Source organism: Canis aureus, chromosome 21, assembly GCF_053574225.1.
Source record: "Canis aureus isolate CA01 chromosome 21, VMU_Caureus_v.1.0, whole genome shotgun sequence".
NCBI lineage: Eukaryota > Metazoa > Chordata > Mammalia > Carnivora > Canidae > Canis > Canis aureus.
Genome location: NC_135631.1, coordinates 54747557 through 54991914, shown reverse-complemented (window position 1 = coordinate 54991914; position 244358 = coordinate 54747557). Strand labels below are relative to the sequence as shown.

At 43.6% G+C, this 244358-nt stretch overlaps 2 protein-coding genes, 2 long non-coding RNA genes and 1 pseudogene across 45 annotated transcripts; 2 read left to right on the top strand and 3 right to left on the bottom strand.

Annotated features, from left to right (window-relative positions):
- Positions 1-23088: 23088 nt before the first annotated feature.
- ZPBP (zona pellucida binding protein) lies at positions 23089-110594 on the bottom strand. Of its 7 annotated transcripts, XR_013360604.1 has the most exons (11): positions 110412-110594; positions 108550-108630; positions 102311-102436; positions 95717-95866; positions 86800-87018; positions 79854-79930; positions 60263-60295; positions 59561-59738; positions 43813-43880; positions 38326-38440; positions 23269-23296 (listed from the first exon to the last, which is right to left on the bottom strand). XR_013360604.1 is itself a non-coding variant. In XM_077864241.1 (10 exons), exons 1-10 carry the CDS (start codon positions 110539-110541, stop codon positions 23294-23296), a joined length of 1065 nt encoding a protein of 354 aa, XP_077720367.1. In that variant the 5' UTR covers positions 110542-110594; the 3' UTR covers positions 23089-23293. The 7 variants fall into 7 exon arrangements, 5 of the variants coding, with proteins under 5 accessions (XP_077720367.1, XP_077720366.1, XP_077720370.1 ...); XR_013360605.1 differs by lacking the exon at positions 43813-43880 and having other exon boundaries at positions 23089-23296; positions 110412-110593; XM_077864241.1 differs by lacking the exon at positions 38326-38440 and having other exon boundaries at positions 23089-23296.
- On the bottom strand, positions 82053-84484 carry LOC144293104 (uncharacterized). Its single transcript, XR_013360607.1, has 3 exons — positions 84295-84484; positions 82892-82965; positions 82053-82144 (listed from the first exon to the last, which is right to left on the bottom strand). It is a non-coding gene; the product is annotated as an uncharacterized LOC144293104 (long non-coding RNA).
- Positions 110595-110752: 158 nt separating the features above from the next.
- On the top strand, positions 110753-174776 carry SPMIP7 (sperm microtubule inner protein 7). Of its 36 annotated transcripts, none has more exons than XM_077864228.1 (13): positions 110753-111580; positions 112324-112390; positions 117682-117767; positions 119557-121753; positions 122135-122232; positions 123082-123165; positions 142953-143029; positions 146032-146307; positions 147148-147286; positions 148835-148902; positions 153002-153043; positions 157303-157410; positions 165622-167091. In XM_077864228.1, the coding sequence occupies exons 4-13, from the start codon at positions 121654-121656 to the stop codon at positions 165857-165859; spliced, it is 1230 nt and encodes a 409-aa protein (XP_077720354.1). In that variant the 5' UTR covers positions 110753-111580; positions 112324-112390; positions 117682-117767; positions 119557-121653; the 3' UTR covers positions 165860-167091. The 36 variants fall into 36 exon arrangements, with proteins under 36 accessions (XP_077720354.1, XP_077720356.1, XP_077720352.1 ...); XM_077864230.1 differs by having other exon boundaries at positions 110753-111677; XM_077864226.1 differs by lacking the exon at positions 117682-117767.
- LOC144293137 (2-hydroxyacyl-CoA lyase 1 pseudogene) lies at positions 138495-142941 on the top strand (annotated as a pseudogene).
- Positions 152023-155194, bottom strand: LOC144293105 (uncharacterized). Its single transcript, XR_013360608.1, has 2 exons — positions 154812-155194; positions 152023-153231 (listed from the first exon to the last, which is right to left on the bottom strand). It is a non-coding gene; the product is annotated as an uncharacterized LOC144293105 (long non-coding RNA).
- Positions 174777-244358: the final 69582 nt, after the last annotated feature.

The following is a 244358-nucleotide window of genomic DNA, read 5'->3' as shown; positions in this document are numbered from 1 at the left end:
CCGTCCCCGCTCCCAGGTGCTGGGAGATGCGGGGACAGAGATATGTGGTGTTCAGGGCCCCAGAGCGACCCAGACGTGTACCCCCCGCCCATGCACACTTCTTTCTCTCCTAAGCCCCCCGTGGGCCTCGCAGCAGGGGATGATGACGTAGGCACCGTGGCTCCAGAAGCTGCAGCGGGTGGGCCCGGCTGGGTGCAGGGCCCCCGCCATCCACGCAGCGGACTCAGGCTTCTTGCTGGAAGGACCAGCCACCCTCCGGAAGAGACCGGGTAACATCCGAAGGGCCTCCCCGCGTGAGCCACACTCGGGGAGCAGAGAGGGGACAGAGGGAGCCCCTGTGCGCTGCTCCTTCGGTTGCTTACCTGTGATCCCACATGGATTTTCTTTCTCTTCGCTTGGACAGGGAATAAAAAAAGCCACTGCAAATATCCTGATCTCTGGTCCCCGTGTCCTAGAGAATATTTCTGCCTTTAGCAACCTCGTTGACACCTGGCACACTGATGAGGAAGGGCGCTGGTCTTGACAGGTGTGCGGGGAGACATGATTATAATCGCTATTTGACTCCTTATAGGTTTTTCTGCCATATTTTTATTTACTTCAAAATTTTGAATTGAGCACCTATTAAGTAGCAACCATTGGATGACCAAAAAAAGGGGGGGGATAGAGCATGGTTTTCTCGCCTTCATGGGCCTTTGGCCTAACATGAGTAAGAACTGAGAGTGCCTTGGGGCAGCAGGTCAGTCCGTCAGCAAAGAGGCTGGAAAGCTGTCCTGAGAAGAGCAAGGAATACGGAAACACTGAAATCGTTCACTCATTAAAGGTCAACTAATCAAGAAAAATGGATATAGTTGTCGTTATTGAAAACGTGAACCGCTGTGTACCTTAATACATGGACAGCCGGCATTAGCGGAAACTTCCAGAACTTTCCACATGCTCATCAAGAACACGTTGGGCCAAACGGACTCCATGCGCCTAGAGTTTTGAGAAAATCCTCAGGGGAAGGATTAGCGAGTAGCTTTGGAAAACTGAACATTTGGCAGTAAAGGCTCCTCGATGTCGGCCATCGTCACTCTATTATCCCAAGGTAGATTTTATTTTATTTTTTTTTTTTGAGACCAGGTTATGCAAGTGATGGTTTTGCCAACAGTGGGCTCTCCTTCCCCCGGGGCGGGAGGTGGGTCATTAGCTGTCCTAACAGGACACCTGGTGTCATGCGCCTTTCAACTAGTGGATGCACTAAACACATCTCACTGCTTAAAATCAAACATCAAGATAGAAAACACCTGAATTGTCTGAAATTGGATTTTTTAGACATTGCATGCACATAACGATTGTGTTGGGGGGACGGAGAAGCGTTTCTTAAACATACGATGCTATAGGTCTCACAGCGTGTGAGCAGGTATCTCTGAGACGCCGTTGGACGGCGCACGGGAGATGGTCCACACCAGCTTAGCCAAAACTTGAGAGCTCACCTCTATTATTTTTGAACTTACGGAAAACAGAATTATAGACACAAGCTGAACCTAACAAATATTAACAGTTTATTATATTTGCCTTAACAGGCAAGAGATCAAGCCTACTGTTACTATTAAGTCTTTAAAAATCAGATGCTTTTCTGCAATGCAATAGGGAGCGGTGAGGGCACCTGGCTGGCTGTCGGTGGAGCACACGACTCTTGATCTCGGGGTCACGAGCTCGAGCCCCACACTGAGGGTGGAGGTTACGTAAGCAATTCAGGAAGGGTGACCAGGTGCCCCCCATCCGTGCGAGGAGGCCGGCCACATCGTTGGCCCGTGTAACCTGACCTGATGTTGCAGGCCGCCCGCCCGCCGGCTGTTTGGTGCTGCAGGCTGTGCGGGGCAGGTGCGTGCTCTCCTGCAGAGACCGCTGCTCACCCGTGGGGTGAAGGCCTCCGAGCCATGCCACGTCCCACCTCCGGGGCCCGCTGGCTCACCCCCCTGCCCCGCAGCTTCCAGTCCGCCAGGCTTACCTCCCGGACACAGGGCGTCTGTGCCCCCGAGCTGGGCCGAGCTCCCCGCGGGCGGCCTGGCATCTTCAGGGTTCCCCGCAGCCTCCCACTGCCATCGGGCCTGGGCCTCACCACGCCCTGAACCAGCCCCTGCCTCTCAGCCCTGGGGGCCCAAGGACTGTCCCGCGGCGCCTCCGCCGTGCCACCCATTTGGTATTTGACGCTCGCACGGTTTAACGATTTAGAGACCACATCATACTTCTCATCACCCGCTTTGTCTGTTTGCTCTCTTATTTATCCTAAAATCTCCTTATTTCAGGCCGTGGAACATTTGGTCCCTGGAAGGTCATCCAACGCCCTTATGTTAAAGGCGTGTTGAGTCGTAGTCAGTATATTAACCCAGAGTCCTCTGCTGTCCGCGTGTGAGGCCAGCAGCTGTTCTGAAGAGCAGCCCAAGCTCCGGGGGCTGTTGGCCTTCCGCTGTCACTGCTGTCGCTGTCGCATGCTTTCTCGGGTGACTTGCAAATCTCCATGTCAGGGGACGGCAACCTGACCGGGACCAAACCCCACCAGCCCTTTTTGATGCAAGTCAGGAAACAAATCGCTTTTGGTGCGAAATTTCTGATGGTGGAAATAATTTCTTACATCGAGGTCCTTAGTGACGGTTAAACAAGTGGAGTTTACAGCTTTGGTCTTTGCCGTATTTACTTACCTAGTTTCAACTTTCAGAATATAAACTTCCTTAGACCTTCACAGTCCAGTGTGTATGCAGACTTTCATCTGCACACATAACATAGTCACTCGATGGGTGTCGAATAAGGTAATTGGGTCATTTCTGCAGAAACACACATTTCCAGAGGCCGTTGGAAAAGTGTTGGGAGGTGGTGCTTGTCTATGTTCCACCAGATGCCGACGTTCACTCAAGAGGTTTGCAGAGCACGTGGTGTTTTTTTTGTACACCTAATTTTTATTTTTATTATTTTTTTTACATTTTTATTTTACTTCCAATTAGTTAACTACGGTATTATTTTGTTTCAGGTGTACAATACAGTGATTTAACAATTCTATGCATCACCTGGTGCTCATGACAACAGGTGCACTCCTCCATCCCCACCCCTGCCCACCTCCCCTCTGGTGACCAGCAGTGTGTTCTCTAGAGCAAAGAGTCTGTCCCTTGCTTTGCCTCTCTCTTTTTCCCTTTTGCTCATTTGTTTTCTTAAACTCCACACATGACTAAAATCCTATGGTATTTGTTTTTCTCTGAGTTGTTTTGCTTAACATTTTACTCTCTAGATCCACTTATGTTGTTGTAAATGGCAGGAAAGTCAGGATTTCACTTTTTTAAGGGTGAGGAATATATATTTTCCAACCATATATATATATGTTCCATATATATACACGTATATATATATATGTGTGTGTGTGTGTATATATATATATATATATACACACACACACATACCGCATCCTCTTTATCCACCCATCAGGTGATGGGCTGCCTCCATAATTTGGCTATTGTAGATAATGCTACTATTTGGATGTAGTAGTCCCAGTAGTTCATTTTTTATTGTTTCCCTTGCCTCAAGAGTCATCTCTAGAAAGAAAAATTGCTATGGCTGATGTTGAAAAAGTTCCTCTGTTCTTTTCTAAGAATTTTATGTTTTCAAGGTCTCTCATTTAGGTCTTTAATCCATTTTGAATTTATTTTTGTATATGGCATAAGAAAGTGGTCCAGTTTCATTCTTTCTTTTGCATGTTGCTGTCCAGTTTTCCCAACACATGTGTTGAAGAGATGGTGTTTTTTCTATTGGATATTCTTTCCTGTTTTGACAAAGACTAATTGGCATTTAGTTGTGGGCTTATTTCTGGATTTTATATTCTATTGTATTGATCTACATATCCATGTCTGTACTAGTACCACAGAGGTTTTTTCTTAATTTGTTTCTTTGTTTTTATTAGTTTTAGGGGTAGGATTTAGTGATTCATCAGTTACATATAACACTCAGTGCTCATTACTGTACCACAGTGTTCTGATCACCACAGCTTTGTAATATAACTTGAAGCCTGGAATTGTGATGCCTCCAAATTTGCTTTCTGTTTTCAAGATTGCTTTGGCTATTTGGGGTCTTTTGTGGATCTATACAAATTTTAGGATTGTTTGTTCTGTGAAAAATGTTGTTGGTATTTTGATAGGAATTGCATTAAATGTGGAGATTGCTTTGGGAAATATAGACATTGTAACAATATTTGTTCTTCCAATCCATGAGCATGGGATGTCTCTCCATTTCTTTGTGTCATCTTCAATTTCTTACATTACTGTTTTACAGTTTTCAGAGTCTAGGTCTTTCACCTGTTTGGCTGGGTTTATTCCTAGGTATCTTATTATTTTGGGTGCCAAACAACTAATTTTTAAGTGAATAAATCCTGTTGAAGACTTAAGTCACACCGACATTCATGCAAGGCATGCTCGCTCAACATGTCAATAATATTAGGAAGATTTAAGTGAAAATGCACTCTAAATGCTTGGCACACGGGCATTTGATGGTCCAAGAGATCGGTACTGTTCAACTTCTTCCTGTGAGTTCAGAGTAGTATGTGAACCCTATGACTTACATGTTACATGGGTACAGAATTACCAACAATAATCAAAAGAATACCTGAAGTCACTTTAGTACATCATTGACACATTCTGATGAGTTAAAGCAATTGAAAATATTGCCTCCTTAGTTTCAAATCAATTTTCAGGAAACAAACATTTCTCACTCTTACTTAAAAGTAATATTTAATGATTTTCCTTCTTTTAAAGATTATTTATTTATTTATTTTTTTAAAAAATATTTTATTCATTTATTCATAGAGACAGAGAGAGAGAGAGAGAGAGGCAGAGACACAGGCAGAGGGAGAAGCAGCCATCATACAGAGAGCCTGATGTGGGACTCAATCCAGGGTCTCCGGGATCACGCCCTGGGCTGCAGGTGGCACTAAACCGCTGCGCCACCTGGGCTGCCCTAAAGATTTTTTATTTATTCATCTGAGAGAGAGAGCACTCGAGTGTGAGCACGAGCAGTGGGGCGGGGAGGGGGAAGGTCAGAGGGAGAGGGAGAAACAGACTCCCCGCTGAGCAGGGAGCCTGATGCGGGGCTCAACTCCAGGACCCTGGGATCATGATCTGAGCCAAAGGCAGATGCTTAGCCGACTGAGCCACCCAGGGGCCCCTGATTGATTTTCTATTTTAAAAATTCCTGGAACTTAAGTTTTAGGCAGAACTGTTTTCAAATACACTATGGGAATATCCCTTTTCCCATTTTCCTTTATTTATTATGTTTACATTATGAAATGAATACAATTCTCTTTTTATTTGATTTCATCAGGAATCCCTTCCTAAGCATGTGTTTCTTATAATTAGAATTTTAAAAGTGAAAAGTATCCAAGAAGTAAAGTCTTTCTATGAAACTACTAAGGTTTTATAAATGTATATAAGAGATTTAATAATCTTAAAAAATCCACCACCAGGCAATTAATAAACATAAATTCTACGCCAAGAATTATGCTAGGCGCTTTCATTATTTATTTATTTTACTTATTGAATGTATTTATTTATTTAAGATTTACTTATTTATTTGAGAGAGAGACAGAGAGTGAGCAGGGTGGGGCGGGTAAAGGGAGAAGGAGAGAAGCAGAGCAGACTCTCCACTGAGCGCAGAGCCCGACAACAGGGCTCAATTCAGGGCTCAATTTCAAGACTCTGAAAACATGACCTGAGCTGAAATCAAGAGTCAGAGACTTAACCAGCTGAGCCACCCAGGTGCCCTAGAGGTGCTTTCATTTATTATCTCATTTAGCCTCAATATCCCCAGGGAGCCCTTGTTTGCAGAAAAGTCAATGTGGGCTTGGGGAAGTTCAGAAATAGTCATAAATTTCAGGCTAGTGAACGATGGGTTTAAGACCCAAACTCTGGCTTACGGTCCAGCCTGGGATTTGAAGTCTTATCATTCACTGTTAAAGGAAGGGCCTCTAGATGATAGAAGACCAGGTTTTCAAAATGCTCTTGTGTTCTGCTCCTCACAAGTGCCGGGAATAGACAGCCTCCCAATCCCCTAATTCAACTATGGAAATCTTGACATTTGTCAAAGTAAAAAGTAGCTCCTCACACAATATCGTGACCATCCTCATCCAAATGTTCGTCATATATTTTGATTCCTATCTGAACGATAATCAGATTTCTTGTTAAAATAGTAGTCAAGCATCAGTGGAGTTTTATATGTCTTCTTTTAGGTAGGGTCCTCCCACTGAGGGCCAGGTATCTGGCCAAATGTCATGACCCCGTCTTCCTGAAGCCAAGTGAAGCTAACTGCCAATGTTTATTGCGTGCCAGTTATATGACAAGCACTACGATAGGCATTTCAAATGCTTTTATTTGATTTCTTCCTTTTGTCCACTCTGCTGTATCAGTGAGGAAATTAACACATGGTGGGTAACTTGTTCAGTGTCAGGGAGAGAAGTGAGGTCATCTCCCTCTGGTTCCATTTTCCTGCACGGGGCATGGTCAGGGCTGAGATGGATCGCGCTGCTTGCGTCAAATATCCTTCCACCAGAGTGGAAGTGATATCACTCTACAGATATTTATTGGGTGTATGGTACGTGTCAAGTAGGGTTTAGGCCTCAGTAACTATGAAATCTATGGCCTTGGGGCCCGTGGAGCTCTTAGCCAAGTGCACCTACGGAGGGGCAAAAATCAGTAAACACGGAGATGGCATCACAGGCCATTTTGAACTTTCACATCAAAGTCATTAACTTGCATCGGTAACACCATTAATAATTTAAAACAGAATTTTGCTACCTCCCACTATATACATCACTAGTGACTGAACGATGAAGCTCATATTGTGGAGAACCAATGACTTTAAAAGAATTAAGTGCCTTCTTGGGTTAGTTAAGCTCTCTCTACAATACACTCTGCACACATTTTCCACTTCAGCCTCACAAGCTCCAGTTTAATTGACTGACTATAATTAATTATGAAGTACTCTGCTCATGTTACATAATGTTAAGTTTGTGATTTCAAAGCACATGCTATTTCTCCAAACAATCGGAGGACGGTGGAGGAGAAGGTACCCCAGCTGCCAGCTGCCGACCACTGGCCAGGTTGATTTCCTCTAGAAGAAAACATTCCTGTTTAAAAATAGGCATCACTGCAATAAAGGGGCTCGATATAAAAATACTTCCCATCTGTCTTTTTGTATGTTGTGGATTAATTATGGCGTTGGTACCAAAAAAAAAAAAAAAAGAGATCTTACAAATAGCAATGCTGAAATGAGAATCAAAATGTGCCCTTTACAAAAAACTAAATGTCTTTAAAAGAAACATGATGGGCTTTTTTAGTACAATAAAGAGCGTACGTACATTTGAAAGGACAAATAATGTTATAGAAGAATTGGGAGGAATGTATAGAGTGATTATTTTGGATATGCAACTTAAAATGGAAAAGTTGAAATTTGGGGTAATACAAATTTTAAAAGACATTTTAGAAACCTTTCAAATATTGAGAGGTATTTCTTAAAAACTCAAAAATATCTAATGAGCCCCTTTCTTATGGAAACAAGGAAAATAAATGAGACAAAAGTGGTCTATGGGTGAGATAATTTTCCCTCAGTTTATTCCTCAAAAGTATGTTGATTTTCCAGCTGTAAGCTTTCTTTCTGCATACATGCATGCATCTATACAAATGGATAATGTTACCTTATGAATTTGCCAAGACCTAAAATGTAAATATAAGCAGGATATGATCAAAACAAAATGAACAAAAGACAAAAGAAGCAATGCATTATTGGCTAGACATTCCTTTTAAGTCCAATATCAAAGGAAACTGGATATAAGCAGTAACAGGTGCAATGGAGTAGACGGAGACTCTCTTCAGCCGATTTTGCCATTTGTCTGTGTAAATACAGCTACATAAAGCCTGTAACTACTTGTGCGTAGCTACAAATCTAAGCATGTGTATATACACATATGTATTTAATAGTGTTGTTTACTATTTATAATTTGAATCCATCTTTTGGAAGAATTTTAAATTCTAATTCCATGGACCCAGTATTTGAAAGTGAAAAGAGAAAAGATTTTAAATGGCATCATTTACAAATATATGTGATGCTTTACCACGTGCTGGATAATTAGGAGACCATGTCTTTGTGTTTTAACTTTTAAAAGACTGCTGTAGGAAAAAAAATATAGTAAGATGTTGCATTTATTACATTTATGAATTGCAGGCAGTTTTCTATAGATTGAGAACAATGATATATTTTTATAAGTTCTTTAGTGAAAGTGAGTCTGCCAGTAAGCGTTCCTGTTCTGAGCACAACATCAATTTTATCTACCAAGTGTAACAACAGAGGAATCCCCAACCATCATTTTTCCTGCTTATCTGACATATGGAGACCATTACGCTCAGTGCTGAAGACACCAAGGGGAATTCCAGTCAGGGAAAAGGAGGGGAGGAAACTGATCCAAAGGGAATGCCATGCCCACGATGCTTTTAGAGAACAAGGGCTAGGGCAGGCTGGTTGGAGGGATGACTCTGGTGCCAGCACAGAAGGCACAGGCAAGTGGTTTCCATCCCTGGCATGGGCCTTATTGCACATTTATAGACTTGTGGTGGCTAAAATCCAAGGCCAAAGCATCCTTTTAATATTTATAAGTATCCTCAAAAAAGAAAAAAAAAAAAACTGTGTTATCTTTCTTTATGTAACTTAGCAGTAAAGACTGTCGCCACTAGAGGTCTGGTTCTAACACAGTCCTTCCACTTACTGAATGCTGATCAGTACAGGATACCTCCCTCTGCACTTCAGATTGTGCTTTAGTATGAGGATGGCGTACCAACCCCTAAGATAAATGAGTTAGTATCTGTAAAACACACAGGCAACAAGAGGTAATACTGATAAAGCACAAGGTCCATATAAAGGTGTTTATTACTTAATATATTGGAAATATGAGAATATTGAAATCAAAACATTTTGAAGATTCTAATCCAGTAAAAGTTAATGTCTAATTTGGGACTCATTTTATTCCTGTGTTTAAATTTAAAACATATAAATTATATAATATCATAGCTTTTATCCCATTTATATATAAGATCTGCCAGAAAAATGTTTTGTAATACCTTAATATTATGTGGAGCTGAATCTATATGGTTAGGCCCAATCTGTGTGTGTTGTTGCATGGGTATGTGCATTGAACTGATTTATAAAATAAACTATTTATTAAACTGGGTTTTGCACTTCTAGACAGAGTCACATTTAAGAGAATACTTCTAAAATATTTCAGCCTTTTAAACTAGATTAAACAAGAATAAAGTGTGTATCATTAAAAATACTCAAAATTCTACAATTATTTCGAGTTATTTAAACATAGTCCTTGGGGCTTATTCAACTATATATTATGACTTTCACGTGTGTTATTTAAATGAAGGATGGACACTGCTTTACATGGAAGTAATATCTACAATATAATCGTGCCCCACAGGAGAGGTGTGGTGATGCGATGGTATGTGTTTACTTTGTCATTTCTAAAAGTGAATGATGTTCCTTAAACCAAGTAACTAGAAATATGGACTAATGGTAGGTAAATATCTTGAATTAAAGTTCTTTTGATGGACCCTCACTAGAGTTTCCTTTGCTGTGGCAGGAAGAAAGCCTTCTTTAAAAATTAATAAAAAAAATTTAAAGCTAAGAACTTTCATATTCACGAGTTGGCATATTAGGTGATTTGGAAAAATCTGCCTGCCAAAGTCAACAAAATAAACTGGATGGAATATATAATCCCTTCTGAAGCAACTGAAGGCCCAAAACCCTAGGAAAAGCCCAAATACAAAGTGTAGCCTGCCATTCTGAGCATTCCTGCCTGAGTATGACTGCTAGATGGAACAGTTTTTCTACTGAGACACTGAACAGCACTTCTGACATCTCATGGGGTGAGTGTGTGTAGGGTGAAATGTGGAGTCTGGGTGCATCAAAGACAGGGGCCTTGGTCACCTCCCCACACTTCCGTGTGTGACCCCAGTGGGCTGCATACGAGGTGCACAGGTGATCTGACGGTGAACCAGGTGCCATCTTAACTACAGCTCATCTCTGAGTCATTGGATTACTCCAGAAAATCCCAGCTGCTGAAACTGGCTTAAAGTGATCCTTTAGGTTACTGCAGTCTCTGGCTCCTCTGTAGGAATAAGTGATACTATCTTTGGCCCTAAATTACGATTACAAACATTTCCAAACACAAAGCATATGGTCAAAGCTAAAGAGGCACACAGGGCTGAGAGACAACTTAAACACAAAGGAGAAGTCCAGAACAACAGGTGCAGAATCACGGGTTGTCTAATGATGCAATAATCAGATACAGAATATAAAGCTGATTTCCTGCACTCAAGCAGGCACAGGACAAAATTATTACAATTTTTAGCAGAGGATTAGAAAAGAAATTAGAAAAAGAATGTCGGGAATGGGAAAGGCAAACTCACCACAGATTCTGAAGATACGAAGATAATGAAATTAAATTACAGGAGATTGCCAGTTCTGCCAAAATAAAGTATCCCCATTCCTCCATGATTCTCCCTCTTGCTACTAAAAATCCTTGACACAGCAAGCAAGCCTAAGAAACTTTGGGAAGTTGGAAAAGAAAAGGCTGCCTGAGCACCTCAGGAGTTGAGGGACACCCTTGGAAGGTCCCTGGTTTCCCTGTGCCTCCCATATATTCCAGGTCCATCATCAAACACAGACAAAAAATTGGATGTGAAATGATGAGCTAGCAACAGAAGACCTTTCTGGCCATAAACCCACCCTACCAAGGGAAAGCACCAAGGGAAAACTGTACCTCCACCCTGGTCCTAGTGGTCCCATTGGGAGCTGTCCTCCCACCCACCCACCCACCACCCCACAGAAGCGGAGGGCACTCCCATGGCCCTGCTGGGTGGTTTGGGGGCCTTCCCTGTACCTCTTATACTGTGAAGTGGCCCAGACCTTGGCTGGATGCTTCCCTGTGCAGGATTTCATGGCTCAGGGGCCAGGCCTTTGTTAGCCCGGGCAGCCGTGTTGAACATATAGCGTGTAGGTATACACCCCTGAATGGATGAAACACTGGAAAGAGCTGGATGTCATCGGTTCGCTACCACATGGATGGCTGGGGTTCCTGTGGAATGGTGCCCTATCAGGGACTCACTAGTGGCCTCTGTTTGGGATAGATCTGACATTCAGAGATGGTGTTAGCTAGAAGAGCCTGGGGAAGTGGGAGTCCATGCTATTGGACCCATATGCAGCCCCATCACCCTGTCCTGGCCATTGTCTTTACATGTCCCTGTGGAGTGCTAGTGCAGCTGATGGGGAAAGCTGGCTGAGACCCTGGGGCTACTCAGTCATTCAGTACCTCTTTTCAGGAAACTTGCCTTTTTCTGGATGGTAATACAGGATTAAAAGTCTTCACACTTTTGGGGCACCAAGTGGCTCAGTTGGTTGAGCATCAGACTCTTCATTTCAGCTCAGGTCAGGATCTCTGTCAGAGTCATGGGATCAAGCCCCATGTTGGGCTCCATATTCAATGTGGCGTCTGCTTGTCCCTCTCCCTCTGTTCCTCACCCCCACCCCTCACTCCCTCTCTCTCAAATAAATAAAGAGAAAAATTTTCATACTTTGTACCTGTGCCATACCTCTATCCATAGGCCCCTACCCCAGAGCTCCCTGTTTCCAGTCTCCCAATCTTCTTCCTTCTAGGCTCCAAACTAGAGCCAGGCTATTGACCACTGACTAGGAACAGTCTCTAGTTTACTCTCTCTCCAGTCTTTCAGGGCCACCTCTGCAATGGGATAACCATTCTCAAATTCTGGCTTGCAACCACTGACAGCCAATCCACCAAGAATCAAGCTTGGGATTTCTCCTTATCCTTCAGCTGTATGAACTGATGTGAGCTTGGAGCAGATGTGGAGGTCTGGATCACCAGTTCATGCGGCTTACTTCCGTGGGCCCTCTGGTCCTGCCTGGACTCAGTTCTCGATGTACCATTTCCATCTTACAATGGATTGCCATTGGGTCAATTCGGACCCAACCTACCCATCGTAATAGACAGTTCTGGGTTCATGGTCACTTGGTGCCCCACAGTCAGGCATTCCCTCAGGCTTTATTACTTGTATGACTCTGGCTACTTCCCCTATTATAGGAAACCCACTAATACTCAGACCAGCACATCCCTGATGGCTCCATAAATGGAATGTTCTTGAACTCTCCTGTGGAACACAATGCTGTGTTGGGTTTGTTTTTGTTGGGGTTGTTTTTTTAGCCTCATCTAATTTATCAATTCCAGCATTCCTTCCTCTACCATCTTCTGGGGCAGCTCTAGCATTTCTGTGTTGCTCAGTGTGGTCCACTACTTCTTCCAGGCATTGAAAACCCCCAAGCAGTATGTTTCCCCATAACCTAGGGCATGTGCCAGGGGCTTAAATATCCTATCTCTTGAAAAGTGTACTAGTCAATAAATTCTTGCGTAGTCAGTTTTATATTCCAGTTCCTTTGATCAAACATCATCAAACTCCAATCCCGGATTCCTGCCAGTACAATAGGGTCTTTCTGGATGCCACTAAAGAGGCCCTTTGGCTCTCATACATGGTCTTCAACTCCTTGTTAAAAGTCCCTGCACTTCACATTCTTCCTTTTCAAAGCATCTGTCTGACCTGACAGTGGTAAGCCAACTCTGCTGACCTGTTGGCATCACTGTCCCCTTATCTTTCAAAGACCTAAATCATCACAACCTGCAAAGCTGCCATTCAGAAGAGCACGTCCTCTGCCCACTGGGTGATCAGTGAACAAGTCCTGAAGCCCCATCTTCCTGCCTAGATTCTCAGTCCAGCTCTGGGCATTACTCGGGTTAGTTTGGAACTTCTGGGAAAGTCACAAGAAATAGGATTAGATGCGTAAGAGATGAATCTGGGAGTGTATCTGTGAGAGGAAAAGGAGAGGAAGCGAGGAGATGAAAAGACAGCTTCGTGTAACTATGCAGATTGGACCCCATGAGGAGAGGAGGAGGGAAGATCGTAGGCAGAGTTGTAGACCGTAGTAAGGTTCTAAGAAGGAATTGGCTGAGCTGATGAGTGGTCCTCCAACCCCAGCTGCCCATCAGGAAACTTCCACAGACCTGATAATGCTTCTGCACCATGACCGCGGCCATGCTCAGCCACTGGTGGCAGCAGTCTGTGGGAAGCGTAGCATCAGTGCGAGTAGAGGTGGATTCAACGGGCAGCAGTGGGGGCAATCCTTCCAGTAACGACTGTCGTGGCCACCATGCCTGTACCATCAGTCCCACTTATGCTGGGTGCTGTAGTCTCCAATTTACTTGTATCACAGGACAAGGAAGTACTCAGACCTGCCATGGACGATCGCTAGCATTCCTCCCTGCGCCTCTGTGTTATGGCAAGGCAATCCTCCCTTGATGACTCCGGTCAATCAGTCCAAAACAGTATAGTCACCAACTTTTTATTCATTGACTCAAGAGCATGAGGTGGAAGTTCCAGCCTACAATTTAATACAAGCATTTTTCCTTAGGTCAGTAATACTTCTAAACTAGCAGAATCTAAAATTGCAGAGACAGGAAGCACGTGTTTTTCTAGTGGATGGACAGGGCAATAGTGAGAAGTCCTTCCCATCACCTACACACACACACACACACACACACACACTTCAATTCTGAGACCCATGAGTCTTAACTATAAAAGTGACAACACCCTATATTAGTGTCATGTGGGCAGTTAGAGTTCTAGAGTTTCCCTCTGTGCCCACCTTCAGCAATCACTGTCACTCCACAGGCACAAAGTCAATGGGGGGCAATGTGGCTAGTTGCTAATAGTTGGTGACTCGGAGCATGAATCATCACGCCCAGGAAGACATCACTCTAGCCCCAGTAAGTGACATCACTCAGCTGGCACCGTAAAACGTCTTCAACTTTAGTCCAGATGGCTTCAAGGTAATGGGGAACATGCTAAGGCCAGTGAATTACATGAGCATGAGCCCATGGCCACGCTTCATTTCCTACAAAATGAGTTCCCTGGTCAGTAGCAATGCTGTAAGGAATATAATGAAGCAATAAAAAGCATTTGCTAAATCCACAGATGGTGGTTTGGGCAGAAGCACTGTATGCGGGGAAGGCAAATCTCTATTCAGTTCCAGGGAGAACAGAGTGCTGAGCCTTTCATGATGACCTTGGTCCAGTGCAGCCGACTGGTATTCAGAGGGCTGGCTGTCTCTCTGGTACATATTGCCACGTTGGGGGCCCGTAGTGGGACTGTGCTGTTGGGACGCCGGGCGCTCAGAAGTGGCTGTAGCCAGCTCGTTCCTTAGTAGCATTCTCCTCGGAGTTTCACTTTGTGCTCGTTTGGAAAGATCATACACATTTTCTAACACTCTGCCACAAATCTCCAATCTTGTTCCTTCCAAATCTCTGATCAGTGAGCTAAACCGCTGACTTCTCCTTAAAAATCTACACAGACCTGGGGATCCCTGGGTGGCTCAGCAGTTTAGAGCCTGCCTTTGGCCCAGGGCGCGATCCTGGAGTCCCGGGATCGAGTCCCACGTTGGGTTCCCTGCATGGAGCCTGCTTCTCCCTCTGCCTGTGTCTCTGCCTCTCTCTCTCTCTCTCTGTGTCTATCATAATAAATAAATCTTAAAAAAAAATTTACACAGACCTACCTATACTTCTAGTCATCTCTCATTCCTGACAAAGTGGAAAAATAGGCACACTGCTCAAAGTTCTAACTTTGGAGAAGGTTCCCCTTTACCCCTTCGGGATCACCCCTATGTGACTGTAGCTATTTTTGGATGCTCCCAAAATACGGTGCACAATAAATTAGGACCAGACCCTTCCTCCCTCAGTAAATTTGCCATAGAGCATACCACGTGAGGTCACAGGTGCAGGGGGCAGCCCGGCAGGACTAGGAACCATGAGAGCCTGAGCCACTCTATGTGCAACTGAGCCCAGCCCACGGACACGTGGCTGGCATTCCCACCGGCTGACAGTGCTGTTGTGCGCGCCCACCATCACGGCTCTGTGGGTTAGGGCACAACCATCTTGCTGGCAGCTCAGATCACACAGCAGCTTGGCAACCGGCTCCAGAACACAGAACGAGCCCGGAAGCTGCTTCTGAAAAGGAGAACAGTTGTCTGAAGAGGACAGCGTGGCTTTCTCTCACAACCCAAAGGTTGGCACTGTGAGTCACCTCCAGAATCCTGCCCGAGGCTGTCCACGGTGCCTTATCTGCTGCAGCATTCCCGGTGTGCTTGGCCTAGCCAGGTCACGTTTCCCGCGCGGGGAGCAGCTCGTGCAGTGGCTGCAATGGTTGCAGGGCCGCCTCTTGCTCTGAGCCTCGCTCAATACCGGTGGCCTTTCATGCTACTTAGTAAACGAGCAGAAACAACGCTCAAATGAAATAAATGCTGACTTCAAAGCCAAGAAAACCCGCCTCTTAGGCAGTGCATTTCTTTATTTGTGGAAGGAGCCAGGTAAAGAAATTTTCCCATGATCATGGAAGGATATCAACATACCCCGGATCACAGGACCTCGAGAATTTTTACCAAATTCAGGAAGGCTCCTGAATTTTTATTGGGCGCTTATATCCAACCCTCTGACATGCATGTCTCACAAAGTCGTGTGAAGAATTCGATACTTCCCATGTACTTCCCAGATGCACTCATGATGGTGCCTTTCATGCAGTAGATGAGCATAGTGCCCCACAAAACGGAAAAATTATGAAATTACCCGAAGACAAGATTGTGACAGAGGCTGGAATACAACACAGCCCTGCAGTAGGACAGCGAGTGTGCTTCTGGGCAGCCAGCTGAAAATAAACTGCTTCTGGTGGTCTCTACCCAAATGTATAGAGAAGAAAGTATTCTCTAAAGCTCCAGCTGCATTCCACACACTGGGGACTATTTATTTAAATCTATTCTAGCAAATAAACGGTATCTGTAAAAGCAGCTGCAACTGGAATCCCACCTGATCGAGTGGGACGGCCATTCTCCAAGACCTGAATCTATCTTCTGCACAGGGCGGAGAGACAAGATACACAGTGACGTGGTAGGAATCACCATCCCTTCATCCTTCTAGCCTTTGAAACGGTGTTAGTCTCTGCAATCCCTCCAGAAATGCAATATTCCTTTGGTTTATTGCTCTGGTAGGGAGGGATAGTTCTAGGGCCTCTCACTGAGCCTTTCATCAAAGTCACCATAACTCCACAGTGCATGGAATCAAAGAGAGGAACACGTCCAGCTGGCATTCCAGCTATGCGTTCTGGAACTCACAGTGAGCCAAGAGACCCATCCAACCCACTGTGGAATGGGCCTAGCCCTAAACTCCTTCATTAGTCTCTACCCTAAGTATAGAGGCATTTCGGTTCCCAGAAGGAGCATGAGGTGGGAGCCAGAATCTAGTAATCTCCAAAATAGTTGCTGGGTTTCATAATCGTTTTTGCAGTACCCCTAGCCAATGGCTGTGAGTTTCACCAGGGAAGGCCAGAAAGACCTGCAGCATAAATAGGTGGCAGGCTGCTGGGTTCCTCAAGGGTCACCATGAGCAGCCCTGCCCCACCCTGTTCAAGGTGTAAAAATCTCTGAGTCTGTGACTCAATTCTCATACAATTAGCTAAGAAGTCATGACTCGGCTGTTGTGACTTAAACCAGGCTTCTTTGAAACGGGCCTGGAACTCTAAGCCTGGGTTCTAATACAACAGTGGTCTGGACTGCCATCCCCCTCTCAGTGCTAGGGACACCACCGCCAACAGGCCCTGGCCAAAGGTCCCTGTGGATCAAATCGTTCTGATTACTGCTTCAGCCCTGATGCCCACCTGTCTTTGACCTCCTGTGGGCACAACTGCTAGACGCCATCATGCCTAGGAGATCCGCGCAGTCCATTTCAGTGATAGCATCCCAGCTCCCATTCCTGGACCACAGAGAAGTTCCATTATGGGATTTCAAGAAAGCCAGCACTCCATTCACCAAGAGCTCTTCCAAGCTCTAATGAAAGGAGTGCCAGGGGCCAGAAATAGGGGAGCGGGCAGGCCGAGATTACACAGAAAACCCACTTCAGCATTCCAAAGGTCTTCTCAGCCTTTAGGTACCTTACTCAGCATGCAAGTAATGACACCCTCGTCATCTCCGTTCAGCATCGCCCACTGCCGGATCCAGGCTAATTCACGGATTCCAAAGTCAATCAGATGAAAAACTCAGTGCTGCTCTGAGCTGCTCAAGCTAGTGCACTGAATCTAGAACCTTGGATAATTAGATCCATTTCAGCAAATTCAGTCCAGTCCAACAGTACTTCCCTTCATTCTGAGAAGGGATCTTCTTGGAATCCTTAGGATCTACTCCCATATGTATCAGTTATAAGTCTTCTATTGCTGCGTAACAAATTACCGTGACTTTTGTGACCCGAAACCACACTCATTTAGTCTCTCAGTTTTCTGGAGATGAGGAGTCTGAGTGTGGCTTAGCTGGGTCCTCGGTGCAGGACACAGCTTCTGTCAAGGGGTTAGCTGGGCCGGGTTCCTCTCCGAGTATGGAGACCTCTTCTAAGCTCTTGTGGCTGCTGGCAGAGCTCAGCCCTCTGCACTTGGAGAGCTCAACCCCTGGTGTGTTAGCCGACAGCAGGGGCTGCTCTCAGCATCCAGAGCTCCCTGCAGGTACGTGCCTCCCGGTCCTCTTCCAGGCCCTGTCACAACATGGCAGCTCATTTCTCCGGGGCCAGCTGGACAATCTGCTGCTCCAGTCTGCTGATACAAAGTCTTATATGGTGTAAAGGAATCATACAAGTGACTATCCCACCTTTGACATCTTCTGTTGTCTAAAACCAAGTCACTGGCATGTCCCCACACTCCAGACAGGACTACACAAGACAGAACTCATCGGGGACAGGGTCCCCATAGGGTGTGTCTGACACAGCTTGTATATCCCAGGTATCTTCTGATAAAAACTGGCTAGCTAGTCACCGGGCACTGCCAGGATTCCAGTTTAGGTACAGGTTGAGAAGCAGCGAAAGATTATTATGATGATGGTTGTGGAAGGGAGGCGAGACAACTATTTCAGGAGAGACAACAGGATCTTCAGACAAGCGGAAGACTAACTTCCTCGGGGTGGAAGGGCTGCTTGTATTGGCAAAAGCAACCCAGTCTAACGTCGGGTTTAATGTCCCCGGCTTCACTGGGATCGTCCCTAGGCCATCATCTCAATTCTGAGGGTCCTTCTTTCTCTTTCCCAATCAATGTCTTATCCCCAGTGTGACAAACGTTACTAGGTTGTGAATTCAAGTTGCTTGGTAATTCACCATCTGCTCAGAACGTATCAGAAACCCGTGTGGCCACAGGAAACGAGAGCTACTTTCATGGCAGTCATAGAGGCTTCCTGGTTCTTCAAAGCCCAGACTCACCATTTTCCTTCACCCAGTCTTTATACTTCATGGTATGCATTAAAATATAGCATCTCACCTGCTGCTTGGATGCCAAAGCCTTGTCTTCTACAGGAACTTGACCCGGGTATAACGGGAGTTAACTTAAACGATACTCTGCCACTGAAGTCTGTGAATTACAACCAGCGACAGAGTCCATCTTGTCTCTCCGTCTGTAAGAAGGCAGAGCTGTGGAGGATGAGATGTCTGGGGAAGCTCCTCCTGTGCACACCCAGTGGTGGGTGGCCCGCCTCAGGTCACTGGCGGCCTACGGAGCCAGCAATCCCAGGACAAGGCGCAGGCACAGCACAGTGGGGACCAGCTGAGCCCTTGAGGCATCTCTCCATCTTGTCACCCCACTTGACCATGATGACACAGCCCCGCGGATCTCAACCCAATGGCCCCTTGGATACTGAAGTCTGACCGGTGCCAGCCTGTGCCCTGAGGCCCCGATCTCTAGCAGAGAGTGAAGTGAAATCACAAAGTGGAATATAATGGGTAAGAGAGATAAGCACAGGTTAGAACCAGAATTGAATCAAAGAATTTAAACCAGTTTGGTGGTGAGAAGATCTCACTGTATCTTGTCTACCTACGTGGGTTAACTGGGATGTCTTTTGCTCCTCTCTTTTCTGAATGGGTATTTTTAAACTAATTGCTCACTTCCTTCTGCCCCATTTTACATTGGGGAAGTTGGAGGCAAATGAACCGTCTAGACCACAGGGGCCGTGGGCCTCATGTAAGCTTCTCTCCATCACCCCTGAGGCTGAACTTCTACCTGGAGGCAGTAACTAGAGGAGAATTTCAGGCTGTACTGCCTGGGGGAGGGAATGAGCATCATATGCGTAGACCCGGTCATGGGAAGGGGGTGAACTGATGCGGACCAGGTAAGGGGATGATCTGTATGCGAAAAAGATACTGACCCGCTAACACTCAAGTACGTATCTTTTATTCCTTCTATTGATGAGAATACAACTCCTTTGTAGTGTTGGGGGCCTGGTGACATTAGTGCGCTCAGTATAATTTAGAGGTCTTGCATAGGGTTTTCGTTTTCATTTTTTGTTTCTGAGCGGACGGTGAGCTCAATGCCCAGAAGCCCGGAGCCAGGGCGGCCGGGAGGACTGGAGCTGCAGTGAGCGGGGCCCGCGGGCCCCACGGGGCCGGGAGCCGCGGAGCCAGCGCCGAGCGCCCCTCGCGGGACCGGGCAGCGGGGAGGAAGGCGGCACCAGACCACGAGCGGCCCACGTCCTCTCGCTTCCCAGTGCCGGAAACTGGGAAAGTCATAATTACTATGACCATTTTTCTCATACATAAAATGAGAATAAGAAGCCACAGAGCCAGGAATGCTAATTGTGAAGGTCTACACGACGGGCTTCACGCAAAGCCTTTCACGCAGAGTGCGGAGCCCGTGAGAAGGATCCCGGGCCAGGGCCGCAGCGCCCTCACAAGGAAAGCACTCACCCAGAGGCAAAACAATTAAAATAGGGCAACTCTTCCATCTGTCAAAATAACACTGTAAAAGATGATGTCACCGAGGGTGCAGCGCCGTGAGCTCGAGGGCTCGCTGCTGGGCTGTAGACTGGCCCCTCCGCTTAGGGGGAGCCTGGCAGGTGGCCGATGGCCCAGGACAGACGCCCGAACCCGGGGCCGCCTCGGCCTGCTCAGCACGAGGCCCTCAAACACCAGGGCCGGCTGGGACGCTACACGTGGCCGCGGGACTCTGGAAAGCAACGAACGGCCACCGCTGAGACACTTAACCGTATTAGGTTTGCCAACGTCTATCAAATAGTATAGCAGTTAAAATGACGTTGCTGGGGTGAGCGAGAGAACAGCAGCAGCCGCAGGAGCGCGGGGCTCCTGGACCTGGGGCACCCACCGTGGGCTTGCACAGCCGCCGAGGCCGGGCAGCCTGGGGCTCAGCCGCCACTGGGCGGCCCGGCCCCACTCGGGCGCCTGCACCGCGGCCTCCGCGGGCTCCCCCCTCGGCCTGGGCCGCGGTCAACACAGCAGCTGCCAGCAGCAGCCACGCGGGACGGGAAAGCCCGTGCCTGCGGCCGTGAGGACCACCCCGGGGGCAACAGTGTCTTCTTCAGGGTGCTACTGCTTCCCTTTGCCCAAGGCCATTCCGGCTTCCAAGAGTTTGAAAGTAGTTTCTTTCTTTGTAGGAAACTTGAGAAACAGAGGATGCCAAAAATACCTCCCACATGATCCTATCACCTGAAACGAGTGTTGCTAACCTTCTGGTTTATTTGATTGAAAACCCGAGACTACTACGGAACTCGGTATCCCAAGGAAGCAGCGTAAGCGACTCAACCACTTCACTCCCGGAGGCCACCGATATGAATTCCATGTTCATTACTATATAGAATGTGGGTACTTATACCACCAGCTAGAACATCCCACCTGATTTTTACTTTTTTTTTTTTTTTAAGATTTTATTTTATTCATGAGACACAGAGAGAGGCAGAGACACAGGCAGAGGGAGAAGCAGGCTCCAGCGGGGAGCCCGACGCGGCACTCGATCCCGGGAACCCGGGGTCACACCCCGAGCTGAAGGCAGACGCTCAACCGCTGAGCCACCCAGGGGCACCTCCAGCTGATTTCTGATTTATTTTCTTAAGATAGTTTCCTGTATGTGACGACATTCCTGGGCCAAACTCCCTAAGGCTCTTTTTACAGATTGTCAAATGAATGCACATTTACACATTTATAATAAGAAAAAAGACCTGCTTAATAAAGTATAAAATGGGAATCATACTTGTCCTAGCTTTGTAAGTTGTTTGAATATTAAAAAGTGCTTTGTTAAAATGAAGGCATTATGTAAATATATTATTCTGATGCAAACAAAATAAAACCACCTATGACAATAATCTCTCAGGGATTAGTTTATAATTTTTACCCCATGCACTGTCATCACTTAAAACAATTTCCAGGAATCTACATTATATCTTAATAAATGAAGTTATCTTAGTTACTGAAGTATTTATACTCACAGGACAATCCCATGCCTCACTCTCCCGACTCCCTTACTGTTTGCCTACTCTGATCCCAGAGCACCTTCTCCTCTTGACTGGATTGTGACCTTCGGTAACTAGCACCACCACTTAACGCGGCTCTGCTTCCCAAGGCTGATTAGCTACTGGGCTGATATTGTTCACCCCTAGGAAAATATTTTGTAAGTTAAATTCCTCAGCATTTTTAAATACCAGGAAAAAAATTAATCCAAACTGAGGGAGTACAAAAGAAGGTGTATTTCGGTTTATCTTATTACACAATTAAGAAACTGGAAAGCATTAGAGGCTGCCCTGCTTTAGAGATGGGGACTTAGGAGGTCTTTTTCTAGTTACAAAAAACATGTACTGTAAGAACCACAGCCCCCCAAATAGTATAATGGAAAATATGTGACTACAGCAAGAAAGGCTTTTAAAAAAATCTAAAAATCATATGAAAACAATTACAACATTACTTTATAAAAGTTACAAGATATTAAAATAAAAAACAAAAAGGTCACCAAGGCTAACAAAATAACAAAGAAATGTCATTTCACTTCCCTTTGTACTTATGTGAGAATTCCAGGGTAATATTTGTCCACGGGATGACCACGCCAGAGACTAACTTATTAACTGGTCACTTTTAAACATCAAATAGATCTGATTTACTGATAAATAACTAAATATTGATATACAAGTAGACTTTTTCCCTGTCAATGCACAGTTGTGCCTAGAGCCAACCTGTGTATATTTGCCATTTACAGATGTTTATGTCTTAAGAAAGGAAATATGAAGGGAAAAAAAAAACGGAATGTCCAAGAGAATATAAAATGTTACAAATCAAACAATTAAAAAAATGAGGAACTGCTAATTTTGTAAGTTGCTCATGTATTTTTTTGGTACTTTAATCCTTAGATTTTGGGTAATTTTTCATATTCAAATACAGCACCCCAGTGTGAGAGAGGGTGCGGTGATGGTGGCACAAGTATCTGTGATAGAACACTTAAATAATAAAGGGAATGAGACAAAAGATGCAATGACTGCTTGATACTTTTCCCTAGAGGCGTTATCAGGGCAAGAAACTGCCTAATTTCTCTTTCCCTACATGTCTTGAAAGTCCAAAGGTTGATTTGGGCACCTATAATGGTTATTCCCTTCTGAAATGTCAGAAAGGTAATCTGAACATTTCTAAGCTGAAAAGGTGAAGATCGCCACACTGAACTACACTGAAAACCCATCCAGTAGTTGGGGCCTGGCCTCACACTGAAGTGGCTAAAAGTTGCAATAATAAGCTGCACAGGCTTTTTAAAAAAGTGACCTTGAACAATGAAAGGTCAAACTAGAAATAAAATGTCATAGAATAAAATCAAAGGAAGGAAATAAGGTGGAATTAAAATGATTATCAAAGAATATGGTGGCCTGAGATTAGTCAACATACTATAAAGAAGGAATGGTTATTTAAAACAATCCTGAAAAATCTTTTGGGCTAACGCCAGTAGAATACATCTCAAATTCTTTTTTTTTTTTTTTCAAATTCTTTTTAAAAAGCAGGGATCCAAGAAATATTCTGAAGTCATCTGTAGTTCTGGTATTAATGGATGAAGATTAGTGAGTGCTCCAGTCATAAAGCATTTGGACATACAATGTTTCAATTAAAATGATGACACCATATTTTGTAAAATCTAATGTATTTAATTTTGGCATAATAGTGATTTATTATGTATTAATATTTCAAAAATATACTTTTGTGTTTAACAAACCACCAAAGATCTCAAAATAATGGCCTATAAGCATGCTTTTGCTCCAAACGCCAGGCTGCTGTTGCACTGAAGGCAGTGAGTTCCATCACGGGGGTTATAAGATCCAGGGCTGCAGATCACTGTGAATAAAGAGCAAGTTAATAGGTAACAGCTTCCTCAAGTGCCACATAAATTAATTTTACATGAGGATACATTTTCAAAAAAAGATGATTTTTCCTTTTTATAATTTATTTCTAAATGTGGTAAAATATACATAACCCAAAATAGACCATCTTAACCATTCTTAAGTATACAGCTAAACAGTGTGAAGTATATTCACGTTGTTGTACAATTAACTTCCAGGACTTTCTCATCTGGGAAAAACTGCAAGTCTATACTCATTAAACATCTTTTCCTGTCCCCCTCCTCTAATACCTAGCAGCAACCCTTCTACTGTCGGTTGCTAGGAGTTAGACTACTATTAGGAGTTACAAATTTTCACTCCGATCCCGGCTTAGACCAAGTCTGTGGCCCCACACGGTTTTACTGACCACATAATGTCGAGTTTAGAGAACTAGCTGGGCCACCTGGTCAGCTGCATCAGAAGCCATAGAGGTGAGGACGGCCCACACCAGTAACCACACCTTCCATGCATAGACAGCCCTGAACAGAGGAAGGACTAATCATCTCCTGACCTCACACAACCTATTTGTCACTTGCTGAATGTTTAACTTCAGGAAAATCACTAATTTAATTCAGTTTGATCATCCCCAACATATGGATGACTGAATATAGTGAAAGTGCTACCACAGAGATCTCTGACAGAAAGTAAGGATGGGCAGAAAGAATCCAACGGCAAATACATCCCCTGTCATTGACGCTGGGATCCTGGTAAGTGGTCAATTCTTAGCTCTACCTTCCTCATTTGTAAAACAGGTACAGTAAAAAACCCAAGTCTATATTATTATGTGAGGAATAAAATCAGTAAAATCAGATGACTTAGATGAAAACACATCCAGAATACCATAAGCCTTCAATAAATACTCTGTCCTCTGTGGGACCACCACCTCTCCCAGTGCATGAAGGTCATGTGATGCCAAGCCCTCTAACTGGGCTGAGGTCTCTGATCATACCGTCCCTCCTTTTCCTATTGCAAATGTAGTCAGCCAACGATTCACAAAGATGTTCACTGACCACTGGCCCATGGCCATTATGGGCCGTCAGAGAAGAGTCTTTTGTTCTGGCACCATGATTCAGTAAATACACACCACTGTTTGGATCTGGGTGATAGTACATTATTTAATTTCATATCATTCTTTCAAAAAATATTCTTTCAAACTGTGAAATATTTTAACTGTTTCTCAGAGAAAGTATTTTTCATTCTAGGTTAAACAGATTTCCTCAAGTTTTAATAGATATTTTATTGGGGGAATGTTTCAGATGAAAAAAAAATATTGGTTAAACGAAGTTAAATAGATTTTTTGCTGCAGCAACAAGAGTATTTAAAGTGGTGATGTATATGGTAAGATTGTAATGATATGACATTTTTCAAAGATGTGTGACCATGGTACTCTTTCTTTCAAAACATGTATTAATATTTCTGAAAGCACAAATATGGAAATACTGAGAAAATGTATCAGTGTTAAGTCAATATACAGGGAGAAGAGAAACATAAATCTGCATGCAATCTTTAAACACATACTTTATCCTGAGTGTCACCAGCAGAGCAGATGCTGGCATGAAATCATCTAAACTCAAGTTTAAATAAATATGATCTTCTAGTAAATGTCCTTAGAATTAATAAACCTTTATAACACAGTATGTGCAATATCTCAAAGTACTTATCTATAGTATTCTCCCCTAAGAAATATCCTAAAATGTCATGTTCTCTTTTATGTGGAATTGAGGAAAAATTCTCAAATGTTAATTTAAAGTAGATTAGCAAAATTATCTTCTAGGTTTCAGTCTCACTGAGCAGAATATTTCCCAGCTGCAGTTACAAGAGCAACCTGATTAAATCTTGATAAGAGGCAACGGAAGCACTGATGACTGATCAGTATTAACATAACGATGAGAAGCAGACAAAGGACAAGATCTTCATGAATTTTGGATAGGGAATGCTTCCTTAAAAAGGGAAAAAACTAACCATAACATAAACATGTGATATCAAAATTAAGAACTTAATTAAAAAATCATAAAAGTAACAACAGTCAAGCAACAAAATGGGGACATGGTTGCAGCTAAATAACCAACAGAATACTATCCAGAATATACAAATAATTCATATGAATCAATGAGAAAAGGACAGAAAACCAATTTAAAAATAGGAACAAAAGAGAAATAATATGTCATTTTTATTGAGCCACACCCACAAAAAAATTCAAAGAAATGAAGAATTTGGGATGCAAAATAACAGCAAACTGTAATACACCAAGAGTGACTTCAGCAAGAAGACAGCTCCAAGCCCCCCAGGCTCCCATGGAAATACCAAGTAAACAACTAAAGACTGGCTAAAATAATCTTGCAAGAGCTCTGGAAATTAGAGATTAACAGCAACCCAATGAATGTCCAATCAAGATGTAGTCAGACTCCAAAGGGTACAAAATCTGTGGCATCTTTTGCTCTCCCTTGTCCCAGCTTCTCTCCAGGGCAGACCCATGTGTTTCAGGGGAGCAGCAACCCAGCACTGGCTCCTTCCTACACACCAGGGAGCAGGGCAGACTGGATTGGCCACCTGTCTAAGGCCGCCTGACGGACTGATCTCAGTGTTGCTCATTTCAGAGCTAGTTTAAATCTCAGGCTAGAGGATGTCCTGGGCACATTCCTGAACCATAAGGTGACAACAGACCCATAGATACCTGGGACAAGAGACTGATGATTGAGAAATACAACATAACACCTAAGGAACACAGGAGAAGCAGCATGTGGACTCTCAAGGAAATGAAGATATTCAAAAATAGCCAAGTATACACAGGAATCAGAAGAAAGCACATAGGACCAAACACATGGAAAGATCCTCAATGTTAGTAATTATTAGGGAAGTACATATCAAAGTAGAGTATGATATCACTTTACACCCATTAGAATGACAACTGCCCCCCCCCCCCCAAAAAAAATAGGAAGAAGAACAAGTGCTGAGAAGATGTGAAGAAACTGGAGCCCTTGTGAACTGTTGGTGGGAATGTACAATGATGCAACTGCTATAGAAAAAATATGGAAGTTCCTCAAAAGATTAAAAATGCATGTACCTTATGACCCAGTGGTCCTATTTCTGGATATAGAGCCAAGAGAACTGAAACCAAGATCCTGAACAGACATCTCTAGACCTTTGTTCTCTGCAACAATATTTATCACAGCCAAGAGGTGAAAAGATCCCAAGGGCCCCTCAATGGATAAATGGATAGGAAATGTGGTATATATACACAACAGAATATTGTTCAGCCTTAAAAGTAAAATCCTGCAACATGATGCAATAGGGGCGAACTTGAGAATACCATGCTATGTGAACTGACACCAGTTACAACAAGACAAATAATACATGATTCTGCTGACAAGAAGTATCTAAACAAATCAAAGTCACAGAAACAGAAAGAGCTTTGGTTTCCAGGAGTTGGAAGTTGTCATTACAAGGTATGCACCTTCAGCATATGGAAAGTTCTAGGTATCTGCTGCACAGCAACGTAGAGTTAGGGCTACTGAACTGCATACTTCAAAATGGTCAAGGCAGTTGATTTTATTTTATGTGCTTTTTAACTACAATTAAAAATTAAAAAAATAATACAAGAGAATAAAAACCATCCAACAAATAAGAGGCCAAGTCTACATGTCTTCAAAGATGAATTTTACCAAATAGTTAAAAAAAATATCTTAACCCCAATCCTTCTCAATCTCCTCCAAAAATTGAAGAGGAAGGAAAACTTCTAGATTCATTCTTCAAGGCCAGAAAAGATAGTACATGAAAAACAAAGTATGGACCAATATCCCTTCTTAATACTGATGGAAAAATCCTAAACAAAATACTAAACCAACTTAATAGCATAATGAAGGGATGATATACCACAGTGACTTCGGATTTATTCCTAAAATACAAGGACAGTTTAATATATAAAAATCAAGGACCATTCCATATATCTCATGAACAAAATGATAGAGGGAAAAACACATTATGATCATCTCAACTGATGCACAAAAAAAGCATTTAACAAAATTCATCATCATATCATGGTAAAAACTCTAAGCAAATGTCAATTATATAATGGGGTGCTATCAACCATAGTTATTACTATGTTAGACTATACTACGGTTAGATCCTTAGACTTATCCATCTTACAGCTGAGAAAGCTTGTGCCCTAAGGAAGCAGAACTTAAATGTTCTCACCAAAAATAAATAAAATAAGAGATAAATCTGTGAGGTGATGGTGGTGTTAATTAACTAAATGGGAGAAATCTCACCATGCATACATCTATCAAGTCATCACAACGTACTCAAAGATCTCTGAGTATCTTAAAATTTTGTCCATTATACCTCAACAGGTATGAAAGATACTGAAGTAACATCAGTAAAGGAGCACAAGGCAAAGCAGCCAAATAAAAGGAAGAGGAGTTTTGTAGTGAGTCCATTTTGGTTTCAAATTCTAATTTTTCATTTACTATCTTTATGAACACATGCAAGTACCCTGAAACTGTTGAGATTAAAGTTCCTTGATTACAAAATTGGGATACTTCCTATATCAAAAGGATATTTGATGTTTAAGAAAACACTAGCCAAACTATTAGCAAAGCTTCAGTTATTATCATAAATAAACCACTGAAGTGTCTATTTCTGTGAGGTGAGCAGAGCTTAATGCAGTGACTGAAACACAGTTCACATTCAAGATACTAGGACAGAACTCAATCTTGTGCTCTCCTCCTTCTTGAGCTCCTGTAGCAAATCTGTATAGCCCATCTGGCCCTTTCCACATTTGGTCATTAATTGCTACTTATATTTTCATATGTTCAGATTTATATCCAGTTAGATTACACATTCCCTAAAATTCCCACAAGCTAAAATTGTGTGTTTTCGATAATTCCCTCTCATTATCACTTAAAACCATGTTTGGTAATGGGTAATATAATAGATATTTATTTAATGTTTAAAAAAAACACTTAAAAGAGGAATAAAATGGATTTTCCTCAACCTGATAAGGGGCCTTCATGAAAACTCATAATTATCATAACCAGAAAAGACTGTGAACTTTTCCCCTAAATCAGGAAAAAGAGAAGGATGAATACTATCTCTGCTTCTTTTAATATTGGAAGTCTTACCCAGAGCAATTAGGGGGAAAAAAAAAGGAATTCAAATTGGAAAGAAGTAACATTAGCCTGTCCACAGATACTATGATCTTATATGCAAAAAACCCTGAGGAATCCACCAAAAAAAAAGAAGAAAAAAGAAAAAGAAAAACCCTAATTGACCTAAAAAAAAAAATTAGCCAAGTTACCAGCTACAAAATTGACATGCAAAAATCCATTGTGTTTCTATACGCTAACAATAAACAATCCGAAAAACAAAATTCAGGAAACAGTTGCATCAAAAATATAGTATTTAGGAATAAACAAGGCAAAGCAGCATAATACTTGTCTACTAAAAATCACTGCAAGAAATCAAAGAAGACACAAATAAATGGAAAGACATCTTATGTTCATAGGTTGGAACATTTAGTATTATTAAGATGTCAATGCTACTGCAAACCATACATAGATTCTATGCAAATTCTATCAAAATCCCAGTGACAATGTTTTCAGAAAAAAGAAAAATCCACCCTAAAATTCACTGAAACCTCAAGGGACCAAGAATAGCCAAAACAGTTTTGAAAAACAAAGCTTGGGATGCCTGGATCACACAGGGTTAAGCATGTGCCTTCGACTCAGGGTGTGATCCTGGAGTCCGGGGATCGAGTTCCATATCAGGCTCCTTGCATGAAGCCTGCTTCTCCCCCTGTCTCTCTGCCTCTCTCTTTTCTGTGTGTCTCTCATGAATAAAATATTTTTAAAAAAAGAAAAAAAAAGAAAAGCTGGAAATTTCATACTTGCTGATTTTAACACTACGAAGCTACAATAATAAAAATAGTTTGGTGCTGGCATAATGACAGAGCCGGAGACAAACAAAATAAAGTAGACAAGAAATAAACTCTCAAATGATTTGGAACAAGGGTACCAAGATCATTCAAATGAAGAAAGGACAGTCTTGTCAACAAATAGTAGTAGGTTAGGGAGATATCCACATGCAAGTGTACAAGGCTGGACTCTTACCTAATGCCATATGTAAAAGCTCAAAAAGATCAAAGATCCAAACAGAAGAACTAAAACTGTAAAACTCTTGGAATAAAGTATAGGAAAAAAAGATCCATGACATTACATTTTTCAATGGTTTGTTTATATATCATCAAAAGTATATGGATAAAAGAAAAATTATTTGCAAAGGAGGTTAATATTCAAAATAATAATAGTAATAAAGAACTCTTCTAATTCAACAACAAAAATTAAACCACCAATTAAAAAATGGGCAAAAACTTTACCCATTTAAAACTTTAGCCATTTCTCTAAACAAGACATACGAATAACCATAAATACATGAAAAGATGAGCAACATCACTAGCCATCAAGGAAATGCAAATCAAAACCACAATGAGACACTTCACACACATTAGGATGGCAAGTTACTTAAAAAAAAGTCTGAAACTATGGTGTACTATTTCTTGGCTAATTGAATTTAAATTTATAAAAAGGAAAATAACAAGTGTTGGCCAAGATGCAGACCAACTGTAAGCCTTGTGCTTTGGTGGTGGGGATGTACCATGGTGCAGTCTCTATATAAAACAGTATGGTGGTTTCTCTAAAAATTAAAAACTGAATTACTATATGGTTCAGTGATTCTACTTCTGGGTATAAGCATATGGACTGAAGATGGGTGCCTCTCTAAAATGTATATGTCGAAGAACTAACTCCCCGTATGGCTCCATTTAGAGATGCGGCCTCTTAGAAAGTAGTTAGGTTTAAATGAGTTCATAAAAGTGGGACTCTCTGATCCAGTGTTAGTGTCCTTATAAGAGACAGCAGAGTGCTTGCTCTCTTTCTCTTTCTGCACACATTAACCAAGATCATCTGAGGAAATAATGAGAAGGTGGGCATGCTATGTCATCTGCAAGCCAAGAAGAAAGCACTCATGGAAAATAGAATCAGCCAAAAACTTGAACTTAGACTTCTAGACCAGAATTGTGGGGAAAAAAATTGTACTATTTAAGCCATCCAGTCTGGGATCTGGTTATGGAAGCCCAAACTGACACAGTATTTATCCAAAAGAACTCAAAGCAGGATTGTCAAAGAGATATTTGCAAATCATCTTCACTGTAGCATTATTCACAATAACCTAGAGGTAGAAACAACCCAAGTTTCTTTCCACTGACAGATGAATGCATAAAGAAAATGTGATACATACATGTGGACAGAGAAGATGTGGTAGAAGTCACAGAAATAAAAGACATGGTCCAAGGAATATAGTCAATGATAGTGTAATAGCATTATATGGGGACAGATGATAGCTATTCTTGTGGTAAACATAGCATAATGCATAAATTTATCAAATCACTATGCACTACACCCGAAACTAATGTTGTGTGTCACATATACTCAAATAAAAAATTATAAAATTAAAAAAAAGAAGACGTGGTATAGAAAGCGGTGAAACAATGTGGGAATGTGACACTATGGAAAGTAATATAGAATGGGTTGAAAAATGTGTGATGGTAACCTACCACACATTTTAGAGAATGGGAATGTGGTCCATCCATACAATGGGATATTATTCAGTCTTTAAAAGAAAGGAATTCTGACATATGATACAACACAGTTGAGATGCTAAGTAAAACAGGCCAATCACAAAAGGAAAATACCATATAATTCCATTTATATGAAGCACCTGTAGTTGTCAAATTTATAGAGAGAGAAATAAGAATGGGACTAAAGGAAGAGGGGACTGGGGACTTACTGTTTAATAGGTATAGAATTGCAAATGAGGAAGATGAAAAAAGTTCTAGAGATATATGGTGTTGATGATTATACAACAATGTAAATGTACTTAATGCCATGAAATTATACTTTTAAATATGCTTAAAACATTATCTTATGTATATTCTACCATAATTTAAAAAATGTGATGCATTACACAGGGTTATCAGATTGTAAATATGTAAAGTGTGATTATGCCAAGAATTGCATACAGGATTTCTCCTACATTGTTATTGCAAAAGTGTTAATTAATACACCAAATTTGGAAAACAGACTTATATTTTAATGTATTGCATGTCTTATGACTCAGTATTAGTAAAGACCTTGAAGAATCTTGGATACTAGGATATATAAACAAAGATATTCATAACAGCGTTGTTCATCATAGCAAAAAAACAAGTACAAAGCGATTTTGGACAATGAAACAGACATATAAACCTTTATATATTCATATAATAATCATGTAGAAATAGAAAATTTTAAAGATTGTGTTATAACCACAAAAATATGAATGAATTTCACAAATATAGTTTACAGTAATCAGTTATTGATTATTGATCATATTACAATAATCAGTCAGTGAATCAGTTAAAATGGCCTACCATTCCACAGATTCTCAAGCTAGATTTTTAAAAATCCAACTGCTAGAGCAAAAATGTAAATACTGACCAGTTAATTTATACCAGCAATACAGTCAAATAAAATCGCAACTATAATTTTCTTTTATGTAACTTGATGAGCAATTTAAAACTGGTAGCATTTAAGAATAAAGAAAGTGATTTGTGCTCTCTAAAAATTACCACAGATCAGTAAAACAAAAGAGAGGGCCCACTGAAAGACACATATATGGCATGTACCCTTATTTTTAGATCTGAGGGTAAGGAAACAAAATTTCAACATTAATGAAATAAATTACCAGGAAAATGATTTTTTTTTTTTTTTGTCTGTGAGGAAGGCAAGACTTTTCTAAAAAGAAACAAAGAAAAGCAGTAAGGCTTATACAACAACAAACAAAAAATATGTACTGAAAACGTCCACAATGTTAAAAACAAGTGGTAAGAACTTCTATTCAGGCTTCTACTGAATTAATCGATCTTCAATAAGAGTAATAAAATCTGGGGGAAAAAAGTACACACTATTTGACAGCACTGAAGAGGTAGCAAAGGCAGGCAGATACTGAAGGCATGCTAACTCTTGAAAGAAGAGAACTGTACTGGGTAAAATCATTGGCATATACTTCTGCAATGGGCACTCACCAGTCTAAGTGTCCCATAGGTAGGTAAATTCAGTCTTACTGCTTATGAAAAGTAAAAGGACAGACTATTAGGTCTCCAGAAGATATGGAAAGTAATGGGAGAAATTCAGTGAAACAGACTCAGGAGCTCTAAAATCTGCAAATAAACTCCACCCAGATAATTGGCTAATGTATAACCTTCACATTTGTCAATAATATTGCAAGAAGCTCAGCAAAAAGCAAGAGTTGGAAGGCTGAACAAACTGAGAAGATGATACCTACACTAAGGGAGTTTAGATTTTGAATTTGGCATATTATTAAAAGACAAATCAATAATCTTCACAAGAAAAACAAACCAGAAGATTCTAACAGTACTATAAGTTTCGTATACCATAAACATTATTAGATTCTCATAGACGCAGAAAACTGTGACTCCCAGTCAAGAGGATAAAGATCAATAGGAACAGATCCAAAATAACAAGATGTGGTAATTGGCTATAGAGACTTTAAAGAGTTAGCATAAATGTATTTGAGGACATAAAGGAATACATTATCATAATAAGAAAGCAGAATAGAAAACTGCACTAGGGAACAGAAGCTCTAAAGCACGTAAAAGAAAATTCTAGGGCAGCCCGGGTGGCTCAGCAGTTTAGCACCGCCTTCAGCCCAGGGCCTGATCCTGGAGTCCTGGGATAGAGTCCCACATCTGGCTCCCTGCATGAAGCCTGCTTCTCCCCCTGCCTGTGTCTCTGCCTCTCTCTCTCTCTCTCTCTCTCTCTCTCTCTCTCTCCCTGTGTCTCTCATGAATAAATAAATAAATAAAATCTTAAAAAAAAAAAAAAGAGAAAATTCTAGACCCCAAAACTAAAATATTAAAATAAAATCCTGGATGTGTTTAATAGCAAAATAGTAACAAAAGTAGAGTATGTCAGGAAATATGAAGATATATGCATGTTAACAGGAACTGCCCATTCTTCAGAATAAAGAGAAACAAAAGTTTCAAAAATTGAATAGACAGTGATATCAGCAAAAGTACTGGCAGCTCCAAAAGGTTGTCCCAAACCAAAGAACATGAATAAAATCAAACAAAAATTCTGAGTTAACTTTGAAAGAACTATGGAAAAAAAAATCAACATACTGGAAATAGTAATATGGCAGAAATAAGTCTTCACCTAACAACAATTACTTTTAATGTAAATGGATTAAATTCCACTATCAGAAGACTGAGATTGACAGAATGAATAACTAAAACATGATAAAACTATTGAAAGTGAAAGAATGGAAAAAGACATTCCATGAAGATGCTAACAAAGAGAGCTATGTGGCTATACTAATATCACACTAAATACTCAAAAACTATTATAAGAGAAAAAGAAGGAAACTACATATGTACAAAAGGGTCCATTCACCAAGACATAAAAATTATAAAGATATATACAACAAACAACAGGTTTGCAAAATATATAAAGCAAACCAACAGAATTAAGGGAGAAATTGACAGTTTTAAGGTAATAACTGGAGATTTCATTACGTCACTTCAAATAATGGATAGAATTTTTAGACAGATAAGCAGAGGACTGACAACACAGTAAATCAACTGAACCTAACACACATACATAAAACACTTCACCCACAATGACAGAATGCCCATTTTTCTCAAGTGCACATGGAATATTTTCTAGGATAGAGAGTATTTTGGGCCAGAATACAGACCTTAAAAGATTGGCATACAAATCATTTATAATCACAACAATTCAAATGAGGCTGGGAATCCATAACATAAGGAAAAGTGGAAAGTTCACCAATATGTGAAAATTAACACCCTCTTAAATGACCAACTGAATAAAGAAGATATCAAAAAGTGAAATTGGAAATGCAAGGTTGTTGTTTCAACATTAGAAAATCAATGCAAACTTCTATGCTAACATAATAAAGTACAAAAGCCATATGATTATTTCAAAAGATGCAAATAAAGTACCAGACAAAATTCACTAACTATTCATGATCAAGACTTCAGCAAACTAAGAATGGTACGGGTCTCCTTCAAACTGACAACAAGCATCTAAGAAAATCCTACTGCCTATATCATACTTTAAAAATTATTTATCTTGGGCGGCCCAGGTGGCTCAGCGGTTTAGTGCCTGGATGTGATCCTGGCATCCCGGAATCGAGTCCCACGTCAGGCTCCCTGCATGGAGCCTGCTTCTCCCTCTGCCTGTGTCTCTGCCTCTCTCTCTCTCTCTCTGTCTCTCATGAATAAATAAAATCTTTAAAAAAATAATAATTAATAAATAAATAAATAAAAATAAAATTTATCTCTATGACTGGGAACAGGGCAAGAATAGGTTTTTATTTCTATTCAACACTGTAGTGGAATACCTAGTAATTGCAATAAAACAAGTAAAAGAAATAAAAAATATAAGACAAAGAAGTAAAACTGGTGTTATTTATAGATAATATATTTATTCCTATAGGAAAAACAGAGTATACAAATAATTTCCTTTTTTTTTTTTTTTTTTTTACAAATAATTTCAAGATCTAATCAGTTAATTAAATAGAGTCACATGATCCAGGTCAGTATCTACAAATCAACTGCACTTGATTTCTGCCTGTGGTTGTCACTGAGTAAGCATCATTAAGGTCTCCTCTCCCACTGCTGTGATGTCTAAGTCAGAGTCTCCTGAAGGCATCAAGCAGCTGTGGAAGCTGTTCATCAGAGCTGGATCTTTGAAACAGACAATGAGTCTCAGAGGCCATTGTGAGAACTGGGGAATGTTCCCAGACTGTGTAATGATAAGAGATCCACAGACCAAACACTCCAGAGGTTTTGTCTGTCACATAAGCCACTGCAGAGGTGGATGCAGCCATGAATGCAGGGCCACAGAAAGCAGATGGAAGAGTTGTGGGACCAAAGAGGGTTGTCTCAAGAAAACACTCTCAAAGATATGGTGCCTACTTAACTGTGAAAATCAGTTTTGTTGGTGACATTAAAGAAGACACAAAATAACATCACCTAAGAGATTATTTTGAGAAGTATGGGAAAACTGAAGTGATTGCAATCACGATTGACTGAGATGGTGGCCAGAATAGAGGCTTTGCTTTTGTAATATTTGATGACCAGGATTCCACAGATAAGATCATTCAGAAATATCATACTGTGACTGGCCACAGTCACTTACTGTGAAGTAAGAAATGGCTAGTGTTACATCCAGCCAAAGAGGTCAACATGGTTCTGGAAACTTTGGTGATGATCATGGAGGAACTTCAGGAAGCAAAGCGGCTTTGTTGGCAGTGGAGGTGGTGGTTGGTGGATACGGAAGCAATGGGGATGGCTATCATGGACATGGTAATGATGGAAGCTATTCTGCAGGCGAGGAAAGCTACAAATGATTTTGTCAATTACAACAATCAATCTTCTAATTTTGATCCAAGAAACGAGGGAAATTTTGGAGACAGAAGCTCCAAGCCCGTAAGGTGGTAGAGGCCAATGTTTTGCCAAACCATAAAGCCAAGGTGGCTGTGGTGGTTTTATCAGAAACAGTTAGCTATGACAGCGGCAGAAGATTTTAACTAATGTCAGGAAACAAAGCTGAGCAGGATAGGAGAGCCAGAGAAACGATAGGGAAGCTACAGGTTACAAAAGATTTGTGAACTCAGCCAAGCACAGTGGTGGCAGGGCCTAGCTGCTACAAGACATGTTTTAGACAATACTCACATGCATGGACAAAAACTTGAGGGCTTTATTTTCAGATAATTGTATAACAGGTTATTTTACTTTCTCTTCTATGGAAAGTGTAAAGCATTCCAACAAAGGTTTTTATTGTAGATTTTTCTTTTTTTGCACTGGTGGTATCGATTGCTAAATGTAATAGTTTGATCATGATGCTGAATGAATGTGTCTTTTTAAAAATGTAGCATAAAATTAGTCTACTCTGAAGCCACTCTGGTAAACTACCCCAACAATATGAAGTTAGAATGACTTCAAGGTGATTTCAGGTTCCATTCAAGATGTATTTATGGGACAGCCTGGGTGGCTCAGCGGTTTAGCGCCACCTTCAGCCCAGGGCATGATCATGGAGACCTGGGATTGAGTCCCTCGTTGGGCTCCCCACATGGAGCCGGCTTTTCCCTCTGCCTGTGTCTCTCATGAATAAATAAAATCTTTAAAAAAAAAAAAAAAAGAAAAAGAAAAAGAAACCAAAATGTATTTATAACCTTCTTGAGCCATTGTCTCCAGAAACTTTAACATAGTTGAACTGACAGTTACTGTTGTGACCTGGAGTTCACCATTAAAAAGATCACCCAAACAAAGTCACAGAGCTTATTTGTTATTAATATGATTGTTGGCATATCTTACATGATTGATCTAAACTGAATTATGGTATCAAAATAATAAATGGGAATAAAGCCTGTGTATCATACAATATCATGGATAATCAATAAATGATTTAATATACTCTTGAAAAAAATCAACTGCACTCTTATATGCTAACTAGAAATTTAAATCACTAAAAACAATTCCATTTACATTCCAAACAAATCATTGAGAACAAGAGCAAAAAAGAGAGCACAACATCTTTACGAATAAATCCAAGAAAAAAATCTGCAAACAACAAAACATCCTTGAGACAAATTTAAAATAATTGACATGGAGGTTAACCATGTTTCCTGTTCAGAAGACTAAACGTGTTTGGGATGATAATTATTTTCAATTTTGTCTCTAGAACCAATACAATCTATTCAAATTGCAGCAAGCTTGTTTGCAGAAATTGGCATGCTAATTCTAAACTATATATAATAATTTAAAAAGTAGAATGACCAAAGCAATCTTTAAAATGTAGTGTAACAGTTACTATGAAGTTCCAACAATTGACACTTTGGTATTGGTGAAATAATAGACATGTGGATGGATGGAGCAAAATTAAGCCTACACAAAGATACCAGTTGAATTTTGACAGAGGTACCAAGAAATTTTAATGGAGAAAGAAAAATTTTCAACAAATAGTGCTTGATCACCAGAACAGGATATCTGCATGGTATAAATTAAAAAATAAATAAATAAATAAATAATAAATATTTTAAAAAATCACCAAACATTACTTATACCAAATGGACATTAACTCAAAATGGACCACAGACCTAAATGTATAACCTGAAAGTACTAAATGGAAAGCACAAGAGAAAATCTTTGTGAGCTTAGAACACAAAAACACGTAAACCACTGAACAAAAATATTAGTAAGTCGGACTTCAAGATTTTTCTCTGAGAACAGAAAAAGCAGGCTACAGTCTAGGAGAATACATTCATGGCAAATACAGGTCCCCCTCACTATCTGAAAGCAGAGTGTGCCACTGAAACATTTGGAGGATGAAATGGTATAAAGCAAAGAAGCACCTACCACTTCACAGAAGTGGAAATCCTCTTGGATGTTCTTCAGTTACCGAAAACCAGTTCTAAGGCAGGTCTTTCATCAAAGCAAAGTGGCATAAAGTGAAACTTAAGATAGTGGGGAAAGCCCGTATATTAGAAAGTGACTTTTGTCTATACTATATTAAGAACTCTTACAACTCAGTAAGACAAAGAATCCACTTAAAAAATGGGAAAGATCTTTGAATAGATACTGTGCAAATCAAATACCAATATCCAATAGGAGCTTGAAAATATCTTTTTAAAAGGAAACTGATAATTAAAACCACAATGAGATACCACTACACACACACAAACACACACAAATGGAATTGCTAAAATGAAAAAGAGTGACCATACTGTGCTTTGGAAAGGATTTAGAATAACTCGAACTTCCCAACTTTGCTGGCAGAACATGAAATTGTAGAGCCTTAAGAAAATAATTTGGCTTTTTTTTTTTTATAAAGTTAAACATACACTTACCGTATGACCCAGCAATCGCAGTCATAGGTATTTTCCCAGGAGAACTGAAAACATATGTCCACACAAAGACTTGTACAGGAATGTTCATAGCAGCTTTATTTGTAATGGCCTAAAACTGGAAACAACCCAAATGTCCATCATCAGGTGAATGGATAAACAAAATGCGGTATATCCATACAACGGTATATCCATACTCAGCAATAAAGAACAAACTATGAATACGTACAATAATACTGGTGAATCTCAAAATCATTATGCTGAGTGAAAGTAGTCAAACATTATATACTGCATGACTCCACTTACGGAGAGTTATAAAGACGCATGCTAATACATAGTGACACAAAGCCCATCAGTATCTGTTCGGGAATGAATGTGAAAGTAGTATCAATTACAAAAGGGCATAAGCAAAATTCACCATGCAAAGATCCTTTTCTTGATTGTAGTGATAGTTTCATGGATATATGCATGTCCAAGTCAATAAACTGTATAATTTCAAAATGAGAAGTTAATTGTAAATCAAAGTTGAGCCCCAAACAAAGCAAGTTATAGAAGTTAAGGTAAGACAATGTGTATTTAGTCATTACCATGCAAAACAATACTGTCATTATTGATTACTGAAATAAAAAAAAGTTAAAAGTAAAATATCCTGAATTGGGATAAAAAATACCAAATTCTGACAACAGATCTATCTGCGCAGAAAGAAAAGACAATGGACTGTAGAGGCCTGGTTAATAGGAGGCTTCAGCTATTTTGTATTTAAATTGCCTTAAATCTTAGAATATGAAGTGACAATATAAATTTTTTTTTGAACAGATGACATACTTGTTTGCTTGCTGGAATGATATGTGTGCATACTTGTTTACAATATCATTTTCTATATTTCTATATGTTTGAAATATACCATTATAAAAAAAGGATTTATTTCCAAACAGCCATAATAATTCTCTGCCACACACACACCTTCACACCAAAAGCAAAACCAAACAAAAATAAACCTCCAGGTACAGATAGCTTCAATGAAGACTTAAGCACTTGAGGAGACAATTATATAAATTTTACACAAACTATTTAGAAAAAGCAAGAAGAAGGAATGATTGCAATTCATTTTTTAAACAGCAGTGCCCTAATACTAAAATTTTATAAATATTTACAAAACTATAGACCAAAGTCCCTCAAGAATATAGATACAAAAATCCGTAACTGTTAGCATATAAAACCTAGTGATATATAGAAATTATAAATGATGATCACTTGTAGTTTACATTATGTCAGCTTATACAATGTCAGTTCAACATCTGTGCATCCATCAATGCATCATAAATGTGATAACAGATAAAAAATATATGATTATTTCAATAGTGTATAAAAAACATGACAATATTCAACTTCATTCATAATCACAAATAAAAATAAATAGGGTCTGGAAGAAAATTTCCTTCATCAATCAATGGAACCTCTGAAAAGCCTCCAACTAGTATCACATCTAACTGGGAAAGCCTGTGGATCATGACAAGGGGAAGAGGAAAAAGATGCCAACTCTCACCACTTCTCAGCCCTTTTCAGAATGTGACAGTCAAGATTAATGTGGCAATAAAAACAAAGGGGATAGAAACTTTAAACAAAAATGTCATACTGCCTTTATTCTTATGTGACATTATTAGGTAAGAAAAAAATCCTAAAAATAAAAAATAAATTCTCAGTGCAATAACTGTGTCTAGTAAGACCACATTAGACAAGGTCGATATTTTTAGAAGAAAACAGGAAAAATTTTTCATAAATTTGGGATAAGCAGAAATTTATTGGATGAACACAGTATCTGTGAGCCATTCAGAAAAAAATTGAGAAATTTAGTTTTGTCAAAATTAAAATTTCTGTTATTTGAAAGATACCATACAGAAAGTCAAAAGAATACACGCTTTATTTCCAGCATATATGAACCTTTATAAGTGAACGTTGAGAAGAAAAATGACCTGATAAAGGAGTAGAAGAAAATGTTTGAACAATTCACAAAAGAATATGTGTAAGTGCTCAAAGAGAACATTAGAAGATACTTGGTACCATCAATTGTATGGTAACTGTAAATTATACTATAAATGAGATAGTACTACACTCTGAGATGGCTAAAATTTAAAAAGTGGACAATACTAAGACTGCAAGAACGTGAAACAAGTAGAAATCTCATATTTTGCTGGTGGGTATGAAAATCTTTCAATCAATACTCAATAAACTTTGGGAGTTTCTTAACAGGTTAAACATACCTTACCATATTACCCTACACCTTAACTCTCATGTATTATCCAAGAGAAACAAAAATATAGCTCCACACAAAAACTCATACAGAAATGTTCATACAAGCTTTGTTCACAATAGCCAAAACTGGAAACAACCCAAATGCCTTTGAAGAGTTGAATGGATAGTTACATTTAATAAGTAGTTGTAAGTGATAGGAAATGGCATAAGGGAATAATTTGGGGAACAGAAATTTCTGTATGTTCATAGTCATATCAGTTAAATCAATGAATATATACATCAGAACTCACTAAACTGTGAAATTAAAATGTTTACCTTAAAATTAAAATGTGTGCACTTATCAGACATCTTAATGAAGTTGATTAAAAAATATTTTCCCCCCAAAAAAAAAAAATATTTTCCCAAAGCGCCCAGCTGGCTCAGTTGGTTAAGCATCTTAACTCTTGATTTGGACTCAGATCATGATCTCAGAGTCCTGAGATTGGGCCCCAAATCTCTCTCCACGCTGGGCGTGAAGCCTGCTTAAGAGTCTCTCGTTGCCTCTCCCTGTGCCCCTCCCCATCACTTGCACATGCTCTCTGAAAAACCGCCATATGTATTTGTTCACAAATAAAGTTCCTAATGCAAATGGTTTCATTGGGTGAATTCTATAAAATACTTAAGGAAAAAAATTATTATTACATATATATATGAACATATATATCGCATATACACAAACACATGTAATATATATATGTACTATACATACATACATATATAAAACTTTTCAGAATACAGAGAAAGAACACTGCCAACTTGTTTTTAATGGCCAGAATATCCTTGATTACTAAAACCGAGAAATAAATTATAATAAAATGCGTAATATAAATACAATTCCTTAAAATATTAGTATGTTATATCTAACAATATGTAATGATGAAGTGGAGTTTGTCCAAGGAATGTAAAGTTCAATAAATATTTTTAAAGATTAAATATAGTTCATGCTTTTATTTTAATAAATGCAGAAAAGCAGCTGACAAAATCCAATTCTCATCTATAATAACTCATAAACTAAGAATAAATAGGAATTTCTTAATCTGATAAAGGACAAACCCTACAGCTAGTATCATACTTCAAGGTGAAATACTGCATGTCTTCTTCCTAAGATTAGAAACAAGAAAAGCATATTCTTTCTCATAATTTAAATTAAATATTTATTCAAGGCCCCTGCAAGAGGAAAAGAAGAAATAGGGGGCACAAAGATTGACAGGAATAAGTAATGCTTTATTTGCTAAACTGTATGATTGTTTACATAGCAAATCATAGAGGTCTACAAATTATCTGCTATAACTAAGTTTAGTAGGTCATAGGAAATAAATCCTATATACAAAATAAATTTCCATTTTTTAACAATCAGCAATTGAAAATTAAATTAAAAAGTCCAACTTAACATAGAGTAAAAAATGTGTAAGGCATTCTCACTGAAAATGACAAAATATTGATGAGAAATTTAAGAAGCCCTAAAGGAACCAAGATACCTCTACACTGGTTTCCATAATAGCTATAGCAATTTACATTCCTGCCGATGGTGCACAAGAGTTTCTTTTTTCCACATCTTCACCAATATTTGTGACTATTTTTTGTCTTACTGGTAATAACATATCTCATTGTGGTTTTGATTTTCATTTCCCTGGTGATTTTGAATACCTTTCCATATACCTGTTGGCCATTTGCATGTCTATTCAGGTCATGTGCCTGGTTTTTAATTGGGTTACTTGTTTTTATGCTATTGAATTGTAGGAGTTCCTTATATATTTTGGGTATTAACCCCTTAGCAAATACATGGTTTGCAAATATTTTGTCAAAATATGGAAACAACCTAAATGCCCATCCATGAATAAAAGAATAAAGAAAATGTGATTTATATATACAATGGAATATTGCCCAGCCTTTAAAAAAAAGAAGGAAATTCTGCTCTTCATGTCAATGTGGATGAACGTAGAAGACATTAAGCTAACTGAAATAAAGCAGATATAGCAAGACAAATACTGCATGATTTCACTTGCATGCAGAATCTAAAATAGTCCAACTCAAAGGAGCAGAGAGGAGAATGGTGGTTGTGAGGGGCTGGTAGGCGAAATGAGGAGATATTAATAGCATCAGTTATGTAGGATGAACTAATTTCTAGAGATCAAAATATAGCAACGTAACTATAATTAATAATATTGAATTGCATACTTGAAATTTACTGAAGGGATAGATAGTAAGTGATTCCACCACACACACACACACACACACACACACACACACACACAAAGTGGTACCTATGAGAGATAATGGGAGGCTGATGGATATGTTAATTAGCTTGATTGTGGTGATGATTTCACAATGTACACATTATTAAAACATCAGGTTGTACATCTTATACAATTTGTCAATAATACCATAATAATGATGAAAAAAATAAAATAGCTCATGAATACAAAGCCACATTCTCTCCAAATCGTAATTCTATCACACTTACTGAAAATGGAAATTGACCAGCTGATTCTAAAATGTAAATGGATATATATAGGACTTTTCCAAAGATGGCAAACACAATATATCCCATCCTATACATTCTTAAATTGTGACCTTGTTGAGCACCAGAGACTGTGTCACCTCCCTCTGAACCTGATTAGACCTCTGTATGGCAAAAGTGACACAAGGTGACTTCTGAGGCTAGTCCTAAAACACACAGCTTTCCACTGTTTTCTTAGGACATGAGCTTTTAGATTCCATCACCACACTCTAATAGTACCCAGTGCTCATGCAGCGCTGGTTTCAGTGCACAGTATTACCATGAGTCAGTATGGAAACCCTCATGAATGATAGGCACATGGCCTTAGTCAACAGAAACTGTTGCAATACAGGGAATAACTAGCCTAGACTGAACTCTGGTTCAGCCTAATAAACCTTAAAAGCAAGATCAGAAATGGTCAAAACAACTTCTCTATGGCAGAACAAAACTAACATAAAAATACAGAAATACAAAAATAATCAACAACAAAAAATATGCATAATGTCTGGCATTCAGTGAAAAATTAACTGTATGACAGGCAAGAAAATATGACTCATAATAAAAAGAAAAATAAATTGCCATGACCTATGAACAAACATGTGAGAACTAGGAGAAAAGAACATTAAAACAATTATATAGCAATATTCCAGTAAGTTCAAGACTTAATACATGGAAGATATAAAAAGTGTTTAGATTACCTGCAGGTCAAAACTGAGATGTGTGAGATGAAAATGTACACAGGACAGGCTTAGTAGCCAATATGACGCTGCCAAAGAAAAGACAAGGAAGTGTGAAGAGGCAACAATTGGAACTCCAGTATAAAACACACAGAAAACTTTATGAAGAAATCAATAAAAGCCATGAGAAAATGTCAGTCAAGCTCTAAAGGACAAGGGTCTCTAAAGGAGTCTCTAAAGGAGAAGGGGTACTTAAAAACTATTTCAATAAATAAAGCAAAATAATTTTCCATGCCAAAAATGTCAATTTGAAGAGCACTGGGTATCCACAGATCGAACACACTCAGAGCCAGACTCCCAGCACAAGAATCATGAAGAAACTGAACCAAGGCCCAACATATGCACATTCATACAAGCAGGGACAAAGAGAAACTCTTCAAAGGATGCTCAGAAAGACATCATTGACAACACTGAGATGACAGCACACTTCCCACTGGAAACAATTCAAATTACAAGACACGGCAACACTAGGAAAATGTATAAAGAACAGAAAAACGGTCAACCTAGATTTCTATATCCAGTAAACAAAATAGCTCAAATGAAGAAAATGAAATATTTAAGAAGATGAAGTGTTTTCAACAGCAGAGTCACCCCAGGATAAATAAATAAAGTCCTTCAGGCCACTGGAAATCAACTGCAGATGGACGTGGGTCTATGTGAAGAAGGAACAGCACTGGAAATGGTAATTATATGGGTAAATACAAATACATGAGATTTTCTTATTGTTTACATCCTCATAAAAGATAATCAGCTAATAAAAATAGTTAACAATGTGGTGTGAGATTTGTGATACATGTAAAACTAAAATGGATGTTGGGCCACCTGGGTGGCTCAGTGCTTAAGCGTCCAATTCTTGATTTCTCCCTCTCTCTCTCTCTCTCTCTCTATATATATATATATATATATATATATATATATATGTGTGTGTGTGTGTGTGTGTGTGTATACATATATACATGTATATGTGTGTGTGTGTGTGTGTGTGTATATATATATACACACACACACACACACACACACACACACACACACACAGATTCTATTTCTCTGGTGAAACCCTAAACTGATAAACCATGTCAACACTAATAAAAAGAAATCTTTAATACTTATTTGGCAATGTTAACATTAGACAAACTACTACAGGGGAAAGAGCATTATAAGGAATTACTTTATGGTGATAAGAATATTAATACAAACAGAAGGCTATAATACCTTACCCATTTATGTACCAAAGAGCAGAACTTTCAAAAGAAATGAAAAAAACATTGATAGAACTATAAAGAGAAATAGACAATCCATTTACTAAGACAGGTAAATACCTCTCTCTAAATAACTAATAGACAGAAAATGAATAAGGATATAGGAAATTCGGGCAGCCTGAGTGGCTCAGCGGTTTAGCACCACCTTCAGCCCAGGGCATGATCCTGAGACCCGGGATCAAGTCCCACATCGGGCTCCCTGCATGGACCCTGCTCCTCCCTCTGCCTGTGTCTCTGCCTCTCTCTTTCTCACTCTACTCTGTCTCTCTCATAAATAAATAAAATAAATAAATGAAATCTTTAAAAAAAAAAGGATATAGGAAATTCAAATAACATCAACAACCAAACTGACCTATTTGATATTTAGAGAACATTCTACCCAATGAAAGAAAAATACATATTCTTCTGAAGTATAAATGGTTCATTTACCAAAATATACCATTTGCTGGGCCATGAAACATGTCAATAAACCTAAAAAGTATTCAAATCATGTAAAGTATGCTCTCTAACAACAACTGAATTAAATTAGGATTCAATAGAAGAAAGACTTCTGGAAATTCCCATAACATTTAGAAATTAAATACACTTCTAAGTAACTGATTGCTGGAAGGAGAATCAAAAGAGAAATGAACATTTTGACATAAATAAAGATGAAAACACAACATGTGAAAATCCGTGAGGTGCCACTAAAGGAATACTAGGGTATTAAAGGATACAAATTATCAAAATGCTGCCCCCCAAAAGATAACCTGAATAGCCTTCTGTATTCAAAAAATTGAATTTTTAGCAAAAAACAGAAGACAAAAAAAAATATTGCCTAACAAAACAAAATAAAAGGTGTACTATGGTTTTGCCTTGTTATTTATAGTAAAATGCAGGAGAAAAGAGATCAATTGAAGATTGTACTGAGAAGCAAAATAGAGTCAGCACCTGAAGATTTGAAAGGTTCTTGGCCTATCCACCTTGCAAAAGATGCTAAAACTAGGGAATTCACTTGCTGAAAAGCAAGCTCTGGAGAGAATGATGGTATGGCTAGATAAACTTTTGCCACTGAAATTAGGTCTGTGACTCATAGATCCACTCAACTATCCTAGAAGAAATCTGGAATCGATACATAGCTATTCTGGAAAGATCTGGGTCTCCACAAAACCTGTCTGTCTTGATGAATGGTGTGAATACCCAGGACATACACAGAAGATCTGCCAGTTTTTGAGAATGTTTCACAGCAGAAACATGGCTAACTTGGACTAAAGGGGATACAGACAAGATAAAATTAAAGAGGTCTGTTAGATTTCCAAATGTTTACAACAAGCAGGAAATGGCTGGCATTATTATCTTCAAACACATGCTACCCTTCAATAAAAAAGAATGACTGACATGAATGTGTCCCCTGCCCAGAGGCTGACCCAGCAAAGCCACAGGCCTGGAATCTGGGACAATGGAGACTCCACGGAGTTAGTACCTCTGTGAGTCCCATGGGAAGAGGACGGAGCTACACAGGTCTATTCCAAAGCCCTGAAATTTAATAGAATTTTCCCTCCTGAGTTTCAAACTTGTTGACCCCTTTCTGCCAGTTTCTCCCTTTTCAAAATAGTAATGTCTACCTTATGCCTATCCCACCATTTTATTTTGGAAGTATATAATTTTTTTCTAAGTTCAAATGTCCACAGAAGAGAGAAATGTTACCCCAAGATGAATTAATTATGCCTGGAGTTACAACCATACATAATTTGGGTGACTTATATAATGATAATTTGGAATTTTTGAACTAATATTTAGATGAGATTTTAGACATACAGTTGATGTAATCGTATGAAATTTTAGAGGATGTTGGGACAGGGGGAATGTATCTCAAAGTGGTATAGTCAAAAATATTTGAGGGCTAAAAGGCAGATTGTAGTGTGTTCAATTATGTCCCTCAAAAGGATACTGTCTACATCTCACCTCTTAATACCTTTGAAACTGATAAAAACACTATACTTAAGTGAATAATACAGCATATTACAGTATACTTAAATCCAACCATAGATTAAATGGATTAAAAGACACTGTCGAAAAAGGATTAAAACTTGAAGACTTAGTTATAATTCCTTATAGAAGAGACACACATTAATTACTTCAATGAAAAGGTTAGGGCCCCTGGGTGGCTCAGTCAGGTAAGCGTCTGACTCTTGGTTTTGGCTCAGGTTATCGTCTCAGGGTCATGAGATCAAGCTCTGAGCTGGGCTCCATCTCCATATCTGCTTGAGATTCTCTCACCCTCTGCCTGTCCCCCTGCTCATTCTCTCTTTCTCTCTCTAAAAAACAAACAAAAAAACAAAAACAAACAAAAAACTCAAAATGAAGTGAAAAGTCTAGAAAAAAATCACACAAATAAAAATCTGGAGTAGTTTTATTAATGTCAGAAATTATTTTTAAAAATCAGTATTTGAGAATTTTAACTATTTTATCTTGGTAAATGACAACAAAGATTCACAGAAAACAAAAAATCCATGTGAATATAAGATATATTAACAAACATACAGTATCAAATACATGGACATAACTGGTATTTATAAATCAATACACTCAATAACTGCAGGATATACATGTTTCCAATAAAATAACTATAAATATATGGATTAAATTAACACAGAGTATGTTAATTCACTACCGTAGATTAAATCAGTACCAAATTAAATTTTGAAAATCTCCAAATATTCAAGAAGCATATTTTTTTTTTGAGGAGGGAAAAAAGAATAAAAGGGAAAAGTATTCTTTGGCAGTTGAGTAGAGATGTGGAAAAGGAGCAAAGGGGGAAAAAATTAAGATCCTTAAAAATATTTAAGAAAGAACCAGAGCAACAGCTGTCCTTCTTGTCAGGGTGACCCCATGCCCCAAGCCCACCATCCATGCACCACCTCAACTCCACCTGTCCCTGCGCAAAGCACATCAGAACTCCTGGTCTACACTCCACCTTAACTCCAGCCACCCAATCAGGGCACCTCTGGCATAGAACAACACAGGACGCCCACTTCAGCATCATCTATCCTGCAAGGGTGCCCTTCGTATACAGAGCCCCAGGACCCACTGGCTTCCATACACTTCAGGTGTCCTGACAGGGTATTCTCTGCATGGAGAGCCCTAAGACCACCTGACCCACACCAACTTCAGCTCTAGTCACCACACCATAGCACCCCCAGCCATGCCAGCCACAGTCAGCAGGTACACACACAACCCAAAGAGGGAATGACCATACACAAGACCATTCTTTCAAGTTTAGGAGAAGTACCTGTTCCACCTAATTCCCAGAAACACAAAAAGTCAAGCAAAATGAGAGGATGAGAATTTACTCTAAAAAGAAAGAAAAAGACAAATCTTCAGGGAAAAAAACAATGAAACAGAGATAAGAAGTATGCCTGGTAAAAAATTTACAGTAATGATCATAAAGATGGGTTGGAGAGAAGAGTATAAGAACTCAGTGAAAACGTCAACAAAAAGAAAATATAACAAAGAATCTAACAGAGTTGAGAAATACAATAACTGAAATGTGGGGCACCTGGGTAGTTCAGTCAGAGAATACACTTTAAAAAAGAATACAATAACTGAAATGAAAAATATACTGGAGGGAATCAGCAGAGTAGCAGATGCAGACAAATCAGCAATTTGGAAGATAGGGTAACTGGAAAGCACCCAAGCTGAACAGGAAAAAAAAAAAAAAAAAGGTTTTTAAAAAATGAGGATAGGTTAGAAGATCTCTTGAAACAATATCCAGTGAACAAACTTGCATTACAAGGGGCCCAGGAGGCGAAGATAAAGAGATAGAGGAGAAAACACATTTGAAGAAATAATGGATGAAAACTTCCCTAACCTGGGGAAGGAAAGAGACACCTGGGTTCAGGAACTACTGAGCTCTCCCTACAAGATGAATCCAAGGAAATCCACACTATGACACATAATAATTAACATGGCAAAGATTAAAGACAAAGAGAATTTTAAAAGCAGCAAGAGAGAAGCAGATAATTAGGTACAAGGGAAACCCCATAAAACCTCCAGTTGATTTTTCAGCAGAAACTTTGCAGGCCAGAAGAGAGTGGCATGATATATTCAAAGTGGTGAAAGGGAAAAATCTGACTCTGTAATGAAACCTCTATAAAAACCTATGAGAACAACTTTTTGATCTTTTTCTTTTACGAGCTTCCACACTTGTGTACTCAGAATGCTTTCTTGTGTTACTAAGGTAGGCTGCAAGGTCAACATGGACAGAAGCTTCTTTTTCTTCAGGTCCTCATCCTATATATCTTTTCATCTGGCTGCTGATTCAGATCTTTTGTCACATTCTTTAATAAATTAATAAACATAAAATAATAGTTGTCCCTGAGTTCTGTGAGCTACTCTAGTATATTAATCAAACCTAAGGAAGTTGTTGGAACCTCCAATCTACAGCCGGTTGATGAGAAGCCCAGGTTAACAGCATGGGGCTTACGACTGATGCCCAAAGTTGCAGAGGGGAGGCTGGGAACAGACTTGTAGACTATACATTATAATATTCCAATGCCCAATTAAAAAAGAAAAAAAAACATGCAAGAAACAAACACACAAAAAAACCATGTGCCCTCAAAGGAACATCATAAACTGATAGAAGTCATTCTTGAGGGAAGCCTAGAATTCAGACTTACTAGAAAAAAGACTTTAAAAAACTATCTTATGTTTAAAAAGCTTAAAAGATTACAAAGAACAAAAGACGGAGGAAGATGGTATATGAGAAAAAACATGAATAACAATAAAAAATATAAATCATAAAAAGGAAACAAATTTTGTAGCTGAAACACAGTAAGTGAAATAAAAACTGATTAGAGGAGTTGAACAGCAGATATAAGTACATATAAGAAAGAATCAGTGAATCTGAAGATAGGACAATTGAAATTATCAAGTCCAAGTTATAGAAAGAAAAATAAAGAAAAATGAATAGAATCAGAAGGACTTGCAGGAGACCTGGAAGTTGAAATTATGGGAATCCCAGAAGGAGAAGGGAAAGACAATAAAATAATGGTAAAAAACTTAAAGAAATGCATCAATTTACAAATGAAAGAACTTAACAAATCCAAGTAGAACAAACTCAAGAGACCCATGCTGACACACATTAAAACCAAACTGTTGAAAGGTAACAGTATAGAAAATTATTGAAAGAACCAATACATAAGCTACTCATCATGTACATGAGATCCTACATAAGACTATCAGCTAACTTATCAGGAGAAATCTTGTAGGGCAGAAGAAAGTCACATGATATACTTAAAGAGCTAAAAGGAAAAAAAATTACCTGAAAATTCTGTATCTGGTAATTATGCCCCTCAAAAATGAGGGAGAAATTAAGCTATTTCCAGAGAAAGAAAAGCTGAGGGAGTTCATTATCACTATACTTGCCCTATAAGAAATGCTAACGGGAGTCCTGGTAGAAATGAAAGAATGCTAGAAAAATAACTCAAAGCCAGGTGACAATATAAAGATCTTTGGTAAAGGTAAATACATGAGGAGTATAAATGTAGGTATTATTATAATTATTTTTATTTATAATCACTTTTTTTTTTTATTTTCCAAAGGATTTAGGAGGCGAATGCATAAAAATAATTATATATCTCTGTTTGGGGTATACAGTATTAAAGATACAATTTAGGACACAAATAATTTAAAGGGGGTGTACAGCTTTTATATTTGAATAAATTTAAGTTGGTATCAGTTAAAATTAGACTGTCATAAAATTAGGTTGTCATATGTCATCCCTGTTGTAATCAGAGAGTATGCTATACATACAAAGGAAATAAGGGAATCAAAAAGTGTCACCATAATAAATCAACTTAACAGAAAAGAAGGCATGAATGGAAGAGATAAGGTACAAAAAAAGTTTTAAGAAATACAAGAAACATGTATCAAAAAAAAAAAAAACCTCTGAAGCCCCTCCTTATAAGTAATAACTTTAAATGTAAGTAAATTAACCTCTTTAATAAAAAGATAGATACTGGCAGAGCAGATAAAAAATTATGTGACATGTTATCCACAAGAGACTCAAATAGATCTAAGATGCAGATAGGCTGAAAGTGGAAAAAAAAAAAAAACAGAAAAAGTTACTATATGCAAATAACCAAGTGAAAGTTGGGGTGGATATCCTAATATCAGACAAAATGGACAAACAAAAATTGTTACAAAATAAAAAGATGAGACATTACATATTGATGAAGGAAAATGTCAGTTCATCATAAAGACACAATTATAAACATACGTGCACTGCACCTAATAAAATAGTCCCAAAATATTAAAGCAAAATGACAGAATTGAATGGAAAAAGAGTTATACAAAATAACGACTTGAAAACCCCACATTTAATAGTAACAACCAAACAAAAAATCAATACAGGGCTTGAACAAAACTATAAACCAATAGGACTCAAGAGCCATACATAGAAGCCTGCATCAAAGTAGCTAAATACATATTTTTATCAAATGCACACAGGACATTCTCCACTACAGACTACATTGCTGGGTGACAAAAAAAGAAGTTAATAAATTTTAAAAGATTGAAATCAATGAAGTATCTTTTCTGATCCCAACAGAATGAAGCTAAAAATAAGTAAATTAAGAACACTAGAAAATTCACAAATACCTGGAAATCAAACAGTATATTATTAATCAATGTATCAACTAATAAACACAAAGAAAATAAATACTATGAGATAAATAATAATGAAAACACAATATACCAAAAAGCTTATAGGGTGCAGCAAAATGAGTGCTAAGTGTGTTTATAATTCTAAACACATACATAAAAAAAGCAGCAGGATCTCAAATTAATAAACTCATTTAGCTTAAGGAACTAGGAAAAGTGGAACAAACTGAGCACAAAGCCAGCAGAATGAAGGAAATAATAAAGATGAAAGGTGAGGTAAATACATATATTATATATGTATACATATAATATATACAATAGAGAAATATCAACAAAAAAATGTTGGTTCTTTTGAAAAGATGTGCAAAGTTGACCACTTCAGGTAGACTAAGATTAAATGAGAGAAGACTCAAGACACTAAAATCACAGTATTAGGGAATGCAGGAACATTACCACTGATTTTACACATTATATAAACTATATTATGAGTAACTGTATACCAATAAACCGAATAACCTAGATGAAACAGGCAAATTTCTAGAAGCACACATCCACTAAAAATGACACATAAAGAAATAAAAAATCCGAATATACATGTGACTATTAATATAGTGGATCAGGGGGATCCCTGGGTGGCTCAGTGGTTTGGCGCCTGCCTTCAGCCCAGGGCATGATCCTGGAGACCCAGGATGAAGTCCCACGTCAGGCTCCCTGCATGGAGCCTGCTTCTCCCTCTGCTTGTGTCTCTGCCAATCTCTCTCTGTGTGTCTCTCATGAATAAATAAATAAAATCTTAAAAAAAAAAAAAAAGATAGTGGATCAGTAATCAAAAACTTGCCCAGAAGGAATAGCCTAGCCTAGGATCATATGGCTTCACTGGTGAATTCTACCAAATTCAAAAAGTAACACAAAATTTTTTTTTCAAACTCATCCACAGTTTGTAGATGAGGGAAAACCTCCTAAATCTAATAAGGCTAGAATTACCCAGACGAAGACACTCTAAGAAAAATATAGTTCAATATCCCTTATGAGTATAGATGCAAAAATCCTCAACAAAATAAAAGCAACCAAATTCAGCAACTTATTAAAGGATCATACACATGGCCAAGTTGGTTTTATTCCCAGAATGCAAGAATGACTCAACATATGAAAACTTGACCAATGTAATAATACACATTAGCAGAATAAAGGGAGAAAATAACCCAACACATGCTCATCTCAACAGATACAGAAAAACCATTTTCCCAATGTTGACACACATTCATGGCAAAGATAATCAACTATGGATAGAAGAAGAGTTCCTAACCATGTTGAAGGCCATATGTGAAAAACTCTTGGGTAACACCATGTTCAACAATGAAAGACTGAAGCTTCCCCAAGATCAAAATCAACAGAGACATCCACATTTGCCATTTATATTCAACATATAAATATGTATAATCTGATATGAAAAAGAAAAGCAAAGGAATCCAACTGAAACTGAAGAAGAAAATTATTTCTGTTCACAGGTGACATAATCTTATGACTCTAAAAAAAATTCCTAAGAATCTAATAAATTTAGCAAAGTTGCACATTAATACAAACAGTTGCATTTCTATAAATTAGCAAAGAACAATTCAAGAGGAAATTTAAAAATAATTTACAATAGCATCATAAAATATTCAGAAATAAATTTAAGTAAGGAGGTAGAAGACCTGTACACTGACAATTACACAACACTGCTGAAAGAAATCAAGTTAGATGTAAATAATAGGAAAGATATCTGTATTATTGGATTAGATGACTTAATACCATTAAGATAAAAATAGTAATACTACCCAAAGCAACCTATAGATTCAATGCAATCCCTATCAGATAAAATCCCAATTGCGTTTTCTCTCTGCCAAGAAAACTCAGTTCACAGATCTCTGCCATGACCTGCTTCTTATCACACAGGGCTCGACTCAAGAGTCACTTTTTGGGTGAAGTCTTCCTTGCAATCCAATTAAGGGAGGATTTTAGTGACATGAGGGACACAGGCCTTACTTTCTATGGCTTTGGGAAACAAACAAAGGTTGCAGAAGGGCAGGAGGGTGAGGGGATGGAGTGAACTGGGTGATGAGCACTAAGGAGGGCACCTGATGGGATAAGCACTGGGTGTTACACTCTATGTTGGCAAACTGAATTTAAATAAAAAGTTAAAAAATAAATAAATAAATAAATAAATAAATAAATAAATAAATAAATAGTTAAAAATAATAAAAAAATTAAAGTCCACTTTTTATTGTTCAGGAAGTGATGCTCAGAGTCCAATAAAAGTAGTTCCAACAAGTCTAATTACACCTCTATTGTGAGAAAGGTTAAGATAGGATGAACATCTTAATCTGAAATAAAATCTACCAAAAATATCCGAGTCAAAATGCTCACTTTTTAAAAATCAGTTATCACATCCCTGTAAATTCATACAAGGAAATAACTCAAAAAATAAACGCTAAATGTAATTGTAAATCACCTTTATTACAGTAGTAAAACTAGGAAATAATCTAAAGGTCAACATAAACAAAATGCTGAAAAATAATTTTTAGTTAGCCATTTTAAATAAATAAAACTAGTATGAAGGCAGCAGAGTAAAACAGAACTATGTTTATAACTGAATGGTTAACAGATAATAAGTCATAATAATCTCATTACCATTGAACAAAACACTTCTAATAGCTCCATTAAAATTATAAATTTATGAAGACAAAGATCAAGTGACACTAAACAGAAACGATAAGTTGGAACTATTAGAGGAAACACACAATTTTTTTTCCTTCACCTCTAACAATGGTGTTCAAGCTTCGGGGGAAAACTTAATATTTTTTCACATTTTATTATGAAATAGAGAAAAAAAGACATAACTGCACAACATGATGAAACCTGTCCAGAAACAGTGTAAGCCATCACATAGAAATCTGGCTTCCCCCCCAAATTCCTCCTCTGCCCCCTTCAGTCACGCTCCCTCCGTTCCTGCAGACGCCAGCACTCTTCTGGTTGGGTGTACTAATTTCCTTGGATTGCATGAGAGTTTGGGCACTCACAAATGAATCTCTAAAACAGAGGTTAGCCCTGCCTGTTACGTGGATTCTGCGGCGGTCAGCTTCTTTCCCAGACCATGTTTATAAAATGGATCCACAGGATTGTGATCCCCGCTCATTCACCATCACTCCTGTAAAGCATTCCATTGTAGGAACAGATCACTGTTTATTCATACGTTTTACCATTAGTGGACATTTGGGCTGTCTCTGGTTTGGGGCTATTAGGAAACAGGCTGGGATGAAACCTCCTTCCATAAGAGCTGAATGCGAGTCACAGTGTGTGCACCGCAGTCACCGCCCCGCCACGCTGTGTTCCAAAGTGGCAGGACGTCCCCTGAGGCAGGCAGGCTGTGGGGCTCCGCACCCTCTCCAGCACCTAGTCAGTCAGGGCTGCTCACATCTGCCCATCTCAGAGTTGTGCAGTAGGATCTCATTCTGCCTTTACATTTCCCTGATGACAGAAAGTTTGAATATATTTTCAGGTATCCATTGATCATGTGGAATTACTCTTTTGTGAAGTACACTCGTTCAAATCTTTTCCCATTTTTAAAAATTGTTTTGACTTTTTTAATTTACATGTTCTGAGTACTAATCTTTTGTTGGTTATATCCACTACAATTTTCTCATTTTGTGGATTATCTTTTCTCTCTCTGCACTGTCTTGATAAACAGAAATACTTAATTTAGTAGAAAAAATTATCACTCATTTTTTATTTAACTTAGGATTTTTGTGTTTTGGAAAATCTTTTTTTTTATCATAAAGATATGATGATAATTTCCTACATGATATTCTAAAATATTTATAGTTTTTCTTCATGTATTTACATCTATAATACATCTGGAGGTGATTTTTTGACTGGGTCCAATTTCATTGTTCTTCTATATGGCTTGGCATTACCTCTCTGACAATTTTTGTTTTATGTATTTAAAACATATGTTATTTACTAAGTAATCACAAATTTAGCAGTATTTTATTATTATATCTACTTTGGTAGATTTATCCTTTTATCATCATGTAATGAATGCTGTGTATGTGGTGAGACTTCTTGCCTTTGATTGTGTTTTGTCAATATCAGCTTATTTTTTGGTTTTGGATTTAAAATTAAAACAAAGGTTGAGGGTTGCATGTCTTAGCAGAATAAATTTCAGAATCCAAAACATCTTATTAAAAACAACTGTACCTATTAAACAATTCACTTTCACTACATGAAGAACAAAGGTATACAGGACTTTATTAATAAAATCACTTTATTAATAAAATCATCTCAAGATGTTTGAATACTCTAACCTGTAATCTAATTACTTCTGACTGCTCACACAGACACTATATCACTATCAAAGAGCTCCTTGCTTGAGTCTTCCTAGAATTCCCAAAAGTGAATGTATAACAGCAAATCTTATGTATAAAGAAGGCAACAGAAATTAATGATATTGCATAAACTACTATTGAACTATACATTGGATTTGCAACAGTCAGTGAAAAGTAATGTTTCCCAGTAGAAGGAAAGTTCTCTTACCTAGATACTGCCTTTCCAAGGCTACTACCCAAGCACTTCCCCCAAGGTATTACCACACCAAAGCTAAGGGTACGGTAAGCATTTTACCAGGTATTGCCATGCCAATGCTGATACCCAGGAATCTCAAACTTCTACTTGTTTCAGCATCACCTAAAATGCCTATGACAGATGCAGATGTCTGCTTCACATACCTTGACTTATTTTTGAGAAAATCTTTAGGTAATTTTGATACACATCAGATTTTTAAAACCACTACCATAGTTTAAAGTGGAAAAAAAAGAAGGTGAAGTGGGATATTATGTCAAAAAATGTTATTTAACATACACGTGTTTTTCTGAGGTGATAAGAATAAAATGGAGAAAGATAAAAACAAGACATACGGAGTTTTACAGAAATAACAAAAACTATAGAAATTACCAAGAAAATCCTATTTCAGAATCTTTGTTTTAAAAAAATTTTATCAGAATACTCTAGCTGGTCTTTGGTTGTATTATCTTTGCAATATAATTTATGAAATTATGAGACATCTATAATTCCCAATTTAATTAGAATCCTTTTCAGTGCCAAAATGATTGACAAATCATGCATATAATAAATGCTAAATGTAAAACTAGAGAAGTAATTTAGAGTGAAAATTAATTTTAAATGCTAAGCAAATGAGAAATGAGGATGAGAACACAGGTGAAAATGTTAAGTCTCCACTAGTTAATATACAGTGTTCACCTGTCATCTATAAGTAAAACTCGCAGAAGACATCCAAAAGAGAAGAAAACACCACTGCTCACTTCACCAACTGCTAAAAAAGTATGTAATTTTGTCTCATGTAACAAACATTCATGCCCCAATCAATCTTCTTTGTTAAACATAAACTTGAAACATACAAGGTTTTATTTGCTGCTATCTAGTATTACATTTTATACTCAAAAGGATTTTAAGCTCATTTAAAATGTTAATTTTGTCTTACAACTAGTGTTATATTTTATACTGCCTTCCAAATCAAAGAATGATTTAAATGTCCTTTTGGGTAGTATATGCTCTTCAAAAATTTTGATGGCTTCATGTAAAATAGACAAAAACCACCATATATGACAGACACGTTAGACTGTGCTCCATTCAGAAAGCAAGCTCAGTCCTGCTTCATTTGTCTGACAGATGATAACAGTATAAAGGTAATTCTAAATTAAAATATTTACTGTATGATGGCATGAGATGAAATTTAGCAAATCACTAGTTAATAAGTATACTGGGCAATGATAATGATCCCATAAAATTTTTTTTTCTTTTTTAAAAATATTTTTATTTTTAAAAAAATACATATATTTTTCTATATGGACATTTAGTTACCCAATAACACTTATTTATTTATTTATTTATTTATTTATTTATTTATTTATTTATTTTATTTTTTTTTTTTATTGGTGTTCAATTTACTAACATACAGAATAACACCCAGTGCCTGTCACCCATTCACTGATCCCATAAAATTTTTAAAAAACATTGTATTTCTCGCCTCTATTCAAAGATGTGACTCATGCTGGCACGCTAAAGTTGAACTCTTCCACTGTGCTCTGTAAGCCCCGCCAAGGCCACAGCTCCTGTGCCACCAGTCCTCTCACCCGGTTACACAGAACTCCCCCAGAAATCTGCTGCTTCTTCCAGCTCTAGCTTGGAGAGTAAATGCTACCGCTGCATCTTCAAAGCCCCTCCAGTCTCACATCCTCCTGAAGGCAGGTGGTATCTCCATCACACCCCCTGTGGCCCACCCACCTTTATCTCAGTCTCCTCCGTATCTCCTCACTCTCTTCCCTCCTGCTTTTGTTCCCTAACTATTCCACAGATGTATCTCCCGTGTCTCTAAACTCTGTGGACAGAGGCCATATTTCTGGGAAAGCAAAATAGTAGGGAGAAAAATTTTTGAGATTTTTAAGTTTCACTACATACCCCCCATGGGGTCTGTTGTCAGGAATAAAATAACTGCTTAATGAACTGGATCAAACAGTACAACGTTTAACAAACCGAATGTTATAATTATGTGGTAAAATGAGGGAATCTGACAGCTACATTATTATCCAAATTTTATAAATGCAAAAAATTTTAGTAGTAAAAATTTTTTGCTTCTCACGGGTTCAGTTCTATTATTTCACTTGAAAGAGCTATGTTTAATTATTCCAAAATCCTTGGAATTCATGAGACGCAAACATTTAAACTTTTTCATTTATCTTAGGTCTTTATTAAGGGAAAATATAAATGCATTTACTAGACAGCTAAACTATCAGGTTCTGGTTTCACTGTTTGGTTTTCCAGGCTTTCTTCATCATTTCTGTGATAAAGTGATATACATAATCACAGATCATCAAAACAGCTACAAAGCTGGCATATGTTATAGTGTTTTGTTTGTGAAATCCGTGTCCTATTTCCTAAGATAACTTTCCAAGTACATTTTGTCAACTTCATATCCTTTAAGGAAAACTAAGCCAGAAAAAAAAAAAAAAACTAAAAGTAAAATCTAGCAGATTAAATACACAAAGCAAAAGGAACATTTAGTGCTCTATTATAGGAAAAAGATTTTGATCTGACTCGAGCTCGCAGAAAAGAGAAAAAAAGAGAGAAGACCAAATGATAATGGTACTAATTTATTGATGTTGATATATGCAAGCCTTTTAAAACTGAAGATTAACTGCCTCACTCAACTTTTGAATATAAAAATTTGAAAATGTGGAATCCATGAATTAACTCATCCTAAATAGCCTCTGTAGAACTTTCTTCAATAATAAGAAAAAGACAGATGAAAGCCAGAGAGTGGCTCATTAGAGCTAGGATCAAGTCAGAAAAAAACAACTAGTAATAAAACACTCCACATACTTAAATTTTAAAAAAGGTAAAAATATACCTAGTCTAGACTACACAAATGTAAACGCAACCATAACTGATTCCAAACAATATGTCACTCAGCTCCTGTTAGGGTAAGTAGCTCTGACTCTATTCTTTGCTTTTCCTTCCAGGCCACTGCCTAACACTTCCAACCAACCCCTTTAGCATAAATATTAATACAAAGGCTGAAATTAAGCCAGCTTTTCTTCTTTCAGATCTTCAGATTCACATAGTCTTTTCAAATACTGCTTCAAATGAGCTAAAGAAATATCTATATGACAGTAAGAATAAATAATAGGCATTCGTTTAGGCATTATAAAGTGAGTTCATAAGTATAAACCATGAAATTATAGTTCATTACATACCACAGCATTCAGGACATCTTGGATGTTTCAGGGTATTCATTCCATACCCTGGAAAGCAGCGATTAATCCAAACCATTTGGAGAGTACCTTCAATATAGTATATTTCAGGCAATGGCTCTGAACGTCTGCCTAGAACTTCTACTTGTTGATTAAAAAATCTCTCTATAAGATTTTTAGCCTAAAATTGAAATACAATATGAGAAAATTATTATCAGAAATAAATGTAATTTTAGAACAAATAAGGGTGCTTATGTACTTAGAAGCACTGAAAACAAATTCTTGAGGTCCTTTATCCTATATTCATAGGACATAAATAACACATGTGAAAATTAAAAGATGTCACCTATAAACATCAAATTTCCAAATGTACTTCAAATACAACACAAAGAAATCATTCAGATATATAACCAACATTTTGGTCTCTTTAGATTTTGAATAATATATGGATGGGCATATGAGAAAAATCAAAACAGCTTTTTGAAATGAAACCTCTCCAAGAAATGTACTCCAACAATTAATGTGATTTTTAAAAAACATGTACTTTAAGTATCTTTAAAAAGCATACATACCCTTTCAAAAGAAATACCCTCTGTTCTTTCCACAAAGAGAAATTAGGTTTAAAAACAGGAAATACAGCAAATGTTAAAATTTCCAAAATTAAATTTATAAAATAATTATGGCATCACTCTGATCTATAATTACCTTTATGCTTGTAATAATTATTCTGGGCTGAACCTGAAAATTAACAAGAGGCTTATGATTTTTAGTGTTAAAGCATGAGATAGGTCCACGAGTTGAAACCTTCTACAAGCCAGTTAATTCTCCTCCATTTTACCCTTCTAACTTCTAATGCAGTCAGAAGCAAATGGACTCATGCCAATCTATAACGAATGAAGGTGGCTACAACATACTGATTTCTTCAAACGTCTTACAAATTACATTCCTTGCATGACGATTGTAACTGTACAAATGTTATGCAATATATTGCATTTAAAGTAAATATACAACATTTATTCTATTAGTCAACTACTCACCAACTTTTTATAGTTTAAATGGTTTGCTTTTGATAAATTTTGGTAAATTTGTTGCTATTTATTTGATCAAAAACAAAAAAAATTTGGTTAAGAAAGTACTTAAAAACTAATTTGATATAAATATGCTATCCAATTAACTATATTTAAATGCCAGGCCATAATTAAAAGTTTCAAGAGACACAATCATAATCACTCAGCTTCCTAATACTACTTCCCCTACCCCCACCCCCCCCAAAAAAAATCAATGATGCTAGATATGGGAAAAACTGATAGGAACAAAAATGATCACATAAACAGTTTGCTATTTCTTATGCTCCCTCTAAAAAGAATAAAGATAGATATCTTCTTTGACAAAAATAAAAAGAAAGCAAAAGACTGCTAAATCATTAATTAAATGTTTTCTATTAAGTATGTTTATGGTTGACATGGAATTATTTATACCAATGGGTGAAATTGACAAATTCTCTGAGTTGGGTAAGAATTATGGATTTTTTTTTAGAATTATGGATTCTTTTAAAAATTTTTATTTATGATAGTCACACAGAGAGAGAGAGAGGCAGAGACATAGGCAGAGGGAGAAGCAGGCTCCATGCACTGAGAGCCCAATGTAGGATTCGATCCCAGGTCTCCAGGATCGTGCCCTGGGCCAAAGGCAGGCGCTAAACTGCTGCGCCACCCAGGGATCCCTAGAATTATGGATTTTAATGTAAAACATTTTCAACCAAATTGGATAGTATAAGAACAAATCATACTTCTAGAAACTCTCCACCAATTATCTGGTCTCAGATATGAAGAATTAATCTGACTGAATAAATATCAGAGTTCCTAGTCCATGCTACTCCTCCCCTCACAATCCCCCAGAAAACTAAAATATGATTAAGCATCTATGGAAGGAATATATTCTACAATGACTGGATAAATTAATTAGAGGACTAGAACAAGAAACCATTACTATTTCAATAATGAGCAGTCTATAAAATATCTGAATTCCATAAAAGAGATATTGAATAGCTTATTTTAAATACCACAATCTGCTCCACTGACCATGCCAAATTAGGTAGTGAGTAAAGGTGCCTGGAAAGGCTTTAATATCCACTCCACATTAGTCCAGCAAGCCTAGAAAGCAGTAACTACCTAACGTCATGGGAGTTCCACAACAGGCAACACAGCACACATTACATAAGACCCAAGTCCAACTAGAGCTCTACTATCCACTAGGAAGAGCTACTATCTACCAGGCGTTACAGATAGTACACTCATAAGTTAGAATCCTCTAGAAATTTTAAGTTACACCTATATTTGGAAATCTCTGTGGAAAATAACTATGGTCTTCAAATGGGGATGGAATTAAGAAACAAAGGAGATAGAAGCTTAAAGGTATCTTGGATGAAATGGAAAGAACTGTGAGTTTGCATAGGAAAGACCAGTGATACTGGTGGTCAGCGAGCAAGTGACAGAAAGGATGTCATGTCTCCTAAGACAAGGTCCCAAAGGAGAACTATAAAAAATTATTGAACAGAAACACAAAGCTGTCCATTTTGTGGTGGGAACACTGTAACATGGATGCTGTACACATATGCTAGTGAACTGGGCACAGAACTATGAGATAAAGTTCAGTTTCTTGCTTCTTTCTTTCTTTCTTTCTTTCTTTCTTTCTTTCTCGCTCTTTCTTTCTTTCTTTCTTTCTCTTTCTCTTTCTTTCTTCTTTTTTTTTGATAAAGTTCAATTTCAAAGCAGAACCAAAGGCAAAAGAAAGAAAATAAAAACTTATGTAACAGTTAAATTTTATGAAAGTTGGAATCCTTTCCAGAGATACATACTGAATTCCAGCGCATAGAACAGAATAATTTAACTTTGCAGTGTGGAGATGACTTAATCCTGAAGCAAAAGACAAAAGAGAGTCTACTCTTCACTCAGCAATGTCACTGCAGTGGTCGTGGTTCGAGAACAACTGAAACTTGCACAAGAAAAACTAGGCTCTTAAGAACTGAAGGCAAACTGTAATTTGTTTTGAAATTATTAGGGATTTAAACAGTTATATTTAAAAATTTTAAAGTAGCATATTTCTAATTGCCCACAGGCAATGGGAGTATGAAAATGACATTTAAAAATACAGGAAGGTTTCCATTTCCAAACATACAGATTAGTAGATATCCTGAAAAATCCTCCTGCTACAAATCATCTCACTGAACATAAGAGGACAAAGACCTTGTTTCTACATTTCAACAGTGAGAGAGAATGAAAAGAGAAAGGAAGGAAGAGACAGAGAGAGAGAGACAGGGAGGCTAAAAATGAGGAGACAATTGCAAATGTAATTGTAGCCAAATTCCTGATTGATTTCACATCAATCCAAGCATTCCAGAATGTTCTAACTTAGCAGCCTACAGAGATAAGGGGAATAAGAAAAAAACTCTAAGTAAAAAAAATGAACCAAGAAAATAATTTAGTCACAAAGGGAAAATAACAAGAAAGCTTCTCTATCAAAAGCTGGGGAATAAAAGGAGCTGGAAGGGGAAGAGGGAGTGGAAGGATGGGGATAGCAAAACCTCCTCTGTAAATTCCTACACGATGGTTGACCTTTAAGAGGGAGGACAATGGTACCTGTACCCACTGGCCCTAAATCTAAGTGCACTGCTTTAGGGAAAAGAGAAAAGTAACCATTAGCATAGCTGGTGTGACCCTATAGACTATAATAGAAGGAGCAAAATCATAAAATACCTCCTCCTTTAGAAGGGAGGGAAAAAAGTGGAGCTGGCACACAAAGCCCGGACATTTCAGAGCACTGTTACAGAGAAAATTAACACTTGCTGTGATTCTCAGCACCCAGCATGGATCTATGGAATTGAAAGAAGGAATACAATTCTAAGACATTCCCCCAGGACAGAATTAGAGGAATTAAGCAGGCGCATCCACAGAAAAGGTTTGAGAGACTCCCCGTCTGATCCCACAAAATCTCTAGTCTGGTCATTCCCTTCTAGAGCAAGACCATAAAGATTGGAAGAAGTGACAATTTCTTTAAATGTGCAGGCACCAACCATGGCTACTATCATCAAAGAAATCAGGGAAATATGACACCAAAAAAACTCCAATAGCAGACTATAAAGATATAAATATCTATGAATTGCCTAACAAATAATTTAAAATAATCTTAAGGAAGCTCAGTAAGCTACAAGAAAACACAGAGGTAATAAATGAAATCAGAAAAATAATACATGAACAAAATGAAAAGTTCAACAAAGCAACAAAAAACAATAAAAAAGGACCAAACAGAAATTCTGGTATGAAGAATATAATGATTGAACTAAAAAATTCAATGGAGAGCTTGAAAGGCAGACTCAATCAAGCAGAAAGGGAATCCATGAACTCAAAGACAGATCATTTGAAATTATCCAATCAGACAAAAGGGGGTAAAAAGAAAGAGTGAAGAACCTCTACAGGACTTATCTGACATCAACTAAGTCAACAATATGCATTATAGAGGTCCCATAAGTATAAGAGAAAGACAAACAAATAGAAAGCTAATTTAAGTGAATAATACCAAAGAACTTCCTAAACCTGGGAAAAGAGACAGACATCCAGACTGATGAAACTTTAAGAATCCCAAATGAGTGCACAAAGGGGACTACCAAGGACACCAAGAAACGTTATAACTAAATTGTCAAAATTCACAAATACTGAATTATGAAAGCAGCTGGAGAAAAAGAACCAATCAAACAAAAGGTACCCCTCCCCCCCCCCCCGCCCTATGGTACTATCAGTAGATTTCTCAGTAGAAACCTTGCAGGCCAGAAAAGTGTGTAATAATTCACTCAAAGTGCAGAATGAAAAAGAAACTACCAGTCAAGAATACTATACCCATCAAAACTTCCCTTTAAAAATAAAGGAGCCCCCGGGTGGCTCAGTAGGTTAAACATCTGCCTTCAGCTCAGGTCATGATCTGTAGGCCCTGGGATCCAGTACTGCATCAGGCTTCCTGCTCAGTGGGGAGCCTGCTTCTCCCTCTCTCTCTGACCCTCCTCACTGCTTGCTCTCTCTCTCTCAAATAAATAAATAAAATCTTTAAAAAAATGAAGGAGATTGAAAAAAAAAATGAAGGAGAGATGAGAATTTTCCCAGGCAAACAAAAACTGAAGAAGTTCAATACCATCAGAAGTCCCAAAATCTGAGTAGAACACTGCCTCACAAGAAGTGTTAACCAGAGTTCACCAAAATGAAATAAAAGGATGCTAAATAGCAACATTTAAAAAAAAATGAAATATAGAGATGCCTGGGTGGCCCAATTGGTTAAGCATCCAACTCTTGATTTTGGCTCAGGTTATAATCTCACAGTCATGGGATCAAGCTCCACACTGGGGTCCATGCTCAGCATATAGTGTGCTTAAAAATTCTCTCTCTCCCTCTGCCCGTCTCCCCTACATTCTCATGTCCTCTCTCTCTAAAATAAAAAAATCTTTTAAAAGATGAAAGTATAAGCCTCACTGGTAAATGTAAATATATGTGAAAATAAAAAATAATGTAGTACTATAAGGGTGACACAAAAATTAAAGCTAGTATAAAAGTTAAAGACATAAGTATCAAGAATAAATGTAACTACAAAAATCTGTTAATAGAAGCACAATAGAAAAGACAGGAATTGTGACATCAATAACAAAGTGTGTGTGTGGGGGGATAAAATATAGATTTCTCATATGGAGTTAAGTTATCTGCTTAAAATAGACTGTTACAGGCTCAATCGGTTAAGCATCTGCCTTTGGCTCAGACATCCCTGCTCTGCAGGGAGCCTATTTCTCCCTCTCCCTCAGCCTGCTGCTCTCCCTGCTTGTGCTCTCTCTCTGTCAAATAGATAAAATCTTTTTAAAAATTGACTGTTATAAATATTAGATTTAAATATATGCTTCATGATAGCCACAAAGAAAATATCTACAGAAAGGAATCAAAGAATTATCAATACAAAAAAAATCATCAAACAAAGGAAGACAGCACCAGAGGAAAAGAGTAATGAACTATACAGTAGACAAAAAACCATTAACAAACTGGAAAGAGTAAGCTCTTACATAACAATAATCACTTTAAGTGCAAAAAGATTAACACCTCCTAGTCAAAAAACACAGAGTGGCTTAATGGATAAAACAAGAGCCAACTCTATGCTGTGTACAAGAAAGTGACTTTAGATTTAAGGAAACTCATAGGCTAGAAGTATAGGATGAAAAAAGATCTGCAGATGAAAACCAGATAGACCATGTTCTGGACCATCTAACAAAGCTCAACAAATTTAAAGGAATCGAAATCAATGACATCCTCTGGGTAAATACCTAGTAGTGCAATTGCTGGATCATGGGTAGTTCTATTTTTAACTTTTTGAGGAAACTACGTAGTGTTTTCCACAATGGCTATACCAGTTCACATTCCCACCAAGAGTGCAAGAGTGTTCCTCTTTCTCCACAACTTTGCCAACACCTGCTGTTTCCCATGTTAATTGTGTTGACTCTGACAGGTGTGAGATATCTCATTGCAGTTTGATTTGCACTTCCTTGATGAGTGACGTTGAGCATCTTCTCAAGTGTTTTGTTCACCATCTGTAGTCTTCTTATTTACAAAAATGTCTATCCTTGTCTTCTGCCCATTTTTTAAACCAGATTGTTTTTTGGGTGTTGAATTTTATAAGCTTTTTATATATTTTATAAGTTTTTTTATGTACTTTTGGATACTAACCCTTTATCAAATCTGTAATTTGTGAATATATCTTCTCCCATTCTGTGGGTTGCCTTTTAGTTTTGCTGGTGTTTCCTCCACTGTGAAAAAGCTTTTTTGTTTTTGTTTGATGAAGTCCCAACAGATCACTTTTGCTTTGGTTTCCCTTACCTTGGAGACATACCTAGTAAGAGGCTGCTACGGCCAATGTCAAAGAGACTACAGCCTGTTTTCTCCTCTGGGATTTTAAAATGGTCTCTCCTGTCTCACATTTAGGTCTTTCATTCATTTTGAATTTATTTTTGTGTGTGATGTAATAAAATGGTCCAGTTTCATTCTTTTGCAGGTTGCTGTTCAGTTTTCCCAACACTGTTGAAGAGACTGTCTTTTTTTTTTTCCATTGGATAGTCTTTCCTGCTTTGTTGAATGTTAATTGACCACATAGCTGTAAGTCCCTTTCTGATCTTTCTATTCTGTTCCATTGATCTATGTGTCTGTTTTTATGTCAGAACCACAGATCTTGATCATTATAGCTTTCTAATATAAGTCCAGAATTGTGATGCCTGCAACCTAGCTTAGCTTTGGCTATCTGGGGAGTTTTGCAGTTCCATACAAATGTCAGGATTGTTTTTTCTAGCTTTGTGAAAAACTCTGGTGGCATTTTGATAGGGATTACACTAAATGTGTAGATTACTTTTGGTAATATAGGTATCTTAACAATATTTGTTCCTCCAATCCATGAGCATGGAATGTTTTTTCATTTATGTAGTCTCCAATTTCTTTGATCAGGGTTTTTTTATCTTATTTTTCTTAAATTCAATTAACATATAGTGTGTATCATTAGTGTCAGATGTGGAGTTTAGTGATTCATCTGCTGCATGTAACACCCAGTGCTCATCCCATCACATGCCCTCCTTAATGCCCATGACTCAGTTACCCCATCTTTCCACTCTCTTCTACTCTAACAACTCTCAGTTTGTTTCCAGAGTATCCCCTCTCTGATTTTATCTTATTTTATTTTTCCCTTCCTTTCCACTACAATCCTGTTTTGTTTCTTAACTTCCACATATGATAATTGTCTTTCTCTGACTGACTTATTCCACTTAGAATAATATCCTATAGTTCCATCCACATCATTGCAAATGGTAAGATCTCATCCTTTTGATGACTGAGTAATATTCCATTGTGTATATACCAAGTCTCCTTTACGTATTTATCAGTCAATGGACATCTGGGCTCTTTCCATAGTTTGGCTATTGTGGACACTGCTGCTATAAACATTGGGGTACAGGTACCATTTCTGATCAATAAATTAGTATCTTTGGAGTTAATACCTAGTAGTACAATTGCAGGATCATAGCACAGCTCTGTTTTCAACTTTTTAAGGAATTTCCATACTGTTTTCAAGAGTGGCTGTATCAGCTTGCATTCTCACCAATAGTGTTTTATAATTTTCAGAGTACAGATCTTTTACCTCTTTGGTTAGGTTTATTCCTAGGTTACGGGAGCAATTAGAAATGGGATTGATTCCTTGATTTCTATTTCTGCTGCTTCATTATTGGTGTATTGAAATGCAAGAGATTTCTGTATGTTGATTTTGTACCCTGTGACTTTACTGAATTTGTGTATCAGTTTTAGCAACTTTTTGGTGGAGTCTTCTGGGTTTTCTCTAAAACAAAGGAGTGGAAGGGATAGATACAAGCCAAGATACAGGCTCTTAATTACAGAGAACACACTGATGGTCACTAGAGGGGAGGCGGGTGGGGGGGGTGGGGGAACCAGGTGAGGGGAATCAGGAGTGTACTCATTATGATGAGCACCAGGTGATGTACAGAAGTGTTGCATCACTAAATTCTACACCTGAAACTAATATTACACTCTATGTAAACTGAAATTTAAATAAAAACTTAGAAAAATAAAATCAATGACATATGAAAATATGAGATGGATCTAAAGCAAAGCTGAGTGGAAATTTACAGAACAAATTTTTATATTAGGAAAGAAAAAAATATAAAACCAAAGTTCCAATAACCAAAGTTCCTACCTCAGGAAACTAAAAAGAACCAGAAGACAAAAAAGGAAGCAAATGGGGGAAAAAAGGAAATAATAAGATGGAAGTAAAATTTAATGGAATTGAAAATAAGAAAATAATAAAGTCAATGTCACACAAAGTTAGTTCTTCATAAAGATCAATAAAGTTAATAAATTCTAGCAAGAGTGGAAAAAATAACACAGAAGACCAAACAGAAGGATTAGCAATAAAATGGGAATATTACTCACAGGCACTGAAAGTAACAGAAAACTCCACATGACTTTATGCTCAGGCATATGACAACTCAGAAATGGACCAATTCTTCAAACACCACCAAATATAAAAATTCAACAATAAAAACAAGTATCTAAATAGTTCTATAACTATTAAAGTAATTAAATATGTAAGAAAAAAGCTCCCTAAATAGAAATCCCCAGGTTTCTTAAGAAAATTCTACCAAATGTTCAAAAATCAATCCTGAATAAAATCTCTTTAGGAAACAAACTTCCCACTTCATTTTGTGAAGCTAGTATTACCTAAGTACTAAAACCAGACAGAGTCTGTATCAAAGAAAAGCTATGGACTAATATCTCTCATGAACTCAATATAATATGAACGAATTAAATCCAACCATGTCTAAAATGTTATGCAGCATGACCATGTAGGATTTATTCTGGGTAGGCAAGCAAGGGTTGCTTCAATATTCTAAAACCAATTAACATAACCCACATATCCACAAGTAAAAAAAGAAAAATCCTATGATCTCAACAATTAACTCAGAAAAGCCCTGGACAACACACAATACTTATTGTTAATAAAATCTCACCAAAATAAGATTGTAAGGGAGTTTCATCAGATTTATTTACCAAAAGCATCTACAAAAAACCTACAGCAAACATAATACTTCATGTTAAAAGGATAAATGCTTTCTCCATAAGCTCAAAAAAAGGGAGGGGGGAAGAAAGTCTATTCTTACTACTCATATTGAACACAGCACTGGATGCTTTAGGCACTTGAATAAGTAAAAAAATCAGTAATGAGCCAGAAAAAAAAAAAAAAGAACATTGGAAAGGAAAAAATAAAACTGCCTCAATTTGGAAATGACAAGACTGTCAGCCAAGAAAATCCCAAGGAATATAAAATACTCCACAAATATTAAAAAAAAAACCTTCTAGAGCTAATATTTAAGTTCAGCAAGTACCTCAGAAACAAGATGAACACATGCTGATAAAATGCATTACCACACACTGACAATGAGCATACAGAAACCAAAATTAAAACACAGTATTTCTTAAGGTTGTTTCATAGAAAAGGAAACAGTATAAACTTACTAAAACGTATAGGTTATGTATGCTACAAATTACAAAAAAAAAGATGATAAAAAAATCACAGAAGATCTAAAAACATGTAGAGGCATATATATGTTCATAGATTGGAAGAACGAACATAGTAAAAGTGTAAAAGTTATTCCCAAATTTATACAGAGGCATACCTCAGATATATTGTGTGTTTGGTTCCAAAGACCACTACAGTAAAGCCAATATCAAAATAAAGCGACTCACGTGAATTTTTGGGTTTCCCCAGACATACAAAAAAAATTATATCTACACTATATTGTAGTCTATTAAGTGTGCAACGGCAGTATGTCTAAACAAAACACTGTATATATCTTTTTTTTTTATAAGGTTCTTTTTTTTTTTTTTTTAAGACTCCATTTACTCATGAGAGACAGAGTGAGAGAGAGGCAGAGACACAGGCAGAGGGAGAAGCAGGCTCCATGCAGGGAGCCCGACGTGGGACTCGATCCCAGGTCTCCAGGATCCGGCCCCGGGGTGGAGGCCACGCAAAACTGCTGAGCCACCGGGGCTGCCCAACACTGTATATATCTTAACTAAAAAATACTTTTGCTAAAAATTGCCAGCAATCATCTGAGCTAAGAGGAAGTCATCTCTTTTTGTTGGTCGAGGGTCTACCTTGATGTTGACAGCTGCTGACTGACCAGGGTGGTGGTGGCTGAATGATGGCAACCATGGCCATTTTCTTAAATGATGCATTTAAGAATTTTGCTACATCAATTGACACTTGTTTTCAAGAATGATCTTTCTGTAGCCTGTAATGCTGTATGATAGCATTTTATCCACAGAACTTCTTTCAAAGTTCCAATCAATCCTCTCAAATTCCGTCACTACCACTTTATCAGCTAGGCTTCCTCAATATTCTAAATCCATGGTTGTCACTTCAACCACCTTGACAGCAATTTCACCAGGATCAGGTTCCATCTCAAGAAACCACTTTCTTTGCTCATCCATAAGAAGCAAGTCCTCATCTGTTCAAGTTTTATGCTGAGATTCCAGCTCAGTCCCATCTCCAGTTCCAATTCTCTGGCTGTTTCCACCACACCTGCAGTAACTTCCTCCACTGAAGTCTGGAACCTTCAATTTGTAAAAAAAATGCAATAACTGTGAAGCTCAATAAAGCAAGGCACAGTAAAACAAGGTATGCCTGTGCAGGATTGATTAACATAATTCCTACCAACATCCCAAAGGTTTTCTTAGACATACACAAAACTCTGTTAAAATTTATTTAATGATACACAGATTCTAAAATAGATAAAACAATTTTGCTAATACAGGAATACAATGGGATGAATAACTGCCCATCATTAAGGCCACAGTAGTTAGACAGTGAGGTATTGAGAAAAACATAAACACAAAGAAGGGAAAAGAATAAAGAACCCAGAAATAAAAAAAAAAAAAGAACCCAGAAATAGAGCCACACAAATATTCTTAACTATAGTTTAACAAAGGAACAAAAGCTATTTAGTGGAGAAAGGACAGCATTTTTAACAAAGGATGCTGGAGAAATGTGACATCCACAGGCAAAACAATAACAAAAATAGCCTTGCACCAAATCTCATACATAAAGCAAAAACTAACTCAAAATGATTTGTAATGTAAAAAAATGTAAAAAAAATTTTTTGAGAGGAAAATCTTCAAAATGTAGATATACAAAGAGTTCTCAGATGTGACCCAAAAAAGCACAACCCATAAAGGAAAAATGGATACAATTGACTTCATAGATATTAAGAATCTCTTTCTTGAAAAACCCATATGAAGAGGAAGAAAAGACAAGCTAAAATGTGGGACAGATATTTACAAACAACATATGGAAAAAAACCCCACTAGATCTAGAATACATTGAACCCTCTTGACTCAACAGTAAAAAAGCCAACAATCCCAAGAGAAAATGAGCAGCATAGTTTACCAAAAGGATGTGTACGTGGCAAATAAGCATAACATAAAATGACCAACATCATTAGTAATAAGGGAAATGCAAATTAAAGCCATAATGGGATATTATTAAATAACTCCCTTGGGGAATAAAATAATCAACAATACCACATCCTGTTAGAAGCTGGAGAAACTGGACCACTCACACACTGTTGATGGAAATGTAAAATTAAGTGTAATATGACTCAGAATTAGTGAGCCAAAATGGTAAATTATTTTCTCATGAAAACTTGTACACCAAAGTTTACAAAAGCTTTAATTTTAACAATCAATAACTCTGATCAGTCCAGATGTCTTACAACAGATAAAAAGCTAAACGAGCTGCAGCATATGCACCATGGAACATTACTTAGTAATATAAAGGAATAAACTATTGGTACATGTACCACCTTGGATGCATCTATAGGAAATTGTGCCAAGGGGAACAAAGCCAACCCTGAAAAGTTACATTCTTTATGATCACTGAAACTTCAGAAACAGGACAGAATAGTGAATGCCAAGCTTAAAGGGAAAGGAGTGGTGGGAGTCAGGAAAGAGGTGGGTGGGCATGGTTATAAAAAAGCAACACAGGGATCCTTGCAGGACTGGAACTGTCTGTACCTGGACTAAGGTGGTGGATTCATAACTGCACAAGAACTTAACACACAGAAATGAATACAAGTAAACTGGCCAAAGCTAAATGAGAGCAGTGGATGGTAGCAATGTCACTACCACTATTTGTGATACTGTTCTCTATCAGCAGGTTTGCAAGACGTTACCATTGGGAGAAATTGGGCAAAGTATACAAGGGGTTTCTCTATAATTTTCTTACAACTGCTAGGTCTAATTAAAATTCTCAACATTTTAATGTAAAATAAAAAGATATTAAAAACAACTGAGGTAGGAGTGTCTCTTTATAACTGTTATAATTTTAAAACAAGGTCACTCTATGGCATTCATCTCATAGAGTAATGGTGTTTGAACCCCTCTCTTTAAATCAGACAGACCTGTGAATGCTTTGACCAAGATACTACAATACATAAGATGCCAAATGACTCCCAAAGGTGGGTCAGAAAAAGCCTTACAGTTTATGGCTTTCACTTCTCGGAACACTCACCCTCCTATGGCTTTCTTACAGAAGGTGATACCCTGGGGACACTGGTGGCTCAGTGGTTGAGCATCTGCCTTGGGCTCAGGTCATGGTCCCAGGGTCCTATGATCAACTCTCACATCGGGGTCCCTGCTTCTCCCTCTGCCTACATCTCTGCCTCTCTCCCTGTGGCTCTCTCATGAATAAAGAAATAAAATATTAAAAAAAAAAAAAAAAAAAGGTGATACCCTGTCTCAGAAACAATCTGCTGTGAGAAGTTTAAGCCACATAGATGTTTGAAAATATGGAGATGGTATAGAATAAAGTGTAGGAGAGAAAAAAATAGAAGAGATCATAACTATAATTTTCCCAAAAAAAGATAAAAAACATGAAATCACAGGTTCAGTAACCACACACCAATCTCATATAGAACACATACAAGTAAGATGGAACCAAAGCACACCATAATCAAATTGCTTATAAAGATACCAAAAATAAATTGAAAGCTAAAAAAACCAACACATTAAATATGGAAAACAACAACCTGTAGAGACACACCTGGGTGGCTCAGAGTTAAGATCTGACTCTTAGTCTCTGCTCAGGTCATGATCCTAGGGTTGAGAGATCCAGTCCTGGGTCAGGCTCCATGCTGGGTGTGGAACCTGCTTAAGATTATCTCTCTCTCCCTCTTTGCTCTCCCCCCGACCCCCACTCTCTCTCTCTCTCTAAAATAAATAAATAAGTCTTAAAAAAAAAACTTGTAAATAATGGACCTCTTATCAGAAGGAATAGAGGAGAGTGAAAAAATTACTTAAAATGCTGAAAAAAAATGGACTACCAGACCAAAATTCTCTAACCAATGAAATATTCTTTATAAATAAAGAAAGGAAATAGAATTTGTAGGTAAAAAAAAAAACTGAAAGAATCCTTTGTCAGCAGATGATAACCACAACAAATGCAACAGAAGACTTTTCAGACGAAAGGGAAATAAAAGCAGATAAAAACCCTAACCCTCATATGAAATAGAAACATAGAAAATGGTACTATACATGTAAAAGACTATTTGTTCTTGAAATATCTTTAAAACATGTATAACTGTTTACAGCAAATCACCTTCGACAGTATTTTTATAGATTAAAATATAGGTAGATAGACAGTGCATAAAGGATGAGGGTAGTTTAAATGAAGCCATAAAATGGCAACATTTCTATATTTAGCAGGAAGAGGCAAAATATAAATTTTAAGTGAACTGTGAAATAATAAACAATGTATATCACAATTTTTAGAGCAACCACTCAAACAAATAAGGCAAAGAGTATATAGCTATGAGAATAGCTAACTAAAAACAAAATCCTGAGAAGCCCATCTGCTTACTTTAATAGCTGTGGCCTATGGGGAAGGCTTCCAATCTAACACACATTAAGGGGCCAACTGCATACTTTCCAGGGATCAGAAAGGCTGAGGTGCAACCTGTGTCCTCTCCCTCTGTCTCTGTCCAGGTCAGCTATCTCCTGAGAAGGAGCTCCTGTAAGTGTCTTTGTGCCCTGGTTTTTGCAGCTGCCACTAAATGGAAGGCCCCTTAATCACTGGGCTCTGGTGGCCAGCAGGGCTCATGTTCAGGGACTCAATGGGCACTAGCAAAGAAACCCACAGTCTCCTTACAGAAGAAACAGACAGAAACTTCCATCTCTCCCTCTTGCCCTGAAAAGAGGCATATGTGCATAATTTAAATGCTGTTTCCTGAGGACCTGGCTTCTAATCAGCCAGAATATAGGTACTGACAAGATCTTCCCTTTGGGACATGGAGAGTTCTTGGCACACCTTCAACTACTGGGAACCACAAAAAACAAAAAAAGTTGCTTCGAAAATCACAAAAATCATGAAGACAATCAAGAGTCAAAGCAGGGTTGAATGATAAGGTTCATCTCCCCTAAAAAACCATACCTTCAAGACTGGGAGAAGTGATTGTTTTATCTAATATAGAAATCAACACAAAGTATTTAAGGACCATAAGGAAACAGCAGAAAGTGCTTAAAAAAAAAAAAAAAAAAAAAACACACAGAACAAGATAAAACTCCAGAAAAAGACCTAACTGGAACGGAGATAACTGATTTACCTAGTAAAGATTTTAAAATAATGGTCATAAAGATATCTACTGAGGTCAAGAGAAGAACGCATGAGCACAGTGAGAATTTCAATAAATATAAAAAGAATTATTACCAAACAGAAATCACAGAACTGAGCAGAAAATTCAAGAGATGGGTTCACTGTAGACAAGATAAAGTAGAAGAAAGGATTAGCAACCCTAACAATAGGGCAATGAAGTTCATCCAATCAGAATAGTAAAAAGAAAAAAGATTAGAAAAGAATGAAGACACAGAAGGGACTTAAAGGACAGCATCAAATGGCCCAATATTCATATCATGGGGGTCTTGAGAGAGAGAGAGAGAGACAGAGAGACAGAGAAAGAGAGAGAAGGGGCAGAAAGCTTATCTGAAGAAATACTGGCTGAAAACTTCCCTAACCTTAAGAAGGAAACAAATTCCAGGTCCTGCAAACCCAAATAGTCCTGAAGAAGAATCCAAAGAAACCCACACCAAGACATATTTACTAAATTATCAAAACTTAAATGCAAAAGAATCTTATAAGCAGCAAAAGAAAAACATCTTGCTACATACAAGGAATGTATTTGGGTTATTAATAGGCTTTCAACAGTAACTCTGTACGCCAAAGGGAATGGCACAATATCTTCAAGGTGCTGAAAGATAAAAACTGCCAACCACAGATTCTCCTACTGATAAAGCTTTACAGCAGAAATAAAAGGAGATAAAGAGTTCTGCACACATTCAGTAGTTGAAGGAACTCCTCACCACCAATCTGGCCTTATGAGAAATGTTAAAGGCAGTTCCTTACACTGAAAGGAAAGCATGTTAAGTAGTAAAAAGAACACATGTGAAAGTATAAATTTCTAGGGAAAAGGTACATCTACAGGTGGAATTCTGAATAATGTAGTGCTAACAGGTTAATTATAAATATAGTATTTGTGATTTTTCGTCAAAAGACAAAAGGTAGTAGAAATAACTACAACAATAATAAGTACTATAATTTGTTAATGAATACACAAGATAATAAGATTTAAATAGGGACATAAAAACATAAATACTTAAGGGGAATAAAACTTAAGTAATCAGCTTAAAATAAAATGTTCTAATTCCAAGATGTTTTATGTAATTCTCATGGTAACCACAAAGGAAAAACCTATGGTAAGTACAAACAAGACAAAGAAAGGAATCTAAACATAACATTGCAGATGTTCAAATCACAAGGAAAGTGAGCAACAGAAAAAGGAATAGCATTTTTTTAAAAAGCCACAAAATAAGTGACAAAATGCCAGTGAATCCACATTACTTGAAGTGTAAAGGGACTAAAATTTCCAATCAAAACGCACAGAGTGGTTGACTGGATACAAAACAAGACCTAACTGTATGCTGTCTACATGAAATTCACTTTAGATTTAAGGAAACGCAAGAAGTGAAAGTAAAGGAACAGGAAAAGTTATTTTATGTAAATGGAAACTAAAAGAAAGGTGGAGAAGCTATATTTATATAAGACAAAATAGTCATTAAGGCAAAAAACATAGTAAGAGAAAAAAGAAGTCATTGTCCACTGACTGATGAACAGATAAAAAGATGTGATACACATACACACACACACACACACACACACACTCACTGGAATATTACTCAGCCATCAAAAAGAATGAAATCTTGCCATTTGCAATGATGTGGATGGAACTAAAGGTGCTATAGTAGCCAAAATGCTAAACAAAATAAGTTAGAGAAAGACAAATATCATATGATTTCACCCAGATGTGTAATTTATGAAACCAAATAGATGAAATAGGGGAAATGAAGGAAAGAGAAAAATAAAATAAGACAAAAATCAGAGACAGAAACAAGCCATAAGAAACTCCTTTTAACTACAGGAAACAAACTGAGGGTTGCTGGACAGGAAGGGGGTAAAAGGATAGGGTAACTGAGTGATGGGCATTAAGGAGGCATGATGTAATAAGCACTGGGAATTATAAGGAAATGATGAATCACTGAACTCTACCTCTGAAACTAATAATATGTTAATTAATTGATTTTAAATAAACATTCAAAGTACATGTTAGCAATGAAAAAGAAACAAATAATCAAAAGGTACAAAATTCCAGTTAACAGTACTCCCCACATCCATGGAGGATATGTCCCAAGTGGATACCTGAGACTGTAAATACTACTCAACACCAGACATACCATGTTTTGTTCTACCCACATATACTTATGGTCTAGTTTAAATTATAAAGTATACCACAGTAAGGGATTAACCATACTAACAAAATAGAATAATTATAATAATGTATGATAATAAAAGTTATGTGAATGAAGTCTCTTTATCTCTCTTTTTAAAAATATCTTATTTATTTATGAGAGACAGAGAGAGAGAGAGAAGGGGGTGGGGGGGCAGAGACACAGGCAGAGGGAGAAGCAGGCTCCAAGCAGGGAGCCTGATGTGGGACTCAATCCCAGGTCTCCAGCAACAGGCCCTGGACTGAAGGCGGCACTAAACCGCTGAACCACCTGGGCTGCCCCTATCTCTAACTCTTAAAATCATACTTTACTCACATGTGATATGAGTGATGAAGTGACATGATAAAAATGCCTACATGACGACATCAAGTGTGGTGAATAATGCAGGCATTGTAACACAGCATTAGGCTACTAATGACCTACTGACAAACAAAAGAAGGAAGATCATCTGCCTCTGGACTGTAGCTGACCATGGGTAACTAATACCACGGAAAGTGGAGCTGCAGATATGGTGGGACAACTGTATAAGACAAGTAAGTCTCGGGATGTTAAGAACACTGTATTGTATATTTGGAAGTTGCTAGAAGAATAGGTCTTAAAGTTCTCATCACACACACAAAATGTGCAACTCTACGTGTCTGTACACATAAATTTAGTGTGGTAATAATATGGCTTTACATATATCAAATCATTATGCTTTATACCTAAAACTAATACATTAAATTTCTAAAACCAATATCATGTTATATGTCAATTTTATCTCAATATAAATAAATCGGTAGATAAAATGAAATGTATTCTAAAAATACAAAGAATGAAAAAGGGAAAAAGGGATCCCTGGGTGGCGCAGAGGTTTGGCGCCTGCCTTTGGCCCAGGGCGCCATCCTGGAGACGCAGGATCGAATCCCACATCAGGCTCCCGGTGCATGGAGCCTGCTTCTCCCTCTGCCTATGTCTCTGCCTCTCTCTCTTTCTCTCTCTGTGACTATCATAAATAAATAAAAATTTTAAGAAAATTTTTTAAAAAGAAAAAGGGGAAAAATTAGGAAACAATAGTAAAAAATAGGCATAAATACAATTGTATCAATAATTACATTAAATTTTACTAGAATTCCAATTAAAGATTTTTTTATTGAGAACAAAGGGGTCAATTATATATTGTCTTCAAGAAATATGCATTTCAAATATAAAGACACAAAAATTCAGATTAGTTAGAAACCTACATCCCTTGAAAACAGTAAGCCTAAGAAGTCTGAATTAATAACATTGATTTTATTTTTTTTATTTTTTTAAAGATTTTATTTATTTATTCAGAGAGAGAGAGAGATGCAGAGACACAGGCAGAGGGAGAAGCAGGCTCCATGCAGGGAGCCTGACATGGGACTCGATCCTGGGTCTCCAGGATCACGCCCTGGCCTTGAAGGCAGAGCTAAACCGCTGAGCCACCCGGGCTGCCCAATAACATTGATTTTTAACATGATAAAATTTCAAAGAAAAAATTAAAGGGGATGTTTCATAGGGATAAAAGAACAAACTGCAGTTTTTAGTTTTAAAGGTATTGCATGCTTTCTGCTAAATTTATAATGAAGATATATGTGGGGTTTTTTCTCAATAAAGGCAGAGTTAATATTCAACACAAATGAAGGAACATACATAACATAATCTCTCAGTAAACTAGGAATAGAAGGGAACTTAACTGATCTGGTAAAAGGTATTGAAATTTTGGAGCTAACAGCCTATTTAATAGTGAAAGATTAAATGCTTTCCCCCTATAATCAGGAACAAGTAAAGGATATCTATTCTCTCTCATCTATTCAACATCATACTGTAGCTACAAACAGGGTAAGTAAAGAAATAAAAAGCATAGACATTAGAAAAAGAGAAATACTCTTATTTGCATATGACATGATGATTTACATAGAAAATCCTAAGCAATCTTTAAAGCAACTACTGTAACAAATGAATTTAATAAGTGGCTAAGTACAACATGCAAATATGCAACATGCAAACCATCTATTGAAAACTGAAACTGACCAATTTATTTTTTAAATATCCCGTTTAAGACAGCACTTAAAAAAAAAATACTTAGGAATGAATTTAGCAGAAAATGTGCAAGACTTTTAAACTAAAAACTGCAAAAAGATAAAATGAAATAAAATAAAATAAAAATGAGTAAAAATAAAATATTTTTAAATAAAATAATAAAATAAAATAAAATAAAATAAAATAAAATAAAATAAAATAAAAAGGTAAATTTTGCAAACCTTAATAAGTCGGGAGAACTAACATATACGTATTGGAAAATTTATTAGTATTCTCAAAACACCACTTCTCACCAATTAACCTATTGATGCCTATCAGAATCCAGGGCATTTTTTGTTTTTAGAAATCTGACATAGTGATTTTAAAAATTTCTGGAAATAAAAAGGACCTAGAGTATCTAGAGAAGCCTTGAAAAGAAACCAAGATAAAATCCTTATACTACTTATTAGATTTGCTATAAAGGTACTACTTGATTAATAATTATAAATTAACATGGAACAAATAAGGCCAAAGAAATGGAAAACTTATCTTCCTTAACACAGTAACAAGATGCTAAACTTTAAAGCATTTCATAAAAATAACTGTATTAGTTAATTCAAGTTCTTATCATTTATTATTTGATGACATTTTATTTTTATTGTTGAATTTCCTAAATGTAATGGGTGGATCTGATGTGTTCAATAAATAGCTAAATGCTTACTTACACACTGAGCATGTTCATTTTTTTTTTTAATTTTCTCCAGCCCCACATAACATACCTTAGACAGTCTTTTGTAACATACCTTAGACAGTCTTTTGGAAGATTCACAATTATGGTCCACACATGGCTTAGGTCCTTTTTCAGTGTCTAGAGATGAAACTGAGAAAATACAGTATATTTTATAAAGGGCCCCAAATCTATATCACAGTATTAAAATTGGCTTTTGAAATATAAAATAGATCATTTATCTAATATTTCTCTTCCAGTAATAATTAAGCGTTTTTCTAATGTTACACTAAATCATTTAGATATAAATCTAAGCCAAAGGTTTGTTCTATATAAATCAGGAAACCCTCATGATTGCGATGAACCTAAGACTTAATGATAATGATTGTAACAATAATAACAATGATGATTTTAATGATGAGAAGAAAGATTAGAGCAGAAACACATGAAATAGATAATAGAAACATCACAGAAAAGCTTCACCAAACTAAGAATTGTTTCTTCAAAATGTAAACAAAATTTTCAACCCCCTCATGAAACTAACCAAGGAATAAAAATAGGGCCCAAAGCAACAAAATTATAAATAAAAAAGGAGACACTATAACTGATAACACAGAAATTCAAAGGATCATTAAGAGACTACTGAGAATAACTACGTACCACTTAACTGTACAACCTAGAAGACATAAAAACTTGTAAAGTCATAAAATTCAAAGAGAGAATAGATGACAAAGATTTCCACTAAATAGCTTTCTAAATTATGTCAACTTAATTACCACAATTCTAAAAGTTTTAGTTACTTCTCACTATTGGTCAAAATACATTTAGAAAAACTGATTTCTAGCCCTAGGTCTAGCACTAATAAACACAGGCTATTATTTAATACCTCCATGAGACCCACTCTCTGCTCTGTAAAACAAGAGACTGAATATTATGATTGTCATTCTTTCTACCTATAAAAATATTATTTAAAATATATCAATCTTAACTATCTAAGCTCTGTATAATATAACCACAAGCAATGACTAGTTGACTGTCCCCAAATTCTCTATATGTCTTACCGATTAAATTTTCTAGAATGTTCCCCAAATATACCCCATGTTGTCTGTATACATGACTTTAAATTGCTATTTTGCATGGAATTCTTTTAAAACACCAATAATGTTTCATGGACCTCCTCAAATGTTCATCTCCTAATGACATCTTTATGTACATAGAACCCACAGAGTACCTAGAATCTCTGCCATAATATTTACATAACCTGTACTACTGTTATATATTTTCTTTTAACTAGAATATGACTTTCTTGAAGACAGATCCTTGCTCATATTATTGACATTTGCCTAATATGTTATGTAAAATATATTAGATGGATAAGCATTGATATGATGAAGATAATAAAACTGACCACAAAAGTATTAATAATGCAGAATACACTTGCAGAAAACTGGGAAATCCTCATTTTTTCAATATCCTTTTTAAATATCTCCCCAAACCAGTACACACATGAAATTTCTGTGTTGCCATTTGAACTGATATCACAAAGTATTATAAAATATCACAAAAAAGACAACATATAAAATATAAAATCAAAGTGATTTTATAAAATCAAACAGAACAGATGTGAAGCTAAAGCAGACCTCCCAAAAGGGCTGTAGATTTGGGGGGAAAAAAAAGGTTTTTGTCAATGGACTATTTTTTAAATCCTTTTAAAATGAAATCATCATAAAACCAGACCCAGGAAATGTAGAATCTCTAAGATTCATAGATCAAAAATATACAGTGGAGTTACGGAAAGCATTTTCAAAATGTAGCCAAATATTTAAAATATTATTTACCTAAGATAAAGCTTTTGAAATTACCAAATATTTAAAATATTTAAAATATTATTTAAAATATTACCATTTGAAATTACCGTTCATTAAGTAATTCAGAAGATGGTAGACCAGAGTCTATATGTATTATAATATGATTGAGATCAAATCATATGAAGGTACACAATTACATTTTTAATTTGAATCCTTATAAAAGTTTAAAGCAAATTTAAAAATCCATCAAAATCTACTATCTATTAAACTAAAGCAAAATTGTTAGAAACAACACAGAATCCCCAGAAATTATCCAGTCTTCAGAGTCAGTACAGATAGTGATTAACCATGTCATTAACACCTAGAATGTTTAAGTTATAATCCAGTACTAAAGGTAGTAAAGCCAAAAGGCAGTATACTACTCCCCCACCCCTTGCCCCATGTTAGGCAAACCACATAATACTTACACTGTCTAGATCAGTTTACTCAATTAGCTCTCTGGATCTGAGAGAGCACAACTTCTTCCTGAACTCCTACCTTCTTTGATATACCTGCTTTACTTAGGTTAGATGGTTAACCTCAACCTGTATGAAACTATGTACCCTCTTTGTCTTTTTATATGAAACTTTTTACAAAATTTAAAAATGAAAAAGAAATGACACCTGTAAAATGGCGAGGTAGGATACCTCAAGCCACATCCTACCACAGGAACGCTGACAAACAAGACTCAAAACAGAATCAAGTATGTTGAAACTCTGGAAAATAGCTAAATTTTTGTAACTGAGAAAATGCTGAGTCACCAGAAATTGACCTCCGCACAAAACAAAGAATCTTTTTATCAGAACACTAGCTAACATCAAGCTAAAGGACATCAGACATCACATACAACAAGGAATATAGTCTTTACAAAGGTAACTTAGATGGATCACTAAACAACTACAACACACACAAAAGAGGTAAAAGAATCTTATTTCATGATTACTACCTGTTAGAATATTAAAAATGTACCATTTAAAAAAATATATAAGGAATGTGAGGAAAGAAGGGTATGAACCAACATTCAAAAATAATAATACTTAACAATTCATCCCTGAGGAAGCACAGAAATTGGAATTACTAGACAGACTCTATGTCAACTGTTTTAAATATACTCAAAAAGCTAAAGGAAATAATAAGCACAGAACAACAACAACAAAAAGGAAAATGGTTTCACAACAGAATATATTAATAAAATGAAAGATGATATAAAAAGAAACTAAACAAATTCCGGAACTGACAGTTACAACAACTAAAATGAAGAACTCACCATAGGCTTTCAATTAGAGTTGATCTTATGAAAGAATCAGTGAACTTGAGGATAGGTAAACTGAAATTATCCAGCTAGAGGAGCAGAAAGAAAAAGCAGAAAAAGAAATGAAAGCCTAATAACCCCACCACGTACGCATAACAGAGAAAAAAAGGAACCAAAAGGACATCTGAAAAAATAATGCCAGAAATGTCCCAATGTGATAAAAGACATGTATCTATGTATTCAAAAAGATCAATGGAACTCAAGTAGCATAAAGGCAAGGATTTGGGGTGCCTGAGTAGCTCAGCTGGTTAAGCATCTGCCTTCAGCTCAGGTCATGATCTCAGGGTCCTGGGATCAAGCCCCACATCAGGCTACTTGCCTCTCCCTCTGTCCCTTCCCCTGCTCATGCTTTCTCTCTTTCTAATAAATAATTTTTTTAAAAATCTTTAAAATAAAGTCAAGGAATTCAACAGTGAAACACATTATAACCAATCTGTCAAAAATCAAACAGAGAGATTATCTTGAAAGCAGAAAGAGAGAAGAAAAAGAGGAACTTGTCACTTACTACAAGTCCATAGTAAGATTAACAAATGTCTTGTAAAAAAAGAAAAGAAAAGAAAACAACAACAACAAAAACCACGGAGGTCAGAAGGCAGTGAGATAACATATTTAAAGTATTAAAAGAAAAAAGCTTTCGACCAAGAATCCCGTATCTGGAAAAATATCCTTCAGAAATGAAGAAGAAAGTAAAATATTCCAAACACAATGTTTAACATTATTAGCCAGTAACAGGATGACAGATAGTAATTCAATGCTGTGCAAAGAAATAAAGAATAGTGATAAAGTCAACTCTGCAGATACAAGGCAATATTGTTGTATTTTTACTCTTTTAACTCCCACTTTTTTCATGCATATGATTAGAAATAAATACATCAGATAATAATTCTAAATCTGTTAGTGGTAAACAATAATGTAAACAATAATAATGCAATGACAAAGACCATCATAGAGAGGAAGGAGTAAACCAGGCTAGTATTAATTCAAACAATATAGTTATATATTTAAGTTATTAACTGTAAAACTCAGGATAGCTGCCAAGATAATAACTGGAATATATTCAGAAAAGAAAATGAAAATAAAATCAAAATGCTATTTTACAGTCTATTAAACCCAAGAAAAATCAGTAACAGAGCATTAAGAAAAGAAAAAGGATAAAAGAAAACTTCTGGTTCGGAGTCCCACATGAAAGGCACTCGGATGCTATCACTCCTGTCCTCACAAGAAAAGCTGTAAACAGACTCACAAACTTTTCTTTGATTTAACAGATAACTGAGGTCTCAGGGAAAACTGCTGCCCACAAAACGGTAGAGAGAAAAAGGTGTTTATAGAGAATTATTGCTTATGAGGAACAGACGCACCAGAGAAAGACCCTGATAGGGAAGCAGGAAAAAACCAGCAACTGAGAATCTGTTGAAGGCTCACAGTGAGAAAGCCCAAGTGTTAAAAATTCCAGCTCACAGGGTCCCCCACGCTTTCATGAGTCCCAAGACTTCTCTGGGAGGGAAGAGAAAACAAATCCCCTTGTACTTCTAGCATGAGGAGGAACAAAATAAACATTCTGAAATGTACCAAGAGTACTCACTTGTCTTCAACAAAAGCCTGCCCTTAAGGAGAAGTATTTTTCCACAGCTTAAGCACCTGGAGGTTTGCCAAAGTCTAAAGGACCTTGCAAATTGGAAATGTCCAATTCCAGCTACCTGTAGGCTTCCAGTGCAAACCAAGAAAAAGGAGGAAAAACATTGCTGAAGGTTTCAGACCAAAGATCTAAGCTCTCTGAAATCCTGAGATCTGATTGTTGGGCCACACAATGCTTCTGCTGCCTCTACTAACTACCAGCACATCAACAGGACATCATACAAACCAGGAGATTACAAGAGAAGGATTTTAAGTCTCATACTTTACTTAGGAAGATGACTTTGGGGAAACTCAAAGACAACAAAGCAGACAAAGATAAGCATATCAGATATTTTTAGCCCCTGAAGCCTATAGTTTTTGTAAATAGCCCAAATCCTAAACAAATAAACAGAAAATGTTACAATAAGACATACCTAACTCAGTTCTTACTATGACGTACATCATATCCAGTTTTCAATAAAAACTTGCAAGAAATACTAAAAGACAAAAAAACGTTTAAAAACACAGCAAGCAGGTTGCCTGGCTGGCACAGTAGGCTAGGCATCCAACTCGTGATGTTGGTCATGACTTCAGAGTCATGAGATTGAGCCCTGCATCAGGCTCTGTGCCTAGTGCAGAGTCTGCTTGAAACTGTCTCTTTCTCCCTCTACCTCTCCCCCGCAGCTCACACCCTCTCTTTCTCAAATAACTAAAATCTTAAAAGAAAAAAGAAACAACAGCATTATAATCATACTCAGATAAGGCAGAGATGTTGACATTATTAGACTGGAAATTTAAAATACCTATGACAAGATGCAAAGGGCTGTAATGGAAAAGGTAGCCAACATGCAAGAATGGATGGGTAATATAAGGAGAGAAATTAAAACTCCAAGAAAGGGGGCAGCACAGGTGGCTCAGAGGTTTAGCGCCGCCTTCAGCCCAGGGCCTGATCCCGGAGTGTCTGAAAATTGCAAAGAGACATTTTAAAAGTTCTCACCACAAAAAAATAAGATAAATTGTAACTATTTTACATGCACACACACACATCAAATACTTATGTTGTACCTCTTAAACTTACATATTGTTATATGTCAATTTATTTCAATAAAGCTGGAAAGAAAATAAAATCTGGATAAAGAACTTGAATATACTTTTCTCCAAAAAAAAAAGATATACAAATGGCCAAAATGCACATGAAAAAATGTTCAACATCATTAGTCATTAAAGAAATGTATATCAAGCCCACAAGGCCTCATTTCTATTGTGTATTATCTCTTTTATAGGTTCAACTTTACTTTCAAGGTCTTCTAAGGATTCTTAAATGCCTATTAATTGCACCTGTGAAGCACTCTAGGTACAAAAGTCTCATAACTCATGAATGCAAATACTATTCCTTGAAGAGCTAAAGCAAGAGTCTAACTGTGATAACTTTGTCTCCTTGGCTACAAAATAACTTTCAAAATTTTTCTGGAGGGGAAGAAAAGTGGTAAAGAAGATAAAGATAGTAAAAATGAGGTTGAACTTCTCGTTCTTTTCCTGTAAAGCTTTACAACTCTTAGTTGTGTCTAAAAATTCAATCAGAGATGGCCAAAAACAAAACAAAACAGAAAAGTGGAGAAATGAGTGGGTACAATACAACACCAGCAGTGAACAAATCAAGGACAGAGTAAGGAAGAAAGGAAAACAGTAAGCAATATCATTTGAGATGGATAGAAGATGGAGTCCTACTGCCATGGGGACTCAATAAAAACATAGGGATAGTTATTCTGCAGTGTTTATTCATAAACAGGCCCTTTTATAAGTATTGGTACAAAATCAATTCTTCGCTTTCCAGAAAACACTGGGCCTCCATTCTGTATCATTAGGAAAAGCACTGTAAGCCCTTAGAATGGTCCTACTGATCTATAATATTAACTCATGTTATCAGAATTAGGTTCTTTTACAAATTAAATCTTCGTAACAGTTAAATATACAGACAGGCATTTCCTTATTTTAAATTTCATTCTCTAGTAAATTATCACAGCAAAGGTTAGTTATTTGAGAGCTGTTACCATTACAAGCTAGTTATTTCACTAAGTACATGAATCCGAATTTTATTTTGAGGCCTATCAGACCTAAGCCAAAGTAGAGAACATTATAATACTCAGATCTATAACATTTACATTTTAAAAATGCTGCAGATAATTCATGTCTTCAAAATTTGCTTTTTGCTTTTAATTTGTTTTCTTTAAAAAATTATATATACTTACCTGAAAACGTAAAGAACAATTCATTTTGCAAACCAGCTCTTTGCATTTTAACACGATGGCACTCCGACTTCAGTAAAGAAACTTCACATGAAAGGTCAAGAACCAATTTGCTTAAAATCTGAAGAAGTTTCTTCTCAAAAGAAATATTATAGATACTGTTGCAGGGAGCTGCATGATATCGAGCTGTGAACTGGTAATAATAATGAGGCTCACGATATGCTGTAAAAAATTAAAGAATAACACAAAAGTGGTTATTTAAACAGTTAAAATATATTGCAACTGTCGAAAAGAAATGATTACTTGTAATAATTTCATAGTATTTTTATATCCATCCTAAGAAAACTGAAGGATACAAGAATTATGCCAAATATCCAATCCCTATGGTATCAAAATTAAGATTCTGAGCACCTGTGTGGTTCAGTCAGTTAAGCATTTGATTCTTGATTTCAGCTCAGGTCAGGAGTTGTGAGGCTGAGCCCTGTATTGGGCACCATGCTTGGCAGGAAGTCTGCTTGAGATTCTCTCCCTCTCCCTTCTCTTGAAAAAATAAATGAATCTTTTATGTTTCTCATAAATCTACCAGTTTTATTGAGTTCCATTACAATATCTGAAACTGAGAACATTTTTTTCTTAAGCACTTCAAAATCTCACTGAAATAAGAAAATATATAAATATGACAGGAAATCCATAATAATTATATACATATCATGTAACCACATTTTCTAACACAATGACATCAAAATAAAAATCAATAATTAAAAATCCATCAAAAATTTTAAAATAAAATACTACAATACTACTAAATAACAAATGGCATATCCAATAAAGTAATGATGATGAAAAATGTTCTTAAAACAATTATAGTAGCAGGACATGACAGTTGGAAAAATGGTACAAGACCACTTCCCAATGACAGTGATGTAAATTATTTTCAGAAATCAACTATTTATAGCCTCTGAAATGGTCCTAATGGTCCTAACAGAGGTTCCCAGAAAAAAGAAAGACATAGTTTCCCGAACATAAGTCATGTTAGGTCCCAGCCATCTTATGAAAGGGTATAGGAAATAACAGCCTGTAACAGGCCAGGAGACAGCCTAATCATATCAGAGACAATAAATTAGTGATAAAATTCCCAGTGCTGGTTAGTTATGACAACTATCTCAATTAATTATGAGCAGACAGCAGTTCACTGCATTTTTTTTTTCTATCACCACCTTTTAGAAGAATCTCTGCTAAAACTTCGAAGCTCCAAAAGAACTGAGAGATCTAGTCCAAGCCACTCATTTTGCAGTCTTGTACACTATTGCTCAGGGAACTCAAAGTAATTTAAACACATTCTTTTGGGTGAGAGTAGGCGAAAGGATGTTATTTTACCCAGGAGGTAAAATAACACTGGCCTGCAACACAATCCTTGACCAATCCACAGGGTGGTGGCTAAGGTCCTGGTTGGGGAGGAAGCAGTGTCTGTACACACTAGGGAAGGCTAAATATTTTCTTGTAGTAAACAGCCAGTAAATGTTCATCAACTATTATCTACTACTTTTCTTGATAACAGAAATAATTATTGTGGAAAGACAAACAAAAAATTTGTAAGCAGACAACCAATCACAAAAACTCCCAGTGCTGACTTCACCGTGAGGTCTGTTATGCTCACTCTTGAGTTACTTTCAGTCAGGGGCTTTTAGGATCTAAAACCCTCTGAGCGCTCAGACACTGGACCCACCTGAGCCCGAGAACCGATGACACCCACCCCTGCTGGCCCTAGGACTCAGTCACCTTGAAATGACCTTGCCCCAATTCCATGCTGTATTCCCCCTGGAGCAAGCCCCTTCATGAACATGGACACACCCTCAGATTATAGATTCCCCAATTTTCTTGTTCCAGGACACACTGCTGTGGGTAAGATCCTCAGTGTTCTCCTTACTTGTTGCAAGCAAAATCCTTCCTTCCATTCTTTGGCTTGGTTGTGTCCTTTGGCTTAACACCCACCAAGAGGGGAACTGGGTTTTGAATAACACTTGGAGCAAAGAAAAAAAGTGGAAAAAAAAAAGACATTTATTCAAAAAAATCTACTAGAAGTTGGTAAGAACAGGGAGTCTGGGGATTTGAACCCAGACCTCCCTCCCTCCCCTCAGCTACTCCAGACTGGTGCAGAAAGGAACGTGGGGTGCTCTCTTCCCCCAGCTCCCAGGCAGTAGCCTCCCGGGAGGGGCAGGATGGCAGTACTTCTGACCACAGCTCCCTGTTGCTGAAGTGAAGCTGCAGTTGACACACTGGAGGGGGAGGACTCCTCTCGTCCTCCCATCGGCATTCTGTGACACAGAGGCTCAAACCCAGCTGCAGCAATGCTGGGAATCCCTGGACGCTCACAGCCCTTGCAGTTTATGGTGTGAAGGCTGCACAGCAGGAACAGCCAACAGAGGAGTCCACAGAAGCTGCTACTATTCCCCGCTCCCCACTAAGCTCCTAGAGTAAGATGGCTCTCAACAGGAGCACAGCACTGTGCCCACTCAGCTCCAGGGCTGCAGGTCAGAGAATCTGCCAAGGGGCAGGAGCAGGCTGCAGAACAGAGTTCAGAACCTTTTCTCAAAGGAACAGACATCACTTGAGATAAAGTGCAGGGAAGTCTCAAAAACAGCAGAGGTTTAGTGAAAGACAAAGGGGTGGGGGAATTTATAGATTCATCTGCTAAGTAGGTGAGTAAGAGTGGGGCTAGTCTGTCAGAGAGCAACACTGGAAGAGTCAGCTGGGAGGCGCTATCCCGGGTCAGAAAAAATATCACACACTCACCTGGGGAATATCCCTTCAAAGGAACCCAAATTTAACCAGATCAGTCTTCGGAGGAATTTATGCCCAAGGCATTGTTGAAAACAAAAGATCCATCAAACTACTGTGGGTACACCTCAGCTGCACCTTCCTAAAACAGACTCGGGGAAGGGGCGTGGTCTTCACGTTATGGTAGGTGAGGAGTGAACTCCACAGAAATGATGTAGGCACTTGCTAAGCAAAAAACATGAAATAATTATAGCAAGCCTGGGGAGGGCAGGGGTGTGGGTCCCTACCCAGAGTTCCTACACTATCTAAAAAGTCCAGTTTGTGGAAAAAATTTGAGTCAAGCAAGTAAACAGGAAAGTATGACTCATGTACTGAAAAAAATAGGAACAGTAACTATTTGAGTAAATGACAGATGTGGGACTTAAAAGATAAAAATATCAAAGCATTCAATATTTATAAATATTATAAAACAGGGGCGCCTGGGTGGCTCAGTCGGTTGAGCATCCAACTCTTCGTTTCGGCTCAGGTCATAATCTCAGGGTCACTAGACTGAGCCTTGCTGAGCTCCCCACTGAGCATGGAGCCTACTTGAGATTCTTTCTCTCTCTCCTCATCTACCCCTACCCCTGGCTCATGCACATGCTCACTCTACTTCTCTAAAATAGAAGGAAAATGTTAAAAAAAAATTAAAGGATATTATGATTAAAGATGGAAAGCATATGACAATCTCATATCATATAGAATATCTATAAAGTTAGAAACTATAAAAAACAAACCAACTGGACATTCTGCAGTTGAAAACTGAAAGCACTGAAAGGAGAAATGAACCAAGGAGCTCAGCAGGAGATGTGATCTAGCCAAAAAATGAATCAGCTAAAAGCAATTCTTCATAATGAGAGAACATGACCCCAGTCAATAATGTGAATCTACATCAAAAAAACAAAGTGCCCCAGTAAAGGTAATTATATAATTATAAGGTAGTATAAGGGCATATTTCTTCTACTTTTTTCCTCTTTAAGGATTTAAAAAGCAATTGTATACAAGAAATCTACATACGATGTTAACACCAATCCCCTTTTTGGGGCTACAGAAAGGACTACAGATGGCAGCTTGATACATGGGAGCAAATGATGAAAATCAAAATGATCAACAAAATGACTAAATGTTTAAACCTATAAACATACACTTTCCCTCCTTTCTATTTCTGGCTTCTCAAAAACACACAAAACTATATAAAGTAGGGGCACAAAACAATCTTCATTAAAAAAGAATAGTAGGAGGAATCACTACTTGGTATTGAATGTTTCTATGTAGTTATATTAACTAACTATTAGCAAGGAAGAAATTAGAGAACCCAGAAACAGGGGATCGCGTTGGTGGTACAGTGGTGAGCACAACTGCCTTCCATATGTTCATAAGACATGTTCGACGTCCATAGACACGAGGTAAACACTAATGAAAACCACAATGAAGTATCACTTCAGACTCATCAAAATGGTTAAAATAAATTACAACAACCAATACTGACCGGTGAGGACAGAGAAGCTGCTGCTGGTCAGAACGTAAAATGGCAAAGCCACGGTGGCAAAGAAATTGGCAATCTCTTGTAAAACTAATATGTAACTATCACATGATCCATCCAGTGCACTTCGGGCATTTATCCCACAGGTAAAAAACCTCTATCTACACAAAAAAACTATACATAAGGTTCATAGAAACTTTATATGTTACAGGCCAAAGCCTGAAACAATCCAGATATTCTTCAGCAGGTGAGGGATGAAAAAGAGTCTAGCACATCTGTGCTATGGAATACAGCTCAGAATAAAGGGAATGGATAATAAATGTACACAACTTAGATGAATTTCTAGAAAATTAAGCCAAATGGAAAAAAACAATCCCATAAAACATTATACTATATTCCTGCACTCATATAATAGTTTGGAAGTGATAAAGTCATAGAATTGGAGGAAATTGTGGTTGTCAGTCATAACGAGATGGTAAGAGGGAAATGGTTGAGTGTAAAGGACAACCCGGAGTATACTTCTGCTGCTGGTGTTGCTCTGTATCTCAACTGTAGCGTGGATACGTGAGCCTACACCTGTGATAAAGCCTAAGAGAATTAAATACACACACACGAAGGAGTACTATAAAACTGAAGGAATCTGATTAAGGTTGGTGCTCTACATAAACTAAGTATCTTGGCCTGATAATGTGCTAGATGTTCACAAGAAAGCACTAAAAGGGGAATCCAGGTAACACATACATGGGATCTCTCTATTACTTTTTACAACTACACATGAATCTATAATCATCTTGAAATAAAAATTTTAATTAAAAAAACATAGGCCATGGGTGGTTCAGTTGGTTAAGCTTTCGACTCCTGATTTTGGCTCAGGTCATCATCTCAGGGTTGTGAAATGAAGCCCCATGTCAGGCTCCATGCTCACACTGGAGTCGGCTTGAGATAATCTCTCTCCCTCTGCCTCTCCCTCCCTTTGCTTGCCCTTTCATTCTCTCTAAATAAACAAAATCTTAATAAAAAAATAATTTTAAAAAACAAAAGCCAGCAAAATAAATACAGGAAACTTTTTACTTTTTAGGTATAAAGAACAACTTCTTAGAAAAAAAAAATCAAACCAAAAAAATCACAACTCAAAAAAGTAACGGTAAAGCTCACTACAAAAATATTTTAATCTTCTGGGACATAAACATAGTGAGAGGCAGGCAGAAGGTCCTGCAACATGATAGAGAAAGTACTGGTATCCAGAACGATAAACTCTATCAATTACTGAGAAAAAGACAAACCATCCAAAATAAAAATGGCATCAACACCGAAAAAGTAGTATAATCTAAGTGACAAAAATATTCTTAAATGCTCGAATGTACTAATTAAGGACGGCATCTTAAAAGAATGAGTCACTATATACCCATGGTCTTGCCATATTTGAATCTGAGAGTAATTTTCAGTGTTGTGTTATTTTTGTTACTTTCTAAAATTTTACACATCTTATATATAAAAATGTAATGTAATTATAAGTGAGTTTGGTTCTTCTGATTCAGGGAAGCTTGCTCAGCACAAGCCAAAGGAATCTCAGAGGATGAGGTCTTCGTGTACTGCAGCGGGGTATTGGTTGGTCCGCTCTGGGTAGGAAAACTGGCAAAATCCAGCAAAATAACCCCGAATACTCTGTCGAAGGCTTTGCCTTACAAAATTCTTCTTATAAAAATACGGACACTTTAATTTCCATTATATGACACAAAAATACGTGTGACCTTGTGGTGAGCAGAGCAGAATGCTTACAGCTGTCAAGTCGCCATGCTGTACACCTGAAACTCATGTAACACTGTGTCGCCTACACTAAAAAATAATCATAAAGCCCATTTATATACCAAGGGTACATAGAGAAGAACTTTTATTTTTTCAAAAAAGATAAAAAGGGATCTGATTGGCTTTTGTACCTGTACAATACAAATTAACTTTGACTTTTGCTAAAATCCACCAACTGACCTAACTCCATGGACCTAATCAATACAGGGGCTCAAATTATGGTTACTCCTGGGGTATCAACTAAATTTAAACATTTTACTCTCTGTTATCTTAGAATAATACATGTAGAGAAAAAGAAGTATGCCTCACTTTAACTGGAGCCTTGCCTAAATTTGCCATAGTCACGGTACTCACTGCCTTAAAACAACCCATATTGAGCACAGATGCTCTAACAGAAGCAAAATTAAATTAAATTGAGTATTTAGCATTTGTAATTGGCTTCATAAAATGGGATCTCAGAAACGCTCAGGTAATTAATTATTTGGGCCAATCTATATATTGGATCATAGTAATAGAGTCTAACATATATTATTAATTTTTTAAAAGATTTTATTTGTTTATTCATGAGAGACACAGGAGGCAGAGACACAGGCAGAGGGAGAAGCAGGCTCCTTGAGGGGAGCCCAATGTGGGACTCGATCCCAGGACCCCGCTGGGGTCATAACCTGGGCTGAAGGCAGATAGATGCTCAACCACTGAGCCCTGCAGGCGCTCCATAGAGTCTAACATACATTAAAAAGGGATTTCTAGGATTAAAATCTATTATATCAAAACTAGTTAATAAAGAGGTGATTATCCCCATCATTTCTCCATCTGATAGCCTAACTTTTCCTGTTCTTAAATCTGGAAAAAATAAAGTGTGCCTCATGGTGGAAGACTATGAATAAATAAATACATATATACATAAGTACATACACACATGCATGCATACATATATACAGAAGGTGTGTAGTCTGTGTGTTTACACACAAATAGGCTGGAGACAGAGACAGACATACACATAAGTGCAGAAAGGAGGGGGAGGGATTTATTTAAGTGCTCCATATAGTACTGTCTGGAGTAGGGAAAATTTGAAACAAACTCAAGGATCATCAACTGAGGACTGCTCAGATCTGGAAAACTGTATGACCATTAGAAAGATAAAAGTGGGTCTTTGTAATGAAATGGCACTAAATTATGTGATCTGCTTTAAGCACAAAAACAATAGGTCGCCCAAATCAGGGTTTATTAAATGAGGTTTCATCCTCCTGGCACACAAGGATAAAAACAACTGCAGAATCAGAATTCCTAGGGTCACAGCTGAGTCTCCCCAAATTCTCAACAGTGTGGCTTGGACCAAGTCACTTAACCCCCTGGTGCCCCAGTGTGTATCCACAGATGGAACACAGCACTGCCTACTGTCTACAAACAGCACTGTCTACAAACCACAGAGGTTTGTCATGGGGATTAAAAGAGTAGAATACACGTAAAGCACTTCCGACAATGCCTTGCACAAGCATTGCATGCGTTTTATTGTTAGTAGAACTACACCCTAAAAACACAGCGCTGCCTGGCACCGATGAGCGACGCTCATCGTTCCTATAAACTAGCATTTATCTGAGGCACGGCCACAGTTGTCAGCTTATACCTACGAGATTACAATTGGTATAGACAAGACCCCTGAAATAACAAGATGGAGAAAACTATGTAACGAAACAAAAGTGAAGCATGACTGATTCAGAAGTTGAAATAAATTTTTGCCTAAAAAAGTTAATATAATTTCTCATAAAAAAATTATGTCTTTCTTTGGATATATGGGATAGTGGTTTTTTCAGTGACCCAAATTGTCAGGAAACCACTAATAATTCTGCCATTTGTTGTGCAACTCAGCTGTGACAGGAGGGTACTTTAGTTTCCTATCGCTACTGTAACAAATCACCACAAATACAGTAGCATCAAATGGCACCAATTTATTGTCTTGCAGTTCTGGACAACAGAAGTCCAAAGTTACTCTTAGAAGAATCAGGGTGCATTCCTTCTGGGAGCTCCAGGTGTGCCATCTCCAGCTTCTAGAGGCCCTCTCCTCCATCCTCAAAGAAACCCCCTGAGACCTCTCCTTCCACCCTGAGGTGTCCTTACCTGCCGCTGACCCTCCGCCTTCTCTTCTAAGGACCCTGTGATGACACTGGGCCTGCTCTGCTACTTCAGGATTATCTCCTCCTGTCGAGATCCTCAGCCTATTAATATGTGCATTGTCCCTTCTGCCACCTTTGAGGTAGCACATTCACAGGTGCTGGCGAGCGGACATGTGCCTCTGGGAGGGGCAGTACTCTCTCCACTACACGTGGGCCTCCAGGAGAGAGGGAACTAACAACCTTTGCTCAGGCTGTTCTCCTGGCCACTCCATTATCAACCCAGCTCTCCCAATCACAAACTTCCAGAGATCAAACTGCTTTTAGAAAAAAATTTTACAGTGGCATTTCATGCTCCTGTCTGGGGGCTGGCAGTGAGCCATCAAACATGAAACTCAGAATTGAAAAGCAGTGCAGACTATGATATTGTAATAATCTGAAAACGTGATTTCCATAACCCCTATTTTCATTCATTGGCTCAAATTTGTGTGTTCATGTCAACTTCCCCCTGAAGAAAAAAAAAAAACAAGACCCGCCCTCACCACTAACACTTTAGAGAGAACTTTGTAAAATACAGGAAAGCAGGAATTTTTCTTTAATAAGAAGACTAAAAATGACAAAGTGCCTTTAAGACAAATGTAAAGGTATTTAAATATTTGAAAACATTAAAAAAAGTTAAAATACAACTAAATGCACTTCTTACCATATATAAGATATTTTAGTTGAATATTTTTAACAATTTCTTCCACAGTTGGTTTGTATTCCAGGAAACACGTGTATACGCCACTCATGCCCTCCTCAAAGTTCTGGAATACAAGGCTTCCTGTGGATGTAACTTGTGCAGTGCTGTTCTCTAATAAAGGAACAAGACATAGTATTCAGTTGCTTAAGTTATAGGACACTGAGATAAAATGACAAAACATTTTCTGAACAGAGCAAAACCATCAAAATGTACCTATAGAATCACAGAAAGCGTTGGGGGCATAACTAGTCATTGCCTCTGGCGTCTGTTGGCAGCAGGTGCCAGGATGACCTGCTTAGTATCTGGTTTTTAACAACCGGAGTTCACCTCCGGCGTGGCTGCCTACCTGGTAAGAGACTAACAATTACATGTACTTAGTGCACTTCTGATCTCCTTGCACTGACATGGGGCCTATCAGAAATTCACGGAGTATGAAAGCCGCAGACATCCGCATACACTACAAAGTAATCACATATACACGTATTTTATCGAGGAGTTATGCCTGCCCTAAGCTTACAAACTGCAACCTACATGTGAGAGGGAGGAATGCACCCAGAACCAAGGCTAACCTGACATACTCACTGACAACTAGGTACTTCTGGTCATTACATGTGATAGCAGGCAAAGGCTAGATCACAACCTTAAGTGTTGCTCAAGGAAGAAAACAAAGTAGATGGGGTCACCCAACTTGTCTGAGGTCACATAAGCTCAGAGCTGCAGTGTGGAGAATTAGGACTGGATGGAAAAGTGCTTCTATACTTCAGTATCACACTGGGAGAAAGCGATGATGTGTGACGGGAAAGAATGTGATGTAGAGGCTTCAGACATGAGTTTTACGCTGCCTTTCTTTCTCATGAATGCTGTAATCCTGGGGTGATCCTTTAATCTTCCTGGAGTCCAGTTCCCTCATTTGTGAAACAAAGAATCATAATACATGATGGCATCCCTCACAGGATTGTTTACTTGTGACAAATGCAACAGCTGTTAAAGTACTTAACAAAGCTACAAATCCTGAAGCAACTCAAGTTGTCATTCTGAAAGTTCATAAACAGGTTTCCATTTGAAAATCATTATATTATAACTCACCCAATAATTTAATATGCCATTCATTGAATGAAAAGTATCATCCTAGTGAATGAATGCTTGTTTAACTTTTTCTACTTTAAGCAAATAACATTATAAATTTCAAGTTAAATTTATTCTGAATATATTTATTTCCTCAAAATAAGACAAAAGATGAATATTCTTAGGAAATTTTCAATGTTAATTTGCTCAATAAAAATGTGTTGGATTTCTAGTAAATGCAAAGCTGTACTTCAGATACTGAAGGAGAAATAAATAGATGGATATATTCCCCCTCAAGGAATTTACAGAGTATTATACCTTAAGTAATCCTATTTCCATATCCTGGATGAAGTTGAAAAAGGATTACAAATTCGGACTATGTTTCTTTTTTTTTTTTTTAAGATTTTATTTATTTATTTATGAGAGACATGGAGAGAGAGGCAGAAACTTAGGCAGAGGGAGAAGTAGGCTCCATGCAGGGAGCCCGATGTGGGACTGAATCCCAGGACCGTAGTATCACGCCCTGAGCCGAAGGCAGATGCTCAACCACTGAGCCACCCAGGTGTCCCAGGACTATGTTTCTACTGCAATGCTTATTTATGAATATTTTTAATGAAAGATTACATATTTATCATAACATGTCTCTTTTCTAAGACAAACAAGTTTTTAAGTGTTTGCTATATATTTCAGCACAAATACTTGACAGTAAGTATGATAAAAGATGCCCATATAAATCAAAGAAGAGAAATGCCGTACGATTTCACTCATTTGTGGAATTTAGGAAACAAAACAAATGAGCATAGGGAAAAGTAGAAAGAGAGAGAGAGACAAAACAGGAAATTGACTCTTAACTCTAGAGAACACACTGAGGGTCACCAGAGGGGAGGTAGGTGGGGGATGGATGAAATGGGTGATAGGGGTTAAGTTAAGGAGGACACTTACGATGAGCACTGGATATTGTATGGAAGTGCTGTATCACTACATTGTACACCTGAAACTAATACTACCCTGTATGTTAACTAAGTGGAATTTAAATAAAAACTTAAAAAAAAGAGTTAATACTTATTCTTCTCAAACTATAAAGAAAATTAAAATTGCCATATTAGGACAGCCAGAAAATCAAGAAGCATATGATCCATAATAAAACACCCTTTCACCTTATTTTTAAAAAATTAAAAGTGGCACACTAAAAGATACCCAGATGATTTCATAGCCAATAGGAAAAGCCATTGTGTAATAACAATTCAAATGATTCTTAAGTAACTAAGTTTAAATGAGAATTTCATGATTCCAGGGATAGTACTGTAACAATTCATACGACAGCATATAGTTAGTGAATAATTGAATTAAAGTCAGTACTACTTCTTTACAACTTAGTTTGATCATCTAAAAATTCAGAGTTGGATTAGATTTCCAGAAATCCATGTTTTAGAGCTCTAAAATTAGATGGCAAATTTAAAGCACTTGCATTACAACTTATTATTTTGAAAAATAGGTCTACACTTTTGGTTTCTGCTCAGTTATGGAAATTGACTATGAGAACATCGATCCCACTACTGCAGTAAGGAAAAAGATAAACTGTCAATTAACAACTTTTCTTGAACCTATCAAAAAATCAAGGTGGGAAGGCAACCAACAAACCTAAAATCTGGGGATAGACAGCTATCTATAAATAGAAAAAGGACCCAAGCATTTAAGAAGACTCAGCTAGGGATATCTGGGTGGCTCAGTGGTTGGGGCTGCCTTCGGCTCAGGGCATGATCCCTAAAGTGGACAAATTCTTTAAAAGATACAAAAACTCACAAAATGGTAAGAAGGGAAAATCCTTTTCCTACCTCATTTAGATTATACCTGTTAACTCTGCAGCCAGACTTCAAAGCCACATGACTTCAGGTAAATACCTTCTTCTCTCAATGCCTCTGTTTATCATATACAATGGAGCATATGATTGTACTTACTAAAGAGGGCTGTCCAAAAAATTAAATAACTAGGATGTGTAAGTGCATCTGTGGATGTATTTAGGTATGTGACAAATGCATAAAGAAAAGCTAGGGAATAATACTGTAAAAATTCAAGGTAGTGTTTACCTACAAGGGATTTGGGGATAGAAGAACAGGATTTTTAAGGAACGTATCTGGAGGTGCAAACCAACAGTCTTGGTAATGATATATCCTGACTTGTAGGTTCTAGAATGTTTGTTTTATTGTATGTCAAACCTGCATATATCTTATATACATTTATATATATAAAATACTTCATTCCATAAAAGAAATAGTAAGGGAGAATAAAATATACTAGCATCTCATTAAAAATAAGAGTGTAGTTACAGGATAAAATTTAACATATGTGCGTTTATGTGTTGTAGATGTTCAGAAAAGTGGGAAAGTCCACACACCAGAACGAGTTAATTCATCAGAATGAAGGAAGGCTGGCATAAGAGGTACTGGTCTTTTTGCAAAAAAACTATGTTTGTAAATAAAAAATATTGAAAGAAGGGTGCTGGGTGGCTCAGTCAGTTAAGCATCCAACTCTTGATTTTAGCTCAGGTCATGATCTCAGGGTCACAAGACTGAGCCCTGCGTTGGGCTACATACAAGCATGGAGCCTGCTTGGGATTCTCTCTCTCCTTTTCCCTCTGCCCCTCCCCTGCTCATGTGTGGTCTCTCTCACTCTTAAAATATAGAAATTGAAAGAGAAACTGGGGGCTGAGAGAGAAAAGGAAAGTAGGGAGAGGGAAGGAGAGAGAGACCAAATCTAAGATTGGTCTCCTATATTTTACAATCCATCTAAGCAATCTGAATATTTCTCTCCAGGGAAATGTGCAAGTAATTACATAATTACATTTCTTTTGTTCAATTTCTGGGAAACTATCTTTGGGATACTCATAAAAAGATAACTAAGCACAGTGCAGTTTAACCTAAAGTCTAAAGAGATTCTCCATTTTTCAAGCTTAGGAAAATTAGACATTTCCAGTTCAAATGATAGTATAACTAATGAGCTTTAAATCTGATGGACAAGTGAATTATGATGCAATCACATACTGCAAACTAAAATATGATCATGACGTCAGAATACCAGAAATTCCTGAGAATAGTTTTTATAAATAAAAAAACACTGCATTAATATTTTATCCTTACATGGAAATAACTACATTTTTGTAGTTATTACATATAATTCATATTAGAACATTAATTATTTTTTTAAAAAGATCTTATTTATTTATTCATGAGAGACACACACAGAGAAAGGCAGAGACACAGGCAGAGAGAGAAGCAGGCTCCATGGAGGGAGCCCGATGCAGGACTCGATCCCGGGTCTCCAGGATCACACCCCGGGCTGAAGGTGGCACTGAACTGCTGAGCCACCAGGGCTGCCCAGAACATTAATTAATTTTGTAGTTAGTCCATGTAATTCATATTGGAACATCTGTTTTCCAATATGAAAGTGAGTAAAATAAATTATTGCTCCTAGTTGAAGGATTCAAAATTCAATCATATGCTATCCTTTGTAATATAAACTACAAGACTGGCATGGCCTCTTGGAGAAGAAAATGTTTAGACTGCAATCCCCAAATCAAAGGAGTAACAAATTACAATAGAACAATACTTAAATGCTTCTGTTTCTGAGCTAACAGAGTTGTAACATCAAACTTAAACTATATTTAACATACATGTGTGTGTTATGTGCTACTATTACAGAGCAGTAAAAATAAAATCCAATATATTTTCAGTACTGGATGCTTTTATACCTGGCCCATTCATGGATTTATATTAAGTGCCCAATCTCTTAGGATTTCTGTTATTGATCTCTGTTAATTCCCTCTGCCTGCATCACTACTGTCAGGCAGAGATATTAGATTTGATCTTTGAATTTCTATCAAAGCCTAGCACAATGGGACCCATCAGGCAGTCATTCATTAGGGGCTGAGTAATTCACTCTAAAGGACCACACCTAAAGAGAGGGTACCTCTTCAAACCTTGAGCTACTTTAGAATCCACATAAATATTATAGTAATATACAGGTGAGATCATTCAAATGTAAAAAAAATATGAATTAGCAAATTACAAAATAAATACTTCCAAGGAATGTTTCCTCAGCAAGGGCTGGTATGAATATACTGCTTTCCCTCAACTCACATAACAAAATAAACCTGTAGGTTTTTGCCCATAGGCACTGTCTCAAAATACCAATAGGGCTTTTTTAAAAAAAGAAAAAACAGAAAGGAAGAAAATGTGGTAAACAGAGCAATAAAGAAAACTTCCTCAGAAGGTATGCAAAAATAATTAGGTGTTTCATTGAACAGATCTTTAGGATGAAAATTCATTAAGCTGGATATTTATCAAGGCTGAAAACAAGAACAGCTAAGGTAATTTAATATTTTTTAAACCATGCTGCAAAAACAAATCAGCTTTTAGCAAATGAAAAATTAGAATAAAAGTAAGATATGCATTTCCAGACAACAAAAGCAGCTGAGTAAAGAAAATGTTGATCAGTCATACCAACAGTAATCTCCACATGGAAAAAAGTACCTTTGTGAGAACAAGATCTTGTTTCCTCAAAAATTTTTCGAAAACTGTAAGGCGATATCATTCAGATGGGTTTCGAGTTTACCTTCTCATCTGGATGAATACCTGAATACTAAATTCCTTCTTTTGTAAACACAGCACCAATAATATATTAGTACATAATTGTTGTCACTCCACACAGCGTATCTAAAAGCCTGTTTTTAATACTAGAATACTGTGTTAAATTTAGTCTTTTTTTAATGGAAATAATATTTAAGTTAATTCAAGTATAATCCACATTGGTATGAATTTTAGTCAGAGAGAAATATAAGACCAAAAAGTGTAAATCTCTACTAATAAAGTCTCAAGCTGTCCCTATATGGGGCTGCAGAAAAACAAACAAAACCATATTTGTAAATTTGCAGCTCAAAAGGCTTGTTAGTATTTTTAACAAAAACCAGAACTATATCAGCTTCTTCATAGCCACTTGATTAACAAAACTCTTAAAGTAACCCCAAATGACTTTATGAACTTAAAAAGTCACATTTTTGTCGAATATAGCTGCCTAGAGAATTTTCCAAACATTTAAGTCTTCTAATGTGTCTCTCAGATTAAGATATGTGAAGAATGGTTACATTAGGCACACACCGTGAGACCCTCTCACTCCAAAGGGAAATCACAAGAAAAACACGTGAGGAAACAGATACAGGGATCCCTGGGTGGCGCAGCGGTTTGGTGCCTGACTTTGGCCCAGGGCGCGATCCTGGAGACCCGGGATCGAATCCCATGTCGGGCTCCCAGTGCATGGAGCCTGCTTCTCCCTCTGTCTATGTCTCTGCCTCTCTCTCTCTGTGTGACTATCATAAATAAATAAACATTTAAAAAAAAAAAGGAAACAGATACATAGATGAGATATGAATATTCTCTTTATTCTGAGTATAGTAGATATATTAATGTAATTATGATAATTGAAACAAAAGCCTACCTGAAATAATTCTTCCTTTTGGCCCATGCCATTGGAATGATGGATCTATCATTTCCGAATTTCGCAGCCGTGGGGTTACACATAACACGTGTGGACTCTTTTGATGGAGCATAACATATACTTTCACTGAAAATACAATATTAAAATGTTCCAATAATATTTTGTATTATTTCATGCTCTATAATGCCTTAATTTGGTAGTCTGGGCTGCATGTTTTCATAACTTTTCTTTGGGGGATATTGCAATTACTTGATACAAACTAAATTTCTTTGCATTCCATGTAATAACAAACACTCAAAAATATACACATGTATTTTATTTGAGCATGTGTATGTCTCAATTTGAAAATAATGCACTAGTTTTTTATGAAGAGCTCACCATGCTAACTTATTTTATCCCCAGAATATGACTTTAATTACATATTATTAACACAATTATGAATTAAGACTTTGTTTTTGCAATGATACCAAACCTGAAAGGAACCAATATATTTGTGTAAATTAGAGGAATAGTAAATTATTTATATTGATGTGACCCAAAGTACTCAATTTAAAAATTATGTGTGTAAAAACTCAATAAATTATGCTATGTTTTATTTATTAAGCATTTTTCCCACTTTAAGATTTATTTATTTTTTTTTCCACTTTAAGATTTAAAGGTTTTGATCACTAACCATGTAAAAATAGTATCTTCAGGAGATACAAAAGGAATACAGTAACAATTCAATTATCCTGAATTTGCTCATAAGTAAGCTGTTAGAAAAGCTTCCAGTAATTCCTCAGTAATTGCATGCTGACTCTTCACTGATTCATCAGAAAGTTTGTGATTTAATAAAATAAAATTGTACTTGAGAATTGGAATTCCTAACTTCAAATAGAGACTATATCTCTCATGTTTTAACATATATCCTGATGTTCACTGAATGTAGCTTTCTTTTTTCTTTAAATTCAATCTGCCAACAATAGTATAACACCCAGGGCTCATCACATCACATCACATCACAAATGTATATTTTAGATAGATACTACTCCGTAGGTTAAGAAAGTTACCCTGTATTCTTGGTTATTTGTTTTTATCATTAATTGCTGTTGAATTTTAACAATTTTTTCTTTTTTTTTCTTTTTTTTTTAACAATTTTTTCTATACTGAATGAAATGATTGTTTTTTTCTTCTTGAATATTTTAATGGAATGATTGATAATATTATTGCTTTCCTGGAATAATTCTAACTGATCATGCTCTTTTATTCAAATACTGCTGGATTCAGTGGTGCCTGATGGATAAGCATCAACTCTTGGGTTTCAGCTCCGGTCATGATCTCATGACCTATCTCATAATCCTCGTACCTCAGAATGTGACCATAATTTTGACACAGAATCTTTACAAAAGTAATTAACTTAAGATGAGGTCATTACGGTGAGCCCAAATCCAATATGACTGGTGTCTTATGAAAAGGGAAAATCTGGACACACATACAAATACAGAGGGTAAATGACATGAAGAGACCTTAGACGGAGCTGACCACCCACGAGCCAAAGAAGAAGAACTGGAACAGACCCTTCCCTCACAGCCCTCAAGCAGAACCAATCCTGCCTCCATGTGAACTTCTGGCCTCATAATTGGGAGACAATACACTTTGTTTAATCTACCCAGTCTGCAGTAATTTGTTACGAGGGCCTCATGGGCTGGCAGCATCGTAAACTTCCCCATTCCCATCACCACCCCCCCCCCCAGCTCTGCCCTCACTCTGACAACCACCACGCCAATCACTCTAAGAACCAGCAGCCTGGCAGCTACTAAAGGGGCAAACAGGGTTGGAGGGACTTCAAGGCCTCCTTCCCAAAGAACTGTCTTTATTTGACTTCTCTGGCAGTTTCCTGGAAGACACTACTCACAAGCCTGTCTTCATTTATCTAACTCAAAGCACAACCACTGTACAAACCTTTTCCCAAAAAGTATTTTTTCAAAAATAACTAGATGCTGTCATTTAACTTTGAAATGCCTGATGCAGTGGGTAACAACAGCTGGCTAACCAAAAAGCTTGAGAGGAAAAGCTGGGAATGACATGTCCATAGGGGCTCTGAAAAGTTCTAACATTTTCTGGGAAAATAGAAGGCCACATGCATGCACTGAGCATGATCCGTCAAGACTGAGACTTAAGTTTGTACCTTCAGCTGAAACCAATGCTCTGCACAACAGACAGTAAAGAACAGAGTTATCGACCACCTAGCTAAATGTTTAGGGTGTGTGACAACAAGCATGCAAACACCCTCAGCAGAGACCAGATTAATGAGCTCCAGGTGTCAATAAAATCTCCATCCAATAATCAGCCTATGCTAACTGAGAAGAGACTTCAGTGGCGACACATAAGTATAACTCAAGCAGTTCAGAAAAGTTGTTAAAATTACCAACAATAACAATAAACACCAAAAACATTTATACCTGACTTCCAGAATTTCTATATTAAATTATTTAAAAAGTCCAGTTTTCAACCAAAATATGAAACATGCAAAAAAAAAAAAAAAAAAACCCAAGTATTATCATAGGTAGGGGAAAAATGAAAGCAACCAAAAGAAACTGCCCCTGAGGAAACCCAAATTTAGGACTTACTGAACAAACGTTTTAAATCAGTTGTTTTAAATATGATCAAAGAACACCTAAAGTACCCCAAAAAAAAAGTATGAAAATGATTCCTCTCAAAAAGAATCAATAAAGAGACAGAAGTTACATATATAAAAAAAAGAACCCAAAGGAAATTCTGGATTAAAAAGTACAATAAAAATTTGAAAAACCCATTATAAGAATCAAAAACAGATCTAAAGAGGCAGAAAAAAAGAATCAGCAAACCTCAAGATATATCAATTTGTGATTATTCAGTCAAAGAGGAAAAAAAATACAGATAAATGAACAGTACCCAGAGACCTGTAGGTAACCATCAAGCACAGCAGTGTATATGTAACACAAATTCCATGGAATGGTGGAGAGTATAAAGGCACAAATAATACTTGAAGAACTAATGGCAAAACTTCCACAAACTGATGAAAGGCATGAATCTACATGTCAAAGAAGCTCAATGAACTCAAACTAGGATAAATTCAGAGATCCATATCTAGACACATAATAGTCATTGTTAAAGTCTAAAAAGATGACTCTTGAAAGTGACAAGAAAAGCAACTTGTTGCATACACATGATATTCAAATTAGTGGCTTATTTCTCATCAGAAACCATAAATAAAAAACAAAGTCTGAATAGACCTAAGCAAGTGAAGTGACTAAATTAGTAATTACAGATCTTCCTACAAAAAAAGCCCAGCACCAGGTGAATTTGCTGATGAATTTCACCAAAGAAGTCAAGTCAAATCAACAACACTTCATAAGCTCTTAAAAAAAATCAGAAGAGGAAGAAACATGTCCTAACTTGTTCTATGAAGCCACTATTACCCTAAAACCAAAATCAGACAAAGACAAGAAAACCACAGAACAATTTCCCTTATGAATACAGATGTAAAAATCCTCAGGATAGTAGCAGCCAATCCTGCAGCATGAAGAAGGATTATCCATCATAATCAACCAGGATTTATCCCAGGAATGCATGACTTATTCAAAATACAAAAAGAAATCAATGTAACACCGAATTATATCAATAGAACACAGGACAGAAAATACAGGATCATCTATGTATGCTGAAAAAGGATTTGACAAAATCCAAAAACTTTTCACAATAAAAGCACTCAACCAACTAGGAACAGAAGGAACGTTCTCAATTTCAAAAAGCATCTACAAAAAACTCGGAGCTAAGGTCATATTTAATAGCAAAAGACTGAAACCGTTCCTTCTCTCTAACTAACATCAGGAGTAAGACAAGGATATCTGTTGTCATCAGCACTGAACTGCAGGTTCTGGCTGGAGCAACTGGCAAAAAAAAAAGCCAAGAAATGATTCAGCAAGGTGACAGGATACAACCACCACATGAAAAATTCAACTGTATTTCTATAGAACAGCAATGAGCAATTTAAAACCTAAATAAAACTGTTCCATTTACAACAGCAACAAAAAGAATAAAATACTTAGGAATAAATTTAACAAAAGTGGTGCAAGACTTGTACACTGAAAGCTCTAAAACACCACTAAGGGAAATTAAAGATCTAAGTAGATGGAAAGATACTCCAAGTCCATGAATTGGAAAAGCTAATAGGGTTACGTTGGTTGTACTCCCAAAATTGATTGACACTTCAATGCAATCCTTACTAAAATCCTAATGGGATTTTCTGCAGAAATGGACAATCTGACTCTAGCATTAATATGGAATTACAAGAAATCCAGCAGGGCCAAAACAATCTTGAAAAAGACTGAATTTGAAGGCTCTGACTTAATGATTTCTAAACTTACTGTAGAGCAAAAGAACTCAAGACAGTGTCATACTGTCATACGGACAGACATAGAGATCAATGAAATAGAATTTAGAGTCCAGAATAAAAACCCATCCATCTATTGTTTTTCAACAAGGCACCAAGAAAAGTGAACAGAGAAAGAAAATCTTTTGAATTTTCTTTGTGTGACACACACATATGTATATAAACACAAACACACACAGACCACACACACCCTACAACTTCTTTATCTATTCATCCATCAATGGACAAATTTGGGCTGTTTACAAATGAAGAAAGGAAAAAAAATAAGGGAGGCAAACCAAGAAAGAGACCCTTGACTATAGAAAACAAACAGATAGTTACCAGAGGAGTGGTAGGAGGAGGAGTAGAGAGATAGGTGAAGGGGATTAAGAGCACCCTTATCGTGTGTGATGAGCAGTAAGTAACATACCGAATGGTTGAATCACTATATTGTATATCTGAGACTAATATAACACTTCATGTTAACTATGCTGGAATCAAAATTTAAAAATTAAAAAAAAATTTAAGTGAAAACATAATCCACAGAATTGAAGAAAAATTTTGTAAATCAAACAAGGGTTTAGTGATCAGAATGTTTAAAAAAAAAAGTCCAACTCAATACTTTTTTGAAAAAAAAACACTGAATTAAAAAATGAGTAAAAGATCTGAATAGAAATTTCTGCACAGAAGATACTCAAATGTCCGTTAAACACATGAAAAGATCTTAATCATCATTAGACATTATGGAAATGCAAATCAAAACCACATGACAATCCACCTCACACACACTAGATGACTATAATCAAAAAGATAAAAAACAGAAAATGTTGGCAAGGATGATGTGAAATTTGGATCCTCATCCATTGCTGGTGTGAAAGTAAAATATTAAAGGCTCTTTAAAAAAGTTTGACAGTTCCTCAAAATGTTAAACATAGAGCTACCTGACGTTCTAGGTATATTCAGGAGAAATAAATTATAATTGAGTTCACACAGAAGCTTCTTCAGGAATGTTGGCAACGGCATTGTTGGTAATAGCCAAAAAGTGGAAACTACCCAAATATCCGCCAATTGATGTATACACAAAAAGTGGTATATCCATACAATGGAATATTATTCAGCCCTAAAACAGAATGATGTGCTGATACATCCTATGACATGATAAACCCCCGAAACACTGTAAGTGAAAAAAGCCACATGCAAAGCACCACATCACATACGATTCCACCTATATAAAATGTCCGGAACATGCAAATTAATAGTGATAGAAATATCAGTGATTTCCAGCCTTGGAGGGTGACTGCTTACGGGGTACAGCCTTCCTTGCTGGAGCTGTCAAAGCGCTATGGTAATACATGGTGATCGCTGCAAAACCCGTTGCCAGTATGCTAAAAACCACTGGGATGTGCACTTCAAGGAGGAACTTTAAGCATGTAAATTGACTTCAGTAAAAAACAAACAAACACCAAAAACTTTTAGTACCTCTCATGTGTGTCCTGGAAAAGCATGAATCCAAAACCTTTATGACATACAGATCTCATCTGCAAAGACTCTCAGCATATTCAAACTGTGTAAGTTCAATATTATGGCGAATAATTGTAACAAACACAAGCACTATAGATGACTTCAATCAGCTAACTTCTGAAAACATTACTTTTCACACACTTCGGCAGTTATGGACAAACGGAATCACAAGTGGAGGAATAAAACTACACGGAAAAACCTCTAATACATCTCCATCCCAGGAGACCAGGATGTCTGGGGAACGTCAGCCTTTGGGACGGGGCTGATAAATCTAAACAAACGTTAACTACTTTCTTAAAATGACTGAAGGTCTATTTATTCATACCTGGAAAACTGGATGATCCCACAATTTTCACCGTTTCTTGGGTCAAGCGAAAACCTCTTGGAAATCGAATGAAATATCCGACTATGAAAAACAAGAAGGCAAGATCAGCAACATGCGTGGTCAGAAGCTGGGGCACCGCAGCGGTGGGTGTGGCAGTGCCCGCGGCCGGGTCACGGGGGAAGGCGCGGCCTCCTCCGCCTACTCCCCCAAGATTCACCTCCTCCTGCTTCCCCGCTATCGCCCGCCTCCGGCGTCTCCACAACCACCTGCAATACCCATTTTCAAATGCCCAATCCTCTGCACCTGGGGACCCGCACCTGGCGACTCAGGTCACCAGGGCCTCCCCCTCGAGTTCCCTCACCCCGTGGCCCCGGCCCTCCAGCTGCTCTAACCCCATGGCCCCGCCCCTCCAGCTGTCTAACCCCGTGCCCCGCCCCTCCAGCTGCTCTAACCCTGTGGCCCCGCCCCTCCAGCTGCTCTAACCCCGTGGCCCCGCCCCTCCAGCTGCTCTAACCCCGTGCCCCGCCCCTCCAGTGCTCTAACCCCGTGGCCCCGCCCCTCCAGCTGCTCTAACCCCGTGGCCCCGGCCCTCCAGTGCTCTAACCCCGTGCCCCGCCCCTCCAGTGCTCTAACCCCGTGGCCCCGCCCCTCCAGCTGTCTAACCCCGTGGCCCCGGCCCTCCAGTGCTCTAACCCCGTGGCCCCGCCCCTCCAGCTGCTCTAACTCCGTGTCTCCGCCCCTCCAGCTGCTCTAACCCCGTGCCCCGCCCCTCCAGTGCTCTAACTCCGTGTCTCCGCCCCTCCAGCTGCTCTAACCCCGTGCCCCGCCCCTCCAGTGCTCTAACTCCGTGTCTCCGCCCCTCCAGCTGCTCTAACCCCGTGCCCCGCCCCTCCAGTGCTCTAACTCCGTGTCTCCGCCCCTCCAGCTGCTCTAACCCCATGGCCCCGCCCCTCCAGCTGCTCTAACCCCGTGGCCCCGCCCCTCCAGCTGCTCTAACCCCGTGGCCCCGGCCCTCCAGCTGCTCTAACCCCGTGGCCCCGCCCCTCCAGCTGCTCTAACCCCGTGTCCCCGCCCCTCCAGCTGCTCTAACCCCGTGGCCCCGCCCCTCCAGCCCCCCTCACCCCGTGAACCCCGCGGCCTGCCCTGGTCCCGTCTCCAGCCCCTCCCTCCGGGCACGTGCTCTGCCCCGGCCTACGGGTCCCTCGAGCGCCTGCACGGTCTCCCACTGCGTCAGCAGGTCCAGGGGCGCAGGGCTCGCCGTGACCCCCCTTGACCAGCAAGCACCCTGCACGTGGCACAGACCGCGTAGGGCTCGGGTACGATCCGCGCTCACGTTCGTGGGGCCAGTGCTGCCGGGCACGCGGACTAGCAGCAGCAGCAGCGCAAAGCACAGCACCCGCCCCCACAGCGCGGACACGGGGCGGCGAGTGTCCTCGGGGCCGGGAGGCCGCTGCCTGCCCTAGGGGGGTCCCCGTAGGCTCTCGGATCCCCAGGGATGGGGGGGCTCAGCGGTGCGGCACCCGCTGGGGCGCAGGGCGTGACCCCGGGGTCACGAGCCCGAGTCCCGCACGGGGCTCCGCGGGGCGCCTGCGTCTCCATCCGTGCATCCACACGAGTCTTACAGGCACGCGCGGCTCTAGCATCTCGCGCTCCGCCACAAGCAGGGGCCTCGGCGCGCTCACTCCCCGCCTGCCCGGGCCGCCCGCAGGCCGTGAGCCCCCGGAGCCCCCCCTCCGGCGCGTCCACGTGGACCGCGTGCTCCGAGGTCAGCTGCGGCTCCAGGCCTCGGAGGAGCGGACGGACGGACGGGGGCCCCGCACGGTCCCCGGCGCCTCCGCGGCTGGGCGGCGCCGACGCCTCACCTGGCGGGGACGCCCGCGCCACGAAGGCGGACAGCACGAGGCCGACCGCGGCCCAGCTGAGCGCGCAGCCCGCGCCCCGGGCCCGCCGCCAGCCCCGCCGCCGCCGCCGGCCGGGGGCCGAGGCCTCCATCCGCTCGCCGCCGCTGCCCACCGTCGCCGCGGACGGTCGTTAGGCGGCGCGCGCACCTGCCCGCCGGAAGTCGGCGCGCCGCGGGCCGGAAGGGAGGCCGGAAGGACGGGCCGCCACTTCCGGCGGCGGGGGCGGGGCTTGCGGGGCTGCCGCGTGCGCGCGTCGGTCGACGCCGCGCCCAGAAGCTTCTGGAACCGGGCGGAGCGCGGCGGGATCCGGGGCCCCCCGCTCGGCCCTGCGGCTGCAAGGATGGACGCGGCACACCCGCGACCCCGCCCCCGCCCCCGCCCCCCATCCCGGAGCCTGCCGTCCGTGCGCGCGGGTGCCCGCGGCCGCCGCCCCTCGCTGAGCTGCCGCCCGACGCCCCCGGAGCCGGGCCCTGCCTGCCTGCGCTGCCGCCGCCGCAGCCTCAGCTCCAGCCGCGGAGGACGGAGGAGGAAGGGGAAGAAGGGAGGGAGGAGACGGAAGGAGCGGGAAGGAAGGAAGGAAGGGAGCAGAGAAGGAGGGAGAGGAAGGAAGGAGAGAGAAGGGGAAGGGAGGGAGGGAGGGAGAAGGAGAAAGGGAAGGAAGAGGAAGGAGGAGGAAGGAAAGAAACTGGAAAAAGGAACAAGGCCTTTTTCTAGACCAGGATCAGGACGTTCCTGGAGTTTTCTGGCTCTGTCTGCAGAGGTTGAATGTTTGGTGAACTGTCCACAGTGTGGTTTATTCCACGGAGTACATTTACATATTTAGAAATTCTTTCTGATTAAATTGTGCCGGAGCGTGCTTTAGTAGGATTTGGATCTAGCCGGGTTGTGGTCAAGACCTTGCGGTTCCTTTGAGGACATCAAATCAATACAGATTTTACTGAAAAGTGCTCATTCACTATGCCTAGGTATGGCACCTGCTGAATCTCCTTTTCATTTTTTTTAAGATTTTATTTATTCATGAGAGACACAGAGAGAGGCAGAGACACAGGCAGAGGGAGGAGCAGGCTCCCTGCAGGGAGCCCGACGTGGGACTCGATCCCGGGACTCCAGGATCTCACCCCGAGCCAAAGGCAGGTGCTCAACCACTACCCAGGCGTCCCTGTTCCAGTTTTTGTTACAACAAATATGCTGCCGTGAACGTTCTTGTGCCTGTGTTCTGCTGTGCAGGTATAATCATTTCTCTAGGATATATAATCCTAGGAGTAGCATTCTAGATTGTAGGGTATGTGAATGTTCAACTGTTATGAGATCTAACCCGTTTGGTCTTCAAAGTGATTGTACACTTTAGCATTCCACCATCAGTGTATGAGGTCCTATTATTCCAATCTTCTCCGATACTTGGTTTTATAGATTTTACTTTTTTGTGTTTAAATTTTTTTTTCCATTTTATTCATGAGAGACAGAGGCAGAGACACAGGCAGAGAGAGAGGCAGGCTCCATGCGGGGAGCCCGATGTGGGCCTCAATCCCAGGACCGCAGTATCACGCCCTGAACCAAAGGCAGATGCTCAATCGCTGAGCCACCCAGGCATCCCTCCTTTTCATTTTTATAAACTAGAAAGCCTGACCAACACCAAATGGTCCTCTGACTGCCACTGACTTTTGCCATTAAGAATTTGCATAAGTTCATCGGTCCCTCCTACCTTCATCTGCTGTGTAAATTCCTCACGTTTGACAATAGGACAAGCGTTGTGGTCAAGGACATTATATTGGAGATTAGTTCATAAGTATTGGGAATCTAAAGATGGAAAGCCAGCTGCTAGAATAAGGAAGTAGGTGTCTCATTGATGTTTGCTTTTTTTTTATTCCAATAGGGATGGATGGTGTGAACCTCGTGCCTCAAATCCAATATTTGGAATTCCTGTGAAACTTCCTTTTCGTGCAAGTCCAAATTATCCCATTGAAATGAGCTTATGAATAACCAATATATTAATGTTTTTATTTTTTACATGTGAGGTAATAGCTCATATTTTACTAGTTTTTCTAGTAATTTTCTGAAATGAGTGCACAAACCCCATTGGTCTTACTCCGTACATTGGTAGCCAAAGGGTAAGATAATTTAGGGCATTTTAAGATGAATTTGTACTTGGACTATTATTTTTGTTAAAAATTAGGTGCACTGAATTAACTATAGTCTAATACCCATTCTTTCTTTGCATTGCATTTAAATTTACATTTATTTAGGTTGGGAGTTTTGTAATTTATCGTGTCCTGTCTCTAAGTACTAAATTTTAGTCAAATGTATTTATACATTAAAAAATATATTCTCACTTGATTAGCTGCTCTATACCTTTAGTGAATAAGGTGTCAACTTACGGAAGCATTTAAAAACAAATTACAAATGAGCACAGTTTTCCTGAGCAGTGGTAAGGAGGCTATCATGAAAATACTAACAAGGCGACTCTTGTTCTTCCTAAGAATTAAATTATGACATATATAGTAAATGGTCCAGTGTGTGAGTTCCAGCTGTTGCCAAGCAACAGGGATTCTGTTTTGTTTTTCTGTCCTGGTCCCTTACTGCTCTATACTTTTGGTAGAGAAAAAATACTTGTCTTAAAAAAAAATACTCTATCGACATTTAGAACAGCAAATCAGTACCTTTATGTTGGATGAACCAATACTCAACTATTGGAGATAGTAAGTTTTATAGTTAAATAGAAAGGAGTCCTCAGACTTAATTTACAGTCATCCAGAATTCAAAAGAGAAAGGCCATGGATATGGGTTCACAGTACAGACCGGGAAAGATAAGTATCTCTGAGAGGTCCATCCTTTCAGGAAAAAAGGCCATTGAGAATATAGGTTACCCACACTACTGTGATCTCTTAAGGAAAATGAACATGCCTTTTGTGAAAGGAGTTGAGGACAGACACAACTATGGCAGAATCGAAAAGAAATGCAACCCTGCTTTTCTTAAATTTCACCCTTACCCCCCTTCAGTCTTGCCAGACTACCATTTACACTACCCTTATCCCCCACCGTATGGGCAGGATTATCCATTATTTCCACTTCGAGATGACGTGCCCTTGGGCGATTGCTGTTCAGGGTTTTTGAGTCCTGGTGGCGATGCTGATCTAAAGCCTGGCGTTGGCAGAGCCATACCAAGCCTGGTGGATTTCAGTGATGTGAAACCACAGCATCGAGTTCCCAGGCCAGATGCGGGATTTCAAACAACGCTAAAAAGGCAAAACATTTTGTTAGAAGAACTAAAACAGGATAGGAGATGGAATTCCAGGGCAGTACCAGACATTTCCATCAGAGCAAGACTTGGAGGTAAATAAAGTTACATGGCCCTTACAATTTTTAAACAAGGGAGAAGAGTGTGGATATAAGATTAAGTATTTAGCAGTAAATTTAACATAAAGTTGTAAAGAACTGAATAAGGATTCTTATTTTAAGATTCTAGATTGGGCAGCCCGGGTGGCTCAACGGTTTAGTGCCGCCTTCGGCCCAGGGTATGATGCTGGAGTCCCACATGGGGCTCCCTGCATGGAGCCTGCTTCTCTCCCTCTGCCTGTGTCTCTGACTCTCTCTGTGTGTCTTTCATGAATAAATAAAAAAAAATCTAAAAAATAAAATTATAGATTGTAAGAAAAAAAGAATGATCAGCCTTTTATAAACCTGTTTGTAAAAAAAAAAATGGTTTTTAAAAGTGCATTAATTAGGGTAAGTGACCAACGCAAAGCGATATCAGATAACTTATTCTAGACATATGGATGATCTAAATTTTCCACAAGGACATACATGTTTAGTTTTGATAGTCATGTAGCATGACTGCGTATATCTGTCTTCCTTGAAAAAACATATCTGATGGTGGTTATAAAAGAGCGAGGTCATAGGAGCTGAAATGAAACGGAAGGTAGTTACAGGTAGATTCCGGGTCTACTGGGAAGCAACCCTTACGTAGCCCTGGACACGGAATTGATGACCTCTTACTGATACTTAACCTTAGGGTTTCTGTATGAGAACTCCCAGAGAGTGTCACAGGCCTGCTACGGGAAGAGTGAGAAACACTTCCAAAGGAAAGCCACGCAGAGTATTTTAGTATGGAGGTGTGTGTGGCAAGCAGGGAGTGCAAGGAGGTTAACATCTTTGAGCGTGTGGAAGGGAAAGGACCACATGCTGTTAGCAAGAGATGCTAAGCTTCCTCTAGCACCAGAGGCTACACCCCCCCTCCACTGCTCTTGGGCACTGCCCATAGACTAGAGGCCTACGGGACAGTCTGGAGGAACAGTGATACCACCAGTGTTTGGAGCAGTGAGGATTCGTGGTTCCTGCCACTTTTCTATGGAGAGAGGCCATAGGCTCTCGGGACCTGGCAGAGGGTAAGAAAAAGGGAAAAAGTAGTAGACAAGAAGAGCCCCTCTTCCCCACCCCACCCTGCAGACAGCGATCTGGAGAGATGCAAGCATATGATAAGAGTTAGGCTTTTAGTGTGCACTCCAGCTCTGGACTTGGCACGTGGGCTTCAGGAAATTCCTTCGTTTGGAATTTCCATATAAAGAGTATGGATGAGGTTCACAACCTGTTTTAAGAAATGAGTACTTTATAAGCCACTGGAAATGCCACCTAGTGAATCACAGCATTACTGAAAGCTACCATCATTCGCGCTGAACCACTGATGAGTTCAGGGCTGTGTTGCCAACGCAGAACATCTTACTGATTCCCAACCAGTGACTGCTTTTCAACTCTGTGAAGAAAAGAGCTTGAGCTCACTCTTTTGCTAATGTTTCAATGTAAAATAATAGAGTATGTCTTTAAAGGAATTGAAGTCGTTTTTCCTAGTACTCCTATCGTAGACAAGCATGCTACTTCACGTAAGCAGTCACCCTAGGCTAGTGTAGTGTAACTTTTTCTAAGACTGGACTCCCAAAACATTATTACAACAAATTAGAGGTTGAAGCAATCATTTATTAAAGCTGACATACAACGAGAATAGGGGCAACAGACTGCACCAACAATTCAGAACCAAGTATAGAACTCACTACCTGGATCACTACAACAGAAGTCAGTAGACTTGCTGAGCTTTCGTCCTGATTGAAGGCCTACTTGTACTACGACCCAGGGTTGGCTGCTAATCTTTATGCCTTTACATATCTATATTTGTAAATTCATGTGCCAATAATACTTCCTAAGGTCATAGAACTATTTCGTGTAATTCACATAGGAATATGTAAATGCACCAATAAATGTTAGTGATTAGAAAGTCCAGAATTTTCATTTCCTTGGCATTAACAGTACTTCTCATAAAATTATAAGGATTAAGTGAATTAAGACATGTAAAACACAACAAAATTCCTAGAACTTGGTTAAACCATTCAATTAATAGTAGCTTTTAATATTAACTATTACAGTTTCAAAGAGTAATACTGGCAGGCCATGGATTTGGTTTAATATAATTTGTCCTAGGTTTTCAATGATTTTGTACATCTTGGAAATAATCATTAATTGTAAATAATAAGTACTTTTCAGTTTTTAGCAAACCTAAATCCACATAATTTCAAATACATTCCGGTAAAGAAGAATGTCTTTGTAAAATTAGGTAGATCACACATCAGTATACTTTTAAGTGGGCTTTCATAAATACCAAAACAATATCATAAACGATTATATTGCCAATTTGCCAATTTCTTGCCTTATTCCAACTTTGTCTAGACAATTAATTGGGTTCAGCGCTCTTTTGTTCCTAGTTGACTTACTTTCTCATATACCAATCAAGTACTCTACACTTACCCTAATTGTAGTCAAACCTTTCATTGATCTTTTTGCCTCTCCTTAAGCAGATGACACATCTTCCTTACCACAGAGAAAGTAGAGGTTGCCAGTTATCACATCCTTGATTTTCCTACATTCAGCTTCCTAATATCAATATTTATAATTCTTAGTATATCTTCCTACATTTTTCTTTTTTAGCCACTGTCTCAGCTCAAGCTGCTAAACCAAAATACCATAGACTGGGTGGCTTAAGCAACAGGCATTTATTTCTCACAGTTCTGGAGGCTGGGAAGTCCAAGATCAGGGTACCAGCTAATTTGGTTCCTGGTGAGAGCCTTTTTTTTCTGGCTTGCAGAGGGCCTGCTTCTGCTTCCTCACATGGCAGAGAGAGAGAGAGAGACAGCTCTGGTCTCTCCTCCTCTTTTTATAAGAACAGTAATCCTATCATGAGAGCCACACCCTCCAGACCTTATCTAAACCTAATTATCGGGGGATCCCTGGGTGGCGCAGTGGTTTGGCGCCTGCCTTTGGCCCAGGGCGTGATCCCGGAGACCCGGGATCGAATCCCACATCGGGCTCCCGGTGCATGGAGCCTGCTTCTCCCTCTGCCTGTGTCTCTGCCTCCCTCTCTCTCTCTCTGTAACTATCATAAATAAATAAAAATTAAAAAAAAAATAAAATAAATAAAAATAAACCTAATTATCTCCCGAAGGCCCAACCTTCCAATTGGGGTTAGACGTTTCAATATTCAAATTTGTGGGGGGTACACAAACCTTCAATCCATAACAGTCAACCATTTTTAAGTGTGTGGTTCATTGGTATTAGGTGCCATCCTCACTATTCATCTCCTTAATGCTTTTCATCTTAAAAAACTGAAACTTTGAACCCATTAAATACTAACTCCCTATCTCCTTCCCTACCTCTACCCCCTGGCAATCACTGTTTTACTTTCTATCTCAGAATTTGGCTATTATAGAAACCTTATATAAGTGAAGTCGTAGTAGAGTCATAAAGTCTTCATGACTGGCTTATTCCAGTTAGCATAATGTCCTCATGGACAACAATGTCTATGTTGTTCCAAGTGTCAATTTCTTTTTAAGGCAGAATAATTTTCTATGTATATACCACATTTTGTTTTTTTATCTATCGATGGACCCTTGGGTTGCTTTACCCTTTGGCTATTGTGAATAATATGGCTATAGACATAGAGGTGTAGATACCTCTTTAAGAGCCTGCTTTCAATTCTTTGGGGTATATACCCAAAAGTGGAATTTCTCTATTACATGATAATTCCATGTTTAATGTTTTGAGAAGCCACCATACGGGTTTTCCATAATGGCTACTCCATTTTACGTTGCCTCTGACAATGCACAAATACAATTCCTTGCACTGAAGGAATAAAGCTCACTTGGTCATGGAATTTAATACTTTCAATGTGCTGTTAAATTCTGTTTTCTAGTATTTTGAGGATTTTTGCATCAATATTTATCAGCGATGTTGATCTGCAGTCTTCTTATACTGTCTGTGTCAGATTTTGGAATCAAGGTAATGTAGGCCTCATAGAATGAGTTTGAAAGCATCCCCTTATCTTCAGTATTTTCGAAACAGTTTGAGAGGGATTGGTATTAATTCTTTGTTTTGTAGAATTCACCGGTGAAACCATCTGGTCCTAAACTTTTCTTTGTTGATAAGTTTTTGATTATTGATTCTCCTTATTAGTTACATATCTGTTCATATTTTTTGTTTCTTCATAATTCAATCTTAATAGGTTTCATGTTTCTAGGAATTTGTCTATTTCATCTAGGTTATAAAATTTGTTGGTGCACAGTTGTTCATAGTATATTCTTACCCTTTTTATTTCTGTAAAGTTGTTAGTTTGCAACCTCAAAAGTTCTTTGGGTGAAATCCAAAACTGGCTCTCATACACAGAGGGCAGAGGGAGAACAAAGAAAGAGGCAAGCCACTCCAGATGGGTAAGTGGCAGGTTTAATAAGCAAGAGGACTTACATACAAGGCTTATCTTGGATGGCTGCAAGACAAATTGATCTCCACAGCTGGCCGCTGGAATCCTAAAAGTTTATATAAAGACCTTGCCAGGGTCTAGACATATATACCATCCAGATGACCTCAACAACACCTTACTCTGGGCTACATTCTTAGAATAGCTCCTACTGGGGGAGGGGAGTGGGGGGCAGAAGGTATATTTCAAGGATGGGAGTGGGTGAGAAGCTTCCCATGCCGGAGTCCAGCTTACAGTCACATCTTCTTGATGACTTCCTCCAACAAAAATCAGTTGCCCTGTGTCCTTTCTCATTTGTGATTTTAGTTTATTTGAATCTTCTTTTTTTCTGAGTCAGTCTAGCTAAAGGTTTGCCAATTTTTTTTTATGTTCCCCAAAAAACAACTTTTGCTTTCATTGATTCTGTTGGGTTTTTTTATTTTATCTCTATGCTGATCTTTATTATTTCTTTCTGCTAGATTTGGGTTTAGTTTCTTTTTTTGTAGCTCCTTAAGTTACAAATTTAGGTTGTTTACTTGAGATCTTTTTTCATTAATATAAGTATTTAGGGATCCCTGGGTGGCGCAGCGGTTTGGCGCCTGCCTTTGGCCCAGGGCGCGATCCTGGAGACCTGGGATCGAATCCCACGTCGGGCTCCCGGTGCATGGAGCCTGCCTATGTCTCTGCCTCTCTCTCTCTCTCTCTCTCTCTGTGACTATCATAAATAAATAAATTTAAAAAAATAAGTATTCTTATAAATTTCTCTTTTAGCTTTACTTTTATTGAATCCCATAACTTCTGTTGTATTATGTTTTTGTTTTCATTTGTCTCAAGATAATTTCTAATTTTCCATAGGATTTCTTCTTTATTTAGGGATGTGATGTTTAATTTTCACATATTGATTTGTAGTTTCATTCCATTTTATCAATTTCTACTTTAATTCCATTGTGATCAGAAAATATACTTTGTATTATTTCAGTTTTTTAAAATTTATGAAGACCTATTTTGTGGCCTACAATATAACCCATTCTTTTTAAAAAAAGATTTATTTATTTATTCATCAGAGATAGAGGCAGAGACATGGGCAGAAGGAGAAGCACAGAATTCGATCCTGCCGGGATCATGCCCTGAGCCAAAGACAGACATCTCAACCGCTGAGCCAGCCAGGCATCCCATAATCTGTTCCATGTGCACTTGAGAAAAATATGTATTTTGCTTGGGGATCCTGTTGGATAAAGTGTTCTGTATATCCTTTTGGGTCAAATTTTTGAGTCCTCTATTTCTTTTTCATTTATTTATTTATTTATCTTATTTTTTATTTTTTATTTTTTTTAGATTTTATTTATTTGAGAGAGACACAGAGAGTATGAGTGGAGAGAGGGAGAAGCAGACTTCACACTGAACAGGGAGTCATATGCGAGGCTCCATCCTAGGACCCTGAGATCATGACTCAAGCCAAAGGAAGATGATGCTTAACCAACTGAGCCACCCAGGCACCCCAAGTCCTCTATTTCCTTGATGATCTTTGTCTAGTTGTTCTATCCATTACTGAAAGAGTATTAAAGTCTCCAACTATTATTGTAGAGTTATTTCTCCTTTCAATTCTGTCAATATTTGTGTCATGTATCTTGAAGATCAATGTTTGGTGCATATAGGTAAAATAGAGAACAGAAAAGCAGAAAAAAAATCAACTAAACCTGAAAATACTTCTTTGAAAATAACACAATTGGCCTACTGTTAGCTATATTGAGAAAAAAAACTCAGAGAAGACTACTAACAATGGTATTTTAGATGTTGAAAAAACATATTCCTAGCCATTAGAGGAGAGAAAACACATGAATGAGAAAATATCAATAGAATAATCCTTAAATCTTTCTTTTAAGGTTCTGTTTCTTTAAAAGCACCACATTATGGAAATGTTTTATAATAATAGGACCTATGGAAAAATAGTGTTCATGGCAGACCTCTCCAAACTCATACAATTTCATGGGTTACATACAAAACCAACTTACGATGAAAATATCACATTTTCAAATATGTTAAATCTCTAATAAGTGAAGAAATCGTGTAGTGGTTTCCCTGACAAAGGACTTGATACTGGTTTGATGGCCTGAAAGTGGTGAAGTGAGGCTGTACATTGTGAAGTAGACATGAGCGATTGCTGATCCCAAAAGTGGCCCTTGGCAATTCACTGCTTCCTATGTGTGCCTGCTTCCCCTCCTACCATGAGATGAGTGAGGTCTGTTTCCTTCCCACATTGACTCTGCGCTTCAGCCTATAAGATGTTAGCAAGTGGAGACTTGTTTTAGTACTTGCACATTGGGATTGGGCCTCTTGTGATTCTCCCTCTAAATTCTTAGTCACTATTTTGTGAACAATTCAACATAGGCCCATAGGAAGAAAAAAATAACAAAAAGCAAGGTACTGGTCAGCTGCTCCAGCTGAGCTCCCCAGTAACAGTCAACACCCACTCTGACAAGTGGGTGAGATAATTTTGGACTTCTGGAGCTCTCCCACATGACATGTAGCACCCCAACTAGCTTCAGAGTCCTGGAGGACAATGAATGGTTGTTTTGAGATCCTAGGCTTCGGAGTGCTTTGTCTTGCAGCAGTAGATACTGAAGGCAACGGAAATGACCTCATCTTATTTAGGTGTGAATGTCGTGACCCTGACATTCATAGTTGTAATTCAGTGTCCTGTTCCCTATCTCTCTGGCTTACAAATCAAATTTTAGGTTCTGTTCTACTTTCCTCCTTTTTCAAAGCCGCTGCTTCAATGGCAGCAAATCTGAAGGAACCACAGAGTGCCATCCTCCTGCTGTTGGCATGGTAGTCCTCTGGAGCATTTCCTTCGGCCAGCTGTGTTGCAGACAGAATTATCCTTATTCTCAAAACTGAAATAATCATGGGGTTCAGCACTGCCTTTCTCACTGTGCCTTGACCTCTCGCCTATGCCTCGATGTTTTCTATTGCTGCTATGACGAAGTGCCTTAGACTTAGCAGCCTAACACAAAACCCATTCATTAGCTCCCAGTTTTGTGAGAAGTCTGAGCAGGGGCAACTGGTTTTCTGTTCAGGACCTCACTGCCCAAACCTGCAGCATCTGGGGAAGATCTACTGTAGGCTTGTTCAGGTTGTGCAGAATCTGGTTTCTGGCACTAGAGGTGTTAGTTTCCTCGCCCTCAGACAGCCAGGGATGCTCCTCTCCTGGAGGCTGCTCCCTCCCACGCTGCCTCCTCCGTCTTCCAAGCCAACAGCGGTGTGTCGAGGCCTCCTTGGCCTCTAATGTCTCTGACTTCCCCTTTGTCATGGTGAGATCATGTATCATCTTCAGGAAGATGTTCTTATCTCCCCACAGTGTGGCTGAGCTCCTATTCTTCCTCTGCCCTCTCACAGCACTCAGTGCAAGTATTATTACAGTTGCTGCAGGACATGGGAATCATCTACTTACGTGACTCTTTTCCATTTGTTCATCTCAGCATCAGGAACCCCTTCTGCCTTGGTGTACACACCTACCTCCATTTATGGCGCAGTAAATACTTGTTGAAGTCAGTGTGCATGTTTGCTAGTCTCTTAGGACATCTATTGTGAGATGATAAGTTATCTGCATAGTAACCTGATTCCTTTGTGTTGCCACCATCCCCAAAACATCCACATGCTCATCACATTCATAGTACCCAACAGGCCTCTTCAAGTAATGAGTAATAACAAATAATTCTGCACTATTATAATTATCCTAACATGTACATTCCAGAGCTATTCAGTTCTCACTGCTAAGAAAAGTTGTTAGATAATCCATTGGAAGTTAACATCAGTTAACATCACACAGTTTAGCTTTCTACTAGGAAGTATGTCTGGTGAAAGAAAAGTGTATCGCATTTTTAACCCAAAGCACATACATTTTTGTTTTCAGGTTGGACAAGCCCACTGAAAGTTCCTCATTTACAACCTCGTCATGAAGCATGCTCAGTAAATCACACGTATGCATTTGATGAAGAAGCAACATGTACAGTAAGATGTCCTTGATTATGTTATACAGTATTTGTAATTTTATTGTCTGTATGTGTGATATTTCATGCAAAAAAATAGCTACCATTTAATAAGTGCTGCTTAGGTGCCAGGCACCGCGCGGCCCTTCACAGTGATTGCATATCACATATGATCTTGTGCTTCCTACAATAGTCAAGGGAGGAGCCATGTGCCCTTTACAGGCAAAGGCATCCGCCTCCAGTAGCGGTGAGTGGTGGCCACTGAATGGCTGACAGCCACCTGGAGGGCTGCACCTCCCACGCTGTCCCCTCAGACTTTGGCCGATGGCTGCCTTATTTCCTTGAGGAAATAGACCTAAAGCTAAGCTGGGTCCTGCTAAGGACCTTGTCATTGTCACTCACTAGCTTCTTGTCCTGCTTCCACCCTACTCTTCATCTAGATTGCTCCTACATGTATTACCCCACAAAAATCCTGTCTCCATCCCCTCTTCTGGACAAGGCAGTGTTGCTATCCCCACTTTATTTAACAAGGCTAATCCCCAGTGATGTTAACTAATTGACTTTTAACCACACAGTAAATATGAAACCAAAATTTAAACCTAGGTATCCTTCTGAATTTAAGGACTGTGTTATTAACCATTTTTCTATGTGGATTGTTTAGTTCCTAAAACCATGATATTTAAATGACTCAATGACCCCAAGGGATATACAGATAGCTCAAGGTTTTTTCTTTCTTTAAAAAAAATGACTTTATTGAGATATATTTCATACAGCACAAAAGTCATCCTTTTAAAGTGTTCAGTTTTTTTAAAAGATTCAGAATCTTTTAAAAGATACAGAATTGAGCAATGTCACCACAATCTAATTCTAGAACATTTTCATCACCCCGAAGAGAAACCCCATACCCATTAGCAGTAAAGATGTGAATACTTTTAAGGAATCAGTTTCCATTTCGGTAAGTCCCATATGTACTCCTTACTAAAATTGATCTGCCTGCTAATTTATCTGCAGTTATGGTGTTAAATTTATTTCTACTTTTCCCACCTCTTCCTTCACGATTGCCCATTCTGATTTTACCGTAGAGGGGATTGGGGCATACCTCCCACAACCATCAGTTGTACTATACAGGACATGACTAAGGAGCAACAAGGGCATTCAAAATACATGTCATCAGTTCCTCCTTTATCAAGACATCATGCACCCATGCCAAGGCTTCCTGCTTTTTCTTGTCTATAGAGTTTTCTTTTATATATATACATATGTATATTTTTTTTCTTAATAAGAAAATCTTGGCCTTAGAAATGCAAGTATTTTGGCCTGTTTTGAGCCATTCTAAACCAAGATAAAATGCAGAATTTGGTTGCAAGGGTAAAGAAAATGTGTACTATAATAGTCTCACGTATTCCATCTCCAGACTTCTCAAAGTGTTCATTGCTCCTGTAGGTAAATCCTTTGAGAGCTAATCAAAGTAAATGTTATAAGAAATTGAAGGCATTGGTGCCTTTTGTTTTTCATTTAAGCTGCAAATTCATGGCAAGTCTCCATGCTTTATCTAGTTACCATTTTAGAGTTAGAATATTGAAGTAGGTGTGTGTCATGTAAATGCTTATTCACATACTTATTCAAAGTCAAAATAAATTTAGACTTTCTGTTGCAGAAAATAAATCTGGATATTTTACTTCCAGTAGTGGAAGCTAACCAGGTAACATGGGACAATACTTGTAATGGAAAACAACTTAATTAGTATTTCTTTTTCCTTAAAATATCAAAAAGCTAATAGAGAAAAGTGACTAGGTCAACGAAAGGATAGAAACTAATATTTAAGCCTAGCGCTCAAATTTCTGCATGCCACTTTGGCTATGCAGAAATTTGCCATTTTAGGAGGGGTAACTACAACTTTGAGCTGGACCATGTAGTCTCATAAGTATAAAAGATCAAAAGTTGGAACTGATCTCTGAAAATAATCCACTGCTTCAGGATGAATACATCCACCACATGCTCATTCCTGGGGTTTCCTGCAGGGTCCCCTCCCATTCCCTGCTATACATTGGGCACTAGGGCTCCACACAAGCACCACATACCACAGCAACACAGCTGTCGGTTTTCATCCCAGCACCAACGCAAATGGCAGCACAATTTTCAAGAGAGAGCCAAAGCATGAAAGACACAAGAATGGAAAGAAATAGTAAATTCCTGATTTTTTTCCACATTGTTTATGGTAATTCGTTGTTTGGAATCTGGACATCAACAGTCATTTTTTGTCAGCTCTTGTGAAATGTGAGGAAATTCTAGGAAGTTGAGGCGTTTATGATGTTGATGGTGATGAAGGACCTTAATGTGAATGATGCTAAAGTATTAGGACGTAAAGGAAGATCTTCTTCGATGTCTTGTCATAGAACCTAAGAAATATCTAGCATTGGTAGAGAGGTTCCCATTGAAACAAATTCCAAGAATACTGAAGATGAAGCCAAATAGCAAATTTAGTCCCTTCTTTATGAAATAGTACACACAAAACATGTAGAGAACAGAAAGAGTAAAATATTACATCTGCAAGAGAATAGATACTATTAAGATTTCTTTGACAAAATGGTGTTAAGTAATACATTTGAGGATCTGAAAACCAACGTTTCATAAAGAAATTGAAGATACATAAAATATAGAAGTGGCAGCTTATAAAGACTAATCAGGAAAGAGAAAAGATGGTGTATTGGAGAAAAATCCAGGTACCAATGAAAGAGTATACCATGATATCCATGATATACTAAAATGATGATGAACAATAATATGAACCACCAGAAAATGAGAAGGCATAAATTTCAGATACTGCTAGTGAAGATTGGATACAGGTTCAGAAGAATTAGTTGTCTCCCTAATGAAGAACAATAAGGACACACAAATTTCAGAATCTCTGCCCCTAAAAGAAGAGGACCATTCCTATCCACACATTACCCAGCAACCTTATCAATACGTTACCCACAGAACATGGCTGATTGTGACAGATCTTGCGAATTGCTGAGAAGCTCACATTAAAAGATATTTTAAGTGAATTGTTATCAATCCTAATTTAGTATACTTTTTAGAAGTGAAAAATTTAAGTGATTTTGCATTCCCACGTCTCTTCTTTCTGACAATGCATCCACTGGTTTTACTTGCTTGCTTGTTCTGTCTCTAACACTCTTACTCATGTTTACCAATAGTTCTTATCTATATTTATATGTGATTTTTCAGAGAAGATATAGATATTATACTGATGATGTTGCAGCAGTTGATTTGGCAAAGATTCAATGCTTACTAGGATAGGACATCAACAATGTTAGATTGATATGGGTGACCTGTATGCTAAACATAGATTTCTTTTTAATCTGTAGAGGCACTGAAATATTTGTTCATGACTCTTGCTGGTAAGAAGTCATTATATCGGGGAATTTAGTATAGACAAAACTACATATAGTAGAATAAGGCAGCACAATTAACAACTTGATCTAATAGACATATATAAATATATGTTTTCGCAAGGACCATTAATGAAAATTACCACATACTGTACCATAAAACAACCAGAAATTTTTTAAATATTCAATTTTTAAAATTTTTGTCTTATATATTTATTTAACCTTTTATTTTAATTTCATAATGATTAACATATAGTGTTATATTGGTGTCAGGTGTACAATATAGTGATCCATCAATTCTATATATTACTCAAATATTTTAAATCATACAAGGTATGTTCTTTGACTACAAGACAATTATGACAGATCAATACACCCCAGAAAATCTTGTATTTGGAAATGTAAAAATATATTTATGAATGAGTCATGGGCCAAAGAAAAATCATAGAGGAAGGAAATAATAAAGATAATATAATAAGGAAATAGAAGACAAACATTTTTTAAAATCGCCAATGCCAGGAGTTAGTTTATTGAAAAAAAAATTGATGACTATCTGCCAATGCTGATCAAAAAGAACAAAAAATATAGCAATTAAGGGGCTAAATATAATGGCAGCTGCATAAAACTGTGCTCCCCAACATGGCCTAAAAGCAATGCAGAATAAGACAAACGATAACACACAAAAACCATACCTTCAATACACATAAAAGAGAAGTATAAACTTCAAATTACTGCAAGTTAAAAAAGAAAGAAAACACAAAATCCTAACAAGTTGTGCTTCAAGCTCTTAACAGAACCTTTTTGTTGTTGTTGTTGTTGTTGTTTGTTTTTTGTCTTTGTAAATGAGGAAAACCTTGAAAAATAAAAATGCATGGTAGGGAGAAGCCAGCCTAGGATTGATCTAACAAACACTGATGGAAGACAAAGGAGACTTTCCATCTGCAGAGAAGGAATTTAAAAAGCATACATGATTTGAGGTGGCATTGTGAACAGCAATATTATGTAAGAGAAGAAGTTTAAAAGAAAGGAGAGTCACCCTTTGGAGGTTGGGTGACGAAAAGAAAAAAAGTGAGGGAAAGAGGAACAGTTAATATTGTGAAAGACAAAAAGAATAAACTGGCAGTCACAGAACCCATCTGGTAACAATCGGCGGCCAGAAGAAAACTTTATTCGAGAAAGTCTGTACTTTGCAACGCTGACAGGAGGGGGCAGCATTGAACTAAGAATATTGCAAACCTCAGCAACTTCCACCAAGGGAAGGGAAGAAAACAGGATATACCTCTTCCCAGGAAACTGTAACAACACAGAAAATGAGAATCAAAATACTTCAACGAAAAGAAGAATCAGAGTCAGAACCAAAATACTTTGATAAGAACACAAAATACCAAATCATCTATAAAACAGAAGAAAACTGTGCTGTAATACTCCAAACTGAATTATATGTTTCAAACAAGCATTTGAGGATGTGAAAAGCTGCCTTCCTACAGAAATTCAAAAATTAAATACAAATAGAATTGACCGTAAAAAATGAAAGAAATGGAAAACTCATCCAGAAATTAAGAATTACACAGCCCAAGAGAAGAGATTCAAATAAAAATTTAAAGAAGGACAGGGGCGCCTGGGTGGCTCAGTCGGTTAAGCATTTGACTCTTGATTTCAGCTCAGGTCATGACTCAGGGTCGTGAGGCCAAGCAGCGTGTCTGGCTCTGCTCTAAGTGGGGAGTCTGCTGAGAGCCTTTCTCCCTCTCCCTCTGCCTCTCCACCACCACTTATGTGCTCCCTTTCTCTTTCTCTGTCTCTCTCTCAAATAAATAAATCTTTATAAAAAAAGTTAAGAAGGGACATTGAGGAAAGGCAGGAAAGAGTCCAATAGAAAAAAGGAGATGGATCCACTGAAAATATCTATGTGAAACTGATTGAGATGAAAGATAGTCAAAGGAGAAATGGTATCCATGTCGGTGGAACCCCCGGAAGGAAAAAACCAATCAATTGAATAGAATTAGTAGGTTCAACCAGGGTTTGTCAACCTTGAACCATTGACATTTTGGGTTAGAAAATTCTCTGCCATGAAAGACTACTGTGTGCAATGTAGAATAACTAGCAGCATTCTGACTTCTGCCCATAGGTGTTGGGAGCACCCTCCTGGTGAGTGACAGTCCCTTCTCCAAAGCTAGAAAATGAACAGCAAAGTAAACCAGAAGAAAGTACAAAAAAACCTTTAAAAATAAATAAGAAAAGATATAAATGAAGTAGAGGAGATGGAGTTTCAGGTGCTGCATTTACTTTTCTGCCTTAAACACATAGAAAATTGGAAAAAATATGAGAAATAACAGTTTCCGGACACTGAAGGATTGACATCCCAGAAGGAAAATAAGCATGTGAAAATAAGCGTGTCACTCGCTCTCTGCCTGTAGGCAGTTTCCAAGCTTCAGTCCAGGGAAACTAAGCCCATGCCTTCTTGAGTTGAGAAGGCTGAGATTGGAGTTCTGGGAGCCCAAGGCATCCGGAGTCTGCAGACTAGGGCCGCAGAGAGCAGGGAGCCGCAGAGACAGAGCTCTGGAGAGCTGGTGCAAAGGGCGTGCAGGTCCACGAGCAGTGCTCTGTGCAGTGCCAACAGGAAAGAAACGACTGGCGGGGAGGAGGCCCATGCTGTAGAGCGCTGCATGGTCGTGGTCGCTCTCTGAAGCTTGGACAGGGCAGAGGACGGGTCGGGCCCCCGCAGGCTGGATGAGGGAACTTGTAGAACACTTTGTTAGCCCCCCTCCAGTGTCTCCGTGGACTTGCCCCAGGGTGTGAAAAGCACCTGCTGATTTTGATTCCTTAACTTTGTGCTGGAACATAACCTAACAGTATCTAAGAATACAACAAGCTTTAGCAACCAACAACCCAAGTACTCAAAAACCCATAAGTACTCAAAAGAAAGTAATTTACACACTGAGAAGTAGGAAGATATCACCCCTAGTCGGGAGGAACACCGAGTCAAATACCGGACCTGGAAGCAGTAGATGTGAAGGAACAGCAGACAAGGATATAAAACAGCCACTGCAGATATGTCCCATCCATTCAGGTGGGAGAGGAAACCACAACTGTGGAGATGGGGAAAATGCACAACATAAACAAAGCTCGAGGACATTTGGACACGAAAAACACAAGGTCTAAAATGACCCATGAATGGATATAGCTTTAAGAGCAGATCAGACACGGCAGGATAAACGGTTGGTAATGTTGAAAACATAGCTGCAACTATCCAAAATGAAATAGAACACAAATAAATAAAACATCAGTTAGCTGTGGGATGATATCATACTGTTTAATACACATGTAACAGAAAAAAAAGAAAGTGGGAAAAATATTTGGAGAAACAACGGCCAATGTTGTTCCCAACTGATTTTAAATCCACAGACCTCAGAAACTCAACAAATGCCAAGCTGTATAAAGATAAAGGAAACCACGCACATAAATTATATTGTTGGAAAACAGCGATAAAAAGGACATCTTAGGGAACCCTGGGTGGCGCAGCGGTTTGGTGCCTGCCTTTGGCCCAGGGCGCGATCCTGGAGACCCGGGATCGAATCCCACATCGGGCTCCCGGTGCATGGAGCCTGCTTCTCCCTCTGCCTATGTCTCTGCCTCTCTCTCTCTCTCTCTCTCTCTGTAACTATCATAAATAAATAAAAATTTTTAAAAAAGGAAAAAGGACATCTTAAAACAGCTAGAGGAAAAAAATGGGTTATATACAGGGGAACACATACAAGAATGACAGCAGGTTCTTATCAGAATCTGTGCATGCTACAAGAATTTGGAGACATATTTTACATATCAAAAATGTTAATTAAGAATACATTAGCCAGCAGGACGCCTGGGTGGCTCTGTCAGTTAAACATCCGACTCTTGGTTTTGGCTCAGCTCATGATCTCAGGGTGGTGACCTCGAGTCCCACGTCAGGTGCCACACTCAGCATGGAGTCTGCTTGCGATTCTCTCTCTCCTGCTGCGCCTCTCCTGCTTGCGCTCTCTCTCTCTCTCTCAAATAAATATATCTTTTTAAAAAAAAGAATACATTAACCAGCAATAACGAATTTCAAAAAGAAAGAGTAGACATTTTCAGAAAAATAAAGCTGAGGGATCTATTGCCAACAGACATGAAGGAGGTACTTTAGACAAAAGAATATAGCATCTGTGAAAATTTGAGTTTGTACAATGGAATGAAATTGAGGTCAAGAGAAATGGTAAATGTGTAGGTAAATAGAAAATGCTATTTTTCATTTTGAAATTCTTTGAATTTCAAATATCATTGAATGCTTAAACCGACAATAGTAGCAACGTATTTTGTGGGTACAGTACATGCAGACCTAAATTGTACAACAATAGCACCAGGGAGATAAGGATGAAAATAGGCATATGCTATGGTAATTTTTTACACTATTCATGAAGTGGTGTAATATTATCCTTTAAACCCTAGAATTAAAGATGTATAAGTCTTAGAGTGACTTAGAAGCTAATCTATCAATCAACCAATCATAGGCAATAAGCTAGTAGGAGGAAACAAAATGAAATTTGAAAAAGAGAAAAACGGGGCACCCAAGTGGCTCAGCAGTTGAGCGTCTGCCTTTGGCCCAGGGTGTGACCTCAGGGTCCTGGGATCAAGTCCTACATCGGGCTCCCTGCAGGGCACCTGCTTCCCCCTCTGCCTGTGTCTCTGCCTCTTTCTGTCTGTCTATCATGAATAAATAAATACAATCTTTTAAAAAAAGAAAAAGAAAAAAACACCTCAAATAATACAAAAGAAAGTAGCATAAAAGGAAAAGAAAAAGATGAAACAAGCAGTAAATACAGCTGCATTTAAACCAAATTATGTCAGGTGTTATATTAGCTACAATTTAATATAATGAAATTGAAAGTCAGCAATTTTTATGTTGGATAAAAAAAATCAATGCCTAACTATATATGCTGACTACAAGAAAACCATGTTAAATAGAAATAGAAGTGTAAGATGGGAAAACCTTGTGTATTCTCTTATTAAGTTGTTTTGTAGTTTCAGTGGAATCAAAATCAATATCTTAGCTGTATTTATGTGGAATTGGACAAGTTCTTTGTCAAGTAGATACAGAGAAGCAAAGGATCAGAAATGACCAAAAGTATCATTAACTAAAGGGAAAAAAATCAATGCTCATTTATGATCAAAACTCTCAGCAAATTAGACTTGGATGAGAACATCTTCAATGTGATATAGAGCATCTGTGAAAAACCTGAAGCTAAAGTAAATGATGAAAAAAGACCAAATGTCTTTCTCTGAATATCAGGAAGAAGACAAAAGTGTCTGCTATCATCACTACCATTTTCCATTTAGTGGAGGAGATAGCAATTGCAAAAAGGCAAGAAAAAGAAATAGAAACCATAAATATCGGAAAGAAAGAAGAAAAACCATCTCGTGTAGAGATGACAGGATGATATTGAGGGTTTTTTTTTTAAAGATTATTTATTTGAGAGAAAGAGAGAATGAGTGGGAGGGGGAGAGAGAGAGGAAGAAAGAATTTCAAGCAAACTTCATGCTCAGTGCAGAGCCTGACGCAGGGCTTGATCTCAGGAACCTGAGATAATGACCTGAACCTAAACCAAGAGTCAGATGCTCAATTAACTGTGCCAACTAGGCACCTCTGATGTGATGATATTTGTAAGAAATCCTTAGAAATCTTCAAAGAAACTGCTAGATGTAATGTTGAATTTATCAGAGACATAGGCTTATTGTTAATGTACAAAAATCAATTGTAATCTTACATATAAGAAGCAAACAACTAGAAAATGAAAGTTTAAAAGACTCCATTGACAGTAATACCAAGAACCACATAAGATTTAATAAAATACATGATTTTTTTTTCCACTGAAAACTTTGGTACATTACTGAGTGAAATAAATTAACAAGGACATAAATAAATGGAAAATAAACCAGGTTAATGGGCTGGAGGATTTGTTGATATAGTAATACTTCTCCAATTGATCTGTAGATTCAATGCAAACCCTATCAAAATCCTAAGAAGCTGTTTTGTGGAAATTTACAAGCCTATTATAAAATCTCTATGAATTGAAAAATCTAAAGTGGCTAAAACAATTTTGGATAGAAAGAATACAGTTAGAGGATTTGTGCTACCTGATTTTAAGTCTTACTATAAAGTTATAATAATCAATACCAGTTAACAAAGTGATTGACAAATGGAGCAATGGGAAATATAGTCCAGGAACAGAGTCCTCTACCTGCATTGCCATTGATTTTTTTTTTTAAAATGTGCCAAGATATTTTAATGGAGAAAGAAAACTACTGAAACAACTGGATATCCTTCTGAGAAAAAAAGTCAAGTTTTATTTTATTACCATATACAAAAAGTTTTACTACATTACCATATACAAAAAAAATAACCTAAAATGGATAATAACCTCAACATAAAATTAAGATTATAAAACTTTTTGAAATAGTTGAATTTTTAAAAGACATCATTAAGAAAATGAAACAATGGGAGAAATATCCACAATCATATATCTAGAACATATAAAGATGTCTTAAAATTAGTAATAACAAGATGAACAATCCAAATGAAAGATGACTAAAAGATCTGAACAGACATTTCTCTCTCTCACACACACACACACACACACACATACACAGCAGAAGAATGACAAATAAACAGTGAAAAGATACTTAACATGCTGAGTTATCAGTAAATATAATTTAAAATATCATATATCCTTACAATGGCTAAAATTAAAACAACTGAAAATTCCAAGTGTGGCAAGGATACAGAACAGTGGGACTCACACACTGATGCTGGGAAATGTAAAATGGTAACTACTTTGAAAACTCTCAAACATGTTGTAAGATTGACATATACCTATGCCAGTCATGTAACAGCCAATTCCACTGCTAGATATTTGGCCAAGACAAATTTAAATATATGTCCACACAAAAACTTGGACATTAAAGTTGAAATCAGCTTTACTCTATAACAGTCTAAAAATGGAAACTAAATGTTTATGTGCATGTGAAAGAATGAACAGATATGGTATATCCATACAATGGAATAGTAGTTAGCAATCAAAAGGACCAAACTAATGATACATGCAACAAGATGAATGAATCTCAAAATCATGCAGTCAGAAACAAAATATTACATACCACTGATTCTACTTGAATGAAATTCTAAAAATTCAAACCAATACAGAGTGACAAAAAAATAGACCACCTGTTGCCCTGGCCTGGGATGAGAGGTAGATGTGAATGGCCAAGGAGCATGAGAATCTTTTAGCAAAATGTAAACGCTCTGAATACTGTGTGTTATGAGTGGTTGTACATAATTCATCAAATTGTATGGGTTAATGGGTTACATTCATTGCAAGTACACTATACCTCAATACAGTTTACTTTTTATTAAAAAATGGTATTTATGCCAATGAAGTTGACAACTTAGATAAAACAAATTCCTTAAAAACACAACTTACCAAAACTGACATGAGAAAACCTCAATAGACCTGTGTCTATGAAAATAGTTGCATTGATTATCAAGACATTTTCTACAGAGAAAACTCTATACTGGGGTAGTTTTACTAATGAATAAGGTAAAATATTTAAGGGAGAAATAATATCATCATATCCAAATAATAGATTTCAGGACAACAGAGCCCTGTCACCAAAATACAAAAACTATATTACAACAAAAAATTATAGTCTAATATACCTACAAACAAACAAAACAATACCTAATAATATTTGATTAAGTTAAATTTGGCAATATATAAAATGGATAATACATCATGATGAAGTAGAGACTATCCCAAGATTGCAAGATTGGCTTACCATTCAGAAATCAATGAATGCGATTTATTGTATTAACAGAATTTAAATATACATTTATATATTATTATTATCTCTGTCAATGATTGAAAGCCAAAATATAAAAAAAATAATTTTTTTCTAGTGAGTAGAAAGTGGAAAATAAGATTATAAAAATTCCACTACAATAACATTTTAGAAACTATAACATTAGGGAAAAATTTAATAAAAGATATTCAAAGCTCTGCACTAAAAACTATCTCAAAATGCTGAGACAAATAAAAGGAGACCTAACAACATTCAGAAATAGATCATTTTCATGTAGTGGAAAATTCAGTGTTTTTTAAGATATCAATATTCAAATTAAGCTCCAAATAGTTGCAGTGCTTTCCCTAACATAATTCTTCTGTGCTTTTTTTGTGCAAAGTTGCTTTTGTCTCTGAAATTTACATTAATTTACATCTTGAAAAAAATCATGCAGTAAGAAACTTAATCTACCTGATTTGAAGACCCACTGTAATGCTGCAAGAAAGACAGTATTGTTTTGGTGTAATAATAGAGAAATCAACCGAAAAGAATTGAGAGTCCAGAAATAGACTGGTTTTACACAAAAGTAACAAGACAGTTCAATGGTTTACACACAATATTTTCAACAAATAGTCTCTGAACAGCTGGACATCCATGTGGAAGAGGAGTCTTTATCCCTTTCTCAAAAATTGCTTTGTGCTGGTCAATGACCTAAACTGAAAAACTAGCTGGAAGAAGCTTCTAAAACAAAATGCAAGATAAAATATCTGCAACGTTGGTTGGCAAAAATCTCTCACAGAGGATGTCAAAATCACTATGCTTTGAAAAAATTCATTCTGTTAACATTAAAGTCTTTTGGTCTTTGGACCACTGTTAAGAAAACACAAATGTGAACCACAAACTGGAAGAAAATGCTTGCAATATCTGTCAAAGATCTGTGAGCCGGGATATATAAAGAATTGCCACAACTTCATAGCAAAAAGATTTTTTTAAATCCCTCAAGACTGAAATAAATGTTTCATGAAAAAAGATGTATGTGTCCAATAGGCCCATGAAAAGGTGGTCAACATTTTCAGTTGTGAGGGAAGTGCAAATAGAAACCAAAACAAAATACTACTGAATACCCACCAGAATGTCTAAAACTAAGATGCTTGAAAACCATCAGGAAGTTAGTATGATGTAAAAAAAGCAAGCAAATAATTCTTTGCCTCAGTATTTTTTAATATGTGTATAATTTGAAATGATTTTTTTTTTCAAGTTAAAGTTGCTTGCCAACATTGTATGTTGGTGAAGACGGAGAGCAACTGGACTTCTGATACTTTTGGTGTATCTTATAAAGTGACACATCTATCCCAGGACCCAGTAATTCTATTTTTAAGTATTTACCCAATAAAATCAAAGTCTGTGTCCACAAAACAACTTGTACAAGAATGCTTGTAGCAGCTTAATTAATATGTACACAAAAAAATCAATCAAAAGGAAAATGGATTAATAGATCATAGAACAGAATAGTATTCAATAAAAACAAAAGGGTAAACCACTGATATAGACCAGAGAACATGGGAGAAGCTTAACAATATTAAAAGCCAATATTAAGGGGCAGCTGGGGTGCTCAGTGGCTTAAGTGTCCGAATCTTGATTTCAGCTCAGGTCATGATCTCAGGGTCAGGATATTGAGCCTTGTGTCTGGCTCCAAGCTCAGCAGGAGTCCGTTTGAGACTTTTCTCTGTCCCTCTCCCTCTGCCCCTCCCCTCCCAATAAATAAATAAATCCTTGTTAAAGAGCCAATATTCATAAGCACAAAAAAAGTCAGGCTCAAAGGGTACATACCTCCTGATTCCAATTACATGAAGGTCAGGAGCAAGCAAAAACTAAGTTTTAGTAATAGAAAATAGAATAGTGGCAGCCTACAGAGAGTGAAGATTGATTGAAAGTAGAAATGAAGTATTTGGAGAGATGACAAAAGCATTCTATATTTTGCCTGAGGTATTGGTTATATGACTTTCTAATTTAAGTCAAACTGGTTAAATCGCACAGTAGAAATCTACACCTTTTCCTGTATGTAAATCTCACAGTTCTAGAATTCAGGATTAAGAAGCTTCCTTTCAGAATTATCAAAAAATGAGCTTTTCCCACAAATCCTCCCTATCACCTCCTATCACCACATGGAAATACTACAGATATGTTCTAATGCTGCATATATTTTAAAATTAATACTTAGCTGAGCTCAAAAGCAAGAGGAGAGAGAGGAAGATCCAGTTTCCAAAAGGAAGAGAAAGTTCAGTTCTAAAAATAGATGTGCAGCTTAAATTACATTTGTGTTGGATGCAGCTTTGGAGAACAGAGACCCAAATATGTTGCAGTTGGGACACTATGAAAATTCATTTCTCTTTTACGTAACAATCCATAGGTCCTGGACTAGCCGGCAGATCTAGTCTATGATATTTTCCTAGACACATTCTGTTGGGCATCAGGATAGGATAGAAGCAAAATCAAAGAGGGACATCTTCCCCTTTTAAAGACTTATTCCAGAAAATGGACACAGCACTTTAAATGATGTTGGCAGAACTCAATATTGCACTAGCTGCAAAGGAATTGTGAAAAACTCATTTTTAATCTAAGGTCCTGGGTCCAAATAAAAATGAGCTTCTTTTACTATAGAAATGGGGAATGAAATTGGGTTAGCTAAAAGCCAAAGAGTCATGGGCTAGAATCTGAATATCCACATAGGAACAGGCATCTGAAATCTCATGGTGGATATTTGGAATTGAGTTTTCTGTGTAAATACAGGTACTACCAAGGCCTATCTCAGCAAAGAGTAGGAATTTGAATGAATCTTTACACACCGGAAGGAAGTTGGCCATCTGACCAAGACAATAAATGGGAAAATTCAGCATTTTATTCATGAGGAAATAGAAACTTTGGTCTGTACCACGTGGATACATGGATCACGATTTCTTAGTACACATGTAGTGTGGGAATCCCACATTCTAAAATCAAAAAAAAAAAGAAGAAAAGATTTTGTATCCAGAAACCATAAACGATGCTCTGAGGGAACATTTCCACAAAGTGGCATCAACATGCAAGATCCCACAGGGAAAAACTATCACTAAACCAAATCACAGTCAAAATCATACTCTGTGCGTGAAAAGGGTCATTTGTGAGACAATATCAGCAGGTATGACAGAGCAGGACCTCTCACCCAAAGAGCCTCAGATAATAGAGCCATCTGAATACACATTAATTTTCGAGAAATAGAAGTTCTAAGGAAAGAACAGGACTTAAGGAAAAGAAGAGGCAGATATGAAAAAGAAACAAATAAGATTCTTTAAAATCAAGCATTTCTCTTAAAATACATCATTAAACATTTTTGCTTCCTCTGTGGCAGAGTAAGCTCCTAAGAGCCTAACCCTCCCACCAATAACAACTGCAGACTCTGATGAAATACCCATCCATTGGATCAAGACCCCTGGTGATGGAACAAAATCAGGCAAATTTCAGAGTTGAACCCTAGATGGTGAACTCAGGGTGCTTTCCCCATTGTGGAAGGTGGGCTACATTCAGGAAACTGGAGTGATTACAAATTCAATAGAAATCTCTGTCTTTCTACCTAAAGAGATGGAAGAATGGAGCATGTCCCAAGAATGAAAGGAAAGACTCCAGAACAGGAGGCACCTGGAGAGGGAGCCATAGTTCCATGTGTGAACTCAGCCCAAGTCCAGTTGATCCCTGGACTATCTGCTCAAAACAGACCCTAAGCAGTTCTGTCAAAGGCAAACAAGGTACTGACCTAAGATCTGACTATTACCCAAAATGCTCTCAGGAATAATGCAGAATCCTGTGACTTCTCCACATAAAATGTACAACCTCCAATTAAAAAATCCAAAATTATTTAACATATAATAACCATGGAAAATGGGATCAGCACACATGGAAATATGCTAGATGCTAGAATTATAAGACAGGGATTTTTGTTTTTAAGACTTTATTTATTTGAGAAGGACAGAGAGAGCGCAGGAGCAGGGAGGGCAGAGGGAGAGGGAGAAGCAGACTCCCCGCTGAGCAGGGAGCTGACACAGGGCTCCTCCATATGGGGACTTGGAGATCATGACCTGAGCTGAAGGCAGACCCTTAACTGGCTGAGCCATCCTGTCACCCCCAGACAGGGATTTTAATACAGTTGTTGTAACTGTGCTCTGTGACATAGTAGAGAATATATTCATAATCATAAGACAGGAACTTTCATCAAGGAAATAGAATATAAAAAAAGAGCCAAAGGGAAATTTTAGAACTAAAATTTCCAAATCTTAAATAGAAATGATATGGGCTTAATAGCAGGAAGGCTATGACAAGGAAAATATTAAGGATTTAAAAATAGAACTTGGAGAGGGTGAAAAAAAAGAATAAAAAATAAATGAAAAGAATCTCAGAGACCTATGGAACATTATGAAAAAGTTAACACTAATTGTAGTCCAAGCATAAAGGTAAAGGAAAATGCAACAGAAAATAATATTTGAAGAAATAATTACTGAAACTTCCCCAAATTTGGTGAAAGATATATATTTACAATTTTCAAGAGGCCTATTGAATTCCAAACAGAACAAAATTTTTTTCAAAAAGCCCAGGCATCTGATATTCAGATGCAAAAGATACGAAGAGAACTTTGAGAGCAGCAAGAGAAAAATAAGTTGAAATATTACAGGCTTCTTTCTAATCACACTACTGAAACAAGAAGACGGTAGAGCGACATATTTACAAAAGAAAGAAACAAAAAAAAAAAAGAAAGAAACACATCACACAAGAACACTACATCTAGAAACTCTCACTTTCAATGATGAAGGCTATGTTGGTCTTCTACTGCTGTTATAAAAAATTAACATTAATTCAGTGGCTAAGAAAATATAAATCCAGCATTTTATACTTCCGGAGGTCAGAGTAAAAAATGGGTCTCACTGAGCTAAAATCAAGATGTTGGCAAGGTTGCATTTCTTCTAGAAACTCTTAAGTAGAATCCCATTTTCTTGCCACCTGCATCCTTTGGCTCATGGGTCTTGTCTTCATCTTCAAAGCCAGCAGTGGCAGGTTGAGTTCTTCCCTTATCTGACTACTCTTCTGCCTTGACTTTCTACTTTTAGGGACCCTAAGATTACTTTGTGCCCATCTGAATGTCTAGGACAATTTTCCGATTTTAAATTCACCTGATTAGCAACTTTAAATCCATCTGCAATCCAAATTACCTTTCTCTGTGCAAGATAACATATGCAATTTCCAGGGATTAGGACCTGGAAGAATCTGGGGGCCTCATTATATTGAACATATTAAAAGATTACGTAACGAAATTTGCAAGAAGAGAAAAATGAAGGAAGTAAATTTACAATGAACATGCACTACAAGAAATCTTGTCTATTTAATAAGATTATTTTTCCTTTTAATTTCTTTAAAGTATACATAACTGTTTAAAACAGGAGTCTAATATTGTTCTCTGAAGTGTATTATGAATGTAGATATAGTATATGTGACAACTAATAGAATAAGGAATGGTGAGGTGTGGTAAATGGACTAGTGGTTGTGACATTTGTACATTTTATGTGAATTGGTACAATATCAACTCCCAAGTGACTGTGGAAAGTTAAAGACATCTAATTTAATCTCTAAAACACAGAAATGTACTATAATGGGGTATCATTAAAGAGCCGCCCAATGACAGAAATTGGAATTCTAAAAGACCCCACTCATTTCAATAATATAAGGAAGGAAGAAAAAGGGAACAGAGGAGCAGAAACATTGGGACAAATAGACAACTATTATGAAATGGTACATTTAATCCTAATATATCAATTGTTAGATTAAATGCTAATATACTAAACATTTCAGCTGAAAGGCAGAGATTATCAGGGTGGATAACAAAGCAAGATACAACTATGTGATTGACAAGAGGTACACTTTCAATATGAAGATAGAAATAGGCTGAAAGTAAATGAACAGAAAGCATATCAATACAAATGATATATTTATCATAATCATATGCTGGAGCATAAAACAAGTCTTCATATCTTTAAATGTATTGGAATAATTCTATTTGTGTTCTTAAACCACCACAGAGTTAAATTAAAAATAAATAACCATGAGATATTTAGAAAGACATCGAATGCTTTTAAATTAAAAATCATTCTTCTAAATAATCCATAAGGTCAATGAAGAAATCATAAGAAAACTTAGAAAATGTTTTAAGTTGAACAATGATGAAAATATAAGCTATCAAATCTTGTATAATGCAGTTAGAAGTCTGCTGAAAAGAAAAAAAATAGCCTTTTATGCTTATATTACGAAACAAGGAAGTTCTGAAAATTCAAGATTAATGATTAAGGAACCAGAAGAATGTTAAAACAAAAAGAAGAGAGCAGATTAAAAAGATAAGAGTAGAAATCAATGAAAAGAGAAAAGATATGTTAAGAGAGAAAACTTAAAGCTAAAAGCTGTTTCTTTGAAAAGATCAATGAAAGTGATAGTTATTTTATTAGTATGATCAAGAAAAAGAGAACACATATTACCAACATTGGAAATGAAAAAGTTTATTACTGCTGATTCGCAAAGCAAAATAAAATATTATGAACTACCGTATGCCAGTTCATTTAGTATCTTAGATTAAACGAACAAATCCCTTTAGAAATACAACTTACTAAAATCGTTACTAAATGAAATAGAACACATGAGTGCCCCCGGTGTATTAAATAAATTTAATTTTTCTGATCAAAAAGCTGCCCGCAGTGAAACACTAGGATCAGATGATTTCACTGCTGAATTTTGTCAAACATTCTCAGAAGAAATCACATCAATCTAAGTTATTTCAGAAAGTAGAAGAAAGAACACTTTCCAGCTAGTTTTAGAAGTCCAACTTAACGTAATGTTCCCAAACCACAGACATTACAAAAAAAGAGGAAATTACAGAAATTATATTCTTCATGTACAGAGACACAAAAATGATTACAAAGTGTTAGCAAATCAAAATGAGTAATTTAGAAGGATAATATATTATGATCAAGTGAAGTTTATCCCAGGAGTGAAAATATGCCCTTAACATTAAAAAATCAATCCATATAATTCATTCTACTGGTGACCATCAGTGTGTTCTCCAGAGTTAAGAGTCTGTTTCTTGGTTTGTTTCTCTCTTTTTTTCCCCTTTGCTTGTTTGGTTTTTTTCCTAAATTCCACATAGGAGTGATATTATACGGCTGGTATCTGTACAGAATTAGGGGAAAATGTAAGGCCTGCTGTGACTTTGCTAGGAGACATAAACGCTGTCCCTCGACAGCTTTTAGGATAATTTTATAAAACACCGTGGTAGTGTCCTCCAGAGTGCAAGTGGAGAAAACTCTGAGAGGAAAAATGAAGAGCAAGGAAGCTGCATCCCAAGGATCACAGTAGTTTAAGATGGAAGAAACTTGCCTCTCTTCTCTGGTGTAGGAATATCAGAGGGTGCCCCCTCCATCTTGGGGATAATCTCCAATGGGCCAAAATAGCACAGGAATTAGCTTCCCCCAAATCCCTGCCTATGAATTATTACACAGCATTTGACCATGTTCCAGAACAACTACCTGGAAACTGTTTTTTGGTGAGTGAAGGAGCAAATTCAGAACGACCTTGCCCATCATAGGCTTGATGCGAGTACTTTTGGAACGATGGGAGTTGGTCTGAGATCTTCCAGTGCAGCCTCTATAGTGGCTAAAGATAGAAACCCAGGGCAGCGGGCCATCTGTGTGGAAGGAGACTGCGCATTTGGCTTTCTGGCGTGGAAGTGGCAACTACCGGCATGTACAACTTGCCCATTGTACTTTGGGTGGTGATCAACAATGGAATTTACCAAAATTTCAATGCAAACACTTGGAATGAGATGTTAAAATCTGAAGATGCTGTTCCGGTGGCCCCTCCAGTCAGTCTTCTTCCAAACTCACATTATGAGCCGGTTATGACTGCATTTGGAGGCAAAGAGTAGTTATACAAAACCTGAAGAACTCCAAAAATCACTGAGGCAGTTTGGCAGACACACCTAAACCCTCTCTTAACCAATATCTGACTAAACCACGAGCCATATGGAAGGCCCCGGATTTTCACTGGCTGATTTGCTCTGATACGTAAGTTAAAGATGCCACGGAGTGGTCTTGAAGAGTGTCCTCTTTCTTGTAAGGTGGAATTTCATTTTTCACAGCAAAATTACTAAAATGTCAAAATTATTGTACCAATAAAAAATTTTAGAAAACAATTCTAAGTGAAAAAATTATGTATGATTCATCCTACTAGCAGAATATTACATGATTTCACTAGATGTAGCCTTGGTGAAATTAAAAAATATATGACATGCAAGTTTAAACAGACACTAGAAATGGGAAGAAGGAAGTGTGGTGAACAGGAAAGTGGATAAGGCTAGAAGGGGAATTTAAGGATGGAGAGATGCAAAAGTTAGGACACGTGGAGAACAGAATGAGGAAGCCTAGTATTTGCTTAATGGGATCTTCATAAGAAGAAAATAAAGTGAATCCACTGACAATAAAGAGACAAAAATGGAGACTCCTCTAAACTGGTGAGAGTTATGCATTCTCAGATTAGAGAAGCACAGGAAGTCTTAAGCCAGATGAAAGAGATATGTCTTCTCCTGAACAAATTTCCTCCATAGGAAAACCAAGACAAATATCCTAAATACTACGAGTGGGTGGGGGTGGGCGGACACAGAATACCTGCAGCCAGTCATACTCCATGCTCTTGAAAGCAAGGAGAACAGTCCAGAAGTCAATACGTATTTAGGTTACTAAACAATCATAACCATTAAACTGGAATTCTAAATTCAAACAGAATGGTATAGAAAAGTGAGAATGAGTTAGTTAAAAAGCTGAGTTAGAAGAAGTTCATACCCTTGAAAAAATTACCAAAAGTAGAACTTCAGCCAAAGAGAATGGAAGCAGCAGAAAAAAACCAAATAGGATCCAAGAAGCAAAAGCAGGCAGAGAACCACTGATAAAATATTGTGGAAACTTTAAATAAGTAATCCTTAAAGATAGTAATGATAAATGTTATAATAATAAGTAATTTTAATGAAATAAGATGAAAGGAAGAGGGAAATAGTGCCGCACTAATGTCCTATCATTAGAAGACAAGACAGACGAGACTTTTTAACATGTTTGAATTACATGGTGCTGAAAACATCATTTGGCAACATTTACAATTCAAGAGCTTTCTCCTAAAGAAGTGACTTTCCCATGAACTTGAACACACATTTTGTAAATTTTAACTTAGTCACTAGGAGATTATACAAGGAAGGCAAATTTCCAAGGCGATTGAGGGAAGTGGGCAGTATTAAACCTGGTCCACCCACCGGGTAACCGGTACCATGACAGGAGAAAAGCAGAGGGGAGGGGGGAAGCATGGTGCGTAGAAAACAGGGAGGGAGCACTTCCCCCGTATATGTGATTCCTGTGATCCCCTTTAACTTATTATTCACACCTTCTAGGAGGATGGAGAACCGCTTCCACAACCAAACAGGAAATACACTGCAAAGGACTCATTTTACAAGTCCTCAACACAAAAGTAAGCATTTTTCCCAGTAGAATTTTGATTTAAAAATGTATTTCTGGGGGCACCTGGAGGGCTCAGTAGGGTAAGCAGCTGACGGTGATTTCTGCTAGGGTCATGATCTCGGGTCCTGGGCTGGAGCCCCGCCTCAGGCTCTGTGCTCAGTGGGGAGTCTCCTTGAGACTTTCCCTGTCCTCCCTTTTCTCCCTCTGCCCCTCCTCCCTCAAATAAACAAATCAAGCTTTTTAAAAGATACTAAAAATTGGAAAAATGAATTGTTTCTATGTCTCCTTTCATGACACATCCTCTTTGTGTCCACCATGGCCCAGATTCGGTGAGTAATGCAGAGAACATCAGACGCAGATACTCACATTGACGGCTAAAATAAGGAGGTCAAGGAGAGTCTTAAAGAAAAACTGTGTTTAATAGAAGAATAAATCCAAAGCAGAAAGGAAATGGTGAGAGAGGGGAGGAGGTAAGAGTACAGCAGCACAGAAAACAAAAGCAGGAGGGCCTGAAGGAGGCGGTTTACTGGGAGCACAGCCGCGTGCAGCGCTTGCTGGGTGTCTGTGCCCTGGGCCGTGAGCGTCACCTGGGACTACGGTGGACGAGGCTGTCCCTGCCCCAAGAGCTCTTATTCTAGAGGGAGGTGGGCCGCAAATGCACGCTGGACTTGAACACAGCTCCCATCTCAGATGAGTCTGGCAGCTGAAGGGAGCAGCTGGAACAGGATGAGAGCATCCGGGGCGCACGGGCAGGGCTGGGAGGCGTCCTTAGGGGAGGAGGCCTGGGCCCTCCTCCGGGGTCGGGCGTTGAGAGGGCTTGGAAGGCGTTCCCGAAGGAGCGATCCGTGGATCTCTGCGGTGGCCCTTCTCCAGGTGGAGGGGACACAGAGGGCCCGGAAGGCTGGAGGGGGGTGCGCCCGGGCCGGAGAAGAACAAGGCCCAGGGCCTGGAGCAGGGTGGGACCAGCGGGAGTTAGGGGGAGAAGCGGGGGAAGGAGGGCCTGGAGCCCGTGGTCGCGGGTACCGGGAGCAGCTGAAGCCGCGGGGCCTCCCCGGAGGGACTTGAGGGCAGGACAGACGGGCAGGGCGGGCGCCGGCGAGGGAGGAGGGCGCCCTCGGGAGGGTCGGCCCTGCGGCTTCGGGCTGCACCTGCACCTGCACCTGGGCTGGAGCAGCACGGTTTCCAGGTGGAGGGGATGGGCCTAGAGGAGATGGATCAAGAACAACGGGGCTCCAGGCCGAACAGCAGCGCGGACCGAGGTCGCCGGGTCGGCAGGCGACATAGCTGCGGCGGGGCCCGGGCCCAGAGAGAGACGCCCGGGCTCGGCGCCAGACGGGCCGGATAAGGGGACGCTACACCTGCCGGTGGCCTCGGCCCTGGGCCAGGGGGCTGTGGGCCAGGGGCCGTGGGCCAGGGTGCCGTGGCCGAGCTACCGGAGGGAAGCATGGGGCTCTGGGCTTAGGGACGTGCGTTGGCGGGCTCGGTTAGGGTGCTGGAGGGGCGCGCGGAGCTGCCAAGGGCCGAGGGCCACGAGCCCGGGAGCAGATGAGTGCGGTGGCCCGGGGAGGCTTTGAAGGCAGCAGAGCAACAGAGAGCGGGGAGGCAGGTGCAGAGGGGTGGCTGCCCCGAGGCCGGGGAGCCGGCCACCTGGGTGGGTGCCCCAGAGCGCTGGGTCCCCCCAAATCCTTCCCTCCGGGGCGCTGGACTCAGCAGGCGAGCCTCTGCCACCAGCTTCCTGGGCCGCTTGCATGTCAACGGCACACGCACCCCCAGGCTTCACAAGGTGTCCTCAGGAATAGGGAGTTTCCCGGAAGGAAGGAAGGAAGGAAGGAAGGAAGGAAGGAAGGAAGGAAGGGGAAAGAAACATGGTATGGATCTGGGTTTCTGAATCTTAGAACAAGTTGAGTAAAGAGCTCTGAAGAAAGCATTCCCAGTTGGGGGCCACTGGTGAGACCCCGGATTCTCAACTTTCTCATGTTAAACATGAAGGATTTTAAGGAAATGGCCTCTAAGTTCCTCTCTGGCATTATCATTATTATTATTATTATTATTATTATTCACGAGAGACACAGAGAGGCAGAGACACAGGCAGAAGGAGAAGCAGGCTCCACGCACTGGGAGCCCGACGTGGGATTCGATCCCAGGTCTCTAGGATTGCGCCCTGGGCCAAAGGCAGGCGCTAAACCACTGCGCCACCCAGGGATCCCCTTTTCATTTCATTTTCTATCGTATTCACATCTTAGCGTCTCTCAGAAAAAATTCCGCGGTCCTCTTAGTTACTAATTTGGCTGAACTCATGATGCTTTGCTCATGAACCTAGGAATTTCTGAGGAAACAAAGTATGACATCACATTATTCGATAGTCTCTTTAAAAAGTATCCTATAAAAGTTTTCTTAGGAAAAACAAACTTGTATAACCTGGATGGAAAATTCTATAAAATATTCGTGGAATGCATCAGAGGCTCAAACAGAGATGCATCTTGCAAGATTTAATTCAGCTCACAGAACCATTCAGATATTATATCCAAAAAATGCGCCGTTTAAGCTTTTGCCACAATTAAAACTATTTCATAAGACTTAGCCTTTCTTTAGGCCACGGTCGTTTCAGGGTGAGTGAGTTGAAAGCATATGCACACCAGTGACCACCGGTGTGGAGCCATCGCTGTGCTATTTAGGTTCACAAATATTAATTTAATGAATCCTCGTATCATTTTATGCGGTAAATATAATTTTTATGTTGTTCCTTATCCACTCTTTCATCCCAAGCCCTTAGCACAGTACTTGAAACATAATAATCTCTGAATAAGAATTAGTCAAGGGAATGAGGATCACTGGTGAGTCAGTGTTTGCAAACTGACTACGAGAAGGAGAAGGCTCGTTGATGGCTGGAGCCTTCGGCTGGGTGCGCTGGGGGGCGGGACGCTGGCGCTGGGGCTGCCGGAGCTCGGGCCATCCGTCTGTCTGTCCCTCCGGTGCGGCCCCTGGAACGAGAGCTGTTTGGTTTTCCTTCAGGATTCAGTGGGAGGCAGTCGACGCAGCTGCATGTGTCCTGCGTCTCTGCGTGTCCGAAACCACAGAACTTCCGCGCCTTAGAATCCAAGGCGGTACCGTTAGCTGTAAAGCCTGTGCGCCCGGCGCTCCTTCACCCGCGTGGCTGGCCTCCTGGCACCACGCTGCAGGCCCTGTGACTTGGGATCACGGGGGCGCGGGAGCGTGGCCCACTCTTGCGGGCGGAGCCCCAGACCTGTGTCTTGACTCCCGCCACCAGGAGCCACAGTCTGCTTACCTGTAAGTCGATGGCCTTCCTGCCCTGCTGCCAAAGTCAAGGGCAGTGTCTGTGCGCGACCTGGGAGATGCGGATAATTAAAGGCACTGGTTTCCTACCGCCACGCGGCCTGTGACCACAGCTCACCAGCCTGAAACCTCGCGCTGGCCGTGGCAGTGCCGGCGCCCAGCTGGCTTCAGGGCCCGAGCTTCCCGGGCGGGGATCCGCGTCCTCCACGAGGCTGGGGCGCAGCTCGCCCTGCAGAAGCCCAATGCACTTCGTTCCAGCAGCTGGGCTCGTGAAGTGTTTCCTTTTTCTTTTCTTTTTTTTACTATAGGCTTTATTTACTTATTTGAAAGAGAGGAGGAGGGGCAAAGGGAGAGAGAGAAGCAGGCTCCTCGATGAGCTCGATCCCAGGACCTGAGATCATGACCTGAGCCGAAATCAAGAGTCGGATGCTTAACCGACTGGGCCCCACGCGCCCTTCGTGAGGCGTTTCTCTAAGGCCAGCTGAAGCATGTCTGCTGTGTGTGTGTCTCTCTTGTAGGGCTCACCTGTTTGGGTCACCTACTTAGGAGAATCCACCTTTTGATTAACTCATATTCAACCAATCGGGAACCTTAACTATGTAGGCACAACCGCTTGGCCGTATAAAGTTGCCAACTAAGCATCGTGGGAGTGACATCTTGTCATTCTCATCTGCTCTCCCACAGCAGAGGGGAGGGGCTTGTGTCTGATATGTAACAAGGGGGCAGGAATCGTGGGGGACACCTCAAAATCTACCCGCCATGTTGCATGACAATGCTGGGGCTCATGCCATCCGAATATGCCTTTTTCATAAAATGTCCTTAATCATTTCACAGAGCATATGAAATTGTTCCTTGGGACAAGATGCTACCACCAAAACCTGATCCAGAAGAAACAACGGTGGAAAAAGCTCCTGACCTGGTTTCACAGTGTTTTACACTGAAAAGATATGAAGGGGCCCTGGCAATAACCCAGGTCGGTGAGTAGGGACTTCAGTCGTGTGTGCATAATAATGCCTTTGCCAAAATATATATATATATATATATATATATATATATATATATATATATATATATATAGTTGCATTTTTGCAACCATGCATTTATTTCTAAGCTGAAGGCCAAAACCCAAATACTCATTTTATCGTAAGAATTGTGGAAAGAACAAGGAGACGTATACATTTATGGACTGGAAGTGCCATAACCATAAAGTCATCAGTGACCTCAAATAGTTCAGTATTACCTACACTGGACTTCTTAAAAAAATTCATTTAAAGACTGCCTCCATCTCAAAAATCAAAAATGCACAAGGAGGAGTAAATGGTGACTAAGGCATGGAAAAACAGTTATGATTCCACCAGAGAACCTGTGTCCAGAACAGTTCTTGAAATTGAATCTTGAACTAACCCCTGTGCTCTGAGACAGAATGGGGAAACCCGTGAGTCACGGCGCTCTTACTATCTAGCAAAACAAAGCTGAGGTGATCGTCTCCAGAGATGTCTGGTTTCATTTATATTATATTATTATATTGTATATTTTTTTTCTTTAGAAAAAGAGGGCGGGGAGGGACAGTGGGAGAGAGAGAATCTTAGCCATGGTCCACATTCAGCACGGAGCCCAATGCGGAGCTTCATCTCATGACCCTGAGATCATGACCTGACCAGAAATCAAGAGTTGGACATTTAACTGACTGAGCCCCCCAGGCACCCCTCAGTTTCCATTTCTGAACGTCAAGAACTCAGCACACGAATTACCACACTATCCACACTACAGCCAGGGTACTTTTCCTAAATCGTGAATCACTTCCTATCACTCCACTGATTGAAACCCGTCATTTTCTGTAAAGTGAAATCAGTGCTCTACGCTGAGCCTCTGTGAAATCCGCGCTCTTCCTCACGCCACGTCTTTTGCAGACAGTGTCCCACTACCTTAAGCATTTCATTTTCTCCAGGTCAAGTCCTGTGACTCAGGTCTTCTCTCGGACCTCCCTCCTGCCCTCCCGACCCTGGATTAGATGGCCCTGCTCTGTGCTTGCAGTGCACCTCCGACCTGCATTGAATCTCTCATCCTTTTGCTCTGTTCCTCATCCCTCAGAGGCCTGACAAGCCCCAGGACCATCTCTCACGATGAAGCTCTTTACCATGTTTAACACATGGCGTTAAAGAGGAGAGTAATTATGTATATGAATACTGTGGACCAAAGCAGATCTAATGAGCATAGTTTCTGGGACGAAAACCCAAATCAGACCTTTTGCAGGGCCTCAAACCAAAGGAGGTGGATAAGGAGGCAGCTTCCAGCTATGGGAAAACAAATGGGAACCACAGATCTGAGAGCAGAGCAGAGAGCAGGAGGGGTCCTGGAGCAAACCCCTGAGTTGCTAAGGATGCCTGGGGAGTGCCTTCCGTTGTGAGACTGAGGCTTGCCTTTCACGCGGTGGGGATGGTTAAGACCACCGGAGCTTATAGACAAAAAATGACAATAACTTGTTCATTAAATATGTCATTCATTTTGATGCTGATTTTAGATGGTTGGTGGACTCTGGGACAGATTTCAAACAAGGTCATTCTTGGCACCGGTCAAGCCAGTTACTTTGTAAGTTTTATCTCCTTGTGTTCTTATCACTAAATTTTTTACTCTCACAGATTCGTCATTAATATGTCTGGTGCTCTAGTCCATGGCTTAGAGAGGGGCTGAGGGGCATATCCTCTGGAGAACATTCCAGAGACCTCAGGTTTCCATCCCCATGATGGGAAAGAGAACCCAAGTCCCCTTCAGTTGTTCAGTGTTGCCTGCTTTCTCTTGTTTTCTCTTAACCTTCCTTACAATTTAAACTATGAATGGGACGCCTGGGTGGCTCAGTTGGTTGAGTGTCCAACTCTTGATTTTGGCTCAGGTCATTATCTCAGAGTCCTGAGATCGAGCCCCACATTAGGCTCCGTGCTGAGTGTGGAGCCTGCTTTAGATTTTCTTTCTCTCTCTGCCCCTCTGCCCTCATACACATGCTCTCTCTCTTAAAAACAAACAAAAACATTTTTTTTACTGCGTTTGTGAGATTTATGCATGTTGGCATTTAGATTTTTAGGTGCTCACTTTTTCCTTGCTGGATAGTTTTGTGTTGTATGGATATACCACAATTTATTTCTCCATTCTCGTAATTTAATTATTTTATTGATTTTATTGCAGTTGGAAACAATGTTTCCATTTCTTCATGTACCCAAGCACAAAACTATTTCTAGATTTTACATATACATATTTATGTCTACAACTGCTACATCAAGAGGTGTGCATTTCTTTATATTCCAGGTATTGGCACATTCTTCTCCAGATGAGTCGTATGCATAAACTAAACCATTAGCAATGCTTGAGTTCCCATAAGTGTGCATTGTGGCCGGGGTTTGGAATTTCAAATCTAAAAAAAATTCTAATCTTATGAGTATGAAATTGTGTTTTATTATCATTTTCACTTACACTTACCTGATAGACAATAATCATTTTTTTGTAGGTCATCACTTGGGTGTTCACATCTGTAACTTACCTGTTCACATATATTTCCCCCTTTACAGTTGGGTTCCTTAACTTTAACTTATTAATTGTATAAATTTTTGTGTTTACCATTCTGAAAAAAAATTATTGGTAATATGCAACATAGTATCTCCTTTTACTCTGGGACTTTTCTGTTTTATACTGCTCTTTGCTGAACTAAAGTTTTGAATTCATCAATATTTTCTTCCATGTTTGATGATTTTTATGGAGCTTTTAAAAAATATTTTTATTTATTCATGAGAGACAGAGAGAGAGAGAGGCAGAGACACAGGCAGAATTAGAAGCAGGCTCCATGCAGGGAGCCTGATGTGGGACTCAATTCCGGGACCCCCAGATCATGCCCTGAGCTGAAGGCAGACACTCAACTGCTGAGCCACCCAGGTGTCCCATTATAGAGTTTTTTGGCAGATCTTTCCCTACCTAGAAGCAATATATTATTATTCTTTACTTTTTTTTTTTTTTTTTAATCAGTTTGCTTTCCACATTTATCTCTTTAAACCACTTGGAATCAACTCTGGCTTAGAATGTGAATGGGGGGATCCATTTGTCCACATGATGGAATATAATTACCCTAGTACAGTTTAATGAGTAGATTCTACTGAGTAGTTTAATGAGTGAAGTGTGGCCTATTGATTGCAACCATTGGTGGTGAGTCACAACCACCATTTTGTGAAATTAAATAGAATAGAAAATATAAGAATGAATCACATGGAACTCTAAACAGATATGTGTATTTTGCAAAAAATACTGCAGATATTTATAAGGAATTGTGTGAAACAGACAGATAATGCATAAGAGAAGTTCATGTCCACAGTGTGATTATTCTCTTTTCTTTCCTAGAGATTCAATCATCACCTCAATAGGAAGGTTAATATTGTAAATTAAATTTTATATTTACCTAATCCACAACTAATTGCTAAATCCAGGAGATTTTTAACTGTAGTGAGCTAAAAATTAATGAGAGTACTTAATATATTTCAAATATGGAAAAATAATATCAAAAACAACATTTTTCAAATCTGTGTAGCACTTCAATAAAACTAGCATATTGCCCTTTAGAAATTAATTTTTATATCAGTAAAGAAAAAAGAATAATGAAGTGAAAATATGCAAAATCATAATCACATTTAACTCCTGTGTCTAATATTGTAAATGGTGAAACTACGGAGAAGAATGTTGTCTTGTTAGCAAACTCAGATTTTATCAAGCCATATTCTAAAAGTAGTATGTAAACTTTATGACCAAGATTATCTAAAATATGTTCTGCCAAAGGCCAAATGTTCTAAAAGTAGTATGTAAACTTTATGACCAAGATTATCTAAAATATGTTCTGCCAAATGCCTGAGCCACCCAGGCATTCCTGGTGCATTTTTTATGCAGGAAATCATTGGATGAATGACAAACCTACACATCTTAGTCAGTATCGCCACATCTCTGAACTTTAGTGAGTGCTGCTCGCTCTGCAGCCTTCCCCTACACACATGTTGCTCCCAGGACCCCACACTAAAACCCGTATTAGAATATTTGTGCAGCTGTACACATAATGCCAAAACCTAGAAACAACCAAGATGCCTTTCCACAGGCCAGGGGGAAGGACGCACTGGACAAACATACCAGAGTGTCCCAGCGTAATGGCATACTACACAGCAATGAAAAAACCAAATGTAACACGCAGCAGTGTGTGTGAATCTTAAGTGCATTTTGCTCAGGGAAAGCAGCCAGACCTAAAAGGTAACTTACTGTATGACTCCATTTATATGACATTTAGAAAAGGCAAAACCACAGGGTGGGAACAGAACAGTGGCAGCCAGCAGCTGGGAAGGGAGAGAGGAATGAATGCAGAGGGCCTATAAAGGGAACATTTGGGGCAATAAACTGTTCTGTATGCTTCTGTGGTGGTGGCCTCATGACTCTGTATTTGTAAAACCCATAGAACCGTACACCACAAAGAACACACTCTACTGAATGCAAAGTAAAATAAACACATACATGCATACACAAATACGTATGTCCATCCATACCTGCCAGAGGTCGGGGGAATCCAGGGTGGAATGCAGATGGTGACAAAAGAATCTAAGTTACAAATAAATGACATAACTACACTTAAGTGGATGGTCCCAAATAACGCTGGACCTTAATAAGTTTGGAAACAGTATTTTGACTGAGTAACATAAGGCCAAAAGAATGGCATATAAGGGCGATGGTCTAGTGCACGTGTCTCCACAGGCAAATGGGTTGGTGGTTCTAACACTTCTTACGTGTATAGATTTGAACAAAATGAAATGTTTGGTCAATCCTGGGAAGCAGGTTTCATATTATCAGGAGGAAATACAAATAAGTAAGGGAGAAAGGCTAAGAATGAACGCTGTGGTGGGGATTTAATCAGGAGGGAGGTATCCTGGGAACTCAGGTTGACTTTAGTATATATACAGACAGCAGAAACAGGAATATACCCCAACATGTGGGCATGTACAGGTTCCTACACATCTGTGCACACCTAGCTCCGTCCGCTCAGAGGACCCTGGAGCAGGGACACCTCAGTGGCCACAAGCACCTCTAGCACCCAGATACTGGCTTTTAGTCACCATTCTCCAATAAAAGAAATTTTGAGACTCCTAGAGAAATGGCCAATTCTGGGGCTGGAGCAGGGAAAATATAAAATAAACCCAGAGCTCCTTGGGATGCTATAAATAACCGTGATCTCCTGTAAATCACTGACCTTCATGCCGTGAGCTTCATCTCTACCCTGGAGGGTTGCACTGGACGGTCAGTAAGATCCACTCACCGGGCAAACTGCGTGTATCTAAGAAAATCGGAGGCTCGCCTTCGCCCCGTACGGGCCACCCGGGGCCCAGGGAAGCCTCCAGCAAAAGGGAGGCCAGAAGGACGGGCTCTAGAACAGGGCTTCGGAGAGCAAAGCGGGACACGGGTGTCTGCAGGAGCTGGACTCCATTTGTCCTGTTTTTGATTTTCACCTAAAACTACACCTTTAAATCACCTCTGTTTAAAATTACAAACTCTTAGAGGTGAATTCCCATGAGGTCTCTCTGAAGACTTTGCTCTTCTTTTAATAGAAATACTATGATGATTTGGTGCTTATTAAATTAATGTCAGTAACTCCATTGTCCATATTTTCTCCTTTTCTAAGCGTGAGTCCAAGTTCCAGAAGCAAATACATTCCTCTGTATACGTAAGTGAGAGTGTTTCTTAATGTCTTAAAAATTACTAGATTTACATCTAAATTGTAGTGGCTTTCAGCTCACTCATGTTTGTAATTCACTGTTTAAGACAACTTATCCTTTCGAACAGGTTTCTGACGTTTTGCCGGCACAGAGCCTGCTCAATGTCAGGACTTCCATCACAGATCGGTTAACGATTCTGATAAAAGAAAGAAAGGGGGAGTGGTATTTTTCTGTTTCCCCAAATTGGTTATTTTATGAAGTGAAATACCCTGGGTGCTACTAATATTGGGTGTTGTCAACCAGAAAGACTCTGATACTCGGTGCGGAAGGTGTGACATGCTCGCTAACGCAGGAGGACAGGCAATGTCTCATCTTCCTTTCCTAAATTTAAACTTGGCTTTCCTGAGTCAGCAGAGATGCGCGCCGCCCCCCGTGGGGGGGCCTCCCGAGGACTGAAGTCCGCTGGGGCTGCTCTGCCAAAATGCCACGGGCCGCGTGGCTTCTAAACAGCAGACATTTATTTCTAACAGTTCTGGATCCTGGGAGCCCAAGATCTGGGTGCCAGCATGTGGGGACAGGACTCTCTTGAGGCCCAGACTTTGCAGTGTGTCCTCATGGGGTGGCAGGGCAAGAGAGCTCCGGGGACCCCCTCTTAGAAAGCACTCTAATCCTGCTCCCGAGGGCGCCCCGCCCTGACCTGAGCTCCCCTCCACTACCTCCACCTGCTACCGCCCTACCCTCAGGCATTAGAATGTCAACATAGGCACATGGGAGGAGCATAAAGACTCAGATCATAGTACCTAGGACAGAGGAAATCTGAGAAAGTGTGTCTTTCATCTTCGCCCTCCCCTCCCCCATTACTGCTCAATAGCAGGGTTGACCAGTCTTTCTAACCCGTGGCCCCAGAAACACTGCCAGGACACGGTGACAGCACATAGCCTTGTGTCAGGGCCCTGAAGGCACTGCTGGCTGCCCTGGATTCCTGGGCTCCCGGATTCCGACCCCAACAGGCACCCTACAGGCTCCGGCGGGTACTGGCCTCTGCCCGACCCCGGGTCTAGCCGTCCTCAGTGAAGGCGCCAACCCAGGGCTGCAGAGACAGCCTGGCTCCGTGCAAACACACCACCCCCTGCTACTCCCACCCCAGCCCATGCTTGGGATCATCGGGGTCTGGCAACCATTGCACCGAAAATGGGAACATCTCTTTCCTCTCTTTCTTTTTTTCTTTCAAATTATTTTATTTACTTATTTGAGAAAGAGAAAGAGCGGGAGTGGGAGGAGGGTCAGAAGAAGAAGCAGACTCCCCGCTAAGCAGGGAGCCGGACACGGGGCTCTATCCTGGGACTCCAGGATCATGACCTGGGCTGCTGTCAGAGGCCCAACCTGCTGAGCCACCCAGGTGCCCCTGCATTTATTTTTTTTTTAAGCAAGGTGTTTTCTCATCATGGTTAATATTAATTTATTTTTTTATTTTTTTTAATAATAAATTTATTTTTTATTGGTGCTCAATTTGCCAACATACAGAAATAACACCCAGTGCTCATCTGATCAAGTGCCCCCCTCAGTGCCCGTCACCCAGTCACCCCCACCCCCCGCCCTCCTCCCCTTCCACCACCCCCAGTTCGTTTCCCAGAGTTAGCAGTCTTTACGTTCTGTCTCCCTTTCTGATATTTCCCACACATTTCTTCTCCCTTCCCTTCTATTCCCTTTCACTATTATTTATATTCCCCAAGTGAATGAGAACATATAATGTTTGTCCTTCTCTGATTGACTTACTTCACTCAGCCTAATACCCTCCAGTTCCATCCACGTTGAAGCAAATGGTGGGTATTTGTCGTTTCTAATGGCTGAGGAATATTCCATTGTATACATAAACCACATCTTCTTTATCCAACATCTTTCGATGGACACCGAGGCTCCTTCCACAGTCTGGCTATTGTGGACATTGCTGCTAGAAACATCGGGGTGCAGGTGTCCCTGCGTTTCATTGCATCTGTATCTTTGGGGTAAATCCCCAACAGTGCAATTGCTGGGTCGTAGGGCAGGTCTATTTTTAACTCTTTGAGGAACCTCCACACAGTTTTCCAGAGTGGCTGCACCAGTTCACATTCCCACCAACAGTGTAAGAGGGTTCCCTTTTCTCTGCATCCTCTCCAATATTTGTGGTTTCCTGCCCTGTTAATTTTCCCCATTCTCACTGGTGGGAGGTAGTATCTCCTTGTGGTTTTGATTTGTATTTCCCTGATGGCAAGTGATGCCGAGCATTTTCTCATGTGCATGTTGGCCATGTCTATGTCTTCCTCTGTGAGATTTCTCTTCATGTTTTTTGCCCATTTCATGATTGGATTGTTTATTTCTTTGGTGTTGAGTTTACTAATTTACTAAGTTCTTTATAGATCTTGGAAACTAGCCCTTTATCTGATATGTCATTTGCAAATATCTTCTCCCATTCTGTAGGTTGTCTTTGAGTTTTGTTGACTGTATCCTTTGCTGTGCAAAAGCTTCTTATCTTGATGAAGTCCCAATAGTTCATTTTTGCCTTTGCTTCTTTTGCCTTCGTGGATGTATCTTGCAAGAAGTTACTGTGGCCGAGTTCAAAAAGGGTGTTGCCTGTGTTCTCCTCTAGGATTTTGATGGAATCTTGTCTCACATTTCGATCTTTCATCCATTTTGAGTTTATCTTTGTGTCTGGTGCAAGAGAGTGGTCTAGTTTCATTCTTCTGCATGTGATGTCCAATGTTCCCAGCACCATTTATTGAAGAGACTGTCTTCTTCCAGTGGAGAGTCTTTCCTCCTTTACCGAATATTATTTGACCATAAAGTTCAGGGTCCACTTCTGGGTTCTCTATTCTGTTCCATTGATCTATGTGTCCTTTTTTGTGCCAGTACCACACTGTCTTGATGACCACAGCTTTGTAGTACAACCTGAAATCTGGCATTGTGATGTCCCCAGATATGGTTTTCTTTTTTAAAATTCCCCTGGCTATTCGGAGTCCTTTCTGATTCCACACAAATCTTAAGATGATTTGTTCTAACTCTCTGAAGAAAGTCCATGGTATTTTGATAGGGATTGCATTAAACGTGTACATTGCCCTGGGTAACATTGACATTTTCACAATATTAATTCTGCCAATCCGTGAGCATGGAATATTTTCCCATCTCTTTGTGTCTTCCTCAATTTCTTTCAGAAGTGTTCTATAGTGTTTAGGGTATAGATCCTTTACCTCTTTGGTTAGGTTTATTCCTAGGTATCTTATGCTTTTGGGTGCAATTGTAAATGGGATTGACTCCTTAATTTCTCTTTCTTCAGTCTCATTCTTAGTGTATAGAAATGCCACTGACTTCTGGGCATTGCTTTTGTATCCTGCCACGCTGCCAAATTGCTGCATGAGTTCTAGCAATCTTGGGGTGGAGGCTTTTGGGTTTTCTATGTAGAGTATCATGTCATCGGCGAAGAGGGAGAGTTTGACTTCTTCTTTGCCAATTTGAATGCCTTTAATGTCTTTTTGTTGTCTTATTGCTGAGGCTAGGACTTCCAGTACTATGTTGAATAGCAGTGGTGAGAGTGGACATCCCTGTCTTGTTCCTGATCTTAGGGGAAAGGCTCCCAGTGCTTCCCCATTGAGAATGATATTTGCTGTGGGCTTTTCATAGATGGCTTTTAAGATGTCGAGGAATGTTCCCTCTATCCCTACACTCTGAAGAGTTTTGATCAGGAATGGATGCTGTATTTTGTCAAATGCTTTCTCTGCATCTAATGAGAGGATCATATGGTTCTTGGTTTTTCTCTTGCTGATATGATGAATCACATTGATTGTTTTACGAGTGTTGAACCAGCCTTGTGTCCCGGGAATAAATTCTACTTGGTCATGGTGAATAATTTTATTTTGTTTTTTCAGTTTTTTTGATCTATGTTAGCAAATAAGATTTCTTTTGGCTGTCAGGACACTGTTGATCTTTTCTTCTGTTCTTCTTTTTTAATTTATTTTTTATTGGTGTTCAATTTGCCAACATACAGAATAACACCCAGTGCTCATCCCGTCAAGTGCCCCCCTCAGTGCCCGCCACCCAGTCCCCCCACCCTCCGCCCTCTTCCCCTTCCACCACCCCTTGTTCGTTTCCCAGAGTTAGGAGTCTCTCATGTTCTGTCTCCCTTTCTGATATTTCCCACTCATTTTTTCTCCTTTCCCCTTTATTCCCTTTCACTATTTTTCTTCTGTTTTTCTTATAAAGAAACCCACGTTTTCTTTCCTTGTCCCACCAACAGTGGTTACGTGCAGTCCACAAGTGCCGATGACGTCGACAACCCCTTTGGAGACATCACGTCCATTGCCAAGCCTCGGAGCTCTAAAATTCTCTATACAAACACAAGTCGGTGAGTCCCACTCATAATTATTCCCCTTATGTTACCATTAAGGATGGAACATGGTGATGGGCTTTATCTTAAATGAGAAATAAAAGATGGACTGTCATGGACATACCTTAAGAAGAAAGACACCAGCTGCCTGAAAGCACTTGTCACAAACTGAGATCACAGAGCTTTGCACTGACTAGCCTGGGTGCCTGGATATGTATTCGTGTAATATATTTTATATTCTATGTTTTAAATATATATTTAAAATATTTCACATAAACTATACAAAATATATTTATATATTATAAAATTATGTATAATATATATTTATACACATATAATCTTTTACAACATAAATATATATTTTATAATACATAAATAACAATGTATATAATATATGCTATTATATACAATATACTTATATAACACATAACATGTAAGATAGATGATAAAGTGTGTAACAATAAAAATTATAATATATAACTTATAATTCATAATATGATATACTATATATAAAATATATAATATCTAAAATATATGGTATTCTATATTGCACATAATATATCATATATAAATACAAAAATTTATTTACTATGTGATTTGTGGGGCTCTATAAGTATATACAGTATAATACGTGTAGCTACTTGCTCTCACCCATGGGAACACTAGAGCTCAGGCGTTAGCCCCCCGGGAGTCCCCAGATGCTGCTGGGGGTTGAAATCCCGTGCTCTTTTCATCATGTCCCTGAGTTGCTCAGTGTCATGGATATTATTCCACCAGTTTCTGTGATGACTGACAAACTTGCACATTTCTTTTTTTTTAATTTTTATTTATTTATGATAGTCACAGAGAGAGAGAGAGAGAGAGAGAGTGAGAGAGGCAGAGACACAGGCAGAGGGAGAAGCAGGCTCTATGCACCAGGAGCCCGATGTGGGATTCGATCCTGGGTCTCCAGGATCGCGCCCTGGGCCAAAGGCAGGCGCCAAATTGCTGTGCCACCCAGGGATCCCCAAACTTGCACATTTCATGCGAGACCAAACTGAATCATGACAACATTTTCCTTTGTTTTTTATGACAGTATTTTCGATGCTAATTGATTCCTTTTAAAAACAAACCAAAACAAAAAACCCATCAGTCGTGCCCATAAGACGAACCAACTGCCTTTCGCACGAGCTGCCCTTCAGACGTGCTGTGTGGCAGGGCAGATGCAATGCCATCTCCTACAGCAATCTTACATTTCCTTCCGTTATCTAGTCTATGTAATGCTCTTGACTCCCTGGCCAAACTATAAAATACGTTTCTATACTAACTTTGGTGTTAAAATACAGTTATGTAACGCATCTCACTTAAATCTCTAGATAATGCACCCAAAGAAAAAGACCAAAGAGCCTATAAAATGCTCCAGGTACTATGTTAAGAACTGTGGTAACATAAAGAGAAAAAAAGACAGAGACTTGGCCCTGGAGTAGCTCAAGAATCTGAAGATGAATAAGCGCTGTACACAAATATTTATGGTAAAGAGCAGGATGCAATGAGTCCCTGGAAAAGTCAGCTTCCTGTTTTCAAAGCTCAGGTGCACAGAGAGATCAGTTCACCCGTGGGACCCCAAGGCTGTGGGACAGCTGAGCTGAGTCTTGAGGGAAGGATCCGTTGGTGTGATTCTTCCTCAAATTTTCCAAGAAAATCAATGCTATTAAACATAGTAATTCTAAAGATCTTAAAAGAAGGACCTGGGGATAAAATCAATTTTAAAACATCCTATGCGTATAAAATTTAGTACTCTTTTCCTTTTGAAATGTTCCTTTAAATTTTGAAAGATTTTATGAAACATTCTTGCCAAAGATCAAGACATATTCTTTTGGGTGGTTCTTCCAAGAGAGTGAAGCAGCATCTTAGGAAGTGGATGTCAAACACGCCGTTTTTCCTGACTAGCTCCGGGACCAGGCCTTTCTACTCCTCCTGCTGTTGACTTCTGGTCAAAGGAAGTGAGAGCAGGAGTGGATCACAGCAAAGACTCCAAGGCATTAATTGTACTTGTCCGATTTGAGCGCTAGAGGGCCACCAAGCTCGCAAAGTTTCTTCTTTCGGTCACCTTTCAGTTTTAAACGTAATTTTAACCTTTGAACACAAAGAAATGCTTTTCACTTTTATCATGAAATATTAATAGATCGGCAAAAATACGGAGCGTCAAATGTAACATATGGAGTAAGATAACACATAATGCATGTGATTTCCTGCCTAGATAAAGAGATAATATTTTACTAATACCTTTTAAACCGCTTGTGTGTGCATCCTGTGCTCATCAACTGGGTCCCCTTCCCAGGCTGCAGGCTTATGCTTCACTTGCGCTGCTGCATAGTTTCACTACATACACATAGATCTCTAAACACGAGATTTTGTTGTTTTTACAGCACCGCACTGAACTAAAAGATGACGCTCTGATTCCATTTGCATAAAATCCCAAACCCAGAGCCACATGAACTTACTACCTTTGTGCCAAGTGCAGAATATAGGGTGCCATCCTCTCCCAAAGCAAATGTGACTCTTCCCTTGTTTCCTCATCTTAAACTTTCTTTCCTTTTTTTTTTTTAACATTTTATTTATTTGAGAGGAGAACAAGAGCTCACAAGCTGGGGGGAGGGGCAGAGGGAGAAGCAGACACTCCCCTGAACAGGGAGCCCGATGCGGAGATCGATCCCAGGACCCCGAGACCATGACCTGAGCTGAAGGCAGATGCTTACGCAACTGAGCCACCCAGGTGCCCCAATTTTAAACTTTCCTAAAGAAAAAAATGTCTTCATGATATTATCTTCAGAATTTTCCGCATAATTCAGGAGACTTACTCATGGTGGGCAAGCCAAGCTATTTCCTGCTTCAGACGTCAAGGCCACTGGCTCCACGTTCTGGTGGTTCCATCTTTGGGATCACCAATCTCCCAAAAGAGTGAATGTCTTTCACATTTTCCTCACTAACGTCAGGTTCTGTTCTCTGGTTACCATGTCACCTGACGCAGCCAGGGTTTTTCAAATTGCTGGTGAGGTCATTGTACTATTTGTTTAAAAAAGGGCTCAAAAAATAATTGTAGAACTGAATCTGATATTATGGGAAAAAGTACAGCGAAATCGGTCACAATAAAAATGATAAGCACACTCTCGCACAAACACATAACCATTATCAAGATTTTGACATAATCTCATCTGTCAGATGCACTTTTTAGTCTTGTTTTTGTGTATTTATTAGCTAGGATCCTACGACATTTAAAATTTTTACCATTTTAACATCACAACATCATCACCAGTACATTTATTATGCACTCGTTATAATTTTTATTTGTGTAGATGTGTTTGTCACCAACTAGTTCACTAGACTAGGTGACATATGCAAATTGTTTGCTTTTTTTTTGTTATGATAAATAATGCCGTCAAGCACTTTTTAATGTGACTCTTTTTTGTGATTTGGGATCATTTACTAAAGGGAGACTCCTTGAAGTGAATTATGGAGGCAAAATATACAAATATTCTTAAGCAAGTTTCAAACTCATTTTGGGGGGAATTTTATATATATTATACCAGAACGAGTCTTGTCCTTAACATTTGTCTTCTCCTTTGGTACTGGCGTTAAAGCTCACCAGACATCTTTTTTCCCTTCCAAATGTTCTCACTGTAAAAATAATTCAAATATTTTTCAAGTGCAGAAAGTGAAATATCTCTTCCATTTTCAATTCCAATACTAAAGCTCGGTATATTTTTTACTCTCCCCCACACACATGTGAGTAACTAGAATGCACAGGTGCATGTGTATTGTCGTCTATGTGTGCAAAGTTGAAATACACAATGCACGTTCTCCCTGACGATACGCAGGACTATTAAAATCTTGTTAATGGCTGCATGATATTCAAACAAGGCTATATGACAGTTTACATAGGCCAAGGACTTAGTATCTTTCCTATTATAAGCAATGGAACCATAAATACCTCCACATACATATTTGTACAGTTATGCAGGCATTGATGTAGTAGAAATCCCTAAAAACAGTTTTCCCACTAAAATTGAAATATTTTCTAATTTGTAGGAGTGCCCAGTTATCACAAAACATTCACAGCTAAGGAACTCAAAATCTTAATGCAGTTTACATTGTAGTCCTTCACTTCTAACTTGAGACTAATTTAGGAACTAAGTGAACCCACAACATCTATTGAGTTCAACAGGAAATCCTAAAGCTCAGGAAAAATGGCTTTTTCATCCCTTCTCCAAACAGGTACTATTTACTGGATCAGAGTACTGTTCAGAAATTAAAAAAAAAAAAAGAAGGTACAAAGTCACTCCTCTCTTAGAATCTGTATCAAGCAAAAAAAAAAAAAGTAAGGCAAACACTAACATAAAGAAACCCCTTTCCCTCCAAATCTGTTTTTTTTTAATCCTTTGCAAGAACTTGAAGACCAAGATTGAAGAGGAGTTTGTCTTCTTTTGGTAACTATCTCTCATTCCACGTAGCTTCGAAATGCTTTGTGCTCATGGGGCTTCGGTGCCAAGCGTGGAACCAAGGGGATGATAGGGAACAGCCCATCTGTGCCAAGTCAGGATCCAAATGCACGACATCCTGCCCTTTCCTAAGGACGTGCTGGAAGTGAGTTTTCTTTTGCCGAGGACGAGCTGTTGGAGCTGCCCACGTGGGGTGTCAGGGGTGCCTCTCACCTGGCTCAGCCCCCCTCGTTTCACCAGCAGGGAAACAGGCCCAGAGGAGGAGAGGAGCCCACTGGAGGAGAGAAGCCCACTGGGGCCATAGCCCCGGGAAGTGGAAGCTGGCCATGAACCCATGCCTCCCGCCCCCACACCTGGTGCTTTCCAGACACTGCTGGCCTGTTTTCCCAACGGGCCAGGCTCCCCGCTGCCCCCACCAGGCTGTCTTCCACGAGGTTGTCATCCTGCCTTTCAGGACTCTGCAGGGTTCCATAGTTACGGGCCTTCATGTCTGCAAACAGCAGGTGTCCCACATGGATCCTCAGGCAGGTGCCGGCTGAGGGCTGAGGTGGGAGGAGCAGGGCCCTCCTGCCAGTCACCCTGGGACGTACACCTTAGAAAAAAAACAAGCAACCAGCCTTACCACAACCCAGGTTGAAGAGCGAGCTATGAATAGTAGTTCCTTACCCCGGCCACACTTCTGCCTTTTCGCAGGACTTTCACATCTACTCCTTCATTTGTTTTTCAAAACAGTGTGATGAGGCCAGAGGCGCGGGATCAGGGTCTGTCCCCACTTCACGGAGGCGGCGGCCGAGGCCGAGGCCCGGGGTGAAGGGCTGCAGGGCCCCCACTCCGGGTGCCGCCACCAGATGCCCCGGGCCCAGGCCCCTCGGGCCTGCCCAGGAGGACGCGCCTCGGCCCCTGGGCTCCAGCCCTGCCGCCCTTGGGAGCCTCTGCCTCATTCTGTGTCCTCTTCTAGGAAGGGGGGAAAGCAAGTACAGGCCCTCGGGGGCCACAGTAAAGCTGCAGCTCCTGAACAGACCTTGGGGCCCGCACATCTTCCACTCTTGAGAAGCCCGGCCCAGTGACCCAAATGCTGTGGTCCTACCGACATTTGTCACCCGACAGTCCAACCGAGGGAACCCCGGCTCACGGCTGCCTTCCCTGTCCCCTCCGCCTGTGCCCCCAGGGCCCTGCAGCCCCCTTCCCTCCGCTCCCCTTCCCCCTGCAGCCCGCATCTGACCCACTAGCCGCGCCCAGCCCCCTCCAGGACCCTGCAGTGTGGCCCCGAGAGCTTGGGCTCCGCCGTCTGAAGTCCCGGGGCCAGTAGGGACAGCCCCAGGGCTGCACCAGCCTCCAGACCTCGGCTCCTCTTGTGCGCCTCCCGCACCCTGCCTCCCCCACCGCCCGCTTGGCCCCAGCGGCCTGCCCCTCTTGCCATCTTCAGACCTCTCCACGTGCGTCTAGAAATGTGCTGCTTAAGCCGTCGGGAGCCCGACGGCTGCAGGGACATATGCCTGACGCGGAGCCGCTGGCCCTCCCCGAGAGCTCGGCGCGGCGACCTGACCTCCAGGTGGCAAGGCCCCCCAGCGCCCAGACCTTCGGGGCGCCCCCACGGCCCTGCACACGGCCCCTGGACCTCCTCTGAAACCTCCCTTCCTGCGTCTGCACAGCAGGCGCGACTCTAGGACCCACGAGCGGGTCTTCTGAGGATTAGGTCCCCCCAGGCCAGCGTCTAAGACACTGCGGGGGCTCAGCACTCACTCAGTGAGCTTGGGGGGTGCTGCGGAACAGCAGAGAAGCTTCTGCGGGCTGAGCCCCAGGCCTCGCGCACACCCCCTGCCCTGCACACACAAGCCCTCCCCACACGTTTATTCCTTTATTTCCTATTCAGCTTTTAAGGAAACACCCTCTGTGCTCCCTTCTCTAAGAGGCTCACCAAATTCCTTGTAGCCTAAAATCATTTATTTTCCATTTTGTCATGCTAGGTTGACAAAAGCCATTAGTCGCAAATTTAGGTGATGATGTCTTCCCATGCCCTCCGTAGAGCATGAAATCCCACCTCACTCCGGGAATCGGGGCCACGAGAAGGGGTTCACAGGACTCCAAGCTGCGGAGCAAAGACAAACGAGGAAGACTTGTCTGCCTCTTAAATGAGCTCCCGCTTCTCTCCACTCCCCTCAGGTCGCGGAGGGGGGTCTTGGAACGCGGAGCCAATCTGGAAGTCCGCATCAAGGCCTGCACATCTCAGCGCCCTTCGTAGATTTGCCTCCTTCCCTTGGAAAACCACGTCTCCCCTCAGCAGCCAGGCTGCAGAGTGTCCCCCAGAGACTACTCTCCCCTTGACAGACGGTCAGCACGTTGCACTGAAGGTGGAAAAAGGTGCCCTTGTGACGCCCCTGCAGAGGCATAAATGGAATGGATATAGCAGCAGCATGGGAAAGGACTTTTGTTTTCAAACATTTGGCCACATTTCAAAATTAGTTTATTATGCAACTGGATTCATTTCTTAAGGCCGAGTGGCTTATGGTCTGTCGCTCTTGGATGTGACATAACACAACGTAACAGCATCATTAGAGTCTAGCGTATAAGGTGACGTCGCAGCACTGGCCAGCGTGCCCGAGGCCCACGGAGCCGTACCGTGTTCCGCATCAGGCTCTGCCCCGATTGACAAGTCCTCGCCTCCGTCTTTGGCCTCTTAACTGCTCTGCTGGAAGGCCACGGCTTCAGAGGCATTTTAATTCTGCAGGTGTTTTAGGGGCAGTGGAAAAAACATCTCAAGCAGAGGAAGGGGATTTCCTCCCTAGCATGCATGGAAGCTTTGCAGAATGTTTGGGGGAAAGACAGACACATGAATAATTTTGCCCCGTTTTTGGTTGCCTCTCTGACATACACACACACTTCTTCGAGAAAATTCCAGGAAATCCTAAAGGGCACTGCCTAGAATTTGGCAACTCTGATTTAATCACCCGGGTCCCTCCAACAAACCTGAAAATGTAGCCCTAACACGGGGATTTCCAAACTTCGAAGCAACACTTATCTAGAATTATCTCAACAGCTTTTGAAGACCCCAATTCCCAGCTCACACCCCCTCACCAGTTGAATCAGAATGTCGGGCAGCTGGGAGTCAGGCATGGGTACCTTTGCAAAATCCCCATGAGCTTTCAGTTTGTGGGGACGTTGGGAAACCACTGAACATCTTTTCGGCTGCCTGTGCTGGATAAACTTCACGTTCTCTGCCCACTTGGCTCCTGTTTTGTTCATTTCTCATTAAAATCCTAAGTTCTTAAGATCTTGGATTTCAACTACAAGTAGTTGGGCTCCTACGAAGTGCTAGAGATTTGCTGGCTGCCTTCACATTGATCGAACTCCTCCAGCCCTGGATGAGCCGTGAAGAGGTGGATGGGGTTTTCTCCCTGCTGCAGGTGACCGGGCTGGGGCTCGCGGGCCTCCATCCTCGGAGGAAAACTTCACAGTCGGGTACGGGGCAGGTCAGCCTGGAAGAGAGGCGTGTCTCCCCACGTGGCGGGCTTCCCCGCTCTTGCCTTGCCTCATTTTCCTCGTCTCCTAAGATCCAATACTTGTGCTAATCCAGTTCTGCTATTACCATCGATGCAAGTTCCCGTCGCTCTGTTAGCGTCTGGGGTCCCTGTTTGGCCGCCTGTAAGCCGTCGTCACCTGTAGTCACAGCAAGACTATAACGTGGCATTTGCAAGACACAGATGGGGTTTATTAGTACAACCTCCTGCCTGGCACCTATTTTTTTCCCTAGCGTTCCAGTACTGACGCATCACCACGTGAGGAGGGACACCTGTGGAGGGACACAGACAGACTGTGTCGGGAGTAAAGGAATCATGCACAAAGGTCTGTGCACGGCCCCCAGTCCGTGGGGAAGGGGTACACGGAGCGCCGGCACCATGACCCGCGTGTGTGGGGCACACTGTGGTTGGCTGCTCTCCACGATCCATGCGTGCGGCAGGGGGCGGGGGGACGCCGAGAGTCTGCATTAAGAGACGCTGCCTTTCCCCACCAAGCACGGTCACAGCTGGAATCTCACTGCAGCCTCACGCAGGTCGCAGGGTCGCCCCCTTGCAAGGCCGAGGCAGTGAGGCTAAGGGGTTATGCGTGTGGTCCTGTGTCGCGTGCTGATGAGTGGAGTCTTAGGGCTTGAATCCAGCCCTGACCCTTGAGACACCCACACCCCGTCCCCTCTCTGCCCCCCCCCACCTGTCACTGTAGGGACCTCCCCGAAGCCCTGTATTTCGAAAGTGTCCTCTAAGACAAATGGACCCCGGATGTTTCCTCTGGCTCGTCTTGGGGTGTGTGAAGGCCGTGGGGGCAAGCGAGGGGCCTGCAGATGAAGCCTGCCTCCCCCTGCATGGAGGTTCGGCTGCCGCTGCCGTGTTGCCTTTTGCGTGTGCGTCCGTGTGGGACGAGGGTCGGTGCCAGGGAAGTCAGCCACCGAGCAGGTGGCACGGGTGGCCTGCTGGCGGCTGGCCCTGGCTGCAGCGGATTGGTGGCTCAGGGCAATCCTGCCCGTCCCAGGCCCGCACCGCAGGCTGAGGCCCCAGCAGGGCGCTGGCCGCTCAAGTCCCCGCTTCGTGGACGGGGCGGCAGGACTCGAGTGGCTCCTTGAAATACGGTTTAAATTCCCTGCTGACCCTGGTCCCCGAGGCCACACCACAGGTCGCAAGCGGCCTCGGGACCGAGCCCACCAGCCTGCCCGAGCTCAGCCTCCCCGTCTCGCTCAGCAAGGAATCCACCGAAAAGCATTTGTCTGCTGAAAAAAATGGCAAAAATATTTGTCATTATTCACATGCCTCAGAGCTATTAAGATACTTCTTTGGGATACCTGCTTGCCGGGTCTCGAGGGAAGAGCCTGCCTGCGTGTGCCGTGCTGGCCCCTCTTCCCTCTCGCTGGAAGCAGGACCGGGGAGGCGGAAGAGCAAGCGGGGTGGAGCTGAACACGCCACCGCTTATTTAAATCTGTGCAATTTTAAGAAATTGCCTAAAATCAGGAATGCAGTAAAACAATGGTGATAAGAAAATACTATTTTAGGGCGGCCCGGGTGGCTCAGTGGTTTAGTGCTGCCTTGGGTCCAGGGCATGTTTCTGGGGTCCAGGGATCGAGTCGGGTTCCCTGCATGGAGCCTGCTTCTCCTTCTGCCTGGGTCTCTGCCCCTCTCTCTCTCTCTCTCTCATGAATAAATAAATAAAATATTAGAAAAAAAAAGAAAATACTATTTTATTTTTTTATTTATTTATTTTTTTGAAAATACTATTTTAAAAACGCAGTTGTGTGGGGCGCCCGGGGGCTCCGTGGGTGAAGCGTCTGCCTTCGGGTCAGGTCGTGATCCCGGGGCCGAGGGACCAAGCCCCCCGCCAGGCTCCCCACGCGGCTGGGAGTCTGCTGCTCCCTCTGCTGCCCATTCTCTCCGTCTCCCAAGTAAATAAATAAAATCTTTAAAAACGAGCCCACAAGTGTGTCTGGTAGGACTGGAGTCAGCATGGCAGGGTCACATGTGGGTCTGCTGTTCCGTGAAGAGCCGGCGTCCGCCCTCGTTAGGAAACAGCTCAACAGTGAATCATGTATGTAAATTCATGCAAATTCAAACAACAGGGGGCACATGGGCTGGAGAGAAGGGTCTTAGTCCCAGCGTGGGCTGCTGTCTACCTGCGCGTCTGAGTCAGCGTCTCCCACCCCACCCCCGTCCCCTTTCCCGTTGGCCACGGTTTCCAGGGTCCTCCTTTAGGTTTGCACACATGGGTGCTGGTGACCCCGACTGCTTCACGAACACCTCTCTCACCTCCCCTCTCTTTGAACCCTTTCCCCCAGCTCTGCCGACATTCCGGGGTACACCAGCAAGCGGCGCTCCGCAGCCAGCCGCCCTGCACATCCTGAAATCCTGCCGACAACCCCGTCGACGGACTCCGAAGCCCACCGGTGAGTCTGAGTCCTGCCACCCATGTGCTCACCAGATGTGCGGGGCGGGGCGAGGGGGACTCTTGTCAGGGTCATCGCACACCCAGGGCAAATCTGCGTCTTTTAGAAAATGGGGTGTCGAGTCCCAAAGATGGAAGCGGTCATTTTCCCGCTGTTGCTGAAGGAGCCCAAATCCGGACACGTTTGGTGCAAGGCCTGGCCTTGCCGACAGGAGGACACAGGTGTGACCAAGCACACGAGGGCTTCGGCAGGTCCCGACCCGGTGGCCTGGGAGCCAGCGGGTGGCGGTTCTCCCTGAGGGTCCTCCCTGCCTTTGCTGCAGGATCCACGCGTTCATCAAACACCCGAGGAGCCCACGCTCCGGGCGGCCCCGGACCCCGAGCCCACGGGCTGACAGCCAGGGCCGCGGCCCCCAGGAGCTCACAGGCTGCCACGGCTGCGCAGAGGTGCTCGAGGCACCAGAGAAGCAACAGGGGTTCGGGGGGGGGGAGCTGTGGGCACTGGAGGAGGAGAGGGGGGCACGGGGGACGGGGTGCTCTGGAGGGCTTCCAAGGGGGGCCTTCCCGCGGGGGCTGCGCTGTGCCCCCGGTGTCTTGTGGGTTCCTAGGGGCCATCACTCGGCTCATCAGCTGCCCACTCGCCCCCCCACCCCCCTTTACCCACCCCCGCGTCCTTCCCGGAGCCAACAGACGCCCATGCTGCCCCAAGAGCTCACCGGAGCCAGGCCGGCCTGCAGGAGTCACGCAGCCCTAGGACAGGCTGACACGTGTCACCACACGCTCACTCCCTGGGGGTGCTCCCCCCACCACCAAGGGCTTGGTATTTGCCGACTCGTCCACCTTCCCAGGGACCCTGGGACGATGTGCTCCTGTGTTCCCACTTCACAGATGACGGCGGCGAGGCAAGCAGAAGACCCTGGGGGCTCCTCTTGGCCACGACGCAGGGCTTCCCGGGAGACGTTCCCGCCACCAGCCCTGGACGAGGGCCCTGGTCTCATAGACATGTCCGGGCTGGGCGTCCAGGGATCCTGGCCATGCAGCCGGGGCCCCAGGACGGCCATGTGGCCTGGTGTGCAGCACCCAGACCCTTCCACACCCTGTGCGCCCCACCTGGCCCCTCGGGCCACGGCGGCGGAGGGAAGGGTTCAAGGACTGCCTGGGCCACCTGAGGGGAAGCGCAGGAAAGGAGGTCGCTGGCTCTCGGACTACCCGGGGCTGGTAGCTGGCATCCGGTCGGCCTTCTCTCAGGACACGTGTACAGATGTCACAGGTCTATTTGCGAAGGCAGGACTGAGGGAAACTTGGACGATGAATGAATTTGATTTCACTGAAGAACCTAAAACAGCGACAATACTAAATGCGCCCCGATGCCTGCCACTTAGACGGTGTCGGCCAGGCTGGAATCACCCCCTGCCCGGGCGCTTGGTGACGGCGGAGAGACCAGGCTGCCTTCCCAGACGGTGGCGAACATGCCCGACACCTGCCTCCTCCTTCATGATCCATCCTCTCCCTGAGTCTCGGGCCTCCTCTCTCACTCCCCGTGGCTCCAGCTCATTTCTGCAGCCGATGACCCCGACGACCCCGACGACCCTGCTGTCCCGCGTCCGCGGTATCTCGAGGAAACCTGTATCTCCCAGGGGAAAGCCGTTCTCCACTGTTCCCGCTACTGGTCCCACCGCTCCTCCTGTTGCTCTGGCCGTTACCACCTGGGGAAAGAACTCGAATCTTTTGGCCAAATTCGAACCCACTGCTGACCCCAGGAAGCCCCGCTCCCCACCTGCACACCCCGCACACGGCGCTCTGGCCCACTGTTTCCAGCCAGGGCCTGGGGACCCTGAGAGACGGCTCCTCTGGGGCTCTTATCCTTGGGGTGCACATGGCTCTGGGAATAGGAGCCCCAGGCTCACTCCCAGCGAAGACCCCAAGCGCTGCTGGGCCAGCGCCCACACCTCCAGCCCACGCCCCCGACGACCTGACAGGCGCCGGGACTGCGGCGAGAAAACACGGGGGCGCCGGCAGGTTTTACAAAGCTCCCTCTACGCCAGGAGGCACCCTGGCCCTTGAGATGGGGGCAAGCCGGGCCTTCGAGGTTCTCCATCGTGAAGTATCACCTCTCCATGTTTGTGACGTTATATTTAATGTATTTTTGTTGAAAATTCCCCCAGGAAAGTGGAGGTGGAGGGCGCTCTGTGACGAGTCTGAGAACTTAGTGAGCTGCCTTCCCCCCGATGCTGCCTCTGATCTGCTGTGTTTTTCCTGTTGTTTCTGGGAGGCCGTGTGCACACGGGCATGCCCCGGGCACCCCGCCCCGGGCACCCTCACCGTGGCTCTGTCACCCGCCTGTGCTGCCGGGAGTCTGCACGCCCCGTGGTGCCGGCAGCCCATCTCCCGGGGCTGCAGTGGCTTCTCCCCTCCTTCTCCCAACATCAGAATCTTTGCTCCCACCACTGTTTCTGTCTCCTTCCCCCGCAGAGACAAGGTCTCACTCTTCTAGAAGCTTCATCCTCCCTCCTCCCTGCTTCTCCCCCCATGCCTCCCACTCCAGCCACCTCCCTGCTGCCTCAATCAAAGTCATCCCCTTTGAGTAGCCACCCCTTTCTGTGCCCTCCCTTCCTCTCTGCTCTAAGCTTCTTACAGAGGCAAACACCCAGCCTCCCTTCCCCTCCCTCCACACGCCCCCCAGCCCACTCTTCGTCAACCTCCTGACGTCCACATTCTGACATCACCAATCAACCAAGATGCTCCTGCCTGCCCGGTGTAGGCCGGTAAGGCCACCAGGAGAGAAGAGACCCTTGACACCTTTAGTGCAGAGGGTGGGCTGGTGTGTCTGCCGGGGATCTTTGTGCCTGGGAGGCCACCGTGGTGGTTTGGGGTTAAGATTAGGCCTTGAATGTCAATGCCAAGGGGCTGTGGTCCACGGGGTCCCGGTAACTCATACTGAGCAAGGTGTGCAGGACGCCGACTATGCTTTAGGCTAATATTGAGATGAGACACAGAATAGCAAGGAAAGAGATCAGTGGATGAGATTGTGCAGGAGGTGGGGGAGACGAATGTTGTGACTCTCCCATTTCGAGAGGGAAGGAACATGCATGGGTACTTATCCTGACTCCTGCTTCCGTGACAGCCCACTGTTTCCTGTGGGTTCCTTCTTTCACAACAGAATGCCCCCTGCACAGGAGCTGGAGTTTGCTCTTCAACAGCCACTTCCCACAACTTAATAAAAAATTATGACTTCATGATAATCATAGCATCAAAAAAGTCCACTTTAGGTTGAGTTGCTCTGTGCTCTGTAACTTCCTCCACATATGAACACCACACTGTGTGTGTGTGTGACTCAAATAGCACCAAATGCACAGCAAAATTGCCACTGGCTATAAGCACTTGTTCAAGAGAGTTGGCATGACCCATGTCCACGCTGGGAAGACCACCTCTGGGTGTAAACTGCAGTTGGGAAAGCGTTATTTGCGTTGTGTTCTAGTTTCGTTTTCTTTTATTTTTTGCAACAGATGAAGTAGACAGCATTATTCCTGCTGCTTAATGAGCAAATTAAAGCATGTGAGGATAAGGATGTCATGTGAGAGCATTCAGCTTAACCCCACTGCCGGGGGGAACCCACTCTCAGCCCTACATGTGGCTCATCGCCCCCCACCCTGAGCCTCTCCCCATGTCCCCTGTGCCCTCCCACCTCTCTCTCCTTGCACCCCTTCTTTATCTACCACCTGCCTTGGTCACAATTCCCTTAACTCCTTGCTGACATAGACTCTGGGGGATGTCCTTTCTCAGCGCAGACAGGTGACTCTAACTCTCTGTGTCTCTTGCCCCAGACCCACCCCCATAGAGCCTCTGTATGGTAACTTTTGAGCGCTTCCTTGTCTATATTCTTAGCATCTACTGTAATTCTAGGCACAGAATAGATTTTCAGTCAACGAAACTGATCGCAATATAATGTATACAACGCAATAAATGAAACTGAGTGCCAATAAAAGAAATAAATGAAACAATGCACCCAAGGATTAATCATTCCCAGTCTCTCTTTCTCTTATGTGCCCCCTGACCCTCATTCACTCTCCTGAACACGTGTATTGTTAATTGGAAAATAGATGAGGTTATACGTTTTTTATGTTTATTTTATGGGCCATTTTCTTTTCTCTTCTTTCTCCACCATGCTATAGCATCTTACGGAAAGAAATGGAAGTTGACCTCTTCGGTCACCAGGCACCGCTGTCTCGAATGGTCACAACTGTAAAACCCTACAATCCCTTCAATAAGAAGCAAAAGGAAACTGCTGGCTACTGACAAAGGCGTGCCCTCTGAATGGGACTTATAAACTTCAGCCCTGGGGAGGCACTGTGCATGGTGCGACGGGGAAATAAAAGACCCAGGAGTGTCCCGGGTATGTCTGTGGAGTTCGGATGAGGTCTGGTGCTTTTTTCTGCCTGAGACAAAGTGTCCTGGACTCCAAGTCCAGTCACTCACCTGACCTGGCCCTGGAGTACCACCGTTCTCCTAATAGCAGCCAAGATTTTCTGGAAGCCATCCACCAATAGCAGTGGTTCTATTTCTAGAAGATTCCTCGCTAGAGTTGGAAGGCCAGGTCCGCCTAGAGGTTTCATGTCTTGACCATGTCAGTGCAGTGATTATAACTCTAGAGCCTAGATCATAGATTTTTGTGACCATAGACTATCCAATTGAAACCCCATATGTTCTTAATGGGAAGACTGAGTGGCTGAGAGAGAAAGTGGTGGTGGTATTTTCACATAGAACATCACACAAGAATTTACAATTTATCTATTTCACATAGAACATCACATAATTGACCACAGCTGTGCTAGAGAAGGATAGAAGCGTCCCTTGCCTGGCTGTAATATTTCTCTTTCAGAAAATGAAGGACTCCCTAGGCTCCATGAGGCTCGAGGAGCAGCAGTGACCAGTCACGACCACTTTAGGGTCAGGCTGTGGATTGTCCGGGCCTTGGCCAAACAGAGCACCAGCTCCAGAATCACTCAAGAGTGAATGTAGTCTGTGTGGGGTCCCTCCGGCCACACAACTGTAGGTTTACTTGTACACACGTAACGTTTATTTCTATTTGTGTACTCGTATCTATAGATCTCGTCAGAGTTCACAGACTGCTTTCACAAACCTCAGCTCATTTGATCCTCCAACCCCATAGCAGGCACCTTAAAAATACCTTGCTACTTTATGAACAGCCAGGCTGACACAAGGAGAAGTGAGGTATTTATTTCAGGTCAAAATACTAATAACTAGTAGGGTTAGAGCTAGAACCCAGGGTTTCCAAATTTAGATACTGTGCCTCCATTTCTCTACCCACCAGATAACCTTCACTAAGCTACTCACAAACAAAACAAACAGAAAAAAGACAAAAAAAAATTCTATGTACCTAGACTTTTTAGAAGTATTTCTCAAGATTTTGTGTGTGTGTGTGTGTGCTTCCTGCTTTCTCCTTCCAAGAGGTTCCAGATGAGATAATGGTCCTACAGAACCTCAAGCCAATGTGTACAAGCCCCACTTATGCCTTCAGAAGGGCAAAATCAGCTAATTTTGTTTGTAGATTGGGCACTGCCTCAGTGGACATCCATAGATCTGGTGTCGGCTCTTTAGGCCATCTCCATGAGCTGCCTTCCTGCCAGAAGAAACGAGAAGGCACGTGTCCATTCATCCTGGGAAGCTGACTTGCCTTCACAGAAAAAGAATGGCTTTACCTGAACCCAATCTTGTGGCCTAATTATTTTCAGAATAAGCAATTTTATTAAAAAAAAAAAAGTCATCAGACCACAAAAATCTTCATCTCTGGAAGATTCTCACCCAAACACAAATGGGAAGGATTAGCCTGTCCAGGAAGCATATTAATGCAGGTGCCAGAGATTACATTTTGTGGTAAACATCTCTGGCAGACCACTTTGTCAGGAGGCGTTACTGCTCAAAATCAGAGGCACCTGTTTATTATTCTGGGCTTTTCTATGGCAGAGCACTAGTCACACCTAATCTTCACGTTCTGCAGGCTAAGAAAAATATTTCCATCCTCTACTGTGAGGATTCACTGGACCCCTCCCCGAGCACTGAGCACCCTCGAAGCTGCTTCTGGAAGAATGTTGGCTTTACCTGTAGCATCCTCAGGCCACATCCAGCAGAAGAGAGATGGCGACTGTCCATTTGCACTGTAACTAGCTCAGATCTGTTTCCCGTGAATGGAAAATGCAAATCCTGCTCACCACAGACCTTGATTCCAAGGCCAACATAGAAATTTCTGCCAGCCTGTTGCAATCCCGGGCCTTTACCTGTGACTGCCAGCTGTGTTACTCAGGTTTCCTTGGTCAGCAGTTCAAATGAAAATTGTAAAAGTCAAGGACGACAGCCTCAGGGGTATGCATGTGCTCATCAGGATCTGAAGTCTGATGTCGGGCCATTCTGAAGCACTGGGAGCCAACACACCCTCCTCGGATTAGCCACTTGCCCTTTGTTCTTCTCGCCACAGCATGGGCTGCCCTACAACATTACTGTCTCATTTCATCTATCCCTAGGGGTGGCCCGAACAGAGGACCTCAGCAGTGTCCATGGAACTTAGGTGGAAGAGGAAGATGGTGATAGGAAGTCTTAGAGAGTTCGTCCATAAGAGAAAATGCATGCCAACAAGCTTATTCTAGAAGATAAGGGTATTACAATGAAATATGGTAAATACATTGCTCAAGCTCAATAATATGAAAAGTATGATACTCATGATGGAGAAGAGGAAATCTAGAAATAAGCAGATAAAGAGATTATGTCACAGGAGCCTGAGTGGCTCAGTAGGTTAAGTGTCTGCCTTGGGCTCAGGTCATGATCTCAGGGTCCTGGGATTGAGCCCCGAGTCGGGCTCCCTGCTCAGCGGGGCGTCGGCCTCTCCCTCTGCCTCTGCCTCTCCCCCAACTTCTGTTCTCTGGCTCTATCTCTCTGTCAAATAAATAAACAAAATCTTATAAGAAGAAATTATGTCAAGCCTCTGAGTACAGGATAGATTTGTTTCAATAGATGATATTGAAACAACTGTTTGGAAACAAAACAGAAAAATACATCCAGGTCTCCCCCATAAATCAAAAGTAAACTGCTCATAGAGCTTTAAATGGATAATTGACAGCCTTAGGCAGGTTACCTGGAAATGTAAGAGAATTGGCTTATTGGGTGAGGAAAATTTTTCCAGAGGTCATTGAAGCCAGAAATTATGAAGAAAAATAAATAGCTACTTTAACTTAAAAAATACCACCAAAAAAAATTTTTAAGGAAAAGCTGTTGGCAAAATACGGCAGATGAAAATTCATATTCCTCACTATACAAACAGTCCATGATATGGGGGGGTGGAGATCACACCAATAGATACAAGGCAAACGATACTAATAAATGCACTCAAAAAATAAGAAATATAAATGGCTAAAGAACAGATGCTATTTTGACACCTCGGGAGTGTTAGAGACATGACTGTAGGATCACGTTCACCTGCTGATCTGGTAAGAAAACATCCATAGCTTTGTTTTGTGTGAGTAGGACCTGCAACTGCTAACGCCTTTCTGGAGGGCATTCGGCAGTATTTCCAGGTGGCAAAGGTTCAAACTTGGTAATTTCACTTCTAGGATTTTGTCCAGCAAAGACTTACACCAGTGAACAAATGTTATATATATATATATATATATATATATATATATATATATATATATATATTGAAGGTTTGGCAATTTATGACAGAGAAAAATTAGAAACTACTTAATGCCCGTTGAGAGAAAATTTAGTAAAGTGCAGTACATGAATATACTAAATACAATACATGCATTGAAAGGACAGTAGAGGTCTCTGTGATCATGGAAAGATGTGCACGCAATTATCGGTAAGTGTAAAAAGCAGATTTTATAGCGGTGTGTATTTAGTTACCCTATTTTAACTTTAAATGGGTGTACACAGAATAAGGTGGGGAGATACAAAACACGTTAATAGTAATTGCGTATTTTTATACTTACGGTGACATATATTTCTTGAAAATTGGAAAATTTGAAAAAGTTACAAGGAGTCTGTATCCCTGAACTATCAGATTTTTTTTTCTTTAATGAATTTAGTACCAAGGAAACACTGGCCCCTCCCGGTGTCTGAGAGTGAGAATCATGCAGCCACCCACCTCCATCTTTTCTAAAATGTAGTGGTTGGTAATATAGATAGGTGTGAAATTACAGAGGTGCCCTAGGTGGAAAATGCTAAAATGGAAAGTGCTCCCATTTCCCATGCCTGCCAAAGACTCAAGGCTGAACTAAACCAGTAGACGAACTTAGAGGCGCTACAAACACAAGTCAGGCTTCCACATTCAAAACCGATACCCTCTGAAGCCTCTTGAGTCATTCTGGTACGCGGTGCCGTCTGAGAACCTCTGGCTCTCTACCTGCTTTTTCCCCTTTCCACATAGATTCAGATTTTTCTGTTTCCACTTTAAGATCCTCATGATAGTAGGAGATGCCTGACTGTTGGGGGACATCGGTAGGTCACCAATCGCATCAGAAGTGGTTTTTTGTTTTTAAAGATTTAATTTATTCATGAGAGACATAGAAAGAGAGACAGAGAGAGAGAGGGACAGAGGGGGAGAGAGAGGGAGAGAGGGAGGGAGAGACACAGGCAGAGGGAGCAGCAGGCTCCATGCGGAGAGCCCGACGCGGGACTTGATCCTGGGACCCCAGGGTCATGCCCTGAGCCAAAGGCAGCCCTAACCACTGGGCCCCCGGGCCTCCCTCATCAGAAGTGTTGAATGTGGTTCCCACAAGCGCTTCCTGCCCCGGTGGGGCGCCGGCGCCAGAGGAAAGCCCAAGGCCGGACAAGGAGTGAAGATGTGGCGAGGCTGGGTGAAGGGTCATCCCCGGCCTGGAGGTGCAGCGGTGGAGGCGCCAATGATGCCGCAGCAGCAGGGATCACCTGACCCCTGGGGACTACGTTCTGATAAGTGAGAATTTTCTAGTTAGATCCACTCCGTCCACAGAGCGCGGGGCAGCCTGGAGGGCTCTCACCCCCGGGGATCACGGAGTTCTGCATGACAACGTGTAAACCGCCGAGGAAAGAAGACAAGTGCCAAGTAACTGCAATTAACTAAGGAAAATATGTGAGTTTCAGGATTTTTTTTTCTTTTTTTTAATGCCTACGTGGGACGTGGTGCTTTCTCCGAAGCCGCTCAGGGAATCCGCCGGGAGCCCGGGCCCTTCGGCAGCCGGCAGGTGCCTCAGAGCCGGTCTGAATGGGCCCGCGGGTTGGGCGCTGCTTCCCGGCTCTGAGCCTCAGCTTCTGCAGAAAAACAAGTGACCCGGCCTGACAGAGCCATGGAGGTCGGGCTGTGCTTATAACCATAAGCCCAGGTGCAACGGTGCCCGCTAGCACCTGACGAGCGTGTGCGGGGATGCACCCCGTCCCCGGGGCCAGCGGCGGCGAGCACCCGGCGGGGCAGTGGGCCGCGGGGTCCGAGTCAACAAGGCCGCAGAGCCGCCGCGCCGGGCCCGAGGCTCTCCTAGGCTCACACGGCTTAAACCCTTAGCGTAGGCAACGGACTGATGCTTCTCCAAAACGTGACGCTGCGTTATAAAAATATGCATTAAAAAATAAAAACATGACTTGCTATGGTGAGAGATGTGTCCTGCGCACACGCACACACAGATACGTTTAAGGGATGATCCAGGGAACTGGTCATATATGGTGACCAGAAAAGACCTTGGTGCGCCCAGCTTATGCCCCTCCTGGAACTGGGAATTATTTAATTACACTGGGGCAGGGGAGTGCAAGTGCTAACCGGTGAGGTGGGCGGGAGGGAGGCACCCAGGAGGTGCACAAGAAATTCTTGACAAACCTGTGTAAAAAGGCAAGTGTTCTGCTCTGGGCCCCACAGCTTCGATACTTTTTTCGGACTCTGTACCCGAGTAGATCCTCGGGCTTTCTGCCGAAATGGAATCCAGATGCTGTACTGTGGTTTTATCGAAGCTCATTATGGTGGGTTCTGAACATCCTCACAGGGACCGTCATCAGAGCACTTCCCACCCCCTAACCCTAGTTCCTCACGCGCTGGCGCACACCGACGCTGAGAGGTCGAGCTGCCCGGTTCACCGTACCCACTGTTCATGATGCACAGGAAGAGGGCTCATTTCCTGAGTGCCACCCCCACAAGGCAGTCACCCCGAGTGGGTTTCCAGGGCAAACCCCACTGGTTCTAGCCTGTGAACTGTAAACGAAAACAGCTTTACTTCCTTGCATTTGTACTTTGGCCATAAAGCCGTAGAGAGTCAGTGTAAATACTTTCGCAGCGTTGGCAGACCAGTTCCACGTGACTTTTGTGGGCAAAGCCATGAGATACGACGCAGGGGGCTCGGCAATGTACTGGGCAGGGCGAAGGGGCAGGAACAGGGCGGCCCGGGCCGCGGGGTCCTTGGCAGAGAGCCTGGTCCGGGGGATCTGCACAGAGGATGGGGATGGTCCAGTTCCGAGTGCAGCCCTTGGTCTGCAGGACAGATGGTGAGCTTCAGGGCAGGTCAAAGCAGGTCAAGGGAAAACCCAGCCAGACAGGCGGGAAAGAGGGAGCCCTGGGACCTTGCGACCTAACCTGTGCAGCTCAGAGCCTCCAAACCCAAACTGGCACGTTGGGTGAATACCCCCAGCACCCTGAGGCTCATGGCTGCTCGTCTGTGCTCAATCACATAAGACGACGGAGGCAACAAGTCTTCCTTGAGAGGACCACTAAGTGACCTTGGCATTTTGAGCCAAGCGTCCTGTGTGCCCTTCCTGAGGTGGCTGTGAGAGTGCCCGGAAGCAATTGGAGATGCCGCAAACTGGAACACAAGACCAAGACGGCAAGGTCGTGGCTTCACGTGGACTGGTTTCTAAGGGAACGTTGGCCCTTGTCTCCTCTCTGCTCACCACGACTCTGGGGGTGCGGCCTCTGCTCAGGCCCAGCTCTCGGGGCTTCTATCCGCCTTACGCTGAGCTCTGCATGCAACATGGACCCGGTGGGAGAAAACTGGGAGCCGCCAGGGAGGAGGTTCATGGCTCAAAGGAAATCCAGGTCCTGAGCGCAGGTTTGGGCCTACCAGGCACTGAGCGCCACGACCAACACCGATGCAAATGGGAGGGCGTTCGGCCTCCTGGCTGGTGACGTGCTCAGAGCTGGCCTGCCCAGCGTTCTCACAGGCGGCCTTCTGCTCTCGCCTATATTGTCATCCAGATATAGACTAAACGTGTGATCCTTTAAAAACTCAAGTGAATTACTACCTAAGATATAATATGGAACTTAAAGGTATACAAAGTGCTACAGCATATCACAAGATGAATCTGAACCCATGTCTGAAAATATTGGAATCGATCTCTCCATCTGTCACCTGTTCGTCTCTTTGTCTGTCTATCTATCCATCGACCACCTACCTATGCATCCATTCGTGTATCTATAATCATCCTACTTGAACTTTACAAGTCCTCTTGACTTTTTCTTTCCTTTAGGAAAAAGGCTTATCTCTCCTAATTTGCTCATCAAACCAGGGTCAGTAATACGTATTTTAAGTCATTGATTTTCTTGGTTTTGTTACTTAAAAGGATATATCTCAACTGCCATCTAGTAAAGGTCACAGAAATATTAATATACTTCTTAAACAAGAGGACCAAAAGGCTCAGCTTTCAGCACAAGTTAAAGTGTGGTGTAGCAAATTGCAGAAAATCAGTGGCCTGTATCTCTCCAAGAATTATTTCATAATGAATTTACCAGTTGAGAAATAAAAAGGACCTCTCTGGAGCCAGCCTCATACACAAAGCGGTGAACTACACGCTGGGACTATGGACTTTCAAGGAGGCTTTCTGAGAACAAGGGGACAGGTGAGTGATGTCCACACACCCTGGGGGGTGGGGAAGGGGTAGCCCCCAACGATCTGGATGCAAGTCACGGTTCAGGGGAACAGAGCAAACTCGTTTCTTGAAGGAGTGTGTGAGGAGGACGAGCCGTCAGGGTGCGTGGTGGGATCGCAGGTGTGGGCTGTGCCCTGCTCCCTATGTTCCCAAGGGCCAGTCTGGTGGAAGCATCCCCCAGATGTGACCAGATGTGACTCCATTCAGCAGACACAGATAGGGCTCCACATCACCCAAGGAAGTCTGACCACTGCCTGTTTGGGGGGCTCCAATCTTTTGAGCACTGACGTCAGCTCTTGGCTCCACAGAGCAGTGGAGGACACCCCAGCCCTCCAGTTGGCACCTGGCATTGGTAAGGGCCGGTGCAGGAGGCTGTGCCATGCCCAAGAGTGGTGGCTGGACAACCATACCCTGTGTGGGGTTCCAGGCTGACCCTGGAGAAGGCTCCAAGAGCTCAGACCTGGAGATCATCATACCAGGGAGGTGAGAGTTCCTGGTATTTCTCCAAAGTACGTGGACCTTTGAAAAACCCTCACCCTCTTCTGCTTAAAAGGTGAGGTAGCTAATGTGGGGAGTGCTGTTGTTCATGTTGACTGTGGTTTGACCCTAGTTCCTTTGAATTTTTTTATGGTTTGTCCTCGAGGGTGCATGGAGTCTTAGGCTCCTGAAGGAAGGTTCTGTTCTTCAGAAAAAGCTTCAGCCACCTTCCTTTCTCACAGGCCCCACGGAGAGGTGCCCTTTCCATCAGAAGCACCGCATGTGAGAGAGTTGCTCACTTTCACTTCCTGCCTAAGAAGAAAGCAGTGGGTGATGGGGAGAAGCAGGGCAGGGGCTTCACAGGGGCCAAGCGGGGAGAAACTGTCCTGTGTAGGGGGGGGACACCAAATTCCCACCGCTGCCCTTCCTGGGCTCTGGCCACTGAATGTGGGACCAGGGTATCTTATCACTCTTCGTTGGAGCTTTCTCCTGATTCAGAACTTTTTATCTTCCTAATTCTCTGATTTTCTAGTAAATGCATCCTCAGTACAGGCTGGGAAGATGCACAGGTTCTGGTATTTTCCTTGATTCATGGCAAGAACTTTTTGTCCTTGATGCTCACATTTCATATTAGAAAATTTCTGGGTTGTTGAGGACATTCAAAGAGAGAACATACAGAAATACCAGGCACTTTAGAAGCATTCGACACACAATAACGTTCTTTTTATTAAAAATAAGTCTCTTCTGGGGATCCCTGGGTTGCCCAGCAGTTTAGCGCCTGCCTTCAGCCCAGGGCATGATCCTGGAGTCCCGGGATCGAGTCCCACGTCGGGCTCCCTGCATGGAGCCTGCTTCTCCCTCTGCCTGTGTCTCTGCCTGTCTTTCTCTCTGTGTCTCTCATGGATAAAAAAAATCTTAAAAAAATAAGTCTCCTCTGAAACCGTTCATAGCTCCCCTCTTGAGCTGTACTGCTGCCCGTGTGACAAGCTGCCCTTCTCCCACCCTGAACAGCACCTGCGGGCCACTGGCCTCTGACCCTGCTCAACCTCCAGCCATCCTGATGAGCTGGTGACACCATGACTCACCCATGTGCCAAACCCAGACGCTGAGAGCCATCCTACCTCCAATGTGGATTCTACTTTGTCTCCCTTTGATATAGCTGTCAAATAAGTCCCCTTATTTCTGTGACTCATAATATTGCCTTACTTTGGTTATGTATATAAAATATAGCAGTTATCTCCTTGTAGTGAAAAGATCCATTTATGTATTTTTCTTTCCTATTCCCTGAAGTCTGGGACCATGTTTTATTTATCTTGGTATCAACCAGGGCCCTGTAACTAGCCAGCCATGTATTAGGTACTACTTGAAAATATCTGTGTAATAAATAAATGGAAGAATGGATGATGGGTGGATGAGTAGATGGATGGATGATGGATGGATGGACACACGGATGGATGGATGGACGGATGGATGGATGGATGAATGCATAAACATATAGATGGATGGATGCATGAACATATGGATGGACAGACACACAGATGGGTGGATAGATGATGGTTCACCAGGACTATGAGCAGTCTCCATGTGCACATGCATTTTACTGGGACACAGAACACGCCAAATTCTTCTACTAAGGGCTAATTTGTATAGTGTAGATTGTACACATTTTATAGCCTCATAGGAAAGAAAGACACTTGTAGGTCAGGGCAGCTGGGAAAGACGGTACAAGATGAAACCATGGAGTTAAAACTGTAATGAAAATAGAAAAGGATCTAAAATTAATTTTTTGAAGATTTTCTTTTTGTATCCAGTACGATCTCACTGATTTGGACCCGATTCTCAGGGTTCTCGAATACTTTTAGTAGACTTCCTCTGAATTTGCCAAGTAAAGATGCAAACAACATCACAAGCAGATGACGAACCCACTAATTAAGAGTTTGCAATTTCACTGAGGGCTGGACAACAGAAGGGAAGGGAAGTGAGAAAGCCAAAACCTTTTTAATGCGCCGTGTGCCAGGTCAAAGTAATATTTCATTTTACTACCCTACACGGGATATATTCTTTTGTACAGTTCACAGATGAAGAACTGGGATTCAGACGGGTGCTCAGGGTAGCACACTAACTCAAGTGGAATGAGGACTCTAGTCAAGGCAGGGCTTCCTCAGAATCCTTGGCCTCTGGCTGCCTCCAGCCAGGCTCAGACAATAGATACTCTGATTGCAAATTATTGTGACTCTATTTAATCAAGCACCAATCATTTTAAATATGACTGAGAGAGAAGAAACCACTTCTTTGAAAACACCCAACAATTCAGATTTCACAGTAAGTCGAGGTGGAACTGCCAGATTCCTTCCAAACAGAGACCTCTGACTCTGCTCCACTTCAGGGAAAATGACTGTCCTCCACCCGCTTCTCTGGAAGTAAGCTCCGCCAGCCTGGATTACGAACATCCACCATCTCTGTCCCTAATCGCACTCCCGTGTACGTCTTAGGCTTTAGCAGAGACCCGAGGGCACAGCTGGTTACTCAGTTAACGCGCCTGCTGGGGGCCCACTCCACGCAGCTAGGTTCCCGGGGCGTGTGATGTGTTCCAGCTGCAGAGAGAAACAGCATAAGGTGAGACGGGCTTCTGGGCAGCAGGTCTAACCAAGGACCCCTAACAGAGAACAGAATAGAAGGTGCTTCCTGGGGCTCATGACCTGAGCTGAGCCCTGAATAATGCCACGAAATCCACTAAGGGGGGGGGGGGATGGGGAATGGAGAACCTTCCAGACAACATGGGAGCCGGAGCAAAGGAGGAACATACGTGGTTGGACTGGAGATGGGAACTGATGACTTCCTCCATCATGTGGGGTGGCGATTCTCCAGAACGGTGGTCTCAGGACTCCGCGACACTCTCAAAAATGATTAAGGTTCTGGATGTGTTCGTGTGACTTCCACCACTGATATTCATTTACTATATTAGGAGTTAGAGCTGACAAATTTAAAAAATCTTATTAAGTCATTTTAAAACTATAGAAAGAAAGTCCTCCCATGTTAACAAAACCCACTCTTTATGAAAAATAACTACATTTTGCAAACCCCCCAAAAATCTAGTAGAGTTTTGTTGTTTTAAGCTTTGCAGATCTTGTTAGTGTCTGGCTTACTACAAGGCAGCCGTATTCTTGTGCCTGCCTCTGCATTGCAAATCTGCAGCAATAGGTGTTTTTGGTCGAAGTACAGAAAAAATGTAAAGATTGGTAACTGGTAAGGAGAAGCAAGTTTTAACAGTCTTTTTAAGTAATCGTGATATTTTTCTTTGATCATTCTTATTTTTTTTAATTTTTTAATTTAATTTTAATTTAAATTCAATTTGCCAACACATAACACCCAGGGCTCGTCTCATCACGTGCCCCCCTTAAGGCCCATCACTCGGTGACCCCACTTACCCATCCAACAGCCTTTCTGCAACCCTTTGTTTGTTTCCCAGAGTCAGGACTCTCTCATGGTTTGTCTCCCTCTCTGGTTTTTCCCCACTCAGTTTCCCCTCCTTCACTTATGGTCCCTTTCACTATTTCTTATATTCAACATACGACTGAAACCATTTAATTGTCTTTCTCCAATTGATGTGTTTCACTCAGCATAATACCCTCCAGTTCATTCCACATCCATGTAAATGGTAGATGTTCACCCTTCCTTTCTGATGGCTGAGGAATATTCCACTGTATATAGACCACGTCTTCTTTATCCACTCATCTGTCGAAGGACATCGCAGCTCCTCTTATTGTGGACATTGCCGCTGTGAACACTGGGGCGCAGGTGTCCCGTCATTTCACTACATCTGTACCTTTGGGTTCGATATTGACAATAAGTGGCAGTTTCTTCAGGATGAGTTGCAGTGTAGGAGTAGAACCACATTCCACAAAAATCAACTGGTCCATCTCCCACTTTGTGAGCTCCACTCTCAGGATCCCCCTTCTAGTGCGTGTCCCCTCGGGAGGAGCTCTAAAGGAAATTTTCTCCCCAGAGTTAGAGGTGGAAGGGAGGCAACGACCACTGTGCTGTCATCTGTAGCACTGTCTTCCAGTTTTTCAAGTACCAGTCAGTCCAATACTACCCATGGAGGCCCTCCCACGCGGTTCTTCCTCTGTCTCTGATCCCTGGGCTACGTGTGTGTAGTTACCTGAGGAAGGGGCTCTGGCTCCCCCAGGACACCCACCGCACCAAGATCAGAGACAGCAAGAACAGACACACAGGCAAGGGTTTCAGTGAGTCCTTGTAAGGTTCCAGCTCCAGCCTGTGGGTGCCGCCTCCTCCTCCTCTTCCTTCCCGGTGGCCTGCTGGCGGGTTGGGGGCAACAGCAGCTTCAGTTGGGACGGCCTGGTGCAGGCTGCATGGCCAGCCCTCTTCTGTAGTAGGTTTACTAAAAAATGATGTGTGTGCATGGAGCACCCGGGTGGCTCGGTTGGTTAAGTGTCCGACTCTTGATTTCCACTCAGGTCCTGATGTCATGGGTCTTGAGATCAAGAGGAAGTCAACTAAAGTTCATATATAGGAAAGATGGAAGGTGGTATCCATTTACACCTCCACCATGTTATCTCACATGATTGCTAGGGCATCAAAGATGAGTGGGAAACATTGCAAATTCATTCACCTCAATCTGTTACTACCGTAGGCAACACTTATTAAAAACCCACCACGCCCCAGGAAAAAAATCCCCTTTATGCTGCATCCAGATAGAAATGAGCCTGGGGCATACCTGGCTAAAAAGAACACCGATCAAGGGCCATATATGCAGACATTTGGAGATTTTCTGTGGATTGACCAACAGTTGCATACTGACCTGTTCAAAGTTTGCACATTGAAGGTGCTCAGAAAAGTGTAAACACGTAAAGGATGGGCTGTCTGCAGGTGGAGAGTCACAGGGCAGGGTGGGTGGGAAATCTGCCCAGCGGTGGGCTGCTGCTTTAGCTTATTTTAGACTAAAATAGAAGGGTTTTCCCTCTGAGCCTGGCAGAGAGAGCTGGTCTGGAGAGGAAGTCGACCAAAATATAATGCATTTGATTTTGGACACTGCGTGCTAATGGGAAAATTGGATTTGATGACCTGGTGCCAGCTGTGTCCTGCAAGCATGCCTACTGCCACCGAGGGTCACGTTCTTACATCCAGATCCTGGGTGGCTCAGGTAGGATAATTTGTCATATCCTTCCACATGAAGTTGGTTTCTGCTATTTTAACTCAAAAGAAGAGTCCCTGTCTGGTCATCAGCTGGAAGCCCGTTCCCTTGATTCCCCATCACAGGCAAAATCTCTTCTGAAGATCCCGAATCAACCCAGAGTTCCCTTGGAAGCATGTTTTGTGCTTCTCTGTTAGGAGCTTTACTACAGGACAACTGAGGGCTGTGTATGCGCCGCCAGCCTGTTAAAGGGTTTTGTTTCCAGATGTCCGTTAGGATGACTACTATCAAAAAACCCAAAAGACATTTAAAAAAAAAAAACAGATAAAAAAACAAGTGTTGGTGAGGATGTGGAGAAATCAGAACTCTTGCACATTACGGTAGGAATCTAAGATGGGACGGCCGCTATGGGAAACAGTATAGCAGTTCCTCAAAATATTAAATACTTGATCCAACAATTCCAGTTCCAGATCCAGATCCAGAAGAATTGGAAGCAGCCCTGGAAGAGGTATCGGTCCGGCCACGTTTGTGCTGGCCGTATTCACAAGAACCTAAAAGGCGAAGCAGCCCGTGTGTCTCCCCAAGGATGAATGGATAACAAGATGTGGTGTGTACCTGGATCGGAATATTGTTCAACCCTAACAAGCCATCACGTTCTGACACCTGCAACGACATGGAGGGACCTTGTGGACCATACGCCAAGCGAAAGGAGTTCGTCTGGGCAGCCCGGGTGGCCCAGCGGTTCAGCGCCATCTTCAGCCCAGGGCGTGACCCCAGGGTCCTGGAATCGAGTCCTGCATCGAGCTCCCTGCATGGAGCCTGCGTCTCCCTCTGCCTGGGTCTCTGCCTCTCTTGCTCTCTCTGTATTCTCATGAGTAAATAAATAAAATCTTAAAAAAAAAAAAAAAGGAGTCCGTCACTAAGGGACAAATACTGCGTGACTCCATCATACGAGGTCCGTGGGGAAGTCAGAGTCCTAGAGACAGAAGTAAAGGGTGGCCGCCCGGAGCTGGGGGGCCCGGGGCAGCGGAGCCGGTGCTTAGTAGGGACAGAGCTTCTGTGACTCAGGATGGGAAAGTTCTGGAATTCGCACGACTTTGTGAATATACTTAACATCACCGAACCGTACCCCACAATGGTGAGTTTTGCGTTGTGGATATTTTACCACAACTAAAAAAAAAGCTTATGCGATGAGGAGTGATCCATGTTGGCATCAGGAAGACAGGAGGGAGAAGGCCAGCGAGGAATGAGCAGATGCCTTGGGGTCAGGGTTCGGTGGGAGGAGCCGCGCTCAGTCGCTCAGTACACACCTGGTGGACAGGTGCACCGGGTCCTGGCTGCCGGCTGCACCTGGGCTCGTCTGAGCATATGCCCGTCTCTGGGGGGCTGCGTATGGGCATGAATGGAGAGAGGAAAACATACCCTGTGCATCCCCCTGGCTGGCTACCCGGGGGGGCCCCCGCCGTCCGCGCTCTCACGGGATATCACCAGAGCTCAGCCCGTGTTCCCCGGGCGCGCCAGGCCCGCCAGCTCGAAGGGAGGCAGCTTCAGAGTGAGGGGGCACCAGTCGGGGGCAGCGAGGCGCGGACGGACGGCAAGCAGGACGCTGTCCTTAGAGGCAGCCACGGGGCCCTGGAGGGGCGCCGGGGCTCCCGCGTGTCCCTCGGTAACGGCCGCGGGCGTTCCTGACCAAGAAAGTGAGCCGGGTCCCAGCCTGGACGAGGAGCCACCGACATGACGCTGCCCCTCCTCGGCCCCTTGGAGTGCCCGTTGCCCTCTAGAGGCCAGGCCAGACCGTCGGGGGCGTGCAGGGCGCAGATGGCCTGAGGCTGATGGCAAGGCCCGCGGCCCGGCTTCCCCTCGTCCGGGGAGAAGGGGGTAGCAGCCTTCTCGCTGTCCTCGGACAGCCACCCGACGCACTTAGGGTGGGAACACAGTGACAGGCAACCCGCCGTCCCCTCCGAGCCCGCAGGAGGGGCCCTGTGCCCTGCGCCGCCCTCAGAGGTCACTGTCACGACGGGGTCATCGGACAGACCAGAGAGCTGAGGCCCCGTTAGGTGACCTGGGACAGTGGTGCAGCAGGCGGCAGGCAAGCGGAGCCAGCCGCGGGCCGGGTCTCGGAGGAGGGGGGCCTCGTGGGGCGCGGCCAGGCGGGGGCACCCCCGACAGCATGAAGCAGTCTGCGGGCCGGGACAGCCGGAGGCGCCGGGGTGGCCGCCGCAGGGCCTTGCCTGCCACGTCGTGCACCGTGCGTTAGTCCGGCGGCTCCCGTCGGGTTCCTGGGGGACGTCGCCTCTCCCAAGCCTCGCAGTTGGACGACCGTGTGGCCCTGACGACGGGCAGCTGCACCCGGCGCTCTCGCACGCCCCACTGCCCCTCGGCGGACTCGCGACGCGGCCGGGCCAGCGGGCCCAGGATGGAGGCTCTGGGCGGCCGACCCGCAGCCCCCGATGCCCGAGGGCCCGGCAGGGGGGGACCGGACCCCGGGGGCCCCGGGAGGCCAGCACGCTCTGCAGCCCCCGGTGAGTGCCAGCCTCCTCACCCGCAGAGCCCCCGGGGGCCCACGCGGAGCCCGCCGGACCCCAGGAGAGGCCGCCTGTGTCCCACCTTCCAGGACGGGAATCCTGCCAACCGCGGCAGGGGCCTCCTCTATCCAGACACTTCCGTTAGAAACGCGTCTTGCTGTATAATAAATTGCTTCTCCTTGGCGGAAAATCATTTCTGGTTGTTATCTTTGTGATCGGTTATCTCTCCTGTCCTTTAATGGACTCCCTGATTATACGGCAAGTCATTAAAAGCTTAGTCCCCAGCACAATGGTATCTTATGTAGAGTGATCCATGAGAGCTTTATAGAGGCTTACCAGCCGCGGCCTTAATTTTACTCATTCGTCTTAATTTTTTGTAATCATTTTTTGTAAAGAGGGTATAATGTCAGGCTTGCTTCCCTGCCTCTGACAGATCCAATCTAGCAGATAATTACCATAAGGAAATTGATGCTTTAGTGTGCGGGAGAGAATTTAATTTACTCAGACATCCTACAGTACAATGCATTCCAGAAGATATGAGGATTTAAGTTTTTAAGAAATTAAATTTTACTATTTAACATGATTACTTATGTTGAACATCATTAACTAGCTTTTTTAACTGTTTGAAATAATTACAAGCACACTTGCTGTGTCTAAAATCCAGAGTCTGCATTAAATATGGGTTAAGGACCCATGAAATGAAAAGAAAATCCCGTGCTCTTTTCTCTCTCTCTCTCTCTCTCTCTCTCCGTCCAGTCTTCCAAAATCTGCTCTTTAAAGCCAGTGGACGAGGGCCCAGGAGGTGCCTGCTTTGAAAGCTGGGTGCTCTCCTCTGCGTGCGGTGGTAACGCATACTTTTAACAGCAGTGTTTTCTTAACCGGCTGGGCCTGGTGTTTTATTTCCACCAGCCCGGCTGCCGGAGGGAAGGTTTTGGGCAGAAAGTGCTGGGAGGAGCGAGCTACCTTTCGGGATGGGCTGCGGGGGGCGGGCTGCAGGGCTGAGGCTGTGAGGCCTTGGGGCTGAGGCTATGTGGGCTGCAGGGCTGCAGGGGGTGGGCTGCAGGGGGGTGGGCTGCAGGGCTGAAGCTGCGGGGGTGCAGGGCTGAGGCTGCAGGGCTGAGGCTGTGGGGCTGAGGCTGTGAGGCTGCAAGGTTGAGGCTGCGGGGCTGAGGCTGTGCTGGCTACAGGACTGCAGGGGGCAGGCTGCAGGGCTGAGGCTGTGAGGCCACGGGACTGAGGCTGTGCGGGCTGCAGGGCTGCCGGGGGGTGGGCTGCAGGGCTGAGGCTGTGGGGCTGCGGGGCTGAGGCCGCGGGGCTGTGGGGCCACTTCCCGTGCTCCCTGCCTTCTTCTGGGCAGGCTGGGTGTGGAGGGGGCGGTGCGGGGCGACAGGCAGGGGAGGCATCGCCGCAGACGTGACCAAGTGGCCCTCCCGGTGGGGGCGTGGGGGTGGCGGCCCGGCTGGCGGGCGCGCGGCCCTCAGGCCCGGGGAGCCATGGGGGTAGAAGTTCTTCTCTGCGAGTGTCGCCCTCGCTAACTGGATTCCCAGGAGTTCCTCAATCCTTTCCTAAACGTGAAGTGAAACACCCGACAGGAAATTTCTGGACAAGGCCAGCCCAGCAGTTCCCTTTATCCAGTAGCTCCAGCTGTCACATTTCCTCCGGGGACACGCTCCGGGCAGGCCCGGCGTCCTGTGTCCGCGGCGGCCCTGTGACCGTTTGGGGAAGAGCCGGGGGATTGCCCAAGGGTCCCGCCGGAAACCCCCTGCCCCGGGCGGGGAGGCCGGGCCCCCGGGGCTCCGAGGTGGTCGCGCCAGTCCCCTCCTTCGGCGTCCCCAGCGGCGCGGGCCCGGACCGCGGGGGCCCCGGGGGCCCCGGGGGCGCGACCTCTCGGGACCGGCATGCCCAGTGTGGCCGAATTACAGTCGTCCCTTGGGCGATGGCGCCTTCAGCCGAGTGGACACCTCCCCTGCGAGTCACTCCGTCACTTGAAACCTCAGGTGTGATCTTATTTGTGGATGTGCCTGCGCTCGTGCAGATGGGTCCTCAGCTGGAGGGTGGGAGGGGAGCAGAGAGGCAGGAACCCTGAAACCCTAGACGGCGGTCTCTGTCCCAGCGGCCCGGCCACGAGCCTGAAGGGACAGCTCGGCCGCATCCTGGCAGCTGCAATGGGCGTTCGCGGGGTGGAAATGCCCCGACGTCCCCTGTGGATGAGGAATTTGGGCTCAGGTCATGCATGCGTCCAAGTGCAGCTGCCGTCACAGTAACGGCTAATGACGTCGGAGCCCCTGGCTCTGCGCCCCCCTGGTTGCAGGTGCCCCACGTGAAATGACTCACGCATATGCTCACACGCGCGTGCACTGGCACACACATGGAGCTGTCAGCACCCGGTTTCACAGCTGCGGAGACCCTAGTGTAGGGAATGAGGGGCCACACTCCGAGGGCTCACGGCAAAGCCGTGGCTGGGCCGGGACTTGAACCCAGGGCGGCCGGAGACGGGCTCCGGGGTCTTGGCTCCCAAAGCCTCGGCTTCCCGGACTCGCCCTTCAAGTCTGGCTTCCAGGCTTTGCCAGATTGTTCCATCAGCCGTCAGACAGCGACCCGCGTGGGTCATGGGCATTTGCCGTGGGCGGACGCCGCCGGCAGCAGGGCCGCGAGCGCCCTTAGAGGGCAGGCCACGGTCGCCCGTGCACCCCGCTTGTGCATCGCCTGCGGGAGACACGTGCTCCACGTGCACCCACGTGCAAATGCCCACCTCTCAAATCGCTGCGTCGTTCATCGGGGACATTGCCGCCCGCCCCAGGTCCCGGCCCGACCTGTCCCCCGCCCGCCCGAGCCCTGGCGTCCTCCTCCCAGGTCCTGGCTGCTGACTTGTTCCCCCGCAGAAAGGCTGCCGGGGGGGGCCCAGCCCGCCCTCGGGTTTCCGACTATAGCAGGCCCCGGCCCCTCCCCTTCCCTCCCCCTCCCTCCCTCCCTCCCTTCACTGAAGACCCTATCCATTCATTTGAGAGAAGTGCGAGTGGTGGGAGGGGCAGAGGGGGCCTGGCGGGAGCCCCGCGCGGCCTTGACCCCCATCCGCGGAGTCCTCGGCAGCCGCTCAGCCAGGGGCACGGCCCGGGCTCGGCGGCGGCTTGGAGGCCCGTTCCTCGGGTGCTGTTGCCACTGCTGCGGAGCCACGGAGGCCGGGGGGCTCCCAGGTTCCTGCCCTCCCCGAGTCCCCCCCGCAAAGCCCAATAATTCCCTGTGAGAGCGGGGGTCACTGAAGGGCCCTGGGGTGCAGCACCGTGCAAGCACCCCGAGGTCCGGAAAAATGTCCAGGACTCGGGGGTCTCAGGGCTTCCCGAAGCCTGGCACCCAGGCACACCGGTGCCCCAACACCTCCTCTGGCTGGGAGGGCTCTGGCCCAGTTCCTCAGAGGCATCAGGCCCCAGGGCCAGGTCCTAGCTCACTTGCCGTCGGGGGTCGGCGCAAGAGCAGCCTGGGCCGGTGGGTGCCGGACCCGGAGCTGCAGGGAAGGAGCTCGTGTTGACACGTGATTGCCTTTCGGGTTTCCTGCCAGTTAGTTCTCGACTCCTGTTGCTCAGCCTACGGCCTGTGGAACTTTCCAGAACCCGACTGACCGACTCCGAGGCTAGGGGGGCAGGACCTGCCGCAGAAGTATTTGCTGACATTTCTGAGGACGTGGGTGCTTGGACTTGAGAAGCTGGGCCCCAAGGTCACAGCGAGGACCTGCCAGGGCGGCTCCACGACCCCAGATCCCTGCCTGCGGGTTCCTAGTGTGCACATGGCCTTGAGTCTATGCCCCACGTGAGCGCTCGGACCCCGTGACTCCCCCAGGCCCCCGACTCTGGAGCTTGCGGGGCCTGCAGGGTGCTCCACATTGCGGCCGGTAGCCAGGCCCCCCATCCCCGGAGCGCCCTGTGTACGCTGTTCCGAGCAGATGATCTCTCCCAAAGATGTGCTTTCTTCTAGATGGGGGGGGGGGTCGGAGCGTAGGAGTTCAGGACGGGGTGGTCCTGCAGGTGGGGGCAGGTGTGCAGGTGGGGGAGGCCTGCAGTGGGGATGGGCCTGCAGGTGGGGGGCTTGCAGGTGGGGGGCCTGCACGTGGGGAGGCATACAGGTGGGGGGCCTGCAGGTGAGGGCAGTCCTGCAGGTGGGGGGGCCTGCAGGTGGCTGCTGTGTCGCCGACGGATCATACTCCTGCTCCACACCCTTGGTCCCTCCCACCCGTCCCCGGTCTGAGAGCCTGCTGTGCACCCTGCAGGAGGGGCCCCTGCTGGGTCTGGGGGAGGTCGGGGCTTCGACCTGAGGGCTCAAGCCCCCACCTCTGACCCCTGCTGGCACCTCCCACCCCGGCAGCCCTGCATCTGTTGTCCTCACAGCCCGCAGCCCTCCCCAAGGGAGTCAGGGTGACAGGGTCTCGGGTGCCCGCCTCCTCCCTCAGCCGCCGGATCCCAGGGCCCTGCTCCGGCCTGTGACCTCTGACTTTGGAGCTGGGCTAACTGGCAGCCTCTGGGTGGGACTTAGTCGGGTTCTGCTGTGTACCGTGTAGACCCGGGCACCCCAGTGTGACCCCATCATGCACACCCAGGCTCTGTAGACCAGGGCACCCTAGTGTGACTCCAGCACACATACCCACGCAGTGTAGACCAGGGAACCCTAGTGTGACCTCTGGCACACACACCTGCAGCATGTAGACCCAGGCACCCTACTGTGACCCCTGGCATGCACACTTGTGCCGTGTAGACCAGGGCACCCTAGTCTGACCCCAGCACGCACACCCAGGCCGTGCAGACCAGGGCACCTTAGCATGTCCCCAGCACACACACCCAGGCCATGCAGACCAGGCACCCTAGTCTGACCCCAGTATGCACACCCAGGCTGTGTAGACCAGGGCACCCCATGTGTCCCCAGCACGCACACCCATGCACTGGTTCACCAGGTTCTGATCATTTTTCCCCGAAATATGCCTGACCAGTCAATGCTCTCCTCTCCAGAGCTGCCTCAACGTCCTCATCCTGCCGCCCCGACGGTCACGGAGCCCTGTGTTTGTACCACGGGGACCTTCCTCCGTGCACGTTTGGTCAGTGGCTCCTGAGGTCTCCCCCTCCTCACGGACCTCCACGGTCGGCAGGACCAGCTCCCCAGTGTCCCCAGAGCCCACGGGGGCCTCTGTGACCTGACCCCCATATCAGCGTCGCCACTTCCGCTTCGTTCCCTGTCCCACTGCCCCACCCTCACCAGGAAGTTCGCTTGAGTAACACCACATGAGGTTCCCAACCCATGAGATGACCTTGACCTTCGGGCCTTGGGCCATGCTCTTTCTTCAGCTGGGAATTTTCTTCTGTTCTTATTCCCGGGCAAGTTCTCACTCAGGCGTTAAAGTTCTAATAAACGCTGCCTCCTCCGCGCAGCCCTCGCTGGCGTTCCCCCTTCCTTACGCTGTCCTTGATCTACCGCGGAGCCGCCAGACGGAGGCCCCGGCCCAGACCCATCACCTGCAGGCCACGAGACATGGAGGAAGTCAGCTCACTTATGTGCACGCCGGTTTCCTCGCACTCAAGGTGGTTTTACCAACCTTGCCCCCGACTTCACGGGGTTCCCTGTGAGGACGTGCGGGGAGCGTGCCCCCAAGGCCTACCGCCTGGTGCTCGCCCAGAACGAAACGTTGAGGACGTAGTAATTCTCTTCCAGCTTGATTCGTTCATACTCGTGTTTCTGCGCCCCCCTGTCGGCCAGCATGGGGCAGAGATGCGGTACCTGACACCCGCCTTTCCCCGAGCATCCGCCCGGGGCTGGGAGCTGAGGGGTGTGCGCCGCCCTCGAAAGACCTCGGTTCCACGGGGGGTTGAAGCCAGGCTGGGCTAGCTCCCGCCGGGAGGCACTGACGTGGGCCACCTCCCTCCTCCAGGAGAAGGCCCAGAGGGGGCCTCTAGGTACCCTCCCCCCGCAGCCTTTGCTGTCACGGGACACTTGAAAACGCCAGCCCAGGACGGATGAACCCCGACAGCAGAGCCCTCGGGCACCCTGTAGCGTTTTGCCCAGGACAGTTGAGGGCAGAGGCGGGACCTACCCATGACCCTGAGGACAGTGAGGAAGCCGTGGGGAGGCAATTCAGGGAAATGGTCACAGTGGGGGGCTCTGGGCCCCTCGAGTGAAGGACGCCTGAGGTAAAGGGAAGTGGGAAGCGGTTGTCCCACAGAGCACCTTTCTCTTCTGAAAACCAGGCAACGTCATGCACGTTGACCAGAGGCCGAAATCGGCCCCCGCGTCCCCCGGAATCCTCCCAGGTGCCAGGTTGGAACTGCGGAGAGCACGGGCCGAGGGTCAGATGGTTTTTCAGCTCCGCCACTTAATAGGCGCCTCGTGTGAATTTGGGGACTTTTTAGCATCTTCAAACTTCAGTATCCAAGTGCTGCGTGGAGGGGCGCCTGGGTGGCTCGGCGGTTGAGCGTCTGCCTTTGGCTCAAGGTGTGACCCTGGGGTCCTGGGATCGAGTCCTGCCTCGAGCTCCCTGCATGGAGCCTGCTTCTCCCTCTGCCTGTGTCTCTGCCACTCTGTGTGTGTGTGTCTCTCATGAATAAATAAACTTAAAAAAAAAAACATATTTCAGTTGGAAACCACAGGGCGCCTGGGTGGCTCGGTCAGCTAAGCATCCGACGCTTGATTCCGGCTCAGGTCATGATCTCAGGGCCGTGAGATCAACCCCGCATCGGGCTTTGTCCTCAGCATGGAGTCTGCTTGTCCCTCTCCCTCTGCTCCTCCTCTCTCTTTCTCCCCCTCTAATAAATAAATAATAAATAAAATCCTAAAACAAAACCCCAGAATCAATCTCGTTGTCCTCCTGTGTAAAAAGGCATCACAATCCCTGCTTTGTGGGGTTGCAGGCAGGATGGATGCTCTGCTGGGTAAGCCCGGTGGGCGCCTGTAGGAAATTCTATAGGTCGTGGCAGTTGCAGATAGGGAGTGTCCTAAGGCACTCGGTGTCACATATATTCTAGATCCAGTGGGAAAAGGAAAATAATGTTTGGAAAACAGCGACTGAACTTTAAGAAACGGAAGCTGTTTATTGGGGGCTTTTTGCATTCCAGGCGTGACGCCAGGCACTTCATGTGCTTTCTTATTTCCTTGGCGTCCGACAATTAGACCCCAAAGTCCTTCTCCTCCTAGACATTCTCGGGGCTGGAGATACCAGACTGTGCGTCCGTCCAATCACACCGGACGGGCATCCGTGTTTGAACACCTCAGTACATTGATCAGCAATAACGGGGTTAATGATGCTCTTATTCAAAGAGTCTCAAATTATGTCTCAACATTAACACCCATTAGGATGAATGACAACGCATTATAAGTAGTGTTTCAATTTGAAATTGAAATTGTATCAATTAGCCTTTAAACTAGCCTAAATAAATTCCGTTTGGTAGCTCAAAAACTATTCAAATGCCACAATTTTGAATAAGAGGTTTTAGAAGTTTTCATCCTGTTCTGAAGATTCGTACTAATACTAATTGTATCTGCGTCTATAATCTCTTAAGAGGGAAAAAGAACAGGGACCATCGCTGGTAAAGCCTCACGGCCTGATGGGGAATGTGTAGCCGTGATAAGAACGACCACGTCCCTTCCGACGGTGGTGGAGAGAGAGGCTTCTTGAAATCTGGGAGGAGTGGGGTCTACAAGGACAGGGGGCTGACGCCCGAACGCATTCGAAGACTCCCTGGCCGAGACCTTCAGGGCGCCCCCGGGGCCAGCCGTCCCTGGCCGGGCCGCGCCAATAGCCGGTCAACCGCTTGTACTGATGACGACGCCTTTGAGGGGCAGCTGGGTGGTTCCATGGATCACGTGTCCGACTCTTGATTTCAGCTCGGGCCTGGGGCTCAGGGTCATGAGTTCAAGCCCCAGGTTGGGCTCCATGCTGGCCGGGGACCTACTTAAAAAAAAAAAAAAAAAAATGCAACCTCTACCTCTACCCTTTCAGGCAAGGTGCCTTCCTATGGTTGGCACACCCGCCGGGGACACGCGAGGACGGGTGGCCCCTGCAGTGCTCGCACCCGACCCGCCACGTCTGCACTCAAGCCGCGCGGTGGACATTATCAAAATGCAGCTGAATCCGGGGCTGCTGCAAGGCGGTGGTGGCATCAGGCTCCGAGAGGGCCCGGCGCAACAGCTCATGCAGGGTGACAGCAGCCCGGGGACTCGCTCAGGGACCTGAGCGCCGCCGCCGGGGAGCCACCGGCCCTGTCGCCTTCGCTCTCCACTCAGCTCGACGCAGCTCCTCCCGACTCGCCTGTGTCGCTGACCCGACGGCGACGGATGGGCGGGCGCCCCTTCTGTCCCGGCCGCGCCCTGGGAACAAGACTGGGGTCATGTCACCCTCCCCTTGGGCCCGTGTCAGAGACCAGCCCCCAGCGCCCCCCTTGGGAGGGGCAAAAGGGGGTGACGGGCACCCGCTGCTCCCAGCCTCTCGCCGACTGCCCGATGCCCGAGCCCCGGACCACAGACAGCTCGCCCGGGCACCTTGCCTCCCGCCCCTAGGCCTCCTTGGTTCAGCCTTTAACTCGGTTCGCCCTCTACACACGTGCCTGACGCTCACAGCCACCGTTCTGCCCCAGGGTCTGCAGAGCCCCGGCCACGGGAGCCACGCTGGGCAGGGGCACCGGCCCCAGGGCACCCGCTCTTCCCCGGGAAGCGGTGCCCTGCGCCCACAGGCCGACCGTTTGCCTCTGTCCTGCGTGACAGCTTTCATAAAGCTGCTTCCTCTGCCAAGCCCACGTGCTGGTGGCGCTCAGACTGGTCCTGGGGACAACAAGTCCTGTTTACCTGGCTAGCTTTTTTCTGTTTTTAAAGGGTTTTTATTTGTTTGAGAGACAGAGACAGAGACAGCAGAGAGGTGGGAGGGGCAGGGGGGGAGCAGCCTTCCCGCCGAGCAGGCAGCCTGACTCCCGACTTGGGGCTCAGTCCTGGGCCTCTGGGGTCGTGACCTGGGCCAAAGGCAGACCCTTAACCCACTGAGCCCCCCGGACGCCCCAACCTCGCTACCTTTAAGACAATCGCTGCCTCTTTCTTTCTTGACCTCTCGTGTCTCTGATGCATTGGCTGCATGGCCTGCATCTCAGCTCTACCAGTTTCAGGCCATTTGCCCTGGAACGTGATTTTTATCCCTTGAAAGTCTTGGTTTCCCGGTCCATGGAATGGAAGCAGCAAGGATACGCATCCTGGAAAAAAAAGAACATGGTCCAGGAAAATAGTACATCCTCGATAAGCATGAGCTGATACTTCGAGGCGTGATGGCTGCGTCTCAGTCCCACTGCTGCGTGGCCGGAGCCCAGAGCCAGCTGGGGCAGACGGAGGGCAGAGGCAGGGAACCCTGTCCCCACCCGCAGATGCCGGTTGTACCATTGAACAAACAACTTCCTCCCCAAGAGCAAGAGGTGGCTTCTCCCGAAGTCTTCCATCCCCTTGTGTCTCCGAAGGTCAGTGGGACCCGCGCTCGCTGTGGCCTCTGGGCAAGCTGGCTGCTGCATGCACTGGGGAGCACTCTGCCCCTGCGTTGGGCCTTATGCATAAAGTGGGGACGCCGGTGTCCCCCACGCTGCGAGGGCTGCTGTGGAGCTGAAGGCACAACCTGGCACACGTGCGTGCATGGAGCCGGCGCTCAGGAGGGAGCTGTGGTGCATGAATCAGGACGGGACACGAGATCAGCTGTGACATCTATGAACCATCCGGTGCTGGTTGGCGACCGCGTTGATGGGGCGCTGTTCGGTCAAGGTGCAAACCGGGAACAGAACTATGAGCGAGGGCCTCCTCCCGGGGAAGACCCACAGCACCTCTCAGTCCCCACCCCAGGCTCCACCCACTGCACTGCACAGCACCCTGAGCACTCAACAGACCCCACGCTGGGGAACTGGGGGGGATTTTATGTGCGGAGAAGACCTACTGACGTCTGGGAAGACACAGGCACGACGTGGTGAGCAGGACAAGAGGTTGGTCAAGGCCAGGAGAGCCCTGGGGCTGTGCTCCCTCACTAACAGTGGGGAGACTCGGGCCTCTCAGCAAGGTCTCCCAGAGCTCCCGAGGACCCGAGGAGCTGGCACCTGGAAAGCCCAGGCGAATGTGATCGGGTGTTATTGGTCCAGCCTGGAAAAGACCCAGACATTTCCCGGGCAATGCTAGGGGCCCTTGATCCTCCTGGAGCTGGGAGGGAGTCACCGTCTTGGAGAAGAGAACTTCCCAGTTGCGAGTGAGCCCTCGTGATGGGCAGTGAGTAGCGAGAGGGGTGTCCGACACCGGCCGCGGCCTCGCTCCCCCCGCCAGGCCACCTGCCTGGTCTAGAGGCCACCGCCGGCCGCCAGCTTCCCACCGGGGTTGCCCACGGCACCAGCCTCCGCCTGCCTCCCTCTGGAGCTGCCGAAGTCCAGGCGGGGCTCTCTCCGAAGATGACGTGGGCCCCGCTCTCTGTGCCAGGGCTCAGGGGAGTCCCACACGACCTGCTGAGAGGACAGGCCCAGGGGGACCAACATGGGCCAAGGCGTTTCCATCCTTGTCCCCACCAGGGGCTTCTGGGTGGGCCTGGGCGGGTTAGTTCCCCTCCCTCTCCACTGTCACCACCTGCGGTATTGGGCTCCCAACACCATGTCCACGGCACGTGTGGCCCGAGTGACGCCAGCAGCTGAGCGGAGCCGTCCCCCTGACAAGGCTGGCGGAGATGGCCTGACCCGGTTCTCCACCGCTTTTCGCAGTTTGCTCCGTCCACAAGCTGATGGACGCTCTTCCTGTCTATGCGATCCCTTCCCTTGATAGTTCAAATCGGTAATAATAATAATAATAATAATAATAATAAAAAATACCGATTCCTTTTAACATTCTCTCCAATTTTGTTTTTTCTCCTCTCTTCCCCGGAGCCCTAACTGACCCCATATGATGCTCCTGCTCCCTCGTCTTCCATTTCCAATATAGTTCCAGGCGGATAACTCTAAAGCCCCTGCGTGAACTGTCTGACCATAAATACAATTTGACAAACTATTTCCAAGCAGTCGGTAATGTGAGAAGGGCGGCGATCCTGGCTCCTCGTCTCATTGAGCCTCACGCGTCCCTTCCACGTCAACGGCGGAGCTCAGGGAAACGATATCATTTCACTTAGATTTCAGACAATAAAAACTGTGATCATCAGCCTGGGGACCGCTTTTCAGGCTTGCCTCTTCTCTTTGTTGATAGAAAAGTCATGGCCATTGCAAGGAGGATGGTGCAGGCACAGGACAAAGGGCCCCAGAACGCGTGCCTAATTTATATGGTGCAGGACGGGGTCGCGCCAGAGGGTCAGGGGACCCGAAGGGCAGGACTGGATTTCAAGCCACTGAGTGAGCGGGGAAGGGGTGTCCTCAGGGGACAGAAAGGCAGCACACGGTAGCATCACGGGTCAGGCCCTGCTCGACATTTTACCGGACCCACAGGTAATTCCCTCCCACGATACAGAGAAGTTAGGAATACTGACCTTCCGCCCCTCTCCCTCTCTCCATAGGTTGTGAGTGACGATGGTTCATTAGCTGCATCTGAAGAAGCAAAGCTATTTGTACATATTGGAGAAGAAAAGAGAAAATAGAAGAAAATAGTATATATATATATCTGAGTGTGACCTGTTTAATCGGCTTGGGGTATAAATTAAGGCACTTTCCTATCAATTGGGTGAGCCCCCCATCTGCTCTTAGTAGCAAGGAGGTCCCTGTTTCCCCACTGAGGCTCGCCTGGTCCCCGGGGCCTGACTCACGTCCACGTTCTGAGCAGAGGGACGCGGGCCAGCCCTCCTCACATCATCACCTGTGGCTGGACACCGGCGCTGCTATGCCAGGCCCCAGCTGGGCCCCCAGACCTTTGGCTGAGCAGACTCCCTGATCCTGGCAGTGGAGTCAGTTAAAACCCTAGCTAGAGGGGCCTGGGGGCCTCACCCCTTCACTCCCATAGGCCTTGAGCTCTTCACCTAAATGAGGCCGTGCTCTCTCTCCAGGGCTCTGAACCCCGGCGGATGGGACAGTGTTTGAAGTTCAGTGAGAAGTCACAGTATATCCTCCTGCGTTCTAACAGATTTTGCTCAGAAGACTCCTTATTTCACAAAGATCTTTTCCAAGGATTCCTGCCTCTGCCGTATGAAGTTGGGGTGGGAATAAATGAATAAATAAAATTTAAAAATCAGTTACACATTATTTAAACCCTAAGGCCCCATTCTATGCAAGAGCAAAATCTTAAATTATCACACACATATAAATCTCACATTGTGTGTGAGGGAAAGAGCATTGAGAATCTTCTTGGCTTCCCCGGCCGTCCCAAGTCCAGCCCTTGTAGGGTCAGGTCCTATCCTCCCTGGGAGATGCCCCCACGTTGCCCCAACTAGATTCCTGTGAACTCCACCTGCACTGGGACAGCAGCTCCTTGCCTGGCCTGCTCACCTTGCTTCCCTGACCATCCTCCACGGCCACCAGGTCAGGCTCCCCGAGCATGGGAACACAGCGCCAGTCCACTTCCCCGCAACTCAGAACCTTCCATGAGGGCAACTTCCCCGTCAGCTTAGCGAGGTCACATGTGGGGTCTGGCTGTGAGATGGGGGACAGGGCTCGACAAAGATAAGGCACGATGTTGAAGTGGAAACCAGATAATGAGGTAAGGTGCAAGATGGGGAAGGCGTCAGGGATAGAACCACGAATGACCGTCCACATGTCCCCACTGCCCAGGCTGACAACAGGGCAGTCCTGGTGGCTGAACCTCTGGGGGAGCAGCCTCCAAGTCAAGCAATAGGATTCCACTGGTGTCCTGTGTTTTACCCAAACCATTGGAGCCTTTGATATTATCTGACCCTAAGAACCAGTCGGTATGAATGCATTTAGCTTATAAGCTTGGAAGTTACTTCAGAGCAAAGATCGCACCTTAGTCATTTCCTTTATTCTGAGCATTAGCAGAACGACTTGCCCAGAGTAAGAGTTCAAGCGACATCAGTGGCTGGGGGACCGTTTCCCCCGCATGAATATTTCCACAACTTGGTTGGCAGGGATTGGAACAGGAAGGCATTGCACACCGTCTTAGCTCCGTCAGAAGAATGCCAGAGAGCAGGGAGCTTAAACAGCAGACATTTATTTCTTACAGTTCTGGGGGCTGCAATCCAAGATCTTGCTGTTTGCGGAGGGCCTGCCTTCTGGTGTGTGGATGGCCACCTTTCTGCTCTGTCCTCACGCAGCAGAAAGAGAGCCAGGACCCTCCCTGGGGTCTCTCCCTGTAGGGGCACTGATCCCACTCATGGGGGCTCCACGCTCATGGCTTCATCACCTCCCCCAAAGCCTTACCTCTTAACACCATGGCATTGGGGTGTCAGGAGTTCAACGCATGAATTCTGGTGGGGAGGGCGCCCACTCAGCTCATGACACAGCAAAGCTGTCACACATATGATGCACCTAGAATCAAAAGAAAGACAATTGCAACTATTGGCCAGGATGTGGGGAAGTTGGAACCACCGTAGACAGTGGGAACGTGAGCCGCCGATGCGTCCTCGGTAGGGAGCCAGAGTGATGAAAACATGTACCACAAATCTTGTAAGACCAAGACTCATAGCACAATGCACAGGAGCCAGGAAGTACAAGATCCTGCTGGCCCATCAACCGGTGATGGATGAACGAGATGTGTCCATCCACAGGGTGCAATACTATTTGACAATAGGAGGATCAAGGTGCCAACACACACGCAACACAGACGAGCCTCCGAAGCGTGCTGCTGCCGAGTGAAAGAAGCCAGACACGAAATGCTACGTATGAAGAGTCCAGTTTTATAAAATGTACAGAGCAGGCAAAGCTATAGAAACATAAAGTGGATTTCTGGTTGCAGGGGGCTGGGGAAGGGGAGCAGGGGTGGGAGGCAGAGCGAGGGCTTACCGGGAGGTTCAAAGTTTCTTTTGAGGAGGATGAAAATACTTAAAACTTAGGTTGTGTTGCGGGTTGCGTGGCTCTGTGGATGTACTACAACGACGGCCAATCAGACACTGAACTGTGCAATTTAAATGACTTTTAGGGCATGGAATTATAGCTCGATACAGCTGTTGCAAATTCCAGGAGAGATGGGAAGAAAAAGAAAAGAATCCTACTTATCCACGGCCCCAGCGACTCAGTGAATCTGTTTCTCAGGACAGGAAGGTCCATTTACTGCAGGTGGGAGCTCAGAGTTCCCCTGACGGTGATGGGTGGGGAAGCCTAAGACACGTCCCCAGATATGCCAGGTGTGTGGGGCGGGGAGGGGAGTGGGGATTTCTGGGAGAGCCAGGATCTGGACACGCAGAATGTGAGCATGAACGGCAGCATGGCGTTCGGATCCATGGAGCTGGATGAGGTTCGGGAAGGAGGAAGAGAGACCCGGGCCAGGGATGTGGAGCCCAGTGACATTTCCACATGAGGCAGAGGGACTGGGGGACACCGGGGGGCTCAGTTGGTGAAGTGTCTGCCTTGGGCTCAGGTCATGATCTCAGGGGCCTGGGGTCGAGCTCCTGGCTGGGCTCCCCGCTCAGCGGGGTGTCTGCTTCTCCTTCTCCCTCGGTGCTCTCAACCTCTGTCCAGTGCTCTCAAATAAATAAATAAAATCTAAAAAAAAAAAAAAAAAAGAAGAAGAAGAAGAGAGAATAGAAAGGGATCTGGGCGCCAGGAAGGAAAGTACGCTCATCAGAGTCACAGAGCCCCACAGACAAGATGGAAGCGGTGCTGAGTTCTGCCGACACAGTGTTATGTCAAGAGGCCTTATTAGGTAAGGACAGAGCGTGCCTTTGGGTGGCGCCCTGGGGAGAGCCCTCCTGGGGAAGGGGCGGGCGGGGGCCGCCGGAAGGACCCGAGCAGAGTCCGCCCTGGCCTGTGCTCAGGTGTCCCCAAGGCCGAAACCAAGGATGGGCTGGGCTTTCTGGAAGTTCTGGGGCTGGGGGTGGGGCAAGGCCCCCGCGGACGCCAACCCGCTCCAGCCTCCCCTTCCAGGGCATCTCCTGCTTCTGCCCAGAAAACGTTCTCAGCTCCTGAGGCCCTGCGGGAGTCCATCTGGGACACTCCCCGCCTTTCAGGCCGCTGGTTAGCAGCCGTCGTCCCGCCCTCCGAGTTCCTCTGGTCTCAGGATGTGCCCGAGGCTCCAGGGATGGATGCAGGCGGACTTGCGCGCTTCTCCGACGGACGGGAGGAGCACGGTGTGGGCCGCTGCCGCGCATCCCTCAGGACTTGTAGAATTACCATCACAGCGTTTAAAATATCGTCTCTTAACCCCTCTTATTGCCACCAGTTTAGATTCTTATTCATCTATCGTATTCAGCACCAAAATTTCAAAAATAGTTAAATGAGTCAACTCTACACACGCACACACACGTCACTGAAAGATTCATTTTCCTGGGATTTAATGAGTATCCCTGCATCCTATCATGGTGGGAAATGGCTGTTTCTATTTCTTCAGGTTAATTATTCCAATGAGCCTAACGTGATGAAGACGCTGGACACACACTCTCCCCGGGTAACTTTGGAAACAACGCAAAATTTCCTACACAGTCTTTGAGACCGACAAACCCAGGATGACCACCTCCGATTTGGTCCAAGCGTCTCATTTTGTTTTTGTTTTTTGTTTTCAAACATCTCATTTTGCAGAGGAGATGAGTCGTGGAGTTTTGGTCTGACCAAGGCCACGTGCCAATTCCCAGCAGGTTCAAGCTTAGAGCCCCCCCCCCCCCAGCCTTGCCGGGCTGCGTGGATCTCGCTCCGTGAGAGGCCGTCCAAACAAGGTGGACGCGTAGGGAAGGGGGCGGGGAGGGTCTTAAGGAGAAGCAAAGGAGGCCACGCAGAGACTAAGTTTGAGAAAAGTGCAATCGAGGGCCCAAGGCACAGACCAGGGAAGGTAACAGATATTTGGTGTATGACCCTGTGTTCCCTGGAGAAACAGAACCAGTGGGATGTGTGTGTTTATAGGGAGAGATTATTCTAAGGAATTGGCTTAGAATATGCATTTAGAGGCTGGCAAATTTGAAACCAGTGGGGCAGGGAAGGAGGCTTCTGACGCCGAGAGGAGCTGATGTGGCATCTCAAGTCCAAATAGAGTCTGGAGGCAGAGCTCCTTCTTCCCTGAGGGATCTCAGGGCTTATTCTTCAGACCTTCAACTGATTGGATGAGGCCCACCTACATGGGGAGGGTAGTTTATTGAACGTCTACTGGTTTGAATGCTGATCTCATCTAAAAACAAAACAGAACAAACCACCTTCACAGAAGTGTCCGGAGGGGCGCGTGACCCCCAAACTGGGCACGGTGTGAAGTTGACGCAGGTCGTTCACAGCTGCATCAAGTGAAGATGGGACACCCCGTTTCTACGGTAGGTCTTGGTGATTCGCTTAGGCGGGAAGGTCAGCGTGCGGAGGCCGTGCGGTTATGTCTAAATGGTCAGCTGCAGCCCCAGACGGTCTGCAGTGCGGTGGGCTGGCTCCTCTGTCCCTGCCGGTCCTCGGCCGCACGCTCCCGGCCCTCCACTCTGGGGGCTGCTCTCGGGCTTCTGGGCATGTCTGCTTTCTGGTTGGATCGATCCTCAAGGCGGGTGCTCCTCCACTGGCTCCCTACCAGCCTCGTAATGAGCAGACCTGACCCTTAGCACGGCTGGACCTCGGATCTGGGAGCACGTGCTCTAGAACCAAACCAGGATGATGAGGATCAGTGGGACCCGCCCCCCAGGAGTGCCCGCCGCCTTTCCCCCTCCCCGGCCCCTGAGCTGGCTCCAGGTTGGCCCCAACCTCGTAGGCTCGGCGTCCCTCGGACCCATCCCGCCAGGGGCCGTGGGCTCTTGCCCCGTCTCCACATCGCTGGCCCCTCCGGCTTGTTTTCCATGAACTCCCTGTCCGAGTTTATCCCTTTTAGCCTCAAGGCGCAGCTTAACTTGCGACTGTCATGTCTAAGGACCCTCCTCAGTCCCTAAGGTAAGAGGATTACAGTGCAGAGAGGAAAACCTTGAGCCCGGGAGTCAGCTATGCGTTCCCCCCCCCCCACCCCCCGGGCAGCTCAGCACAGCCCTGCGGCTCCCTCTCCATCCCGGCACTGCCCCACGCTGCCGGGCCCCCTTCGTCCTCAGGGCTCCCGACCCGCACCCCCACCTTGGCCCTGCATCCCTAGTCCAGGAATGGGGGGGAGGGGGCTTCCCATGACCCCACCCCCTGGGCAGAGGTGCCCTCTGCCTCCAGGAGAATGCGCTTCTCTCTCTACTGCTGAAAGCTGATGCTTTGGAGCCCAAGGAGGGAGGAAGAGCCCGCCCCCCAGACTGATCGAGACCCCCAGAAACCGATCGCCGTTGCAAACTAGCTCACTTGTCCTTGACCCGGGGATGAGCAGGTCTGTGGTTTGAGTGCCGGAGAAGCCCGGGGCCTGGGAACCGAGCCACAGGAAGCCCCCGCCCCATGGAGGGCAGCCCACGGAGGCTTCCAGGGGCTGGCCCAGCAGTGAGTCACCCTGGCAAGCGAGACCCAGGTGGGTGACAGGATCAGAGCGGCTCCGACTCACCGCCCACCCTCTGCGGGCACCGGCACCCCCTGCCCTGCTGGGTGGGCGTACGAAATTGGGCCATGACTAATGGAGAGGCTGCCAGCCAGCCTGGGTACCTTGTTTTCCAGAGAAAAGTGATGTTTTGATTCTACTTTCCTTTCTCAGCTCAAAATGCTTCTGGATATGTAAATTGAGTCTGAGAGCCCTACCTACAGTTTCCAAATGGCCGAGACTGTATCTGAATCACAAAACGAGAAGCGACGCCAAGTGTGGCCTCCACCTGTATAACCAAGAGTTAGCCCGTGAGTAATTGCAAGAGCTGGCCTTGTTAGTGTTTCAAAGGAAGAGAATTGGATTAATCTGTCGTGGGAGACAGGTCTTCAGCGATTAAAATCTATTTCAAGGAGGAAAAACTGAGCTGGGACTTTATCCCCCGGCTTCCTGCTCTTGCTGAGCCCCGTGGGCACGCGTGATCACAGCCCCGCCACGGTCAGACTAAGCGGGTGGGACGGCACTGCTGGCGATCGAATCGTTAATCCAAGCGTTCAAGTCTGCAGGTTGCTGGGCGTCTTTTCATGGTCGGTGTCAAGGAAAAAGGCGGTGGTCTTGATCTTGATCCTTCGGGCTCAACTACTTGTTCCATGAAAGCAGGAACCCGTCTCTTACTCGCCAAACATGCAAACCCTCGACAGGACTCATTACATAAACGCATGAGCGGTGGCTGATCGTCCGCTGCTGTGCGGGGCGACACACTTGCTTCTTTGCCCCTGTTCTATGAAGGAAGGTCAAACGACCCCTCAGACACAGTGAGGGTTGTTGCCGGGTCCACGGCGGGCGTCCGCGGGCTCCCCCGGGCGGGGGGCTCCTTCTCCCCCCACCCCCGAAGCCCGCTTCTTCCCACTTCCATCACTCTTGCTTCCCATGTTCCCTCAGCCTCCGATCTCAGTCATCCCAATCTTAATTTCTACGGCTGACTCATACTCTTCTTCAAGCTCACGTTTTCTTTCCCCTGAACTTTGCATAGGTCCTTTCCGCTCATTTTTTCACTCTTTCATTCACGGAATCCTCTCCCAGAGGCCTGGACGAGTCATCACTGCGCTGGGCGTTCCGTGTGCGCTCGCTCTCGGCCCGGTGAGGCCCGGGGGCAGCTCCCAGGGAGACGTGCAGAAGGTCTGAATCATGTGCTGTGGGCATGGGAAAGGCGGATGGGGGGATTCTTTGACGACCCGGTGGGCAGGGCCTGGGGAGTCAGGAGAGGCAGGCGTGTGAAGGAAGCACTTGGGGAACTCAGGGAGGCAGGGGCGGGCAGGTGGTCGGGAGCAGGTGTGGCTGCAGGGGGCGGGGGGGGGGGGGAGGCAATCTCCCAGCGGGCCCTGGGCCTGGCCTGGAGGCCTGAGTTTGGACTTGATGCCGCATGTACCTTTCCTGTTTGATGGTGGAATTTGAACTCCTACGTCTTCTAGCAAGAACTCACACCTCCGTCGAGAAAGGAGTGGTTTGGGATGCTTCTGACACAGACGCATCAGGGAAATGGTGCTGCCTTGCCACTTCCTGTGTTGACCACTTGTTAGCAAGGGTGCTGTTGGATCAACTAATTCACCTTCTTCGACTCTCAAGTCCTCCGGGGTGCCGCGCAGATACCAACACGCACTCCGTAGGGCGGTGTGTGGTGAGAGGGGAGGACGTTTGCAGGAGCGAGCTGCGGGCCCGCTCTCTCCCTGCCCAGCCCCAGCTCCCGGGGCCAGACCACCCACATTGCATCGGGAAAGAACACAAGGCTTAGCCCAGATAAGCCAGTACGGAGGGCCAGATGTCATTTCTGAGGTTTTTTAACTGAGTGGAACTTTTTATGCAGGAAAACAAGGTAAAAATTTCCCAAGGGGTTTCTACGAGATTTCCAGCACTTCCTAAATTAGCCCTGACCAGTAAAACCACGAGAGCAGACTTCCTGGCAGGGCCTGGCGCTTCCATTTCCAGTCCCAACCGAAAGCAGGAAGCATTGAGACAAGTAATAATTCAACTCTTCAGTTGGCTTCCAAAATTATCCACATTCAGGTCCCTTGGCATTTGCACCAAAGGTCAGGAGTTATTCTGATTTTATCTTTTCCAGGTTATCGACTCTTTTTTGATGGAACCAATTGCAGACTCACTGGTCGCTGATGGAGGTATTTTTTTACGTGTCCCTCGGCACCCGCTGTGGGCTGAGCGGAGCCCCCTAGGATGAGCAGGAGCCCCCGCGCTCAGGCACGGGCAACCTGGCAAGAAAATCCCGCTCTTGGGGTTCAGAGCACCTGAGTACAGATCCCAGCCCCGCCCGAAGCAAACTCTTTAAACTTGCTAAGTCTTGGTTTTTTATTCTATAAAACAAAGCAGTTCCACATTCACTGGGTGGCTACAAGAGACACATAAAAATGCATAAACATGAAATAACGAGTGCTGGCAAGGGTTGGTAGAAATCCGAATTTTTTTATTGCCGGAGGGAAGGTAAAAACGATGGGAAACAGTACAGCAGTTCCTCTAAAAATATCACATGTCGGATTCCCAGCGGATCAAGGACCTCCGCTTCGGGATGCACGCGCCAAAGCTTTGGGAGGAGAGTCCTGAGACATAGATTTGCACACCTGTGTTCAGAGCACCGCGACCCACAATCGCTGAAGGGTGGTGTCAACCCACACACTCACCACCGGATGAGCAGATAAAGAATGTGATCCGTGCACACAACGCAAATAGGATCCAGCCTCAGAAAGGAAGGCCAGGCCCCTGGGTGGCTCAGCCGGCTGAGCATCTGACTCTGATCTCAGGGTCGTGAGGTGGAGCCCTGTGCCGGGCTCCACACTCCCCGGGGACTCTGCGTGTCCCTCTCCCTCTGCTCCCCCTGCTTGTCCTCTCTCTCTCTCTCTCTCTCTCTCTCTCTCTCAAATAAATAAAATCTTTAAAAAAAAATGTAGGACATCCTGACACCTGTTGCAACATGGATGAACCTTGGGGACTTAGCCACAGAAACACCAACCCCGCGTGACTCCTTCACATGAGGTCCTTGGAGAGGCCACATTCACAGACACAGAGGGACGTGGTGGTGCCAGAGGCAGCAGGAGGGGGAAGGGGAAGTAGTGTTCAATGCAGACAGGATTCCAGTTTGGGGTGGGGGGGGAAGTCCTGGAGGTGGATGGTGGTGATGGTTGCACAACAATGGGCACGTCCTCAATGCCTCTGAAACGTACACTTAAAAAGGGGTAAAATAGTCCTTTTAGGTTATATTTTAACACATTTAATTTTTTAATGGGAAAGCGCCTCATTTTCACACAGTGTTGAACCACTATTGTTCTTCTGTGTCGGAAAGTCTGTGGCAATTCCATCTTAGGCTCCAGGCAAAGCGCACACGTCCGTGCCAGGGGGTCGCAGAACGTGTCACCTCGCTGGGCTGGCAGGCTTCAGTGCACGGAAAACCCTGGCTCTGTCGTTGAGGACACGAGGCCGGTCTGGCAGGTGTTGTGCAGTCGTGACCCAGCGTCCCGTGGTCATCGTGGCCTCTGGATCCCTGGCGGCCTGGAGACCCAGACCCGCCTCCGGCTGAGCCCTCTGCAAGCCTTGTCTGGAGCTCACAGGCTAACAACTCACGGCGCCAGCAGTAGGTCGTCCCACCAACTTCCTACGGCCCTGTCCTCTCTCCCGGCCTTCGCCTGCTCTTCTTGGCCTTACCTGAGTGATTCTACCTCAGGCAATGCTCCGAGCACAGCTCAACGGGCGGAGAGGGGCATGTTTCTCCATTAGTGACCAGGTTTACTTAGGGCGACTTAGGGTCCCGAGCATGACCGGGACACCCAGCAGGAGGGAGGGCGTGCTGGGGGTCAAGGACGGGACGGTCCTGGGAAAGGCCACTCCTTGTGAAGAAAGACTCTCGACGGTAGAATCGCCGGACCATTGATGCTCAATCATGACTTCACTTCCCTTTGGAAGACGTTAAACGCTTGGAGGCCGGCAGACAGTCATAGACGCTCAGACGTGCGCGGAGATTGTCCACTGGGTCATTTGACTTTGTCAAGTGCGGACAGGGTTCCGGTCTGGGGAGAGTTTTGGCTTTGGATTATCAGATAAGCCTTCACCTGTGCTTGCTGTCCACAGATAGAGGCCCCTCCTGAGAAAGCCCGTGAATCATCACCGTGTGTCGGTCGCAAGTAGTGATGCCATCCGAGCCCTGTGCGGGGGGCAGAGACCCTGAGGCTTCCTGAACGTGTTTGGGACTCCTCGGCTGACCCCTCCTCCTGTGAAGGAAGGGACGCGGAGCCGCGGCTGATGCCCAGGGGCTGTTAGGAGCGGGGGCAGCAGCTGCTCCAGGAACCCCGTGGGCCCCGTCCTGCGTTCCAGCCCCGGGCCCCTGCCCCACACCACAGAGGGCAGGAATGGTCTGTGAGCCGCGGCATAGTGCGACGGCGCGGTGCTTCCAAGACTGAGTCTAAAGGATGCCGACTTCCCTTCCTCCTCCTACTTCCTCCCTGCCCCCTACTCCCCGACAACCCCAGAAAAGTAAGCTGCAGGTTGTGAGCCGCCCGGTGATGGATGGAAGCCTCCTACCACCAGCCACATGCTGGAGAAACGCATTCGCCAGCCCTGGCCAACAGCTGTCGCCGCGGTTTCAAGCCTCCCTTGGATGTCTGCGGTTTGGGATAGCTGTTACGGGGCAGCACGTAACTAATACAAACACCACCAGTGCCTTTCTGGTTGGCTCTGGTGCCCTCAGGTTGTGCCAGCTTTGAGGGTCTCAGTCACAATAGCCTTTGACTCCCGCGTCAGTGGGGGTGGCGCTCGTTAAAGCCAAGCCCATTGCTTCTTCGCAGAGTCCTGAGGGCCTGTGTGTCTTTCCTTAACTCTCCAGTTGTTGTTGTTTAAGATTTTACTTATTTATTCATTAGAGACACAGGCAGAGGGAGAAGCAGGCTCCCTGCAGGGAGCCCGACGAGGGACTCGATCCCGGGACCCGGGGTCACGCCCTGGGCTGAAGGCCAAGGCAGGCACTAAACCGCTGAGCCCCCCAAGCGTCCGACTCTGTAGTTCTGGCCCTTGTCCTGTGACCAGAAGAGTCAAGGGCACCTGCAGACTGAGACGTGGACCTAGGCTTCCAGCGCCAGGAGGTGCCGTCCTGACCCCATTTCCACCGCTTGTGCTGAGGGAGTGAAGCGTGGCGAGAGGAGCCAGCGGGCCACACAGACACGACTGCAAACTCTGGATCTAGCCACTTACAGGCTTCCCAGCGTCTCTGTGAGGCTGTTCCCTTAGCTGTAAAAGGGGAAAGAATAACTCGCAAGGTCATGGTGAGGATTGAAAAAGATGTCAAAGGAGAGCCCTGGGTGTGAAAGAGGTGACGTCCTAGTGCTTTGCCGACGCACACAAACCGCCCTAAGCTTAGTGCCTCTGGGCATCCTCATGGCTGTGAGGAGGGGCTGGCGCGCGGCTGGGCCTTGCGTGCTGTGCTGTTGGCCTCAGCTCGTCCATGCAGCCTCGTTCAGCTGCAAGGTCAGCGGGCTGGGGGTCACATGCCCGGCAGTTGGTGCTGGCCTCGGTTTTTCTCCATGTGACCATACATCCTCCAGAGGATGAGGCAGGCATTCTTCCTCGGTGGTCTCAGCGCAGAGTTTCAAGTGGTGAAGGCAAAAAAAAAAAAAAAAAAAAAAATCACAAGATCTCCTAGGGCTTAGCTTCTGGGGCTTGCAAAATCCCAGTTCCAATCATCTCACTGAGGGCTACGGTCTTGGTCCGTCACAGGATGCTCTCGCTTCCAAAGGTAGGAGGGAGACGCTGCAGAGTCACGTTGCAAGGACACACACACACACACACACACACACACACTCTGCTTTGGAAGGAATCGTGCCTGTATTTCACAATCCCCCACGAGCACGCAATAAGCTATGTCTGTACCATTTTTTCCCCTTGAGGTTACCAGAGTGGCCATCACCCGAACACGGCCCTGGAGTCTGCGTGACATTCGCTTACATCCCCACTTTGAAGAGCTATCGGCGGGATCTCAAGACGGTCACTGAGCCCCTCTGAGGCTTACAGCATCTGCAACTTCTCTCCCACCTCCTCAGGCGGAGCCGCTTTCTCAGGTCTTGGACTCTCCCCTCCGGCGCCCTCGGTTCTCATGTACAGTCCTCAAACTGAAAGCGGAACAGGTGGAGGTTGGCCACCTGGTCCAGGAATGGCTTCGGGATCCCTGACCCAGGCCCCTGCCAGCTTCCCGTAGGAGCCCCCCACCCCACCGCCGTGAGGAGCCCTGTACGCCGCGTTGGCCTGGCGGCTGTGAGGAATGGCCCCAGGACCACCACGTACCTATAGCAGAGGAGCACGGGGAATAAGCCAGTTTCTGAGTTCGGGTTCTCCAGCCTAGACCTAAAACAGCATCCTTACCTCTGTGAGGAGAAGGGGGCATAACCTGCAACAAGGAGAAACAAGTACAGAACACGGAGCCAGAGCAGCGCGGGGGCGGGGTGGGGGGCAGCGTGTGTTTGCGGTGTACCTTGCTTCCTAATGCTCGCCGGGAGATGGCCCAACTGCCTTCCTGGACTGGAGCGATCCAAAAGCGATCCCAGCCAACCCAGGGATAAAGGGAGGTGGAGAAGTCTGGAGGAGCTGGGGTCATCCCCGGACGGGAGGCCACCTTCCACGTTTGGGGCAGAGGACCTTCGGTTGCACCCTGGCCTCACTCTAGGGGACAGCGCAGTGGGTGAGGGGCCTCTGTGCCCTGCGTACGATCCCCCACGGGCGTCGGACAGCCCGCCCTGCTCTGCACGCCGCTGTGTGCAATGCTCCCCTGAGGAAGAAAGCACCCGGTGCTTAGTGCCCCACCCCACCCAGCCCTGGGGATCAGGTGGGGGACACCCAGCCTGCGACCGCCTGCCCCAGCTCACACCCTCTTTCAGATCCTCAAAGAGGCCCCTCTCCTTCTGCCTTGGGAACTCAGAGCCTCCGTTCCTGCCATTGGGAGCGTTCTCCCCTCTTTCCACCCGGTTAACTCTCTCCCGTCCTTCCATCCTCCGAGCAAAGGTGCCTTCCCCGGGGGGCGCGGTGATGGACCCCCGGCCACATAAAGTCCCTTTGTTTTGTGCCGTCCCGTAAGAAGTCATTTTGCGTGGTAGCCTTCTTGGGGCAGTGATGCAATCGCTTATGTGATGTTTTGATCAATCCTCATCTCTCTCATGAGGCTCTACGCTCTTTGAGAACAGGAACCGAAGTGGTCTCGTCTCAACTTCCTATTGGCAGCACCTGGCATTGTCCTTGGTGCTTAGTGATTGTCTGATGAAGGAAGGAAGGAAGGAGCAAACCGAGGAGTGCGCCCCCCTGGTGGTCTGCAGCCTCCCCGCGCCTGCCCTGCGGGGGGCAAAGGGACAGGGCCCTTCCCAGGAGGCCGGGGCCCATCTCTGAGTCCCCACTTCCTTGCAGGCTTCAGCCGGAGCCCAGGGAATGCTGCGTAAACCCCGCTGGCTGCCTCACATGCCCCGGGTGCCAGACTCAGGGCCACCCAAGCCTCGGGCCGCAATCCCACCGTGGGGTTGTTGACTATCTTCCTCAGTCCCTGCGGCAACGCACTGAGAAGGACACGAGGGGAAGTCAGGGGCGCAAAGCGGCGTCCGAGGCAGGCGACCTCATGGTCCAGATGCCCCCACCCCCCCCAGGCCAGGCGCAACCTCCTGTTGGCTGCTCTTCCAGACGCTCTGGCCGGGTGGCTGCGGGGCCCTGGCCCTGGAGGAGCTCATGTCCACCATCCAGAGCCTGCTCGTGGCTCTGAGGGTCGCTGTGGCACCCCGAGGGGCTGGGCCGGGCTGGCGTAGTCGCCAGACCCTGGACCAGGTCTCTGTCTGGGCCTAAGTGCAGCCCCGTGCCCCTGGCAGCCTGAGCTGCGCAGGGCGGGGACCCGGGAGCCGGCCCGGCAGCTGGAGCCAGTGTCCCGGTCCTGCGGGGCCGTCGAAGCACAGCCCGCACAGCGCTGGGCGCCCCCCAAACAAGCCGAGACTCCGCCCGGAGCTGTTGCTCCGGAAGGTGATGTCTGAGTGGGGGTGGCCGCGTGGGAGAGGAAACCGTGGGGAGGAAACTGTCCCCACACCCTCAGATCGGGAGAGCGGGGAGTGCACAGCCCGAGGAGCTCGCCTGCCCTAGGGTGGGGGGTAGACGGCCAGCAGGGGGCGTTGGTGACCGGGCACACCTGCTGGCCTGAGCCCGGGACCACTGGGTAGGGCCTGGGGAGGAAAGCGAGGCAGGCCCTGGGTGCGGGCCGGTGCCAGCCAGTGAGCGGGGCTGCGGTCCGGGGTCCCTCCACCCGGGGTGGGCTGGTGTGGGTGGGGAGACCCGGGGCCCCCGCGGGACCTGGGCATTCCTGCTCAAGGCGGGGGCGGGCGGGCCAGGAAGGCGGGGTGCAGAGGGGTGACATTTGGGCCGTTTGAAGTCCGTGTGATTAACACCCTCTTGCCAGGGAGGAAGGTGAGGCTCTTCCAGGCAGAGAAGCGGCCACGGCGGAAGCCTCTGTGGTGGCAGGTGCGGGAGGAGGGAGGGCAGGTGACAACTAGACAGCGGGCTACCCGTGCAGGGCCGCCTCGGCGACAGGGGCCAGCTGTGCCCGTCTGCACCGGTGCCTGCGGGACAGGCCGTCGACACACGGTCGTCAGCGTGGGGCCGCGGGGGGAGGCCAGGCCCTTCCTCCGGGTGGGGAGAGGATGGAGCCTGCAGCCCCGGATGGAGGGCAGGGACGGACAGAGGGATGGGGACAGCTTGCCCCTCCCTGACCCCCGGGTCTGGACCAGGCTCCTCCTGCGACAGGGAGAGGATGGAGCCCGCAGGCCCAGACGGAGGGCAGGGATGGACAGAGGGACGGGGACAGCCTGCACCCCCCGACCCCCAGGTCTGACCCAGGGCCTTCCTGCGGGCGGGGGGAGAGGATGGAGCCCGCAGCCCCGGACAGAGGACAGGGATGGACAGGGTGAAGGGGACGGCCTGCCCCCCCTGACCCCCGGGTCTGGGCCAGGGCCCCCAGTCTCCCCCACCCTCTGGGGTGTCTCTCCCCCCGACTGGTGCCACAGTTGGCCATCTGTCCCCCGGATCCCACCAAGATCCCTGGGAACCTGCCAAACTTTAGTTTGTGTTTCTGGGTCCACGACTAGGTCATCCATGTGGGAACCTGGCAGGCAGCGCACACTCAGCGAAGAGGGGGGCACAGGTGGATGAGGGTTGCAGAGGGGTGGGGTCGAGGAGCTGGGAGTGCCCAGGTAGCCTGTGGGCAGTGGGGGTGCCCAGGTCCAGGAGTGAGAGGGGGGAGGTGGGCGGGAGGGGCCGTGAGCAGCAGCCAGGCCACCCGACTTTGAGGCCCCAAGAGGGACCCATGGCACATGCGGAGAAGCAGAGTCAGGAGCGTGGCCTGTGCTCAGGAGGGCCCTGGTCACCAGCCCTGGGGTGCCCGCGGGAAGCCGAGGTCGGGGACGGGAGGGCTGGGCTGCCCCCACCACATCGTTGGCCCTGAGGAGCAGCGCCTAGCCCCGGGGAGCCAGAGACTCGGAGGGGCTGGGGGTGCGGAGGGCTGGGGAGCCAGAGGGCTGGGGGGTGGAGGGTTGGGGGTTGGAGAGCTGAGGGACGGAGGGTTGGGGGGTGGAGGGCTGGGGGTGCGGAAGGCTGGGGGTGCAGAGGGCTGGGGCGGAGGGCTAGGGGTCGGAGGGGTTGGGGAAGCCAGAGGGCTGGGAGTCGGAGGGCTGGGGGGTGGAGGGTTGGGGGGTTAGAGGGCTGGGGGAGCCAGGGGTCTGGGGGTCAGAGGGCTGGGGGGTGGAGGGCTGGGGGAGCCAAGGGGCTGGGGGGCGGAGGGCTGGGGGGTGGAGGGCTGGGGGAGCCAGGGGGCTGGGGGACGGAGGGTTGGGGGGTGGAGGGCTGGGGGAGCCAGGGGGCTGGGGGGCGGAGGGTCGGGGCCCGGCGGTGGTCACCTCGCGTCAGGCTTGCGTGGAGCGAGGGACAGAGGACAGAGCGGCCCGGAGCCTGGAGCTGCAGGAGGAGCCTCAGGCCCGGGGACGAGGGCAGGGATGTGGGGGCCGGGGGGCCGTCAGCTGGGGCTCCTGGGCGGGCGGGGCTGCGGGGTCACCCGAGAATGGGGTGGCCCAGGGTTTGTCGGGCTGACGTGACCAAGGCGGGTGCGTGGCCACCACTCTGCTCACTGCATGGGGAGGTGACTGTGGGGACAAGAGGCGCAGGGCCGTGGGGGCCGCAGGGGGGGTCTGGGGAGGGCGCAGGGCTTCGCCACATTGCTGGACGCCAGGAGGGCAGCCTGAGGAAGCCCATGGTGCAGTCGAGGGCAGGGGTGGGGTGGGGACCGTCCTGAGAGGCCGGGGAAGAGCAGTGGCATGAAGTCGGCGCAGCTGGAGATGGCCCCACGACGTCAGCCAAGACCTTTGGCAGCTCGGGCTGAGGTTTCTGGCAAAAGCCACGTTTCAGTTCATGGAAGGTCGAGTGGGAAGTGTGGACGCAGCGCGAGGGTTCCTGTGTCACGGGCATGCGGGCGTCCCCACCGGCCCCACCCGGCCCCACCCGCCCGGCGCCCGCCGCTCCTCGGGGGCTCTGGTCCGTGCGTAGGACCCGCTGGCCGCAGGCCCCTCTGCTCTTCCCCTGCACCCCCCCCAGGCGGGGACAGAAGCCAGGCCTGCCCTCCCTGGACGGCGTGGACGCCTGCCCCGCGCCCTGGGTCCCTTGTGACCACGCAGGCGGCATGAGGCCCCAGGGCCACCGCAGGCTGCGCTTGGATCAGGAGCCGCCGGGCAGCGAGCGCCCAGATACCGGGGGGCGGGGGGGCCGGGTCGGACCTGGAGACGCGGTCGCTCCTCGTCACGGCTGGTGTCTATTTTGGGGGAAGCAAATCTTGTCTGGATGTAGTCACAGAACTTTAGAAAGGCCTTGAGGCAGAAGTTTGAGGTGCTTTCCTGGGAAAGGGAGGGGGAAGCAGACACCTAAAGGCTTCGGGTATTTGCTTCGGGTCCTGAGAGCCTGTGGCTGAACCCGCAGCCCCGACGGCGGTGGGATTTCGTGGGTCGCCCCCCAGCTGGGCCGCTACATGGGATGCGCGGCCTGTCACAGGGGCAGGGACCCGGCGGCCGTCCCAGACCGAGGCCAGGGCTCACGGAGGGCACATCGCGGGCGGGGACGGACGGGGAGGGGGCATGTCTGCAGTGGGGCGCAGCAGCCACCGTGGGGGCCCGGGTGGGGGGGGCCACGGGCAGCCTGTTGGACAAAACGCCAGCTGTTACCCTCCAGGGACACGGACTTCGACATTGTGTGCACCCGGCCAGGCCGTTGCAGAGGGTGTCCGGGGTAGCACGGGCCAGGCCCCCCAGGACCTCTGTGCTCTTCACCGGGCACCTGTCATCTCCAGTGCGTCAGCTGGGGGCTGTGAGGCCTCAGAGCTCACTGGGACCCCCAGGTGACCCTGCAGCCTCTCCTGTCCCCCTGCGTCTCCCTGCACCACCCCTGCCCCAAGACCCCCTGCGGAGACATGCTGTGGTCCCTGTGAGGGCAGCTCAGGGGGCACAGGAGGGGACGGGAGGGGACGAGAGGGGACAGGAGGGGTCGGGAGGGCACAGGAGGGGTCGGGAGGGGACGGGAGGGGACAAGAGGGGTCGGGAGGGCACAGGAGGGGTCGGGAGGGGACGGGAGGGGACAAGAGGGGACGGGAGGGGACGAGAGGGGACGGGAGGGGTCAGGAGGGGACGGGAGGGGACGGAAGGGGACGGGAGGGGACGGAAGGGGATGAGAAGGGATGGGAGGGGTTGGGAGGGGTCGGGAGGGAATGGGAGGGCACGGGAGGGGACGGGAAGGATCGGGAGGGGACGGGAGGGGTTGGGAGGGGACAGGAGGGCACGGGAGGGGATGGGAGGGCACGGGAGGGGTCGGAAGGGGTCGGGAGGGGTCAGGAGGGGCCGAGAGGGCACGGGAGGGGATGGGAGGGCACAGGAGGGGTCGGGGCAGGGGCAGGGGAGGGGTTGGGAGGGGACAAGAGGGGACAGGAGGGGATGGGAGAGGATGGGAGGGGTAGGGAGGGCTCAGGGGGGAACAGGGGTGTCGGGCAGGAATGGGAGGGGTCGGGAGGGGACAGGAGGGTACGGGAGGGGAGGAGCGGCCGCCTCATGGGTTCCTGCTGTCCTCTCACCACGACACCTGTTACCAGTGACAGCTATGTCCGTCGCCCTCCCCGTTGAAGAAGCCCATAAAGAAAAGGGTTCTCGGCAGAGGGCAAGAGGTGGGTCTGGAAGCCTCGTCCGAGGGCAGCGTGCTTCCAGCCCGCCCGCCTCCCCACGCCGCGCGCACGCTACGGCCGGCTTGCCCTCGTGGGGCTCTGGGCTTTGGCACAGGTCGCCTGCCTGCTCCCGCGGCACCCACTGACACACACGCTTTGGAATGACACTTGTGCACGTGTGGAACCGACGCTCAGAGAGGGGAGGCCGCTTGCCCGGAGTCCCGCAGAACGTGGCGCAGCAGAGGTTGGGTTCCGGGCTCCAGCCCGCGCAGCCCTAACCGTTGCCCATCCCGTTGCCGAGCAGCGTGGCCCTTCCCCGCCACCCCCAGGGGCTGCCCTGGACCCCGGGCCGCGGAGCCAGCAGGACGGGGACGCACCGTGGCTTTGCCCTGAATTCTGCTGTCGGCAAGTGAATCCGTGACCTGAGACTGGGTCACGTTGGAAAGTGGGCAAAGTGACGGAGGAACAGATCTCCCGCAATGTGCCAAGAGCACTGGGCAGTGCGGTTCTCGGTCGCTGGAGGGCGGCATGGCCGGGGGTGGGGGGGGCACCTCCAGCCAGGGAGGGGGGCTGATCCTCCTTCCGCCGCTCCCCGGGTGCAGGCAGGGCGAGGCATCTCATCCCCCGGGCCTCGGTCTACCCTCTTCACAATGTCCTGATAAATACCCACCATCCTCGCGTAAGCTCGGATAGGATGAGTGGGGTCCCTGACAGGTGCAAGCGATCCCCCGTGATCACGCCACGGCGCAGGGTGCACCGGAGATCCAGGAGCCCCGAGAGGTAAACGCGTACCATGCAAAGAGCGAGACGGAGGACTATGAATTGTGTCCAGTTGCAAAGAGCAATTAAAAGAAAAACTTATCTCGGGGCTCCTGGTGGCTCAGGGGTGGAGCATCTGACTCCGGCTCAGGTCATGATCCTGGGGACCTGGGATCGAGCCCCACGTCGGGCTCCGTGCTCGGCGTGGCTCCTGCTTCTCCTTCTGCTCCCCCTGCACGCTCTCTCTCTCTCTCTCTGTCTCTCTCTGTGTCAAATCAATAAATAAAATCCTTAAAAAATTGTTTTAAAACCTTTTCTAATTGATATTTTTAGTAGCATCAATGAGTCTCGGTACAGCGGCATGGTTTTAACGCGCGAGCATCGCTCTGTCGCGACGTTACCCAAGGGACTGGTATTCGTATTTGTGAAAGAAAATTGCCAACCTAAGTAACGGCGTTGGTTACGGATGAGTGTGATTAACAGAGTGAATGCCCGCCGTGGACGCGAGGGGTCTGTAGGCCACCGCAACAATCACGTTGGCGCCCATGGGGGCCTCTGGGACGGACGGAGGGGGCCGGTGCCCTGGGGGTCTGAGCCCTCCTTCCAGCGGCCTGGGGGGTGGGGGGGGTCCCCACTTGAGGACAGACTGAGCTGGATGCGGCCAAGGACACGTGGGGTCGGAGGGCTTGTTCCAGAAGCCCTTCCACGGAGCGAACAAGGTGGGAGCCGGGGGCACAGAGGACGGCGGGCCTCGGGGGGACGCAGGGCCACACGCACACACCTGTGCTCTCAGGGCACTTCTGGGCTGAGGAACGCTGAAGCCGGGGCCGGGGGCCAGTCTGCCGCCCCCAAGGGGATGAGTGTGCCCCCAGCTTCCTGCACCCCCTCCCACCCCTTCCCCTCTCAGCCACGTCTGCTGTCCCCCATCCTGCTTTGCTCCGCGCCGGTGACAATAGTCTCCAGGCTGCGTTTCCCAGACGTTCAGAAGGTGTTTTCCCGGGCGGACACCTTCGGGACGCGGGAGGAAGTCCAGCAAGCACCGGGGGGGAGGCCTGCTCCGGTCCTGGGGCCCGGGGCCCAGTGGGAGGAAAGGTGGGCAGGTTGCGCGCTCGCGGCTGGCTCTCGGAGGGCGCACGGGGCCTCGGGGGTCTCTAGGCTGCAGCGGGGGCTCCTGCGCGGCGGGCCGGCCGGGACCAGATCAGGACAGATGGCGCCGTCTCTGTGGTGACACCGTCCTGCGGCCGGAAACACAGACGCATGAAGAGATGGTGCCAACCGAGGAGGGAGGGTGAGGACCCAGGACGGGCTCACAGAGGCAGGGGGCGGGGGGGGGAGGGCTCCATCCCCATCGTGGCTCAGGATGTCCAGCAGGTGCAGGTGACCAAGGGGCCAGCAAACAGGACTCCATGTGGGTGCGGAGGGAACGGGGCTGGGGAGGCAGGTGACTAAGCCGGGGGCTTTCCAAGGCGCGGCCAGTGCCTGGCGCTGGGGGGCAGCAAGAGGTCTCCACCTGGGGTCCCTGCGCGGGCGGGGCCTGGGGCTGGGGCCTGGAGGCTCGGCCGGGCAGGTGCTCCCGGGCCAGGAGGACGGGGAGGGCAGGGAAGGGGCTGGGGCACAGGGAATCCGCCTGGGGCCACTGGGCGGAGTGGGGATCCGCCCCCGCCCCCTCCCTGCTTCCCTCCGGTTCCAGCCCAATGCTTATCTGTAGATCAAGCACGCACGAGGCCAGGATACACATCTTCTGGGGCCTCCAGAGAGTTGGAAACCACATCCGTACCTTGGCTTCTACACGAGGGGAACTGCCCAGCGCTGGAGGACGCCTGGGCTCCACCACCTGCCTCCGCTTCCTCCCAGCAGCCTCCGCTTAACGTGGCAGGATCTGGGCTCTCCTCCCGGCCTGTCCACATGCGCCGGCCCGGCCCTCCTCACTCCGCGTCCTGTTCCTCTGCAGGATCCAGCCCCCCCTGCCCCCCAAAGCACAGCAGGCCCTCGGTGCACACGGGGTGCCGCGCACAGCCCTGGCGCCTGGTCTTCCTGTGCGGGTCCTCACCAGGCTGCCCCCCCCCAACCCACCCGTCCGTCTGTCCCTCACGCGGGCTGCCTTCCTCTGCCAGCAGCAAGTCCAGAAAGGGTCAGAGAGGGAATCTGCTCAGGACAGGGACATCTGATCCCAGAGGCTGGAGTCCCGGAGAGCATGCTCCAGAATGTGGCCTCAGTTTCCCCCCCTCTAGGCCAGGGAGCCGTGCTAGGTTGGGCAGGTGAAGTGCTGAGTTTCTGGCTCTGGCTCCCGCCGCCGCGCAGGGACCCTGAGCTAATTTCCGGCCCCGGGACATGGCCTTGCTGGGCTGGGCAAGGGGAGGCTGTTGCTCAGCGGCTGTCACCCGCCAGAGGCCAAGGTCCGAGAGGCCCGGTGGGCACCGCGGGGGCGGCGACGGCGGTGCCCCGGGAGAGGGCCACGGAGCACAGACCGGCAGGGACTCAGCTGCGGGAGTTGGGTCGAGGAGGGAAGGGGCAGGTTATCAAGGTCGGGCATGGAAGGAAGCTCCGGTCCCCGCAGCCCCAGGCGCTGAACGGCAGCCACGGCCCTGTGCTCCTCAGGGTCCCCTGAGCTCCTCCCGGCCCAAAGGGGAGCCGGGGACACGGGTCAGGGGCTGGGAAGGGCCCAGTGGAGCTGCTCCGGCGCACGCTCAGAGGCGTCTTGCCATCACCACCCCTCGGGATGGGCCTCGCCCTGTCTCTTTTCTGCTTGAGGCTTGTCCTTCCCCAGATACCAGGAGTCACGAAATTCCCCTCGTCTTTCCCTGTGGTTCCCCAGGGTGCCCCGGGGTCCCTCTGAGGTCATCCGTCGCAGGCACGGCATAAAGGCCTGCCCGGAGCAGTGACGGCATCCACCAGGGATCCGACATCGTGCCCACCTCAGACCCCGCTCCCTGCCATTTCGGACCCTGGCGCAGACCTCCGGGGGCCTTCGGACCGCAGTGACCATGAAGAGACGTGGCTACGTGTCATTTCATTGCGGAAACTGCAGCCGAGTCCCGTGTGAGCAACACCCACCCATCGCCCGTCCGAACGGGGCCTGCAGGCAGGAGCCCTGACAGCCCGGTCACCGCACCGCCGGCCCAGGTGCCGACACAGGAGCGAAGAGCATGGATCCCGTGCCAGCCGGGGCAGCAGGAGCGAGGGCCTCACGTGCGGCCTGGGGGGCACATGCGCTAGGCCCCGGCGTCTGCTGCCCGGGGTCCTGGGCAGGACGGTGGGGGGGCAGGACGGCAGCAAGCCCCTGTGGCAGGCTTGAGCCTGTGCGCTAGAGGGGAAGCCCTGGGGAGCCCCGGCGGGGTTCACACAAGGGAGGACAAGGTTCGGTTTGCTCTGTGGAAGGACTGATGGCCCCAGGGGCGCCGGGTGGCATAGGTGAGGGGGGAAGACCGAGGCACGGGCCCAGGGGGGACACGGGCCTGGGGAGGCTGCCCTGGTGTGGGGGGCAGACGCAGAGCCCACACACAGCAGCACCGACTGACATGCCTGCACGGCTCACTTATAATTCTTTCAGCTTCCGGGACCCTCAACAACGACTCCCCTTGTCCCATTTTCTGGACGATGTCCCTGCCTGTCCCCCACCCCCCAACCACAGGAGAGAATCAGGGACCCACAACACCGGACTGGGCCTCTCTGTACGGAGTTGGCATCAGGAGAGTCGGGGGGGGTGCGTTGAGTTTAAGAAATGCTCAGCCTTGGGGCACCCGGGGGGCTCAGTCGGTGAAGCATCCGCCCCCTGCTCAGGGCATGATCTCAGGGGCCTGGGATCGAGCCCCACATTGGGTTCCTTGCTCAGGGGGGAGCCTGCCTTTCCCTTTCCCTCTGCCTTGCTCCCCAGCCCCGTGCTCGCTCACTCTCTCTCTCAAATAAATAAATAAATAAATAAATAAATAAATAAATAAAATCTTTAAAAAAATACACCGAGCTGTGGCAATGAGGCACACGTTGCACTGGTCTACGGGAGACGAAGGGTGAGGGATGAGCAGGATGTGCACATGCACGTGTGTGTCTGTGTAGAAGGGAGCCAGAGACAGAGCTGAGCTAGCGCCTATCGGTTCAGAGAGTGGCCTTGTACCTCGTGGCCCCAGCGCTGTTGCGCCCTAGCTTGCCAGAGGTGATCCCTGGGACTGGCCATCGGTCTCCTCCATCTGACCTCCCCATAGCACTGATCTCACTACCATTTAAGGCATCCTGGGGAGAGTGTGCAGGCCCAGCATCCAGAAACCCTGGGTCCTCACCCTGCTCACCCAATGATGCTCTGAGTGACACTGAGGAAACCACTTCCCACTTTGACCCAAACTTCCCCTTCTCTGACTTGAAGGCTGGGCATGGATCATCCCCGAGACCCAGGCCCTCAGGCCTCCACAGCTCTGTCGTCAAGACCCCAGGCCTGAGCTCTGACCGCTGGGTCTGGGTGCCAAGCAGGGGCTCACGCCATCCTTGTGTATCATGCTCAGGACGCCTGTGATGTGGATGTGTGCACATTGGCCTGGATCACTGTGTGGGCCATGCACTGCACAATTCCAGAAGATGCTGGTCCCGCAGACCACTCTGCACAGCAGCCCCAGAACTGGGTGCTCCGGAGGCCTCACTGCCACTCCTCACGGGACAGCCTACTTTTTAGCAGCTGTGAGAGCAGAGGAGGGGCGGCTGGAGGTGTGATGTCAGGGATCCTGCTGCACCGGCCACTGGACGGTGAGCCCGGAGCCCTTGTCCCAACTTGGTTTCTAACCTGTCTAATCAAGGGCCTTCCCTCCCTGAGACCCATATTTTATTTTATTTTATTTTATTTTATTTTATTTTATTTTATTATTTTATTTTATTTTATTTTATTATTTTATTTTATTTTATTTTATTTTATTTTATTTTATTTATTTTTTTGAGACCCATGTTTTAAAGGCGCACAATGAGGTGATCTTTATGGCACCTGCCTGCATGGGCTCTGCAGTAATGATTGCTCAGAATGGACTTCCTGTGAGTATAGCCGCACATTCTAAGGAGTCTTAGGGTCAAGTTGCTCCCCCAGTAGCTTGGGGACATCGTTTGTTGTGCCTAATATCCTGCCAGAAATCCAACCCGTCGTCAGCTGGCGGGGACACCCGGGGAACAAGCCAGGCATTGCGGTAGCCCTAACCCACACACGGGGAAGAAGACATTTTCTCAGTGGCCTCTCCGTTCCCACCGGCTGTGTAGACTGTTTGAGGCCTGGGTCCATTAGCACTTAGAGGCAGTGACTCCCCTGTAACTCGCTCCAGCCCTGAGAGCTCACGGCCCTGCAGAAGCACACGGACTTGGAAAAAAAAAAAAAAAAAGAAAAAAAAAAAAGAAGCACACGGACTCACAGGTCAGCTTGGATCCCTTGAGGTGCTTTCCATCCTAGAGGACTCTGTGGGGATATTTTACTAGCACTTTGTTGCTATTAGCCTCCAATAACAATAGCGACAGCTGGGCAAATCTCTTTGTTCATTTCACCGATGGATATGAGAGACCGAGCTCCGACGCCCCAGAGAAGAGCCATCTGTGGGGATGGATTGAGCAGCTGTGATGCAAACTTGCTTATCGAGGTTGCACTGTGTGCTTGGCGTCTGTTTCATTACCTCCCATTTCCTACTTATAATGTAATGGCCAGCCTTTTCCTGTTACCCAAGGGTAGCAATTTCCACCTTAGACAACATATTTCTTACATATCCTTTGGTAATCATGGACAACTTGATGATTTCCCCTTGTTCTCTGTACAAGAGCGTCCTGTGCTGTCTCAAACAGAAATGCCAGACTAGTGTCTTCCCCGTACACAGGAAACCTGTGACCAAAGCTCTGCTCAGCAATCTGGGATTGCACATCTCACATGGCGATGAAATTGGGCTGGTCTTTAAATGCTAGAAAGGGACCACTTCCCAGGGTGCCCCTGGGTCACTCCATTTTAAGGAAAAAAATCCAGGCCACTAACCAACTTCTCAGAGGGGCAGATCTTCCTGGGAAGGAAATGTATTCTCTATAGACATAACCCCCATTCAGTTTGGAAGCCTGACTTTCTCACTATCTCCAGATAGCAGCCTTGTGATGGTGGGAGAAAGGTTTAGTCTGCCCTCCTCTGATGATGTCACAGAGGCACCTTGCAATGGTATTTGTAGGTGCTGAGGATCCAAGCCAGGTGCACTCAGAATTCCCAGGCTTAGGAAGAGCCCGGGTGTTGGGAACTGTGATCCAAGAGTTAGAGGAGGGTTGACTCCCACTGAGAGCAGGAGCTGGCAACAAATTAATGGGTTAGCTGGTGCCTGAGCAAACTGAATGCTTTTGAGAAAATCCTAGGGGCAGCTGTACTGTGTCCTCGTGTGGGGTCATCCAGATATGGAGGCCAGAGATTGGCTGGAAGGAAGGATTGTAAGTGACAGACACTATCAAAGGTGTTAACCATTCACGGACCTCCATCCTCACAGGAGCCTGAGAAGTAAGGAGCATTCTTGCTCTACAGACACAAAACTGAGCCTCAGAGAGGTGAAGAGATTTACCTAAGGCCACAGAGCTGACAATGGAGGAAAGTGAAGTTATCACTCAGGACAGGGAGTCTCCAAACCACTTGATCCTTGTCACTCAAGGTCTGCAGACAAGTGGCACCTCTGTCACCTGGGAGCTGGTTAGAAATGCAGATTCTTGAGCCCCAGCTCAGAGCTCAGACAGATTCAGAATCTGCATTCTGTCAAGATTCCCACGTGATGGATCTGCCTTCCTGTCAATGGTCCTCCCGTACTTTGAGGTCAAGACTCAGCATCCTGCTTGGGTGGTCACATATTCCCAGGTTGGAAAGAGTCTGTAGAATCTCTGGAGGGAAGCCCAGTGAGACATAATAAGCTATTATGCCTTGAAAAATCCTGTTCTGATGTGATAGTAAAGCACACAAATATAGTGAAGACAAAATGAGAGTTCACCAAAGTCATTAGTAGATATTGCATTGTCCCTGGATTTTAAGTTTATGAGCCTTTTGTGTTCATCCTTCCATCCAACCTTTCATTAAAATTATTGAGGATAGAAAGTCTTGGAAGGATACAGGTTGTGTCAGACTATTGTCTCATTTTGCCCACCTTGTCAATGCAGAGAAGTTAAAATAGCATGCCCTCAGTCTGAAGCTGAGCTTCCAAGTTTAAGTTATCAGAATTCTGGGATCCCTGGGTGGTGCAGCGCTTTGGCGCCTGCCTTTGGCCCAGGGCGCGATCCTGGAAGACCCGGGATCGAATCCCACGTCCGGCTCCCGGTGCATGGAGCCTGCTTCTCCCTCTGCCTGTGTCTCTGCCTCTCTCTCTCTCTGTGAGACTATCATAAATAAATAAAAATTAAAAAAAAAAAGTTATCAGAATTCTGACCTAATGGAGATGACCCCACTCTGTGGTAGTCTTCAGGAGATGGGGCATCCATAAAGCACAGCAAGACAGAGAAAGGCCATGCAGGAATCAATGAAGGGTCAGTAGTCCAACCCATGGTAGTGGGAGATGATGGTTTACAAAGGAAGGAGGGGGCAAGATGTGAGCGGGTGCCCGTCAGCAGTGCCAGATAAGAGAGATAGGGCAGACATTCATATTCAAGAGACTTACATGGTACCAGGAATGGTCCTGAGAGTTTTCCCAGGGTCTTCAAATATCAGCCACTATCTCATCCTTAATCATATCCTGATGCCTACTAATTTGGGTAGCATGCATGAATATCACTAGAAAGAAATAGTTCCTTATTGTAAGTTAACAAAAATAAACTCACCTTATTCTTGGATTACGATTTGATATTTTATGAGTTTGCATATCATGAATTTGTTTCTGAGAATGTGGTCACTTTGAGACGTATTGACAACATCTATTTTCTCCAACCTGAAACATTGTAGGCCTTCACCCTTGACCTGGGAAAGACATTGAAGGACTGTATGGCCAAACCTGGTGATCAGTGAGCCTCCTTTCCTGACACCAGGCTACGTCTTTCCCAATACTTTCTTAAGATTCACTTAAATGATCACCTGTACCCAAAGGCCCAGTCCCGAACCCATCCTTAGTTCCTAAATCAATTTTGACTGAGTTACCCAGCACTCAGAGTTCTGTAAACATTTCCTTCTGCCAGCCCAAGCAAGAAGAACTTAATATCATCCTTCACTTCACTGGGCTGAATGAAGAGCTCCTGTTCAGGCCTCCAGTGGCTGCCTCTCCCTGCCCTGTGCACACTCATCTGTGGACAGTGATTTTGGGTCCCTTTGGGTCCCATCCTGTCCTCCAAGCCCCTTGTTTATGTCAGAGCTCACAACTCTGGAGCTTGAAGCATGGCACTCTGAACACCTCACAAGGTGGTGAAACCTAGTCTCTGGAAACCAATTATCCAGATGTTTCTATCCCACCTGGCTCATGATCCACACCCCACCTACTACTGGATGATAACATATCCTGCTTATACCATTCTGAAGGCTGACAGTGTTTCTAAAACCCTGACTGAGGCATGACCTTGGACACTCCTGTGCAACCTTGCTGCCCCAGACAGCATCCTCAGCCCCACAAGTTCCTCCAAGTTTGCTTATCCTAATGGGCAGACTGAGCCCACCTAGGCCCACCTCTCTACCTCCTTACTTGAGTAAAGTGGATTTGTGACTGCTTCATGTAGAAAAATTTGACACACGTCATGAGGATGAATTAGGAAAGGGTAGAGGAGTACCTCCAAATAGAGGAAGTGGGGCAACACTGGCAGGGACTAGGCAATCGCGAAGCTCAGCAGGAAATGGAAAGGAGATTAGTTTGTGGGGAGGCACCCGGATGGAAAGTGGGGAGGGGTGTGGCCGCCTAAACAGAAAAACTCTCACTGGGAGCTCAGGGCCCCTTCCTCAGTAGGAGGAGTGGTGGAGGGTCCCTTCCTCTAGCTCTGTACCAAAGTACCAGCAATGAACATTCATTTGTAGCTTGCAAGAAGAGAATCAAACAGGCAAAGTTAAAATGTCTGGCTTCAAGTCTATGTCAGAAATACTATGAAAGCAACAAACAAGCACCTGAGAAATTGATTTCCGTGTACTATTTCCTTTTTTTATGCAGTGCAACAATGTCGGCTGTAGACCTGGGCCATCCAGAGGACCTCTGTGAATCATCTCATAATTCAAAAGTAAAATTTAGTTTAGTTTAATCATACACACATGGAAATACATTTATACATGTATATGTAGTGTGTGGGGGTACACAATTTACAATGGAGAAATTAAGTGAATAATACCATGTGGTTACAACCTCACAAATGTTGGCAGTGCCAGCATTTTGCTTCTCAGTCTAACTAATTCCGGGTAATGTAGTGATTAGAAAAGGAATCCTACCATTTACTAGATTCTGTCTTCAGCAAACAAAATGAGACAGGCTTATTTTGTTTTTGTTGTTGTTGTTGTTGTTTTGTTGTTTTTTTTGTTTGTTTTGTTTTGTTTTTATATTTTTTAAAAGATTTTTTTTAATTTTTATTTATTTATGATAGTCACACAGAGAGAGAGGGAGAGAGAGAGAGAGAGAGAGAGTCAGAGACATAGGCAGAGGGAGAAGCAGGCTCCATGCACCGGGAGCCCGACGTGGGATTCGATCCGGAGTCTCCAGGATCGCGCCCTGGACCAAAGGCAGGAGCCAAACCGCTGCGCCACCCAGGGATCCCTCATTTTGTTTTTAAAAGGCTTTTCAAAGGTCCTTTATTACATACAAAGGAAAAAAGTGGATGGATCAAGTCAGGCCATTCAAAGGTTCATTCTTTCCTTCATGTAGGGATTATAGCAGGTCTTACATAGGTACAAAGCTTAGTTTCTGTCTCCTTAGCCAATTCGAAACTTAATTTTATAAATGGGGTAGAATTAAGAAGCCTTAAAAGTAAATGTAAAAGATAAACATAAAATACATAGTACCCTTTCCTGCTCCTGCTACATTGTCTTGTCATTTGATGAAATTTCCCTGATTTGTTAGGAGCCTGGGAAAACAATCTGTTTTTGCTCTTTTACCCTCTGTGAGTTCTAAAATCACTATTGTCTCCAAACACAGAAAACAAACTAATATCTTTTATGAATATAGATACAAAAATCTTTAACAAAATATCAGCAAACTCGATCTAGCAACATACTAAATAGATTATAAATCATGTGTACACACTCCAAGTGGGACTTATACCAAGAATGCAAGGTTGGTTTAATATCTGAAAATCAATTAGTGTAATACCACCTAACAATAAAATAAAGGACATATGGTCATCTACACTGATACAGAAAAAGCACTTGACAAAAATCCAAACCCCTTCCTCTTTTAAAGGAACACTAAAAATAAATAAATAAATAAATAAATAAATAAATAAATAAATAAATAACACCCTAAGAATAAGTGGTACATTGGTCTTTGAGGGCTGCCATAACAAAATACCAGGGACTAGGTGGCTTAAATAATAGAAATTTATTTTCTCACAGTTCCTGGGTCTGGAAGTTCAAGATCAAGTTGCCATCATGGTTTGTTCTGGTGAGGCTTCTCTTTCTGGATTGCAGATGGCCACCTTCTTGCATTCTCATGTGACCTTTCTTCTGCATGTACATGGAGAGAAAGAGAAAGAGAGAACTCTGGTATCTCCTTCTCCTTCTCCTTCTCCTTCTCCTTCTCCTTCTCCTTCTCCTTCTTCTTCTTCTTTTTCTAAGATCACCAGTCCTATTGGATTAACCTACCCTTTTGTCTTCATTTAACCTTAATTATATCCTTAAAGGCCCTATCTACCAATGTAGTCACATTCAACATAGGAATTTGGGATGGACACATTTCAGTCCATAATAAATGGGAACTTTTTGATCCTAATAAAAGGCATCTGTGGAAAACCCATAGACAACAATTTACTTAATAGAGAAACTAAATCTTTCTCCCTAAGGCCAGGAACAGGATAAGAGTATCCACTTTTACACTTTCTATTCAATTGTGAGGCCTCAGCTAAAACAATTAAGAAAAGGAAATAAAAGGTATTAAGTTTAGAAAAGAAGTGAAACTATTTGCAGATGACATGATCTCATGTCATGTCCTAAAGAATGCATAAAGAAATATCAGAATTAATAAATGAGTCCAGCTATTTTTTAGGAAACAACATGATACACATGATAGATTGGTAGTGTAAATCTATACACTATAATCCAAAAATGAAATTAGGAAAGCAAGTCCATTTACAATTGCACAATAGCAACCAAAAAAACAAAATACTTAGGAACAAATTTAATGAAAAAGAGACAACACTTGCACAATGAAAACTATAAAACATTACAGAAAGATATGAAGGAGACATAAACAAATGGAAAGCTATCTCATGTTCATGGATTGGATGATGTATTATTATGAAGATGGCAAGGCTCACCAAGGGGATCTGCAGATTCGTTGCAATTCCTATCAAAATCCTAACAGTCATTTCTGCAGAAATGGAAATGTTAATCCCAAATTCCATATAAAATTGTAGGAGACCTTGAATACCAAAACAATTTTGAAAAGGAGGAAAAAATTTGGAACATTGACACTTCCCAGTTTCAAGGCTTACTACCAATCTTCAGTGTGGTATTGGCATAAGGATAGACATAGAGATCAATGCAACAGGATTGAGGGTCCAGAAATAAACCCATATGTCTATGGTTAATTGAGGTATAATGAGGGTGCCAAACCGATTTATAGGTAAAGACCTGTCTTTCACAAATGGTATTGGGACAACTGGAAATGTGCGTGTGAAAGAATGATGTTGAACCCTTACCTCACAAAATATACCTACGTTAATTCAAAATGTACCAAAAACCTTAGCATAACAGCTAAAATAATAAAGCTCTTGGGAGAACACATATGAGTAAATATTCATGACGATGGATTTGGCAGATTTCTTAGATACGACAAAGAACAAATAAACATTGGATTTCAGCAAAATTAAAAACTTTCACACATCAGAGAATACGATCAAGACAGGAGGATAAAACAGCTCACAGGATTGCAGAAAATATTTGCACATCACATTTCTGATAAGGATCTATTATATCTGGATTGTGTAAAGAACTCTTGCAACTTAACAACAAAAAGACAAACAACCCAATTTAAAAACGGGCAAAGAATCTGAAAAGATATTTCTCCAAAAATGATATACTCATAGCCAGCAGGCACATAACAAGGTGCTCAACATCCTTAGTCATTAGGGAAACTCAAATCAAAACCACAATGAGATAGCACTTCATACTCACTAGAAGGGCCATAATGACAACAGTGGAAGACGGCAAGTGTTGGTGAGGATCTTAGAGAAAGTGGAACCATCATGCCCTGCTGGTGGAAACAACAAATGGTATGATTGCTGTGGAACACAGTTTGCTTATTACTCAAAGATTTAAGCATGGAATTGCCATATGACCCATCACTTCCACTCCTACTTCTGTGCCCCCATAGAATTCAAAACAGGTAGGCAAACCAAAACTTCTACATGGATGTTCATCATGGCCCCGTTCATGAGACCCAAAGGTGGAATGAACCCAAATGTCCATCAACAGGTGGCTGGGTAAACAAAACGTGGTCTATGCACACAGCGAGGAATATGGAGTGATGACTTCATTGGTCTGGGTTTCCATGTGGGGTGAGAAAAAAAAACTCTGAACTAACGAATAGTGATGATCGCAAACATTTTTCCTATGCCACAAATTTTAAAAATGTAATAATCAACGTTTGTATCGTACTTAAACTTTGAAGGTGTTTGCACACTCCTGAACGTTTTACTTCACACCGAATGTTTGGAACTCAAGAGAGGAACATCCTTACCATTTCAGAGAAGAAAAAAAAAAGACACAGGTGCAATGCTGACTTAGGACCTGAACCTGTGCCTGAAACTTAAAAGATGAGTGGGTGGGTGTGTGAGTGGGTGTGAATGAATGAAGAAACAAGCAAAGGAGTGAAGCAGCACACTGAGATTCAGAGAGCTGAGTTGACTTTCCCAGGTTTACAGAGCGGGTGGGTGAGGGCTGACGTGTGGTGAGCTAACCACGGTGATGCATCCGTGCATCTGTAGGGGGCCGAGCCAGAACTGGAGCCAGCACCTTCGGGGATGATGCTGCCTGTCACATCCATCCCGTTGTGTCATGCTGTCTGCCAGGAATATATTCCCTGCATTGTTTTTTTTTTTTTTCTGTACTTCAAGGAATTGTTAATAATTTAGAAAAACAAGTGATGCACATCCATCACTCTCCATTAGTTTAGGCATCATGAAACAAAACAAAGCCAACTCTTCTGAAAAAAAGCCAGGGTTTCCACAAGGCACCAGGCAAGGTTCTCCCAAGTGAAGTTGTGAGAAACTAACAAGAAGAGAACCCCCCCAAACCCAACAGGTACACAGCCCTGCAGCCAGCCTGCTATGGTCGGGGTCCCGTGGTGTCCTGGAGCTCAGTCTCAGGGCTCCCAGGCACGAGGTGGCCTCATGTCTTGTCACAGTCCCATGTGAGAGAGCAGAAATAGTTACAAAAGGGTCTTCGTTGCCTGTCACTCTGGCTTATGCCTCAGGAAGTTTGACGTAGCCAGTGAGGATTTCCACAGGGCCCCAAACATCTGCTTAAAAATAAGAAGATGTATTCAATTGTCAAGAGATTCATTTACTTGACACAAAATATGAATATATGTATGACTTGCTGGGTTAAAAAACTTGTTTACTCTGGATACTGAATCACAGGTATACATATTTACGTACAACGGCTTGGCATCAAATATTTAGGTAAATGAAGTCATTCAGGATCCGAGCCTAGGGAGGCAACGGGGCGCCAAGGCATCTGGATGTGGATGCCAGCGCCGTCCTCCCAGCTGCGTCCCCTTGACCAAGGCTCCCTGTGCTTCCTTTTCTTTTATCTGTTAAGTTAATGTGGGTTAACGACAAGACCCAACCCACAGTGCCAGGATGAGAATTAAAACACAGACCGGGCAAAAGGCGATCTCTCAGAAATACAAGGTGCTGTAGGGACGCCTGGGTGGCTCAGTAAGTTAAGCACCCGACTTGATTTAGGCTCAGGTCATGATCTCAGGGTCCTGGGATCCAGCCCCAATTCAGACTTCTCTCTTTCCCTCACCCTCTGGCCCGGCCCCACAAAATACAAAGGAAAACGAAACCCAAGGTAAACGGGGACATGTGAGTGTCCTCAGGCTGTGCTGGATCAATTCAAGTCCAGCAAAATCACATCCAGGCGACGGTGGGGTTTTACAAGCTCCTGACTCAGTGGCTGTCGACGGTGCTGTGGCTTGACAGGCACACAGAAGGGTTGAAATCCCTCTCTGCCTGCTTAACTTTGGGCCTATCTTCTTCTGTCTCTAAGCCCCATCTGTTCATCTGCATGAGGAGAATGGTAGTGGTAGGTGGAGACGCATACAACAGGCAATACTGGACCATGTATACCTGGAAAAGGACCAATTTCATATTGTTCAACCGAATGCATACGTGTTGATGGTGACACTAAATGACATCTAAGTTAACTGGAGTGGGTCTGAGGCACAGATCAGCCCCTGTCCAGCCTTACTGGGAGATTTTAGAGGGAGTTAGAAAGTACCAGAAAATGTCCTCATTTTATATGAGTGGATACTAATACTTTAAAAATTAGACTATTCCAAATAAATCTCTTAAATTTCCTGCTAATAATGTCATACATACCATAATGTCCAGGGTACTTTTTCCATAATTGTATTATTTTGATTCTTATAACAATATTTTGAGCTGTATGGCTAACGGTTGGTCCCCCAGCCACACTCCTAGAAAGGAGATGACTAGTCTGAGGACATAGATGGGAGAGACCAGATGTCTTCCCAGCAAAGGCTTTAATTCCAAATTCATAGTTCTTTCCAGTGCTACATTCTTTCCTTTTTTAAAAAAGGAAAAGATCTGAAGATCTTTAGATCTGAAGATCTAAAGCAAAGCAGGCCCTTGGCTGTGAGGTTCCAGGTCCCCAATGTCCTTGGAAGAGGGAGGTCTGGGTTACTTGGTGGCTGGGGTGGGGGAAGGTGCAGCAGGGATTGTCTCTCTTTCCTTAAATGGGTGGTAAGTACCAAATATTTTCTGTATGGAACTAAGCTTTCCAATTTGGGGGGATTCTCTCAAAACAGCCATTATCTGGCCTGCTATTAATACAGAGGACCTCCCTGCGTCATTATCTAGTGGAGAGAATCAGGATTGGGGTTTCAAGCTGGCAGTTCTTAGAATTAATTTCCTATTTTCAACTAAAGGTCACCTTCCCCATTTTGCTCTTTCCATCATAGATCATAACACTTCTTGACTTGCTTGTTTTAAAAATGGGAAGAGAGGAGGAAAAAGCCACGTATTTATGTAAGCACTGAGCACTGTTGTATGGGTTATGTGTGGTTTCAGATACAGTTAGCTTCAAAACCAACATATCTTTCCCATCTTGCTGTGTGTCTGAAATAATCTCCTTACAAGTCAAATCTGTAAGAAGATCCGTTGGAGTAAAGCATGTCAGGTTGCCGTTCCCCTAACGTACAGGCGGCTGGTGTACATGAGAACTTTACAAATGCCTTCAGCTTCTATGGAGAGCTCAGAGCCGTCCCCCAATGCCCACGTCAGCGAGTAGCCACTGGACAGCATGCACCAGAGCCAAACAGGAATTCTCTTTGGCAAAGGCTAATTGTTGATAATCCTAAAATTCATTTATTTCAAAGAAGAAAATAATCATATGCCGCAGGCAAATGCCTCCTCCTGTAATGACTCATCCCCCTCCCACCCCACTCGCATCTCCAGCCAGGACCCACAATGTGTTTGAATGTTTATTTATAGTTAAACAGAAATTGATCTTTATCTCGTTAAATAGTTCATTTTAAATTTCCACTAAATTTGCTCTTATTAAATGAGAAAAGCAACTAAACCCTTTCCACTTAGAAGTGTTCCTCTTTTCTCTAGGGCTTCAGCAGTATTTTAGGGTTTAAAGGAAGCAAGTCTCGTCCTAAAACATAAATATAGATCTCCCATTGGCTCCAGACATGGCACTGCCTTGTGGCTGAATTTTGCAAACAGTGACAAACAGAGTGGTCCTTCTGCATTACTCCAGGTCTCAAATCACTCTGTTACACATTCAATCACTCAGTCATTTATACGTATAATCAAGACAGAGCTTACGGTGAGGCAAATGTATTCTATTTTTTCCTTCCAGGATGCCAAGATTATGAACGTACCGCAGCTTGCATCGAATTCGTAAGCATTCAAGGTAGGGAACTAGTACAGATTAATTACCTACATGTTAAAGCTTCTGACGTAGAACGCATCATATGCGGGCACCTGGTTGGCTAAGTCGGTTAAGCACTGGACTCTGGATTTCAGCTCACGTCATGATCTCAGAGTCGTGAGGTTGAACCCGGAGTCGGGCTCCCATTAGTGCAAATTTCCATATTGGTTTCTGAAAGTTGGCCTGGGCTCCCCAAGAGTTGGTAAATGGGAGAGCACGGGAATGGGTGAGGGTGGTAAAGAGTAAACCTGTTTAAAAAGAGTATTTGGGAAGAATATGTATTCCATGGAGGGTAGAAAATCACAAAGTCCGGTGTAGAGCAGTCAGGGAAGTTTTTATTTGGGCGTTTTTCGGCCTAAGAGCCAGAAGTCTTCTCTGGGGAAAAGTTTTCTACATAAAAGATTACTAAAGTGACTCTGGGAAAAAAACAATCATCCTGGGATCATCTGGTTGCAAAGAGGGTAATTTGTACTCAAACAGAGGTCATTACTTAGACCCCAGCAATAAAGAACCCAGGATAGAAAGAAACAAATTACCTTGCTTTAGAGAGATGTCAGAGCATCTGAATGAAAGATCATCGGGTCAATTTGAGCAAGGCTCGATTCCATGAATTATCTGAGTGTGCATAAATAATCCCCTGGCACCACGTTGCACTTGAAACTGATGGCCGAATATTTTTATCCAACATCCTTTCTCACTTACCTTCCATGTATGTCCTTAACCTGTGCAACCAGAAGCCCGAGCATCACCGCCCCACCCTCCCCTCTCTCTCTCCGAGGACCACCTACAGTCACTCAATGAGCTTTGCTGGTCTAGGACCTGCCCATCTTCCATCCCCAGTCTCTGCTCTCCACTCTTGCAGTGTAAGAGTCTTGGTTCAGGCCCTGACGACTTCCTGCCAGGTCTTTTCTTATCATCTTGTGATATACTTCTCTCTAAGCTCTATTTAATGCATCCTTTTAGGGAAGCTCCACTGCAAGTGGATGATTGGGTATCCCAGGAGCGAGGCTGCTCATCAATCTCAAGCACAGCACTCCTCCATTAAAGAAATAAGATACATCAGAGGGACCCGTGTCCCATGACACGTCACCTCAGGGAAGAATTCAGGACGCAAACTTACCTCAAAGCCAGCATCCCATCATAACAGAGCTAACCCTGCAGTTAGAGCCACCCACTATCAGCTACCCCGGTGTCAGATCACAGCTGGCAGTGGCTCCCCACAGAGAGATCTACATTACAGTCAGTGTGGAGCACACACTCCCGGCATCGTACTAGAGACTGCCATTCAATAATTCAAATCTCTATATCTTTAAAAGATTTATTTAGATATTCTAGAGATTGAGAGAGAGTGTGTGCATGTGAACAGCGGTGGGAGGGGCAGAGGGAGAGGGAGAGAGAACCTCAGGCAGACTCCCCAATAAGCTCAGAGCCCAACATGGGACTCAATCCCACACCCTGTGAGATTGTGACCTGAGCCGAAACCAAGAATAGGACTCCCAACCAACTGATCCCCCTAGTTGCCCCTCAAATCTATTTTTTAAAAGATCCTCAGAATGTTTTTCCTAGATGAAAAATAATAACCCATGCTTTTTACAAGGATTTAAAAAAAAACAGAAAATATCTTAAAATCATCTGTAATATCACCTCCCAGAAATCACCACATTACCTATATCTTGTAGTTGTTTTCTTTTGTATATGTATTTTCATAATTAGCATATATGTATGTATGTAGCATACATATGCATGTATGTGTACACATATTTACATAGACATAGACATTTATACATATGCATATATGAGTATACACAGACTCATTCACCATTTGCCCCCACGCTTAACCTAGTACGTGGTGCATGGCACATTAATATAAATATCAGGTAAAATAATTAATAATTGAATTCACAGGTAGGTAAGAAAACACAGAGTTACAAAACAAGAAAAATCTGCTCAAGGGTAAAAAATAAACCACGGACTCTTTTTGCCTGCTTGTGATGTCAGACCTCAGCTACTTTTCTGTAGATCCTTACCTTCTTTGGGCCCCTGAAGAAGGATGGACTCAAAGCAAAATGTGCACTTATGGGTTTGGGAGGGTGGTCCTTGGATTTTGAACCTACAGCTTGATGGCACATCTTCCCAAGATGGGACACAAATACTCACTTTATTAAATGGAAAGGCAATGCTACCATGCACAGGTAATGCCCACGAGAGTGGAGCCTCCCCCAAGTCAGGAAGACAGAGGACGTGGAGAAAACCTCTCCATAGTTGGAGGTCCACCTTGAGGTCGAACCTTCCAAAGGCGAGACTGTATTGCCCTGCTCATGAAGGCATGGAGGGTCAAGGATGAGATGTGAGATGTCTGCATTGGGCAAATCAGAGTCCAGGAAAGATGTGCCCCATTTGTTTCTCCTGTTGGACCCTGTCTGCAGTCCAAAGACTGCCCTGATGAGGTGTATCGGTTTGCTGAAGCCCTTCCCTTGTGTTCAGTAAGAAAAATCTGCATTGTTCTTGTTTTGTTCTCCTATGTTTATTAAAATATAGCTTATGTTTCTGGTTGCCCTGATGTAGCCCCGGTTCATGGGATCTTCTAAGAATATTTTCCAGCTATCTGTTGCTAACATTAAAAAAAGTCCTTTGCGGCTACCCAATCTACCAAGTTCTCTCATTTGTGTTAACATTTGTACTCAATATATTCATATTTTTTGGTGCAGGTAGTATCATCTACAAATAATGAGAATTTTTTCCATTCTCCAAAATATGGGACCCTTGTTATTGCTTCATTCCTTGATTTGTTGGCTAAAAATTCTAATATAATACAAAATGATGAGTGGAGTCATTTGGGGCCCCTGGGTAGCTCAGTCAATTAAGCAGGTGCCTTTGGCTCAGGTCATGATCCTGGGGCCCTGGGATTGAGACCCACATTGGGCTTTCTGTTTCTTCCTCTCCTTCTGCCCCTCCACCTGTTTGTGTTCTCTCTCAAGCAAATAAATGAAATTTTTAAAATAAATAAATAAAAAATAAAATTTGAAGGAAATTTACCTACGGTGTCAGGTATATCTATGACCAAGTTTTTGATGGAAATTCTTTGACAAAAATTCCCATTAGTTCTTTGACTACTGATTTATTTGACATTTCTACTACTTGTTCACTTAAAGTTAACAACAAAATTTCTTAGCATGTTATCTTCAGGACTACATATCTTATTGGTAAATGTGTGTGTCTAACAATATTCTTAGAATTTTTAAATTCCTCTGTACCTCTTGTATCTGGTTTTTCATTTATATTTTTCTTTTGTCTGTGTTTCTGCTTTTCCCTTGATTTATTTTTCCTGAAATGTTCAATTTTTTGTCTATTTTTGGAGAATCACTTATTGAATTTATCAATATACTGCTTTCCACTGGGTTTATTTAAAAAAAGTTTTCTGCTTTGACCTTTATTTGAATACTCTCATTTTAACAAATTGTATAATTTAACAAATGACCCTCAAGGATTGATAGGTGGAGCAGTGAAAAAAAATAGAGATATAAAAGTCCTAAACAATACAGTTGATATTCTCCAACTATTAGATTTATATAGGATTTTACACCCAAGAAACAAAGAATAAGCATTTTTCTCAAGCACATGTAAGACATTCTAAAAATATAGCATGCATTACGCCATAAAAGTAGCCTCAATAAATTTCAAAGGTTATGAGGTTGGCTTGTGGCCAACTGGTATTCTCTGCTATGCTCGTGACTGTGGCTACCCAGAACTCGAGACATGCTTCTTCACCCCCTATGTGAGGGCACAGAACACATGTACTCTCTCCCTAAGTGAGGCACCCCAAAGACCTATCCAGTTACTACCTCCAGCTCCAAGTCAGAATGCTTGCTTGCGTCATGGGCTATTTCTTCCATCAGGTTCCTCTTGTCTGCAAAACATAGATATAAGGGCTGCCCTTGTTAGTGACTATTGTCCCTGCTTCTCATTCAGTAAAATCAATTTAGATTTTTCATTTGTTCAATGAAAAATCACCATTATTGATAGTTGCATTAAAATAAGCAATGACGGCATTTGTAGACATCTACTTTTCATGGTCCCGTCTGGGTGTGTAACACAACCAGTGAGCAGACCAAGTTTAACTTTAAATGTGAAAGTGAACCAATGATGACCTACCTTTTCCATGAGTGTCATGCACGTGTATGTGTGTATAGCTCGATACAAATTTATCATGTGTGTGGCTTCATGTAACTATCACCATAGTTAACATATAGAACTGTGTCATCACCACTAGGACTTCTTGTAAAGCCACACCCACCCTCCCTCATCTTTAATCCCAGCAACCACTAATCTGTTTTAACACCTATAGTTATGTTAATTCACAAATGTTTTACATTTGTGAAATGCTTTTAGAATTTTATACTAAAGCATTTAGACAAAAATGACTTTTTTAAAGCAAATATTTAATGAAAAATTAAGTAATTAGTTTGCATTTCTCAATAAACTTAATGGAGACTATATATTGCACAAAATATTTGTTAACATTTGCCAACCGCCACATGAGCTGTAGTATCACGAGAGACCATGAGAAAACCATAAGATAAAAATCTGATGAATCGCCAACATCTACTTCAAGACTTAAGAATTATTCCAAGAAGATGAAAAAAATCAAGATATGTGAGTCCATTTCATATCACCCAGGGAAATATGATTTTCCATTTGGATCAAATGTTCCTTTTGGAATTTACTTCCCTTATCTTCAATTACAAGATTTTTTTGTCTATATTTAAAGGTAAAGTATTAGCTTTTCAATATGTTAGCCCATTAATAGAAGTACTGTGCCCATATATAGCTGATGTGAGCTTTTTATCAAGGACAACATATGAATCAAATAGAAAAATATTTAAATTCGAATAATGGTTCAAGTTTTTAAACTAGTTTGTAGAACCAAAGTAAAGTTTTTGAAATTCAATTTGTCAAAAATGAAATATCTGTCATTATGGTAAATTTCACTATAAATCCTGTTAAAGGATTCAATATTGCAGCGTTGCAGCAATATTTTGAATACGAATTCTGATAAAGTGAAATGCTAAACAGAACAAGGCTCATAATGTTTGTGAAACAGAACTGTCCTTGGAATTGGTCGTGGAGCATAAAAGTTAATACAACTCTAACAAGTTAAGAAACTGGTTTATGTACATTTAAAGTACTCAGTGTTATTGTAAGTGAACTATGAAATTGTGACGTTGGTTTACATACAAAAGGAAAACCCCTTGGCCAGGATAGTGCCTTTTTTTCTTTGGCGCCACCATTACTCACACCATGGAAGTGATTTAAGGTTAAGAAATGGCTGTAAAACAAACTAAGGAACCTACATGGGGTCATTAAGTCTGTCAACAAGGACTATAAATTTGGGTGATGTTTCATGCAAGATAAACTGGAAATCTGTAACCAAAAGTATTCAACAGTGGAGTGCTAAAAATCTGTAGCATTTTGTATTTTAACAAATGGAATTATTAGAAACATAGCTGATGCAACGTGAACACCGATCCTGCGACTATATCTTGCTCAAAGTCGAAAGCAAAGAAAAACCTGGGCAATTACATTATGAGAGTCTAAACAACAGACTAGATTTAGTTTCAAATATCTGAAATTGTGTTTTGTATTACCTAGGTATGTAGAAGCAATATTGCCATAGAGCTCTCATTTTTATTTTGGATAAATTCATATTTTCTATCAGATTAGAATGAAAGGGAGAGGTTCCACAATGTGAACCCATCTCAGAACATTCCAAGGAATGATGAGAAGGTGACCTCCCAGGATGGCACCTTAAGATTGCCAGCTTTGGAGATGGGAGGGGAAGCAAGCCTGACAGAGGTTCCCATTCCCAGCTTGCTCAGTAGCTGGCAATTGGAAGACACTGCAAAAATGTTCAAGCCCTGAGCAGAAAAGCCCCCTCCAAGACTCTTTGACACCATCTCAGCCTCTTTCTTGAAGGCATCATGGCCACTCTCAGACCTCTGATGAAGCCCAAGAGCATTAAAAAGAGGACCGAGACTTCAGCCAGCACCAGTGAGACCAATAGGTCATAATTAAGTGCAACTAGCAGAAACCCAGAGGAGTTGACAACAGGGTGCACAGAAGATGCAAGGGCCAGATCTTGATGCCCAACACTGGTCATGGGAGAAACAAAAAAGCAAAGGACATGAGTCCCAGTGACTTTCAGAATTTCCTAGTTCACAACGTCCAGGAGCTTGAAATGTTGCTGATGTGCAACAAATCTCATTATGCAGAGGTTGCTCACAATGTCTCCTCCAAAAACCACAAAGCCATTGTGGAAAGAGCAGCCTAGCTGGCCACCAGAGTCCCCAGTCCCAAGGCCAGGCTGCACAGCAAAGAAAATGAATGGACAGACAACATGTGTGCACGTCATCATTTGTGTTAATATAACCATAAAACTACCCAAAAAAATCATGAAAAAAGATGATTTATTTAGAGTCCTGTTTTACAAATCTTTGTTAAAGGAAAGTACTCATGAATAAAGGCAAAAAGATGATGCCAAAGAAAATATTTAGGCTTACATACATACCACTTTAACACAACAATATTAGAATATTCTCTATTTAGCAGAATTTACTCAACTACCAAAGGTTTTTCTCAAGTCAAGTATGTTCTAAAGCAAAAAATCAACTAAAAGTGTCACCTCACATCTATCAGAATAGTTAAAATCAACAACATGAGACTCATTGGTGAAGATGTGGAGAAAGGGGACCTTCTTGTACTGCTGGTGGGAATGCAAACTTGTGCAGTTTCTCTGGAAAACCATAGGGAGGTTCCTCAAAAAGTTAAAAATAGAGCTACCTTATGATCCAGCAATTGCGCCACGAGGTAGTTATTCAAAGAATACAGAAACACTAATTCAAAGGGATACTGACACCCCTATGTTTATAACAGCATTATCTACAACAGTCAAATTATGGAAACAGTCAAAACATCCATTGACTGATGAATGGATAAAGATGTGGTAAAGATATACAATGGAATATTACTCAGTCATCAAAAGGATGAAATCTTGGGGCACTTGGGTGGCTCAGTGGTTAAGCAGCTGACTCTTGATTTCAGCTCAGGTCATGATCTCAGGGTTGTGAGACCCAGTCCTATATGGGGCTTTTTGCTGAGCCTGCTTAAGATTCTCTCCTTCGGCTCTCTCTCTCTCAAAAAAAAAATAAAAAATAAAAAATAAGAAAAATGAAATCTTGCCATTTGCAAGGACATGGGTGGATGTCCATCCAAGGACATGGATGGAGCTAGAGTGTATTATGCTAAGTGAGATAAATCAGTTAGAAAAAGACAAATACCATATGATTTTACACATATGTGGAATTTAAGAAACAAAACAGACAAACATAGGAGGGAAAAGAAAGAGAGGCAAATTGGGAAACAGACTCTTAACTCTAAAGAACACACTGATGGTCAGCAGAGGGGAGAGGGTGGGGGGGATGGGGGAAACAGGTGATGGGGTTGATGGAGTGCACTTGTCGTGATGAGCACCAGGTGATGTATGGAAGTGATGAATCACTGTATTGTACACCTGAAGCTAATATTACTCTTATGTTAACTAACTGGAACTTAAATTAAAAACTTGAAAAAACATTATTTGTAGGAAAGCAAGTGGCTAAGAGGAGCATTTTAGAATGTTCAGGAACAGACAGAGCTAATATCAACAACACAGACATCAGTAAATGCTACCGACTGCTTTTGGCCTGCACTGTCTCTTATGATATTTGACAGGGTTAGCTTGTGAATTTGGATTTGGGTCACATCTACCACATGAACAGATAATTGTTCCAGACTTAAAAAGAAATAAAAAAGCCCCTTTCATTTTTTGAGGTTAGTGTGTTCCTGGTTCCCAAACCAAACAAGATTCATGCAAATAAGGAAGCAGTCATAGGTCATTTCACTTGTGAAGAGAGTGCAAACGTTGTAAATAAAATTTAGTAGGTAACTAAATTCAACAGCGTGTCTAATATGGTATCATAAAAGTGACAGAAACACAAATGTAGCTAATATCAAAAGATCTATAATGCAATCTGCAATGTTAATATATTAAGGAAACGTGTATTATGGTTATTTAAATAAATGGAGAAAAATTAGCCTGAAGAGAGACAGAACTTCATCCATCTGGTGAAGAATATACCAAAGGCTTGTAGCAAATACTTACGTGATGAAGGAAATGTGGATGCATTCTATTTAAGTTGGCACATTCTATTTAAGTTGGCGACAAAGAATTATAGTCAGAATCACTGCTTCATTTTACCTAGGGTTGGTGAAGGATGGAGAGGCCAGCCAGAGAACCATGCTTTTTGCATATGACAGGATCAGCTTTGCAGGAAAAGCATCAGACTCACACTCACCAGGTAACCTATGAAAACCAAGAGCTTTCAGCCACTTTGGTGGATATAGGCTTAGTCTACGAAATTTGATAGCATCTCTACACAACAGTAAAAATCAATTACCTATAGAGCCAATCGCCATTATTCGTGGTTGTGTTCTATAAAGTCACCCCAAGTACTAGATTAGCAAATACTGAACCATTGCTTGTAGGGAAAATACAGGATTAGGCTCCAGCGCGTGTCTGGTTCCAACATCTCATTAGTCAATCGATTCATAACCTTGTTTTACTGTGCTTCTGTTTAATGACCTCTTATTTAATATATATCGTTGATTTGCTGACATGGAATTCACAGCCATCCTTTTCTGTTAAGTCAGCAAAGGATGCCTGCAGTAATTCTAGACAGCACTATACTTTGGGGGTCATTTTAAACAGCAAAATCACCAACAAAAATGTGGGGGAAAATGTGTCACGGGAAAGATCTCAAGGAGAACACTTGTTTACAGTAAGAGAGCTGAAAAAAGAAGGTAGAGAGTACCCCGTATGACCTCAGCTGGGAAGATGTGCAGGGCCATTTGAACTCTTTGGCACTCCACATACATCTGGGAGTAGTGGAGAGTACTATGAGTGTTGGTCTGGAGTCACAAACTTTAGCAAATGGTGAATTTGCACATGTGGAATCCTTGAATAATAAGGACCAACTGTGCGTGCACACATATATAAAACAAGAAATAATACTACAAGTAGTAGCAGAAACGTCAATGAGTCTAGAAAACACCTAAGACCTCCAAGGAGAAAATATGAGAACTCAACTATAAGACATAGAGCATGATCTGAATAGAGAAATATTTCACATAAAGCGAACTGAACAAATGCATGTGCACACGTGTGCAAAATAATAGAGTAAAAGAAAACGAGGTCAATGGAGCAGAAGAGATTCAGAGGAAAATTCGTGTGTATATCATCAATAAAAGTGGCACAACAGAGGAATGGGGAATGTTTTGGGAGATAGTTTTGGGTAAATGGACTCATGTTATGGAGAAAAATTAAGTAGCCCCTACAATGAGGGCTTTAGATCAGTTCTACCCAATTGCCACATAACGTGGCACATAGATGCAATTTAAAATTTTCTAGTTGCCACATTAAAAAAATCAGATGTAGTATCTTTGATAATATACTTTATTTCACCCAATATATCCAAAATATTATCATTTCAATATGTAACCAATCTTTAGAAAATTACTGACATATCTTACTACCTTTTTTCTTTCTAAGTCTTCAAAATATAGTGTATTTTACACATATAATAAATTTTAATTCTTCCTTAAGTGGTACTACAAATAATTTATCTATTGTCAGAAAATTTGT

What these genes read in the sequence shown, in the direction of transcription:
- SPMIP7 (XM_077864201.1), top strand. Translation starts at nt 162,205, where the DNA reads ATGCCTCCCGCCCCCACACCTGGTGCTTTCCAGACACTGCTGGCCTGT. An exon ending in ACGGACTCCGAAGCCCACCG is followed by an intron (nt 167,794 to 167,899) that starts GTGAGTCTGAGT and finishes TGCGTCTTTTAG; the next exon opens with AAAATGGGGTGTCGAGTCCC. An exon ending in TTGCCGACAGGAGGACACAG is followed by an intron (nt 168,015 to 168,115) that starts GTGTGACCAAGC and finishes CCTTTGCTGCAG; the next exon opens with GATCCACGCGTTCATCAAAC.
- ZPBP (XM_077864240.1), bottom strand. Translation starts at nt 110,541, where the DNA reads ATGGAGGCCTCGGCCCCCGGCCGGCGGCGGCGGCGGGGCTGGCGGCGG. An exon ending in CTTCCAAAAGACTGTCTAAG is followed by an intron (nt 60,296 to 79,853) that starts GTATGTTACAAA and finishes GTTAATTTTCAG; the next exon opens with GTTCAGCCCAGAATAATTAT. An exon ending in AAGATGTCCTGAATGCTGTG is followed by an intron (nt 23,297 to 59,560) that starts GTATGTAATGAA and finishes CTTTATTCACAG; the next exon opens with TGATCTGCAGCCCTGGATCT.